This window comes from Heloderma suspectum, chromosome 2 (genome assembly GCF_057233095.1).
Source record: "Heloderma suspectum isolate Gila_16-S chromosome 2, 16-S_ref, whole genome shotgun sequence".
NCBI lineage: Eukaryota > Metazoa > Chordata > Lepidosauria > Squamata > Helodermatidae > Heloderma > Heloderma suspectum.
Window position 1 is genome coordinate 268,584,425 of NC_139459.1, and position 288,358 is coordinate 268,872,782.

Here is a 288,358-nt window from a genome sequence, read left to right on the forward strand (position 1 = left end):
TTTTTAAATTAAGGTGTTATCCTCACAGAATCGGGGCTTCTCTGTGATGTTTTTTTTTTTTCTAATTGAGGCATGATCTCAGAAGCTTCACAACTTTGAAGCTTGGAAGATCATGCCTCAATTAGAAAAAAAAACATAATGGAGAAGCCCCGATTCTGCAAGGATAACGCCTTAATTTTAAAAAACACACATCCAGAGCAGGGGATAGGAGGGGGTAAAACTTAATCTCATTTGAAGGGATACAACAACCCCCTGCTCAGTGCAGGAAGCCTGATTCCCAGGCGGTCTCCCATCCAAGCACTGACCAGGACTGACCCCACTTAGCTTCGGGGATCAGATAAGTGCCCACACATCCAGCCCTTTGCTTGTTGCTGAGGAAACTGGGGCTGCTGAGGAACCTATGCGATTGGTAGCTGGAAGAAGGCATGGGGCCATGGAGAGCTGTGATTGGACAGGAGGGAAATACAAACACCGCCGCATATGGACAGGCGGGGGAGGGGACTACAACTGGATATGGTAGCGAAGGCGGAAAATCAGAGCACATTAAGGGGAAACACCGGGATATCAGGGTATTGAAAGCGGGAGCACAGAAGTGGGAAATTCCGGTTCCAATTCGAGGTGGCTACTGTGTAGTGTGAAAGGTGGGCGGTAAAACCTCATTGGAAGTGAAAAAAGGTGGTAAGTGTAGATCCAGCCCTAGTCTCCCGCTTCAGCCACTATGAATCGCAAAGCAAGATCCAAGCTGCTCGTGTAGCTCGAAAGCCTTCTGCCCATTCCTTTCAGTGAGGAAGAATGAACCTACATCGGAGTGATTTCAGCCAGTAGGAATTACAGCAAGGGTGCAGAACCCTTTAAAGGTTGCGGGCCCAATTGCCTCTGTGGGGCAGATATCCAAACCACTGACACCATCATCCAACCCCTGATTTTTTCTTCTCCTCTGAGCTTGGAGAAGGAAAACTCCGAGCCTCTACCAGCATGGAGATTAGGACTTGATCTGTGCGGGGAGGACTTCCTGATGCTGACGGAGTTCCTGGCTTTGTGTGGCGCCCCTTGGACGCTGCGCTTGATGCAAAGCTACTCAACGAGTGCCGGGAAGAGCGGCCACGCTTTCTGACCCTCTTCCTGGCTTTGTGCAAGGCCTGGCACCCCCATGGATGCTCTGCAAAGCTACTCCAATGGCACCAGGAAGAGCCCAAGGATGGCAGGGTTCTCTGTGGCCTGCATCCTCCTGTTATTTCCTTGCGGGGGGGATTTCTCTACGGGGTGGAGCTTGAGGCTAGGCCCTGCCCTGCCCCTAGAGGAACCCAAGGAGGCCCTGTGGGCCAGATTGGGGAGCCCAGTGGCTGGATTAGCCCATGTACCAGAGGTTTTGCACCCCTGCATTATAGCATAAAATTTACCAGCAGCAAATACCATATCAGTTAAATGCCTGGGAAAATAGATGAGTTTTCATCTTGATTCAGACCCATTGTGATAAAATTGAACTTCTTGATAAGTTGTAAGTCAGTGGTTTCACCCTGGATTCTCCCTTCGAAGTTCTTTTGACAGTGTCCTGGGAAGCTGGAATGATGTCCCACTGGTTTTGGAACTTTCTGATGTCAGATTTCTGGCCGTATATTATTTTGCATAGATGCTGGCCTGTTTGTCTTCTGTAGAATACAGAAGGGTATTACTGGCATGGAGAAGGAAATGGCAACCCACTCCAGTATTCTTGCCAAGAAAACCCCATGGAACGTATCACAAGGCTAAAAGAGATGACGCCGGAAGATGAGCCCCTCAGGTCGGAAGGTGTCCAATATACTACTGGGGAAGAGCAGAGGGTATTTCCAAGTAGCGCCAGAAAGAGTGAAGCGGCTGGGCCAAAGCCGAAAGGACACTCAGCTGTGGATGTGTCTGGTGGTGAAAAGAATATTCGATGCTGTAAAACAACAATATTGTTTAGGAACCTGGAATGTCAGATCAATGAATCAAGGTAAGCTGGAGGTGGTCAAACATGAGATGGCAAGATTGAACATCGACATCTTGGGAATTAGTGAACTACAATGGACAGGCATGGGCGAATTTAATTCAGGTGACCATTATATCTACTACTGTGGGCAAGAATCCCTCAGAAGAAATGGAGTAGCACTCATAGTCAACAAAAGGGTGGGAAAAGCAGTACTGGGGTACAATCTCAAAAACAACAGAATGATCTCAGTACGAATCCAAGGCAACCCATTCAACATCACAGTAATTCAAATCTATGCCTCAACCACTGATGCTGAAGAAGCTGAGGTTGATCGGTTCTATGAAGACCTACAACACCTTCTAGAACTAACACCAAAAAAAGGGGATTGGAATGCTAAAGTAAGAAGTCAAGAAATAAGCAGAATAACAGGCAAGCATGGCCTTGGTGTACAAAATGAAGCAGGACAAAGGCTAATAGAGTTTTGCCAAGAGAACACGCTGATCATAGCAAACACTCTTTTCCAACAGCACAAGAGACGACTCTACACATGGACATCACCAGATGGTCAATATCGAAATTAGATTATGTACTTTGCAGCCAAAGATGGAGAAGCTCTATACAGTCAGTAAAAACAAGACCTGGAGCTGACTGTGGCTCAGATCATGAGCATCTTGTTGCAAAATTTCGGCTTAAATTGAAGAATGTAGGGAAAACCACTAAACCATTCAGGTATGACCTCAATCATATCCCTGATGAATATACAGTGGAGGTGAGGAATAGATTTCAGGGATTAGACCTGATAGACAGAGTGCCTGAGGAACTATGGACGGAGGCCCGTAACATTGTTCAGGAGGCAGCAACTCAATCCATCCCAAAGAAAATGAAATGCAAGAAAGCCAAGTGGCTGTCTGAGGAGGCTTTACAAGTAGCTGAGGAAAGAAGGGAAGCGAAAAGCAAGGGAGAAAGGGGAAGATATATCCAACTGAATGCAGAGTTCCAGAGAATAGCAAGGAGAGACAAGAAGGCCTTCTTAAATGAACAATGCAAAGAAATCAAGGAAAACAACAGAATGGGAAAGACTAGAGATCTCTTCAAGAAAATTGGAGATCTCAAGGGAACGTTTTGTGCAAAGACGGGTATGATAAAGGACAAAGAAGGCAGGGACCTAACAGAAGCAGATGAGATTAAGAAGAGGTGGAAAGAATACACAGAGGAACTATACAGGAAAGATCTGAATGTCCCTGATAGCCATGATAGTGTGGTCACTGAACTTGAGCCGGACATCATAGAGAGTGAAGTCAAGTGGGCCTTTGGAAACATTACTAACAACAAAGCTAGCGGAGATGACAGTATTCCAGCTGAGCTATTTAAGATGCTAAAAGATGATGCTGTTAAAGTGCTGCACTCAATATGCCAACAAATCTGGAACACTCAACAGTGGCCACAAGACTGGAAAAGGTCAGTTTACATTCCAATTCCAAAGAAGGGCAATGCCAAAGGGTGTTCAAACTACTGTACAATTGTGCTCATTTCACATGCCAGCAAGGTGATGCTCAAAATCCTACAAGCTAGGCTTCAGCAGTATGTGAACCGAGAACTACCGGAAGTATATGCTGGGTTTCGAAGAGGCAGAGGAACTAGAGATCAAATCGCCAACATTCGCTGGATCATGGAGAAAGCAAGAGAATTCCAGAAAAATGTCTATTTCTGCTTCATTGACTACGCTAAAGCCTTTGATTGTGTGGATCACAACAAGCTGTGGCAAATTCTGAAAGAGATGGGGGTACCAGACCACCTTACCTGTCTCCTGAGAAACCTGTATGAGGGTCAAGAAGCAACAGTAAGAACCAGACATGGAACAACCGAGTGGTTCAAAATTGGGAAAGGAGTACGACAAGGCTGCATATTGTCGCCCTGCTTATTTAACTTATATGCAGAGTACATCATGAGAAACGCCGGGTTGGATGAATCACAGGTCGGAATTAAGATTGCTGGGAGAATTATCAACAACCTCCGATATGCAGACGATACCACCCTAATGGGAGAAAGCGAAGAGGATCTGAAGAGCCTCTTGTTGAGGGTGAAAATGGAGAGTGCAAAAGCTGGTTTGAAACTCAACATTAAAAAAACTAAGACCATGGCATCTGGCCCCATCACTTCCTGGCATATAGAAGGGGAAGAAATGGAAGCAGTGACAGATTTTATTTTCTTGGGCTCCAAGATCACCGCAGACGGTGACTGTAGCCATGAAATTAAAAGACGCTTGCTCCTGGGGAGGAAAGCTATGGCAAACCTAGACAGCATAGTAAGAAGCAGAGACATCACCTTGCCCACAAAGGTTCATATAATCAAAGCTATGGTTTTTCCAGTAGCAACGTATGGCTGTGAGAGCTGGACTATAAGGAAGGCTGAGCGCCGAAGAATTGATGCTTTCCAACTGTGGTGCTGGAGAAGACTCTTACGAGTCCCCTGGACTGCAAGGAGGTCAAATCAGTCAATCCTAAAGGAAATCAACCCTGAGTGCTCATTGGAAGGACAGATACTGAAGGTGAAGCTCAGATATTTTGGCCACCAAATGTGAAAAGTCCCTGGAAAAGACCCTGATGCTGGGAAAGATTGAAGGCAAAAGGAGAAGGGGACAGCAGAGGGTGAGATAGCTAGATAACATCACCGATGCAATGAATACTAACTTGAGCACACTCTGGGAGAGAGCGCAGGACAGGAGGGCCTGGCGTGCTATGGTCCATGGGGTCACGAACAGTCGGACACGACTTAATGACTGAACCATTACTGGCATATTGGGTGGCCACTATGAACTGTAGATAAAGGGGAAATGCATCACCAAGTAGAGGACAAAAGAGGAGAGCAATTTGCATAAATGAGGCATATGCTAATTTATCTGTATACATGCAAATTTAGAAATTATTATACTTTAAATAAAAATGAAGTCCATCTCACCTTAGTGTGGGAGACTGTGACTGGGTGATCTGTGTTCCTGCCCCTTCAGTCTGCTCTCCAGCTGTTGATGGGCAACAATTCCTATGGTTCTTTGCCTTTAAACCAATGTTGGGCAGGCAGCCTTTCAAATACAGGATGTTTCTCAGGTGGCTTTTCCAATAGAAGACTGTCCTCTGTAAAAGAGGACACATGGCCACCCTACACAGCTGATACTATATATCAGTTAGAAAATGAGCAGGTGAGTGAATCCACCACATTGTGGCTGACATTATGAGGTTGAGTAATAGCATTGCCTGAGTAGATATGGGGACACAGCTGCTATCTAGGTTTGTTTCTGTGTTCCTGTTATGTTGTTGGGGGAGTAGCTGTAGACAATGGATCTAATTGTGAGTTCTGGGTGGAACAAGACAGTTTAGTTCTGTTTTATTACCTTCAATCTCCAGTGGCTATAACATGAAGGATCCTGCAAAAGATGAAGCTCCTGGTGCGACATGAATCTTCAACAGGACAATGTAGGATGAGTTCTGTGTTTTGTCATATAACAAGTATATAGCTGCTATGGGATGTGTATGAACAGATATGCAGGTATTATACTACCTTAAATGGAGACAGAGAGAGAGAACAATAATCTGTGTAGCCAAATCCTGTGATGCTTTCTAATCTTTCCTGATAACGTTGTTGGAAGAATCATGCCATTATTCCATAATAACCTCAATGCTCTTTTTTCTTTTTCTTTTTTAAAGTAAAGCCAGAATTCTGAAAGTCCCTTTAAGCATATGTCAATGACACCTATTTAAAATCGAAGCCAATGCCCTGATTCTGAAATAAAATCCAGGGGTTTGGAACATGTGGAATTGACCTTTCTTAACAACTCGTAGACCAGTTCTCAGATCTGCCAGGAGAGGAAGCTGTAGGAAGCTGGTGATTAACTGGTGTTGTAGGACATTTTTCTGCCTAAACATGAATAGGATTATGGCCCTAAATGTGTTAATCTTTATGGTCCCACAAGACTTTGTTGTTTTGGCAGGAACAGACTAACGTGGCTCTCTGGAAACTGTTGGAATGGAGGTGGAGGTAAAGCATTATGACCAGTGTAGAAGCCAACTGTGTGAATATTGAGGAAGGAAGCTGCTTGCTTTTAAGGTTTGTTTGTTTATTGGTTGATTGATTGCATTTATATCCCGCCTTTTTTCCTCTTGCAAGGAACCAAGGCGGCTTGCATTATCCTCCACCCTCTCCATTTTAGCCTCACAACAACAACCCTGTGAGGTGGGTTGGGCTGAGAGTCTGCGACTGGCCCAAAGTCACCCAGTGAGCTTCCATGGCTGAGTGGGGACTAGAATCCGCAGCTCCCGGCTCGCTCCCAGTCCAGCACCCTCCCCACTACACCACACTGGTTTCTGACCTCAAGCAATTATTTGGAAGTGTGTTTCTGTTGTGGGAGCACGGGGTTACTAGTTTTAAGGGCTGGGTTTGGTGACAGTTGGTGACTTCGCGCAAATGCCCATTTCACACGATGGGGCACCATTCAGGGCATCAAGAGACCAGGGCAAACGCGTCGGAGGAGGTGCGGGGACGTGGTGCAACAAGCACTCGCTTTTTGCGGGGTGCTGCTGGTTTAGTAGGAACTGAATTGATTTTTTTGCAGGGTAAGGTGTTTCCCAGAAGTCCAAGTCCCAGCCCTGTCAATCATAGGATAACGTTCTTCGTAATTGGACTCTGCGCCCGGTGCTGATCTGGAACCCCGCCCTTCCTAACACGGGGTTTCCAGGCCTTCATTTCTAGGGTTTCCACTGTGCAGAGCACCTATCCTTGGCGGGCAGCGTAGCCACGCCTCCACGGAACCTATCGCCTAATAATGAAGAGAGCGTCGCTTCATTGGTCTCCACCTCAGTCGACGACTACTGTCCTTGCCCTAATAAGCCTTCCCTCAATCTCTACTGGCTAGTGCGGATGTCAGTCCTCTAAACCGGCTTTATTCCCCCCGTAAGGCGATTGGCTGGCCTCGTTGCCTTTCTGAACGTCACCGCCCTCTCTCCCTTCCTTTGGCCTATCGGTCTCCGAGCTGGAGACTCGGCCGACTTCTGACTGGTTGTGTGCGTGCAACGGGGTTAGGCTGCGCGCCGGGTATATTTAGCCGGTGGCTGAGCACGCTGTTGCGTGAGGTGCTTCCCGTCGTGTTCGGCCCGTCTGCCTCGCACGGAGTGAGACCTCCTCCTCCTCCTCTCGTCCAGCTCCGCCTCGCCCCGCAGGTTGGTGTGGGAGGGGAAGCCGGGTCACGTCCTTGACGGGGCTCCTGCCGCCGCTGGCGTCTCGGCCGCCGCTGTCGCCATAGACACGCGGGGTCCGTGCGGCGGTGGGGGCGGCGCTCCTCCCCCTTCCCCGCTCGCGGGCCAGGCTCGACTTCCACCCGCGGCCTTCTCTCGGCCCCTGAGCGGGGCGCGAATGCCGCCGGGGGCGGGTCCGCGCCTGCTTGGCGGCGTTGCGGGCTGCGTCGGGCCGGCGGAGCCACGGGGTTCCGTTGGGCGAGAGGGCGTGACACCCGGGGTTTGTGGCGAAGCGGCACGGGCTGCCTGGCCTGGCGATAGCTGGCTTGGCGCGGGCGAGAGAAGGCGAGGGGCAGCGGGGCGTGGGGCCTGCCGCGAGCGGGGCTTTGCCGCCGCCTCGGGCCTTTGCCGCGGAAGCAGGTCTTGGCTGTGTGGAAGAGGAGACGTCCAGTAGCCGCCTGCGGGTTGGCGCGACGAGAAGCGGAGTGGCTGGGCGGCGGCGTTAGGGGGCTGCGAGGGCTGGGCTAATAATCCTGGGAGTGGGCTCCTCCGCTCGTCTGCGAAGGGCGTGAATGCCGGCTTAACGCGTATGCGTGCGGTGGTGAGGATTTCGTTAAGAATAATTGTGGGGATGGCTCCAAATCTGCCCGAGGGAAGCGGTTCTCGCCAGCGCCAAATCCCCCCCTCCCGCGGTTTCGTTGCGGCGCCGTGAGGAATAGCGCTCGCCTTGCGCGCTGTATAACCAACTAATCAGGTTCCTGATCACGCCTGTGAAGCGGCGCGGGCCTGCGGGGGGGGGGGGGGAGCCGAGGAGGAGGAGGAGTGGCGGGAGCAATAGGGGAAACGGGACGGTGTGAAGTCGCTGCCGCGCTTCTCTCGCGCCTCCTGATACAGCCACCCCGCCAGCTGTATAAAAGAGCGGAAATGCGCGATGGTGCTACAGGCTTCATCGGTTTAGGGGGCGGGGAAGCGCTGAAGGGAAAGGGGTGTGAGACGCCACTCCATCACCGTAACAGAAATAACCGCATACAGAGGACAATAGTGTTCTCCAATTCGGGAGAGTAGGAGACATTTGTAAAGAGGGCAGGGCCGCAAAGTGAGCTGGCTTTGCAGCTTCATTGTGCAAGCTTGTATAGAGCGAGCGAGAGAGAGCTGCAAGCTTTGCCCATTGCCTTAACACAGCTAAATCTTTAGTGCATAGGGAATATAACTAGGCCATAATGTAAAGACCTTCCTAGCATTTTCAAGGGGTATAGCAAGCAAATCTCTCCTCTCCTCTCCTCTCCTGAAGAATTAGGGTTTTAAACAGCCCCAAACCCTGGACTCCTACAAATGCAAAGCACGCATGCACAAAGGGATACAAGTGAGGACGCTTGTCAAGGTCAGTCTTAACGTTGACAGGACTTAGATTAAGTATAAATATAACTTCCTAGTAATTTCCAGCCCTTCGTCTCATAACTATGAGTTGTTTCTAGTTTAAGAATCCCCGCTAAAGCTATTGAAATGGCTAATGTGCTTGTTTATCTGTTAATGGAAAACAGTGGTGAAGGTTGTGTCCAATACATATACTGTGTCAGGTGGCAGCATCATAATCTACTGCAGAGTATTTGTAGCAAGTGGCCATGTTTCCAGTCTGTGCTATTTTTGTCTTCCTTTCTGCACACAGTGCTGGGGTTTAAGAAATGCAGACAGACCTACTAAGGTTTAGATAACATGCCCCTTTGCTGTGAATTGCTGTCTTGGGGTCACACGCAAGGCTGTGGTAAATCATTGAATAGTAATTCTGCTGCTAAGGTGTATTGCATAGTTTCTTGGAACAGTACCAGCTTGTGTTCCCTAAAATGGGGTGACATTCATTATGCTTAAGTTATACAAAATCATTTAGGCAATGTGTTAATTGGATCTTGATCTTTGTGCTGGTTTTACCTGCTAGTAACACAAATGTCATTTTAAAATTTGACTTGGCAGTGCATTGTCCAGACAAAATCTAATAAGTAATTAACTGGTAGTGTGGTATGTTATAATGCTGAAGTATTAACTTGTGAATGCTTGTGATAGAATTGTATTTCGACTTCATATGAAAGAGGGGTTGCTTGAATAATTGATTGGGTCTTTGTGTAAAAATATAGGGAATGAACAGCTGGATCAAACATGTTACCTATTTATTTGCTGCCCATACATTTTAGCATTTCTATTAGAGGACATGCTCTAAATACTAATGGATGTTGTACAAATAATTTTTTTAAGATGAGAGTTAAATCAATGCTTGTTTTTACAGAAAACTGGAATATTGTAGAATCTGGATTTATAGGAAATTAAAATAAGGGTACTTTATGAAAGCCCAGAAAAATTGGAGAAAGCCAAGAAAAATTGGAGAAGGATAGTCAGACATATTTCCTAATGCTGTACTTTGGCAAAATTAATTTAGCAGTACCTCATGGATTGCATAGCAAAAAACCTTCTGTTTTTGCCTTTTTGGCATCCCAGCCTCAAATTAAGAGCATAGGAATAACACAGGTATGAAGGGAATAAAAATACTTTTATGGGTCTGCTTGTGGTGGAGCAGTCCTCTGTAAATGTACCCGCTCTTGGTGTGCAGTTTGGGCAAAGTTGTGGTAGGTTCTTAGAGATGGAAAAAGGAAAGGCTCCTCCTGTGCAAGCATTGGGTCATTACTGACCCCTAGAGGGATGCCGCTTACACTGGCGTTTTCCTGGCAGACTGTAGCGGGGTGGTTTGCCATTGCCTTCCCCAGTCGTGACTATCTTTCCCCCAGTAAGCGGAGTACTCATTTTACTGACCTCGGAAGGATGGAAGGCTGAGTCGACCTGAGCCGGCTACCTGAGACCCAGCTTCCACTGGGGAGATGGGTGATGTTCTAAACTGGCCTTTCAGTCTTTGGTCTAAAACTCTCATCCCCAACCAGTGTGGTCTGTGGCCAGGGTTGATGAGAATTGTAGTCCAACAACATCTGGGGACCAGAATTTGGGGAAGGCTGTTGTAAACTGACTTTTTTTTTTTTTTTTTAAGATTGGGGAAAATGTAGGGTTACAGTGGCTAATAACCCTTCCATGGATAACTAGAGAAAATTAACACTGTCTAAATAGCAATCTGTTTGGAATTTATACCCGTGTTCACATTAGTGGAGGACACATGCTAGGTAATTCTAAATGTTGGATGCTGAACATACTAAATAATACTTTGAGCTGCAGTTTTCTCCCTTTTCCTGTCAAGGTGTGTGGTAATTGAAGAAAATGCATGGGCAGAGCAATTGCATGGGGGAGAGTCCATGGCAATGGAACCACCACTTTCTAAGCCCTGCTGGGCTCATTCATGCCTGTTGAGGAGGAAGAGGGTGGTGGCTTTTCATCTCTCCCCTCTTTGCCCTTTTTCTTCTTCACACCCTCATTGGTTCCTATGGGAGGGAAAACAACTATCACCTCCAGTGGGCCTATCTCTTTGCCATTGGAGCGGTTGTCCATAGTATCCTATGGCTTCTGGGACACCCTGCCAGGAACCGTAGGATTGTATCCGAAGACATTAAGGGTGCAATCCTATGCATGTTTTAGACAGGAAAAAAGTCTTACAACTCACAGCATTCTTCCAGCCAGCCTTGCTGTTTTGTGCATGGTGGGAATTGTAGGACTTTTTTCTGTCTAAATATGCATAGGATTGCTCCTTAAGGGTACATTCCTACATTTGTTTAGACAAAAAAAAGCATTGCTCGCAACAGACTGCAGGGAGTTGTTTAGACAGAAAAAGTGTCCTACATGTATAGGATTGGACCCTAAGTTATAGTTGGAAAGAGTTTTTGTAGTATTGGTTCTAATTCTAGAGTTTCTGAAACTGACATGTAAGTGCCTATATTTTTTAAAATGAGCATTAAAGATTATTAATACACTTTAAGCCATTGAGGTGAAGTAGAAGGTATGAGACTTCTTCAAGAGAAAGGAAAAATAGAATAGATTTTATCAAATTGCATTACATATAGCAGCTTTTATACATACAGCCATGTTGCATATCGGGTGAACGACACTTAAAAAATTTTCCCCCTGGTGAAGCAGGTGGTTTTCACGTGCTAGTTAATCGCATAGTTTTGGATTAAACTTAGTTTTGACACATTTCTGAAATCTTACTGTGTTAGAACATACCTTAGCCTTAACATCCCCCTTGCCCCTCAAAAGGATGTTTGTTTGTGTAGTACCACAGTTAAATACTGACTGGGCTGTTCAAAGACTTATCAGGGGCTATGCACTCAATATAGTAAGGTTTGGATGAAATCCAGAGGGTACTAGGAAGTATCAGTCGGACTATCATGTGCATATGAGTAGTGACTACTGGGGTTTAATGTTAGCTAAGGATTTTTGAGGAATAAATGTTTTCAGCATCTTTATATCAAATGTTAACTTTTATATATAATAGCTCTCTAATGTTAATTGCTCAAAGCACTTCACATTCATTATTTTAGTAATCTTTACAACCCTGTAAGTTATGCAAGTATGAACATTCTCATATTTACACATGCTCTAAGAAAGTGTCTTTATTAAAGCCTCCCAGGGTGCTCTTGGCTGAGGTGGATTCTTAAATTGGTGATTTCCCAGATGACACTGTATTCTCATAAATATTATGGTACCTGTAGTCTGTAGACACCGTCTACAGAGAGTTGTGCTGACCTTTAACATACAGCCATTTACAATAATGTCAGTCTAGTTCCTGTAACTGAATAAATTGCATTCTGGAGCACTCTGGCTGCAGTCCTATACGTGTGTACCTGAGAGTAAGTACCATTGAACACAGTGTGACTGATGTTTGATTAAACATGAATAGGATTGTGCTGTCAATCTCTTGGATAATGGTTTACACTGCTGTAGGCATAGTTAGCTTCTTTCTTTTGATCACATGTGACTTGTTTATGGCAACAATTTGCTGCAATGCTGGCACAGCTTTAGAACCAAACTTTGGTCCTAGCTATATAGATACTAAGTGTATTTGGTAGTCATCATTCAAAAAAGGTCCTAAATTTGCTCATACCTTGCCTTGAAGGCATGTTAGTAATAGTTGTGGATAGACAAGTAAGTCTTTATTGTACTGGCTCACTAATACTTATTCCCAGTTGAGAGGGATTGAAAAAGATGGATGCCAGTGGTGGTTGTAAATTTTGTTCTCTTCTGGATGTCCAGCCCAAAGTGCAAGTTCTCTCTCCCTTGAACTTCTTTCACATTGCTGAGAACTCTTGCACCTGTTTCTGGCATAGAAACAGACTCACAAGACCAACCCCACCTTGATCAGTCTTCTGGCACTTGTAGAGAACTTGAATGTCATAAATGTTTACACCATTCAGCAAGGTAAATGGGAAGAAATAAGACCATGCTGCTCCTACCTTTCTTCAAAGCCTAGTATGAAGGAAAGGTGAGGTCCAGTTCACACAAATGATCTTGGTCTAATAAACAACTAAACTGAGAGAACTTTGTGCTCACCAGCTCCATTTTACTTGTGTGCTGCAAGTAAAAATGTCGGGTAGTTAAAGAAACTGTCCTGTTACAGTGAAATGGGAAACTATAGCTTAATCTAGTTTCATACTTGGTTTGTAAACAAGGTTAAACTACAGTTTCCCAGTTCAGATGTAACGGAACAGCGTGTTGCAACAAGCCTCTGGAAGCTTTCAGTTGCAGCACGCAAGAGAAGGGAAGATGGAGCTGGCGGACACAAAGTTCCTCCTCAGTCTAATAAATGATAGCTTATTAGACTGAGGTTATCACACCTCAACTGTGTGTGCCTGGTTTTCCTTCACTTAGCTTCTTGGTATATCATGAGGACTTTTCAAGGAAGGATCAGCTTGAGTCAACGCAACAAAAAATGGTTGAACCCAAAGGTACATCAATTCATGCCAGTTGAGCATATGTATATGAGCCTCTTTCCTGTAGGTATTCTCTTGCCAGTTCCACATGCACTTGTTTTTGACAGCAGGGAAAACGCGGGTTTAGGTTGTATGACTTATAATGGAATTAATAAGGTGAGCTGGTTTGGTTGCTTAGTATGAAATTGGTAGATCTTCCACGATGACTGTACTAGGAGGGTGAAGTACCCTTTACTCTATCCCTGGGTTTTGTTTGCTTCTGTTTACCAAAATACATACACAGATGCCAAAATGAAGGAGCACTAAGCTGCAAAAAGCATTGTAACTACATATTTCTAATCCTTGTTCAGCTAGAATCCGTACCCTGCTATAACTGCTGTATTATTTTCTAACTGGTTCTTACTTAGTGGCATTTGTTAGTTAACTTTGTTTTTATGAAAGCCTTTTAATATGTTTAACATATTTTGGCCACTTTTCCATTAGATCAAGATGCTTAAAACTAATAAATACAAATAGTTTTTAAAAAGCTATGCAGTAAAGCAAATCACTGTTTCCAGTTTCTCACTCCCTCATAATGCCTGTTAATCAGTTCAAGAGCCTGCTAGAAAAAATGTCATACAGCTAAAGAAGGTCAAAATAGATCCCTGTGCAGGCCTGAGGATTTCCTATCAGCATTTATTTTGTTACATTTATATCCTGCATTTTCCTCCAAGGAGCTGGTATACATGATCCTCGATTTGGTCCCATCCAGATGTTTTTAACTACAACTCCATAATCCCTGACCATTGTCCATACTGGCTGGGAAATGTAGTCCCCAAAACTGGGAGGTAATCAGGTTGCCTATCCCTGACATTAGAGACCCACCTGGGATGTTCCAAGTAGCTCTTAGAAACTGTGCAGGGGACTGGTGTAGCAGCTTTTGGTATAGCAGACTAAGAGGTTCAAACTGATTGAGATATCAAGATGAAGATAATCTTACTAAAGCTCTGTTCTATTACCAGGCTGAAAGCCAGATTGAAAAGGGTTGAGGGGATGCCTGGAATTGATCTGCCAGTTGTGCCACCAGTATCCATATAAAGGCAAAGTGGGATACAGGCTTAAAACTGGATGGTCTTCAATACTCAAAGGTTGTTTAGGAATGGGGAGATGAGGACTTCTTTTAAAACAAAGAGGGGCTTGCTTTACTCACTATCCTAGCTAGTACACCATAGTTTGCTCTGGTTGGCCTTCAGTGGCCTTGATGGCTAATTAGAGTTCAAATTACATGCGCTGGCTTTCACAGTGGCAAATGTTGGGAGAGATACCCAAGTTTATCCCAGCACATTAAACAAGCAGTTGCTTCTGAGCCTTCCGCTACAGATGATGAATTATCACACCCTTTTACCAAAATATTGAGCAAAAGTGCTCAGCTGGATTTGGCTCAAGACTTGCATATCAGAGGGAGCAGAGAAGGCTGTGGAGTAAGCAGGGGTCTCTACTGCAATCCTTCTACTCAATTCACATTTCACTTCGGTTAGGTTGATTATCCTCAGTATTAAATTCTACACCTCAAGCTCAACATTAGTTGAACAGTGTGTATCAGTTCCTGCACCACCACCCCCTGGACAGGAGTAGGTAATCTGGTGCGTTGCAGATGTTTTGGGCTACAACTCCCATAAGCACCAACTAGCATGGCAGATGGTCAGGGATTATAGAATTGTCCAAAACATCTGGAGGGTACCAGCTTGCCTATCCTTATTCCAGAGTGTTCCAGTATTGGATTAATAAATATGAGGGAGTGGGCTATCATAAGCAGGAAAGCAATTATGAAGGAGGTAGTTGGTCTTAAATGAACCTTGATCAGATGATAGACTATTGCCCTGGTCAGACCATCAGTGCTGTTAAATACCAGAATCTTTCCCCTGTAGAAAAGCAAATCAACTCTGCATTCTTTTATTGAATTTGACTTTTATTCCATACTTCATCAAAGAAGCTCAAGAATAGTGTATATGGTTATTCCCCTTTTTTAGCTTGTATGGTAGGTTAGGTAAGCTGAGAGATAGTGACTAGCACAAGGTCATCCAGTAAGCTTTGTGGCGTAGCAGGGATTTGAAGCGGGGGGTGTCTAGTTCTCAGTAAAACTTCCTATCCACTACCACACACAGACTCTCTTAATGTAAAAATGCTCCTGGTCAAAAAGCTTTGGATTTGTGCAGTAAGCACCTACCATTAACCCACAGCAAGGTCAAGGGACCTGCAAGGAGGTCAAATCAGTCCATCCTAAAGGAAATCAACCCTGACTGCTCATTGGAAGGACAGATAATGAAGCTGAAGCTCCAATATTTTGGCCACCTAATGCAAAGAGAAAACTCCCTGGAAAAGACCCCGATGCTGGGAAAGACTGAAGGCAAAAGGAGAAGGGGACGGCAGAGGATGAGATGGCTAGATAGCATCACTGATGCAATGAATATGAACTTGAGCACGCTCCGGGAGAGAACGCAGGACAGGAAGGCCTGGCGTGCTATGGTCCATGGGGTCATGAAGAGTCGGACACGACTGAACAACAACAACAAGGTCAAGGGAAGGAAGTTTGGATATATAAGGTACAGTTCTTGGGACTGAGCTACAGACTTGGTGAGGATCAAACTTCCAAATGTCTCATCCCGTATTTAACACAAACATGTTCTTCCGTTGCTAAATTTCCCATTTTCTCATACCACCTCAGTTCAGTCCAGGCTCCAGCAATTCTGCTCTCCATAGCGAGTGTGATGCCACCCTCTTCTAATAGCAACCAGCTATTATCCCAACTTTGAAGCTGCAGAGGTGGGCAGAGGTTGTCCTGGTGCATGGTCATCCTAGCCCTCTTTCCAGTTCCAAGGTTGGGATAGAAACTGTGGGTTTGGCAGCTATGAGAGCCCTGGCCATGCAGGACCAAACTGAAAAAACAACTTGCCAGACTTTTCCAGTCTAGAAAGGTGGGATGAAGAGCATTGGATATCCTCAGAGCACATCCAGCAATGGTGCCCAGTCTGGCACACTTCTCATTGGCTCTTCCTTGGAAAGGGCTGGTGGGAGTGTGTATTAATCTCTGCTAATAGAAGGTGCTTGGAATCTCCTGCCAGAGCGCCCAACTTGGCATGCTTCTGTAGCCCTTCTGCCATTGGGAAAGGCCAGGAGGATTTTGGATGCTGCTACTGTGTGAAGTACCTTCAAGCAGCAACAGCTGAGCCAGCATGCTCCTGGGGGTGATGACTACAATTTTTGGCTTGTCTAGCAAGGCCAGCCAAAAATTGTAAACCTTTGCTTCAGCCATCTAGGACAGTGGTGGACAATTTGCGGTCTTCCAGATTCTTTGGCCTAATCCCATGATCCCTTCACCATTGGCTCTGCTGGCTAATTGTAGGCCAAGATGTCTAGTGGGTCCCACGTTGTCCGCCCCTTGATCTAGGATTACCAGCCATCGGTGGAATGTGTTCGGGTGAAATTCAGCCTCACCTCCACCCAGATATAGCTCAAATGTCAGCAACAGGCTAAAGGTTCAGCTCAGACATATAATTTGCTTTTGTATAAGTCGGGCCAAACATTTATATAATACTAGTTGAATTTTCTCTCTCTGTAATTGGCAATAATTACGAGAGACTTGATACTAATTATATCCACTTTATTCCTTTCTACTCTAGGTGGCCTTATGCAAGTGTAACACTTGAACAGCACTTCTTTATTAGGATTTCTGAATATCCAGGTGTGTGTATATGCCCTCAGTCTCTTTAGTTAAATGAGATTTAGAATGCAATCCAATGCATGTTTAGATAGGAAAAAAGTCCTACAATGTACAGCATGTCCCAGCCAGCATAGCATAGCTATGCTGGGAGTTGTAGGACTTATTTTTGTCTAAACATGTATAGGATTGCATCCTTAGTCTCTTTAGTTAAATGAGATTGAGTTGTGCTTTGTTGGTTTGAAACGATTTGAAACATTAATGACAAATGAACAAAGCATGTCAAAAATTAGAATCCTACTTTGCAGATGTTTATTTCTAAGATCCCAGGATTGTCTTTGGTTGGCAACCCTTGTATGACATGATATGCCAGTGAAATAAAATAGTCATGTTGTGCTCTTTCTTCTAACCCTACACCTTGAAGAATTTTACAGCAACAAACATGTGCAACAGATAACCTTTTGGCAAACTCCGCTGAAACCTAGTCTTGTGAGTGTCCAAGTGGTCACCTGCCACCATGCACTCAGCCAACCCAATGTTTGAGTTTCATCAAACGTATGTTGCAGGGTATCTGAGTGTGCAGTATATCATTCACAAGACCAGGATTTATAAAGATCTTCACCCCAATATGGCTACATGGAAGATGGTGGACTCTCCTCAGTTGTAGAGGATTTTAAGCAGAGGCTTGATGGCCACCTGTCAGGGGTTCTGCAGTAGTGGGTTTTCTGCATCGGCAAGGGATTGAATCAGATGACCTTTGAGATCCCTTCAGACACTATGATTCTATGAGCATTCAACTTGAAGTGGGGGAAAAAGGCTGCCTATTATTCCTTATAGTTGACTTCCTGTGCTCTTCTGTTAATGCTTATCTGCTGGATGTTATAAAGTAGGTTAAATAGCTTTTTTTCTGTATCTTAAACTATCCCTGAGGAAAGAGAAGACTCATCTTGAATTCCTTATTCCTATGGTCAATTAATTTTGGGTTGCAGGCCACTTTGAATGCTGTGCTAGGAAGTGGAGGGTTAGGTCTATTTCCACCTTCTGTCCTCCCCCACTGCCCATCTTCCTGTTGGCAAAGGTAACTTGGCACAGCACCCATCACATTCTTCTTGTCAGACAGCAGGTCCTGAACTTTATATTGGGAATTTATATACTGTCCTTTATCGGAAAACATCAAAGGACAGTATATGTTAAAAATGTCACTATGTACAATCTACATAAAACAAACATACTAGAACAGCAGACTGGGAGAACAAAATTACTTCTGTCTGATGCCTAAAGGATAGCACAGTAGGTGCCAGGTGAGCCTCTCTGGGGAGGGATTTCCATGGTGGGGTGCCAAAGCTAAAAACACACTCCGGTCACCACCCATCTCCACTCCACTGATGGGGAGAAGGGGATCTGAAGAAGAGCATTGGCACAGAGTGCTTAGGAAGTGGTGAAATGCATGAAGTTGGACTGCTCCCTGCGTCTTCATGCCATCTTACTCTGGAAGGGGCAGATGATCATCTGAGGGGCAGATGATACTTAGGGGCAGAATTTGGTCCCTGGGGTGCCAGTTGCTGAACACTGCCTTATATTCACTAGCTTCTTGCCTTGGTAGCTAGAATTGTAGGGTTGGAAGGAGCCTACAAGACCATCGAGTCCAACCCCCTGCTCAATGCAGGAAGCCTGATTCCCATCCGGTCTCTCATCCAAGTACTAACCAGGGCTGACCCTGCTTAGCTTATGAGATCAGGCACATCCAGCTGGCAAACAGATCTAGAATCTGTTTGAGATATAAAGCAGTATATAAATATTGCAAATAAAATGAATAGAGGAAGCATCTGCAAAGGCTGGCTACCTGCAGCTTCTATTATTTTCATATGTAATAATGTTTATTCTCCCCGGCCCCCCTCAACAGGATCTCCTCCAATGAGGAAAAGATACGGCAGAAATGAGTCTGTACCTGGTCATTAAGTTGCTATAAATTACAGAACGTTTGGGTTTTTGACAAGAATTGGTAGAACAAAGAATGATGAAACTTACTATTTCACCTTGCTTACAGAAATGATTAAAAACATAAGGCTACAATCCAGTATAACCAAAACAAAATGAAGGCAAGTCGCAACTAAAGACAACCAAAAAGCTCTAAAGAGCATCCTACTCATATTGTTAAATCACTAGCCTATACAAGTAATATATATATTTTATTACAATCAAGTGTAACTTACATGGAATAAAATCCAAATATATAATACCTGAAGGAAGGCTGGTAGAGAGTTTATCCCAGCGAGAGATCCAACAATTGATATACATGCATATGATATTGATACGTATCAATATACATATAACATGCATATGAACCTCTAGCTCCCTGGAGAGGTTCACCTGGTGCCTGTGTTCTCCTTCTGCCACCAGATGAACACCTTTTTATTCTCCCAGTATTTTAGCATTTTAGCTTCCTAATCTTTTAGCTCTGGTGTTTTAAATCTGTATGTTAAATCTGTGCATTGCTGCTAGGTTTTATTCTGGTTCTACTGTTATATTGTGGTTTTAAGCTTTTATATTTTATGCTGCATTCTCTGGTTTTAATTCTTGTGAACCGCCCAGAGAGCTTCGGCTATTGGGTGGTATAGAAATGAAATAAATAAATAATAAATAAATATTGGACTAAAGGCCCATAGAAAGCAATTTAGATTTTATCCCATATAACTTACAAATTATTGTAATAAAATGTATATATGACTTGTGCATAAATAGTCTAGTGGTTTAGCTGTATCAGTTGTGTGCTCTTTATTTAGCACTTTTTAGTTGTTTTGGAAGTATGACCACTTACGTGGTTATCAGTATTTTCCATTATCTTTAAAAGTAACAGAGAAATATTTTAAATTACATTCTTGTTAACCATGTGATCTATGAATTCACAGCTCAGCCTTCTTTAAGTAAGAAGATAAAGCTGAAAAAGAGAAGGGGTGTTGGGAGTGAGGTTGTGTGTCAAATGGAGGAGGAGCCAGATGTATTGGGTCAGTAGCTTTTACTTTAAAGCAATGTAATAGTCAACAGTGCACTCCAAAAAGGTTTCACATATGCCATTAAATGTATATTAGGGTGCAGTCCTATGGGTTGCGCCCTGGGTGCTCATAACCCCCTGAACTTGGAGGCTTACAAGTATCCTATGCAGAGAAGGAGGTGCCTTGTGTGCTCTGCATTTTAGCTAGATGGGCGATTTCATCCGTCTAGTGGAGGTTTCTGGGAAGGGGAGGGAAGGAAGATGGGGTGGTGATAGGAAAAGGCATAAGCTAGCTGCCCTGGCCTCTTCTCCTCCCCACCCCCAGGAATGCATCCTTTCCCGTCTCCTTGCTCCATTTACTGAGCACGGAGAGGAAGCTGGTGTGGTTTCTCCATGCTGGCTATGGGGAGGAGGAGGGGGTGGGGAATGTGGTTTCCTGGCTCTGAGCTTGGAGCCCTGTCTTGGAGCTCAGAGCCAGGAATCTGAAAAATTCTAAGTCTCCCAGGTACTGTTTAGGGGACATAAGATTGCTCCCTCCAGGTATTGTTTGATACAAACATTACAACCATGGGGTTGGACTCAGTGGTCTTATAGGCCCCTTCCAACCCTACTATTCTATTATGCCTGCCAATTCTAGGAGTTCCTCTACCCAATTATCGATAGCAAATAGAAGATTGAATTTCGAAGCCTGTAAAATCAGTTGCTTAGTAACTCAGGCTAGACATGGAATCTTAAGTCATATACAGTTTACCTAAGGCCCTCGGAGCTGGAATGTAGTCAAGTAGATGCCTTTGGTGTTTCTATTGGACTAACAGGTCTTATAGTTTTAATTCGTATTGGTGATTGTTAATAATGCATTGGATCCAGACTATCCATGGGTGGAGTTTTTCCCATAGGACCTCCCTGGAGGGAGGAGGGTTGGTTGGTTGAGGGACTCTCTGGAATAGCAAAGGAAGTGATGCTGGAGGCTATAAGGGAATTGGTGACTATCTGTTCTCTTCCTCCTCCCTTTCCTTCACAAACAGGGCAAGTCTGAATCCTTCTTATAAGTGTCCTTTTGGACATGATTGGCTTGAAATGCAGGTTAAAAATACCTTTGATATCCATCAAACAAAAGAAAACTAATGGTCTAGTGTGAGGTAATTGTATTGCTTGCTTTAGGTTTTTCCTGAAACCACAAATTACTTTAAAGCCCTGATGCTTGTGTGTTAGCGTCTGCAACTGGTTGAGGTATTGGAGTCATTTGGTTTGACCTCGTGGGAAGCAGACCAATGAATTTGCATTAACATCTTTTCCTGCACCAGCCTGAGTCCAAATCATGTAACACTTAGAATTAAGAGCTGATTTCCACTGCTGTGGGAGCATAGTACACAAATTCTGTTCCTTGTTAGGCAAACTGTATCCCAATCAGAAGCCCTACTGTCTATTAGCTGGCAATATAGTGGGATTGTTATTCTGGAGAAAACAAGTACTATTTCCAAAACAGTCAATTTTGGTGTTTCAGAGATGGCACATGCCACTGGCCTAAACAGAGATTTAACAGGTCAATCCTCTTTCTGTCTACTGAAAAGTTCCATAGAGTTCAGTGGGGCTTAGTTGTGGGTAGGTGGGTATAGGATTGCAACCTAAGATTGCAATCCTAAGCACACTTACCTGGGAGTAAGTTGAATGGTAGTTACCCCATTGAACACAATGAGACTTAATTCTGAGCAAACATGCATAGGATTACACTGTAAAAAATGTTTTTGTTTCTAACGTACTGGAAGAAAAGCAGGAGTACCTCGTTTGCTGGCAGTGCTTTACTGCAGGGGTCCCCAACCCCCGGTCCATGGACCGGTACTGGTCCGTGGCCTGTTGGGGACTGGGCCGCAGTAGGGGTGTGGGAACCCCCCCTTACCTTGGGTCCGCGGGGGGGAGGCGATCCGTCCCTCCCCCCCCCCCGCCCTGGAATCCTTGCTGGCCCTGGCCCACTCCGCGGCGAGTCCGCAGAGCTGCCGGCTGGCTCCGGCCCTGTTCTTTGCAGTAGCCTATTACTGCAAAGAACAGGGATGTAAATGGCGTCCGCTATGCGGACGCCATTTGCGTCCCAGCGGCTGGACGTCCATCCCTGGCCGGAGCCTGTTCTTTGCAGTAATAGCCTATTACTGCAAAGAACAGGGACGTAAATGGCGTCCACTGTGCGGACGCCATTTGCATCCCAGCGGCCGGAAGTCCTCCCCCGGCCGCAGCTGGCCGGCAGCTCCGTGGACTCGCTGCGGAGCAGAGCCATCCAGGGCTGGCGAGGATTCCGGGGGCGGGGGAGGGACCCAAGTTAAGGGGGGTTCCCACATCCCTCCTGCAGCCTGGTCCCACCCACCCCACCGGTCCGTGGAAAAATTGTCTTTCACGGACCGGTCCCTGGTCTCAAAAAGGTTGGGGACCGCTGCTTTACTGCATTCTACATAAGACAGACAGGCCAATCTCTATGCAAAAAAATTAATGGATCATGTTAAAAAACCAGTACGGGAACATTTCAGCCTCCCAGGACACTCTGTCAATGGCCTTAAGGTGGCCATTCTTGAACAAATGAATTTCAAAGACACATATTAAGGCAAAATTGCTGAAGTATAGTTCATCAAGAGATCCAACTCTTATTTCCTGTGGTTTGAATAACAGCAAAGTTTTTAAATCAAATGTTAATCTGCTTACTGATGATGTCCATGTTATCACCCAACAACATTTTGAAATTTCATCTGACCACATGGTGTATGTATATCCCCTCCCCAGCATGTGAATATAAACCTTCGAATATATTTATAGTACTTGTATGCCACTTGATATAATCAAATCTCTTAAGTGGTTTGTATACTAAAATATTAAAATCACTATTAAAATACTCAAACAATTATAGGTCCAACAAAAATAAAAAACAAAACAAAAAAGGAAGAAAAAAAATCACATGGAGCAGCAGCATCAATTATAAGCCAGGGAAAGCTTGCGTAAACAGGTACATTTTAAGGAAGTATTTAAAACTGCGCATTTTCTGCCTCCTGAACCACGCAGGGGAGGGAGTTCCAGAGTGTGACTGCTGCTGTTGAGAAGACACACTTTCTGAATGTCACATGGTGACATTATGTTGGTTGTGAAATGACCAGCAAGGCCTCCTCTGTGAATCTTAACAGTTGGTTAGGTGTATATAGGGAAAAGTGGTCTGCTAGGTACCCTGGGCCTGAGTTGTTTAGGGCCTTTTATGTTAACAACAGAACTTTAAACATGACTTGGTAGCTAATAGGCAGCCAGTGCAGTTCTTTTAATGCAGGTGTAATGTGTATATGGCTATGTACCATATTTGAGGTTAAGCCTTCATGCATCTGATGAAGTGGAATGTGTCCATGAAAGCTTATGGCAGAATACATTTTGCAACAGTCTTAACCTAGCTGGTCCTCTGGAATAAGTTCTGCTCAGCAACTCTGACATCAGGCAAGGTAAACAGGACTTAGTGATACCATAAATAACCTTTTAAATTCGTCAAGATGATTTTTGTGTTGCTTGTCATTAATTTTCTACTGCTGTGCTTGAGAATTTGGGCTCTCGTCCTTGGAGAAATACTTTTGACAGCTCTACTTGGAATAAAGTCTGCCTTCCGCCTTCCCTACTTTTGAGAGATTTAGGGTGCAATCCTGTGCTGGCTGGTGAATGCTTGGAGTTGTAGGACTTGTTTCTGTCCAAGCATGCATAGGATTGCACTCTCAGGGTAATTTAATAACGTATGCAGTAAACTGACAACTGTGTGTGTGGGTTGGGGGCGAGGAGAGGGGAGTCGATTACAGTTTATCTAAACTTGCCATGGGAAGACATGAATGTTTACATTTTCATGAAGGTTTTGATCTTCAGTTTTCAGTTGACCAAAGAAATGGTGATGGAGAAGCCAAGTCCCCTGCTGGTTGGGCGGGAGTTTGTGAGGCAGTATTATACTCTGCTGAATCAGGCACCAGACTACCTGCACAGGTAATGTCTCCTGTTTTACTTGGGCATATCTTTTACTTGGGCATGAACTGAAAATTGTTTATAATCAGCAGATCAGTTTGAAACTTGCAACAGTTTTCTTCATTTTTCTTCTTTTCTTATAATACTGCCCTCCCTTTAGCGGACTACCTATGGATATATTAAAAACACTTTGTGATGGCCAGGAGGGGCAGTGTCTCAAATGCTAGCAAACACAGGTTAAAAATTAACCCAGATATTCTGGAATTAGAATAATTTAACCTGTACCCCTGCCCAAAAAGAGTGGGGGTGACAAAACTTAGACATTCTTTTTAATCTTGATGTAACTTTAAATGAACATAAAGAAGAGTCAGGACCGAGTTGCATAGAAGTATTTCATTGCTGGCTTCTCTTCACAGATTCTAACTTGACAAAGGTGGAACAAACATTTTTGACTAGAATGGATAGAATGAAGGTGTTTCAGATGAATATCTATATCTCCTCTTTTCCCATCTGTCCTCATTGATCTTGACCCGAAGTTTTGCAAGACCTAGGACCAAAATTGTTTTCACTGCCAATGTGAAGTAATAGTCTTCAAGCTCCTTTTAAGAAATTCCCTATTCTTCCATTGCCCTCAACTCTACAAAAGTATTTCTAGGCTCCTTTCTTTTAAGGAAGCTGCAGCTTCTGCAGGCAGTAATCACATCTTCTATTACTCAGCCTCAGGGCAGGGAAAATATAAATAGGAGATAAGCGTTCTTTCTAAGGCCAAGGGGGTAGGCAACCTGGTGCCTTCCAGATATTTCGGATGATAATTCCCATAATCCTAGGTATTGACAATGCTGACTGGAGCTTATGGGACTTGGAGTCAAAAACATCTGGAGGGCACTAGGTTGCCTACTCCTGGACCATACTAATGATACAGGCAATCTGCTGACTGAATCATTATCATAATTTACTGAGTCATGAACTACAGAAAAAAGATACAAACAGCAGAGCTCTTTTGCAAAATAGGAGGCATCTGGTGTGAAAGGACTGTCTTAAAAACTGTAAGGAGCTGAACATGTCCAGAGGATTTTTTAAGGGACTCAAGCTTGGCAAAGTGCTGCAAATCAATGGGTTGGTTTCCACAATTACCGTGGGTTAAACAAGCCATGGCATGTGCTGCACACCATTTGCCTAATCACCTGCCTGGGTGCTGCTTGTTGTGTCATCCGAAACCAGGTGGCATGGCTTGTTGAAGGGGAAAACAACCTTCAAATAACCCAACAACAGACCAGCTTGTTTAACCCATGGTGATCATGCAAACCAGTTCATTGTCTCAGTCAAAGCATGGCTGCCTGCAGGCAGTTTCTAGTCACCTGTGGCAACCTGGTAATCCATTAATGAGATGCCTGAGATAGAGGGAATATTTTTTTAATCTATTTTTATTTTATTTTTATAAATGAAATAAACAATACCAACAACATAATCAGAATCTTCAGTTTCCAACATTACAGTATTCTGAGGAGACAAAAAAGGGAGGATAGCAAAAGAAGGGGGGAAAAAAGGATTATATTAAACTTCAGTAAGAACAAACCAAATATCCAAATATAAATCCAGTTGCAGATTATACCAATAAAGCACTCTAGATAGAGGGAATATCGATGTTCAGAATTCTGAACAGGCAATTGAAAGTCATCTCTCTGCCAATGAGCAGTTGAAGAAATTGGATAGATAAGGCAGTACCTTACCAAACCAAATGAAGCAGGAGATGGTCGTTTCTAAAATGAATAATGTGGCTAACATTTTAATGTTGCAAAAGCCCGTGCGATGGATTGAAGTTGAACATAGGTGAAATGTATGCAAATTGTTCCCTCACAGGTTTTATGGAAAGAATTCTTCTTATGTCCATGGTGGCTTGGATTCAAATGGAAAACCAGCAGATGCAGTCCATGGGCAGTCTGTAAGCATTGAAATCACTTTATAATTGCCTCAGTCACCACAATTAAGACACAATGTAAATGTCTGAAAAGATACTTCAAATTAGGTAATAGATTTTGGATTTGGGATGGGGAGAGGGGGAACTAGCATCAGATTTCTGTGCCAACTATCCACAAGACAGTGCAAATTGTTCTCAGTTCTTAGATACCAGTATCATCATTGGTACTCATTGATACCTTGAGTATCTTTCAGGCTTTCAGAGTCCTACTGTTCCTAGAACTTGTGTGCCTTTTAGTGCATGGGCTATGATTTGAAATACACACACACACACACACACACACACACACACTAGATTGGTACAAAGGATGTATTTTAAGAAAGGCAGCATGAAGAGTTTAAGAAACACTTAAAAATGTTTTATCTCTTTTAACCATTGTTTTATTCTTTTATCCAGTTGTTCACTGCTCCGAAATCTTCTGATGAGGAGCGGTATATAAATATTGTAAATAAATAAATAAGAGTTAAATGCCTTAATTTAATTGGAGAAAGCTGTCACAGAATAGAAAATTACATTTATTTTAAGAAAGGCTTGAATTAAAGGAGCTAGACTCCAGGCAACCTGTGCCTGTGATTTTTCAATTTTTATTTTTATTATTTGCTTCACTAAACCCATTCATGACATTTATATTTGGTTTCTCGAATCCTTTTTGTGTCTCCTCATTCTTTTTGTGTCTCATCTAATATTTTTTTCCTTCTGATTTATCTAGGATATCCACAAGAAGGTACTGTCACTGAACTTTAAGGATTGCCGCACGAAGATCCGCCACGTGGATGCTCATGCCACTCTTAATGATGGTGTTGTTGTGCAGGTCATGGGTGAGCTCTCTAATAATACACAGCCAATGCGGAGGTTCATGCAGACTTTTGTCCTTGCTCCTGAGGTATGTTGCCTGGGGGAATTTATAACCATGAATTACTATGCTGCATTATATCTAGGGTGTAGGGTCAGGGATGCCAAAGAAGGCTGGGCAGAATTCTGTCTTCATTGTTACCTATGCAGGGTGGCTGGAGCACAGAGGGGATCCTCTCCTTTGTGCTCCTGCTGCCCTACATTTTGGCTGGACGGGCAGTTTTGTCCATCTAGCCACGGCTTCGGGAAGGGGGAGGGAAAGAGCCTGAGGACCTGATTGGAAGCTGCATAAAGCAACTTCCATGGTCTCCTCCCCTCCCCGTCCCCTTTTCTCCGCCTCCATGCTCAGTTTCCGAGCGCGGAGACGTAGCCGGCATGGAGAGAACTGCTCCAGCTTTGCGGGCAGGTGTGGGGGAGTGTGGTTTCTGGGCTCTGAGGTTAGAACACTGGTTCAGACCTCAGATCCCCAAAACCATACAATCCTATGCCCCCCCCCCCCGACACTGTCTAGGGGGCATAGTATTGCTGTCTGAGTCATTAACAAATGTGAAGTGTATGTCAAGATACATGCCTGTGATGTGTGTCATACCACAAAAATACCTGTACTTACCTACCTTAGTATGTGTTAAGTGTTCTTTCTATTTTAGTTGTGTGCCATGAAGGGATAGCTATCAACATGCATATTTGGAAAATACTGCTTACCATAAGGCCTGGCTCTAGTACTTTGTAAACAAGAACTCTCAGTGTGAGAATTTCAGGTTCCACACATTCTTGCTAAGATATGGATTTACTTTGAAAACATATTTTCTTCCATTACTTTTGGCTATGGCATTTGTGTAGACTTCAGCCATAGTAATGGAAACAGTTTCTTGACATTGGGGTGGCGCTATGTAACTGGTTATTTGGCTAGTCATGATTTTCAAAATCTATGCTACAAATACATTAATTTTAGAATTATACAAAAAGTACCTGTTCCAATGTCCTGCCACAATGTTAGTACTATCTGCTTTCTCTTAGTAGGATATTGGGGGTTTTCTGTCCTAACAACTGATTTCAGCATAATGTATTGTGTGTGTTACTACTGTCTTCAGTACCTCATGACAGATCGTTTTATCACTGAGCTCACACAATTGTTGTTTACACTGATTGTTAAATAGCAATGCCTGACAACTTTTTCTCGCATTTCTTGAACTCCTTGATTGTCCAGATTACTTCAGGCAAGGTTAAATCTTCTTGTGTCAAGACTTGCATAGGAAATAACTGTTGCTTGCGTTGAGTTACGTAAAATATTTTTATATGCCTGATATATTAGTGTGTACAAGCTGCTGTTTAACTTAGCATTTAGTAAAGACTTACTGATTGCGTTCACTTAACTTCACTATTAAAATATCATGTTTATATGTCATTCTGGTTATTTTAATACTCCTCATGTTGTAATAACACCTTTGATCTGCCCTTTTTGTCTTCCATTAAATGAGTTGCAAAATTTACAATGCAGCATTTTCTGTCCAAGTGATAAATATAGCACACAGAATTACAGGTTAAATGTCGATCTCATGTTCATCTATTTTAAGCAGAAATCTGTTTATACTTCAATAACGACTAGAAATATGGGTACATATGTTGGAGAAAATGTTATTGTTCTAAAACCGAACAGCAAACTACTTTAAATATCTGAGTTTGAATTAGGAACATGACACATTATGTGAAGAACAAGCAAAGTCTAGAGCAGGTTATATTTGTCATGAATCATTGCTTTGTGCTGATTTTGCAATAGAAACCATGTTGTAATAGCAGCTTTGATTTTCCCTTTAATATTTGTGGCTTTTTTGTTTTCCGTTAAATGAATTTACAGTGCAGCATTTTCTGTCCAAGTGATTGATATAGCAGTTAGAACTATTGGTTAAGAGTATCTGTTTTATGCAGGTGCCCTACTACCCCAATTCCCCCCACATACCGTGCACATGCTGTCACCTCTGCTACACAGTGCACTTGAGGGGAGTCTGCCCCCATTCCCTGTGTAGCAACACAATTGGGCTCCTGCCAACCCACCAGTCAGCTGTTCAACAGGCTGGTGGGAGCCCACTTCGGGCGGGAAATGGGTGTGCAAAGAGGATTCTGTTGGAAAATGGTGTGCGGGGATGACTCTCCCCACATGGCCGGTTCTGAAGCAGAATCATGAGACACCCCCCCCCCCCCCCGCGCTGTTCAGGAAGCTAGTGGGCACAGATTCTGGGAGCAGATACATAGTTAAACAAAAGGTGATTTCATAGGTTAATGAAGTAGAAGTTATATCTATCTTCTGATATAGTGGTTTCTGAATATAAATTAGGAAATAAGCTGGTGACAAGTACAGAGACAAGGCAAAGCAAGCTTTGAGAGACCTCTTCATAATAAAGTAAGAATCTTTTGTGGCTGCACTTGAAAGTTTTGGGCCCAGATAGTACCACTGCTCTTTCAGATGAGAATCATTGCTTCTTAAATAGTTTCTAACTTAGTAAAATATTTACTGAATAGATTATTGCAATGTTGTAGATGGTCAAGATGCATTAGAAAGCCCTGTTCCCCTATTTAATTGCACTTTAAAATGTTTCAAGTCCAATAAAAATTAACATACTCAGATGTAACATGGTGTTAGCCTCTGTAGCTGGGACAAGGGTGTATCTCCCCTTCTCCATTTGGTACAGTACACAAAAGTACAATTTGGATAGAATTACTTTTCTCAAACATAACCATACATAGAGGAAAATTTATTATAGGATGGAGATCAAGATAGATATTGGGAGCCCTTAACTGGGTCATTGCAAAATTTATCCAAAGGGGGAACCTGCCCCATATCATATCTGTAACCATACTTATAGATATATAAAATATATGTTTATCTCATTTTAATAAGATTTGGGAGTGCAGACTGAATGTACACAATAAATAATAGTGCATAAAGCTGCCCTCAGTGTCTGGCCACAGTAGGGAGTAATGTACATGAGCTGAAACCAAGCAAGACTTGAGTTAATAATAGTCAGCAGAACTTGTGATATGGAGGAAATTAAGATCTATAACTGATTTTTTTAGATTTCTGATGTCACGCAACCTCTGGAAAAGTTGCTATGCGTACAAATATGAGTAACAAAGCTTTGGAGAGCTCAAGTGGGGAAAAAAATCTGCAGTCCTTTTGTGTAGTGGTTAACTTGTTGTAACACTTAACTTGGTAGCTTTGAGGCAAGGCCCTCAATATACCCATGTAGTACATTAGCATGGGAACGTCCCTTGCCTCCTGGCTTTGGACTTTAGTCCACCGCTGGAAGTACACAAATCTGTTCCAGGGTAAACAATGTTTATACTGCAACGTTTCTTCTGATGTGCAGGCTGTAGGATTTCCTGCAGCTGTGTTAATCAGGAATTGCTGTGAGGTGTGCACAGGCAGTGTGGTGGTGGTCTTGAGCAACATTGTATTTAAGCACTTGCTGAGTAGCTATTGATGGCAAGGAATTGAATGCAGGTGAGTGAGTGGGCTGACAGAGTAGGGATGGAGCACTCTGTTCCTCCTCTACTTTCAGTATACAAACCAGACAGGCTGCTAGAAGAGGGAAGCCCCCTACTCTACACCCTGCATAAAAATGCAGCAGGCTACTGGGAGAGAGGGGGAGCTCTTTGTCACTCCTCCGTCAACCTCCAGCTGGCTAGTAAAAAGACTATATTCCAATCCCGTGACAAAAAACTATGTGAAGGGTGCTGCAGATTGGAGGCTTGTAACTGAAGCAGAAATCATGATTGCACTACCTACACATTCTTAAGCATGTGATCTTTTGGAATTCTGAACAATATAATCAAGAGCACCTTTCTGACCATATAAATCACTTGCCACATGGTTTGCTTCCTCTTTCTCCCCACATTTCGAATGTACGTGTTTGATGCCATGTTTGCCATGCAAGCGTGTTATCAACTGTGGCTGCATACAGATGTTACAAATAGTAGAAATGTCTCAAGTTCTGGATAGATGACTCATCAATGATGAATACTGTAATCACAGACACAAGGATTAACTTTTTGTTTTTTTTACCTGACTGTGCTTGTAAATGTACTTAAAAAATAGATATTGCACCAGTCCTTCTTTGTTTGTATGGTAACACTTTGGTGGAGAAGGTACAAATAATCTGAGAGGGAGGAGTGGTTTCTTGTTCTCATATATCGCCTTGACTGTACTGAATCTCCATAGTATATGAAATGGCAGTATAATCGTACTTTCCAAAGGTGGTATACTCTAGCTCTTGTCTCCTCATTGTTGATACCTGGAATGTCTTTCTGCTGGATGGAGTGTAGTTTAAGATGGTTCAGGAATTAATGATTGTGTTAGCAACAAAGTGTCCTCCTGTATTTCCTGCATAGCACAAATAGGCAAAGTAGTGGTGGATTGTTTCAAAATGCAAGAAAATGGGCTTGTGCTGACAGATTAAAACCAGCAGTACACTGGTACTGAGTATAGTGAGAATGACTAGCTGAACTTTATTTTCCCTTTGTGTTGTCTCCAGGGGTCTGTTGCGAATAAGTTTTATGTCCATAATGACATATTCCGCTACCAAGATGAAGTTTTTGGTGACTTAGATGCTGAACCTCCAGAGGGTAAGTCCAATGGCCTTGTGCTGAACTTTCTGATTCTGCCAGCATGTTTTCTTCCAAAATAATTCTGAATATTGAAAAATGTATATTATGACTTACCCAGCTAAGGTGAACTTGCTTACAAAGAAAGAACACAGTGAAATCCCAACGTCGGAACACGCTTAAATTTTAGCAGCGGTAAAAAATGGTGATAAAACTTAAGCAGTAAAAAGATACTCTACCCAGTTTAAAGCCCTTGAAAGACGTCTTAAAAGCGGGAACCTAACAAGATTAGCTTTATACTTCTTAAACTAGTAGGGAAATCTATTTTGCTTTTCTTGCATACATAATCGGCACACTCAGATTTAAGGTCCCATCAGAAGTCTCACTGATTTCAAGTGGAATTACTTTCAACGATGCTTGCAGTTGCAGGCATCGTTGCAGTCAGATGTCCTGCCTAGTTTTAGAATTAGTGAGTCAGCCAAATTCTGTTTATACTTGTATAGACTCTTGTCTATACAAGAGTCAAATCTTAATAGTTACTATATGTAAGAATTTGGTCAGAGGCAATGATTGGTGAAGGGCAGTTGTGAGAAGCTGGAATGTCATGAGTAATTTTTCTTTAGCGATGGAAGAGTGCTGCCCTAGATTGTTGTGTCATTTCACTTCCCTCCTTAAAACCATCATTAGCTCAGTCAACCTGTCTGGCCCCTGCTGTGAACTGGGTATGGAGAAATTGTTTGAAGTTCTATGGTAAAACTGAAATAATTGTAAGCTAGCATAATGATTTCAGTGGAGAGGCTTCTTCAGTCCTGATGGTCATGGTTTTAGGGTTACTGCTGGCTCACTACAGCCTTCAGCTCTTCACATTGCAGCAGTTGCCAAGTTGATACATAGAAATAATCATGTTTTACTTGTTAAGGAGCTATAACCACTTCTGTCTTGGATCTAGAAATTGTCACTCTTGCCATTTGTAGACCTGAGGATAGACTACTGAAGTGTGCTTGACATAGGCTAGCTTGTGAAAAACGTTCGGAGGCTTCAGTTAAAACCATGTCTTTCCAGGTTGTGTATTGTATCGATCTTCTATTCATGCAGTGATATGAATGACTAGATTGGCATAAGAAAACAGGCAATAGTTAATGTCAGTCCCCCTCTTCTTTATCCCTAGTCATCCTTCCTGCGATGGGAATAGTGGATTGCAGAATACCTAAATACAGAGTTGAAATCCCTTAAGTGACCCACTTGGGCCAGGAAGTACACACAGTACTTTACTGACTTTTGAGATAGGATAAAGGCATTCAGTGCAGAAAACGTAACTCTACTGGATTTGGGATGAGCTAGTCCCATGAACCTGAAAGAAATTGTTTTGGAGTTGGTTTGGCATAGTGGCTGATGGACTAAGCTACAAATCAGGGTGTCCTTGCTTCTGCCATAAGTTCACCAGGTGACCTTAGGTGAGTCTATCTTCACCTGTCATCTGCAATATGGGAATACTGGTCTCTCTTGCAGGGATGTTATTATTCTGCTGTAATCCTGTGTGTGAAGTGTTTCCAAGGTGCTTTCTGTTTCGTTTATTATAATTCAAACAAATGCACTAAGAAAGCCATAGTCCAGGTTTGTAGAGGCAGTTTTAAAGTTAGTCTCAATAAAGGATAGTCTCAAATTAAACATATTTGTTTAGCTAAAATTTATACACACCTTGTGAAACATTGAGGATACACTTTGACTGTAGTGCAGAAATCTGCCCTGTACATTGTGATGCCTTGAATAAAATCTACTTTTTATTCCACCAGAATCTGAGGAAGAGGCAGAGGAACCTGAGGAAAGGCAACAGACTCCTGAGGTAGTTGCTGATGATTCTTCAGCCTACTATGAGCAGTCTGTCAGGTAATACACTCACCAGAATTAGGCCACCTCTTCTGACCAGTTTGCCCACTACTTCTGGCTGAAATGAAGGAAAGGGCCCAATTTTCTGGAGAATGATGTGTATTTTTAGGGCCTCGTCTCAAGACTCTATTGCTTTAGCCTGTGTCTATCCAAATATTCAACAATAGTGGCAACTTTACTTTTGGCATAACTTAAAGCCCATCAGTTCTTAAAACTTTTTGGAGAAGGGATAGTTGAAAGTGAGATTTCCAGCTCTCTTTCTCTTTATGCATGCATGGTTTGGGGAAGTGAATGAATACAACTGATTGAAAAACTGATTAAAAAACAAGGGAAACATTGCTGACTTGAGCTGTTGCATGAGATGCATATTGGAGGATTGTATCCGAACCAATACTGAAATAGCATTTAGATTTAGATGCTATTTATGGTCCTGCTGGATAGCTGTGCAGGCAGAGTATTGTGTATAATGAAAATATTTTTCCATCAACAGCAATGACTTGGAGGAACAATTGGAAGAACCAGTTGCAGAACCGGAACAAGAAGCTGAACCTGAGCCTGAACAGGAACCTGAACCAGAGGCTCAGGAGGAAAAACCTGAGCTAGTGCTGGAGGAAATGGCTCCTGAAGAGACTGTAGAGAAGAGTCCTTCTCCAGTCCCTGCAGACCCAGCTCCTGTAGTGCAAGAGGACTCTAGGGTAATGTGCATAACTTTAACCGTACAGTCCTTTTTCAAGTTTACTTCTGTGTATTTTAACTCCTTTTGCTTGAAGAGTGGAGTGAGAGAGAGTTCACAAGAACTGTCAAAACACACGGACTATGTAGCAGATCATGCCATTCACTCTTCTATGAAGAAAAGGCTGTTGCATATATTTTAATGGAAAGCCAGTGGTAGGAATCTTTTCATGACAACAAAGCAATCATTCAGGCTGTGTTGTAGCTGCCGAGTTGTAGAGTGGCAGGCTTGTGTGCAGTAGTGGTCAATCTTGCTGATGGAAGGCGTCTGGGAAACTCCCCTCCTGTTTCTGGTCCTCATAACTGTTCTGTGTAGCACAAAGCTCTGAAAGAGTAGTCTTGGTTATTAGACATCCTGCAGGCAAAAAAGAGCTTGACACAGTAACTGCAGCCACTAACCAATTTAGTAGGTTTAGAATGGTGATCTTTATCCATATCTTTTGAATTATCTAATGTATGGGTTCAGAAATGGCTAATCTTGTAATAGGCAAGAACCAATTACGTTGGAACACATTGTTTGCTTGTCATCTCTTGAGAGAACATGGAAGGAAACTGCTTGATGCTTACCAAAGGGAAAGTCTAAATGATGAAGAAAAGCATTAAATACTGTTTATATAAATGGTCTATAATGTACACAAACATTGTGGTTGTGGAATTATTGAATGAAAGAGGACAAGAAATTGTAAATGTTGGAGGAGCGTTGCATAATTTTGAAGAGTTCAGACATCTGGAGTTATTAATGCTGAAATATTGTTTGTCCCTGTCAGACTTCGTCATGGGCATCTGTAACTAGTAAGAATCTACCACCCAGTGGAGCTGTACCAGTATCAGGCATACCACCTCATGTTGTCAAATTACCTGCATCACAGGTAAGGAATATCTTACTAACTGGTGAATGAAATTGGGCAAGGGTCAACAGCTGTGGTATAGAATTCAAATTAATTGCAATTCGATGTTATTTCTAGCACTAGATAATCATTTTTACTGTATGCTCAGTTTTTGTGGGGGATCCAGTAATCTCTTCCTCAGTTAAAGCATCTATTGCTGGAGAAATTGCATTGTCCTTGGAATATGTAGCTTGGAAAGTGGTTCACCAAATAGTACGTCAATTATATTTTGGCATGCTGTGTCTATTACGATTGCATGTGCTGAAGTCCACAAAAGCTTATGGCATAATAAATTTAGTACTTCTACAGGTGCCACAAGACTCTCTACTTACAATTGCGTGTGTCAAGTTTGGTTTGTGTTGATGACTGTGCTCATGACCAGTGATGCATTTTCAGCATCACTGTTGCTAGTATCCAAATGATTTTGAGAAGCTCTTTTAAAAACATTACAACCATTTTAACTACATTACTAAATTAGTCAAAAGATTCATGGGACAGCTCATAACATTAAAAATTTTTTTTAAAGAGCAGCAACAAAAACCCGACTATTTTCAAGCTCTTTCTAAAATCATCAAGGAGGGGAGCTGGCTGGAGGAATATGGTCTGGGCATTCCTGAGGCAGAAATGCCAGGACTGAGAAGGCCCTGTTCCTAATTCTGTGCCGAGGATATAACCTGTCTCCCAGCTAGGGATGTCAGAGAATTTCTCCATGAATCTCGGGGAGGCCAAATGCCAACGCATTCGGCCCCCCAAAATTGTTGGTGAAATTCTCCGCCACCCCCCCCCCCCCCCGGGATGGGACTTACCTCCCTCGAATGTCCCTCTTGGTGGCGGGTCCCGGCGGGAGTTCGGCGGGAGTTCGGCGGGGGCGGGGGCGGCTGCCGGTCTTCCGACCGGCTGCTGCCGCCATTACAAAATAAAGTAAAAAAAAACAAACCATACACCCGTGATAGGCTACGTAAATCGTTACGTAGTCTGTCACGGGTGTTTTTTTTGTCCCCCCCCCCCCCCACTTTTGTATTTCACGGCCGGGGAGACGGGGCGCTTCTCCCCGGTCTGAATTTCAGCCAGGCGAGGCGGGGCGCCTCCCCCCCCCGGCCTGAATTTCGGCCGGGCGAGGCGGGGCGCCTCCCCCCCTGGCCTGAACTTCGGGGGGAGAACCGAAGCGCCTCCCCCCCACCGCAAAGCAAGCTGCGGGACCAGGTAAGGGACTTTCGTCCATCCCTACTCCCAGCAATCTGTGCCACAATCCATCCTAGCTTTATCATTAGTTTGTAACTTTCTGGTCTGGTCCCATCCTCATGATTTTCAGGAGGTACTTGCACATTGAGCTAGTAAGATTAAAATACAACAACATGCTGTCACTGTCACAGGAGAGTGGTAGAGAAATACCATAGGAAGGAAGCACGTTTCCCCTTCATTTTACCAGTCCAGATTGACTCCTCATATCTTCAGATTCAAAAGGACAGGCCATGACTGGCCATGCCTAGTTTAAGTGCTCTGTTCTGGCCTTTGAACGCGGTTTCCCCCTCTCCCTGGGGTTCTTAGGTTTATAATGGTTAGGGACTGAGGATGTTGAAATACAGCTTTGCCTGGCTTCTGCACATCATATTTGTGCTGGTACGTTTTTGCAGCCCCGTCCTGAATCTAAGCCTGAATCCCAGACTCCACCACAGAGGCCTCAGCGGGACCAGAGGGTGAGGGAACAACGGACAAACATCCCCCCACAAAGAGGTCCTAGACCAAGTAAGAAAAGTGAAAACATCTTACTTTGCCTTATTATGTAGGATGCGGGAGTTACTTGGTGATACCATTCAGTCACTAAAGTGTAGTTGACTGTTTAAACAGAAAAAGTCAAGTATTCTGACTTCTGTGTTATATTCAGTGATCACTATGCATATCTCTATGCACTAAGGGTGTGTTTTTACAGTTGGGAATGATTTGGGACCAAGCTAAACCAGATGCTTTAATGTCTGAAGTGCCACAACTAGTTCTTATATGGACACTTCATTCTGCTTTAAGCACTTGGTTAAGAGACCCTTTGTGTATTAATGAGGTGGGTTTTTCAGTGGGAAAGGCAAGGTGTTCAGTTCTTGCATTTTATTTGAAGCTTTACTTTTCTGATGACTCAGGCAACTTTCACAGCAGATGAAGCTTATGAAAGTGCTTGTAGAAAGCAAAACATGCTTTTCTTTCATGTTGTTCAAAATCATTAGTGAAACTCCTGCAGCCTATTTTACCTCTGTATATTTTTAAATTTTAAGTGCGGGAAGGAGAACAGGGTGACACAGAAACTAGACGGATCGTGAGGTACCCAGACAGTCACCAGCTTTTTGTTGGGAACCTCCCACATGATGTGGATAAAGCAGAACTAAAGGAATTCTTTCAAAGTAAGTCATGAACATGGCTTTCCTACTGGTGGGGCATTGGTGTTGTGTCCAAAAGTACATGCCTATTTCTGCAGAGCAGTCTAATGTGTGATCAAAGAACTTGCAAATTCTCTTGCAGGTTATGGGAATGTTCTGGAACTACGCATCAACAGTGGAGGAAAGCTCCCTAACTTCGGATTTGTGGTGTTTGATTCTCCAGAACCAGTTCAGAAGATCCTTGCCAATAGGGTACATTAAGCTTGAATGATGTTTAAGGGTTGTGTGGAAGGGTACTAAAATCTGTTCTTTTGAAATAAAGCAGGAAATTTTTGCCTTAAAAAAACCCCAATCTTTAAAAGCTCCCAGTTTTAAGATGGGGTGGGTGTGTGTGTGTGTGTGTGTGTGTGTGTCTGCTGAAGTGGGAACTGGTAGACAAGTGTTGGTGCATGTGTTGGGCATCTGTTAACTCATAGGTAAGAGTACAGCATTAAGTTGTAGTGATCACTCAAAATACTTACTAGTTGCTGCTGCAAAACTCAGGATGCAGAAAAGGGCTATTAAAATGATCGAGGGGCTGGAACAACACCCCTGTGAGAAAAGGTTACAACGTTTAGGGCTTTTCAGCTTAGAAAACGGCAAGTAAGGGGGGACATGATTGAGATGTATAAAATTATGCGTGCTGTGAAGGAAGTGGATAGGGAGAATTTTTCTCCCTCATACTACTAGAACCTGGAGTCATCCAATGAAGCTGAATGGTGGGAGATTCAGTATAGGCAAGATTTACTTCTTAATGCAGTACGTAATCAAAACTGGAATTCATTACTGCAAGATACCAACTTGGATAGCATTAAAAGGGGATTAGACAAATGTTTAGGGGATAAGTATTATCAATGGCTACCAGTCATGAGGGCTATATATTTCCTTCACTATCAGAGGCAGTATGCCTCTGAATACCAATTTCTTGAGAATACTAGCAGGAAGGTGCTGTTACACTCATGTCCTGCTTGTGGGCTTCCCATAGGCATCTGGTTGGCTGCTGTACGAATAGGATGTGGGACTAGAAAGGCTCTGGTCTGATGCAGCAGAGGTCTTATGTTCTTAATTTGTAAGTTAAGTGTAATTTTTAAAAATGTAATTTAAAAATAATGAAAAGGGGAAATGGGGGGAGATGAAACACCACAGGACAACTACCCTACAATTGTTGAGAAATACATGGAGAATGAAGTCGCTTATGTTTGCTAAAAATAAATTCTTCAAATGGCTGTTAGGGTCCACAGCTACCTTACTGCTTTGGGGTGGTTAAATGAATTAGGCTGCAGCCCTATGCACACTTACCTGGAGGTAATTCCTATTGAACTCTAGAAATTCTTCCAAGTAGACATTTATAGAATTTCACTATTAATGTATGTATGAAGTGGCTTTCTTTAGTATTAATGTCAGTTTACCACTTTTCTCTTGCAGCCAATAATGTTCAGAGGAGATGTGCGTTTGAATGTGGAAGAGAAAAAAACACGAGCAGCCAGGGAGGGTGATCGTCGAGACAACAGACCCCGTGGGCCTGGTGGCCCTCGTGGGGGGCTGGGAGGTGGGATTCGAGGGCCTCCACGTGGAGGGATGTCTCAGAAACCAGGATTTGGCACTGGAAGGGGCATCGGGCAACGGCAGTGACTCATGGATGACGTGATGAGACAAACCCTTCTTCCTGCAGATTTGTGAATTTCAGCCTTGGGTATCTTGGAATGTGGCCCTACCCTGTTATAGACTGCTACATTTGATACTATTTTGGCCCATTTTGTTTGTGTTTGGTTTCGTGATTTTTTTCTAATCCTTGTCCCAGATTCCAGCTTTGTGGAACAATATTTCAGGAAAATGGATTTTAAAAAGAACTGAATCTTTGCTTGCTGCAGACATATGGACTGGATTTTTTTTTTTTTTTTGGTACCAGTGGTTTTTCTTAATGGAATGTGTGGCGCTTTTTTCTTTTTTTTTCTTACTGAAATGGGGTGCGCTTCAGTCAGTGGAATTATCCTTTTCAGCTGCATGTGTTCAGGAGCCTGTAGGAAAACCTAGCACGTGACAAACATTTCAAGGGCAGGGAAATTTGTTTATTCTTTGGGGTAGGTTCATATGACCTGTCCAACTCTGGTCTGGAGATGTTGCCGCTCGAAAATCGACATTACCCTTTTCTCTGTGGCGCTGTAAAAGTGGAATAAAGGGTATGCATAGAATGTTTTCTTTTGGTACATGATCACGAAAAGGAATTTTCACTACTGTTTTACCACTTACAAGGATTGTGGGATAGGTTTTAAATGTCTAGAACTTGACTCTTTAAAACACTCTTCCTGAACTTGTGAAAATTTTTTTATTGAAATAGGGAAGTTTTTTCATGTTTAGTTTGTATTTGTATTAAAACAAAAACAAAATTGTTGTGCCTTCTATTTATCTCTCATTCCAGTCTTGGCAAATTGTTAAAAAAATAATAAAAAAAAGTCTAGGTTTGCTTTATCCAGTTTTGGAGTATGTCGAAGTCTTTCAAAAGATCTGTTTGCTCTCTACCCCTCCTCATTGACATATATGTTTATAGAGTTGCACGGTTTTGTTTTCCATAGCCTTATAGATTTGTGTAACACTTTATAATGCTTTTTGATGAGGTTCAGGGGCCCAACTATTGTATTGACATCGCCATTAGCTCTGAAGTGAGTGCCTTCCACAGTTATGTGACCATGGGAAATGAAATCATAAATCTTTAACAGTATGCACATGTTCAGTTTATGTAGTATGTTGCTGTGATGTTAATAGTCATCATTAGCTTTAAAATACCATTCTAATAAGGGTAAAACTATAAGCCCTAGTTCTGATATCCATATTTCACTGCGATATATTCATGGTATTGGATAAGCTCTGGGACATCTGTCTTTGCTGAATGTATATAAAACAAAATAAAATACAGAACATCATTGCAGCTGTTGGAGTGCCTGATAGTCTTCTGCACTATATATTGAGAACAATGCACTGTGTGCAAGGCCTCTGGATGAAGCAGTCTGGCTATGATGTAGTGGGAATGAATAACTAGATCAGTATTGTGGGCCATGGTACTAAATTGTATTTATCAAAATTTGCCCGTTTACATGAAGATGGTGACACAGTTGTGATGGGCTGTAACTGAACTAAGCCGTATTTGTATTATGCAGTTGATAATGTGAACAAATGCCAAAATTGAAAGCCAATTCTGTTAAAACCACTTTTGAACCTTTTAGCTGTCTTGTCAACTGTGTTTCAAACTTATATCTGTAACTAAAGGACTAGATTTTTTTAATATGGAGAATTGGGGTCCTTGTGTTTTGAATAAACCCAAAGGTTTGTTTAGATGATTTTATTATTTATAAAATTTATTAAATGACAGATAATGAATGGCATTAGAGCAGCTTCCTCTGGGCTATAAAATGTGCCCAGAGCATCAGTTACAGGTAAGTAACTTGTCTATTCAGTATACTTCACACCTTTGTGTGGCTCAGTGAACAGAACACATTATTGATGTAAAGTCTGTTGAAACTTACCAGTACCATAAACTGGAACAGAACTGTTAATTATTGGGATATTGACAAGACCAAAGTAGTGTATGTCATGAAACATCTTGGTTTCCTTCCACCACAAAAGAGAGATTCATTTATAACTTTTTCAAATATGGAAACTCGTCTTTCTAGCTGTGGTCGCTCATGATCATTTACCGCTTGGCCTTGATGAGGTCTCCCAACATTTTGGTTGGCATTGGCTAGCCCTCAATGTGTAGTTGCTGCAATCCTGCCCCTTCCTCGAGGTCTTGTCTCTGACACTCCTCTGCACCTCTTGAGATGCAGCATGAGGTCAGGGACAGTCTCCACCTCCAAGCTTGGAAAGGGGGTGGGTGTCATTCTTGGAATTACACTGCACAGCAGCAAAGCATGAAAACAAGCCCCAGCCTGAGAGAGGCCAGGACTCAATGTGCCTCTGTGCTTCCAAAGCAGTTCAAGTGTCTTGTGAGCTGACTGCCCCTCCCACCTTGAACCTGGAGTGGGCAGCTGGGGCAAGTCCCTGCCACTGTTCAGCTCCCAAGCAGCAGTAAAAGCCTAGGGCTTGGAGGACCTTCGGAATGCCACACCAAAACAACCCCCGGGGTTCCTCCTGATCTTGTAGCTGGGGAGGAGAGGTGGGGATTGTTCCTTCAACTGTGTTTGGACAGCAGCAGTGAGGATCCCCTTCCCCTCCAGTTCCAAGGTGAGGAGGATGCCTGGGGCTCAGCAACCTCTCCAGGGGTGGCAGAACACTCACCATGGTTAGTGATGAACAAACTTGTTGAACCCCTGGCCAATGATATGCTGCAACCAGCATAATTGGAAGTCCATTATGCTGTGTCCATCAAATTTTTGGGAGTGCGGGAAGAGCATTCTTTTAGCTGCATAACACTGTATTCACCTTTATAAAAGGATCAGTTCTATTCAATGCTGCGAGGGTTTAGTGGCCACGACGAGGAACCTCCTTGTTCTATTTCAACAGTGTCTTCCCATAATAATACAGTCGAAACTCTCTTGCCTCGTCCCTAATAACTAATAAGATAACCTTCTCCAGTGTTCCATTATACTGAAATTCAGAATACCTAGACTTGGACGAGTTTCGGTGTCTCAAGCCGTGCTTTATGCTGATGTATACTGAGTCCAAATTGAAGCTGACTTACTAGATCAAACAATAATTTGAAATATAATTTAATGATCTGTGGAGGTTCTAGAAGAGTTTAAATGTTGGTAACAGTTTCAAGACTGGCAATATTTGGTAGATATTTTGCTGTTTAGGCATTCAAAAATGTTTGCAAGCATCTCTGAACGAAAATATGGTATGCGTTCTTGCACACCATGTTGAAAATACCATTAGCCAAAACTAGTTGACAGTTTTCCAGCGGGGCAGATAGGGAAGTGCTTGCCCTCACCCTTTGGGGCATGTGCCGAGAGAACAAACCTTACCTGAGGAGAGGGAGCACTACTTCCATCTAGAGCCCTTGAAGGTTGCTGCATGCTGGCTGGCCCAGAGCTTCCGCTGCGTGTCTACACAGGCGACTACTAAAACATCAGGGAGACATCAATTACATGAAAGCAAGGCAGAGGTGAGATTTGAATTGGGCGGTGGTGGGGTGGGTGGGTCCTGGTTCACAGCTAAATCTGTCTCAATCCTTGGCTAGTTAAAGCAGAGGTAAGCAACCTGGTGCCCTCCAGATGTTTTAGACCCCCCACTTCCATAATCCTTGACAGTTGGACATGCTGGCTGGGTCAAATTGGAGTTGTCCATAACATCTGGAAGGCACCAGGTTGCCTACCCCTGAGTTAAAGTGATCTTAATCTTCAACTAGAAACCAATTTGAATCCTGTCCTTTTGTGCTACTGCAAGTATAAGGCGGTAAAGCCAAAAGATTATTCAATAATGAAAGGAGGACTTCTTTCTTATTGCTGCATAATTGTTTCCAGTCACGTGTATCCCACTTGTCCTACTTAATGTGTCCTTTGGGTTTCTGGTAGGCATATAGCTGGCCGCTGTGGGAACACATTGCTGTACTAGATAGGCCTTTGGGCTGATCCAGCATGGCTCTGCTTATGTCCTGTGCTCTCAGTTTTACAGCTTCCCCTCTTCCATTCTGCTTGGAAAGAACGTCGCTGTGCTTCTCTTTGTAGATCGCTGCATGATTTCTAACTCCCAATTGCTTAGTCATAGCAACAAAATTACTTTCCCCACTGCTGACATGAAGAAACTTTGGTAATCACCAGGAGTGGACCGCAAGGTCAGTTCCTAGGCTCTGACTCTGCTCTGAGGCACCCTGTGCTTTAATTCTATGTATTTTGCATCTGGCTCATCCAGGGGTCTGCCTTCTGTCCTAGATTACTGATTGGTCACTGGCCTCAGTCTACGAACATAAGTTTGACTCAAGAGACTATCTGAGCATAACTTTTTCTACATTCTCCCTCCCCCCCATTTCACCTTCTACAAGGCTGAGCTAATACTGTTTTAGGAATTGCTTAATCCCTGCTCAAGGCTTTAAAGTGTTGGTGTCTAATAAGTTGTCCAATATAGTGCATGTAATCCAGCTGTACTATTTTGAGTTTGGCTAGTTACTTGAAAATACATGGAGAGTAAGGAAGAGTTGACAATTTATTCTTGTACTGTAAACGCAAAGTTCTCATGTCACAGGACATCCATTACGCCAGCATAGAAAATCCCATCATCAGCTAATGGAATGTGATCAAAATTGGTGAGAGGATGCATTTGAAATACCTTGGTATTTACACATGATCATGGACTAATGAAATGCTCTTGACTAAATAGCAATAAAATGGGTGGTGTTTAGCTAATACCCTGTTTCCTAAATTTATAATCTGAAGTACATTAAAAGTCTATTAAAATCTCATAGACCTTTAGGTTTATGAGTCAGCTAATGGTTCTTGAGATGTTTGAGGTTTAGCTTTTAAAGTTTCTATCTCTCATGGATGTATGTGAGAATTCTCAAAACACAACAGCAGCATTTGCATCCCCAATGCAAAAGCCACGAAGCAGAAGCAAAAGCAAAACCCCACGTGCCTTGATCAGTTGTGTGATACCTAGATTTCTTGGCTGTGGCTATATTTGGTTATATTTCTTAGCTGTGGTTATATTTAGAGGGTGTATGAGGCCAACCTTGCAATTAGAGACCATGGGACCAGCTTCCACCAGAGCAACGTAGTGACACAGCCTGTGCTACGCAGGGACATGAAATACTCTTAACAACTGCACAATCAAAGGCTGCATCCATGTCAGGTCTTGACCAGGTCCTAGCATTGAGTCACAGATTGGCAATGCCCTGTTATGTGAGTGGAAGGGAAAATAGGCAAAATAGTGTTCCCACGCTCCTTTTGGTCTTCCCGTCCTGTAGTCTTTTCCATTGCCACATGGACATCTTTATTTCTCTGCCTGCCTCCACCAACCATCCTTAAAACTTTCTGGGTCTCAGGTATCTGCTTTATGTAGTGTGCAGGTTGGCTATTAGACATGGGGTGGGTAACCCTCTCCCCCCAAAAAGAGATGACAAAGTTTCAAATAACAAAATTTAAATTTAACTGAAGAAAACAGTCAATAGGAAAAAGTTTTGAAATCTGAATGGACACACACACACCACAAAACAAACACACACACACACACACATACACACACACACTAGGGCAAGACTGCACTCCTATTTTATTCAGGTCCTTTACAAGCTATATCTTACTGTCATTGGTCCAGCTCTTTCAGTCAGTACTCCAGTTTTAGCAAAGTCTCTGACTGTCTTTCCTCTAGGACTCAGGCTTTCTCTCCCCGCTCCCAACCCCCTTCTGTCCATTGGTTCCCCCCCCCCCCAAAATTAGTTTTCTGTCAGGATTGTAGTTTCTTGTTAATTTCTGCAGATTTAAGTTTCATGAGTTAAAACTTTTCTCTCTCTGACCTTCTGCTGAACTTTATAATCTGCTTCCTGAGCAAACCTTTCTATGGGATTACTCTGAAGCAGCAGACACGGAAGCTTGGGGCTGTTCCTTGGTCCTTTGATTTCCTCGGATGTACAGGTGGTGCCAGTAGCAAGGAGATCCTATTTACCAGTGTTTGCTGGTTCACCGGTGGTGGCCTTTGCTGGAGAAAAATGGATCTGGGTCAGTTGTTCATGCACTGGTTACTTCCACTAGGCTGGATTGCCACAATACTCCCTGCATGGGGCTGCTATTAAAAACAGTCTGGTAACCTCAATTCGAGCAAATTGCAGCTGCCAGGATGCTATCTGTGCCAGAAGATTGAAGCATGTAACTCTGAGCTAATTCCATCTACATTGATTATCCATTTAAAGTGCCCAGGACCAGGTTATTTCCAACTGCTTCATCCCATATGAACCTGCCTGGCTTTTAAGATTGGCCTTAGAGGTCCTGCTCTTTGCTCTGTGCATATAGTGATAAGGTGGGTGGGTAGATACAAGGGACAGGACCTTTTTGGTGGTGGCAATGTCAAGATTGTAGCGCACCTTCCTGTGGAGATACACTGGGCAGCCTCTTTCCCTGGGTTGAGTCCAGACTTAGTCCTACTTAGAATAGATTCATTGAAATCAATGGGACTTAAGTTGGTCATTACTAACTTAAGCCCCCTTGATTTTAATTGGTCTGCTTTAAGTAGAACTAAGCCTGGACCCAACCCATACTTCTTTAAAGGTTAATACTTTCTTATTCTAACCAGCTTTTATAATCTGCTGTCTGCTGGAGTTTTTAGTTTTGTACTGCTTTGTGTTAATTGTGCGAATTGCTGCCATGTTTTATTCTAGATAGTGCATTTATTACTCTGTGTGTTTTCAATGCGACCCAATTTCCTATCATTGGCTACTGAGAAGCATCCAGAGAAGTGAGGCAGAAGCCGTGTTTCTGCTGTCCCCCCACCCCATCCCGACATTTTAAAAAAACAGTTCACTTCCACTGAAACCAATAGGAGAGAATTTATCTATGTCAGCTCCAGGGTTGGTGTAGATCAGTACTCAGTTTGGGGTCAGAACTGGGGACCAGAAGACCTGTAGGTTCTGTGGATACACAGCCTCTCCTGGTATGCCCACTGGCTCACCCCCAGCATGCTTCTTTCCATCCTCTCCAAGGTGGAAAGGTCCAAGATCTCCCCCTCTGAGGGTGGACCTCTCTGCAATTGGAGGGGGAGATCCAATAAATCCTACATCCCTGGAGTGCTCTTCCAGGGACCATAAGATTGCTGCCTAAACTTGTCCTTTACTTGTTCAACAGTGTGTGTCCTTAACTAGCCACCACCCTTAAGCAAATACGACAAACCTTAGGCCTGTTCTGTCCACTGAGGTTGCAGGGTTTCAATTACCTCATTAGGCAATTGGTGCAAAAAGTGCAGCCTCGGAAACAAGCTTATGAGGTTCACGGGAATACGACAGAATGAGCTGACCTATCATAGCTCTTGTTTTGGGCTTACCACAGACACAGGTGGGGGAAGTTTGAGAATTTCATTTTGGTTCGTTTTTACTTCGATTTTCCAGAAAAGCTTGCAAGTTCCCAAACTTGCTTTCATGTTTGAAAAGTGCCATTTCCCCCCCGCCCGATCTGTATGTGGGAGGGAAATGCACATTGAAATGTACCCTCCTTTGGTTTGGGGAAAAAGGGGTTTGGGGATGAGGTGAACCAAGCTCAGAGGTGAAAATAGGAGACTCCTGACCAGCTTGAACCTTGCTGATTCTCCCATTCCTAACTGTAGATCCCTCCCCACAATAACACGCAACAAACAAAAATGTCAGAAAATGTTTATTTTTGTTTTTAATTAGAATTGGCATGAATGTATGATTGAATAAATATACTTTTATATACATGTAACAGAAATTTACATTCCATCTTCAAACTGCTGAAATAGACTTTTTTCCTCTTAAAATTTATTTTTACAAGCCAAAAAAATAATCTGCCATTGACATCTGAATGTTTTTTTCTGTGTGTGTTCATGCAAGCTGTACTTCATATAAGTTACAGGTTTATCATGATGTAAAAATGTTTACTTTTAAGGAAGCAGTTGCTTTGCGCTCTGGGTCCAATGTAGCAAAACACATCCTTAATGGAGCATTAAGGCCATACCAATGGGACACACAAATACAAATTTCACATAGAAAAGGGAGGGCAGTCCCTCACTTCCTTAAAAAAACAAAACAAAAACCACAACCGATGGGCAGAATTGCTTACACAAATACTGTGTTTCACTTAGACTTGATTACATTTTTGGAAGGTCCTTCAGTTGAGGAAATACCTCCTAAAGTGCATGTTTTCAATATTCATACAATTCTAGCTTGACTGAAAATATTCACATTTTTTAAAAAACAGCAACTTTCCCCCACTGCTTTACTTCTCACCTGAGTTGTATTTTGGGGCGCAATTGATTGTTGGTCTAGTGCTAATGATCATAGGTAGGATTTGTGTATTGACACTGTTGATTCTCTGTTCATCTTTAATGGATTACTTTGGATTTTTCAATTAACTAAGGCCCACGTCACACACACTCTCTCCCTGTGTTATGAGAGCAGATTCCCAGGGCCTGACTACGCACATGAATATCCGAACAATGCGGGTAGGCCCAATTCCACCGGGCTTTCCTACCTAATTGTCTTCTGGCTGGCTGGGAATGATCATGTTTTTCTCTGCCCACCTGGCTACTTCATTTTGCAGTATAGGCTTGCCTCCTGGATAAGTAGCTCCCATGTTATTGCACACGTGTGTGGAAGGGGCCTAATGATATTGTTAAACCAGAGGTTTGGGGATTGGCGAAAGCACAGTTGGGTTGAACTGGTTGCTTTCACTCTAGACAGCAAAGGCTTTATAATACTTTTCGACTGCCATTTTTGATACGTACACTAACGTTGCTGAGGCATGCACTTCTAATATTTCTCAGATGTGATGTAGAGCAACTTTCCCCAACCTGCTGCTGTCCAGATGTCTTGGACTACAACTCTTATAATCCCCAGCCAGTGGGCCAATGGGCATGCTTATTGGGGATGATGGTAACTGTGGCCCAACACATCTGGAATATTTATTTATTTATTTATTTATTTATTTCATTTCTATACCGCCCAATAGCCGAAGCTCTCTGCTGGAAGGCAGCAGGTTGGGGTTTTCAGCCGCAGAGTGTCTTCCTGTTCAAGAAATGGGATTTGCTCTTCTATGAGTAACATGGGTCATGTATTATGGAAGCATATTGTGCAGTATATATACATGTGGCACTTCATTTGGAAAACAACATTGCTAGAGAGAAGAGATCGTTCCTAAGTTACAGATTCGGCACTACTTAGCACATTGACTAATTTCAGATATAATATTGTTGTGTAACGCTCTCTTCTTCCCCAGATCTTAACATTTTCTCCATAACAATGACCTTAACAAGATCAGCCTCGGATGGCCTTCTCTCTGTCCCATCAGCCAGGACAGCTAGACTGGTGGGGATGAGGGAGAGGGCCTTTTCTGTGGAACTCCCTCCCTAGGGAACTCCGTCATGCCCCCTCTTTAATGAGCTTCCGTCGTGCATTAAAAATGCTGTTGTTCAGGCAGGCATTTGGGGTGGGTTAGGGTATTTTAGAAAATGTTTTTATTGTAGAATTTTATTGTTTTAAACTGTTTTTATTGTATGTTGTACATCGCCCAGGGTGGCTGGGTGACCAGCCAGATGGGCGATCAATAAATTTAATAATAAAATAAAATAAATAAAACATTTCTGGTGCTGGCCTTAAATGTCGTGATTTGGTCCTACCTAGACTATTGAAAGCAGCTTGCACAGCATCCAGCTCATCCTAGCAGATGCCGCTGAGCTGAAAGAGGTTTGCCCTTCCCGTGCTGCATCAGTTCACTAAATATACAAATCACAGTTGGTAAGAGCCATAATCGGGCTAAATATGCCTTGTAAAGTGCATATCCTCTCTCCGCGAGTCTCTGACGTTGCACAACAGGATGCCTCAGGTGGCTGTGTTTCAGGCTAACTAACTTGGATCCTCTGTTGATAGATGAAATTGGAACTGAAACAGATGGGGCTGAACCCAAAGGATTGCTTGTGGAAAGGGAAGGCACTCCCACTCACACAAACAGGAGAGGGTTTCCCAGTTTCCATGGACAGCCTCCAGAGCTATCCCAAGACATTTTGCTGCATGAGGTGAAGGACAAGATGGCCTTCCCCCACTCCCCCCCCACTCCCCCCCCCGTACAGAAGCTGACAGGACTGACCTTTCTTTTGCACTGGCAATGGGACAACATCCTCCATCGCCCATGACTGCAGCAGGCTAGCTTAGGGGACATGGCAGGCTCCATGGCATGTACAGCTCTGTCCTCCAGTACTTTGCCACCACTCCTCTCCCCACAGCGCCTGCTGCCTGAGGTAGCCTGCCCAATGGTGGGGCCAGCCTTGGATTCCCCCCTGCCTGCCCCCCAAAACCTGCATTCCCCTGCATCACAACCTATGCCAATCCCAAAGATTCCCCAACTGTTGAGTGGCTTTTGATGGGCAGGGGGAACTGAGGAGGCTGTAGGCAAGCCCCATTCTCCATGCAGAAATCCACCCTTGGTTTTTACGATCCAACCCATAATAAAGAGCTTTTTAAAAGTAGAGCATTCAAACTGTCTAGTGCTGTGGTATGGGCCAGCAGTCAGGTGAGACTGCTGACTCCCCAGAGAACTTTGGCTCTGGGGTGGTATAGAAATGTAATCAATCAGTCAATCAATCAATCACATAACTTGGCTCTTTGTTCCATTCCTGATCCTCTTGGATTTGATCTGAATCTGATTTAACCCAATGTCATTCCTAAAACAAAAGGAAGTCCCGTTGTACGGTGGCCAGATGCAAAAAGAGGACAGTCTGCCTCCAGCACCTTTAATAGTTCTGCAGAAGAGAGGATTTCAGCAGGTGGGACTTCTCATATTTCACCAATGCTACCTCAGAACATTTACTGGGCTCATCTAAGTAGCTATGCTAACCTAAATGAGATGGTCGCTGTAGCAGGCCTGAGTCCGATATATTGAACGGTGCTATAATGAAAGCTGAAAATGGAGAACATGAAACTTTTGGATGTGTGAAATCCTCAAAGTGAAAATTCCTTTGTGACTCACCATGGCCTTGTTATTACCCACCCTTCTAATAATGAGAGAGCTGGAACTGAGAAAAGCTATGAAGCAGGTGCCCTGGTTCCCAATAAAATGAAAATAAGACAGGTGGAAGCAAAACTTTTGTGATAACAATGAAATCATGAGCTTATGAAAAAGAGGGGAAATGTTTGCTTTATGAACTTATTTCTTCATTATTTCACCTCTTTGGCAATATTGCATAGGATGTGCACCACAAGAACTATTGTTGAGGATTTAATTTGCAAACCATAATTCCATTATCTCCAAATCCTGTGTGGCACACTGAGAAAGAGGTCCAGGGGGTGACGACAAAATATTTCCCCCCTGAGGCCTGCAAGGTGGTTTCCTCCAAAACTAAGTTTAGCTGTGCAGTAGTTGCATGATCATCTGCTACTAGAAGGGTTTCAGTTTCCCTGTGCATGGAATCCTGTCTGATAAGATGAAATTCCTACTAGAAAAGCATGACTTGTTCAAAGCTATGTCTAATACCACTAAACCCCCTCTGTATTAGTTCTAGTAAAGTGGAGGCTGTTAAGTCAAAACAGCACAAGGCCAAAGTGGGCATCAAAATATCATTCCATGGGGAAATGTCTGCCACTCATAATTTTTGGGAAGGTTAGGAACAGCACCCTATTGACACCCATTTTGCTGACTACCTCTCTGCAGCCAGGGTGACCTCCCCTAATTTAACCAATATTTGTTCTTTTACATTCCCCCAAGACAGCATGTTGACAAGGCCTCACTGGGAAACCTGACAGAACAGTTGTCGCCATCAATTTAGCTCCTTGTCAACTTCAGCAGCCATTATAGACTTTGGGGATCAGCTGATTTCAATCAAACATGGTGTATTGTTGAGGACTTTCTTTCTAGTTGTGATTTATGTAGAATGCTGCTCCTAGCTTCTTGTTTGTATCTATAGCTGCGAAGGTACACTTATCTCCTTGTTTTTCATGGAAACTTGACCACTGCTCAAGAGCTAGTAATCACACACCCACCCTCTTTGAAAGTAGCAGTAGGATTCCACCGTCAGCAAAGATGTCTTATCTGTCAGTTCCAGGTAATGAGGCAAAGTACTGAAGGCTAGTGGTACTGCTAGGAATCACCATTGAACATATGAAAATACTCCACAGAGGCATTGATTTCCCTGAGTGGTCCAGGTCACAATGCAATTTACACCCCAGATGTCAATGACAACTCATTTTCCTAAGCCTGGGTGGAACCCAGCATATGATGCAGGACAGCAAGAAGGGACGCATGCTTCAGGTGTCTTCTGCTGATACCCTACACAAACTAGCTTTCCAAAAGGCACAAGCGGCTGAATCCATCACTGGGTGGAAGAGACTCCTGAATCAGTTATATCCCAACTTATCTGAAAGCTGTCCAGAATAATAATAAAACTTCTGAGTGCTGTGAATTTTATTTCACACTCATCACGTATCATCAGGGATGGGAAGTTGCAGCCTTGTCACCCATTGCAACTATCCCTGGGGAGACCTCTGCATGCATTTCAAGCCTGTAACTATCCAACTGATTTCTTGACTGTCCAACCTAATGCACAAGCTCCTCCAATTTGCTTTGACTTCTGCCAACTAGATGGATACAATTTGCTGTTCTGGCCCATTGCTTTGACATGCTATAGCTACAAGCTTCTGGAATGCATGGTCAATGCCTGCCTGGCTTGGATCTCTGAACAGAACAAGCTACTGGCAAATGACTAGTGTAGTTTCTGCAGGCATCAGTCTACTATTAATCACCTGGTTTGATTGAAAACTCTGGTTTATGATGCCTTCCTGAGATGAGAATGTGCGGTGATTTGTGTTTTTTTTCCCTTTCCCCCTGAAAATGTATATGGCTCCTTCTTAGAAACATGGAACCCTTAGATTTTTATGATTTAAGAGGCAATCAACTCATCTTCATACAAAACTCTTTGAAGCACCATACTTTCAAGCTTTGCACAAGCTGCACTTATTCTAGGCCCTTTGAGCAGCAGGAGGATTTTTCTCCAGCTCTCTGTGACTTTCTCCTCTGAAAAGATTAGTGACATTGCTGCATCACTGCCTTGTGCAGTTCACAATTGGCTGTGGAGAGAGAAACAACAGCTGCCATCAAGGGTGGCACTGATTCCAACCTCTACATTTAGCTCCAGTTGACACAAAATAAATGTAACTCTACTGTTGAATCTTACACTTACACAATTGTACCTTGGACTTGGTGTCTTCCTTGGACTTGCCATTTCCTTGCCCAACTTCCATGGCTTATGACTACCTCTGAATAGTACCAGCAGCTGTATCATGAACACTGTTCACTCTGCAACCATTATGCAGAAAGCCATGACAATGAAACCAGAGATGGACATTGTATTGTAGATGAGCTCTTAGTGAGAGTGTGATTAGTTTAGGACCAAAGGGAGGCCTTGTAAAGCGCACCCAGTAGCAATACAGTGTTTGGCTGCATAGTCATGTCCCTTCATTTTCACCATTGCATCCAGATACGAAATCACAAAAAATCCAGCTCACTTGCTGTTTTGGATGGCTTCTATGCCCCAGTACTATCTTTGTATTTGTATGAAGTTACAGGAAAACAGGAATAGGATGTTTAAGGGTGGATGTGGGGAAGAGACTTGAGGTGGTGGAAGACTAGTCAGGTGTGCTTGGGTAATATCAGACCTGTATCAGACTTGCCCGACTCAAACCTGTATGTCACTTTCCCAGGATGCCCCCCTGCCTCCAATTTGTCCCTTTAACATTAGCTGCTTTTCTAACTGGTGGGTAACTTTTTACCCTCCCTTTCCAATTCCTCAGAAGGTAGCTCAGGAGACTTGCTTTTATTTAACAAAAAGGGCAGGATAGGCTGCAAAGGAGGGGAAAAATCAATTCACTGATGCAAAATGATTAGTTTCAAATGCAGAGTCTCTGCGCTGTGCTGAAGTCACTGCTGATGGTGTCAATGGAGTGCCTTGGAAGTTTAGCTTGAGGGGAAAATGCTGTGAGCAAAATTGATCCAGTTTGGAGTACAGACATGCTGCCATAATAGGCCACAGCAATCGGCAGAATTTGTTTAAGACAGGAGTGCTGGGCATCTCTAGTTATTTTGTAGACTTACGCACAAAGTATGTGGTGTTCTCATGAAAATGGGGTTTTTATATCTCAGTGATTGGTTATGATCTGCTGTTGTGTGGCGTCATTTTTCTGAACATAATTCTGTGCGTGTGTGTTTAGCATTTGCATGAGAAAGCCAAATTGTGAGACTAATGAATGTAGCCTTTATCTTCAAACCTGGACACCAGTATCAGTAAATCTGTGGCCTGCTATAAAGTGATAAAATGATGTTGTAGTGCCATCTCTCTCGTCCTTCAAATCCTTTCTCAAAAACTCTTCTGTGCTGCCTTTGGCAAATCTTTGGTGCTCAATGCCACTGAAAATAAACTTAGCCTTTTCTTTTGTTTTTCTCCTTTTTCTTCCTCCTATTGAAATTTAGATTACGGGCTCTTGTAGGGTGGGGTAAGCCTTTGTCTTTTTCACTTTCACTGAAAATTGCAAGCATGATTGTTTTAGGTTTCAATTCTATACACACTTACCTTGGGCTAAACCCCATTCAACTCAATGGGGCTTCCTTCTGCGTAGACATACACAGGATTACACTGTTAGTCTTTAAGCCTGAATCTTAAGCCCCCCAACTGTGTCAGAAACCATAATCTTATTTTTCAGAAATAGTCCCCAAATGTGTCAGAGAAACACAATCTTTCTTTCTGAAATATAATCTACTTAAAAAAAAAAATGCACTGGATAACTCTACCAGTGCCCTGGATAAACTAAGTGCCACAACACTGGAAAAGTCTTGTGTTTTAAAAAGCATGCTGTCCCTTCAGCTAAAAACAAAAAGTGTTGGTGATAAAGCAAATTTTCATGAAGGCCTGAAGAGTCATGATCAGTGGTGCAGTTAGGTAATTTGAGATTCTGGTATACAATCCCATACAGTTACCTCAAAGTAAGTCCCACTGAACTTGACATAACTTACTTCTGAGTAAACATGCACAGGATTACACTGTTAATGGTCATAAGGTATCCCCTGTTTAGATGGTAATGTATATTAAAAAAAAAGGTAAAGGTGTCCCCAACCAGTTGTGTCTGACCCTAGGGGGTGGTGCTCATCTCCATTTCTAAGCCGAAGAGCCAGCACTGTCCGAAGATGCTTCCGTGGTCATGTGTCCGGCATGGCCGAACACCGAGGTGCACGGAACGCTGTTGCCTTTCCCGCTGAGGCGGTACCTATTTATCTACTTGCAATTTCTTGCTTTCGAACTGCTAGGTTGGCAGGAGCTGGGCCTGAAGACGGGAGCTCACTCCGTCACGCGGCACTCGGGTCTCGAACTGCTGTCCTGCTGAGCTTCCGGTCTGCAATTCAGCATCTTAACCACTAAGCCACCTTTACTTCAAAATGTGGCAAGCCACATTTGGGGGCCATCCTGCTGAGTGGAGCCCTGGACCACTGCCCCAAAGTCCTACCCTTTTGGCATCCCTGGTCCTGATAACAATAGTGGAAGGGTAGGGAACACCATCCTTCTACATTGTGACTGGACTGGCAGTTTACACCATGATGCCATTGCTCTCCATAGGGATGGTGTCTGGAATATACTTTCTTAGAATTCCTGATCATGCTGTTATGCTGATCTCCCACATCTTCACCTTCAAGGATGTATCAGCAGTATCTAGTGCCAACTATGAATCCTAGGATGGCTTCGTTGCTCCACAGGACTGAAATAATTTTGGAGGAGGGAATTTGACAGTGAAGGGGTCATATGGGATATCTCCAAAAGGATGCATAAATGGATACATGGTACTCACAAAGATCTATGCATGTACATTCATTTGCAGAATTTCTTTTAAGACACCCCCCCCCCGCCATGTTATAAACAACTAGAATGTTCTATTGGAACTGCCCTATACATGTTAAAAGGGTTGGAGGGAAGGGCTGGGGGGAGAAACAACTCAAGTACTTTTTTTTGGCAGCTCTTTATTTTCTGAGTGTTGGAGCCAAGGAGGGATTGCGTGGATGATTGATTTCTTAACATCTGGTGTTGCAAAGCCTCTCTTTGGCCCATAGCAGTGTGAGCTCCAGAAGCTTCTGGTTCTTTAGTTTTTCCTCACAAAATTATTTGGAATCTCTTTTCAAAAACATCTATAGTTTTACTCAGATGTGGAATAATAATTCTAAGGGATTCGATACACATCTTTTGAAAGAAACTGCACATATTTTTTAAAAATATGAACTCTCTCTCCCTCTGTGTGTGCATATGTGTGTGTATATGTAGGGGTGTGTGTGGGTGTGTGGACGTGTATTTGCATTTATTATACTGCAAATAGGATGAAATATTTCAGATGAAAACTGAAATGAACCATCAACTCAAATGGTGATTTGATAGAGATTTCTATGGAATCTTTTAGTAGGGAAGGTTGGGCTCAGACTCTGTTGTCCCTGCTGCTAGTTCTTTCCTGAATGCACTGATTTCCAGACGTATACTAACCCTCTATGTCTGATGTTTTGCTGTAATCCATACCCCAACCATGTAATGTAGGGAAGTATCTCCACATTGCAGAAAGGAGGGACGACTCTCTCTGCAGTCCTTTGCATCCTTACATGAGAATAAGCCCCACTTGGACATAGTGGATCTTACTTCTGAGTAAACAGATAAAGTAAACAGTAAACACTGTAAGGCTGAACTAGTACATGTATGGCAGAGGTATGATTGGAATTGGGCATTTCTTGATCTGTGGCTCAGGGGTTGTGTTTTTTTTAGGCACTGTATTGTACCAGCTTCCTAATGTATGTACACTAACTTGCTTTAACAATGTAATCTTACACTTGTCCTCTTCTTCGTGTGTTAAATATTTGCTACCTTGTCTTTCGCCTTCCTAAGACATGGTGAGAATTTCCTCACTGAGCAGATGGTTGGAGTCGCCAGTTTTGACAAAGTTGACAATGTTGATCTACTGTTGAGGTGGAAGGGGATGCCTCCCACTCCAAGCAGATGACTGACGCACTCAAAGCTGACAGCAGTGATTCCCTCTTCTTTGCCATGTGTAGGCCCAATCTGGCAAAGGTCACTAATGGTGCAATCCTATGCATGTTTAGACAGAAATAGGTCCTACAACTCCCAGCATCCCCCAGGCAACCTATGTAGCCCCTATGTTTAATGAGCTTTTCTTTACTGTTTGCAAGCACCCGTTTGTTCGTGCAAGATGGCATCCAGCAAGGAGAGAGCCACATGTTAAAGATAGACCAAATATTTGGCGGGAAAAAAAAATCCGTATCATAAATGCCAATAGCGTATATTTTGAGATGCTATGTACATGAACGCTTTAAAAATAAAACAAATAAGAGTGAAAGGTACATTGAATTCAAGGCTTCTCTGTATATGTTGCAGCCCCCCACCCCCAGTGTATGGCCTTCAACAGCCCCTATTTTGTCAGCCTCCAACTTCCCCTCTCCTACAAAAAATCTATTGAATGCAGGTTCCAGCAACTTTACTTACCTAGGTCTGTAACTCTGAACACATAGGTCTGCACGACACGACAGCCTGCTGTGACTTAATTTAGCCATAGGGACTGTTGTGTCATGCCAAGCACCTTTTGGTTGTGGTTTGCCATGTCATGTGAACCTGGTCTCATGGGTTGTTTGAAGGGGTAGACAACCCTCAAATAACCCTAAAATGAGGTGTGGGTTATTTGAGGCTTGTCTACCCACTGAAACAACCCACAACACCAGGTTCACATGACACAGCAAACTACGAGTGCACCACCACTTGCATATTCAAAATGGCTGCTTGATTGTGCAAACAAGCCCAGAGCCAGACTCCCTCATGTTCCATTCAATTGGCTAATATGGCGTACCAACAGTCCTGGTCCTACCTTACCCTTTTTCATCTGATTAACAGAAAGTAAATGCTGGTTACCGAAATTCTCCCTCCCCAAATAATAATAAAAAACACGACTCCTGGTATTGAGTCAGGCATTAACCTATGGGACTGCTTCTTCCACATGGAAACACTCCTGACAGGAACTAATACTGCTATTAACATTCCAATGATATTATATGTATTGTTTTTAAAAGGCGATTTATTTGAGGCCTATTAGGGGCAAGACTTCTCCTTTCAACTTTTAAACAGAAGTCACAGACAGCAAGCTGATTGTTATGCCAGCAGACAGAAAATACTTCCTTTCTTTCCCGTTGCCAACAAACTCCATTTGTACTCTTGACTCTCTTATCTAATTGCTCCCTACAATTTACAGATAAAATAAAACAGTTCAGTGAGAAGAGGAAGGCCAGTAAAAAGTAACGCTATGATTTTCATGGAAGAGGAAGGCCATGCATTACAGGCTGAAGCTGCATGTTCTCTTGGCAGCAGCCTTTCCCGCCTTGCTATTAGCTATTTGGAACTGGTTCTGTGGTGAATATAACAGGGTTCCAACACAACTGATTTTAATCTCATCGGAGCTTTTCCAAGCAGGGGCGTAGGGTGGAGGTCCAGGCATTGGAATTCACCCACATTGGCTTCTCGTCATGTGTGAACCGGACCATTATTGACTTACCAACCCAATTCGCACATCCTAACAAGCCACTATGGGTTAATTAACCATTTTGGGGGGGGGCGCAGCACATGCCAGCCAGCCATTTTGAATATCCAAGCCCTGGCATAACCCACGGCTTGTCCTAGGGTTATATGTGGGTTGTTTAATCCTTGCACAACCCCCGCCACCTGGGTTTGCACAGCACAAAACCCATGGGAAATGCTAGCTGGGGCTTATATATTCAAAATGGTGTCTGGCATGCACCGTGGCGCTCTGAAGGTTAATTAACCCATGGTAGCTTGTCGTGACATGCGAGCTGACCCACTAAGTGCTGACTTTGGAGGCCTGGTGTTGTGATAGAGCAACATCATGTGAAGTGTGGGTCATGCAAGGCCTCAAAGTGTCCTCTGGTGGGACCTCTTTGCTATAGCATTGGGAGACATTTACATGCTGGCTGGATCCAGCTGCACAGGGCTGCTCACAATACTGGGCTGGAAAGTATTAAGTGTACTTTCCAGAAGCAGACTCTGTCAGGGTGCCGGCAGTGGAGGCTGGCGGCTCTGATTTTGGTTGGGCTGAGAGTCCATTCTGGGTCTTAGTCAGAACCAGCCAGAACTCTAAAGGAGCTACCCAAGGTGCTGAACCCATTGTGAGCTATGGTTTAGCACTTTGGATAGCTCCTTTAAAGTTCTGGCTGGATCTGACTAAAACCCAGAATGGATTCCCAGCCCCACTGAAATCGGAGCCAACAGTCTCGGCTGGGTGCTGGGGCCCTGTCAGCTGCTCAGTAGAATGAGGAGCAAAGCGTTGAAAATGGTTTCCAGTGGTGCTTGCAAAAGCTTCATTATGCTCGAACCACAGAAATGTAAACACCACTGATAAGAGGAAGAGCATGAACAGCTTAGGCCAGAATCCAGGGATACTTCCCACGACTCTGAAACCCCCCCTGCTGCATAACAATTTCTGGGCCAGAGCTAATCGTGATGCTGTGAAGGATGACAGATTGCTATAATTCTCTTCCAAAATAATGAAGCGGCTTGATAAATATAGCCGCCCTGCATGGAGAAACCCTGTCCCCCCACCTTCCTTTTTAGCCAGACACGGCTGTAAGAGCACAGTTGCCAAAAGAACGGTACTTTGTGCATGGAGGGGCATCTAATCCTGATGCAGTCCACAAAGAGGGACTGTTGCTTTTGGCCAGAATGAAGTAGGCAGCATGCTATCCAAAAAACATCAGGTGCAGGGTGGGGTGGAGAGACAGCTTTTTTAAAATAGCAAACAAGCTTCAGCTTCCTTTTCCAAGGCAAAGGAAATAATATCTGTCAGTTTCAGCTAAGTTCCCATGTGGACATTCCTCCCTTGAATTGGAGAGGATAATTTTGTGGCAGCATCATTCTGTCATAAACTAGGTGAAATTCAGAATAAAAACACAGAGGTCCTGGAAGCCCACTTAGCTGCCACAGTGTAAATAACGTTTTGGGCCTAGCAGCTAAACCAACACCACCTTTGCCTTGATGCTTGCTATTAAATTAGTATGCAAGGCTGCATTGATCATTGGGCTCCTGGGCCATTCTGACAGATTTTGGGAAGCCGTGTATGGGTATGCTGCAGCATCTCTTCTTCCCTGCACCTGCCAGCACCAAGCAAAGACCTTACCTGATAGTGATCTTTCATCAAGACCAGGGGCAAGCACCAGTGTCAATGACTGCTGGTCTCCTGGCAGTGGAGCTATGATCAGTTCTTGACTCTGAGATTCTTAAGCCTGATTTGATGTGCACCACCACCAGAGCATAGGACCAGGCGCAGCAAAATTCAAAATGCTATCTGATTTTATAAAAAAAGGAAAGTCTGTGCAGTGATTTAATCCCAGCTAATGCAGACTAGCCCTTCAAGCAGAGAAAAGGTTGAAGACTATGGTCTCGAAAGCTGGCCATGAAATGGGTTAGATAAATAAATAAGTAAATAAATACATGGGTTAAACAAACAAAGCAGAATAGTCATAGGCTTTAGCTATAACGAAAGAGGTCACATAGCATGGCATGTTGATCATGAGGCAAGAGCGTTTGCACAAGTGACATTAAGCATATCTTTCGGTGTGGAATGGGGCACTTGTGAAGGTCGTTCATGCAGAATAGAAAGCAAAAGGGAGCCATTTTAAAATGCCACAATGTACTTTTTGATCAGTGTAGGCCTTGCATGTGTGTTACAGAGGCAGGAAATCCACAAACCAGTTTTGTGCCACAAAGGGCATTGGGTCATGGTAGATCACCCTGCCTCTTCCTGGAAAACAAACAGGGGGGCATGGGGAAACTCTACAAAACATGCCTGCTTTGAAGAGTAGCATTCAGCCGTACTTTGACCTCCACTCAAGCTAGTGGAGTTACACCCAAGAGAAACTGCCTTTGAACACAAACCCAGTCAGGCAAGTCTGGATTGAGAGTGGGCAGGCAGCCATGCGAGCCATTATTTAATGCGTCTTGGTCTGTAGCATCTGTGCCAAGGTGAATCTCGACTCCATAAGTGAAGAAAGAAAAGGAGAGACAGCCAGGGAATTTTGTGGGGTGGGGAATAGGCAGTAGCTGCACAGTCTGCTCTTGTGTCGGACAGGGCAGGTAGGGGAATTCCTCCATCTGCTAACCGACCTTCGACAAGACGGTGAGCGTGCCTGCCGAGTATGCCGCTGACACAACCCGGTATTTGCACTGCGGCAGATTCAACAAGCACGCTCAAGCCAGTGGCAGCTGTGGGCTCTAGACAAGATGCAGAGAGCAGTCTTCAGGCTGTAACAGCAGCTGCGCTGTAATGCTTTTGATTTCAGAGGGTGGTGCGTGTGGGTGCCTGCACACGCATGTCTGCATACGCACGCACATGCACGTACCTGCTCTCATAGTCTTTATGCAATGTTGTGAATCACCCAGAGAGCGCTGGTTATCAGGAGGTATAGAAATGTAATGCATGAATGAAATGAATGACCCAAGGGGAAGGAAAGAACTGCCATCCCCAAGATTTAATTTATTTGAATGGTGGGAACTATAACGGGATATAAAGGCCTGCTAATACCCTGGCTTTTCTTTATAGTCTACACCAGCGTTTCCCTGAACTGCAACTCCCATCATCCCCAGCTAGCATGCTGGCTGGGGATGATGGAGTTTGTGGACATACACATCTGGACAGCACCAGGTTGGGGAACAGCAGTCCACCCCCTCCCACTTATAGTGGCATACATCCCCAGACCCTTTAAAGTCACCATTTGCCAAGATCTTAGCAAGTACACTAGAGTCTTAAAGATCCAAGCCTCAACCAATGATTATCCAGGTTCACTATGAACAGTGCCACGTTTGTGTGGTTCTTTGAGGAAGAGGATATCAGTGGGCCTCCCTTATCCCATTCACCCTTCACCATGTGAAGAAAAAGAAAAGAAAGAGTGCTCGCTTTCGCTACTGCACAACCTCAGCCAGCCTCAAAACAATGTGAGATTAGGGGAGGGAGAGTTCAGGGTGAGGGGTGCTCTTTCCGGGCAATACCTCTCATTTCATATATTCATGAAGTCTGAGCTTGTAGATTGCACCTAGTGCCACTGTGGATCGAAGATCACAGGCTGTGTGTGGGTTTACAAGCAGAGAAGAAGGTGCTGGGAAGTCATGGTGAACTCTGCAATAATATCTGAGCACTAGCTAGTGAAATGACTGCTGCCATCCGCCATGAGTATATGTGTGTGTCATCATTTCATGGCAATGTTGCCTGGATTTAGTTGTAATATTATGCCAAAACAGGAAAGACCCCATTATGTGTAATTGTTGGATGGTGTATACCTTTTTGCTCCTCTTGGTGTTCCTTCTTCCCATGATGGGAGCTGAGACCATGTTTCCAGACTGGCAATCTAAAAGAGAGGGGAGGGATCCCTGTGCTTTGAAATCTACCCTTTTCTCTAACCCTATGGAAACAGCATTCTGCTTCATCCAATAATTTTGGTATTCTGAATATTATGTATATACCTCAGGCCATTTGGGTAACTGTATTGCATTGTGCCTGATGATTTGTAATGGAAGCACATATTGAAACAGAAGTATAAATGCATATTGACTGAAAGGAAGGGGTATAACAATTTGGAGCATCTTTACACCTAAGGCAGCCTAAAATCCTGCATTTAAAATGGGGCTTTCGGCTTCTGTTTTAAATGCAGGATCACAATGGACTCCCTTTGCATGCACTTCCTCCCCCACCCTGCTTTCCTCCTCCTTATCTGAGTCTTTGATATGTTTATAATGAAACACATATAGCCACTAGATGGCACTGTAGTCTAGCACCTCTTATTGCGCCTTTTTCTCTTTTCATGAGGAAACTCAAGTGGAACTCAAAGACTGTAATTTGATCCCTCATTATCTCCGAACTTTTAAAAAATGGAATAATGGTCATTTAGTGAGGGAGATGCCCTGGAGGTTGATGACATCATCTAAAGGGCTCACAAACTTCCATGAGTAACCAATCTCAATAGCAGGATAGAAGCTCCATGTGAAGAAGCCCTTGGAGAACGAAGGACAGTCTATTTCCCCCACAGACACAGCTACAGGTAAAGTCTGTTCACACTTTCTGAAACCCCCTCCTTCCCACATTGTTAATCCTGACTTGAAAGTACAGCTTTCTACACACTTGAAGACAAACATTTGATCTCCAGTGCCTATTTCAGGCTTAGATTGTTGGGCTAGATTATGGAAGTTAAACTGAGGCTATCAAAACTTCTGCAAGTGAGCCACCTTACCCCAGTAGACGACCCAGGTAAAAAAGATATGAATGTAATTTTCTAATATGGGAGATGAATGATAGCTGAGCTCATTAGATAGGCTGGGAAAAATTATGAAATATAGTTTTGGATTGATTTTCTTTACACAGGTAGCCACAGCTCTTGAAGAGTGAAGTCAGTGCCTCCTCGTCTGGGCTGAAGTGAATCAAATGCTTTCTGGATATCTTTACTCGAATCCTGAGCGTGGCAGGCAGATTTGAACCTCTGTAAAGTTTCTGTGAGAGCAGCTCCACATTTTGTGACAGCTGTGGGAAACACCAGCAAAGATGAAGTGTGGCCATCATACATGCATGTGCACACATCTGGGAACCCTAAATGGGCTGTGGCTTCCAGACATGTGTGCGGGTGTTTAAAGATGTGCATCTGTCTGTCTGTCTGTCTGTCTGTCAATCTATTGTCTCTCTGTGTGTGTATGATGCCCAGATTTCATGTATTTGCTATGGGAAACACTGGTGTAAGACTCATATTGCCTACAACAGTTGTAAGATGTAGAGCTGCCTTAACTGGGGCTGCAATGATATTTGATAATCCTGTCATTATGGGCTAATATTTGAGTGTGAACTGATTGTCTTTCTACTCGCTAAATCACTTTTCATTTTAACTTTCTAAAGTGCAAAATTTGGGAAATTAACCCCAAAGTAGCAAACTAGTGCCTAGAAGATTGTACCAAAGGACATTGTGATTCCTTGCACATTTTCATATATGTGTGTATGTGTATACACATACACACATTCCATTCCTCTTCTCTCTCCCTTGTCACCCCAAACACTGACTAAATGTACCACTACCATAAAGGCCTCTGCTGTCAGTTTTAACTTCCACTGTGGAGCTGGTCACTTTCCCAGTCCATGTAAACTTTGATGACGCTTTCTCCTCCCCTGCAACATAGCATTAATGGAATCCATATGGGGAAGAAGATACACACAAATGCCAAACTGCAGAGGAGTGCAGAAAATCTTGTTTGTGTCTTGCTAGCCATGACAGCTAAATGCAGCACCACGGAGAGTTACAAAAATATAGTTGGGCTAGCAATCCCACTTGAATATTACTAATGCTATGAAATGTCAGAAAATAATGATTATCTCAGAAAATAATGATTATCTTTTCTGTATATATATTCTTTCCCATAGCCCACCCCAGGTTTACCAATTAAAATTATTTTTCTGTTACGTCTATTTACACACACACACACGCACACATACACACACACACACACACACACACACTTTCCTTCTCTCCTGAAGTGCAGATGTGGAATATCTTCCTTACGTGGATTTTGTTTTAAAACCATAGCTTCTTAGAATAGCTATTTTTATTTATGTAATTTAAAGAAATATGGCAGGCATCTTAAGATTAATGATGTTTTTGAAACACTGTATAATAACTCTGGGATCACACTGGGGGAATTGCACTGGTGTCAACAGGTGTGAGTTGTGACCGAGCACCTTTGCTCGAGAGTCACAACTCCTACCTCTTCAATTTAAGAACAGAAAGGTGCAATTCACTTCTCACCGAAATCAGTGGAAAAATGGGGGGGGGGAATATCCAGTTGCTGTTAAAGGATGTAGGCTGCAATTTTACGTTAATGCCATGGAGGCATTTTAGCATTCCCATCTGCACCACTCTCTGAAAGGGATATATGACAGGACTCTTATCTACCTATCCATCTATATATTAAATAGAGTGTTTTATTATCATAGTGACTGCTTTCTAATATGCAACTTAGCCACCCTTCAATCCTTCAAGCAAACCATAATCCTTTTTTCTCTCTTTTACAATCCCCCAGCCCAAACCATTCCATCTTCAAACCATACATGAACAACATGGGGCAGTATACAGTTATATGACTTTTTTCTCTCCCTTTTGTTTTTTGAGTGCTTGCTTAGAACTGGTATGGCCTTATAGAGCAAGAGTCTGGTTTAAGCATAATTGCAATCCTCCTTGCACATGGAATCATGAATCATTCCACTGGCTTTAGATTCTAAGCTGTTAATAGGCTAAAAAAGGATTTCTTTTTGCATTATAATTAAGCATGAATATATATTTAATATATTACACTGCTTGGACTGCCGCCATAGCAATCCTAAACTTCCCTATGCTGTAAAACAATGTGTCCCTCCCGTAATCTCCCCAACTCAAGTTTTTGAAAGCTTTCTTCCCATAGCCCACCCCCCCCATATTCCTCAGTTCATACATTTTTTTAAAAGTCACCCACTTTTTAAAATAGATATTGCCACATTCTTAAATTCATGCATCACTGCATTGCTATTGCACATGGTGTGTATAGAGTAACCATTTCTCTTGCCTTTGCAACCATCCATTCTCTTTGAATTTTGCATACGAACCCCCCTCAGGGCTTGTGTACATCTTCCCTTCGGACAATCTTGTAGATGATCCAGTAGAAAATGTTGAAGATGAGGAAGGCCATGGGGAAGCCGATCCGCGAGATCTTATCTATCTTCTTGGCTCGCTGGACGAAAAGCTTGCGCATTTCGTCGGGGGACTTTGAGGGGGGCGGGGCTGGGTTTGCTGTGTTGTTGTTGTTGGCTCCTTTGACTGAGATGCCATCCTTGGCTTGCAGGCAGGCAGGCCCCATCCCATAGGCAGAAAAGTTGAACCTGCCTTCCCCAGTATCATCCTCCTGAAATATATTAAACATAGGACTCTACTTACAAATAAGATATAGACAGTGCACCCTTGCTATAAGGCTCTGCTGTCATAGCTCCCAAAGTCACTGGGGACATGTATCCCATAATGCCTTGCTCAAGAGGGGCAACCCTTTCTTGGGGAGATCAGCCTTATAGATGGGTGCAATATGATGCACAGATGCAAAGCAGGGGATCCATTTACAAATGGAAAGTAGATTGGCCTGTCTTTCCTTCAAGAACCATTCTTTTTCTTTAACAGAAATATCCCCTGTTTTGCTTCTGCCCCTCCTCCCCATTCATACCTTCTTTATTCTTGGCTTGCCCAGAAGGAGCGGGCTCCATGTAACTCTTATAGTAAAAGTCATTTCATGAGTATTTCTATGGAGTTACATGGACTTCTAGCAGAAAGGCTCATCGTTCAAAAGATATCTGTATGCGTTGTTAATTTAACAGTGAGACCATATTCTCTTCTCTTTGGATGTTCTTTTGGGCTTCCCTTCCTCACTTTGCTCCCTCATTCCAATTCTTAGATAGGTCTACAAGATAATGGAGACACATCTATGCTGCAGCCTTAAAGTGCTTTAACAGTCATCTCAGGGAATTCTGGGAGTTAGTTCTGCATTTGTGTCAAGATGAGTGTGGGTGTGTATGGTGCTAGCAATCTCAAACTGAGAATCCCAGCATCCTCACTAAATAGTGGCTCAATAAATAATAAGCTAATAACAATTCCTAGGGCTCTTTATGAGAAAGCATGGTCATTAAACTGGAATAAAAGAGATGTAAGTACTTAGTGTAGATATGTCTCAAGACTTGCATTGCTAGCAACTCCACTTGCAATGCAGGCATGCCCATAGCTGCACAGAAGCTACAAGTGAATAAGGGGGATTAAAGTACTTTCTTGCCTCTTCTATGAGCCATGGCCTGAGAGAGAGGCTACACACAGTATGACTGAAGACTGTCCCAAAAGGTTTAAGATTGCGAAAAAGTGAAAATGTGGATGAAGATACCGATGGTATGTGTATATTTGCTACTATACATTGGTAGTATATTGAATTCTTATCCCCTGGTATGGAAGAAAAAAATATGTTAGAAATTATTCAATGCAGTTCAATGAATAAAAAAAGAACATGTGATTTACTTTTGAGGATGCAGAAGGGGTCTACAGAATTTGATATTATCCCTGTTTCATAGATGGAGTGACTGAGTTGGGGTTACTTGCCAGGCCCCAGAAGAGAAACAAAGTAACTGATGGCCTTTTTGTTCGGAATCTGAAGTCACGGTTATGATGCTCTAAGCACAAAGTTCATGCAGCAATTCCACCAATTTCTGCCCTAGACATAAGCTTCTATTTTTCTACGTTACATACCAGTACACATGTTAGGACATCAGATTTAAGACTCCAAGCTTGGATGAAATATGACTTTTCCAAGTTAAATGTGAGGAATCAGTTGGAGGAAAAAGTGCTCCTATAGCTATAATGAAAATTGCCATGGATTAACCCCTCTTGTGGGCTTTTAATTTAGAACAGTGTAGAAAGCCCTCTACATATGCTTCTTTTTAAGCCTTTCTTTGCAGAGTATCTTTTAAGAATGGCCCTGCTTTTCATATTGCATGGTATGGATGAATTGTACTGCCACGTGTTTACAGCAAGGAAGTATGAATGGAGCTGAGAGTGTTTTGGTAAATTGGAGAAAATAATGTCAAATGAAGTTTTGGTTCATCTGGAGTTAGCTGCAAGGCATATGACTTACCTGCAAAACTCTTTAGTCTCAGCGGCAGGATAGGTCTGTAAACCAGTTCCCCTTTGGCCCTCTGTTCCTCCTGATGATAGCACTCTCCACAGTCAACACCAAAATAACGGGACCTCTGCCTTATCTACATTTATCTACCTGTTCTCTCCATTCACAGGGCTTCCTTTTATGCCTTGCACCAGCACAATGCAAACAGTTTTGACATTTATATTACACTTTCTCAATTCTTAAGAAAGTGTCTTAAGACTTTTCCCCTTCTGGAAACTTTCTCAGTGGTCAAAGGTACTTACAATGGGATTCAAAAAGCTACTTTAGACTTCCTCAAGGGTTTCGGCATGTCCAGGAGACTTTTTGACTTTTTATTTGAATCGCAGCCCCCACTCCCAAATGCTATAGCACAAACTGCTTTGGAAAGTCCCCTAAATTTCAAAAGCAGACTGACATGCCAGATAGGGAGCTGCAGTTCAATAAACAGAAGTTCAAAACTCGGTGGGTGTGCTGCACTAGGCTGATGTAAAGAATTCTCTGAAATTTCCCTTTCAGCTTTGTTATCTAATAGTCTTGCTGCCTCCTGGGCTCCACTTCCTGCTACTGGTACCTCTAAATAAAATATTATGATTAATTTTGTTATCATTAACAACTCACTTTTTAGAATTTATTCTTGGTTGGCTTTATTGCAGGTTTGCCAGTTTGTGCTTTTCTTTTTTCCCCCTTAAGGGAACAATCCTATGGCCACTAGACAGTGGCTAGATGGCCATAGGATATCCTGTTTTCCGGGAACCGACCTCGGAGCCCAAGCTCTGAGGTCATTTCCTGGAGAACCGACCTCCCCCCACTTCCATGCTGCCTTGGAGGCAGCATGGAACAGCCCCATCCTCCGTGCTCGCAAGAGGAGCACAGAATGGCTGAAAAGGGGTGTGCTTTGGATAGGTGGTCACCTCTGAGTTCAAAGGCGCGGCCGCCTATCAGGATAGGATTGCGCTGTAAGTTACTCAGGACTTCCTTTTTAAAAGGTTCCTTTTAAGCCTCTCTGAGCTTGTTGTTTAACTATGCTGGCGTTCAACATCTAGATGATATGACAAACAAGAAGGATTTTCTTGAACAAAAATATTCCTAGTGTCTAGGAATGCCTCCTTGTCCTGCTTTTCCTTTTTCTTGAGGAATGGTGAAAAGGAGAAGTGATATCATGCTGGTGTAACAGATAAGAGGAGTGAGACAGGAAAGATCATAGGATCAGGCTACCAAGAACAGCTGCTCTCGATATTCTGTAATGTTCTGCACTATGTGCCGTTGTAGAAGACTTTCAAGTACTTTAATATATCTGTATGCTATTCCTCCTGGGGAATTCCCATGCATGCATAATATTTGTCCTCAGTTAGAAGTCAAGAGTTCATACAGCTATTATTTCTACAATTCTTGCACTAAACTTTCAAAAGAGATCCCAATTCATTTAATAGGCAGATTTAGATTATGGTGACACAGGAAAAGTGGGTTATCAAGTTATTAAGTAGTGTTTGCTGTGTTAATTTGTGTGATAAATGAAGCATTGAAAATTACCATCCAGTTAAAAGTGAAGGGGTGAATTAAGAAATGGGGTGGGAGGTGGCTTTTTAATCTCAGGATGACTTGGTGCTTTTCAGAGGTGCTTTCTAAAAAAGCATTGCCTGCCTATCTTTCCATGTAAAAAATAACAACACCCCTTGCTCTTGCCAGCAGGTGGCAGCAATACAAAGCTATATCTATACCTACACACACACACACACACACACACACACACACAGTCAAAACCTGTACTACAGTGACAGACTTCATTTCGTTTCATTTATTACATTTTTAAACCGCCCCATAGCCGAAGCTCTCTGGTCGGCTCACAGAAATTAAACTTCTCAAACTCATGGGGATATAAGGTCAACTTTAAGGAGCTAGATAGAAATTGTGAATGGGTATTGTGGGGGCATATTCACATTTCTGGACTTACAACTGTAACCCATTGTAATGCTAAATTCTCCGCACCTGCCTTTCCACCTACCACTTGTGATACTCTCCAAAGGTAAAAAAATGGCCGGGGATGTGGTTCAATGGCTGTCCCTCCTGGATGGTCTCCTCCCTTTTCCCCCTTATCCAAAGCTCCATTGCCAGTATTTTTCCTGGCACAAGAGGCAGGACCTTTCCCACTTGGCTCTGACAATCTCAGGGCCAGCATAAGCAAATCAGCGAGATAAATGAGCTTTTGCAATGTGTGTGCAGCCCACTAATGAGACCACGCAGACCTTTCTTGAGGACTGAACTCCCCAGAAAAAGAAGAAGAAAAAAGGTGAGAAAGAAAGAAAAACAAGAAAAAAAGAGCCAAGCCTCCAAAGTTTTTGAAAAAATAATAGTGAACTTCAGTGAAAGAGTGAATTGCCCAATGCAGTTTGGTGGAAACTTTTATTGGGTGCACAGGAATTCAGTTTGTTGAGTTACTCTGTTAAGGCAACATCACTCAAAAGTCTTGAGCAATGTTGTCTTATCAGAAACGCACCGGACAATTTACTATTTAATTAAAGTTCCCTACCATCTTGATGCTTGCCTCTTTTTCTTTCTTTTTTGCTCTTTTGTATTTGGTGCTGCCCCCTTTTCTTCTCCCCAAAAGGGAAACAGGCGCCAAAGGAGATGCAAAGAAGCGAAGGAGAAGTGGTAAAATAGAAAGCTACCCTTGTTTTCTTAGTCCTCAACAGGATATTCTCTCTTCTCCCTGCTTTTTTGCAGTCTCCTATGCATATTCACATTTTTTTAAAAAAACCATGTGTGACACAACAATAATTCCATTATTGCTTGATCTAATGCAGGGATGGGCAACCTTTCAACATTACGGTCCTATACATTTAATAGTTGCATAGAAGAGGACATTTTGTGGAGGTGGAACTTCTGATGTCACAGTTCTGCAGGGATTTGCAAAAGCCCTAGTGTTGAAAAGATGGCCATATCTAATCTAATATTTTGATGATCTGTAATGCCTCCTTGAAACACATAGGAGACAACCTTCTTCTGCATATTAAAGCTCCCTAACAGCTGTAGGTCCACTTAATTTACCTGTGTAACAGGCAGAACATTCCTATGGGAATGGGGCAACGGGGTGGTGGGGCGGGGAGAGAACATTCCTATGGATCTGTGGTGGAGCAACCGTTGCTCCATACACCCTGCCAGCTTGCGCCAGCCAGGATGGAAGGTAGAAGGGGAAGGTTTTTCCTCTCCCCACTGTTCCATTTTTAATTTCCCCACTTTCCGTTGAAGTCACCAAGGCTCCGGAGCTGTTGGATCCAAGGTATCCCCTGACATGATCCCGGCCTGTCCCTGGAATGCCCCTTTCCTCCTTGTTGTTGTTCAGTCGTTAAGTCGTGTCCGACTCTTCGTGACCCCATGGACCATAGCACGCCAGGCCTTCCTGTCCTCCACTCTCTCCCGGAGTGTGCTCAAGTTCATATTCATTGCATTGGTGATGCTATCTAGCTATCTCATCCTCTGCAGTCCCCTTCTCCTTTTGCCTTCAATCTTTCCCAGCATCAGGGTCTTTTCCAGTGACTTTTTTCTTCGCATTTGGTGGCCAAAATATTGGAGCTTCAGCTTCAGTATCTGTCCTTCCAATGAGCACTCAGGGTTGATTTCCTTTAGGATTGACTGATTTGACCTCCTTGCAGTCCAGGGGACTCGTAAGAGTTTTCTCCAGCACCACAGTTCGAAAGCATCAGTTCTTCAGCACTCAGCCTTCCTTATAGTCCAGCTCTCACAGCCATACGTTGCTACTGGGAAAACCATAGCTTTGATTATGCGGACTTTTGTTGGCAAGGTGATGTCTCTGCTTCTTACTAAGCTGTCCAGGTTTGCCATAGCTTTCCTCCCAAGGAGCAAGCGTCTTTTAATTTCATGGCTACAGTCACCGTCTGTGGTGATCTTGGAGCCCAAGAAAATAAAATTTGTCACTGCTTCCATTTCTTCCCCTTCTATATGCCAGGAAGTGATGGGGCCAGGTGCCATGATCTTAGTTTTTTTAATGTTGAGTTTCAAACCAGCTTTTGCACTCTCCACTTTCACCCTCAACAAGAGGCTCTTCAGATCCTCTTCGCTTTCTGCCATTAGGGTGGTATCGTCTGCATATCTGAGGTTGTTGATAATTCTCCCGGCAATCTTAATTCCGACCTGTGATTCATCCAACCCGGCGTTTCTCATGATGTACTCTGCATATAAGTTAAATAAGCAGGGCGACAATATGCAGCCTTGTCGTACTCCTTTCCCAATTTTGAACCAATCGGTTGTTCCATGTCTGGTTCTTACTGTTGCTTCTTGACCCTCATACAGGTTTCTCAGGAGACAGGTAAGGTGGTCTAGTACTCCCATCTCTTTCAGAATTTGCCACAGTTTGTTGTGATCCACACAATCAAAGGCTTTAGCGTAGTCAATGAAGCAGAAATAGACGTTTTTCTGGAATTCTCTTGCTTTTTCCATGATCCAACGAATGTTGGCGATTTGGATCTCTAGTTCCTCTGCCTCTTCGGAACCCAGCTTGTACTTCCGGTAGTTCTCGGTTCACATGCTGCTGAAGCCTAGCTTGTAGGATTTTGAGCATCACCTTGCTGGCCTGTGAAATGAGCGGAATTGTACGGTAGTTTGAACACTCTTTGGCATTGCCCTTCTTTGGAATTGGAATGTAAACTGACATTTTCCAGTCTTGTGGCCACTGCTGAGTGTTCCAAATTTGTCCTTTCCTCCTTACTGCTGGTAAAACTCTGCTGGTGGTAGACCTGACACTGACGGAGCTTTCTACTAGCGAGCTTGGCGCTCCCAGGGACTCCTATGCAAGCACAACCACTCCCCTGTTGGTGGAGTGGCGCTTGTGCTACATCTTACAGCTGTAGCCATAAGTCCTAAGTAGGACTGCAGCCTTAAGCGACTCCAGAAGCTGTTTTTTTCTACTAACATTGTAGCCATTCTGTTTACTCAGAAGGAAGTCCTGTTGAATTCAACAGAATGTACTCTTAAGTAAGTGGACATAGGGTTACAGCCTTAGGGTTGGATCCAGCATTGTAATGCCTTAAGCAGAGGCTACCACTTGTTGAAGGGGACTTCTGCATCCCCCCCTCTCTCCCCTCCCCCTACAGCCCCCCCCCTTGTGCCCTCCAAATCTTCTCTGGAAGGTCCCCAGCACTGCAGAGGAGATTTGGAAGGTGTGTGTGTATGTGTGTGTGTGCATGCATGTGGGTGCTGCAGGGGGGAGGAAAGAGAGAGGATATGGAATATGCAGTACCCTCCCCTTATGCAGTACCCTCCCCTTGCGGTATCGCAGTGCTGGATCCAACCCTCAGTCTAGTCCTGCGTTCCCCAACCTGGTGCCCTCTAACTCTTTTGGACTTCAACTCCCATCAGCCCCAGCCTGCATGGGCAACGGTCAGGAACAGTGGGACCTGCAGTCCAAAAAAACAAAACAAAACATCTGGAGGGCACCACAATGGGGAAGGCTGGTCTACTCATTCTCTCTAATAGCAAACTAGGTTGGCTGACTGTCTATCCCATTTGAAAGGGAAATGGGGCCACCCAAAAATAAGGTTGTGGTTCCCAAGGCATGCAGAAGTATATAGAATTGTAAATTAAGAGAAAAAGAATTAAAAAACAAAAACACCTACGAGCTTCCAGGCTGTGCGGAATGTTGGCGTGTCAGTTGAGGGGAAGCAGGGAAGGGAAATTGCAGGTGGGGTAGGGTGGGGGGAAAGAGGGACCTGGCCTATAAACTATGGTTTACAGTAAGAATTCTGGAGAGGAGGGGATTTGCGTTGGGGGGATGTATGCTGTCCAGTTTAAAAACTCCCCTCCTTGCCCTATACAGAGTAACAGCTTTCCAGGGTCTCAGTCAGAAGTCTTTTCCATCATCTGCTACCTGTTCTATTTAGAACAGCAGGGGAAGGCATCAAGGAGGGAGGGAGGGTGGGTAAGAAAAAAGGTGTCCCTTTTCCCTTTCTCCTCCTGAAACACTCCTGCTCCCCACTGTGGCCTGAACAGGACTGCAAGGCCTCTGCTCCAAGTTGGCTGGAACCCTGAACAAGAGCATTCTTAGGAATGGAGATACACTACAACATTTTGTTACAGATTCCACTTATTGGCTGAGTTCAGACAACATGATAACCGTGGTTTGTTGTTGAAACATGGGTTATTGTGTTGTGTGAACCTAGCCATGCTATGAAACCATGGTTTCATGAATCTAATCATGAACAACTCATGAAGAGAACCCATAGTTTGTTGGGTTGTGAACTGTGGGTTGTTTGTGGTTAACAAACCATGGTTTGTTATCACAGCTGGGTTCAGACATGATAGCCCATGGTTCAACAACAACCCACACTCAACTCATAATCAACCCTTGAGTGTGGGTTATTGTGTTGTGTGAACCCAGTCATTATATTTGTCTCTTATATGCCATGTATCATTCACAAAACCTCTTTGGAATAGGCAGGTTCAGAGTTGAGTTGTCAAAGGGAGGTCAGGCGTGCCAGATCTCTCCTGCTCAGCTTGAAGTCACTCACCGGCAAAGTCCAGGTTAGTAAAGTGAAAAACAGAACAGGCCATTTGACCTGTGAGATAGAGAGTTCCACTTACCTTTAGGCTATATGAAACTGACTTTTTCAACGATGTAATTCTAAGATCATCCCCGTCTCCCAACCCAACTAAAAAAAGCAGCATGGACCATGCAGCATGTGAAGCAATGAGGACACACGACTGGGAGAACTTCCTTTACAGATACAGGCTCTTGAACTGGCAAAGTTAACATATTTTGTGAAACTGTGAGAGCAAGCTGAATGTCATAGGAGCGACAACTGGATTGGCCTGTGTTGATCATAGAATAGTAGGGTTGGAAGGGGCCTACAAGGTACTTGCCCATCAACTCTCAACTGCCCCCCTTAATCCATTTGGGGCTCTTTCACCTTTTACAGAGTGGACAGTTTTATAATGCATCCATTGTGATCATCAGTGAGTAGCATAATATCTGAAGAGCAGATGCATGCCTGTAAGCAGATGAGAATATTACCTGAAGATGTGCCAGGGGGTATAATTTGGCTGTTGCTCCCAGCCACATGCCAACTGCACCTTAGGATGTGCATATCTCCCTTTCAGACATGGTGGTGTTTGTCTTATAGACACATAGCTGACATGCTAAAATCATGGCTGTCAAATAAAGTGGTCCTCATGTCAATTCTTGGTCTGGCTGGCTGTGTGCTGCAACCCATCCATTTCAGCTGTGCTCCACATAGTTGTGTTGACTTGTGTATTGCTTACCTTGTGGTGTCTTCTTCTTCTTCTGAACCTGAGTAGCTCTTTGTGCTGCCGGGACACAAAGTTGACAGCAGCATACTCCAGAAGAGCTGAGAATACAAACAGCAAGCATACAGCCATCCAGATGTCAATGGCCTTAACATAGGACACCTAAGGGAGGACAGAATACGAGATTTGTAACTGGTTTCAGGTGCTCCCTAGCCTGATATAGCAAGATGAATAATGTTCATTCCAAGTTATCCGGCCAGTGTGGTTAAAGTGCATCATCCTGTCCTTGAGGAAGTGATAAAAAGGTCCTTCAGGGAGCCAATCACTTTGTACTTTCTCAACGTTTTAAGAGGGGAAAACCAGTACCATACAAATTATGATAAGCAACATAATACAATGTTAATCATGAAACTCCTAAACAATCCAGTTCATTAATATTATAATTCTTTTACAGCCAGAGTAAATCTGCCAATGCAATCTGATTAAAGTGAGCATTCTAATAATTGACAAAAAAAATCCATTTTAAAAAAAAGACATTGTAATTCTATTTGCTTGTTTCCCATCTTCTCTAAATCTAATTAAATGTACAAGCTTAACCACTTAAAATATTCCATGTTCTTTTTAGTTATTTGAGGGTCTTCTCCATTTTTCCATTTATTTGCTACCTCAGTTCTTGTTGCAGTTATCAGATTATTAACCATGTCTTGGTGGTCTCCAAAGACCACATCTTTCTGGAGCATAGGCAATACACACAACTGTACTGCCCTCAGTGTTACTTGAGGGTCGTTTCAAGAGAATTCCACTGGAAAATCATGTATGTCCACGTGGAGATGGCACTGAAACACATGATCATGTACTGTTGTTTTGCTCCTTTTATAGATATTTGTGGAAAGAGTTACTTACTCCACTATTAGTATCACTCTCAGGGCGCTCATCTGATTTGTATGTATCCTTCCAGTTTTTAATTTGACTATTTAAGTTGTGTTTTACGTATGATTAACTGTGGCTGGTGTGTGTGTGTGTGTGTGTGTGTATACACATACACACACACACACAGCCTCTGCTGCATCCCTCCGGTATTCACACATTTTTCATAGTTCCACTGCATATGGAAATAATCAGCTCTGGAAGATCCATGACTCCAGCACATATCCACTCTTCCCCTACTCATTTTGCTTAATTTACCTGGGGTTAAAGACCAATTATAGAGGACTTTGAAGTGACTTTGCTCTGCTTTCTAGTGAAGTAATCAAGCACATGTTTGGGAACTTGTAAAAAAAGAGAGAAATCCACTGGTTACATATGCCAGGTGGGGTGGGTCAGAAACAACTGAGGGATGTGGCTGTTGGATATCTTGAAAGGTGTTAGCTGAATAACTTCATTTTAGGAATATAAAATTCTTTTTACCAGGTCAAACTATTTGTCCATCAAGCCCAGTATTGCATACTCTGACTGGCAGTGGCTCTCCCCAGGTCTTGGCTAGAGGTCTTTTCCATCACCTACTGCCTAATCCTTTGAACTGTTGTAGTTGCTGTTGTTGTTCAGTCGTTCAGTTGTGCCCGGCTCTTTGTGACCCCATGGACCACAGCACACCAGGTCTTCCTGTCCTCTGCTCTCCCCCGGAGCGTGCTCAGGTTCGTATTCATTGCCAGGAATTGAACCTGGGACCTTCTGCATGCAAAGCATGTGGTCCACCCACTGAGCTACGGCCTCTCCCATAGGGAGTTCTGTTTTACCTGCTTTATAAAAAGGAGGACATGTTACCTTGGGCAAAGATGCTCGAGAACCAGAGCTTTGTGTGGTCATAGTGAGCACAGTAGTGATACCCAGACCAACTCGGGCAGGTGCAGCATCCATGTTGATCCAGAAGGAGATCCAGGACAGAATTACAATCAGCAGGCTTGGGATGTACATCTGGATCAGGTAGTAGCCCATCTGTCGCTCCAGGTGGAAACGGGCTTCTATGCAGGTGAACTTGCCTAGGAATTACAGGAGGAATTGGTCATCCTAAAGGGGACCCACTGGGGGCAAGGCAGATGCTTGGTATGATGAAGCACTTTTAGACAATGGGTCACTTGCATTAGCCATTCCCACCTGGGCTGGGGTGCAAATTCAGGGAAGCATCACAGGTGACACTTTCCCTATACAGGTATAAGGGGAAAAGATATAAATAATCACTGGGTGAAAAGTCTAAGCCCAATTGTTACATGAATATATGTAGAAAGATGCATTTGGCAGTGAGTTCCCAACAAAAACAGGCATTCACTTTCACTTGCTTACTAGTTCCTTCTTGCTTTCAGGCACAGAAAGGTGAGAACGACCTGGTTCATATGACATGACAGCCACCTATGGCAGAATTTACCTGTGGGGGCTGCTGCGTTGTGTCAGATGCCCTTGGATGTCACCTTGGATGTTAATTTTTGTGAACTGCCCAGAGAGCTTCAGCTATTGGGTGGTATAGAAATGAAATAAATGAAATAAATAAATAATAATACATTTTGCATGGTGCCCATGAGTGCCCAGCTTGCCACAGCTTGTTGTGACATGCAAATCCAGGTGGCAGGGGTTGTTTGAGGGTTAGACAACCCACAAATGACCCTAAAACAAGCCATGGGTAATTTGAGGGTTGTCCAACCTTCAAACAATCCCTGCCACCTGGATGTGCATGACATGGCAAACCCCGGCAAGACAGGCGCCAGGCAAAAATGGCACCCGTGGACGCCCGGCACGATGCGACAGCCTCTGCAGGTAAATTAAGCCATGGTGGGCTGTCATGTTGTATGAACCAGGTCACTGCCTTCATATGCCTGTACACTAGATCAACAAGTATTCAGATGTTCCCTCTATACAAGCCCTAGAGGAATACTAAACAATCTACTGTCATCGCAAGGAAGCTGAACTTTGTTCAAACTCTTGACTTATGTCAAGGGTTAACATGCTCCTTCTGAAGACCGCCATCTACAAGTGTAGGCCTGTGTCCATCAGGATTGATACCTCCCACAGAACTTCTCCAGTTCACCTTCTATTCCAGTGATATCTACTATGAGCCAAAATGTGGAAACAAGAGGGGCGAGCTGGTTTATGCAGTCCTTCTGGTAGGTTATGGTGTTCTCCAAGGAAAGCTTTACTGGCTTGCCAAAAACTTCTTGTCTATGCCCTGAGGTAAAAATGGCTACATCCTCATGCCCATGAAAGAAAACAACTGTGCAGCAGCTCCTGCTGCCACATTCTCAATTATGGCATGACTGGTGCACATCATGGCAAGCTCCTTCAGGCAATCGCAAAGACAATCCAGTCCAAATATTTGTTCTGAATCATGGTTCCCCATCTGTTAAATGTCTCTAACATATTCATTCATGTATTGGGAATGTTAGTCATAGAACTGGAAGAGACTTAGGGAATTCTTTTTTTTTAACTGCATTTTTATTGATTTTAAATTGTATCCATACTAGCTGAGCAATATAGTAACCTGCTTTGTGAAGCCTTTTTACCTTGAAAAGTGGGATATAATTACCTCAGTTGATCAATCAATCAATCAGTCAATCAAGATGCAACCCCTCTGTGTGGCAGGCTGAAGCACCCAAATGTCTAAACTGAAGGAATGATTGAAACCACAGTTTAATCCCACATTTCAGAGGCACCCTATTTATAAAACGGAAAATTCTTCCTTCCTGAATCTTCTAGAGATTTACTTGTAGGTTCTATGAACTGTTAAGAGTTGATAGATCCTACACCGAGAACAGCTACCACAAAATTGAGCAGGGGGTTGGACTCGATGGCCTTGTAGGCCCCTTCCAACCCTACTATTCTATGATTCTATGATTCTAAATACAGATGACAGAACAGATAATTCAACTGTTGATGAGCACTGTATACTTAAGCCTTGAGTGCTATATTCTTTCATCAGAAAGGTGGGATACAAATTATCTTAAAATAAAAATAATAGAATGTGCTTAGATAAATTTGTCCTGAGCTCTTACTTCAAAAACAATGGGCTAGATTGGGGAAAGGATAAGTCTAAACCTAAGGGGAGTATCCAATGTTAGTCCTGCGTAAAATAGGCTCATTGAAATGAATGGGACTTAAGTGAGTTGTGTCCAACATAAGTCCCATTCATTTCAATGGGCCTATTCTATATAGGACTAACACTGGATACTTCCCAAAGGACCTAACCACATGTGACACTAACAACTCACGTAGTTGTTAATATTAATGTTAAATACCGGGGGGGGGGGGATAGTCAGCGGCACTGCAGTGCATGGCAACGGGAGGTTTAAGCCTCCCATCACCAGCTGTGATCTCAGCAAAAATTGCTCCCTCCTGTGTGGTAATTAGCATTTGGAAAAAAGCCCTCCCATTGGCACCAATGGGAGGTTTTTTTTCTAACGCTAATTGCTACATGGGAGGGGCATTACTGAGATTGTGGATGGTGTTGAAGGAAGGCTTAGAGCTCCCCATGCCATACTTTGCAGTGCCAAGGAACATGGTGGTCAGAGTCTACTACTGGCCACCCAATCAAGGAGAAGACGAGGATGAAACTTTTGAAAAGCAAATTGCCAATGTTTCAAGGAAGCATGAGGTAGTAGTAATGGGGGACTTCAATTTCCCTGATATTTGTTGGGAGACAAATTCTGCAAAACATGGCCCCTCCAGGAAATTCCTGACTTGTGTGGCAGATAAATTCCTCCTACAGAAAGTAGAGGAAGGAACTAGAGGATCGGCTATCCTTGACTTGATCCTAACCAACAGAGATGACTTAGTGGATAAAGTAGCAGTTACAGGAACTCTGGGGGAAAGTGACCATGTTATACTTGAGTTCTTGGTTCTAAGGGAAGCAAAAGCCAAGTGTACTCAAATGTGAAACCTGGATTTTAGGAAAGCTGATTTTAATAAACTCAGAACAATGATCAGTAAGGTCCCATGACTCTAACGAGAAAAGGAGTCCAAGATGGGTGGGAGCTTTTAAAAAAGGAAATTCTCAAGGCACAATTACAAACAAGTCCAACAAGAAGAAAAGGTGGAAGAGAACAGAAGAAGCCAATGTGGCTTCACAAAAAGCTCAGAGATGACCTGAAAGCAAAAAAGGACACATATAGGAAGTGGAAGGAAGGCCAAGCTACAGAAGAAGAGTACAGGCAGGTAGCACAGAACTGCAGGGATGGCGTCAGGAAGGCTAAAGCTGAGAATGAGCTGAGGTTAGCGAGGAATGCTAAAAGCAACAAAAAAGCTTTCTTCAGCTTGCATATGTGCATAGTAAAAGACTGAGGAAAGAAATGGTGGTTCAACTATTAAATAAAGATGGCAAAACGATAACAGATGACAAAGAAAAGGCAGAAGTGCTCAATTCCTACTTTGGCTCAGTCTTCTCCCAACAGAGGGTCTATGAGCCCCCTGGCAAAGGTGAAGTACAGGCTGAAGAGGCAGGATTGCAACTTGAGATTGATAGGCATTTGGTCAAGGAACACCTAATTTCTTTGAATGAGGTCAAATCTCCAGGGCCAGATGAACTGCATCCTAGAGTAATAAAGGAACTGGCAGAAGAGCTCTCAGAACCACTGTCTATCTCTTTGAGAAATCATGGAGGATGGGTGACGTGCCAGATGACTAGAGGAGGGCTAATGTTGTCCCTATCTTCAAAAAGGGTAAAAAGGAGGAACCTGAGAACTACAGACCAGTCAGTTTGACATCAATCCCTGGGAACATTCTGGAGCAGATTATAAAGTGATCCATCTGTAAGCACCTTGAAAACAATGCAGTGATTACTTGAAGCCAACATGGATATGTCAAGAACAAATCCTGTCAGACGAATCTGATCTCCCCTGTGGACTGTGGGAATGCTGTGGACATAATATACCTCAACTTCAGAAAAGCATTAGACAAAGTGCCCCATGATATCCTGATAAACAAACTAGCTCAAAGTGGGCTAGATGAAACAAGTATCAGATAGATCCAAATGTCCTTTTGGGCTGCATTAATAGAAGTACTAATTCGTCTCTACTCAGTACTGGTTAGGCCTCATCTGGAGTACTGTGTCCAGTTCTGGGCACCACACTTTAAGAAGGATGCAGACAAGCTGGAGAGGGTTCAGAGGAGAGCAACGAAGATGATCAGGGGGTTGGAAATAAAGCCCTATGAGGAGAGACTGAAAGAACTGGGCATGTTTAGCTTTGAGAAGAGAAGACTGAGGGGAGATACGATAGTGGTCTTCAAGTATTTGAAAGGTTGTCACAGAGAGGAAGGCCAGGATCTCTTCTCAATCATCCCAGAGTGCAGGACATGGAATAATGGGCTCAAGTTACAGGAAGCCAGATTCCTGCTGAACATCAGGAAAATGTCCTGACTGTTAGAGCAATAAGACAATGGAACCTACTACCTAGGGAGGTGGTGGGCTCTCCCACACTGGAGGCATTCAAGATGAGGCTGGACATCCATCTGGCAGGGATGCTCTGACTTGGATTCCTGCACTGAGCAGGGGGCTGGACCCGATGGTCTTATAGGCCCCTTCCAACCGTACTATTCTATGATTCTAAGATTATTACTACCACATCTCCCACCCTGGCTTGGTGTTTAGTTTAAAAAACCAATGACATGATTGCCAAGTTAGGCCTTAACTTGCATTAACTCTTTGTGGGCTGGAGCTGGAGAAAGTGCCTGGAGATTGAATCTGAAGTAAAGAGTGTATTTCAGGCTGTATGGAACCTTCAGGTTTAGATGCAGTAGGTCACTGAATACCTGTTGCTATGGAGAAACGGGGAGGGAGGGTTGCCTGTTTATGGGCTTCCAGAAGCATCTGGGTAGCCAATGTGCGAAACAGGATGCTGGACCTGTTGATCTGGGTTGATCTAGGTTGATCTGAAACAACGATCTGGTGGATCCACAGTTGGCTACAGAATCGGACTCAAAGAGTGCTTATCAATGGAATCTTCTCAAACTGGGGAGAGGTAACGAGTGGGGTACCACAGGGCACAGTCCTGGGCCCAGTGTTCTTCCACATTTGTATTAATGACTTGGAGGAGGAGGTGCAGGGAATGCTGATCAGATTTGCAGATGACACAAAATTGGGCAGGATAGCTAATACTTTGGAAGACAGAAACAAAATTCAAAGTGATCTGGATAGACTGGAGCGCTGGGCAGAAAACAACAGAATGACATTTAATAGGGATAAATGCCAAGTCCTGCACCTAGGAAAAAGAAACCAAATGCACAGTTACGAGATGGGGGATACGTGGCTCAACAACACTACAAGTGAGAAGGATCTTGGAATTGTTGTCGATCACAAGCTGAATATGAGCCAACAATGTGATGTGGCTGCAAAAAAGGCCAATGCTATTTTGGGCTGCATGAATAGAAGTATAGCTTCCAAATCCCGGGAAGTACTAGTCCCCCTCTACTCAGCACTGTTTAGGCCTCATCTGGAGTACTGTGTCCAGTTCTGGGCACTGCACTTTAAGAAGGATGCAGACAAGCTGGAGAGGGTTCAGAGGAGGGCAACAAAGATGATCAGGGGACTGGAAACAAAGCCCTATGAGGACAGACTGAAAGAACTGGGCATGTTTAGCCTTGAGAAGAGAAGACTGAGGGGAGATAGGATAGCACTCTTCAAGTATTTGAAAGGTTGTCACAGAGAGGAAGGCCAGGATCTCTTCTTGATCATCCCAGAGTGCAGGACATGGAATAATGGGCTCAAGTTACAGGAAGCCAGATTCCGGCTGAGCATCAGGAAAACTTCCTGACTGTTAGAGCAATACGACAATGGAACCAATGACCTAGGGAGGTGGTGGGCTCTCCCACACTGTAGGCATTCAAGATGAGGCTGGACAGCCATCTGTCAGGGATGCTCTGACTTAGATTCCTGAATTGAGCAGGGGGTTGGACTTGATGGTCTTATAGGCCCCTTCCAACCCTACTATTCTATGATTCTATGATCCTTTGATTTAATCCATCCCCCACTCTTGACTCAATCTTGAGCTGGTCTTTTCTGCTTCCTCTAAGGCAGGGGTGGCCAGAAATTAGATCTCCAGATGTTTTTTACTTCAACTGCCAGAACTCCTGACCATTATTCATGCTGGCAGGGGCTTCTGGGAGTTGAAGTCCCAAACATCTGGAGATCTACCTTCTGCCCACCCCTGCTCTAAGGTATAGAAAGGTGGGACAGCCTGAGATATTCTGTTGGGGCTGGGGAAGTGGTAATGCCTGGGGACAGAGTTTTGATTAACTCTGTGTAAAGATCCTCTTTACATTTATTGACAGTTTTTCTTAGCAAAATTTGTCATAGGAAAGACATTTTCTTCCTGGAAAATGAACATTTTAATGACATTTTCTTTTCACAAAAATAATAATTTTGGTTTCCCTATTTTTCACATCCTCCACCGCCTCCCCCCACCCTTCTGCTTGAATTTAGAAGCAATTTGGTCAAATTATTTAAGTTTTAGAAGCCACAGAAAACATTTTCAGACTTTTGAAATGCATGTTTTAAAATGTACAAATGTATCCAATATTGTCTTTGTTGTTTCCCCCCCTCCACGCATAAACGTAATAAAATCCTCATTAACTGAGTTTCCTTTTTATCTGAACTTACTGTGTGCTCTGTAAGTAGTCCCACGTTCATGAAACTGGAATTGTGCTTGCAAAGACACTATCAGTTAGGTGGCTCATTGGACAGGTTGAATGCTCTCTGTTTATCACTAAAGAGAAGAGCTCAATACAATATAGGGAACCATATTCTTGATCTCCTGATTATTTCTTCCTGAAGACAAGTGCTTAGCATATATGTGCCATTACTGACCTGTATTGTAATGCTTAGTGCAGTAGCGCAAGTCCTTTTCTTCCTTTAGGATGAACTGAGGCAGGGTTAGACCATCAGCGACCTGAACAGCTCCTTTCTCTTGCCACTCAAATATCAGATCATTCATTGTGTAGCCGACTGTGGAGACAAAGGGAACAGACAAAAGACGTGAGCGCAGACTGCAACTTAAAGTAAATTTAGATGACCGGTTGACATGGTTAATATTAGTGTCCACTAGTACAAAACCTTTGTTTACTAGCAGCAAGATGTTGCTACTGTACACACATAGAATTAATGCTACTCTTGTCCAGAGTGTTTGCAGTCTATCTGCGGTCCAGACTAGATGCTTGGGTAAATATGCAGCTGTGATTAAAAATGGCCACTGCATATTTCGTTTTCTCTTCCTCTTATCTAGCATCATTAGAGTAGAACATGCCTGGTGATGTGCCATCACAACAGTCTGCATTTTCTGGGTTCCACCACTGGGCTCCACTGGCTGCTGCCAGTGATGTGGAGCATGGTTGGAGAAACATGGAACATCATGACCACATGACATGCATTCTATTAGACATCCGGGAGAATGGAACTATTAGACACATGGCAGCAATTCTTGTCGACAGCAATATGTTCACCATAATGTCTACTTTGGCCCTTAAATGCACTGGACATGAGTGAAGGACAGAGGTCAAGGGCTGATAAATAATTAGTGAGTATTGTATCCTTCTCCAGACAAGGGATTTCCCCCTTAACCCCAGAGTATTCTCCAAGGCCCCTTCATGGATCACTGCCTTGTTGTGGCGAAGAGGCTTGCATAACTCAGTGAAGCCATAAGCTATGCCGTGCAGGGCCACCCAAGACGGACAGGTCATGGCAGAGAGTTCTGACAAAATGTGGTCCACTGGAGAAGGAAATGGCAACCCACTCCAGTATTCTTGCCAAGAAAACCCCATGGAACGTATCACAAGGCTAAAAGAGATGATGCCGGAAGATGAGCCCCTCAGGTCGGAAGGTGTCCAATATACTACTGGGGAAGAGCAGAGGGTATTTCCAAGTAGCGCCAGAAAGAGTGAAGCGGCTGGGCCAAAGCCGAAAGGACACTCAGCTGTGGATGTGTCTGGTGGTGAAAAGAAAATCCGATGCTGTAAAGAACAATATTGTTTAGGAACCTGGAATGTCAGATCAATGAATCAAGGTAAGCTGGAGGTGGTCAAAGATGAGATGGCAAGATTGAACATCGACATCTTGGGAATCAGTGAACTAAAATGGACAGGCATGGGCGAATTTAATTCAGGTGATCATCATATCTACTATTGTGGCCAAGAATCCCTTAGAAGAAATGGAGTAGCACTCATAGTCAACAAAAGGGTGGGAAAAGCAGTACTGGGGTACAATCTTAAAAATGATAGAATGATCTCAGTGCGAATCCAAGGCAAACCATTCAACATCACAGTAATTCAAGTCTATGCCCCAACCACTGATGCCGAAGAAGCTGAGGTTGATCGGTTCTATGAAGACCTACAACACCTTCTAGAACTAACACCAAAAAAAGATGTCCTCTTCATCATAGGGGACTGGAATGCTAAAGTAGGAAGTCAAGAAATCACCAGGATAACAGGCAGGCATGGCCTTGGTGTACAAAATGAAGCAGGACAAAAGCTAATAGGGTTTTGCCAAGAGAACATGCTGATCATAGCAAACACTCTTTTCCAACAGCACAAGAGACGACTCTACACATGGACATCACCAGATGGTCAATATCGAAATCAGATTGATTATGTCCTTTGCAGCCAAAGACGGAGAAGTTCCATACAGTCAGTCAAAACAAGACCTGGAGCTGACTGTGGCTCAGATCATGAGCTGCTTCTTCCAAAATTTCAGCTGAAATTGAAGAACGTAGGGAAAACCACTAAACCATTCAGGTATGACTTAAATCATATCCCTTATGAATATACAGTGGAGGTGAGGAATAGATTTCAGGGATTAGACCTGATAGACAGAGTGCCTGAGGAACTATGGATGGAGGTCTGTAACATTGTTCAGGAGGCAGCAACGAAATCCATCCCAAAGAAAAAGAAATGCAAGAAAGCCAAGTGGCTGTCTGAGGAGGCTTTACAAGTAGCTGAGGAAAGAAAGGAAGCAAAAAGCAAGGGAGAAAGGGGAAGATATATCCAACTGAATGCAGAGTTCCAGAGAATAGCAAGGAGAGACAAGAAGGCCTTCTTAAATGAACAATGAAAGGAAATCGAGGAAAACAACAGAATGGGAAAGACTAGAGATCTCTTCAAGAAAATTGGAGATCTCAAGGGAACGTTTTGTGCAAAGACGGGCATGATAAAGGACAAAGAAGGCAGGGACCTCACAGAAGCAGATGAGATTAAGAAGAGGTGGAAAGAATACACAGAAGAACTATACAGGAAAGATCTTAATGTCCTTGATAGCCATGATAGTGCGGTCACTGAACTTGAGCCGGACATCCTCGAGAGTGAAGTCAAGTGGGCCTTTGGAAACATTACTAACAACAAAGCTAGCGGAGATGACAGTATTCCAGCTGAGCTATTTAAAATCCTAAAAGATGATGCTGTTAAAGTGCTGCATTCAATATGCCAACAAATTTGGAACACTCAGCAATGGCCGCAAGACTGGAAAAGTTCAGTTTACATTCCAATTCCAAAGAAGGGCAACACCAAAGAGTGTTCAAACTACCGCACAATTGCGCTCATTTCACATGCCAGCAAGGTGATGCTCAAAATCCTACAAGCTAGGCTTCAGCAGTATGCGAACCGAGAACTACCGGAGGTACAAGCTGGGTTTTGAAGAGGCAGAGGAACTAGAGATCAAATCGCCAACATTCGCTGCATCATGGAGAAAGCAAGAGAATTCCAGAAAAACGTCTATTTCTGCTTCATTGACTACGCTAAAGCCTTTGATTGTGTGGATCACAACAAACTGTGGCAAATTCTTAAAGTGATGGGAGTACCAGACCACCTTACCTGTCTCCTGAGAAACCTGTACGAGGGTCAAGAAGCAACAGTAAGAACCAGACATGGAACAACCGATTGGTTCAAAATTGGGAAAGGAGTACGACAAGGCTGCATATTGTCGCCCTGCTTATTTAACTTATATGCAGAGTACATCATGAGAAATGCCGGGTTGGATGAATCAGGGGTCGGAATTAAGATTGCTGGGAGAATTATCAACAACCTCCGATATGCAGACGATACCACTCTAATGGCAGAAAGCGAAGAGGATCTCAAGAGCCTCTTTTTGAGGGTGAAAGAGGAGAGTGCAAAAGCTGGTTTGAAACTCAACATTAAAAAAACTAAGATCATGGCATCTGGCCCTATCACTTCCTGGCATATAGAAGGGGAAGAAATGGAAGAAGTGACAGATTTTACTTTCTTGGGCTCCAAGATCACCGCAGACGGTGACTGTAGCCATGAAATTAAAAGACGCTTGCTCCTTGGGAGGAAAGCTATGGCAAACCTAGACAGCATAGTAAGAAGCAGAGACATCACCTTGCCAACAAAGGTCCGTCTAATCAAAGCTATGGTTTTCCCAGTAGTAATGTATGGCTGTGAGAGCTGGACTATAAGGAAGGCTGAGCGCCGAAGAATTGATGCTTTCTAACTGTGGTGCTGGAGAAGACTCTTATGAGTCCCCTGGACTGCAAGGAGGTCCAATCAGTCAACCCTAAAGGAAATCAACCCTGAGTGCTCATTGGAAGGACAGATACTGAAGCTGAAGCTCAAATATTTTGGCCACCTAATGCGAAGAGAAAACTCTCTGGAAAAGACCCTGATGCTGGGAAAGACTGAAGGCAAAAGAAGAAGGGGGCGGCAGAGGATGAGATGGCTAGATAGCATCACCGATGCAATGAATATGAACTTGAGCACGCTCCGGGAGAGTGCACTGGACAGGAAGGCCTGGCGTGCTTTGGTCCATAGGGTCACGAAGAGTCGGACACGACTGAACGACTGAACAACAACAAAAATTCTCCAAGGAGAATCTATGCTAAATTTAAGCTTGACTGTATGAACACTGGCAAGAAGTGTGATCAGAGAAGCATGAAAACTTGCACATGACACACAGTCTGTCCCGATGCTTCATCTCTTCCTCCTTCCCTCCAGTTTCTCTTTCATAATTGGAGGTTTTAGCTAAGAGCTGAACAGATGATGCAGTATGTGTGTGCATGCACACGGAAGGGCAGTTATTTTTAGAGGGGAAACCTTCAGGACTCACAGCTCTCTAACTGCATGATACACGTCTGGACGTCCATGGGGAAGTTCTTCAGATCCATGGGACAAGCCAGTGTCAAGGTGATCCTGTGAAGTGAACAGAGACAGTGAAGTGATTCTAGGCATTTGTAGCTGATGTGACAAGCAAGTTATATCCAAGCCATCAGGGAGAGAGAAAGCTTGCTTAGGTAACTGTAGGGCAGTATCCAGTGCTCCCACTGTGCCTCTGCTGTTCGTGTTGCACCAGTGAGACCCACCGCTACCACAACAGGAAGCTAGTGCTTCCTAGGACAACCCTGGAAACGAGCTGAAAGGCTCTGGAATGGGACAGGTCCCTTCTGCTACCTCAAGGGCGCAGTCCTAACTAGATACGTGGTCACCTCCAACCTCGGAGGCGACCGCCTATCCAAAGCAAGGCAGGAGAGGCATGGGGGATTGTTCCCTCCGCGCCTCACCTGCTATTTTTTGCTAGACAGCTGTTTTTGGCTGTCTAGCAGCAGGGGGGCCGACCAGTAGAGGAAGCTGCTGAACACGTTGGATGTGTCATACGCGCAGCTCCGCTCTCCCTGCCCCAGAATGCCCCCCAGCCCCACCCCTTTTCAGTCACTTCGTGCTCTTCTTCTGCGCGTGGAGGACGGGGCTTCTCCACGCTGCCTCTGAGGCAGTGCAGATGAGAGGGGTGGTTGTTTTTCTGGGAACCGACCTCACAGGCTGTGAGGTCAGTTCCCAGAAATGAGCATATCCTATGTCCTGTTAGACAGTGTCTAGCGGGCCATAGGATTGCTCTCTCACTGACCTGTTTCATTCCAGAAATAAGCGTTTCATCTTGTTTCTGGGAACGCTTTAGGAAGTTCTAGCTTCCTATTGTACTAGCGATGTGTCCTGCTCTCATTCAGGCAGTACTGGATACTGCCCATTCAGGGCATCACCTCCTACTGGAAATATGGTTATGTTCCTAACATTACCTCAATTTTTTCTCCTCTTCCTCCTCCATTTCTCCTACTGTGACTCCTCATCTACTGCTGTTTAATATTTATGCTCTCCTCATATATATGAACACACATGTACGCAGAAATAAAACTAGAATATCCAGGAGGAGGCTAGGTTAAAACCTTTCCCCTGCCATTTTAGCTTTGCATGTGCCGAAGAGGAGCTGAATCCAAAGTTGTGTGAGTGGACTTCCACTCATGCAACGGGACCTCCCCTTGCTCTCCTCCCCCCTGAAAGCACCCCAATCTGTTTCGGAGGGTCCCCCAACCCTCTGGAGCAGATTTGGGTGGGGCTGCAGGGGCTGAGGAAATCCGTTTCAGCAGCGTTTTTTTGTTCTGCTGGTGGATAGCCAGCACTGGATCCACACTAATGCTTCCCCCCCCCCCAAATGGGGGAGGAACATTAAAACCTCTGATCCCCTCAACCAGCTGCTTGATATGGTCCAGCCAGCAAGAGGTACATCATGTGAGGCTGCTGATTATGTATGCTGGGCTCTCAGTTACCAGGCAATGAGAAAACAGCCACCATATTATGTAGAGAGAGAAATGGTGAGGGTTACCAGTGCCAGAATGAGACCCATTTTCCAAAACAGGAGCACTTCCAGGCAATTACATGATATCAGAGAAATCCAGTCTCTAGCTGTGCCTCAATTCGTATGGGGCCATAAGTCTATATGACAAACAAACTGGTTCATGCAGCCCTATGGGAGATGCTACCCTCCCTTCAGTCCCCATAATTATCCTTGCTTAAAAAATATGTCTAGATCAATAGAAACTCTAGTGAGAACTCCTGGTGTTCCCCCCCCCCCCGCTAAATCGTTCCACCTATCCCCACCCTGACCTACAGGAATATCGCCTTTCTGTGTAGTTTTCAGACAGCAGCAGTATAAGAACACACATCTCTCACCTCTGCGAGCAGAACAATAAATGGTAGGTCACCTTTGGTGGCAGTTGTTTTATTACCTACCTATTGTTAGCTGGAAAGCATTTCAAGCAGCTGTGTGAATTAGAGCTTTAGGTTCCCAAAGACCTGGGCTACATGTTTTGGTTACTGCTTTGCTGTCTGGTGTCTGCTGTTTGAACTGAAGCCACCTCCTGTTTTTTGTCTGCATCACAATACTGGTGGTTTATTTTGTTTCTCCGCACCAGCACGACACCTGTGACAGGAGCCAGGTGTCCCAGTGGGGTGTGCCTCTGTGCATTTTGGGATCGCAGGGCCAGGCTTCAGCGAGCCGGAGCTTGCAAACACAGCCCGAGTTCACAGAAAAGTAGTCTTTAGAACCTATTGTTAAAGCTTCCCTCTCTAGCATTAGACTGCACGTAACAAGAAAATTACATGTTTTTAATTGCATTCTTTTGGGGACAGGGGAAAAAAGAAGTTTGGAGGTGGCTAGAATTGATTATTTCCAAATTAAAATGGGTTCGGTTATTTCAGTTCACATAGCATTCATCTGAAATCCAATGATCCAGAAATAAGCGGGTTGAGAAATGCCGGAGAAAAAGCCAGATCTGTCTGGGTTTACTGTGTGATTTGCCCTCTCTTGATTACAATTATTTATTTATTTCATTTCTATACCACGCAATAGCCGAAGCTCTCTATTTCCATTCTCCTGAGAGCAAAGGAGCAAGCGAGAACATCTTTCAGACCGTAATATCCCAGTGTGAGGAAAATCCCGTTATATATTCTCAAACTGGGCCAGGTTTTCAAAGAACTGCTGTTGTATAAGACAGGGCTGGGCTTAATTCATTCTTGCATTGTCTATGATTTTTCTACGATCCCTGTGGTTCAATTTACAAAGCAAGAGTACATACTCAGGACTTAGGAGCCATTAAGGCATAATTAATTAGGGCTGTGCAGGGACCACCCAATCCGACTCGGGAGCCACTTCGGGGCAGGCCTGATTGAGCAACAGCCATGGAGGCAGCAGTGATGGAGGTGGGGGAGGAGGTGATGGCCCAGGTAAGGACCTGAAGGCACCGGCATGGCTGGGCCAGGGGTGCCAAAGCTCCGAAGCACACAGAGTGCTTTGGAGAGCTCCCGACCCGCTCCAGGTCGACTCGTGCTCCCTCCGCTTCACCTTGGAAGGGGCTCAAAGTGACCCGAAGCAGCCCACTTTGACTTGGGGTTTGGGCCTTGGAACAAAGCGGTGCACAGCCCTATAATTAACATGTGCTAAGTAATCCTTAATATGACTGCAATCGTATACATACTTACCTTAAGTCCCCTTGAACTCAATAGAGCGCACTTCTGTGTGGACATGCATAAGACTGTGTTGCATTATTTTTTTCTTAAGAACCCAAGAAGAGCCTCTTTGGATCAGATTAATGTCTGATAGACACTCTACATTATTGCTAAGAATCCCTGCAGGCACAAGGTGGTTCACCAGTGCAGAAAAATTACCTTCTGTCCATTCCTGGTTTAGGGTAATAATAGTTCTTCAAGGAACCCAGGACAATTGAAAAATTCAGTGCAGCAAACCCCTTGCACACTGGAACTTTGGTCTGCCTTCATGACACAAGAACAAACAATATCTTGGTCTCTGCTGAACTACCCTTTGACACTGGGGTTCACAGAGCTGAAAGACGGCAAAACTGACTGTAGGTATTTATGCTGAAATTCACAAGATTGTCACAGTAATACCAGCAATTTAAGTCTTCATAAGCAAAAATAGGTTTCATGGGTGAGAACAGCTGAAAAATGTGACTCTGCTGTAGTATTGTTCAAGAGCTCACATGTATGACCGCCTAACCTTTAACACATGTTAACCACTCTGTTGCACTGATGTCGATGGGACTTTGGTGCAGCTAACAATATCTTCTTTTTACCCCCATGTGCACATGTTTCTGAGCCACCATAAGGCTTGGGATCAGGGACAAATGAATAAAGGTGAAGTTGCATTGCAAGCAGCTATGAACTTTTTCAGATGATTAAACACTCACAGGCTTTTATCATAGCATTCTTCTCTTGTTAGAACTAGAGGTGTACGAACCCCATCTACCTGGCTCCGCTGGGGGTCCACGGGGGGGGGAGAGGCGATCTGCCCCCCCCCCAAATCCTCCCCGGCCAGCTCTGCCCACTACCGGACTTCCGGCTGCAGCCGGCCTTTGGACACAAATTTGGACGTCCGGCCTTTGGAAACAAATCTGAGATTTGCATCCCTTTGCTTTACCGTGATAGGCTACGTAAAGATTTACGTAGTCTATCACGGTAAGGCAAAGGGATGCAAATGGCGTAGCGGATGCCATTTGCATCCTGTTCTTTACCGTGATAGGCTACGTAAAGGTTTATGTAGCCTATCACGGTAAGGCAAGGGGATGCAAATGATGTCCGCTATGCCGGACGCCATTTGCGTCTGAAGACCGCCGCGGATGGACCTGGCCGGACCCAGACCCGGCAGTGCCAGGTAGGATCCGGCTAGGTTGGACTTCGTGGGGTGGCAGGGTGGGGTGGTCTGTTCCGCCATGGACTCCAGGGGGGCCGGATTCTAAGAATCCGCCCCCCCGGAGTCTGTGGTGGAATTCTCCACCATCCCTAGCTAGAATTGATCCAACTACAATAGCGGGGCATTTTGCTTTCCAGGAATGGACATCGCATTGTGGGGAGCATTAGATGTGTTGCAAGGGGAATAGCTGTATTCTTGTTCACTTCCACTTTCAACAAAAATCAGGGTAGGGACATATGGATCATGTAAAATCTATTTCAATCTGTGTTTCATGGATTGTAAAGCACCTTTTGTTCCATTGTCCGCCCATCAACAGAATCTGCTCATTGACAGATTTTTTTTTGTTTCTGAATTTGCGCAAATTCGCATTTGTGCAAATGCGCATGGGGGAAATTGTGCATTTCCACATGTGCGAAAATTCACAAATTCCCCCCAAATGCATATTTCTGTCAGGGTGGACACTGAGCCCATAGAATCCCAGGGTAGTTCTGATTCTGAGGAAGAGGAGTCGCTCCTGGGAGAAGAGCGCGCTCCTCTTTCCCAGGGCCAACAGCTGACGGAGATTCCTCCCACCAGCATTCCTAGCTTAGATAGCAGTCCTGGGAGTGACAGAGCGCGGGAAGCAGACTTGATGGACGCGTGACGCCGACACAGAGAGCGGCGCCAAATGGAGGGCGCAGAAAGGAGGCGTAGTGCCTGGTTGGCGCGCAAACAACGGCTGCGCCCAGAGGATCCAAGGGAAAAGGGGAGGGACTCTCCCTAGTCCTTAAGTTCAGGGGTCTGCCAGTAATTCCCTTTCAAACGGGGACCAACTGTTCAAACGTAGGGCAAAAGTACTCTGCTGCTCAGATCTAGTTGCTAACAGTAGAGTTGTTAAGTTGTAAAAGAGGAATAAAGCTTTGAAAGGAATCCATTTGTCTGTGTCTGGACTTGGCTACTGGATTAGACTGAGAGAGGCCTCCAAGGAGCCCTTGACAATTTCCATGCTTTAGCCTATGAGGGATGTGCACATTTTGGGCTGGGTTTTTAAAATTTTGCATATTTTTCTATGACAAAATTTGCACAAAATTCAGGAAAGTTAGAAAACTGGTCCATGGAATCTGCCTGACAGGGGAAAGGCTGGTTTGCTGTGGAATCCACTGGGTGGATTCTCCTACATCCCTAAATCAGGGTGGATGTACATTCCAGTGCTGGAAAGCGGAAGCACATGGCTTCCAAGAACTAAATTTAAAGGGCCAAGACCCATCAAATGGCAAATCATTGCTGTAGGGGAATGGGGGATAGCCTTGTTGCTATTCACTAAATGTTTAAGAACAGAAGAGCCCTGCTGGATCAGACCAATGACCTATCTAGTCCAACAGCCTGTTTCCCACAGTGGCCAACCAGATGTTTTTAAAGAGCAACATGAATGGTACAGTAGAGGAAACATTCAGCGTCTAATGGTTAGGGGGAGTTGTGTTGCTCCTAACAGATTATGTCACAGGCGTTATCCAAGTGCACACAATACTTAAGCAACATATTCCAGGCAGCACTCACTGTAGCAGTGGATGTGCTAGTAAGCTGTGGGCAGAGATTCCATTTCCCTGTGACAAAATATTATACTTTGGGTGATAGGAAAATGCAACACACTGAAGCCAAAGTGCTTCCCTGAGGAGGGGATGGAATTGTTTTTGATTAAGAAGGGAAAGAGGCATGCATTTTTCTTTCTCTCTTTATAAAAAGACACTCTAGTTAGATCACGATACCCATGTATTGTAATAGGTAATAATTATCTTTACTTTACTCCATCCATTTACAATGCACTTTAAAATGGAACATTACATCAGAATGCCCATGGGTTTCTTCATCTTTTTCTTCAGAAATGAACATGCTGGCTAGCTCATGATTCATACAGGCCGACAAACTCCAGGCTTGCTTCCACATCTCATCATATGCAGGACCTACACGCAGGAGATGTGTGAATGATTTCTATCCCTCCCCGCTCACCTGATACTGTACAGGACGTTGCCATTTTTGGAGATGCGCAGGAGTTTGTTATCTGTGGTGATCTCATGAAAGTGAGCCCCTTTCTCATTAGCAAAGAACAAATCTGGCTTCCAGATAGAGTCCAACATGGAAGGGTCCAAATCAAGGGCATCATCTGGATACTCTTTGTATGACAGCCGGGGGTCATTCCATTGCTGCCGCAAGAAAATATTCACTCTGTAATCCTGCAGTGGAGAAAGAAAAGTGATTGGTGGGTGCCCAAAAGGAAAGTGTCAAAAATGGCTAGAACCTGCAATGCTAAGTGCAAGAAGAAGGGCGCTGAAAAAGCAGCTGAGGCTGAACAGGCCAAAAGAAACGCTAGGTCTTCACCACCACTAGGATCATGCCCTTACCCTGTGAGTTTCCCTGCTGGTGCTGCTTCTTAGGGAACGGCCTTTATTTTCAGCGCTTTAGCCAAGGGGTTGATCAGAGGGCAAACAGCAGCAGTCCACAACACCTGCTCCATGCAGCAATTTTCAGACCATACTGTGACAGACGAGTGCTGTGGTGTATCTGACTGAGGATGAGGATTTCTCCAGCCCCACAGACAGGCAAAACATCACCCTCTTCCAGATTGGGCTAGAGTTACAAGAATGAGTTGCCTCTTGTGCATGCTGATCATGTGTGCAGGACGCAAAACAAGTGCTTGGAAGGAGGAACCCACGTGTTTCTTAATTCTTATCATTTCCACAGCCTCTTTAAAGGGTGCAAACTACTCCACAATTCAGTTTCACAGCAACCCTATGAGATAGTCCACCATCAATCCCGTTTTACCCATAGGCCAGACAACCAAGAGAAGGCTCTGAGGACCCTGAGGAGGGAGAAGGGTGGGGTGCAGGAATCACCTACAGAATGAACTCCAGAAGACACCGCTCAGCCAAAGTCCTCTGCGAGAAGAGACTGCCCTAGACCAGGACTGCAACCATCTCCATGGCCTGAGGAAATCTCTCTGCCCTCCACCTTTGACTCTGAAGACTGCACATCCAAGTGCTCAGCTGAGCAGGAGCCCACCCTCCCCACTCTACTGAAGACCCCCCAGCTCTGCCTGAAAAATTGAGCATTGCCTGTTCAAGTGCTGATAGCATGAATCTAGAAACCCTGACCTGCCTACAGCCTTTACAAAACCATAGCTGGCTCCAGGCCTTTGCTGGAGCAGTATCCTAACCCATTCCCTTTGGGTGTCTGCATCCATCTGGATTGTTTCCCAGCTCTACTTTGAGCTGTCTATGGTCCCCCTTCTTGCCTGACCTCTCACTTCTTTTCCCTGTTCTTCTTGCAGCCCCTGCCTGAAACAGGATAATGGAGGAACCAAAGTTGAGAGGGAGAGAGTGCAACGTCGTATATCATCTATGTGTCTGGTTTAACCCTGTGTGAATAATCTGGATTACTGCAATGCATTATATGTGGGGCTGCCTTTGAAAACATTCCAGAAACTTCCTTTACATAGCTGTTATAATGATTACTACACTCACATATGCACAGTTCTTGGAATGCCCAAATATGGCAAGAAATACTAAGTCTTATTGCTATAACCCCATATTCCTTGTCCTGAGCTTTTTGGAGGAGGAGAAGGAGGAGTGGGACACAAATGTCATAAATAATAACTTCTTGTGTGTTCATAAATGCTCAGATCCTGGCCTAGGCTAGGCCAATGTGTTTGTTGGTTTCACCCTTCATACCATGAAACTCTTTTCTTTCTTTTTAATTTTTTTAAATTTTTATTTCAGTGATACAAATTACTTACAATAAACACCCATAATAACCAAAAAACAAACACAAAACAAACAAACCAGAAAAAGGGAAAAAAGAAAAGATAAAGGAGGAGAACAAAACCACAACCCCCCTAACATATACACAGGAATCTTCTATCTGTTACAACATTACATAATAGATTAAGCACTAAAGCCCTACACACTGAGACATTTGATCTTGTCTGATCTCAGAAGCTACGCAGGGTCAGCTCTGTTTAATACTTGGATGGGAGACTGCCTGGGAATCAGGCTTCCTGCATTGAGCAGGTGGTTGGACTCGATGGTCTTGTAGGCCCCTTCCAACTGATGATTCTATGATTTCTATCATTACATCAGGAATCATTGCCATTTAGGCTATATAATGAAAATATCAAATCATAAAATCTATTAATTTTGTGTTTACTACTTGTTGTTGTTGTTGTTGTTGTTGTTCAGTCGTTCAGTTGTGTCCGACTCTTCGTGACCCCATGGACCATAGCACGCCAGGCCTTCCTGTCCTGCGCTCTCTCCCAGAGCGTGCTCAAGTTCATATTCATTGCATTGGTGATGCTATCTAGCCATCTCATCCTCTGCTGACCCCTCCTCCTTTTGCCTTCAATCTTTCCCAGCATCAGGGTCTTTTCCAGGGAGTTTTCTCTTTGCATTAGGTGGCCAAAATATTGGAGCTCCAGTTTCAGCATCTGTCTTTCCAATGAGCAGTCAGGGTTGATTTTCTTTAGGATTGACTGATTTGACCTCCTTGCAGTCCAGGGGACTCATCAGAGTCTTCGCCAGCACCACAGTTCGAAAGCATCAATTCTTCGGCGCTCAGCCTTCCTTATAGTCCAGCTCTCACACGTTACTCCTGGGAAAACCATAGCTTTGATTAGACGGACCTTTGTTGGCAAGGTGATGTCTCTGCTTCTTACTATGCTGTTTAGGTTTGCCATAGCTTTCCTCCCAAAGAGCAAGCATGTTTTAATTTCATGTCACCGTCTGCGGTGATCTTGGAACCCAAGAAAATAAAATCTGTCACTGCTTCCATTTCTTCCCCTTCTATATGCCAGGAAGTGATGGGGCCAGATGCCATGATCTTAGTTTTTTTTAATGTTGAGTTTCAAACCAGCTTTTGCACTCTCCTCTTTCACCCTCAACAAGAGGCTCTTGAGATCCTTTTCACTTTCTGCCATTAGGGTGGTATCGTCTGCGTATCTGAGGTTGTTGATAATTCTCCCGGCAATCTTAATTCTGACCTATGATTCATCCAACCCGGCGTTTCTCATGATGTACTCTGCATATAAGTTAAATAAGCAGGGCGACAATATGCAGCCTTGTCGTACTCCTTTCCCAATTTTGAACCAATCGGTTGTTCCATGTCTGGTTCTTACTGTTGCTTCTTGACCCTCATACAGGTTTCTCAGGAGACAGGTAAGGTGGTCTGGTACTCCCATCACTTTAAGAATTTGCCACAGTTTGTTGTGATCCACACAATCAAAAGCTTGAGAGTAGTCAATGAAGCAGAGATAGACGTTTTTCTGGAATTCTCTTGCTTTCTTCATGATCCAGTGAATGTTGGCGATTTGATCTCTAGTTCCTCTGCCTGTTTACTACTTCCTTGATGACAAATCTGTCAATATATCTTTTCAGTACTTCAACTGATGCTCTGGAGGATTATATAAGGAGTTTTCTGTATTTATAAATAAGATAAAAGGGAACCAAGTTTCTTCAGAATTGTACAAATGTCTTTCTCCTTTTACATATTTTAATTTACTTGCCAGTTTTTCTAATAAAGCTGTTGTCCAGACTCTATTTAGCCAATTATGCTCTGTAAGATCATTTACATTTTTCCATCATTGAGCAATTTCTGATCTAGCCACAGCAAGGAGGAATCCAATCCAATCTTTATGTCTTAATTGATCATTTTGTCCAGAAAATATGGTCAGAAAATATAATAACAGCTCACCCTGGAAATGTATTGTCTGACTGTAATATTAGCTAGTAGACTAAATAGTTTCATTATTAAATATATCTCAACTGATCAAGTTGGGCTCATGCCAGAAAGACAGATTTCTGATGGTATTCGAAGGACTCAATGTAATATACCATTGTAACTAATCTAAATCTCCACTAGCAATAGTTGTGTTAGATTCCTTAAAAGCTTTCGATAGGGTTGAGAGACGTTACCTTATTGAATTGCTAAAAAAAAAAAGAGCTAATTATGGTGAATATTGTGTTTATTTAATAGACAGATTATACGCAAATGCTAAGGCACAGGAAAGAACCAAAGGATTGGACTCTGATCCATTTGATTTACATATAGGTACAAGACGGGGATACCCGTTGTCACCCCACTTATATGCCATAGCTCTAGAGCCATTAGCTTCATTAATTAAGACACATCCAAGCAAATTAAATATTAATGGCCATGAACTTATAATAAATATGTATGCTGATGATATAATCTTATTTCTCACAAACCCAATGGCAGTGTTACCGCAAATAAAAAAGATTATTGACTCTTTTGGATCTTATTCTGGCCTAAAAAGAAATTATGCAAAGTCAAAATTAATGTGCTTAAATATATCTATAAATGAACAGTATAAAATTAAGAACATAATTTATTTAACTCTCTGTTTTTCTAGTCTTAAGTACTTGGGAATTATATTACCAAAAGATTTGAAACAGTTATTGTACAGAAATTATGATCCATTAATTAAATGGATAAAAAACAAGATGAGTGAATGGATAACTTAACAATACTGGGCAAAATTGCGGCATTCAAGGCATATATACTTTCCCAGATTCTTATTCCCCCCGCCCAACAATTCCATTCTATCCAGGACAATCAAAAATGAAGATCTGGCAACAGACTGTAGAAAACTTTGTTACCAAAAAAGAAAAAGAAAAAAAAGACAATTTCTAGCAAATATTTGGTATTCACATACTAAAAAAAGATGTTTAGCTGTCCCAAGGTTGGACATGTATTTTGCTTCATGCCAAATTAAAAATATGATAGAATTTGTTAGAGAGGACAATGCAGCAAAATGGATATCTATGGAAGTCAATGGTATTGGTCCAAATTATAATATGTTGCCCTTTTTAACTTGGAGAGCCAAAGAAACTCAGAAAATTAATAATCTGTTTCTATTATGCATCTTGAAAACTTGGGACCAATGGATAAAAATATTATCCCTGAAGCCATCACCTTTCATTTCAATTCTCTCACATCCAGATTTTTCTTTTCCAGATAAATTTGATTAATTTGCACAATGGAAAGACAGGAGAATATACAGGTTAACAGATCTGTTTGTTAATGGAACGCCCTTAACAACCAACCAACTTGATAATAAACTAGGGAATTTAGAGGCCTCATGGTACCATAACACCAAATCATTTTATTTGGTAAAAAACTTTACCAAACTAATGGATCATTAAGGTCTTTGACTATTTGTGAAGACTATTGTGTCACCAGTACTAATATTACTAGAGTCCAAGTCTCGGGCATATATAATTGGTTAATCGAAGCTAAATTTGGGATGCCACGCAGTTCTAAACTTGCACGGGAATCAGATTTAGATTCCGGAGGAGAAATGGAACAAGATCTGGAGCTCTGTTCCATATAGATCCATATCAGCTTCGACAAAGGAAAATGTGCTGAAAGTGACACATACATGGCATTTATGCCCTATCCAATGCTCACCTTCTGTAAATTATATCCACACCTTGCTGGAGGGGGTGCGGTGAAAGAGGATCACATAAGCATATATGGCAGAGTGCCCAACAGTGAAATCGTTTTGGGAACAAAAATCTCTTTCCTATCACGAATGACAAATCAAACCCGGAATCTCTTTTCCTATGCAGAAGTGCAGCCTGTGTGTGTTTCTCTCTCTCTCTGTCTCCCTGTCTCTCTGTGTGTGTGTGTGTGTGTGAGAGAGAGAGAGAGAGAGAGAGAATGAAAAATGGTGATATCACTATTAGAGAGACCTCTGGTTCATAGGGGTCTTCCATCCAGCTGCAAAACCAGACAGTGCTACACACTTTATGGGCCTGCCCTGTAATTTAATTAGAACGTGTCTCACTAGCACTATGGGGAATGACTTTTGCTTCGTAACCTCATGTCTTACAGCTCCCCTGTGTAACTCCAGGACAGGCCAAGCCAGACCCTGTCCCAGGACAATTGCGGACAGCTTTGGTTTCCTTTGTTTGACCAATGGCTTCCCTCTGCCATCTGTCCCTTTCCTCCTCAGCTTCACAGAGAAAAGAAGCAGGTGGCCTTTGATAAACAAAAGAGGTGATAAAAGCTCAGAGTCCCTTCCTTCATTTGCATTTTTGATGTGCTTGAGAAATGGCAGGTTGTAAACCAATTTCACTGCCCTTGACCAAATTAATGGTTAGGATTAGGATTTATAGTTTATATTTAGTGCTTTTCTTACTTGGGATGACCTGAAGCAGTGAGTCAGAAGCTGATAATAAAGTGGAGGTGTGTGTGCAGAAGCCATTATATGTCTGCTCATTCCTAACTAATACATAACCACAGACAGAAGCAGCTGATCTCCTACTTCTTAATGCAAGCCAATGGTCTTGCATTGGTTTTAGAATCACTGGCTATTTTGGGATATTTAACCTCAGCTTGAAAAGTGTGAAAACACAGGATGAAAGTGGCCTTGAGACTGCTCTGCAGAAGGGCTCCTCAAGGTTGGTTCAGGAAGGTGCGTATAAACTGAAAACACGGAACAAGATGGCAGTTGAATGGTGGGCAGGAGAATGTGTGCCAGATTTTGGGGGGGGAATAAGCTTGCCCCTACCAGTTAGCTGTTATCAGGGACTTGGCCGTCGTGATACATACCTTGGTAACTTCTAGCCTGGATTACTGAAACATGCTTCATACGGATCTGTCTTTGAAGATGACGAGATTAATCAGGGCCTGGATTTGTCTTATTGTTGATGGTTTGAAATTGTTTTAGTTGTATGTCGTCTCTATGTGTGCTGTCTCTTTACTTGTTTGTCTGTAAATGGTTTTACACTTTGTATAATGTATTTGTAATCTTTGTAAGGGGGCAATCCTATGGCTGCTAGTCAGCGGCTAGATGGCTGTAGGATCCGTTGGTTTCTGGGAACTGACCTTCCACCCCTCCCGTGCTGCCTTGCAGGCAGCTCAGAATGGCCCTGCACTCCACGCTTGGAGGAGGAACATGGAGCTGTGAAAACAGGGCGTTTTGGGGGGCGTTCTGGGGTGGGGAAGGCGGAAATGCCAGTACGTGTCGTACTGTGTCGTACCGGTAGCTGCTTCCTCCGCTCTGCCTTCCTGCAGCTAGACAGCTGAAATTGGCTGTCTAGGTGAAAATGCAGGGTGGCTGAAGCATGGAGGGGACGATCCCCTCTGCACTTTTCCTGGGCTTCATTGGATAGGCAGTCATCTCTGAGTTCGGGTAAGAATGCCTATGTTCAAGGCTTCATGTTGAAGTTATCCAAAGGAAGAAAATATAGGAAGATTCTCAAAGAAATGTGGCACCTGTGGAAGATGATGTGGGTGTTGTGAACCCAACCTATACTTATTGCTGGCACTGACTATACACTAGATAGGCTAATGGCCTCCAGCCTCACCTTGGTACCCACAGCTGTTGCCTGTAGGTGGGTCACGTGTGGAAGCTTTTACTTCCAGACTCAGCACAGCAACCCCCTCCCAGCTCTTGTGAAGCTTTCTCTGGAGACTTCCTTAGTCCCTGACTGTGCGAGCTATATAGCCATTATGTGCGCAGGTGTGCAGTGGCTAGAGAAGCTGCGGAAACTAGAAAAGGATATGTTTTTCACTTATGATGCTCCAATTGTAGTCGTTAAGTGCCACCCATGCCTCTCATGGGCCAGGCACAAGCATACGCTCTGAAACCATAATAGCCTTTTAACAGAGCCAAGATTGTTCAATATATGTACATAGAGTGGATTTCCATTAGTACGCAAGGCACTGCACGGAGTCACATATGAAATGTATGTTGAAACTCAGTTTGCAAATATCTTAATATTACTTTTACATATAGTTAGTATTTTTGACAGAAATTCAGGATTCGTCTGCTTGATAAAGTCCACATTTCAACCTAGGCCCTTTCGCAGTGCTTTCACCCTAGGCCCTTTCGCAGTGCTAACAGTGCCACATAACCTCTGGCTCCTCACCTCTATTTGAACTTGAAAGTAGGCCCCTAAGAGGCATGAATAAAATGTTATTCTCTGCTCTTTGTGAGGAGGGCTGGGTTTCGAGAAGTCACCTTCACATGTTCTGGTTAATTACCCATTTCTTTCTCCCCAAGGTACGATGTCTTTAGGAAACTGTTGAATAGCTGAAGACAGCTAATAATGGGATTGGCCTTATGCATAACTAACCAGTCACACAAGTCTGAAGTCAGGGAAGAAAGATGCAGGCAAAGAAAACGGAAGGATTTGAAAAAGAAAAGAGGATTGAATCTCTGCAGACAGCAGCTACCTGAGCAAATCAGATGCATTGATTTCCCCCCCTTTTTGTTTGTGAAAATCAGTGATGGCTGCAGTCAGTGAAAATCAATGTAATTGGCCTAACAGGCAGAAAGCAAAAGACTCTTTTGCTTATTCAGCTGCAAACCAGCCAAATGCTGGCAGGTTAGCCCTGTTCCTGGGCCTATTTCATGTAAGACATGAAATAAATTTATGTAGGAGAAAGATTCCAGTGGCAGCTGCTCCGAGTACTGCCTTGAATGATGAAATGACACACAAGGGTAGTTCAGGAAAGCAAGGAAGTCATTGCTTGGGGAACTTAGTACTCTCTGAGTAAATGGAGGTTTGAGCAGATTGCTCAAGGGTAGGGGATCGAAGGAAGGAAGAAGATACCATTTGCCTCCAAAAAGGAAGACTGATTTTAGTGGGATTATTCTGAAGCGAGGGCATTTTCATAGACAAATCTGAAATTGGTTTGTGCTGAAATTGTTCTCTAATGCAGGTGTGAAAAACATTGTTAACTAGGCGGTAGTTTTGATTTCTCTTCTGTACTATATCCTATATCAACAATACTCACACATGGCACAAATAGGGAGTGAGAGACTCAGATACAACTTTTAATGTCAGGTGGTGGCAAAAAGGCCTAGAGCTGCAATGCTATGCACACATTCTTGGTAGTATATCCCATTAAACTCACTGGAACATACTTCAGAGTAAAGATGCATAGCATTGCACTTTCATTTACTTCAGGCCCATGATCTTCTCAGTGCTGGCCCTACCATTAAGCTGGGGTGAGGTGGCCCTGCTTAGGTCACAGATATGGGTTTTTTATTTAAAAAGCAGCAAACTGGCAATTATTTAGCTGCTGCTGCTGCTGCTGCTGCTTCTTCTTCTTCTTCTTCTTCTTCTTCTTCTTCTTCTTCTTCTTCTTCTTCTTCTTCTTCACCACCACCACCACCACCACCACCACCAGGGAGGGATAAAGTAGCATTTGGATTTTCTGCTTCAGGCACCAAAATGTCTTGGGCCATTTCTGAATCTTGCCTTGAACCTCTGGCATACTACAGAACTAATCCACAATCCAATTTGTCTGACTTTGGGTTGTGGAAAGAGGAGAGGATTTTTAGACAACCTGTTTGGCATAAAAAGGCATTTGATGTTCTCTTGAAGGGCAACTGGAGGATTTTGTTGTTATCACCAAAAGAACAAGAAGATCTCAACCTGACAACCACAATCAGAACAATAAAAAGAAAAGATTTCCCCCCAAGGACATTGAATTTCTTTTCCATAGTGACTTGATAAAGACTCAACATTGTCCAAATGGAATTCTAAAGACTCAACATTGTTGAAACGGATTTTTACTGGTACTCTGTAGTTGTGATTGGAGTTTGAAATATAGTTCTCTATGTGCATTCTCACGTGTTGATAAAATTTTGTATTCACCCTTTGTTATATGTTGAGTTAAGTAAATATATTGTGTATGTACAGTGAGTCTTTGTTTTGGTTGGATTACAGTACAGAACTAATCAATCAAACGTTCTTACGGACAAGCATGTTTAAGGCCCATTTCGCACTTTATGCAACTGTGTGCACTTTGCAGAGAGCTGCAGCCAATCATTGGCTCTCTGACAAGTATACCAGTATGACTTATGTCTTTGCAAACTTAGGTTACCTTACTAGATTAGCTTGAATCCATTTCTGTCCTGAGATGTACAAAATTACCATTGACCTGAGGGCAGAAGTAGAAATTACTTTGGCAAACTCATGTTCCCAAACCCATGTTTGCAGTTATAGTGGGAAAGTAGTGATGGTGGGGAGATTTATGGGAAGGATAGGTGGGCCTGCTCTTCCTGGACCTTCTTCCCCTGTAGATGCTTCCCCTATTCCCCCCCCCCCCCCAGGTTAGCTTACTCGAGTTGGGGGTGAAAATAACAAAGAACAGTCTGATGGCATTTGCAAGGGAGAACTGATGAAGATCAAAGCAGGGAAATATTAAGCAGCCCCCTCCCGCTGACTAACCACCCTGCCTTGCAAGTGTTCCTTGCCTACACATTAGAGTTACAGGGGAGCCCCATTTTCCTCACAACTTCTAGTTCTGTCCCCAGCATATATGACTTGATTGCTTTTTGTTCTGTATGTTCTTATATGCTTCTTCCCACTTTTTACTTTTTCTCAGAGGTTTGTGGCTAGCAGAGTAGCAAGAGCGTAGTTACCCAGCCTTGTGAGACTGGGGGTTTGAAAAGGAGAGGGTTAATCTATTCAGGTGTCCTGCTGGAGGCTGCCTTAATAGCAATGGCAAAGTTGTTCTTTGTTAGGTAGTATGCCCTTTGTTAGGTAGATGGCCCATAAGGGTTAGGAAATAGCTTGAGACATCTTTAGAAGAGGACAGCCATCTTGGAAAAAGGGGATGCCTTTCTCCCACTCCTAGCTAAGAATGAGGTGATCAAGATGTCTGGGTCTGAAAAGAACTGAACATAGTTTAGACAAAGAAAGACCAAAAGAGGCACAGGTCCAAAAGAGATCGCAGAGTCCAATAATTAAGCAAAGAGTGTTTTGGGGGGCTAGCTATCTCCTGGAGACCTGATATGGGAGCAGGGGCTCTGGCTGTCTGCTGGAGCGTTTAAGCTGGGCCTCCACATCTACATGCAACCTGTATATTTGTAAATAAACACTAATATTACAGAACATCAATAAGCCTCCAGTGGCCTCCTTCCAAAGGAAACCCAAACCACGTAAGCACTGTGCCCCTGGAACCTCACTGTGTGTTGAGCATAAAACTATTAATACCCATTTACCAAAGCAACCCATTATTTGATTTAAGAGTTCATGTCCACATGACTCCTAACAATTATTTTCAGTTAAGACATTTCCAGCCTCTAGTTTCTTGTGCCCTTTATATTAATCTCTATAGCTGCTGTGGTTGTACTGTGGTTGCCTATAAGGTTACATTTGGTTTAACCTTTTGAAGTGAGATGGATAGCGTATGAAATTTCTTTAAATAGATTAAATTATATATAGATCATATAGATACAAAAGGGCATACTGCATGAGGATTCCAAATGTCAGCTCTTGATCTTTACTTTAAAACTCACTTTTGTAACTTTTGTTTCCGACTCTGAAGTGCTTAGAAGGGATGACCTGTTTAATGTCCATAATTGTATGTGGCTCCATCCCATTATGTATTTAATTTATTAGAATGACAACAAACAACAACAGAAACATCATCATCTTTATTATTTCTATACTGCCCAATAGCAAAAGCTCTAGTCAATAAAAGGACCAGTCCCAGTAGCTGAAAATTAGGGTTGGGTGAATCTGTCAGTTATGCTTTTGCCCACATCCAAACTTTTAAAATCTCAAGTTCTTTCCCATCCCCAATATTTGAAAATTTAGGCAAATTCTTATCAAAAATGAAATGAAATTCTCACCCATCTGCACCAGTGAACTTCAATACGTACAGCTATTCTTAGCATAGAGAGAACCATGATGTACCTGCCTGTCACATAGCTGTTAAAGATGTGCAGCCTGTCAGAAAAAAGAGGTGGCCAGCCTAATTCTGCCCTAAAGTGGTTGAATACAGGGGGTTTCAAAGCCAGACTTCTAAGAGCAAACCCACTCAAAACGCTGGGCATGGATGGACAAAGCTGTCTGTTTCAGTTTCTCTCACATTCAACTTGTTAAAATCTCACATTCTTTTTGTCTTGAGTATGGAGGACTTCGGGTATTTTGGCATCAAGATCAGACTGAAATTAAATTCTCAACCATCCCTACTGAGAGTTTACAATAGCACAGTTTTGGCCACTCTTCAAAAAGCAAGGTAGACATGCACACCTCCTCTTTGGAGAGGGCATTCAACAACCTAGGCAGTGCATCAAAAAGGTCCTGTCTTGTGTTCCCGCCTGCTGTACTTCAGACAGCAGGAGGACTTGGGCCTCAGTAGTTCAACAAAGTGAACAGGTTCATGAGGAAAAAGGGGGTCCTTAAGATATCCTGGTCCTAGACTGATTAGAGTTTTGAAGTATAAGACTACCAATTTGAACTGGGCCTGGAAATAACTTGGCAACTTGCTGAAACAACACTAAAGAATGCTTTACTCCACGCAATAGTCTGACTGCTGCAGTCTGCACCAAGTTTCTGAATGCTTTGCAAAGACAATGCTATGTACAGCATGTTCCAATAATTCAATCTGGACATGGTGAGGATATGAATGACCATGATGAGGTCCAATTTCCCCAAGAAGGGACTTAACTGGCATACCAAACAAAGCTGCTGACAAGCTGGATCCAGCAGCATTCCTGATGTGTGAATCTGATTCTTTGGGTGAGTGTGACTCCAGTAAAAACAGGCTGATTCTTTGCCCTGTACCCAGATCAGTGGAACCTCAAGCAACAGTCCTTCCATCTTGTCTGGTTTAAACTTCAGGTTGTTTACCCAATCCACCTCTAACCTCAGACCAAGTTCAGGATCTCTTCTTTCTCCCTGAGAGCAGAAGAAAATGACGGATAGAACTTAGTGTCATCAGCATACTGACAACATTTCCAAATCTCTGGACAATGTTACCCAGAAATTTTATATATTTGTTGGACAGCATGAGAGACAAGATGGAACCCTGTAGTGCCCCCCCACAACAAACACTAGGTGATGAAATAGTCTCACAGAGACATGTTCTCAACGCTCCTTTCTAGGAAAGGCCAGAGCCACCAAAATATAGTACCTCATACTCCCAGTCCCAAGTGGTGGTCCAGAATGATACCATAGTTGATGGCAGTTGAGAGGTCTAGACTTAACAAGGTTGCACTATCCCTGTCAATCTTCCAGCATAGGTCATCTAATTCCAAGTCTAGGCTGGAAGCCAGATAATCAATATTCTCCAGGAATATCTGAAGCTGAGATGCCATTATAGGATCTGTTACCTTGCCCAGGAATGGCAAATTGGAGACAGGCAATAGTTATGTAGGTCGGCACAAACCAATGAGATTTTTTTTTTTTTTTAAAGACGGGTCTCACAACAGCTTCATTCAGAGTCATGGGGAGCATGCCTCCTTGAAAGAAGCCTTTACATCTTGTCACTGCCCAAGATGCCAGCTTCTCCTCTCTGGTAGCTTTAATCAGCCAGGGAGGGCAAGGGTCAAGAGCACAAGTGGTTGGTCTCATCTCTCCAAGAATCCAGTCCACATCCTCAGGTTGCCCAAACTGAAAAGTATCCACAACATAGGACAAGCGGGAACTACAGGCATATTCTGAGTTACTTCTCTAACTGTGGAGTGTAACTCAGAATGGAGTTGCAAGTGTAAAGTGCACTGCAAATTGCTCATAGCAGGCCACCAAGGGCTCTAATAGGTCATAAGAGGCTACTCTGAACAGCTCCTCTGGACATCACCTCATATAGGCAAAGAGTGCAAGGAATCCATAGTAATCTCTAAAATGAGTTCCAACCTGTGTGGGTTGGATTGATCATGGGTTTCCTCCACCATTGCTCTAGCCATCACCCCAACCATTTCATTGTCCCCAGGTTCTCTGTAAAAGAAGGAGCTCTTCATCTCTGTCCAGGAGGAGAAGGTGTCTAGGCATGGTAATGTCAATCATCCTGGTCATCTCCTGATTACAGAGACCAACCAGACAGTCAGCTGAATAGGCAATGCTATCAGAAGAAAAATATCCTAGAACCATCAGAATACCAACTGCATCCATCCTCCAAGGGCAGAACATTCCTATAAGGGCCCCATCCTGGCAGTCTACTCATACTAAACTTCCATAATCATCCAAAGCCTTTCCCCATCCCAATAATTTTCTTCCTGTCCAGCGCAAACCACCAGATAAAGATATGACCAGCTCGATGAGAATGCTTAGTATAGTTTAGGTATTTTATAGCTACAGTTCCATGCACACTTGGGAGTAAGAACCCTTGATCTCAGTGGAACTTCTGAACAGGTTAGGGTTGCATGAGTATTATGATTAAATAACCACATTTCACTTCAATTTTACTATCATCATTGTCATCTAAAAGAAAACACTTTATTTATTTAAATATTTTATCCTGCCTTTTAATGTATCAAAGCAACTCACAAAATTTAAGATATTCTAAGGGTGTATTCCTATGCATGTTCAGAAAGAAAAAAAAGTCCTACAACTCCCAGCATTCCCCAGCCAGCATGGCTGGCTAGGGAATGCTGGGTGTTGTAGCACTTGTTTCTGTCTATGCATAGGATTGCACTCTAAATTATTTAAAAAGGGGAAACCTCTAATCAAATTACATAACAACTATATCATGTACTACGAAGTGCAGAGAATTGTACTGCATTACAGTCCAAATCACTGCCACATTGTAATTAAATCGTAAAAAGGTTTTTGAAAAAGAAAACTAAGCAGTGATTGGCTTGGGAAGGGTCTATCACAATAAAGGTACCCCCAATGTAAAGCTCTGTTCCAGTGCCCTAACCAAAAGCCCCTAACTGGTGACACTTGAGGCAGGACCTCTTCTTAAGGAAGGTGATGGGGGATATATAGGGTGATATGCAAGGCCAGCTATAGATGTTACAACCAGTGCCACTGATTGGGCTCAGACGCAAATAAGCAGCAGTGCATTTAAAACAAAACTGGTCTCATAAGTCATACCCTCCAAAAATCCACAAATGAAAACAGCAGTTCTCTTGCGTACTTATAACATGCCTGTTTTCACATCAAAGCACTTCCTCTCTGCCCATTACACATTGCCTGAAGGCCCTTTCCAACTGATGTGTTAAACTGACCATAGCAGTTTACTTTAAACACACACACACACACACCACCACCACCATCACCTCAAAATGTTTAAGAGGATATTAATCTCACCATGTATCTCGTTGTACTTATTAAAGACTCACACGTTCAGTAACATTTGCTATGAAAATAGACAGTGGCATGAAAGGGAAAGGGTATATTGCTATTTTATGGCTATGGGCATTCATTTGGGTACACTAGACTCAAGATGTACATGTCCTCTTCTGAGATTTAACAAGAGACCTTGGAGTGTGCTGAAATCTAGTGCAATTTGGCAAATGGGGACAAAATAGGGACAGCATTTTAACAGAAACGAGGGACTGTGTTCCTAATAAATATAGTTGGAGCATATGATATGTTCATATTGCCTTATCCCCATAAGGAGATATATTTTCCACTAGCTGCAATTTCCAAATAATTTTCAGCCCAGGCGCATGCAGAATTTGTGAGTTCACAAAGGCAGCAATGATGGTTGCCAGACCCTCATTGTCCAGAAAGTGTTTTAGCTAATGTAGAAACTGAAGATGGAAAAGTATACTCCAGGCCATTCCTGGATCCTGCATTTGTAAAGACAAAGTAGAGTCTAGGAGTATCTCCAGGCTTTGAACTTGGTTGATGAAGGGTTGACAACAAACATCCATGACAAGCCCATCTCCCTGTCCTAGGAAACTGGGATACCCAGCTAGCCTTACTTCTTTTTGGACAGATTCGTCCTTTGCATGGATTTATCCAGTTTGCTCATCCTTATCCATTCTACTGTGGTTCCAAGACACTGGTTGCCCTGGTTCAGATAAAAAAGATTCAGAAGTGTTATTATAACAACATTTCAAGGCCAAATGAGCTGATGAAGTTACCTAGGCCCTTTCATCCATTTGCCTAGCTTGTGTCAGGATTTCCCCCTCAGTGACAGCTTCAGCTCCTTAGAGTCACTGTCCAGGGTTGCTTGAGAATCAGCCCAAGAGTTTCTAAAATTTGGCTGCAGTTACTCTTAGGGCATTCCCACAAAGTAACTAAGGATCAGGGCAACTAATTTACTGTGTTTCTGTGTCAGTTTGATGATGCTCCCACACAAAAAGCTGATCTTTATGTTATCTCTACAGGGTGGTGTTTGGGTCCTCTGTTATTGTGGTAGTGTTTCAAACACGTGGGGCAACATAGGATGGGTGGATGATGTGGTTATTTCCCTTCCAATACCACTAGCTCCCAAGGTAGCAGAGTGAGCACATCCTGGACAGGTAAAGGGAGTACTTCTTCATACAGCACGTTGCTAAACTATAGAACTTGCTACCACAAAGTAACTTCAGCAAGGTGGCTGCCTCATGTGCCTTCAGACGATGCCCTGGGACCATATGTGTATGTATATGTGGCATACGTTGACCAAGGACACAATATTAGGGTCTTTCAGCATTATGATTTAAAGGTGCTTTTGCTTTGATAGTCCATTTCCAAAATGTTATTATCTCTTTCTTTTATTTTCTATCATAGCCTGCTACTTTCTTGCTTGCCCGCTCTTACTTTGCAAATTCCATCGAGTGAATTCTATCTCTGGAGCCCATCTCTTAGAAACTCCCATGTATCTAACATCTTTCTAATTTCCACTCTTACTCTCACTAATTTTTGATGACTACCAACCTGCTTCCCAGAATTCCTGTCTCTCTAATCTCTTGATAATGTCTTTTCTTTATTGATGGCCTTTGTACTCCTTCCAGCTCATATTATTCTCCTTTGGATTGCGCCCCAAACTGTGTCTGTGAACTCATTAGACCTTTGCATGTTGACATAATGATAGCTACTGATTTGTGTGCTGCAAAGCCTGCCTCTAGTGTCTTTAAATGTCAACATTAATGTCTTATATGTGAACTAAAATTCCCAATACTGGCACTTTAATGATCTTTCTAGATAAAAGCTGAAATTGTAATAACTATGTAAATTTCACCCCCAAGGGGAGCAGATTTGGGAATCATAGTGATTCCCAAAGTAAAGTGTACAGTCATCAGACTCTGCTGGCTATAACTGTTCAGAAAACCCAGAGCTCATAGTTTTAGCTTTCCACATGAAACTCCAAAATGGTGCTGAAAAGCAATCGCATTTCAATTCCAGAGAAACTGGTTTAGTATTTTCAGTATGTTGAAGAGCTGATTTGCATCAAACATTATTTTATTGATCGACATTTTATTGATCGAGATGAGTAAAACTGACATCTCCCATTCCCTAATGAAAAGTCTGTATTTCAGTTAAAAAAACAACCCTACATTAAAGTGGGAAAACATCTTTCAAAAACAACAGCAACCTCAGCTTCAAGGGTCTGATGATAATGATGGTTATCTACAGCTTCCTTTCTGCCATGACAAGAAATGAGAAGGTCACAAAGTACTTTGTAACTGAAACCAGGAATGGTGTGGTATCTGCTCCTCCAACGTGGACACCACTCCACTGATGCTAGCATGAGGACAGGGCTACATCCAACATTGCATGAGCAACAGGAGTTCCTCTTTCCCTTCTACCCCAGAGCAGATTTGGGGGGCACATAGGGGGCTGCAGGAAGGAGGGGAAATTCAATCTGCCAGTGGCATCCTTCCTGCTGGTGGAAGGACGTTGTTGGATGCAATCCATAGTGACTGCATGAGCAATTGTGTCCCTGCCAAGCTGATGTCATGGCGAAGCTGCTTATGAGCATGTGGCATCCAACTAACTTGGATGTGGTGCAAATAACATGGGTTGGTTATATTTCTAGCATCCTGAACACACCTGAAAAACCCTAAACCTGGAGCATTTCTTGAAATGTGAGCTCTCTGTTTTTGCCTGGTTAGTGATTACGTGGACAACATCACCACAAACCAGCCGTTCCCAAAGGCTGATCCAGAGCAGAAGGGAATCAGATTAACCTCCTGCTGCTGGATGGAGGGTTCCATCTTCCTTTGCTTCCAACAGAAAACCGTGACACATCTTCTCAGCAGCTCATATACAATGTGCTTGCTATGCAGCACTGCTGAGAAGGGAGGAAAATGGAATCTGGAAACAGAGAATCAATGATCCTCTCTAGCACATGCAAAGTAAATGATACATGCTGCTTAGAACAGCTGTCTCGTGATCTGGATATGCTTTGCACAGGTTGTATATTTTATTTGTACTTACCATAGTAGTTTCTGCAATAGATCCAAAACTGTTGATGAAAATATTGCAGCTGACATTCACTGGAGGGCCTGCAAAACAAGTAAAGATGGGTCAGGAATTCTTTATGTATCAATGGGTAAAGTTAGATCAGCATTCTTGTATGAAGTGTGACTTACTGAACATATAGCTGCAGTTAAATTCATATTATGTAGAGATTATATCTGATTATGTTATGTAGAGCTTTATATTTATAAATATTTATATTATATTTATTTGCATTATATTTATATTACATTTATATCCTGCCTCTTTTCCTCCTTAAGGAACCCAAGGTGGCGTACATAGTCCTCCTCCTCCATTTTATCCTCACAACAACCCTGTGAGGTGGGTTGGGCTGAGAGTGTGTGACTGGCCCAAAGTCACCCAGGGAGCTTCCATGGCCGAGTGGGGACTAGAGCCCAGATCTCCCGACTCCCAGTCCAACACTCTAGCCACTACACCACACTGGCTCTCATGCAGACATATGGGTGGAGCCCAGCTCAGTTCTCTTAAGAAAGCATTTTTTGTGTGAACCAACTGTTCTCAGTGTGGTGTAAGTGGCTTTTCATGTTAGTAGAGATTATATCTGATTAGGTTACAATTTTCTATCTGTTTTTCCCCCCATCTCATACTACATCAGCTGTATTGCTTCATATTTTGTACTCAGGATTAAAAATAAAGGGCTAAATCTGAAGTTTTGTAAGTGGACCATCACACTCACAATGGGAGCTTCCCTTCCCATCCTTCCCCCTGCACATGTCCTAATTCTACTCCAGAGGGTCTCCGAACCTTCTACGGCAGATTTGGACTACATGAGGGAAGAGCTGCAGGGGGGAGGGGAAATTCCATCCACCAGTGGTGTTAGTTGTGCTGGTGGAAGGACACCATTGGATACAACCCCCTAAGGATGAAGATGGCTATTTTCTCTTCCTCATGGAAAACTTCAAGTGCAGTATTTATAGCCCTCTTTCACACCATGTCCCAACCATTTAGGCTCAATGTGTGGAAGGGAGTCTTTGTGCTGCTGTCCCCGCTCCCAAGGACCATTGGCTGTATGTGCACATGTACTAATTGTACACACCTAGGCTCTGTGCACCCATGTGCAATGCATCATGATTGGGGGTAGGGACAGCAGCGCAATCCTGATCCCCATTCATGCATTGAGAGTCACCATTGGAAGATGGTATGAAAAGGGCCTCTGGACGGGAGGAAACAAGGAATGGTATTGCATAAGGGCCTATTTATTTGACTAATTAATTAGTTATTTGTTGCATTTATATCCCACCTTTCCTCCAAGGGCTCAAGGTGGTGTACATGATCCTATTCCTCCTCCTCCTCTCTGTTTTATCCTCACAACAACCCTGTGAGGTAGGTTAGGCTGAGAGTTAGTGACTGCCCCAAAGTCACCCAGTGAGCTTCATGGCTGAGAGGGGACTAGAACCTGGGTCTCCTGATTCCCAGTCCAACATCCTAAACACTACATTACACTGGATCTCTGCTCCGATGCTGCTGTCATTGCTTTCTTGTACATTTCAGTGTGTGTAGCTCAGTGGGCTCTAAGGATTAGACATTTAACCAACCCAACAGTTCAGTGCATAGGAAGAGTTGCTTTGTGCTGTATGTTTCTCACCATTTACCAAGGTTTGTTGTCTTTTTCAGACTAATTCTTATCAGATAACGGGAAGGCCTGCTGAGTAAACTGGGTGTGGTTCCCTTGAGTTACCTAAAGACGTTCAGCTCATTGACTCTACATTACAGAAAGTTTAAAAATCACTTTGGACAAAAGGGACAGAAAGCTCAGCACGGCCTTTCCAATCAGTGAGTAAGAAAGGGCAACCTAGGCTGGGAAGGAGCAGGACAGGATTCCAGGAGGAGTGAGGATCAGAGGCGGAGAACAGAGCACGTAGTGTCATCCACCGAAAAGATCAGAAATGTGCCACTCTGAACTTCGCTCCACCGCACTTTTGTTTTAAACCTGTTATTACTTGCAGTTCCACCTCAGAGAAGTTACAGGATTAAACAAGCCAGCAAAACTATTCCAAATAAAAATAAATCTTTGTGAATAGCAACAGCAGACTGCAACATTCAGTAAGGATAATGTATCAATCTATATTCAGAGCTAGGATCTGGCTGGCTGAACACGAAGGGGAAAAAGGCCGAGAAGGGATCCGTCCACCTTCAAAGGTCTTGTTGAGAAACAGCTGTAACTGGCTGTCTAGACACACTGAATTTCTTTAGGATTCCTTTATAGAATGGAAGGTCTGGTTCTGTCAGAACTGGATCACCCTTCCCCTTCGCAGTCAATACCACAAGGAGACAAAGCTTCAGGCTAATATGACTTTATTTTGCTAGAGACTAGTCTCTCTACAAATGCACATTTAAGGAAGCTCTCAGATTGCCTCAGGCCCTGAACAACTAATCTACTATTTCTAATCAGAGGAGATGAGCTAGAGGGTAGTGAAGTTTGGGCATGAACCTCATGGCCAAACTTACTTCGCAGTGATGCCCCTCCCTTAGGGTGGCTTCCTCCTTTGCTGGCTTCCAAGAGTGGCTAGCCTGGCAGAGCCCTGTCCCTAACTTTTAACATTTAGCCCTGTCCCTAACTGAGCCCTGCCCCTAACTTTTCCCGCTTTGCTTTGTGACGCGCCCTAGCATATCTCAAGTAATGCCCCTCTTCTTCCTCCTCCTCGGAAACTTTAGTTGCCATGGTGGAAGGAGGGGGCAGGGACTCAACCTGGGCCATCTGTTTGTCAAGGCCTTCGGAGGAATCTCTCCCAGCGTCTTGGCTCTCTAGGGAAGGTCCCTTCCCCTGGGCTCTGATCTAGCTGTTCCAACTCTGATTCAGAATCGAAGCTGTCAGTCATCTCAAGGGGCTTGGACCCATCCCTGACAGGTTCATACATGTATGAGACTCACTTGATCTCTCTACATTTGGTTGCTATATACTTGGACCGAGTTAAAATCTTCAGTGTTCTCCACTTGATTCCTGCAGGAGTGTGCTGGGCTCTGTTGCCAGGCTCATAAAGGCTGGCAGCGGTAGTATTAGGTGCACTTCTAAGCGAGTGCTAATTTGGGAGTAAGTTCCACTAAATTCAATGGGGTTTACTTTCAAATCAGTATTGTTCTGTGCTCTTCACTTTCCTGAGCTGTGAGAGAAGTCCAGGGACAGTGCTACAGAGTTTAGTCTCCTTTGGATATGAGAGATAGCACAGGACACTAACAGAGCAATCCAAGACTCTCAGATGAAGTGCTCCAATATTGCAGAAGCAAGGAGGAAGCCGGATTTATATCCTCCTTCCATGAGGTTTTTTGTTTCCAGGAAAAACAAAATTCATTTAGACCAGCTCCAGGGCTGGTCTAAATGTTCTCCCATGTTGGAAGTCTGGTTGCAGGCTGGGAGGACTATGATTCTGTGGATCCATAGCCGCTCCCTCCCTGCCACTGGCACCTCCTGACACATCCCTTTCCCTTCCTCCTTGGGGTTGGAGTTCAAACCTCAGGGAGAAAGCTACTGTGGAGGTTTCTGTGGTGGCTGGGAGTGGTCCACAGAGTGATCAAATCCATGGTTTGGATTTTATTTTTATCTTTTTTTCCACCCTTGGAGGGGGAAATCCACCATATCTAATGGCCTTTGGGACACTCTCCTAGAGATCATTGGATTGCTCTCTTGTGGTTTTTTTTTTTTTTAAGGGGGGGTGGATATCTGTTTGTTTACAAACATATGAGCCTAGGAAAGTATATTGGGAGCAAGAGGAATCTTCCAGCAGGCAGTATCAATGCCTGCTTTGGATTCCCCAATAACAACAGTTGCATCCCCCATTCAGGCAAGGACAGCTCTCAGTCCCTGTCTCTGTCAACTGCAGCTTTACCACACACAAAGACTTGTCTCAGAGCACACACTTGCAGGTCAATTGCTCATTAAGGGAACATCCCCAATAATTAACTCCCATTGAGGAAATCTCAGCCAATCATTGTTGTTGTTGTTGTTCAGTCGTGTCTGACTCTTCGTGACCCCATGGACCATAGCACGCCAGGCCTTCCTGTCCTGCGCTCTCTCCCGGAGCATGCTCAAGTTCATATTCATTGCATCCGTGATGCTATCTAGCCATCTCATCCTCTGCCTGACAATTAATGCAAGCAATCAGGTTTTAAGAGCAGAATATTAGCCTGAGAATTGATTCATTTAATGAAAAAATCTGGACCCAACAGCATTTGTTTTGAACCTCGAATTTGGTCAAAGCCAAAACCTAATCAGGATATCCCAGGCTCTGCCTCTCTCTCTTCTTGCTTGAGTTACAGCAGCCCCCAGAGTACTGGCCTTCTGTTCCTTTCCAGCTTGCTTAAGAAACAGGTTAAGCTTCCAGTTTACATTAATGGAAATCACTTGTTATTATTTTGAATGTAGGAATTCCCTGGAAATGTATTATATTATAAAAATAAATGTAAATTAAATAGTAAGACAGGAATTCACAGGAATGCTTTGGTTTTTCTTTTAAAAACAGAACAGTTTTTCTTCTTCTAAAGGAGTTTTGACGGGTTTTTAAACTGCCCTAGTCCTTTTTTCTCAGTATAAAATAATGTGCAATCTTAAACGTAAGGACGCACATGTATTAACATATGCTAATGAGCTCTTGTCACTTTTGCCTTTGGGGAGAGCCAGCAATATTATAGGATTCATTTTAGATGCAGGGTAGAAAGCCTCATCCCCTTCATGGATCACTGCCTTGTTGTGGCGAAGGGGCTTGCGTAACTCAGTGAAGCCATAAGCTATGCCGTCCAGGGCCACCCAAGACGGACAGGTCATGGCAGAGAGTTCTGACAAAATGTGGTCCACTGGAGAAGGAAATGGCAACCCACTCCAGTATTCTTGCCAAGAAAACCCCATGGAACGTATCACAAGGCTAAAAGAGATGACGCTGGAAGATGAGCCCCTCAGGTCGGAAGGTGTCCAATATACTACTGGGGAAGAGCAAAGGGTATTTCCAAGTAGCGCCAGAAAGAGTGAAGCAGCTGGGCCAAAGCCGAAAGGACACTCAGCTGTGGATGTGTCTCGTGGTGACAAGAAAATCCGATGCTGTAAAGAACAATATTGTTTAGGAACCTGGAATGTCAGATCAATGAATCAAGGTAAGCTGGAGGTGGTCAAAGATGAGATGGCAAGATTGAACATCGACATCTTGGGAATCAGCAAACTAAAATGGACAGGCATGGGTGAATTTAATTCAGGTGACCATCATATCTACTATTGTGGGCAAGAATCCCTTAGAAGAAATGGAGTAGCACTCATAGTCAACAAAAGGTTGGGAAAAGCAGTACTGGGGTACAATCTTAAAAATGATAGAATGATCTCAGTACGAATCCAAGGCAAACCATTCAACATCACAGTAATTCAAGTCTATGCCCCAACCACGGATGCTGAAGAAGCTGAGGTTGATCGGTTCTATGAAGACCTCCAACACCTTCTAGAACTAACACCCAAAAAAGATGTCCTCTTCATCATAGGGGACTGGAATGCTAAAGTGGGAAGTCAAGAAATCACCGGGATAACAGGCAGGCATGGCCTTGGTATACAAAATAAAGCAGGACAAAAGCTAATAGAGTTTTGCCAAGAGAACACGCTGATCATAGCAAACACTCTTTTCCAACAGCACAAGAGACGACTCTACACATGGACATCACCAGATGGTCAATATCGAAATCAGATTGATTATGTCCTTTGCAGCCAAAGATGGAGAAGCTCCATACAGTCAGTCAAAACAAGACCTGGAGCTGACTGTGGCTCAGATCATGAGCTGCTTCTTGCAAAATTTCGGCTTAAATTGAAGAACATAGGGAAAACCACTAAACCATTCAGGTATGACCTAAATCATATCCCTGATGAATATACAGTGGAGGTGAGGAATAGATTTCAGGGATCAGACCTGATAGACAGAGTGCCTGAGGAACTATGGACGGAGGTCCGTCACATTGTTCAGGAGGCAGCAACTCAATCCATCCCAAAGAAAAAGAAATGCAAGAAAGCCAAGTGGCTGTCTGATGAGGCTTTACAAGTAGCTGAGGAAAGAAGGGAAGCGAAAAGCAAGGGAGAAAGGGGAAGATATATCCAACTGAATGCAGAGTTCCAGAGAATAGCAAGGAGAGACAAGAAGGCCTTCTTAAATGAACAATGCAAGGAAATCGAGGAAAACAACAGAATGGGAAAGACTAGAGATCTCTTCAAGAAAATTGGAGATCTCAAGGGAACGTTTTGTGCAAAGATGGGCATGATAAAGGACAAAGAAGGCAGGGACCTCACAGAAGCAGATGAGATTAAGAAGAGGTGGAAAGAATACACAGAAGAACTATACAGGAAAGATCTTAATGTCCTTGATAGCCATGATAGTAATGTCCTTGATAGCCATGATAGTGCGGTCACTGAACTTGAGCCGGACATCCTCGAGAGTGAAGTCAAGTGGGCCTTAGGAAGCATTAGTAACAACAAAGCTAGTGGAGATGACAGTATTCCAGCTGAGCTATTTAAAATCCTAAAAGATGATGCTGTTAAAGTGCTGCATTCAATATGCCAACAAATTTGGAACACTCAGCAATGGCTGCAAGACTGGAAAAGGTCAGTTTACATTCCAATTCCAAAGAAGGGCAACGCCAAAGACTGTTCAAACTACCGCACCATTGCGCTCATTTCACATGCCAGCAAGGTGATGCTCAAAATCCTACAAGCTAGGCTTCAGCAGTATGCGAACCGAGAACTACCGGAAGTACAAGCTGGGTTTCGAAGAGGCAGAGGTACTAGAGATCAAATCGCCAACATTCGCTGCATCATGGAGAAAGCAAGAGAATTCCAGAAAAATTTCTATTTCTGCTTCATTGACTACGCTAAAGCCTTTGATTGTGTGGATCACAACAAACTGTGGCAAATTCTTAAAGTGATGGGAGTACCAGACCACCTTACCTGTCTCCTGAGAAACCTGTACGAGGGTCAAGAAGCAACAGTAAGAACCGGACATGGAACAACCGCGTGGTTCAAAATTGGGAAAGGAGTACGACAAGGCTGCATATTGTCGCCCTGCTTATTTAACTTATATGCAGAGTACATCATGAGAAATGCCGGGTTGGATGAATCAGAGGTCGGAATTAAGATTGCTGGGAGAATTATCAACAACCTCCGATATGCAGACGATACCACCCTAATGGCAGAAAGTGAAGAGGATCTCAAGAGCCTCTTTTTGAGGGTGAAAGTGGAGAGTGCAAAAGCTGGTTTGAAACTCAACATTAAAAAAACTAAGATCATGGCATCTGGCCCCATCACTTCCTGGCATATAGAAGGGGAAGAAATGGAAGCAGTGACAGATTTTACTTTCTTGGGCTCCAAGATCACCACAGACGGTGACTGTAGCCATGAAATTAAAAGACGCTTGCTCCTTGGGAGGAAAGCTATGGCAAACCTAGACAGCATAGTACGAAGCAGAGACATCACCTTGCCGACAAAGGTCCGTCTAATCAAAGCTATGGTTTTCCCAGTAGTAATGTATGGCTGTGAGAGCTGGACTATAAGGAAGGCTGAGCGCCGAAGAATTGATGCTTTCGAACTGTGGTGCTGGAGAAGACTCTTACGAGTCCCCTGGACTGCAAGGAGGTCAAATCAGTCAATCCTAAAGGAAATCAACCCTGAGTGCTCATTGGAAGGACAGATACTGAAGCTGAAGCTCAAATATTTTGGCCACCTAATGCGAGGAGAAAACTCTGGAAAAGACCCTGATGCTGGGAAAGACTGAAGGCAAAAGGAGAAGGGGACGGCAGAGGATGAGATGGCTAGATAGCATCACCGATGCAATGAATATGAACCTGAGCACACTCCGGGAGAGTGCTCAGGACAGGAAGGCCTGGCGTGCTATGGTCCATGGGGTCACGAAGAGTCGGACACGACTGAACGACTGAACAACAACAGAAAGCCTCAAGATTTAGTATATCTGATGCCTTCCTTTAAAAGTGTCTGACGTTCCTCAGACGTGAACAGAAAGCGCATGTCTCTTGCAGCTTTTGTCTGGCAGTTCGTATGCAGCAAATAAGGTCCATCATGCTCCAGTGCTTTCACTAAGGGTGGCTATATTGAAAGCTACGGCCCCCGGCTCCCTGGAGGGTGCATCACTTATGATAAAGGATGTTTTCTTGTCCTTTCCCACAGTGCTGAGAGAAATTCTATACTATAGATTCTCAATTAGCAGTGGAGCTACCTGATACACATTGACCATCACAGGATGAATCTATGCTGCAGCTTACACCCCCATGAACTTAGCCAGGAAGTAGAAGGTGACCCCTGACCTGGAAGTCCCTCCTTTTATTAGCTTCTCCCTGCAACAGACTAGGAGCTGTGAAAGAACAAACTCTATGATCGCTCCAGATACACTACACTGGCCTTCCCCGATGTGGTGACCGCCAGAGGTTTTGGACTTCAGCTCCCATCAACCCCAGGCAGCATGGCTGGGATGCTGGGAGTTATAGTCCAAAACCTCTGGAGGGCACCAGGTTGGGGAAGGCTGCACTACAGCCCTCAAATTATTTAATAATTTCCCTCATCTTAGAGAGCCCTGAGAATTGCCGTTCTATCAGATTTCTAGCCATCTCTAACAATTTTCATCACCAGCTTATAATTCTCAGAAATCTTTGGGTAAAGCCATGATAGTTAAACGGGTACAAAACCAACACGCCTTTTGTAATGTAGAAAGGCCCTATATCTTTCATCAAAAAGCAACAGCTTTAGACTTGAAACTTAATGACATTACAGGGGCCCACCTCTTCAGATGGTCATGTCTGTTATTACCTCGCTGACTTCAAAACGTGCTAAACCTGCCCTGCTGCACTTGGGAGCCCTCCTGCTCACTCACTAGTGGGCCCTGGGACGTCTGCTCCAATTTTTATGTACGTATCTATCCACCCACCCATCTATCACATTTTTATACCACCCAATACCTGGAGCTCTCTGGGCAGTTCACAACAATTAAAACCACACACACGCGCGCAGAACTTAAAAGCTGCAAAGTCCTGCCCTGATGGCACACTGACTGCAGCTAAGCGCATTCATTATACCTTCCTCATTTTGGCTAGGTGAATAAGATCACAGAATCATAGAATAGTAGGGTTGGAAGGGGCCTACAAGGCCATCGAGTCCAACCCCCTGCTCAGTGCAGGAATCCAAGTCAGAGCATCCCTGACAGATGGATGTCCAGCCTCGTCTTGAACGCCTCCAGTGTGGGAGAGCCCACCACCTCCCCAGGTAATTGGTTCCATTGTCGTATTGCTCTAATAGTCAGGAAGTTTTCCTGATGTTCAGCCGGAATCTGACTTCCGGTAACTTGAGCCCATTATTCCGTGTCCTGCACTCTGGGATGATCGAGAAGAGATCCTGGCCTTCCTCTCTGTGAGAACCTTTCAAGGACTTGAACAGCGCCATCATATCTCCCCTCAGTCTTCTCTTCTCAAGGCTAAACATGCCCAGTTCTTTCAGTCTGTCCTCATAGGGCTTTGTTTCCAGTCCCCTGATCATCTTTGTTGCCCTCCTCTGAACCCTCTCCAGCTTGTCTGCATCCTTCTTAAAGTGCGGTGCCCAGAACTGGACACAGTACTCCAGATGAGGCCTAATCCGTGCTGAGTAGAGGGGGACTAGTACTTCCCGGGATTTGGAAGCTATGCTTCTATTAATGCCGCCCAAAATAGCATTGGCCTTTTCTGCAGCCACATCACATTGTGGGCTCATATTCAGCTTATGATAGACAACAATTCCAAGATCCTTCTCGATTGTAGTGTGGTTGAGCCATGTTTCCCCCATCTTGTAACTGTGCATTTGGTTTCTTTTTCCTAGGTGCAGAACTTGGCATTTATCCCTATTAAATGTCATTCTGTTGTTTTCTGCCCAGCGTTTCAGTCTATCAAGATCACTTTGAATTTTGTTTCTGTCTTCTAAAATATTAGCTATCCCTCCTAATTTTGTGTCATCTGCAAATTTGATCAGCATTCCCTGCACCTCCTCCTCCAAGCCATTAATAAAAATGTTGAAGAGCACTGGGCCTTTGTGATGGGTCACAAAGGCCTTAGAATGACTTAATGGAAGCTTCAAAGGTATAGCTATTTAGGGTTGCTACCACCCATGCTCCCCCGGACATAAGCTCTCAAGGCCTTTGGCCACTTCATGTCACAGAGGCATCGTTTTCCCCATCACAGACCCTCTGTCAATGGCACTGAAGAGCAACTAACTTCAGTTGGATTGGAGCCATTTATGCGGGAAACATGAAGTGCAGTTTACATCATTTGCTGATATATGGGTATGTTTCATTTCCTTTGTGATCAGTATCTATGACAGCAGGAACCTCACTTCCTCTCCTGCACTTCCTGTATGTCAAGTACCACTTACTCTATTTGAGTGTCCCATTGAGTGCTACAGAAGAATGTCTAATTCAGCTCCACATAGCAGGTGAAACATCCCTAAGTCTTTCCTCAGTCTAATTGTTCAATACTTAAGAGCAGCGAGTTCAGATTTCCATCCCTTTGTATGAAGAGCAGAGACCTCAGAGTGACATCAGCTTCTCTGACTGGCTGTTGCAAGCCTAGCACGGCACAGCTGCATCCGATTGGCCCATTTCCAAAAGGGAGTTCAGCTGTGCTTTCTCCCTGTTAGATTCAGGGGTTCCTATGACTCACATGCACTGAAAGAGGCCACAAGGACTAGCTCTGCCCTCACCCATGACATGCCCAGTGGCCACCCCTCATCTGCCAGTTAGGCTGGCATGTGAAGAGGCTCTATGCACATACCAGTGTAGGCACATATAGCCCCTCCAGGTTATGGGGACCCTGGTTGGACCAGGGTCCCTTCTTGTATCTATGCACACATATTGGGATGTGCACAGACCCCCTTTGGAAACCCTCTGAATATGTGAATGGCAGGAGGTATGGCTGCTGGCACTGGCAGCAGAGAGATGGCTGTTTCTGTCTATTGAAGAGCAGGATCTGGGTTTTTTTCCGGTAGGAACTGACTGACCATGGATTACATTTCTGTTCATTCTCGTTTCCTTGTTCTGGGACTAACATTTGCTGGGTCTAATAGTAGTAATTCGTCATCTGCTCTTCTCCCAAACCCTGAAACTGTTTGAAATGGCTTGAAAACTACGAACTGCTGAGCATTAGCGCCATATAAGTTGGGGATACTGCCCCGTATCATCTCTTTTGCTAGGCAGTGTAGAAGGATCTTGACCTAAGGAATATATATTTCATCCTTTTTTTGAGCTACATTTCTTTAATGTATTTATAATAATTTATAATTTGATAGCACTTAATCTATTTAAATCCTTGGGCGGTTCCCAGTAAAGTACTAAGGGGTACTTTTAAAGAAATATTTTCTTCCTTGTAAGTGTAAAGGCCACGTGATCTCTGGTTTCCTTTAAAATCAATCTTCTTTTTAAAATCACCACACCGCCTTGGATGTTTTCAGCCAAACTGCCTATCAGCCAGGAGCTAGATGGGCCACTGGACTGACTCAGTAACCCGGTTTGCACAATCACAGGTTGGTTAATAAGCCATGGTGACTTGTCAGCCAATCTGCATGAGCTGGTTGTGTGCCACCCGAATTACATAATTACCCTCGCCGGGCTCAGCTTGTTGTGATGGCTGAACCTGGTGAGGGTGGGTAGTTGGGGTGGTTAACAAACCACGCAGAACCCATGGGTTGTTGTAGAGTTCTGGGATGGGGAAGGTGCTCTAACCACTAGACCACGCTAGCTCTTCAGTGTAGTGGAATTGGTGAGATGTATAGGCAATAAATGTCTGACTCTTATTGGTTGGATCTCTGTTTCTAAAATGATTGAAAAAAACGTTATAGAATATTAGTGTATTTTCTTTTATCCTCTTTTCTTTCATTTATTGTTGTATTTTCTGCATTCATGCTAAACTCCTTAATATTGTTATACATCCTTCTCTTACAAACCCATCCTTTATGCTGATGAATCAGCACTTGTATTGTTTTTTTTAGATCCTGGATCTTCATGGTTCTATGGAACCTAGCCATTGCCTCCTGTCTCACCTTATCCTTGTCACAGGAAAAAAAAAGTTTTCCATCCAATTGTATTCTGTGTTTGTAAAATCACACTTTATATACGTACGTGTGTGTGGCAATAGGGAGAAGGGGATTTGGTGGAGGATGGTTTCATCATGAATATCTGAAGTGGGCTTCAAACATAGTTCTAGATAGAAGGGAACGAAAAGCCAGAGTGGGGTAGTAGACAGAGTTTTGGACATGGACAGGGGAGATATGTATTGAAACCCCTTTAGTCATATGAGGCATCCTATCTCTCCAAGCTTAATCCAACAGAAAGAGTTCCTGATTAAAAAAAAATGGGATAATCCTGTCAGTAAGAGCTATTAGCTTGGCAGGTAACAGGGAGAAGGTCTTTTTGGTGGTGGCCTGCATCTTTCGGACTCCATTCCCATGCAAATATGTAAAGCCCCATCAATATTGGTTCTTAAATCTGAACACATTTTACACATTTCAGTCTGCATTTGGCCAATATGCTGTGTTGCTGTTGATTAGATAAGGGATGTGATATATTTATGATTCTGTGATGGTTGTGTATTTATGTTTTTAAGATATTGTAAACCACCTTGTGAGGACAATGTGCCCTGAGAGGCAGGTTATAAAGCAATTGCAGGGGTTGAGTGCACTCTTACAGTGCAATCCTACTAGTCTGCATGTGTGTGTGTGGGGGCAGGTGGAGGGGAAATCCAAAGGTGGAGGAACTGTCTTCTCCAATGCTCTGTGGGGCTTGCAGTGGTACAGAAGAAGGGAAGGAAGAGCAGGGTTCCACCTTCCTTTTCTGTTTTTCGTCTTAAATAGTTCCCCACACATTGATTCTAATCAGTAGTGTAGTGGAGGCAGGGACGCAGCCCCAGCACTTTTTCACTAGCAGGGACTCTGATGTCATCTGCTACCCCCTCAGAATTCCCTGTTCCCTCTGAGCTTAGCTGCGATCCTCACTGTAGCTGTGGGGGGAATGAATTTTCAGAGCAACAATATATTGTTCCATGTTGGAATGCAAAGTATTTGGGATGACTTGGTCTGGAATGGGCAATTAAGACCTATTCGCTTTACCAAAGATGAGCTCCTGTTGGAGATGAAAACTCCTAGAACTGGTTAATATGGATCGACACAGCTGCCTGAAATGTTTGGACTACCCTTGGAGACTGTCACAATGAGCTTCTGTATTTCCAGATTTACCACTACACCACCGTGTATGTGTGGTTCAATCCAGCTGGGTGTGTGGATGTTTCTGTGGGAGGGGGAGGGGGGAAGTATAGTGAAGGAGCTTAGGGAAGGCTAATGGGCAATGTTGGGGCACTAAGGGAGTGTGCAAGGGGGCTGTTTAAATGAGAAAGGATCTATCCATGAGGGCTGAGTTGAGAGGGTGAAGCTTCCTGAGTATCGTATTTTGAAAACTGTGTTTGAGTGAGTGAGTGGGTGGGTGGGTAAAAAAGATATTAACACCCCTGCATTTTTTCTCAGACCTCCAACTGAAATACCGCTGCCTTACTCTCAGCTGCACTGTTTTTGGATCCCAGCTGAAGGCTGTATATCTTACAGGGTTGTATAATCTTAGAAGGGGGCGTGGCTGTGACTGTCACAAAGGGACCCTGCACTTCTGAATTCGCCACTACTCTACTGATTCTAATAGAAGGGAAATGGATTACACCAACTCCAGAGGTAGTGTAGTTTTTCTCCCATTCCAGGGGCATGCTAGGGGCACAGGAAGGCTTTGGATCTTGCCTCTCTCGGAACAACACCTTTTTGTGCTCTCTGATGTTGAAGTTCTGACACTGGAGAAACAAAGGTCTTCTGCGGCCTCATGGAGAAGGCTTCCAAGGTTAGGTCTCCCTCTCCAAGAGCTAACCTCTGAGTTCAGGATGAACATTTTAAAAAATGGACATTGTGCGCTTTCCCCCAAAAGGGGTCTCCCTCCTCCTCCTCGCTTTTAACTTTAACTATCAGAAATAAAGAAAGAAAGACACTGACCCTGTTCAGCCATGGTATTATTTTCATTTAAATCTAGACCATTAAAATGCCTCTGTGACTTATTGCTGGTTCATTTGGATGACGTGCTTGAAGAGCTACAACCCCAAGCTCTGCAAAGCTGCTGCTGTGACTTTCATATAAATTGGATACTGATTTATGTGTGACAGACTAAGCCAGCAAACTGCCCCCACGGGGGAGGTGTAGTTCATTGAAATAAATCTGAAATTAAATTATCTTGAATAAAATTACAATACAACTGCCTTCAGCAGAAGGGGAATGTATATATTTCATTAAATATTAAAGTTTAATTTCTTTTGTGTATATGTGCATGCCGAGGTGGGAAGACATTCTTTTAACCCCGCATTTGATTTTTCTCCCAGTATCTGAGGCCTTCTCTTTAGCTGGGCACCTGTACAAATTTTATCCTGATATCTATGCTTTATAAAAGAAGACAGTGACAAAGGCAGTGCAAGTCGAACTCGGGAGGGATGAGTTTAAGTCCCAGCAGAACTACTAACTATCCTTGGGTTAGCCTCTGTCTCTCAACCCCTCATCTGTAAAATGCCCCACCTCTTTCACATGGAAAGCAAGTTAAAGATTATAAATCATTTCACCCTTCAAAATCACTCCCTCTGATAGTGAACCCAGGCAGTGAGTGCCAACGAGGGATGCTTAAGGACTTTGTTCAGTCCACATTTCTAAACGAACTAATGTGATTTGCACTTCCCGGACTATGATGCAAATTGGAACACTGTTGTCATTTGGTTCTCACACTTCCCTGAAATTTGTGATACACTTCTCGGCTCAAAAAAAGGGCCCAAATGTATATTTTAGGATAAAACGCATATGAAAATGTATTTTTGGTGAAGAAATTGCAGATTGATGCAGAAACGGGAGGGAAAGGGCACATGTGAATCTGTCAGGGACTGGAAATAGGCTGATCCATCCACCACTATTTATTTTATTTTATTTTGTTTATTAGCCGCCCATCTGACCAGCTACTCAGCCACTCTAGGCGGTGTACAGTACAAGTAACACAAAATACAACGAATTTACATAATCAACTAAACAAAACAACATTGTTATAACAAACCCTAACCTACCACAAATGCCCGCCTGAACAACCAGGTTTTCAGAGCCCGGCGGAAGCTCATCAAAGAGGGGGCATGGCGGAGGTCACTAGGGAGGGAATTCCACAGAGTGGGGGCCACCACAGAAAAGGCCCCCTCCCTAGTCCTCACCAGCCTAGACATCCTGGCTGATGGGACAGACAGAAGGTTGTCCGAGGCCAATATTGTTGAGCAGCATCCCTGGTGTTGCTGGAGGCGCTCCTTAAGATAGATTGGGCTGGAGCCATATAGGGTTTTAAAGGTCAACACCAACACCTTGAATTGGGCCTGGAAAACAACTGGTAACCAGTGCAACTCCTTCAGCAGTGGGGTGATGTGGTCTTGCCGTCAGCTGCCTTTAATCAGGTGAGCTGCCGCATTCTGCACCAGCTGCAGCTTCAAGGGCAACCCCACATACAGCGCATTACAGTAGTCTAGGCAAGAGTAGACCAGGGCATGAACTATTGACGGGAGCAGATGGTTAGGGAGGTAGGGGCACAGCCTCCGTGTCAGACGGAGTTGGTACAATGCCACCCAGCTCATGGCTGACACCTGAGCCTCCATGGACAGCTGGGAGTCTAAGATGACCCCCAGGCTGCAGACCTGGTCTTTCAAGGGTAGCCGTACCCCATACAACACCAGTTCAACCTCCCCTTGTCTCCACCAAAAGTATTTCGGTTTTGCCGGGGTTCAATTTCAGTTTATTCCTTCCATCTAGCCACTCACTGACTTGGACAGGGTTTCTACAGCCACCGTTGGCAAGGATTTAACTGAGAGGCAGAGCTGCGTGTCATCCACATATTGGTGACACTGCATCCCAAACCTCCTGATGATAGCCCCCAGTAGCTTCACACAGATGTTAAATAACACCAGGGAGAGAATAGGACCCTTTGGCACCCCGCAAGTGAGCAGCCAAGGGTCTGAAGTCTTCTCCCCCAGAGCTACCCTCTGGTACCTGCAAGAGAGGAAGGAACGGAACCACGGTAATACAGTGCCCCTATGCCCAACCCCTCCAGGCGGTCCAGGAGGATACCATGGTTGATGGTATCAAAAGCTGCTGAGAGGCCGAGGAGAACAAGGAAGGAGCATTCGCCCCTATCCAGAGCCGGCCCCTCCTCATATCATCCACCAAGGTGACCAAGGCCGTTTCTGTCCCATGCACAGGCCTGAAGCCTGATTGAAATGGGCTTCAGTAGAGGTGTACATCGACCCAAGATTCAGCTCGGGTCCTGATTTGGCACTTCAGAAAATAGACCACTTCAGCTCGGGCTGCTTTGGAGTCTGTCCACTTTAACTCAGGTACCAAACCCAAGTTGTGATTTGGAAATCCAAGGCTTTTAGCCTCCCATTGACTATCATGCAAAATTTACAAAATGTTATAACTTTTTTCTCTCCATCAGATGATATTTTCAGTCCTTTGGCAGGTGGGGGATTGCATCTGCCAAATTTTAGAAAAAAATAGGTTCAGGGGGGTCTTTGTGATGTACACACACGCACATACATACATACATAAAGGTAAAGGTGTCCCCAACCAGTCGTGTCCGACTCTAGGGTGCGGTGTTCATCCCCATTTCTAAGCCAAAGAGCCAGCACTGTCCGAAGACGCTTCCGTGGTCATGTGGCCGGCATGACTGAACATCGAGGTGCACGGAACGCTGTTACCTTTCCCACCGAAGCGGTACCTATTTATCTACTTGCAATTTCTTGCTTTCGAACTGCTAGGTTGGCAGGAGCTGGGACTGAAGACGGGAGCTCACTCCGTCATGCAGCACTCGGGTCTCGAACTGCTGTCCTGCCGACCTTCCAGTCTGCAGTTCAGCATCTTAACCACTAAGCCACCGCAGCCCCTACATACATACATACATACATATATATATATATATATATATAAAGGGAACTGCCAATAACTTTGTAATTTTTTGGCAGAAGTGGATGGAATTTGCAGGGATAGTTGCCCCTTCTGAGGGGATTAAGCCTACTAAATTTCAGAATTGCAGGTTTTTTTTTTTGCAAGAGCAGCCTTGACATTTTGAGGGTATCCAAAACAGATACACCTATCCTCATATGTTCCTTGTGGCCCAGCATTCTAAAAATGATAGACAGCTTAGAGGTACCCCATAAGTAAGAATTTCAGAAGGACAGGTGCACTGGTTCATGTGGAACTGGAGTCCACATTTTTGTGGGGGAGTGATTCCCTCTCCCCATGTTTGCTCCCCTCCCCCATGTTTTTGGAGGCAATTGGTATGAAAATGGTGCACATTCACAGAGGTATAGTTTTAGTTTTAGAAGGAAAGGTACAGGAGCTAGGGAGTTATGATGATTGAAAACCAGTTTAAGGCACTTTTATAATGAAGCATGGTGGAAATGGAGGAAGAATGACCATCTCATGGTCCCATCTTTGCCATACCTTGTTGGATTGAACTGCCTACCTAAGACATACGAAACCCAGGGATTTTCAGGAGAAAAGTTAATGAACAAATAAATAATCTTATAAATTATAATTAATAAATACTGATGCAATACAAAATGTACTGAATGGAACCATGAAGAAAAGGAGAGTGGAACCAAAATGGATTGGGTATAAAAAAATTATGTTTCCAATTTCATAATGGTGAAAGAAGCCTGTTGGATCAAACGTTCTGCCTACACAACACAAAACAGAAAATTTCAGGAGGAAAGCTAATGAATAAGGGTGCAATCCTATCCAAATAGGTGGCTGCCTCCGAACCAAGCGGCAACTGCCTATCCAAAGCAGGGCAGGAGAAACACAGAGGGGATTGTTCCCAATGCACTCCTTCTGCCCTGCATTTTCGGCGAGACAGTCGATCGCAGCTGTCTAGCTGCGGGAGGGCTGAGCGGGGAAGGAGGCTACTGTACGACATGTTGGATGTGTTGTACAGGCATTTCCGCCCTCCCCGCCTTGGGAACGCCCCTTTTCGGCCGCTCCATGCTCCTCTTGCGAGCGCAGAGGATGGGGCTGTTCCATGCTGCCTCTGAGGCAGTGCGGAATTGGGATGAGATCGCTTCTCTGGGCTGTCTAGCGGCCATAGGATTGCTCCCTAAACAAATAATACAATATTATAAATTATAAATTATAATTAATTAATACAGATATAATGCGAAACATACTGAATAAAACCAGGAACAAAAGAAGAATGGAACCAAATTGATGGGGAAAATCAACAAAAACGTTTTTCAAAATTCAGTAGGGGAACGAAGAATTAAGGTGTAGTGAACTGCGTGGTAAGCAAGCAAAGCAAGACATACAGACAAAAATAGGAGGAAAGTCTCTCTCTGTCTCTCATACACATATACACACACACACACACACACAAGAAAAATTGCAGGACAACAGAAAGTAAATACAAATCACAGAATTTCTTTGTCCTAACTAGTGGAGGGGAAAATGAACTCACTACCCAATTATACACAAAGACACATGCAGACAACAGCACAGAATGACTGAGAAATCAAAGGTTATCTCAAAGAGATTTTTCAGGCAAAAGTCTGAGACAAGGACTGTGCTGAAGCAGAAAGAATGAAGAAACAAAACTTGAAGCCAAGCAGCCCCATCCTACCCCAGCCCAATACACAAAAGCCATCATTTCACTTCCTACACTAAATAGAACTCAATCCCTTCCCCAAAGCACATTGATAGGAGACCTTGGTAAAACATGCCTTAGGATTAGAAGGTAGACCTGATTCATTCAACTGCTCTCCCTTCCTCCTCCTGCTCAGCATCTCAGAAAAATGAAACTCAAAGACGCTATTTGCACGTGACATAACTTCTTTGAGTCTCCAAAATATGAATCAGCAATGAAGCCCCATTCAGCTCTGGCTTCCAATTTGGTGGCTTCAGAGGGAAGACCGTTTCACCTTGGGAAGCACCAGAACCAAACTGAAATGGCTCCATTCTGCTTGGGCTTTGCGCTTTATCTGAATCCAATGCATATCCATAGCCAACAGGATTGGAGACAAAACAGGGCCACTGAGAAAGATGAGGGAGGTATCAGTGTATTCAGCTGAAACTTGAGATTTGATGTGCAAAAGAAAAGCAGTGGTGGGCATGATGGAATGCCCTGTTTTGACCCCGAACAGTTTTCACTATATTTATTATTGTATATATTGCTGTATTCATTCTTTTCCTGAACAGGAGGTTCTGTCAGGAAGGAGGATACAGGCCCCATTTGTGCTATATAGGCCCCATTTGTGCTATATAAATGCTAAAAGCTACTACTGGCTGTATCTCATTATGTTCTTTAAGATATGCTAGGAGTTCTCTTAACAATACTATCTGACATAGACAGGAAGAGTGCATAGAAACACTTTTTTGGTAGCTTTCCCACAATAATGGAAATGCTTCTATTTCGTTCTTATATCATGACTTTTACATCATTTATTTATAGGTAGGGCTATGCATGGACCCCCCAAATCCAACTGTGAAGCAGCTTCGGGGCTTCCGAGGCAGGCCCGATTCGGCTTGGGCTGTTTTGGGGGGCCCCGACCCCCCTCGGCCTATGAAGCCGAAGTGGGATTCAGACATCCAAACCCCGCTTCCCCCCCCCAGCCCCCAGCTCCTTACCTGGGACCTTGTTCTGTGTGTGTGTGTGTGTGTGTGTGTGTGTGCCAGGGGAGCTGCTTCGGGGGAAGGCGCTGCCAGGAAAACTGCTGCCCGTTGCAGCCCGCCAACTGCTGATAGGCATGAGAACAAGAGTTGCCCTCCAACTGCGCTCTCTCCCTTCCTTGGAAGGAGGGGAGGGCGCCCAGTTGGAGACTGACTCCAGCCTCTGCTCAAGCCTTATTTATTTATTATTAAATTTATTAATCGCCCATCTGGCTGGTCACCCAGCCACTCTGGGCGATGTACAACACACAATAAAAACAGTTTAAAACAATAAAATTCTACAATAAAAACATTTTCTAAAATACCCTAACCCACCCCAAATGCCTGCCTGAACAACAACGTTCTTAATGCACGACAGAAGCTCATTAAAGAGGGGGCATGACGGAGTTCCCTAGGGAGGGAGTTCCACAGAGTGGGGGCCACCACAGAAAAGGCCCTCTCCCTCGTCCCCACCAGTCTAGCTGTCCTGGCAGAGAGAAGGCCATCCGAGGCTGATCTTGTTAAGCGGCCTGTCTGGTGCTGCTGGAGGCTTAAGATAGGCTGGGCCGGAACCATATAGGGTTTTAAAGGTCAAAACCAACACCTTGAATTTGGCCCGGAAAACAACTGGTAACCAGTGCAACTCCTTCAGCACTGGAGTGATGTGATCTCGCCGGCGGCTGCCTTTAATCAGGCGAGCCGCCGCGTTCTGTACCAGCTGCAGCTTCAAGGGCAACCCCACATAGAGCGCATTACCGTAGTCTAAACGAGAGGAGACCAGGGCATGTACTACCGATGGGAGCAGATGGTCGGGAAGGAAGGGGCGCAGCCGCCGTATCAGATGGAATTGATACAGCGCTGTCCGACTCACAGCTGACACCTGAGCCTCCATGGACAGCTGGGAGTCCAAAATGACCCCCAGGCTGCAGACCTGGTCTTTCAAGGGTAGCCGTACCCCATTCAACACCAGGTCAACATCCCCCAGCCTCCTCTTGTCTCCCACCAAAAGTACCTCGGTCTTGTCAGGGTTCAGCTTCAGCCTATTCCTCCCCATCCAGCCACTCACCGTCTCCGGACATTTGGACAGGGATTCTACGGCCAACCTTGGTGAAGATTTGAATGAGAGGTAGAGCTGCGTGTCATCCGCATATTGATGACACCGCACCCCAAACCTCCTGATGATAGCCCCCAGCGGCTTCACATAGATGTTAAATAGCATCGGGGAGAGGATGGAACCCTGTGGAACCCCACAAGTAAGTGGCCACGGGTCCGAAACCTCCTCTCCCAGTGCTACCCTCTGGTACCTGCCGGAGAGGAAGGACCGGAACCACCGCAATACGGTGTCCCCAATGCCCAACCCCTCCAGGCGGTCCAGGAGGATACCGTGGTCAACGGTATCGAAAGCCGCTGAGAGGTCGAGGAGAACAAGGAAGGAGCATTAACCCCTATCCAGAGCCCTCCTCCTATCATCTACTAAGGCGACCAAGGCCGTTTCTATCCCATGCCCAGGCCTGAAGCTCGACTGAAATGGGTCTAGATAATCAGTTTCTTCCAAGTGTGCCTTCAACTGCACTGCCACCACCCGCTCAATCACCTTGCCCCAAAATGGCAGATTTGAGACTGGGCGAAAGTTGTTCAAAACTTGAGGATCCAAGGAGGCCTTCTTTAAGAGCGGTCTTATCACTGCCTCCTTGAGGGCTGATGGCATCACTCCCTCCTCAAGGGAGGCGTTCACCACCGCCTTGATCCCCTCACCCAGTCTCTCTCTGCAGCTCATAATGAGCCACGATGGGCAAGGATCAAGTAAGCAGGTGGTCGGCCGTACCGATGAAAGCACCTTGTCCACTTCATCAGGAGGAAGAAGGTGGAACCGATCCCACAAAACTGGTTTGCCACAGGCTGCCTCTTGCTCACTAACTGTATCCACAGCGTGCAGAGTAACACACCTAATCTGATCAATTTTATCTGCAAAGTGCCTTGCCAAGGCCTCACAGGAGGCCTTAGAATGCTCCAGTGGTTCCGGAGCCACAGGACCGACCAGGCTCCGGACCACTTGGAACAGCCTCCTGGGACAGCACTCTGCAGACGCGATGGAGGCAGCATAATATTCCTTTTTTGCTGCCTTCACCGCCACGTGATAGGCTGAAGATACAGCTCTAGCCCGTGTCTGATAGTCTTTGGAGCGAGACTTCTACCACCGGCGCTCTAGCCGTCTCACCTCCTGTTTCAGAGCTCGTAACCGCGGATTGAACCATGGTGCAGTCCGAGCCCTGTTCAGGGGGAGAGGGCGTTTCGGAGCCACCTGATCTAATGCCCCAGTGATTGCGGCATTCCAGCCACCCACTAGGGTCTCGACCGAGTGGCCGTTGGCATGCCCCAGAGAATCCCCACGCGCGTTCAGGAATCCTTTTGGATCCATAAGACGCCTGAGGTGGACCATTTTAATGGGTCCTCCACCCCTGCGGAGGGGTTGTGGAACCGAGAAGTCCAACGTCACCAGATAGTGATCTGACCATGACAAGGGGGTGGTGGATATACCCCCGACTTCCAGATCACTCCCCGCTTCTCCAGAAACAAACACAAGGTCTAGTGCATGACCGGCTACATGAGTGGGCCCAGTTAGAATATGGTGCAGCTCCCAGGAGGCCATGGTCTCCATGAAGTCCCGAGGTGCTCCTGTGAGGATGGCCTCCGAATGTACGTTGAAGTCCCCGAACACCAGTAAGGTAGGGGACTGTACACGTACATCCGAGACCACCTCAAGCACCTCGGCCAGGGAGTCAGTCGTGCAGCGGGGTGGACAGTACACGAGCAGAATCCCCAGACTGCCCTTCGGGCCCAACCTCCAGTACATTCACTCAGCAACCTTGGTCTCCCGGAGATAACAGCCACTCCCCCTCCCCGATCCCCAGCCCTCGGCTGCTGTGCATACGAGAATCCGGCTGGACACATGGCTGCAAGGGTTGGAGCAGCAGCCTCGGCCAGCCAGGTCTCTGTAATACATGCCAGGTCTGCACCCTCATCCAGGATCATGTCATGGATGAGGGCGGTTTTCTGGGTAACAGACCTGGCATTGCAGAGCAGCAAACGAAGGCCAGAAGATGGGGTCACGCCTCCCCCAGCCATCCTTTAGCTCTGGACAGGCCCGGAACAGGGGACAGATACTACACATCTCTCCCTTGTTCCCCTTACCTGGCATGGCCTGCCCCTAGCGCTCCGCCAGCGCCTGCCGCCCAGCCTCGGTATCTTCTGGCCCCCAACACTCCCCCCACTGCCCCCATCAGGTGGACACATGCCCCCTCGCTCCCGCCTATCAGGCAAGCTACCCACCCCTAAAACCACAACAAAATCCCCCAGGAAAAAGAAAACACACACACACACACACAACAATTAAAAATCCCCTTAAAAATAATGCCAGGCCGGAGTCCACAGGGAAGGCCAGGTGGTGGTGGTGGTGGCAGCATTAGCGGCAGCAGCGGCAGCAGCAGCAGCAGCAGCAGGCCCGCCTCTTCCCCGGTGGTGGTGGAGGCCTCTCCTGCAGGCCCTGGCTCTCCTTGCTTGTGAGGAGCCCGTGAAGGCTTGAGTGAGGCCAGCGGTGGCGGCTTGCAATGAGGGCAGGCTGCGGCTGCTGCCAACTCCTAGGCCCTCTGGACGGGCGCCAGCAGCCATCTTGTTCTGGGGAATGGGGGGAGCCATTTCCCCCTGTTTTTGCACCGTGGCTGCACCTACAAGGGGCAGATCCATGATTTTTCTGGTTCATTCCATGGAGGCAGACATGTGATCTGTGATTGGATGGTGGTTTGGGGGATTTGCTCTGCAACAATCATATGAAATCAAGAGGATCCCTGCCCAGGATCCACGTTTTTACATGGCTGCTGTGCCCATGAGTGGTGGATCCGTGTTTTTTCTGTTTCAGTCCACGGAGGCAGATGCGCTCTGTGATTGGATCGTGGTTTTGTGGGTGTCCCCATTAAAAATCATATCAAATCATGAGGATCCCTTTTTGATTTTATGGATCCTCATTTTACCCAGTCCCCATAGCACATGCTTTCTTCTCAGCTTCGTTCTGCCAAAGGAGAGTGGGAGGAGTTAAGGCTTCCTCTGGCATGCCTGGCAGAGGCTGGGACAGTTGCTCCCAGTGGCTAGGGCTGGAGTGGAGGGAGAAATGCCATGGAGCTTCCCTCTCAGCTCCCATCCCATCCTGCTGCTGCCACTGCTACCCCCATCCCCACTGTGCACAACGGCAGCTCGTCAGGGCAGCGGGAGCCTGCTCAATTATAAGGCGGCTTGCACCCCCCAATGGATCATCTTGCAGCCCCCCCCCGTGGTGTGTGCACCCCACTTTAGAGACCACTGCTCTAGCCAAATAACATTCAGACAGCCCTCGCCTCTCCAGTAACACCACTTCTCTCACAATGAGCAAACGGAGGCTGACTCACAACAAAGCTCGCTCCCCACCCTCCCAGTGGCCAGATCTCTCTCAAATGGATACATTTGGCTCCTCTGCATCCTCTCGCCTTCCCCATCCTTCCGCCTCCTCCTGCCCTTCTGGGTGATCTTTTAGAAGTGGATACATTTTGGAAACTGCCTGTCTGGGCTGCTCAGAAGGCATAAGAAGAGCTCAGAATACACAAGGTGGACGGGGCGCTTGGTGGAGGAGCCGCTTCGCTTCGGGGCGCCTTGGTGCTGGTTTGATCCACTTTGTATCACAATGAAGCACCTCTGAATCAGCCTGCTTCTCCTCATTATTTGGGCTTCGTACCGAACCGGTGCACAGCCCTATTTATAGGTACTTGTAATTTGCAAGTGCTTTATAATCTTTTATGATGTTTTCCTCACTACAGCCCTAGAAGATAAGCCACAAGGTAGGTCAGGTAAGAAACTATTATTCCCATTTTATAGATGGGCAACTGAAAGAGAGGGACAGAATTCAGATGACCACATGGAAGTGGCCGTCTAGGGTGGCCATGTATCCTAGTTGACAGAGAACAGTCCTATATTTAAAGGGCTGTCTTCTATTGGAAGCCATCCTTTATTATTTGAAGGGCTGCCCAGGCCAAGCCCAATTTAAAGAAAAAGAACCATAAGACAGGAGTGGAGGGGCCTTAAAGTTGCCCATCAACACATAACACCTGGACAGCAGATTGAGCAGGCACATAGATCACCTAGTCATGGTCTTCTCCAGTATAGTGAGATATCCTGTATTTCTTTTAAAACCATAATAAGTATTTCTAAATTTGCATCTATAGAAATAAATCAGCATATGCAAATTGTATGCAAATCTGTGTCTTCTTTTGTCCTTTTGTGTGTGTGTGCAGTGCACAAGTGACCACCTTAGGTCATCTGCAGTGTACAAACTATTATGGCGGTGTGCCAAAATCCAAGTCTGGACTGGATTTGGCCAGTGGTGGGGTGCAGGATGGGTATGACACTGGCTGAATATCACAACATCACGTTCCCCCTAGGATGTTACATGCTAAAAGGGTCACATGCCTAATGAACAGAATGTTCCCTTATAACCATTCATCCCTTGAACAGCAAAGCTGCCATGTGGTTGGCAGAAACAAATCTGAATGGCCATAGCCCTTGCTCAGCTTATGGAAAAATAGGTGGCAAGGAGGATGCAAATGATGAACCAAAGGCCATTTCCAACACTTTGCAGGAAGTTGCTATCATGATCATCAACATCACTTTCACTCCTATTGCTTCTTTACTTTGTCCTCAGCTAGTTACCAAAATTGGGAGGGGAATTTCCTGGCAGTTTGGATTAAAAGATTTTAATGGCTTTGGATGATTGGGTGGCTTTAAATACTGGGGATACTTTGAGTAAATGTTGTCTTAACTGTATGTCAAAGCAGACATTTTGGAAATGCTCATAGCTGTCATTTGCAGAGCATCAGACGGATACGGGGGTTGTGAGCACGAAAAGGAGCAAAAATATATGCAAAAAGAAAAGATCAAAATATTTGTGAAAAGAGAATTCAAGAAAAGAGAATTCACAAAAAGAAAAGACCAAAGTATTTGCTGAGCATCAGACGGGTACAGGGTATTGTGAGCACGAAAGACCAAAATATGTCCTGTGAAGAAGCTTCCACACAAGCTTCATCTAATGAAGCAAACTTTCTCCAGATGTATCAAATTGGTGGTAGGATTTTAGCTACAGGAAGATATCACCAAAGGGAGCTGAGCTGAAATTAGGTGAGTGCCTGACCACATGTTCTTCACTGGCCACAAATAAGTCCTGTGGGATGCAGGGATGAGTCACAGCTGACATCTGCTCTGCTCCTAAGCTGCAAAGTGGCTCCAGGGAAGGGGCAGCTGGAAGAGTTCAGTTCCACTTGTATGGGTAACTCAGTGTTCAGAGGCTTGATGGCTCAAGGCTCATTATTACTGATCTGCTAAATTTGGATGTGACTGAGGAAAGGTCATGAGAATTTTTTTTAAATTTTTTTTTGCTTAGCCTCTCAGGACAGTTAAACACGTGCACATGCACTCTCAAGCCCACAGTTGTTTTGTGCGAATTACTTTACCCCTGATCGCACAGTGGCCCTTCCATGTGTCATGACTGAGCTCAACAACGAAGGGTGCAGATTCAGATGGCATGCAATCCGCCAGAGTCAACTTCCCCTCTGAGATAGGTGGCTTCATCAGAACAGATTTCATGCTGCGTTCACATACAAAGCAGCTCTTTTGGGCAGCCTTGCCTGGCTGATGGCTCTGGCAAAATAGAGGGAGGTTGCCCAAGGCTGTTGGAGCTGCTGTTGCATGCTTGTCAAAGGGACAAAGTTCTTTCATGCAGTATGAAATCAGCTCACATAAGCAGCGGGTTTATGTAGGTGACATGGACGAAATGTATGCCATCTGAAAGCATCTTAACATTGCCCTATTCATCCTCATCACCCCACTCCACTGATTGCTGTGGGAAACACCACTATTTTTGCAGCAACTGCAGAATGTGTGGAAGTAATACATGTATGTACACATGCCTTTAAGCATCTGTGTATATGCATCAGGCTTCCCAGTTGCATGTACACAGCACATTGGCTACAGAAAACACTGCTATATTGGCTGCAGTGCATAGTTAAACTATGGAATTCACTTCCACAAGATGTAGTGGTGGCCACCAATGTGGATGACTTTAAATGGGGGTTGGACAAATTCCTGGAGGAGAAGGCTATCAATGGCTACTAGTCCTGATGGCCATGTGCTACCTCCAGTATCAGAGGCGGTATGCCTATGTGCCAAACAATAGAGTTTATAGGAAACTGCCAATTCTAATAAACAATTAAAAGCAGGGTTTTAATAAAATATTACGAAAAAGGTTAAAAAGATCCACAAACAGGCCTCAAGTATTCCCTACATACATATAATAATTGGTATCTGTATCTGGGCTATACAGATTTTGCAATACCCCTGTCCCATACGCGTTTTGATTTAATGGTCTTCATCAGTGGGAAAATAAACACAAATTACAGCCCAAATGATCACCAGTTACAAATAATGTCTCATAACTGCAGAGATTCTACATAAGACTGTAAAACAAAAATAAACAGGTTTAAATATATCTAAAATATTTACACTGACACAACATGTTAGATATATTGAAAATATTGTAATATTTTATTAAAACCTTGGTTTTAATTATTGATTAGAATTGGCAGTTTCCTATAAACTCTATTGTTTGGTGGCTTTTTTGTGTGGTTTAGGATATTACCTTTTTTCTGTGAGTATGCCTATGTACACCAGTTGCTGGGGAAGGATGGGCAGGAGGGTGCTGTTGCACTCATGTCCTGCTTGTGGGTTGCCCATGGGCAGCTGGTTGTCCACTGTGTGAACAGAATGCTGGACTAGAGGGACCTTTGGTCTGATCCAGCAGGGCTCTTGTTACGTTCTTGTGCATAAAACACTGGTGCAATGCCAGTGTTTCCTGCACCACTTACAATATGTAGTTTCAGCCACAGTCTAAGTACATTTGCACCTCCATTTGCCTTTGTGTGTGCATGTGTGCATTATGATGGTGGGGGTGGGGGACGATAAGAGATAATGATTGATGTGTATTTGTGTGCATGGTTCTGGGTCACATACAGGTGAGTTTTAAATGAAGAAGGAAGTTCACTGGAAACCCCCACTAAAAGTCTGTGCATTTCCAGCTGATTCCTAGCGAGATCTTGGGTAAATTGTTATTGTAATCCCTCTTAGTACTAAAGAAGCAAGCAGGAGATGCATGCACACATTAAATCAAACACAGTGGCTATAAGGGAAATGCCTATTATCTTGGACAGACTGGAACACATGCTTTCTAAATACGTTATCCTTTTATCATATTACAGTCACTAAAAGGAGCCCAATGAAAATGAAATCAACATGTGGTCACTTCTACAGAGTCAAGTGGCCTCCCCGTATTATATTTGTTCTATGGAAGTCTGCCATCAGAAGCATTGTAACTAACATTGGAGAAGATAAATTCATGGACAATAGGGATTTCTACAGCTGTTGGGCTAGATATTCACTACACCCATGTCTATGCTCAGTGAAGTCCCTAGCAGATTAAATGGCTGGAAAATAAGGGTGGATGACAAGGTGCAGAATACTAAGAACCGCATGTCGTTAAGACTTTGTGGAGCATCCCCACAGCATCTTCTGTTGGAGACAGAATACTGCATTAGACAGGCTCTTAGGCTGCTGCAATCCTATACACACGTACCTGAGAGTAAACCCCATTGAGCTCAATGGGCCTTATTTCTGAGCAGAAATGCTGGGAATTTCAATTGGTCCACAATTTTAAACAAACTGACCTAATTTACACTCCCCATACTAATACGCAGATTGGAAGACAGTTATCCCTCTGACTCTGCCCTTCTCTGAATTTTGTAGTGTAGTTTTTGTCTCCAAAACATACATACAAAACATGCGTTTTAGGGCAAATGCATACAACAATGCTTATTTTAGGGAATATACATGCAATATAAATGTAAATTGTTGTGCATCTTTTAAAAATAAGAGAAAATGGGACAGGATGGATTTATGATTGAACACATGCGAAACAGACACAGACTGGAAACAGACTGATCTGTTTCTGAACCCTCCCAGGCATTTGCCAGCATATGATAAAATTTTAACCAGTCCTGGGATTTTTATTGTTGATCGTTTTAAATTATTTTTGTATGTAAATGGCTTTTATATTATGTTTTATATTGTATTTTTAAGATTTTAATCTTTTGTAAACCACCCAGAGAGCTTTGGCTATTGGGCATTATAAGAACGTGATAAATGAATAGATAAACAAATGACATGTATAAGATTATGCTATTAAAGGCGCAATCCTATGCATGTTTAGTCAGAAAAACATCCTACAACTTCCAGTATTTCCCAGCCAGCACTGCTGGGAGTTGTAGGACTTCTTTCCTTTTTTCTTTCCAAACATGCATAGGATTGCGCCCTAAATGTGCTAGTCTTTAAAGTGCCACAGGACTCTATGTTGTTTTGGCTGCAATGGACTAACGTGGCCATGTCTCTGGAAACTGTTGGAATTGAGGTGGAGGTGGAAGCATTATGACCAGTGTAGAAGCCATCTGTGTGAATATTGAGGGAGGAAGCTGCTTGCTTTTCATCCTTTCATAACAGGCTGAATTACACATGCAGCAAAATGAGTTGGAAATGAGGTTGTAGAATGGATTGCGATGGTTTATAGTACAGGTAGAGGAATCCCATTTCTGAATGCTCTCCTATGTAAAACACAAAGAAAACCCAAATATCGTCCCACAAGTAAAACAACAACACCACACACACACAAACTAGCATGTCAGGGAGTGGGCTGGGCTAGAAACTTTCCCCTTGAGATGCTGTTCTTCTGCTTGTGGGAAGTTCCCCGTTTTGCTTTAAGTAGAGGAGCATTCAAAATGAGTGGGCAGGACCTGCGTGGTCTAGTTCTTTAGGCCCACAAACAGAATCTGGTGAAAATAGACATGGAGACCGTGTTTTTATCCAAAACAAAATGGCAGAGGGGGTGAAAAGTCAAGAGATGACCGCATACCTTTAAAATTGGGTCTGATTCTGGCATCGTATCCTGATGTCCTTCCCATCAGTTTATCCAGGAAATCTGAAGGGGACATAAGTGAAGGAGCGGATCGGGCTGCTGCTCCGGTTTCTTTGGAAGCGGCGAGGCTGAGCCAAAAAGAAGAGAGCAAGCAGAGATTTAATTAGCAGCTTTTCTTCTCTGGCTGAATCTGTATCCTTTGCCCCATGTTGTGAGGATCTAGAATCAGAATTCTTTGCAAGCTAGCCCATTGTTCCCAGTATAAGCCATGACAAATACCTCTGTGGATTCTTAATGAATCTGGTCTCTGCTAGTTTGTTTGCTCAGCCCAAACATTCCTGAATACAGAATCCCAACTGCTACCGGAAGTCAAGCGAGATGAGGGACGAAGAAAATCCCTCTGCTACTTTAAGTGCAGACCTGACTTAAATCAGAAATGTGAACTTTAGCATTCTATCCCAGTGGGAAAACACACCTTGATATTAGCCATGTTTTATTATGGAACATCAATTACCATGTAATTACATGGCAAATAGCGGAGGAGAGTGTGCAGTATGTTGACATTTTCATTTTCTAAAGAGTGGGCAGGGTGCGTGAGCTCTGTTGGCTTTCATTTGCTTTAATACGTAGCCTGAGCCTAAATTTCCTGCACAGCATGGTAAAACTTCAGGGGACTATGATTTCTCCTACCTAGGTTGGTCATTATTTGGTACAGAAATGTGGCTGCCATGCTGGGATCAAGGCACCTCAAAAGTCCCAGCTTTTCAGTTTCAAGTCTAAACATACTAAAAACAACAGAGATCTGATTTAATGTTGACCTTCATCCTTCCAATCACTTCTCAGGTTAACGATGCATGAGTTGAAGAGCTAAAGACACCCATGCCTAAGTCATGCTGATATCAATAAATTTAAATTACTTGTGACTTATTTGTGCCATTAATTTAAACAGAATGTAGCAGAACTTGCTTTCTCTGGATCTGGGCCATAAGGTTAGGTTCGGGAATTACATTGACTGTCTTAAAAGGCACAGAAGTCTAACCAAGGAAGCAACCCAGCAGGAACTAAACATTAAACATCTGTCTGTATGGAACATGAAGAAACCCATCGAACATCTAGACTTCATACCCTCATAAGTTTCACATGGAATGCAATCCTATACATATCTACTCAGAAGTAAGGCCAATTGAGTGCAATGGTACTTACTCTTTAGTAAGTGTGGATAGGATCGCAAGCCTTCTAACAGAAGATTGCTAGAACTTCTAATGGTTTGGTGCTTTAACAATGAGGATTCTCTTACTCTCTCTCCCCGCCCCCAATACCATGTGAAATGAGGGCATCATCTTGATCAAAAGTGGAAGGGCTGTGTAATGAGTAGAGGGACTAGATCTTATGGGGCTTCTGTAAATCATTAACTTTGCAGAAAAGGACCCAGATGTGGCACTGTAGAAATTGCAGGTGATTTTGCATCTCTCCAACGTGCCCTCCCTTCAGCACCTTCCTAGCAAATAGGGGCATAAATGGATCTTGGATAGTATACTACATTTGTCCTGAGGCACTACTGTGATAAATTGCACCCATCTTTGGGCCCAGTGCTTTGGACCTCTCATAACATGAAAGAGCTCATCAGGCTGAGCTATTTCACCTGCTATCCCCTTTACCTACCATCTCCTTGGGCTGGATGGAGAAATCATTCAGACATTTGTTGGTTGAACTACCTAACCAGGCTGATGAAAACTAGTCTGACCAGAGGAGGGTGTAGTTGGTAGATCAAATACATTGTTGTATATCTATGTTTCTAAATGGTAGTTATAGGGTAGCCATGTGTCACAATTTACATAATTTACAATCCTATTTGAAGTATTGTCAGAAAGCAGTCCTCTATTAGAAGGTGTCCAGGTGTCCTCTATTTGAAGGACTATCCAGTCCAAGTCTGGTTTAGGAATAAAGAACCATTAGAAGGGAGAGCAACAGAGGCGTTGAAGTTGCCCACCCAAGAGTTAGCACCTGGGCAGCAAACTGAGCAAGCAGGCACGTAAGTCACCTGGTCAAAGTCTACCCCACTATGATGAGATGTATTGCATTTCTATTTAATTATAGTGATTGTTACTAAATGTTCAGCTATGCATATAAATTAGCATATGCAAATTTTATGCAAAGTGGCATTTGTTTTTCTTTAAAAAAAGTTCTCCCTAGCTAGTTAGGGAGAACTGGTAACATCTGAAGAGGCAGATCCAGGTTCTGGGAAGCCCATAGGCATGCTGTCCTCAGTGAGCCCTCCTCCTTAAGTTCAGGCCCTCCTCCTCCTTGCCACCACTTGTCTACTTGCTTGTCCTTTGAGCCTATTCCCTACCGTCCTCCTGAGGGAGAGGTGAGTGAGTGCAGGGCTGGCCGTACCCTTAGGTGTCGAAATGTGACCAGCCTTGGGTACTACGCACCTCGACTTGGAGGTGGGTGGATGCCATTCGCTGCTCCACCTCAGAGTCAGCAAAATGTTTTGAGGCAGCTCTGAATGAGTGGCAGTGGTTGCTGTTGTTTCTTCCCACCCCCCAGGTACTGCCTACAAGTTAGTGAGCAGCAATAGAGATAAGGAGCAGCTGCCGCTGCCATCACCCATAGACTCTCTCACAGACAGGGTGGGTGGAGGACAAGCATGAGGAGGAGGAAGAGGAACATGGCCAGAGGATGCTGATGTTAGTTGGTGGGCCCACTGCCGAGAAATGGGCCTCATAAGCTGCCTGACAATGTTGGTTCCTGATGTCAGCTCTGAGAAGAGAAACTGGGTGCAAACAAGTCCCAATGCCAATCCCCTAAAGTTCATGGCAAGAACTGGTTCCGGTACTTCATAACACTCGTTTGGGGCTGTGGTGGTTTTAAAACAACAATCAAGCTGATTTGTTTGAAAGGCCCTTGCAATCAGTGCTGGCTCCAGGTTTCTCAGGCGCTTTGGGCACGTCACTGTCAATGGGCCTCCTCCTTCAGTGAGTCGACCTCCTCACTGCCACTGTCAGCAGCTGCTGTTCCTCCTCATCCTCTTTCCCATCATTACTACCACTGGCTGGCTGGCAGGCAGTCAGAGGAGCAGTGAGCAAGTAGGCAGTGGCATCTCTTGCTCCTCCTTCTCACCACTACCACTGTCTGGGCCAAAGTGAGAAGCAGTTGAACAAGCAGGTGGCAATGCTGAAGAAAAAGAGCAACTGAGTGGGCTTCTGCTGGGTTGTGGGCCCTTGGCAGGTGCCCAACTGTGCCTACCCTTGAAGTTGGCCCTGCTTGCAGTGTTTTAGTTATCTCCCATCTTGTCAAATGTTTATGGATCACAGAAGTGTGTGCAGGGCTGGCCCTCTGTGTGTGTGGGGTGGACAGAATTATCCTGGCCCTCAGAAATGGAAGGCCCTACATAAAAACTGACATGTAGCATGCTCCAACCATAAGAAAACAATAACATAGACCCAGCGTGTTGTGAAGAAATCCCCCTGCCCCCCGCCACACACTTCAAATGAAAATTCAGCCCTAGGCCTTCAGGCCTGAGTGTGTGGAAATCCTTCTCCTGTTACACAATGCAAACACAATGTGCTAGTAGATGTTCATATTAAAGAGTAGTGAATTAAACAAACTGTAGCTTTACACTGATCTAAAAGAATTGCTTGCATCTTCAAAGGTCACAGGTACATAGAATCCACATGAAGTATATGGATTGGGTAAGCAAAATTCTGACAAACTCTATCTGCAATGGCTAGCGAATAATTAAATGCAAGGTTTCATATTCCAGTCCCTTAACCTTCATGAGCACTATCTTTGACCTCCAGGAAATTATTAATGGAATAATTTCCTGCAAATTACATCGACTGCACTGAGTTTATTCTCCATCCCCTCTTTTCCCATTTGTTTTTATTTCATTTCACCAGTAAAGATGTTCTTCTGCATATATAAGGTAGAATTTATGGCCAGAAATGATCTGGAATATAAAATGAGGATTTTGTTTGCCTGCATTGCTCTTTCACAGAGCATGCCTCCAGCTCCGGAATTAGTTCATTTATTGTTCATTTAAGGTGATACATATATCTACGGTGCATTCTACCAGGAACTGCTTCTCTGGAAGAGCCATATCTTTCCATGGTAATAGTATAAATATAGCTCTTGAAGGACTCCACACTTAAATGTCAGGACAGTGGTTCCTTGAGGATGTAGGCGCTCCCATGTACACATGGCACTACCTTGCTGGCATGGGTTTACCTATTCACTTCAGTAGAGGGCAGCCCTCCCCTCCCCTCCCCTCCCTCCAACACACACACGCACACAAGCTGATGAAAATATGCTGTCTACCTTGAATAGGAAAAGCTGCTCAGAGAAATACAAGAGCTGTGTGTGTACACTGGAGTGCATGGGGAGATTTGCACAGGGAAATAATTAATTAGGAGAACTTATTTGTCTGAAATATATCCCAAATGTGGATGTGCAATACACATAAAATCAGAAGAACTCCCTGAATCAAGCATGACATCTGTCCTAAATTGAGAGATGTTAAGAGAATAAACTTATTCTCTTAACATCTCATCCCCTTCATGGATCACTGCCTTGTTGTGGCGAAGGGGCTTACGTAACTCAGTGAAGCCATAAGCTATGCCATGCAGGGCCGCCCAAGACGGACAGGTCATGGCAGAGAGTTCTGACAAAATGTGGTCCACTGGAGAAGGAAATGGCAACCCACTCCAGTATTCTTGCCAAGAAAACCCCATGGAACATATCACAAGGCTAAAAGAGATGATGCCGGAAGATGAGCCCCTCAGGTCGGAAGGTGTCCAATATACTACTGGGGAAGAGCAGAGGGTATTTCCAAGTAGCGCCAGAAAGAGTGAAGCAGCTGGGCCAAAGCCGAAAGGACACTCAGCTGTGGATGTGTCTGGTGGTGAAAAGAAAATCTGATGCTGTAAAGAACAATATTGTTTAGGAACCTGGAATGTCAGATCAATGAATCAAGGTAAGCTGGAGGTGGTCAAAGATGAGATGGCAAGATTGAACATCGACATCTTGGGAATCAGCGAACTCAAATGGACAGGCATGGGCGAATTTAATTCAGGTGACCATCATATCTACTACTGTGGGCAAGAATCCCTTAGAAGAAATGGCGTAGCACTCATAGTCAACAAAAGGGTGGGAAAAGCAGTACTGGGGTACAATCTTAAAAATGATAGAATGATCTCAGTGCGAATCCAAGGCAAACCATTCAACATCACAGTAATTCAAGTCTATGCCCCAACTACTGATGCCGAAGAAGCTGAGGTTGATGGGTTCTATGAAGACCTACAACACCTTCTAGAACTAACACCAAAAAAAGATGTCCTCTTCATCATAGGGGATTGGAATGCTAAAGTAGGAAATCAAGAAATCACTGGGATAACAGGCAGGCATGGCCTGGGTGTACAAAATGAAGCAGGACAAAAGCTAACAGAGTTTTGCCAGGAGAACACACTGATCATAGCAAACACTCTTTTCCAACAGCACAAGAGACGACTCTACACATGGACATCACCAGATGGTCAATATCGAAATCAGATTGATTATGTCCTTTGCAGCCAAAGATGGAGAAGCTCTATACAGTCAGTCAAAACAAGACCTGGAGCTGACTGTGGCTCAGATCATGAGCATCTTGTTGCAAAATTTCAGCTTAAATTGAAAACGTAGGGAAAACCACTAAACCATTCAGGTATGACCTAAACCATATCCCTTATGAATATACAGTGGAGGTGAGGAATAGATTTAAGGGATTAGACCTGATAGACAGAGTGCCTGAGGAACTATGGACGGAGGTCTGTAACATTGTTCAGGAGGCAGCAACTCAATCCATCCCAAAGAAAAAGAAATGCAAGAAAGCCAAGTGGCTGTCTGATAAGGCTTTACAAGTAGCTGAAGAAAGAAGGGAAGCGAAAAGCAAGGGAGAAAGGGGAAGATATACCCAGCTGAATGCAGAGTTCCAGAGAATAGCAAGGAGAGACAAGAAGGCCTTCTTAAATGAACAATGTAAAGAAATCGAGGAAAACAACAGAATGGGAAAGACTAGAGATCTCTTCAAGAAAATTGGAGATCTCAAGGGAACGTTTTGTGCAAAGACGGGCATGATAAAGGACAAAGAAGGCAGGGACCTAACAGAAGCAGATGAGATTAAGAAGAGGTGGAAAGAATACACAGAAGAACTATACAGGAAAGATCTGAATGTCCCTGATAGCCATGATAGTGCGGTCACTGAACTTGAGCCGGACATCCTCGAGAGTGAACTCAAGTGGGCCTTAGGAAGCATTAGTAACAACAAAGCTAGCGGAGATGACAGCATTCCAGCTGAGCTATTTAAAATCCTAAAAGATGATGCTGTTAAAGTGCTGCACTCAATATGCCAACAAATCTGGAACACTCAACAGTGGCCACAGGACTGGAAAAGGTCAGTTTACATTCCAGTTCCAAAGAAGGGCAACGCCAAAGAGTGTTCAAACTACCACACAATTGAGCTAATTTCACAGGCCAGGTGATGCTCAAAATCCTACAAGCTAGGCTTCAGCAGTATGCGAACCAAGAACTACCGGAAGTACAAGCTGGGTTTCAAAAAAGCAGAGGAACTAGAGATCAAATCGCCAATGTTCGCTGGATCATGGAGAAAGCAAGAGAATTCCAGAAAAACGTCTATTTCTGCTTCATTGACTATGCGAAAGCCTTTGATTGTGTGGATCACAACAAACTGTGGCAAATTCTTAAAGTGATGGGAGTACCTGACCACCTTACCTGTCTCCTGAGAAACCTGTACGAGGGTCAAGAAGCAACAGTAAGAACCAGACATGGAACAACTGAGTGGTTCAAAATTGGGAAAGGAGTATGACAAGGCTGCATATTGTCACCCTGCTTATTTAACTTATATGCAGAGTACATCATGAGAAACGCCGGGTTGGATGAATCAGAGGTCGGAATTAAGATTGCTGGGAGAATTATCAACAACCTCCGATATGCAGACGATACCACCCTAATGGCAGAAAGTGAAGAGGATCTAAAGAGCCTCTTGTTGAGGGTGAAAGACGAGAGTGCAAAAGCTGGTTTGAAACTCAACATTAAAAAAACTAAGATCATGGCATCTGGCCCCATCACTTCCTGGCATATAGAAGGGGAAGAAATGGAAGCAGTGACAGATTTTACTTTCTTGGGCTCCAAGATCACCGCAGACGGTGACTGTAGCCATGAAATTAAAAGATGCTTCTCCTTGGGAGGAAAGCTATGGCAAACCTAGACAGCATAGTAAGAAGCAGAGACATCACCTTGCCGACAAAGGTCCGTCTAATCAAAGCTATGGTTTTCCCAGTAGTAATGTATGGCTGTGAGAGCTGGACTATAAGGAAGGCTGAGCGCCGAAGAATTGATGCTTTTGAACTGTGGTGCTGGAGAAGACTCTTATGAGTCCCCTGGACTGCAAGGAGGTCAAATCAGTCAATCCTAAAGGAAATCAACCCTGAGTGCTCATTGGAAGGACAGATACTGAAGCTGAAGCTCAAATATTTTGGCCACTTAATGCGAAAAGAAAACTCTCTGGAAAAGACCCTGATGCTGGGAAAGACTGAAGGCAAAAGGAGAAGGGGACGACAGAGGATGTGATGGCTAGATAGCATCACTGATGCAATGAATATGAACTTGAGCACACTCCGGGAGAGAGCGGAGGACAGGAAGGCCTGGCGTGCTATGGTCCATGGGGTCACGAAGAGTCGGACACGACTGAACGACTGAACAACAACAAAGAGAATAAAAGATAGATTGTGTGTGTGTGTGTGTGTGTGTGTGTGGTTGTATGTGTGCAAAGGACTAAGAAAGCACTTGTATTAGAGAGTAATTACACCTTTGGAAGCAAATATCTTCCCCAGAGCAATCTGGGGCAATAGGCTGTGGTTGCTTTAAAAATTGGTCCCGGTGCTTTGCAAGCTCAGGAGAAAATGGGAAGAGAGGGAATCGATATGGAGCTATAAATCTGCATGCTAAAAGAGGTTCTGTATGGAAATGAGCCGGGAGAAAAAAAATTCAATTAAACAGCAAATGAGTTGGTGCCCAAAGAATCCTGCCAGTTCAGCAGAGAGGTGCCAGAAGATGCAATATACTGATTTCTTCTCATTAACCATGGGCTATAGGAAGACTATGGGGAATGATGCAATGAAATATCGAAGAGTTTTGGGTTTTTTTATTTTTAAAAACACAGCCCAAAGATATTATATGCATGAAATGAGACTAAGGATGAGGCGAGATCAGATGGTTTTTTTCTTCATATGGAGGCTGTTTATTCTGGCACATCATGAAAAAGAATGCCTGCACTGACAGGCAAAGCCAATACACCTCGAGTCTGTACCGTCTCTGTGCACATACCAGCACTCCTTACCTGTGGCCCACTGGACTCAGAGCAACCACAAATGATGCGTATATAGAAAAGATCTCTGGGGTGACCAAACTAATGAGCTGTAATGTGGACATTATGAAGCGACTGTATATTTCTTTAGTCTTTGTTCTTTTATTTATAGATTATTTATTTATTTATTCCGTTTTTATACCACCCAAGAGCCGAAGCACTCTGAGGCCAAATATTATGTTATTGTTATACTTTTGTATATATATGCAGGGATGCATATCAGAAAAGTGCAAAGCAATGCAGGCAGAATCAGCTCTGGATTTATGAGGAACCTGATATAAGCTTAATTCGAACCCTGTCCTCCACTCCCTCCCAGCTCCCCACCATGCAGTCCCAGAATATCTAATTATCAGCTTTTCGGTTGATGGATAAAGTTTATTCAATGGTGTCTGCTCTAAAATATTTGCTGGTTACTTATGGAAGAAGGAATATATGTATGCGTGTCAGGTGATTAGTTGTGTTCATTCATTAAATTTTTTATTGTTGTAGATCAGTGCTTTTGAGCTTTTCTACGTGAGGCATGTGACTACTTTGGGTTTTGTCACAGAATTGAGATCTGAGTACTGCACAAGGAGTGTTTCCTTTGCTGCTTTCCCACTACATAACCTCCAGGTGGCACTGTGGTTTAACAAAATAGCACAAATACATACAAAGAAATCATGCTTTTCTTTTGCTTTCACAATTAAATGCCACATTTTTCCTGCTCTAAAAAAACTATCTGAAAGTGCTGTTTAGACACAGAAATGAAACTGGAGGGTCACAACATCATCTAAACAACCCCCAAACAACCGTGAGTAAGGAATGACAAGTGCATGATAAATGTCTCACCCATTAAAGAAAATGTGGGGGACTCCTTGGTTTGTACCTTATTGTGCCTGTGCACCCATGGGAGTGGCTGCTTGTGCAATGGGGCTTTCGTGCTTCTAAAAACAACCCCAAATGAGTGGAAATGCAGAAGGGAGCGCCATTGACCTGTCCTGCTCCAGAAACACGCGTTTCTACTAATTTTTGCGGTTAATTTTAGAAGCATGAAAGCTCCATTATGCCAGCTCCTCTGAGCACAACAGAACTAGTAGAGTCAGAGGGGCCCTGTTGCATACTGCTCCTTGTTGTTTTATGCTTCTCTCACTACTGGGGCTTCTGTAGCACTGTCCCCATATCTGACTCCTTTGTAATACTTCTGCAGTGCAATCCTATACATGCCAATTCAGATGTAAATTCTGTTGAAGTCAGTGGGGCTTACTTTCAGGTAAATATGTATAGGTTTGCATTGTAAATTGATGAAGCTGAGAAACAGAAAACCGTTCCTGTGTAGGTTTCTTTGGGTGGAAAATGATAGCATGTCAGTGAATGTACAAAGAGACACATTTACAAATATTATAGAAGCCACTCAAATACCAGCCAAAGGTCCATACCATCAGACATCCATACAGACAGGCTGCTTCCAGATGAGGCTTTTTATTATACAATACTCATTCACAGAATATGCGGGGGGTCCGGAGACAACATAGTTTGTCTCCAGCTTGTAACCCTCCCATGTTTTCTTCTGCTTTTTTTTTTTCTTATCAGAAAAACACATTAAGGGAGGAAAAGACAGACAAGCTGTGCAATCCCTTTTGATTGGTAATGCTAGGAGCCCTCCATCTGGAGATGCCCAGAGATGCTACCTTACTAGTAAGTTAGTGAGTTCAGAAATTATGCAGTCTTTTCATTTAACTAAAATGGGAATCAGCAGGCTGACAAACCTGCCCATCTTTTGAGCTCAGTTGCATATGATGAACTGGTGCTGGGGCGAATGTCTCCCACCACTTTCGCAGGTTCATGAATCCCCCTGTGAAAGTGTGTGTGTGTGTGTCCATTCAGTGTCTTTCGATGTGGGGGTGGGGTGGGGTGAAATGTTAAAAAATTCCATCTTACTTTAAATGCATGGTGGTTAATGTCTTCTTATTTTTCTTAACCACACACACACACACACACACACACACACAAAAGCCTAGCTGCTTCAAATGGTGTCTTGGATTCTGTGACTGTGATCCTAGGACAAGACATCCCCTGGGAATGAACCCCATGCGTGACTAGTTAGTTAATCAATCAATCAATCAATCAATCAATCAATCAATCAGATTTATATACTGCTTTCCACAGAGTTCCAAAGCGGTGAACATACAGTATTGTACTATCAAAACAAGGGAATATAGCAATGAAACGACACAATAAAACTACGAATCACCAACAAAACGGCACACTCTTCAGGGAGAGCCTGCGTGAAGAGATGGGTCTTGAGGAGGCATCGAAACACCGGAGCTGTGGGGGCTACTGACAGTTGGTAGTGCATTTCGGGGGGTGGGTGCTGTGACTCTAAATGCTCTACTGCAAGTGCTCCTGAGGTGAATCTCAGGACTATGTGGCACCCTCAAAAGTGCTTCCTCTGATGATGGCAAAGATTGGGCAGACTGTCATCTTTTTAGTGCCAGGGTAAGGCTGCCCTCTACTCCCGGGCATTTAATGGCATATGATGAGGCACCTATGTCAGCTATCTTGAACAGGTCTCTTACTGACATTGTGTACTGAAATAGTTTTTAGCTATTTAAATAGTTTTAAATTTTGTATGTTAATTTTTTTAGACTATGTTTTATTATAACGTATTGTGTAATGTCATATAATGCTTATGATGCTGTATTTTTGTGAATTGTTGTGAACCATGAGAGAGCCTCAGCTACTGGGCAATATAGACATGAAATTAATAGTAATAGTAATAATGGGTGAGGTGATCCCTAAAACAACAGATATGCCGATATTTTTTATGTGCATAGTGTTCCAGTCTTTTCTCACTTTCACTGTTTTCTAGTTTATTTCCAGTCCTGTTTCAAAGTGCTGATTTTAACTGATAAAGCTTTACAAGACTTGGGACTTGAGTACCTGATGGGACACCTTCTCCTATATGTACCTACCTGCGCCTTAAAGTAATCTATGGTGGCTCTCCTCTGAGTGCTCCCTTAATCTGAGATTTGGATGGTGGCTATGGGGGAGAGGCCTTCTTGCCAGTGGCCCCCCATTATGGAGTGCTTTACCTAGAGGGGCTTGCTTGGTGCCTACATTGTTGTCCTTTCAGCACTGGGGTCAAGACATTTTATTCTCCCGGGCCTTTTAAGAACTTATTATTATGGTTCCTAGTTATGTATTTTACCATGAAAAGTTGAATGTCTTAAGATGGTGTTGGATTAATATATTTGTAACAATTTTAGTCTATTTTAGTCCCTGTACTGATGGCCAGTTTTAGCTCTTATGACATTTATATCTTAGTTATTGTGCTGGTAACTGTGTTATTGTACTGGGTCTGGATTTTTTTTTTTAAAGGTTTGTATGGTGGATTTCTTTTTGTATTACATTTGCTTCGATTTTAACATTTGTACAATGCCTACAGAATCTGTCTGATAAGGAGCTGGGTAGAGCAATCCTCTGGGGTGAGAGGGAGAGTCTGAGGCGAGGAAGATAGCTTTCCCCAAGTCCTGCCGGCTCATGCAGGCAGGGTAAAAGGTGGTGGTGTTTTTTTTTTCCCCTCCCACCCCCCACTCCCAATTTCAGGAGCTTTAGAATAAATGTTTCCTTCTCCTTGATTCTAATGGGAGGGAAATAAACTATGCCAGCTCCAGGACTGAAGTTGTTTCCCTTTTTCTCTGTAGGCACGTGGGAAAATAGGAAGGCTTTGGATCCTGTAGAAAGTCCCTGGTTCAATCCCTAACATCTCCAGGCATGGCTGGAAAAATTCCTGCCTGAACCTTGGAGAGCCGCTGCCAGTCAGTGTTGAGATTACTGGGCTAGATGGACCCAGGGTCAGACTCTGTATAAGTTTTCTATGATCCAGGCCTCTCCTGCACACCCCCAGCTCACACCCGGAATGCCTCATTTTCACACTCTGTGAGAGCGGAGGACCTTTCTGCAGCCTCACGGAGGAGGCTTACGAGGTGGAATCTCAGTTTCCAAGGCAAGACCTCTTCCTCTGCCATTAGAGAGGGCGAGGGAGATCTTGGAAAATCCTGTGTCCCCTGTTTTATACATAAGATTAGTTATATTGACCAACCTTATGGTCAGTCCTATGACCATAGGATAGCAGTTTAAGACATGGCGTGGGGTCATGATAGCTGAAAGACTGCCTCCTCTCATATGAGCCTGCCCCAAATTTGTGCTCATCATCTAAGGCCCTGTGGTGTGTTCCAACTCCTAGAGAGGTGAGGTTGGTCAGCCCTCATAACAGGGCCTTTTGTGTAGGAGCTCCCCAGTTGTGGAACTCTGTCCCTGGAGAGGCTAGGCTAGCATCCTCCTTAGTTTCCTTCAGATGGTTGGTGAAGATGATATTGTTCCACCAAGCTTTTAACAGTTCATGTCATTCTCTGTGTTTATCAATAATTCCTGTTTTAAAAATACATTTTAGTTTTTTGTATTTTTATATATTTTAATATTTATATTTTATTGTACATCCCCTCAAGTACTCATTGAGTGAGGGGTGGGGGGGGATGAAGAAACATTCTAAATAAATAAATAAATAAATTACAAATAAATAAATGCCTTGTTAGTACATCTTTCAATTAATAAGACAAAAAGAGATAGCTCAAAGGTGAGTAAATGTTTTGGACTTTTCTTCATCTAATATATAAAGCTACCCTAATTTTTAAAATAGAAAACATTTACCTCCTTAAGACAAATTAACTACAATAAGTACTAAATCTACTGAGGACAATGGACCCTTATACATTTTAGAGAAAGCAATTAACACTGAATGGCCTGGTTGCCAAGGGAAAAATTCAATCCAGTAACAAACTGCTGTTTGTTTGTTTGACTGTTAAAGTAATGAAAAGAAACCATCTTATATTTTTCAGGCTCTCCATTTTGAGGCTGGATTCACATAATCTGATATTATGGTGATGGTTGTCAATAAACTCTCTTCCATTGAAGAGAGGTGTTGCTTGGTTTGATTGCAAACGTATTTTGGTGGTAGCTGGTGCATAAAAAGTGTATCATCAAGTTTAAAATGATAGCTGTGATAATTACGTTAATAAAAAATACTGGGGCAAAAGCAAGCCCCCAATTAATCATGTTAGAGCTGAGGTGCACAACCTGTGGCCCAGGGTCATAAGCAGCCCCCAAGTGTGCCCTGACCAGTGGCAGCTGGTGGCTCTGATTTCAGTGGGGCTGTAAATCCATTCCAGATTTTAGTTGGAACCAACCAGAACTCTAAAGGAGCTATCCAAAGTGCTTAGCCCTATCCCCAAAGGTCAGCACCTTGGATAGCGCCTTTAGAGTTTTTGCTAGTTCTGACTGAAACCCAGAATGGATTCCCACCCCACCAAACTTGGAGCCACCAGCCTCTACTGGCCATGGTCTCTGCTACTGCCGAATCCATCCCCCCCCCCCCGGATCCTGATACATATGGCAGCAGTAGTGAGGAAAGAGAAATCTGTATCAGGATCACTGGCGAGTATGTGCATGCATGTGCATGCATGTGTGTGTACAAGCCTGCATGTGTGCACATGTGTGGCTCCCAACCTTTGAGCCAGCATCACATGTAGCCCTTGGGTCTGAAAAGATTGGGCACCCCTGCTTTAGAGTCATTTCAGTGGAAGGGTTTTGAGCACATGGCTCACTTGCCCATTGGAATCAATTGGGCGTAAAAGCACTTTACAATGGCTGGATCGTTCTCATAGACATCTCAGTCCATCTTTAATAAGATGTTAAGGCTGTTTTAGAAGGCAGTTCTAGCAGTGCACCAGGTGCCTTCACAAGAATCTCATCTTCCTCATTATCTAAAGCTCTGGACCCAGGAGGCTTTCCAGCCAAGGGAATCCAAGCATGAGCAGGAGCCTGGACAAGAAGAAGGGTAAGTGATGCAGCTGACCTGACGATTTTGCAGGATTCGCTGTTGCACAATTCACAGTGCTTTAATGGAAGTGGTGGAGTACGATGGAAGTTAACAATGATCTTGCAGTAATGCTAGGAGACGCTTCATGCTGTCATCTTTTGCTCTGCAATGCCTGGCCATGACTAATTAATTTAAACATCATCTCTGTGAGTTTGGTATATTTATTAAGTTGCTATGTGGACCTCACCAGACAGGTCCTAGGGAGCAGACAATGTGTTCCAAATGAGTGCTTTTTGTTATCCAGGCCATTATATAGCCTCCCTGGCCTGAATAGTTCTCCCAAGCCCTGTTCTCTGGTTGGGAAGCCCTCTGACCAGGACTCTGTCACTGTGTCATCTCTCCATTCATACCCACTGGACATATTGCCTGTGGTGGTGGTGGTGAGAACATGGGACTCTTGGGGGCCATGGTGGAACATGGGACTCTTGGGGGCAATACGGCTGCTCCCTCAGTGGCATCTGGCTCTGTGGCTGCAGCCACAAGGTGTCCCAGCCCAGGGTGATGTCTCTGGTTCAGGGTTTTCTGGCTTGGGAGGACTCTGCTCAGGATTCACATCAGGACTTCAATCTGACACTAATCCTGAGTGTACACTGTTGCCATATGCACTGTTAGCCCTCCTGTCTCAGTTTTATTTTATTTCATATGTGAGGAGAGCAATCCTATGGCCCCTAGACAGTGTCTGGGGGTGGGGTAGGGGCATAGGATAGTTCGGATTTGTGGATCTGAGGTCAGAGTCAGTCGTCTGACCTCAGATCCAGGAGTCTGAGCTCCCCAACCTGAGCTTGCAAAAGCGACCTTAGAGAGGAGGGAAAGGGGATGGTTCTGTGGGTGGAGACGGGAGGGGACTGAAGAAGCAAGAATATGAGCTATCCCCAGGCTTTCCCAGCCTCCTTCCCTCCCCCTCCGCAATGCCCTAGCTAGATGGGAAAAGACTTGCCCTAGCTAGTCTGGCAAAAGTGCCAAGTGGGAGAAGCGTGGAAGAGATGATTGCCTCCACGCTTCTCCTGCTTTGGATGGGATGCCCATCGTCCTCCAAGTTCAGAGGCTGATGGGCATCCAGATGGGATTGTGCCCTTAATATACCACTTCCCATATTTAAACAATATCTGTAATATCTCAGTTGGACCCTTGTCCTCTGATTCAGCATTCAGGCTGCTGCTGGTATTCTGGGTCATGACAGTGTCATACATCTCTTAAGTTTGGGTAACTCCATTTGTTATCTGTTTTTTAAAAAAGTAATAAAGGGTGCTTTGAAAACTCACTTTCTTGGCTTTTGTTCCCTATGGGGCATTTAATACAGAGGAAGGTAGATCAGGATCTACAGAGAGTTCTCTGGGTGATCAGCAAGGATTTCAGACTCCCAGTTGTTTAACAACAGCAGAAACAAAATGATCTCCCTTTCCTTAATTATATGCTGAAATGATGAACGCTGTGTGGGGAACCAGGAGTCGATTTGTGTGTGGAAGGACTGTGACCCCCCATTTAGTTCTGGTATTTTGCAATTTGTTTTTTTTTTCTCCCAGGCTCTGAATTCTTTAACACTGAGTGTATGTCTTTTGCACCAGCCTCCTGTTGGAGGATCCTGAGGTTCTAGAAAAAAACGAAGGTAGACCCTGCAAGTCTGAAGTCTGCCCAGCCCTGATCTTGCACATCTCACAATATTCAACGCTCTCCTTGAACGGATACTCACACGGGACCTGCAGCAGCATGGAGGTGCTTTCCTGTGACTTCCTCTCATGCCACTTTGGTAACGTTCGACTCCATGTGGGTGGGGCCAATTATGGAAATCAAAATGCTTAACTTTATATATGCGTGTATATACTATGTGTTTGCTAAATTTGTATGCCACCTTTCCACCAAATGGTGCTCAAGGTGACCAAGAGCCATAAAACAAATACAACAAAAGACAGTAAACAACAATCAAACACAAAAGTAAAAAAACAAACAAAACTGAAGCAGATAAAACATTGATAAAAACAACCACTTAAAATCAATGATAATATAAGTTGTTGTTGTTTATTTGGTCAGTCGCTTCCGACTCTTCATGACTCCATGGACCAGCCCACGCCAGAGCTTCCTGTCGCCACCCCCAGCTCCCAGAATATCATCCATCCACCTTGCCCTTGGTCGGCCCCTCTTCCTTTTGCCTTCCACTTGCCCTAGCATCAGCATCTTCTTCAGGGTATCCTGTCTTCTCATGATGTGGCCAAAGTACTTCAGTTTTGCCTTTAATATCATTCCCTCAAGTGAGCAGTCTGGCTTTATTTCCTGGAGTATGGACTGGTTTGATCTTCTTGCAGTCCAAGGCACTCTCAGAATTTTTCTCCAGCACTACAGTTCAAAAGCATCTATCTTCCTTCGCTCAGCCTTCCTGATGGTCCCGCTCTTGCAGCCATAGGTTACTATGGGGAATACCATTGCTTTCATTATGCAGACCTTTGTTGTCAGTGTGATGTCTCTGCTCTTCACTATTTTATCAAGATTTGTCATTGCTGTCCTCCCAAGAAGTAAACATCTTCTGATTTCCTGGCTGCAGTCAGCGTCTGCAGTAATCTTTGCACCTAGAAAGACAAAGTCTGTCACTGCCTCCATGTTTTCTCCCTCTATTTGCCAGTTATCAGTCAAGCTGGTTGCCATAATCTTGGTTTTTTTGAGGTTTAACTGCAACCCAGGTTTTGCACTTTCTTCTTTCACCATCGTCATAAGGTTCCTCAGCTCCTCCTCGCTTTCAGCCATCAAAGTAGTATCATCTGCATATCGGAGACTGTTAATGTTTCTTCCAGCGATTTTAACTCCAGCCTTGGCTTCATCAAGCCCAGCACATTGCATGATGTGTTCTGCATACAGGTTGAATAGGTAGGGTGAGAGTATACAATCCTGCCATACTCCTTTCTCAATCTTAAACCAGTCCATTGTTCCATGGTCTGTTCTTACCGTTGCTACTTGGTCATTATACAGATTCCTCAGGAGGCAGACAAGATGACTTGGTATCCCCATCCCACCAAGAACTTGCCACAATTTGTTATGATCCACACAGTCAAAGGCTTTAGAATAGTCAATAAAACAGAAATAGATGTTTTTCTGAAACTCCCTGGCTTTCTCCATTATCCAGCGGATATTGGCAATTTGGTCTCTAGTTCCTCTGCCTTTTCAAAACCCAGCTTGTACATCTGGCAATTCTCGTTCCATGAATTGCTGGAGTCTACCTTGCAGGATCTTGAGCATTACCTTACTGGCATGTGAAATAAGTGCCACTGTTCGATAGTTTGAACATTCTTTGGTGCTTCCCCTTTTTGGTATGGGGATAGAAGTTGATCTTTTCCAATCTGTTGGCCATTCTTGTGTTTTCCAAATATGCTGGCATATGGCATGCATCACCTTGACAGCATCATCTTGCAAGATTTTACACAGTTCAGCTGGGATACCGTCATCTCCTGCTGCCTTGTTATTAGCAATGCTTCTTAAGGCCCATTCAACCTCACTCTTCAGGATGTCTGGCTCTAGCTCACTGACCACGCCATCAAATCTATCCCTGATATTATTATCCTTCCTATACAGATCTTCCATATATTCTTGCCACCTTTTCTTGATCTCTTCTGCTTCTGTTAGGTCCTAGCCATCTTTGTTTTTGATCATACCCATTTTTGCCTGGAATTTACCTCCGATGTTTCTAATTTTCGGGAAGAGGTCTCTTGTCTTTCCTATTCTATTATCTTCTTCCGCTTCAGCGCATTGCTTGTTTAAAAATAATTCCTTATCTCTTCTGGCTAACCTCTGGAGTTTTGCATTTAATTGAGCATATCTCCCCCTACCACTGTTGCCTTTTGCTTTCCTTCTTTCTTGGGCTGCTTCCAGTGTCTCAGCAGACAGCCATCTTGCCTTCTTGGTTTTCTTTTTCTTTGAGACGTTTTTTGTTGCCGCCTCCTGAACAATGTTGCGAACTTCTGTCCATAGTTCTTCCGGGACCCTATCTACTAAATCTAGTCCCTTAAATCTATTCTTTACCTCCACTGCATATTCATGAGGAATATTAGTGAGCTCATATCTAACCGATCTGTGGGTCTACCCTATTCTCTTTAGTCTGATTCTAAATCGTGCAATAAGAAGTTCGTGATCTGAACTACAATCAGAACTACAATCAGCTCCAGGTCGATATGGACCAAATAAATAAAAGCACTTCCAGAGCTTGGGAGAAGTCACCAAGAAGTCCCTCTTTTTCATACATGCCAGATGTGCTTCAGATGTGGGACAGACAGAAGGACCCCTCCTGAGGATCCTAAAACCTAGGGCTTTGAGGTCTTATAAGCAGCACTTTGAATTGAGCCTGGAAACAGACCAGTAGCCAATGAGGCTTTTGTAATGTGGGAATCACATGCTCCCTATAGTGGGCCCCTGTCAATAGTCTGGGTGTAGCATTCTGAACCAGCTGAAGTTTCTGAACAGTCTTCAAAGGTAGCTGCTTGTAGAGTAGTACAACACTGCAGTAGTCAAACCTTGCTGGATCATGCCCATAATTACTTGTGAAATGAATGGTAGCACATATTAGTAAGACATAGAACTGGGCCACAGGGGGTCCAAATTAAATGCAAGCATTTGAAGACTGTTAGAATATTAACAACACGACTAGTTGGGAATCTGAGCAATCACAACAAATTATCTGAACTGCTGGAAGTAGGTGTTGTTGGTAGCTGGCATTGGCCAAGAATTCCTGGACTGGAGCAGATTAAAGATCTAAATAAATATACAGTGCCATTTATCCTAAATATATTGTGGGCAGCATAATATTAAAGTTGACCACCAAAAAGAAAGAAAGAAGGAAAAGAAAAGAAAAGAAAAAAATCTCGATGGATCAAGGGTTCAAACCCACTCTCAGCACTTTAGGTATTTTCTCTTTTCCAGTAGGAACATCTCAAAAAGTGTCTTTATTTTGAGCTGCCAGGAGTTGATTCTGCTTCTTTTTCTGCATGAAAATCATAGCTCTCTCTAAGTGCTCTCTCTCTCTCTCTCTCTCTCTCTCTCTCTCTCTCTCCCTCTGTCATATATCCCCATCACCCTTTTGTATCTTATCTTGGCTCCCCACAATAACATTTACAGTTCCCAGTTAGCATGTACCACCTTCGGTCTGATCATAGTTGTTACATGTGTGGGCCGCCCAATTTATTCTGATGACAAAGCAATTCTGGGCAGTTTATACTCTGTGCTTATTTTTTTGCAGAAACCCTCCCCCCCTGTATTTAGGGAATCCAATTGTGTGTCAAGAAAAGCTGAATGCTGTAATCTGGGGAAATGCGCATAATTTCTTTTTCTTTCTTTTTTATTTGCATCATTTAGTCAGCCAGTGTTTACCATTTTCCATAATTTACTCTAATGGTGCTAGTTATATGGAGGGGGCAAAGACATATGCAGTGCACCGAAGCCCTATTTCTAACCAAGGGAAGGGAATCTTATTCAGCTCATCCTCTGGCTTCCGAGATTCCATCAGGCGCGATTACCCACATACCTTCAAGCATATCTTTGCAGCCATAAGGGATAGAGGCTTTCAAAATAAATGAAAAAATGAGGTTCTCAGGCGGCTGAACTCTGCACATAAATCCACGTTCTCAGGAGTTTTTCTTCCCCTTGCATTTCTGTGGAGTCGCAGCCTTATGTGTACATCTATGTGTAGCTGCTCTGAATAAAGGCTGAGAATTCGGGTGGCCACTTACAAATTGCCAAAAAAGAAGGAATGCATCACCAAGAAGATTATAGTGATTTGCAAGACATTTGCATATGCTAATTAATATGTATAGATGCAAATTGAGAAATAATAATGATACTTTAAACAGAAATACGGCATATCTCACCTGGGGAAGACTGTGATGAAGTGTCCTGCCTGCCTGTTCAATCGGCTGTCCAGGTGTTAACTGTGGATGGGTAACTCAAGGCCCCTGCTGCTCTCCCCCTTCTTATAGTTCTTTATCTCTTAGCCAGACTTGGACTGGACAGTCCTTTAAATAGAGGACTGTTTTCTGTAAAATGGCCACCCTATAGGAGAATGCCTGTGTACTGCTTCTGCTGCCATGGCTTTTGTCATGTTCTTTGCTGAGAACTGGGATGGTTCATTCCCCGCTTTGGGGTATTGGCTAGGGAAGCCATGCCTTACTGGCTGGGGATGATGGGCTTATAGTCCAACACACCTAGAGGGCACTATGTTGTGGAAGGCTGCCCTAATTAATGGAAAAGGCTGCCTGGTCTAGTGACTGCAATGGCTGCTGCATCCCACCCAATGACAGGTTATCATTATTACCCACAACCCAACCCATTAGGGTGGGACAGATACAACTAAAATAAAAAACTTGTTTTCAGTCAATCAATAGTAATTCAGCCAACGTATAATATAACCCTTGTTTGCTAGATTTTTTCTGGATGAACAACATGATAATTTATCTACGTTCCCTACAGATATATGCTCAGCATTGTATATCTTCCAGGGCTGAAAGAGAGGTGAAATGTTTAGAATGGTTGGCAGCCTTGGCATCTGTCCCTGGCATGGGGGGGGGGAAATGCTGAGGCCCATGGGCCTAACCACAGCTAATGCCAGCCTTTGCCCTTTTTAAAATGGTTCTTCTGACCAGACAGAGGGTGTTCAACCTTTCCGGATGGGATTGCACTCCCCCTGAAGGAGCAGGTTCTCCTGGAGTCATCTTTGCCCCTGAAGCTCAGGTGGCCTCCATGGCATGGAGTGCCTTCTACCATCTTGTGCTGGTGGCCAGGCTACACTTCTATCTGGACAGGGATAACCTGGTTTCAGTAGTCTATGCTCCAGCAACCTCCAAGTTGGATGGTTCGGAAGCAGCATGTAACAAATGTGTCAGGCAGAGTGATAGTGGGGACCAGAAAGTCTGAGAATATAACACCGATTCTCATCCACTTGCATTGGCTGCCTGTATGTTTCCAAGCCCAATTCAAGGCGTTGGTCTTGACCTATAAAACCTTACATGCTCTGGACCACAATACCTGATGGAGTGCCTCTCCCAGTATGAACCTACCCATACCCTAAAATCCCACACACTACAATCAAAATCTGAGGACCTCCTCTGAATGCCTGCTCTGATGGAGGTTTGGAGGATGGCAACAAGGGAGAGGGCCTTCTCAGTGGTGCCCCCCAGATTGTGGCATCCTCTCCACACTGAAGTCCTCTGGTGTCAACATTGTCATCTTTTCAGCACCTGGTTAAGACTTTCTTCTACTCCCAGGCATTTGACTGCATATGATGGGGCTTTTAATGTCAGTTGTCTTATTTGGCCCTGATATTGTGATTGGGTTTTTTTTTTAACTGTTTTAAATTTCTTTCTATTTTTGTATAAGATTTTATATTATATTTTTTATGATGTTGTATTTTAGGTTTTTAATTTTTCTGAACCACCCAGAGAGTGGAATAATAATAATAATAATAATAATAATCATCATCATCTAACACAGTTTAAATTGATGGTATAAAGAGAAGAGCTGGGACAGGAGGCCACAGCCACTGCTGTCTTCCTTATCCTTAATGCCTCTGGGATCTGACCCTGCGATACATATTGGGGATAAGGAAGATGCTGGCAGAGGCAGGAGCTGTAGCTGTCTGGCCCATTACTTCTCTTTACAGCAGTGGGCTGAGGGAAGGGAATACCGGGTGGCTGGAGCTGTGTGCTGCATCTCCCACAGCCACCTGTCCACTCAGCTGCTCATCACCACTCATTCTCCCATCGGTAAGCTTTGTGGGGAGCACCAGGGAAGCACTTGTGGGGGCACTGGAGGTCATAGGAACATAGGAAACTGCCTTATTATAGTCAGACTATTAGTTCTTCTTGCTCAGTATTGTCGGCGCTGACTGGCAGAGGCTGTCCTAGGTTTCAGGCAGGCAGGATTCTTTCCTAGCCTTACCTGGAGATGCCAAGGATTGAACCTGGAACCTTCTGCATGCAAAGCAGGTGCTCTACCACTGAGTCACAGCCCTAAGCTACCTGGTTCACAGTTCTGTCAAACCTGGCAACAGCCTTGATGGTACGGGGGGACATATGGCACAGTTGTAAGGAGCAGGTCCTTTCTTGTTTTAGCCCGTAGACTCTGGAAAGTGCCTCTTGCCAAAAATCACAAATGGGCCTCCCTCATTTTCTTGTTTGTTTGTTTGTTTTAATAAAGAAAATGAATAACATGGTTTCTTTCAGTAAGCCTTTCATGACTGCTGCTGGTTTGAATTTGCTTTTGGGGGTTAGTACTATTCTAATTCTGATCTGATTGATTGCTGTGATTGCTATTTTTATTGAATGTTATTGTTTTAGATACATTGTGTGTATTGGATTTTATGCCTTTTTACTTGATTGTTGTGGAGTTTATGCTTTATTTTACTTATTTCATAAAATGTTTAAAGCACTTTTCATTTATTTTAAAGAGAACCAAAAGTGATTCACAGAGTAAATAACAACAAAATACACCAAGTTCAATCAGTAAAACACTCAAACAGTAATCAAACAATAACATATCTCATTAAAATAACCTAGTGTAGCTGGCAATGCTGGTGGTCAGGAAAACACCCAGGCAAACCGACATATCTTTAGTTGTTGACGGAAACACTCAACACCTGTCTAATCTCAGTGGGGGGATCTTTGCGCATGGTGGACACTGCAGTGGAGAAGGCCCTCCTCCATGCAACAGCCAAGGGAACATCAGTAAGGCCTAGTACAGTAAGCAAGGCCTCCTCCTCAGAGCATAAAGACCAGGGTGGCCTATATGGGAAGGCAGCCTCATAGAAAGCCCAGTTCTGAGCTGTTTAGGGCCTTCTAAACTAACAATAAGACTTGGAATATGGCTTGGTAGCTAACTGGCAGCCAGTGCAGAGCTTTCAGCCCAGGAGTCGTAGGTGCACAGTAGGAAGGTCCACTGAGCAATCTGGCCACCCTATTCTGCACTAGCTGTGGCTTCTGAACCAGTCTCAAGGGCAGCCCCACATAAAGCACAATACAATCATCCACCCTTGCATAGCAGTGCGCGGATCATTGGGGCCAGGCTATCCCTGGCCAGGAATTGTCATAGGTGTTGTACTAGCCAAAGGTGCTAATAGGAGCTCTTTGCTACCAAGGCCACTTGGGCCTCCAGTGATGGAGAAGAATGCAAGAGCACCCTCAGACCGTGTTCCTTTCCCTGTTGGGCAGGGGTGCAGCTCCTCTTTCAGCCTGAAGGCCAAACTCCATTTTGAAGGAGCTTTTTGGGGCTGCATTCCAGTGGTACGTGGAGCAAGGGCAAAAGGGATGGCTGCTAAAATACCAGCACATTTTAACTTAAAGCTCTTCCTGCCAGTCAATAAGCCTTTGGAAAGGCATTTCAAGCTTTTAGAATGGGGGGGGGAAACTGCACAAAATCTGGGAACCCACCTAATGATTGGTGGTTGGGAGAAGGGTGGTGGGACCAAGAGAAGAGGGCATAGCCCTTTGGGAAACCCCAGAGGGCTGGATTTGGCCCTGAGCCTGAGGTTCTACACCACTGCTGTAGGGGGTGCAACCCTATCCAGGACAGGTAAGTTACCCAACTCCCAGGCCCCAGAACCACGTGGCCAGAGAGCCTCCATCTTACCAGGATTCAATTTTAGTTAGTTGGCCCTCATCTGACCCACCACTGCATCCAGCCAGTCATGCATGCCACACCTGATCCAGATGTAACAGAGAAATCGAGCTGGTGTCATCCTCTTACTGATGACACCTCACCCCGGGTCTCCTAATGACTGCACCCCATGGCTTCATATAGATATTAAAGAAGCGCTGGTGACAGGATGTTGCCCTATGGCACCCCACAGCACTGTTACCAAAGGGCTGAGACATAATCCCCCAATGTCCTTCTCTGGCATTTATAACATTGTCATAACAAATATTATAATACAGTTGTTGTTGTTGTTCAGTCGTTCAGTCGTGTCCGACTCTTCGTGACCCCATGGACCATAGCACGCCAGGCCTTCCTGTCCTGCACTCTCTCCCAGAGTGACCCAAATATAGGGTTTGTGGATTAATTAGATTTTGCAGCAGGCAAAAAGGTAGTGCACTTTGGTGTAACCCACATGTTTTAACTAAGGCCTCAGTCCACAAGAAACAAAACAGCCTTATTACAAAGAGAGAGAGAGAACACCCTCATAAACAGAGCCAGGCCCTGCCACCTGCTAATGTACAGGTGCTAACCTGCTAATACACCTGCTAACCATTCCTCCAGCACAGCTTTTTCTTTTTTCTGGGCATGCATCAGAACTGAGCTCTGGGCTGCAGCCACCTACCCTTTAAATTTTCTAGCAGTGCCTCTGGGATCTACATGAATGATGGTGTGACCCTCCAGCTTTGCTTCTGTTTTTTAAGACTATTTTTCCAGGGTGTTTTTTTTTTTTTTGGAGCGGGGAAAATGGAGTATTATTTGTGAAAGTAAAGAAACATCTTTTCCCATTTGTGTAATTCTGTTATTCCACTACAGCACAGCACCACCTAGAGGTTATGTAATAGAAAAGCAGGAAAGGAAAAGCTTTTTTTGTAGAGCTCAGATCTCAATTCTGCAATGATTTTGAAAGTCGATACAGAGTTTTTCTACATGAGGCTGTTAATCTTCTGGATCTATTTTTGGTTTTGTCACAGAATTGAGATCCAAGCACTACACAAAGAGTGTTTCCTTTCCTGCTTTTCTGCTACGTAACCTGTGCTCTAGGTGGCACTGTGGTATACTGGAATAGAGCATATACACAAATGGAAAAAAAGCATTTTCTTTCACATTCACGAATGATACCACATTTTCCCTGCTCTGAGAAAAACTTGCCAAAAGTGCTGTTTAAAAACAGAAGTGAAATTGGAGGGCCATGAAGTCATCTAAAGAACTGTAAACAACTGTGAGTGGGGAATAATGAGCACACAATAAATGCCTCATGTAGAAAAGTTCACAACCATTTAACAGGCTCGGATAGAAAAGCTCACAATGCCACGACGTGTATGTCTGCAATCCATGTTGCTTCCAGAACCTGGAAAGTAGTAGCTTGAATTGTTTCTCTCTCAACTGAATAAGGCACAAATCACGCAGATAAATGTTTTTTTTTCTTCTAATGGCAGATTAATCAGCTACATTTCTTTGGTAAACAACACCCCCTTTCCCATGCAAATTCATGCATGTGTGTTGACCTTGGCTACATTCAACGGCTCTACTATTGCGAACATTTTAACATATCCTCCGCTAATTGTCAGCAGCTTTCTCTGTCTCAGCATTGCTGGTCATTATATTTGGAGTTCTGTCTAATTGTCCTTTCCCCCAGCCAGATTCAGTCAGCAACAGACCAGTGTGTCTGCATATCTGACCTTAAGAATACCAAGGGCTAGTTCATACTAGCAAGCCACCGCCATGTGAACCCTTAGGGAATAATTGAAGGGCCACTACAAAGCTCCTGGCCAAGAGGTGCTCAGATGGAGTCACCATTTGTATAAACTTGTGACTCCATGAAGAGGCTGCACATATGGTCACTGTACGTTTTGTAGTCATGGTGGCCGTTCCGTTCAAAAGAGCTTCTGCATGGGTGCCTCCTGAATATGAATCCAGTGGGAACCCTGCACACTTCCAATGTACTTCTGCGGTATTAGTGCTAACTGGTCTTTAGATGGAAGTAAGCTCTACACAGAATTCAGTCTCCATGGTGGCTGTGCATCTGTTTGGGAGAAGTTCAAGGTTTAACTAATCGCCAACCATAGAAATAAATCTATGGGGATTCAACTTTCCAGGAGTCCTAAGGACATGAGAAGAGCTGTGATGGGTCAGACCAAAGGCACATCTAATCCAGAATCCTGACTCCCACAGTGGCCAACCAGTTGCCTGTGGGAAGCCCACAAGTAGGACATGAGAGCAATAGCACCTTCTTGCTTATGTTCCCTAGAAAGTGATATTCAGAGGCATGCTGCCTTATTGCCTTGCCATGAATCCAGCTTCCTTGTGATCTTTGAGTCAAAGGCATGGAAGACATCAAGAACCAGAGTAGTTACAGTTCATCTATATTGCCATTATGTTCCCAAGCCTGCTTTCTGTGGAGACTCTGACTAGAATCATAGAATCATAGGGTTGGAAGGGGCCTGCAAGACCATCAAGTCCAACCCCCTGCTCAATGCAGGAAGCCTGATTCCCAGGCGGTCTCCCATCCAAGTACTAACCAGGGCTGACCCTACTTAGCTTCCGAGATCAGATGAGATCAGGCACATCCAGCCCATTGTTTTTAGAGGGCTGGGATTGTGAAGCATGACGTCTTTGACCTGGTTCACACACAGTGACAACTCAGGGTTTTTACCTGGGGTTGTTGTGAATGAATCAGTGTGTTAGCCTCTTCTGCTCCATCGCTTCCAGTTGACTCCTCCTGCCAGAGGCAGCAGCTAAACAACCCAGGGATGCTCTATGACATCCAAACCCAGAACTCTGGCTTGTCTCTCCCTCAACAAACCAGAGTTAGAACCCAGGGTTTATTCTCACACTAAACTTTTAAACTTAACCCTGCCCCCAAAACACTGGATTGTCATTGCGTGCAAACCAGCCCCTAGATAATCGGCAACTATGTAAAGAGCTGAAATCAAAACAGTAGGCTAATAATAAAGGCACATCTCACATACGGAAATCTATGTGAGATGAACCCACAAAGACATTTCAAAATGCACTATGCCTCAGAATGACCACAGGAAATGTCCCCATCACAATAGGAATAATGGCTCTCCCAGGATGGGCCAATGTCACAGTTGTCTGTAAAGCTTGCCTTGAAATGGTTTCAAAACACCTGCTGTAAACCTGCAGTCTGAATGCCCCTGGGGTATCTTCTCTGATGAAAGGCAGCAGAGTAAAACCAACATCAGGGCCCAGCTTCATATAGTGGCTGAGTGGGCAAAGCAAGAGAGTCCTTCTAATTATAGATATTTACACCTTGTGTCCCCATCTCAATGTGTCACCTACCTAGCTGTCCTACTGCAATAATGGGCATTCTTTCCTTTTCTTTAAAATTGATTAATGGAAAGAATTTATATATCCTGACTTTCTACCAGTTCGGATATTCAAGACAACGTACTACACGGAACAGAAATGGGCATTCTGCATGTTTTTAGATGATATCGCAGCATCATAGGGTTGCCAGTTGACTTCTTTTGCAGGGAAGCCCTTTTTTGAAGGTCTGCCAGTGTCCTGGAAGGGCTGCCCTGTCCAGCTTTGGTTTTAAGGTAAAGAACCATAAGAAACAGTGGCCTTTCAACAGTTAGAACTTGGGCAGCGGGCTGACTGAGCAGGCAGGCACACAGCCCACCTGGTCACAGTCTTCCACACTATGGTGAGATGTAGCACCTTTCTATTTAAATTATAATAATGATTTCTGAATTTGTATCTATATATATAAATTAGCAAATGCAAATATTCTGCCAATTGGCATCCTCTTTTTTGATGATACGTTTCCTCTCTTTTGGCAATTCATACGTGGCCACCCCAACATAACTTCCATATCCTGATAGAAGGAAAGTGTCCCTAGAGTCATCACGCCACCCCATTTTCTCAACATAATATCTGGGAAAGAGAACCTGTTGACAATATCCTACATGAGTCTTGACATTTTTGCAGCTGCTGTGGCTGTCTTCCCCTTTAAATAGAGTGTTAGCTATTGGGTAGTATAGAAATGTAATGAATGAGTAAATAATACATCATCTCTTTCTAACCAGCATGTCTTTTCTCTGTGTCTTTCCCCATTTCTTTCCAACTTGTCCTTTTTTCTCCCTCCCTTGTCTACTCACTTCAGACTGTCCAGTAGCTGAGTCTTTGGATATCTCCTATAAATGCTCTCTCTCTCTCTCTCTCTCTCTCTCTCTCAGACACACACACACACACACACACACACACACTTCAATTCTCCTCAGACTATTAATAGCCTTGTTCACTTATGACTCCTGCTTAACTCTCTTGATATATGTAGAAGGTGGGACTCCTCTGCCCTTGAGCTTTCTCCAAATTGTAGCCCTAACTTTTATATTAGCCCCCTTTCATATCCATTCTGGCTCCTGCTATATATATAAACAATTGGTTTAAAATGCCTTGAAACATTCTCAGAAGGCGCAGGTTCTTTTTTCCCTTTACTTTATAAAAGAAGGTTAAATATTAAAATAGGTAGCACAATCAATATTTGTATATAATTCAATTAAAAAACCAGCCGGGCTCATTTTCTGAATGTGTTTCTTTCTGACGTGTGCTGCCTGCGAATTGATAGTTTTCTGCAGAATATGCAGGAGCTTTTAATGCTCCTGATGTAGCTAAAATATCCTTCCTTTAGCTCTGTCCCTACATGCTTATGGGGGTGGGGGGAATGGGACACATACCCTGGATAATTTTTTTTTAAACAATTCTTTGCAGTCAAGGTGGTATATCAAGTAGCATGAAATAACAGTATATTACAGTGGTCAAGTGGGCAAGGGATTTTTAACTTTGACTTCCTGGGTCACATTTTAGGTATTCTTGGAAGCTTAAGAGCTGAAAAACAGTCCGAACCCAAAGCATGATACCAAATCCGACATGAAGCATAAAGAGGCACTGGCAATGTACAAATGGTGAAGATTAAGTGACCTGCAGACGATGAGGGCAGTGTGTGTGAATGGATCGACTGCAGATAATGGTACACAGGCACGGAAGGGAGAAAATCCCACTTAAAATTTGTTCACAAATAGGATGTTTTCACTATGCATTAAGCTATTATGCAGCATGATTTTGAGCTTGTTGTTTGCACAGCTTGTTTGCTTAACCTCATAAGTGGCTGAATTGCATCCACGAGCAGGATGACGCCAGCGTAGCTCAATGAAGGCGTAAATTCTGGCATTATTCAAACTGCACTCTATACTCACTAGGTATGTGAGATAGTCTGTCTGTCTGTTTAACTCTGGGTCACAAAGCCTCCGCTCCCTGGTTCAGTCTGCGGTATGTCAGCCAAGATGGCTGCCATTATAAGGGTACAGCTGTTTAGATATGTAAAGTGTCTGGGGAGCCCCGAAAGGTGCTCTGTGCAAATATTCCAATGTCACTACATACACACAGTGTATACAAAAAGGACAGGGGAAGACTCTCTCAGATGGCGGGTATAAAATGGCCCTCATGTGGGTTGTTAACTGCTGCTACGGAAAACCATTTCCAGGCTGAAGTACTGGAAAAGGGTAGCGTGAACGTTTTGCCTCAGACTGCAGCAAAGCGTACGGTGTACGTGCCAGTGGCATATCCTGTCACCCGCATCTCCTTCCCCGCTCAAGCTTCTTCCAAGCCTATAAAACAGCCCAATTAGGCTGATTAAACCAAGGAGAGCCACCATAGGCTGAAATTGCAGTTGGGCCGAGATAAGCAAAAGGTGGCTTGGTGTTGCAGAGCAATAGGAGAGGCAGCTTGATTTAGGGAAAGCAAGCCTGGTGCTAGGAACTCTTCAGATGAGCTAAACCCTGACTGCAGAAACAGTTTAATGGAGAAGGACTGCTGCTCTGTACAAATCCCAGGCACACAATTCATGACACCCTTTCTCTAACATATCACCTTAATGTACTGCTGCCACAAGGCCAGTTTTTCTCTCTAATGAACATAACCATACTGGGAGGGAGCCACTGTAATAATCTTGATGGGATTCAAGTGACAGCAACATTAATGAGAGACGAACTTTCCGCCCTTTACTGTATTATTTGTTCATTTTAAATATAGATGTTTCTTTTCAAATGGTTAATATTTCAACTCAGGTGGGCTTCCTTCCTTCCTTCCTTCCTTCCTTCCTTCCTTCCTTCCTTCCTTTTTTCTTTCTGCATTGCTATAATATTGGATTCACTTTACATTTTACTCTTTCTAAGTGGCTGCAAAGCGGCAAGCCTCATTATGGCTTGTCTACAAGCTCAATGACAGCTCTGGCTTTTTTATTATATGCCCAAGGAAAAATGAACATTCTTCATCAAGCATACTGTTAGTGACTTTCCAGAGGACCCTGGCTTCAAAGTCAGACAGGCCTATCCCTGATCAAACAGTGCATGCCTTTAATCCCAGGTGAACTGATACACATTCATTTTGCCCAGTGTAGGAGATGGACTGCTGCTACAATGAAATGTATGGGACAAGCAGTATTAAGCGGAGTGCAACGTAAGTATGAACCTATAACATTTTCTGTTAGACTGAAGGTGATCATGTCGTGAACCACATCCATATATATCCACATTGCAACATGTGGTGGTTAAAGGCCTGAACCACTAGTCCAGAAAATTCCCTTTTCCCATTTCATCAGAGTTGTGAAGTCACTTCATAACTTAAGACAGGGATGGGGAATTTGTGGCCTTCCAGTTGTTGCTGTACTGAAACTTTCATCAGCCCTAGCCAGCATAGCCAGCGGTGAGGGATGATGGGAGCTGCAGTCCAACAACATCTGGAGGGCCACATATTCTCTGTCCCTGACTTAGGTAAATCTCATTTTTCTCTAAACATCTGTGCAGGATTATAATACAAGCCTACCTTACAGTGTTGCTGTAGGGATTAGCGAGATACTGCATCTAACGCAACCTGAGCATTTAGAAGGGTTGGAACCAGACTTAGTCATGTTTAGAGTAGGCCCACTGAAATCAATGGGACCTAAGTTAGTTAGTATTAAGTTAGTGATTTCAATGGGTCTATTCTAAACAAGACTAAAGGCACAATCCTATGCATGTTCAGATGGAAAAAAAATTCCTACAATTGGCAGCATTCCCCAGTTAGCCATGCTTCATCATGCTGGCTGGGGAATGCTGGAAGTTGTGGGATATTTTTTAACATCTAAAAATGCATAGGATTGCACCCTAAGCCTGGATGCAACCCTATATAAATGGTGAGCATTTATTTTTCATAAGGCTACGTAGAATGCACAAATATTTAATATTGCTTTATTTATTTATTACATCTCTATACCACCCAATAGCTGGAGCTCTCTGGGCAGTTCACAACAATTAAACAATTACCACAGAGCAAACCCTGAGCCTGTAAAAGATGTACACCCATGCTTTCTTTTGACTACTAGCAGTTTCATACATTAGTAAGAATGCTCCTTCATTGATAGCTATGGTATTAAAGTTGCAGTCTTGAGCACACTGAAATCAATGGGACTTATGAGTGACTATGTATAAAATTTAGGTATGACAAGCTCATCTTGATGGCATCTCATATATTCACAGGACCAATGCCCCAGGGATACCATGGATGTATTCCTCAGTGTCTGCCTCTCAGTCAAGAGTTCTGGGAGCCAGAACTACAACTACTCCAAATCATTGGAAACATTTTCATTGCCTGGTTCGGAGATGTCTCTCGATTTCCCCATTACTTATCTGATGTTATTCTGTCTATATTTCTTCATTTTAATAACATTTGTATTTCCATGGAAGTGGCGCACAGGCACAGTTTGTGATAATTTTTTATATATAGTAAGAAAGCAGTCTCCAAGCAAGAACTGTTATCATTTGTTAAAATTGGATAAGAGATTACAGCTGTGGTTTTCTATAAGCAGTGGATTTTATCTACCTCTCTCTCTCTCTCTCTCTCTCTCTCTCACACACACACACACACAGAGAGCAATGTGACATCTAGCACACAGAATCTGTAGTTGCCTTTGATTTCATGAATTTGCACAGCAAAACTTTAGAAAAGAACGTCCTGGGAACCCAGTTAGCCCATCACATATCTTTAAAATCACACATACAGTGATGCTTCTGTAATAAGATTTTAAAAAGAAAGAAATGCAAAATAAGCAAGGTGATATTATACAGAATGCAACTTCTGTTGAAGTTGGAATGTGAAAACTCCCATCCCACACAGAACTCTTCATCAGGCAGTGATATGATGAAGAGTGTTGCATAACTTAAAAGGTGCGCATTCCTATATCCTCAGAAATTGGTCCAGCAAAAGAAATAACATTGTCTATTTTGCATTTCATATTTTCAAGCTGAGAATTGTTATTAGAGTAGAGTCTTTGTAAATGTGTTGTTTTTATAGATAAGGGATTCACTAATTCACATATGGCTGTTCACTGCTTAGTCCCTGCAATGCTGATAAGTTGCATATGTGCAGTAGTTAGCATCGATAAAACACCATAAACAGAGATTTCACCACTTCAAATCAAGGGGCAGGCCACACATTCAGGTGAAGATCAAAGGATGTCACCAAATGATGAGATACTGAATGATGCCTATGCACCTGAGAATCAGTCCCAGTATCCCAAACCTAACAGGAAGTGCAATTCAGAGCACTGAAGTAACTGGAATGTTGCCATTTATTTCAATGGAATGTGGATTAACTGGATGCTAGCTGCTGGCTTCAGTAGATTGCCATCCTTAGACAGGACCCACCAATGACACCTGCCACCAATGTTCTGAACAGGTCTAATTACCATTTTAATTCCCCACAATGCTCCCAACACAGCATCACTGTGGGGCATTGTGGGAAATTAAAATGGCAGTCAGTTCCAGCCTCCCAGTACTGCTCAGGACATTACTCTGAGCACTGCTGCTCCTGCCTGCTGCTGCAGCCTGGTACACGTACCAGGGCTTAGGAATGAGGACGGGGACCACCAGTAGATGACTTTGCTCAGGACACCCTAAAACCTGAAGCCAGCCTGACTGGATGTGAACTAAGACGATGTGAACTGAAACCAGCGACGTTTATTTTCCAGCAAGTCTGCAATTTTAATCATGCTTATTTGTAAGTAAGTCCTACTGAAATTAATGAGACTTACTTTCAAGTAAAGACAGTTCCAATTAAGGCGCAAATGTATTTAGCATTGGAGTGTGATTCTGAGTACAGGGATTATATTTTTAAAAACGTTGTGAAGAGCAAAGCACAATTTTGGATTTCTTAGGAATAAAGGCAACAACTGTTTGGCAGGCTATTTGAAAATGACATTCCTGTTAGGTAAAACAAACCTATTGGAGAATAGATCAGCTCTGTCATAAATATTCACAGTCATTTGCATATTTGGACCCTTATAAAACACACTTTGGAAATGAAAATGTAATGTTTCCACTCTGCAAGGAGGATTTGAGGCAAGTGTACCCTGTGAGCTTATTTCCTTTCTACTGTAATAGGAAGGCATCTTCTCTTCTCATTACTGATGCCTGATAACTTGTTTCAAATGTAGGGCTTAGAGGCTCTAAGATGGAGCTATGGCTATTGAGCTGCACACAGCACCCTGGGACCCCATAAGATGCCTCAGATCGGCATTGTTTACAGACAAAGAGCTTTCTGCTCCTGTCAGAACTCTGGAGTCCACATGACTCCATGAGCTTCATTTGACTCAGTTTCACTCTTCATCAGTACCACTAGCTGTGGGCTAATATTTAATCCCACTGATCTTAAAGGTGACCATGGTAGATGGAGCAGAGCAAAGAGAGATGATATAGTTGATTTTCAGACAGCAGTCATGGGGCTTCTTCACATGAGCTTTTATCCTGCTATTGAGATTGGTTACTGATGGAAGTTTATGGGCCCTTTAGATGATGCCATTGACCTCCAGGGCATCTCCTGTGCTAAATGACCTTCATTCCATTTTTAAATAGATTGCAGATAAAGAGCTATCAAATTACCCCGCTTGTGTTCCGCTTAAGTTTCCTCCATGAAAAAGGAAAGGCTGCAAGAAGAGGAGTGAGACCATTGACACATATGGAAGACTCAGATAAGGGGAAAAAGGAGGGGGAAGGGGCAAGGGAAAGGGAGCACATGGAAAGGGAGTCCGTTGTGATCCTGCATTTAAAATGGAAGCAGAAAGCCCCATTCTAAATATGGGATTTTAGGCTGGTGTAGAGATGCTCATAGACTGTTGGGATATGAGGACAGGTAGAGTGTGTATGTGGAAAAAGGAGGTCTGTTTTCCTTCCTTCATCAAAAGGATCATAAAGCGTATGTGGCCTTCTTTGGTTGGGGTAAATTGCAAGCCCTTCTACAGAGTTCTGGTGTGTGTATCAGTATGTACTGTTTGCAGGCCTCCTTTATAGAACCCCTAGGTTTCTTTAGGCTGAGAGACTTCTGTGACCTTAATTCCACTTGACAGTACTTAAAAGAAGGCTTTGCTTTTGCAAGACTGAGAACTTATAACACTTGTGTTTCTCCTTTATACTTCCCTACTACAGGAATAAATTGTTGGCTTGGAAACCCACCCCCTGTTTATTTATGGGGGAGAAAACATTTGTGGAAATGTTTTGTGATGTGAAACAGGGGTAGGCAGAAGGTAGATCTGGATCTATTGGTAGATCTTTGGGTGATTTGGCATCACCCAAATCGATCTGCAAGGATTTCTGACTCTAAGGATGCAATCCTATGCAAGTTTAGACAGTAAAGAGTCCAGCAACTCCCAGCATTCCCAATGTTGGCTGGGGAATGCTGGGAGCTCTATGGGGAATACTGGGAGATGTAGGACTTTTTTTTATGTCAAACATGCATAGGATTGAGGCATAAATTGTTTAATAATAGCAACAACGAAAAGATCCCTCACTCTCAATACTAAATTATACTGCTGAAATGAAGACAGCTTGTGGTAACTAGGAGTGCATTTTTGTGTGAAAGAACAGTGATCTCTGGTACTCAAATCAAGTTCTTGGGCTCAGAATTCTTTAATTGTAAGTCTATGTCTTTGGCACCTGGCTCCATTTGGATCTCTGTTCTAGCAAAACAACAACAACAACAACGTAGTTCCTGCAATCCTGAAGTTTGTCCACCATTGATGTAAAAGACCACATTTTAAAATTTCAAATATATACTGTTCATACCTAGCTTTGAACTTTTGGCAAAATGTGATGAATTGTGAACAGGAGTATAGTCTCTTGATTAGTTTGTTTGTATTCTCCCGGTCAGTTCAATGGACTATCAAATATGATGTCCAGATTTTGGAGTCAAATGCAGAAGAGAGGAACAGCTATCCCCAAATCTGAATTTTGAAAATGTGATCCTGAACCTTCCTTTAGAATATCTTGCCTCAAAATTTGCTATAGTCAGACAAAACTGGACAACATCCAAGGTCACATGGTGAAAAGGAGAGACAAAGTCCCAGGTTGTAAAATTAGAATATTATTCCTCAGAATAGCCGAACATGTTTCAGCCCTGTACCATATATTTCTTTGCCTTCTTCAGAGGTTTTTTAAAAAATATATATATATAGCCTGCAGAAATCTTTGAAAAAAAATATATGCCTTCAAGAATAAATCCTGTGACTGGATTTATTCTTGGAGACATTTTTTCCCCCAGAAATCTCTGCAGGCTATATTTAGAAATTTTAACCCCTGAAGAATGTCCAGAAATATATGGTACAGGCTGAAAGACGTTGGGCTACTCCAGCAAATAAAACTCTCTCTCTCTCTCTCTCTCTCTCTCTCTCTCTCCCTCTCCCTCCCTCTCCCTATCTCTCTCTCTCTCTCTCTCTCTCTCTCTCTCTCTCTCTCTCTCTCTCACACACACACACACACACACACACACATCCTGGGGCTTTGTCTCTCCTTTTCACCATCAAAATTTACTGTACCATATTCCAAAATGGAACCAGCTTCCTCTTGTGTAGCATTCCACACCCCCTCCCTTCACTTTTTCCTTGAGACACTAATTGAACTGCCATTGTTTTAACCACACTGAAAATTCTCCTTCCACTATAGCCAATTGGGACATTAATAAGAAAAATGATGGAAGGGTTAGATTGTGTGGAAATCAACGGTAGGAATCTTTCCCTGCAATGCTACCCAGCTGCTGAATCGCCTGGAATTATAATGCATGCATGCATGCTCCCATTGAGTTCGGTGGAGTGGGGGCTCTGATTGTGCATGTTCCTTTGAAATCTGTGTTGTTAATGAAAAGAAACGTGGAGGGGAGTTTGCCTTAGGAGTCATCTATTTGATCTTGGTGTATCTTAGGCTGCCGCTGCCAGCTTGCATCTGAAGGCAATGTGCGATGATGGATGGCATTGCAAGAACCACTGTACCATACATGCAATGATCTTCGTATCAGCAGATCCTCGCTAACTGTTTCTTGCTGTCCTTAGAATGAAGTGTGTGTGTGGGGTTGTCTGCATACATCTCAGGTTTCTGAAGGTTCTCCTACAAATCTTCCATTACCCTTTTTAAAAAAATGGAATGGGTTATGAGAGAGTATCTGTTTGTCAGCCAAGACATCATATGCTTTATTTTGCGCTGATGCAACAGAGACCTATCTACTCGCCAGCAACTTGTTATATTTACATGATGCAATGTGTTAGCTAAGTTAGTGGTTTACACAGTGCAACATACCGAATGAACAATTGTCTCTCTATAATTCATTTTGTTCTGTGTTACTGAAGAGCATATTCCCTCCCGCTCAAGCTCTCTCTCTCAATTGATGTGGTAATTTCAGAGGGGAAATGTCCAGTTTTTCTTGGGCTTTTCTGAATATGTGAACTTACAGAATCTGGCAATATTAGGGCTCAGTCCTATCCAGACAAGCAGCTGCCTCTGAACTTGGAGGCGACTGCCTATCCAATGCAGGGCAGGAGAAGCACGGAGGGGATTGTTCCCTCCACGCTCCTCCTGCCCTGCATTTTCAGCTAGACAGCCGATTGCGGCTGTTGAGCCGTGGGAGGGCTGAGTGGGGGAGGAGGCTGCTGTACGACACATTGGATGTGTCGTACAGGTATTTCCGCCCTCCCCACCCTGGAATGCCCCCAGTCACACCCCTTTTCACCCTCTCTGTGCTCCTCTTGCGAGCGTGGAGGATGGGGCTGTTCCGCGCTGCCTCCGAGGCAGTGTGGAAGTGGGTGAGGTCGGTTCTCCCGGAACCGACCTCGGAGCATGGGCTCCAAGGTCAATTCCTGGAAAACAAGATATCCTTGTCTAGCCGCTGTCTAGTGGCCATAGGATTGCTCCCTTAGGCTTGTGGCTTAGTCAGCATAAGAAGTTTGCTTATATGCCTTAGCTCTGTATTTTTTTTTCCCTAGCGGATTGCTTGTTCGTTTGTCAGTGAAGGATCTCATTCACTTCTGGGCTTTGCTGGTTGTATGCTAAAATCTGGATGATGATGAAGAAGACAAATATATGAGGCAAATGTGACTTGCTTAAGGTAAATGAGCTTGCTTTAGGGCAGAAGGGAGGTATAAATGATCACTGGATGCATACTACTCCAAGGTCCACAATTCTATGCATGCAACCTATGCAACAGTATTTGGGTCTACAGAGTCCTCATTTTCTATGATGTAAATTGTTGTACCTTTGCCAATGTGTTTAGATAAAAGCAGATTGCTTAACATCACTGGAAAATGGTGGCCTGTGAACTTTGAGTAGAGTAGGGGGTCGATACCAACCTATGCAGCATCTCTTGCTTCCATTCGAACAGTTAAGAATTCTAGAGAGTAACATGGGTATTCTATGAAGAGACATCATGGATATTTTATGGCAAGTAAAGAGGATGGGAAGTAATATGTTAATGAAATTAGCTCAGTGATGAAACACTTGAGTATGCTGTTTTTTTTTTTTTTTTGGCAGTGGTTGCTCTCCTGTCAATTTGTACATGCAAATGTGGGCTTGTCTCTGATTGGGTCATGAGAAACACAATCAAAACCCATTTCTTTAGCTAGCCATCTTGCTTTTTGCTGGCTTCCACCCTGTGGACAGTGTATCACTGTACTTTTCCTTATCGTTAGATGGTAAATTATTTTATCCATGTTTATCATGCTGATTTATCCAGATCCTTTGAATAACAGCCAGTATGCAAAATCATCAAAACATTGCAATCCTAAAAAGACTTGCTTGACAGTTCCACTGAAATCAATGGGCCGTATTTCCCAATAACCGTGTTTAGAATTCTATTTGCAGCTTTGCAGTTAGACATGGAAAGGGGACCCCATGGAATACAACTCCCTGCTGAAGAATGGGAAATATTATTTCGCCTTTGCCATGCCACCACTAAAAATTCTTAGGACACTTAGAAACAGGAAAGCAACTAAGGCCACAAACCTATGCATATTTAGGCAGAAAAAAGTCCTACAACTCCCAGTATTCCCCAGCCAGCCACAGACTTTTTTCTATTTAAACATGCAGAGGATTGGACACTAAGATAACAACAGCTAATCAGAGTAACAATGTATGAGAAATATTGGCAAAAACAAACAAACAAACAAACAAACAAATGAACAAACAAACAAACAGCTAATTTAGTGAATGTCTGCTTACAGCACAATTCTGCTAATGCAGAAATAAGACCTACTGCAAATAGTTGGATTTACTGCCTAGTAGGTGTACTTAGGACTACAGCTTCAACCCTCTGACAGAAGCAGATGTAAACAATCTAAAAATCTGGACGCTGGATTTAACAGCCATTTTATGTATTGCTATTTTGGCCATTCAAGCATATAGATTTGGATAAATGAGTGACTCCATTCTGATATAGAGAATACTACTTCTGAATTAGTATTTACTCATATTCTGATCTGTGTGTTTCTCAAACAACCTTGCAGCAGGGTGAAAAAAGAAATTCTTATGTTTCATTAGTTTATGAACTGCAGTTAGATTGATAAAAGAGACTTTCTGCTTTTATACGGAAACGGCTCCATGCACAAGTATCTAACATGGGCATTGGACCGAAAAGCAGAGCCACTTCTCTGTTGGTTTGACTCTCTGGATTAATTTCTTGCCGGACACTGACTAACATCTATGCTCAGGTGCTGGAAACATTAATATGATTTGACCAAATGAGTAACTCTTGTGAGAATTGGGTGTTACGAATTCTGGGAGGTGACGGAACGGGCCTCTTGTGGGGGCTTGTGGCTGCTGCAGTGCATTTCCTCTTCCAAGTGCTTTGCAGAGTTGAGTCATTTTGTGGAGAAAGCAGTGAACCCCCTCAGCCTCTAGGATTGTTGTTCAGATCTAATGTACATCTACACATGTATGCGAAAGACTCTCTCTCCTTGTCCTTTGACTCCATCTAGCACACACAGCCTATTGAGGTTGTAGTCAGAGGCATTGTACAAACAAAGGGACAACCAAGGATTAGTCTCGACATCTACCCTACATCCTTAACCCCGAAGCCATTTATTTGAAATACCTTAGATCACAAAAGGCTGAGATGGCTTTCATTGCCCATGATGGAAAATGTTTCCCCCCCTTTTTTTTATGAACATAGGAAGCTGCTTTATAGCAGCTCAGACCATTTGACCAGAACTGCCCATTCTGACTGACAGTGGCTGTCCAGGGTCTCAGCCAGAGGTCTTTCCCATGACACACCACCTGATCCTGTTGACTAGAAATGGCAGTGCTCTGCCTCTAATCTGTGGGCCCTCTCTTCTATGACTCCCCCACCCCAGTGCCACTCAAGATTAAGATGTTCATGGCCCTGAGGCTACTCACAGGGCAGAGCAAACTCTAGTAGGTGCAAGTGTGGCAACTACTTACCTACTGATGTAGTGATAGCCACCAATTTGCATGGCTTTAAAGGGGGTTTAGACAAATTCATGGAGGAGAAGGCTATCAGTAATTACTAGTCTTGATGGCTGTGTATTACCCTCCAGTATCAGAGTCAACATGCCTCTGTATTCCAGTTGCTGGGGAGCATGGTGTTATTTTACTCATTGTATTGATTGATTGATTGAATTTCTATACTGCCCCATAGCTGAAGCTCTCTGGACAGTTTACAGAAGTTAAGTCAAGTCATGTCCTACTTATGGGTTTTCTACAGGCAGCTGTTTGGTCACTGTGTTAACAGAATGCTGGACTAGATATAAGCCTTTGATTTGATCCATCAGGTCTCTCCTTATGTTCTTACTGTTTCTTATTACAAAAGTTTGGATTGCAACTCAGTGTCAGGCTTGTTAAGCTTCCCAGCAGCATTGGGATGCTTACCATTGGAAAACAGAATGGTAGACTAGATGTACTTTTGGACTGACCTGGATGGCCAGTTTCTATATCTTACAGAAATCCAAGTGGGATAAAAGCAGCAATGAGCCATAGCCATATTAAGTTTTCTAGTTTGCATTTTGATCAGTTCAGCCAATTTGAAATGCATTTATTCTGAAGTACCCTTTGTAGGTCATTATATATTATTTTGATTGCTCGTAGAATACCAAAGGGGTTCTCCAAAGTTTGGTTGCATGAGAAGAAGCAAATACAGAGAAGCATCCTGTAGCCTTAAAGAAGTTGGGAAGAGGAATACCAGCGTCATCCTATTACGCTTTATAGAAATTATTTTTAAAGTGTATTTAATAATGAAATGAATATTAGAAATATGGATTTTTAAAAAAGATATAACATAAAGTAGAAATGTGGAGCCATTAAACTAAAATATATGGCCTAGACTATTATTTTTTCAAGGTATTAATAATAATTACTTTAAAGATGATTTTGCTGCTGCTTTTATGGACTTCATGTATTAGAACAGGAGCCTCTATTTTAAAAATGTGCTAAAGGCCTTAAAATGACTTTTGGCAAACACAACATTCCCTCCCCCTCATAGTGTGTGTGCAAAGAGTTCCTTTAAGGAGGAACAACAGGGAGTATAGATAGTATGAGCCACATGGTGCTAGGAACCTCTCTTGCTGCCTCACTTGCAGGTTTCACTGCAAAGTTATCCAGCATTGCAGAGGTACAGTGGAATGACTTGAAATCTGGATCTCGGCTGCATTTTGGTGGCCCAAGGGCAAGCTAATTGCCCCTTTTCCTTAAAAAAAAAAAAAAGAGTTCTGTTCCAGGGAGATGCAAAAACTGTTGATCACTTGCATTCAATAGAAAGGGAAAAATGAAATTTTAGTATGGCCATTAAACTCTGTTTGCAGTGGAAATCAAAAGGACACAGGAAAATATGAGCTAATGTAATAAATATATCCAACAGGTTCTACAAACCTGCCAGCAAGTTGCAGTATACCAACCAGGCCTCACTATCATTCTTCTTAGCAAAAATCCAGCACTACAGGAAAGGACCGATTCATGTACAACAGGTCTGGTTCTAGAATCTGAGAGGCAACATAGACTCAGAGGCTGCTTTTCCTGTAATCCCAAACCAATCAACCTATCTACCTACTTAACTTCAGGGAAGTTGCATCTAATTTATTTCAGCACAAGAGATCTGAGAATTAGGCTCAATCCAATTTAATGGACATTAAAAAAAAGCACAAATACTCCTCTTCATCATTGCACACCCTAAACTGTGTCTGTAATATATCAGCATTTTTACAGTTACAATGGTCACTGATGATCTTTATGCTTGACTAGAATTATTTAACACTGAGAGAGAATACAGCTGAGGCTATATGGAAAACACTGCAAATTTTTAAAACAAAATGCTTATATTGGTAAGCTCTCATTCATACTTGCCAAGGCAGATTGTGGACTTCTTGCACAGGCAAATAGGTTATATGACTATATCTGTTTGCCAGGTAGGTATTTAGACATCTCAATATCTCCATATTAATTGGTAGCCAAATTTTACACATGGCATTTGGGGATGCAATAAAACAAGGTTCTTGTGTGCTAATAACTGCCCAAGCTTTGCGGAATTATGCACATGACATTGCTGGTGGACAAACCTAAGTATTTGTCCAACATAAATGAAATTTCCTATTCCCTTTTAGCCTCACGAGTTCATCCTAGCTATATGCTGAAACTGCTTCATCCTGTGAAGGCATGTATATATCTATAGGAATACTGATAAGTGAATTCCTTCTATAAAAGGCACCTGTGAATAAACTGCAAATTCTTTAAAAAATGCCCCAAGTGCAACAGAAACAAATATTATATTGGCAATATCATAATGTTTGCAATCACACACCAGATGTTATTTGTCCTTACAGATTTAGTAGGCTTTAATGGCTTACAGAAGGCCTTACATTTAACCAGAAGCTTAGTTTTCTTCTCTGTAATTGCTGTATATTTTCAACTTCCTCTTTAATTTTATTTTGCAGACTATGTATTGACGCAGTGTTGACTCTTACTCCAGTTCCAATCTGTTTTGGTTTGACAGATCAGTTGGGAGTGTGGATAAGCAGTTCTACCTAATGCACTTCATATTTCTGTTCTACTGTGGATTATTGGATTACTAGGTAGCTGCGTCTTTAGTATCGCAATTCATTCTCCACAGGGATAATGGGCTTATATTAACTTCACAAACAGTCCTTAATCCACTGCGCTAAAATCTCAGAAATGATTTGTGAATGAAATTAATGTTTGGAGCTCAGGGTTGCAAATGAGTACCACAGTGATGGAATGCACTAGAGATAGGTAGAAACTCTTTTCTACAAGCACTGTTGCTTCTAGAAATATTTGCAAATGACAACTTAAGTTTGCTTCAAGTTCCTTATACCAAGAAGGGTCATTATAATGATTATCTGAAAACACCCATATATATATAAAGCTGAACACCCTTGTTTCTGTGCAATGTAGAGACATTACAAAGTTTCTTTTGTGTAGCATATCTGTGGGGTAGATGAAAATGTAATTGCTAGGACCTAAAACTCTCATGGAAGGGAACAAGAGTTCCAGTTGATCAGGGTCCTTCAGAATGAGTCTGCATGCACATGTTTTATATAAAATGTGGAAAACCTATGAGGTGCACATATTCTAATCTGGAACAAGATGGAGAGAGAGGAATGTAGAGGTATATATATGTATTTCCTGCTTTTACATTAACCCTCTGACCAGAGGAATGATGTTTTTCCACAATACTCAGATCCTGTTAGAACTTTTATTTAAATGCTTTCTTGTTCCTTTTCAGAAGCATTATTAACATCCTGAAGTGATTAGGGATGCAATGTTACATCACACCCTCTTGATCTCTCTTCTTAAATATTGCACATTTGCTTTGCATATCAGTGATACCTGTTCACCATCCTGCATGGAGATTAGCTTGATCATACTCCATAAAGGCACATGCATTTAAGATATTGAGGATCAGGGTTAAAGCAAATGGCACATTTGTCTTGAACTAAAGTTGCAGTCCTGTTCAGTGTTAGGGAGTTTATGCCTAGTTGTAGTCAATGGTATTTTAACAGCCTAACTATATGCCAGACTGCATACCTCTAATGGAGCACTGCATGCGTATGCTTTGACCATGTAGATTTCCTTTATAATATGACCTCTCATGGGGCAAATACTCCTTACTAAATATTAATGGAAAGATTGGAAAGGCTTCCAACACTGACCTTGATATTCTTATGACAAAGCCAATTAATTTTCAAAATCTAAGAAATTATAATAGTATATCTGTGTAAAGAAAGCAAGAGAAACAACAGCAGCAGCAGCAACAACAACAACAACAACAAGAAAGAATCAAAACCACAGGCTTTGGCAATGATGTGTGTGTGTGTGTGTGTGTGTGTCTGTCTGTCTATCTATCTATCTATCTATCTATCTATCTAGATACATATAGTATGATTCAGCATTCTTTATCAAAACACAAGATTTTGCTCTTCTAAAACACATGGAAGGTTACATGTTCCAGTCATGCAACTCAAATGAAGTGTAAGATTGATGAACTCTGCAGGCCGTGAAACAAGTATAGATTCCCAAATGCATGTCTATGACACCTCTCATTACTACCTCATGGCATGATTCATTCCCACACGGTACAGCAGAACTTCAACAATTACCCCCCCATGCATTTAATATGAACTTTTGAGAGAAGTATTGTGGTAGTTTGTCCTTATAACATACAGTTAGAAGACCAAAAATACACCGCGACCACAATCCTATACACATTTACCTGGGAGCAAGTCCTATTGGATTCAATCGGGCTTACTTCTGAATAGGCATGTATAGGATTGCACTGAAAATCTTGTCTTCTTAAAATGGGTGAAGTCAACGGAGACAAATCTTTACCAAAAAAAGGAGAGAGAAAACTTGTGTGTAAAGTTTTTTTTTTTAAATGAATAATTTAATTGGAGGGAAATAGTACAATTAAGCCTGTTGAGCACGGTAGGAATAATTCACCTGGCACAAAGCAATTCTTTCTAAAAGTTGCATTATAAATAGATGATGGGGGCATAATCCACTTTGTTCATCTTAACTTGCCTTTTTTTTAAAGTCAGAAAATGAATTATTTTGTTTCGTGGAGCAGAGGTACAACCCTCTCGGCGACCGCTAGTTGTCGCATTCCTACCAGTTTGAGCACCAGGTGTTTTCAGCACTGCGGTTACACAGACAGAAAATGCAGTGCTAATTACACCGAGTAACTAATAAAGCTGTCAGAAGTCCTTATACTCAGGATTAAACAATTAGAAACAGAAAATAATGGGGGGGAGGTATGTGGGGAAATCCCAAAAGATGACTTGACAGTGTTCTTGCAAGCAGGATTCAAGCCGAGGAAACATGCCAGATCGCAGTCTCAAACACCCAGACACCCCTAGCTCAGTGGTTTAGAAAACAGCCTACCTGAAGAATACTATGGTCTCCCAAAGGTAGACTCCAAGTGCATTGAGGTTACACATTTTTTCAGATTGGATGAATTTGTAGTCCACGAGTCAGAAAACAACAAATTGGCACTTAGAAACAAACAAAATAAAAAATAAATAAAGACCAGACTGAATAAAATGGTGGAAATTTCCTCTTTGCTAATTTTGTATACAATCCTTGTAGTTAGTAGTGGCGTGGGAAAGCGGAGGAGGAAGCGGAGCTTAGACCGGCGAGGCGCTGGGAATTCAGGACCCTGGACAAGAAACCACCCCCCACGTTTCAGCACCTTGGAGAGAAAAAAAGGGCATTTAAACTCCAGCGCTGTGTTGTGAACAGCCTTGGTGGGATGAGCAGATCCCCGCAAAGAAAATCTCCCCTTTCCTTCAGGGGAATCCCAGCGCTCGCACTGGGCTTCTGGACCATGCAGAATGCCACGAGAATATATTGGCCATGTGGGGGGACACAGGCATGGGTGGGAGGAAGAGACCCAACGGCTATTCTCCTCGGGCAGCTGGGGTGTCTTCCTCAGTTATATCCAAGGGAATTTGCCATCCTCCTCATGCATTTGCTGCATTGTTCCGGAAATGTTGCTTCCCCGGTGGTCGACGTTTCGCTGCTGCCGATTCCTGCTTTCCCGGGATGTTTCCCCCACGAAGAAGTTATGATTGCTGCAGGGAAGGTGTCCCATTGCTCGGGGCTAAAGTGGGGAAGGAAGCTAAGGGGAAGTTTCATGGGGTTAGGATTCCCATGGTGATCAGGAAAGAAAAAGAGAAAAGTCTCTCAGTGGTCTCTTGATCCAGTCCATTTTCCTCCTCGTCCCATCTTCCCCTCAGTAGAACTCGCCAGATCTTGATACTTTCTTGCTGCATTAATTTACTAAACTAAAGAGAGAGAGAAAGAGAGAGAGAGAAAGACGGGGGAGGGGTGACGAAATGTTTTTTCCCCAAAAGATATGAAAAAGAAAACCCCCAACAGTAAGCCGGCCTCTGTAGCATCCTTGCTCCTCCCACTGGCTCCTCTCATTGGTCAGTGAGATCGAAAAGCTACTCTCTGTTGTGCTTGGATCAAACGCCTGTTATCCGGCAGAGGAAATTAACCTTTAAAGTGCTGGTGGGTCCCCCCCCCCCGCCCCATTTTCTCTTTGGAAATCACCAGCTTTCAAAGTAGTCTTCCAAATCTCTCTTTGACATGACACATTTCCAACAAATATAACACAATCTCTGAGTCTCGATGAATGGAGCGATCTGCGCACTTAACAGCTTTTTCTTTTGTTCTCTCCCCGCTTCTCCCCCCACCACAATCCCCCTTTCTTCCCTTGATTTTCGTTTAAACAGAGTTGGGGAAACAGCAGAGATAATCCACCAAAGCGAGACAGGTAAGGAGAACTTGTCAGTTTCAGATCACAGAACGAATAGCGGTCCGCTTCACTATCTTTGGCTGGTCAATATCACTAAACAGAGAGCATGTCGGTTTCTCCAAATCAGAATGGGGGAGACATAACGATTATAAAAAGAGAAAAGATTCAGCGTCTGTATTTTATTTTAAAGCCCTTGAGATTAAGAAGAGCTTGAGATTCAATCATTAGGGTTCCTTGATTTTTTTCTAGCTATTTGATTGATCCTTCTAATTGTGTGTGTGTGTGTGTGTTTTTACGTAATTGCAATGCTTTCCATGGGCCAGACGTTTGTCCCTGGTCTTCTATTCGCCTTGCCTCTAATCCCATTATCAGTACAGTCAATCTGTGGCTATGAGGGACTTACAGTTACCGAAATTGGCTTTAGTTACGCTTGTTGTGTGGAATTCAGTTTCCTTTGCTGAGTGACTCTTCCACACGCTAGCAACATTTTGGCATGAAAACTCCTTGCCCGCTGATCCATTCTTCCTGCTTTTGTCTGTCTCTGAAAGGCATAATTTGAAATCAGTGCACATTCCCTCTGTGAAGTCCTGTACGTTTAAAAAGGCATTTGCACATTTAGCCAATAAATATATTCTCGTTTATCATAAATGTGCTTTCCCTTATTCAGATGTCTTCATACCGCTGGGTGGTATGAATGCCAGCCTGTACTTGCTCTGATGTTCAGAGACATGAGTTTCTTTGCACTAAATGATGCTTGGTTACTTTGATGTGACATCATGTTGCTTGCCTATGCACAAATCATTAGTTAGCCTTCCGTACGGCAACTATCATGCATGTAACTTGACTGTGTTGTATTAATGACTAAACGGAGAGAGGGCAGGGGAACTCTAGCCAGAGGGTGATACCTTTTAACAGTTGGGTGATGTCTCACTGACAACAGCAGTGAAAATGTCCAGCCAAAGGGAAATAATTAAATCAATGGGGCTTCAGGGCAAGAGAGGCCCTTTCCTGTTGATTGCTTCCATCAAAGACAATTCTCTGTTATGGAAATCAGTTCTATGCATGTTTACACATAGAAGTCCCGCTGAGTTCAATGGGGCTTTCTCCTGAATGTGCTTAGAACTGCAGCCATAGCCCTTTTCTGATAGCAACATCATTTTAAATGCCAATGTGTCCTACACTTCTATGATTTTAATATATATTACAGGCTCCAACAGAAGTTATACACTGGTTTTATTTCATTGGGGGAGACTTACATGCTAAACTCTCCCATTTAAATCAACTGGAGCTAAGGTGCTTAACTCTGGCTGGATTGTGCCAATGGTGTTTTCATATATGATATTTTTTTGTTGGTTTGTTTTATATTGTATATTGCTGCATTTTTTGGTAAGCTCTTTAATCACAGGCGAGCTGAGATACAAATGTTTATATAAATAAATGGATATCTAAAGGGAAAAGGGTTTATTTAAATTTTTATCATAGTGCAGCCTTTCCCAGCCTGATGTCTTGCAAATGTTGGCTGGAGATGATGGGAGTTGTAGACCACCAGGTCAGGGGAGGTTGTTCTAGTATTATAAAATGTATTGCTACTCCCCTCCCAGCACCTTTAATCAAAGGCTCTAAGGCATGAGCCAGCAGTAAGAGAGTTAACCTTCCTCTCTGCTTCTTCAGGGCCTCTTTACACTTTGCATTACAATTGTGCTTGCCCTGCAAATACCAGCATTTCTCACATCAGACATGTGTCTGATGTGTAAAGACATTTGTCTGTACCTGTGGAAAACCTGTCTCCTGTGTAAAGTGTGAAGAAGCCCTCAGAAGCGATACACTGGAGAGCTTACCGTGAAGACAGGCAATGAAGATTCTCTTGTGGCACCTTAAAGACTTGATAGGTTATAAGCATGTTATCCATGCTTTACAGTTTAAAAAAGATGATCACATGATTTTACATTATTGTGTACTTTTAAAACTTTAATTAATTAATTAATTAATTCATGTATTTCCAGGGATTATACAGTGTCTTTTCCCAATAACAATATTTTCATATTGATGAAAGTGTTCATCATAGTGGTTCATGCTTAAACCCATAGCTGTCTGGGGGTTATGGGAGTTGTAGTCAAACACATCTGAAGGGCACCAGGTTGGGAAAGGTTAGTGCAATTTGTCTGCAGGTATGTGTGTGTAGGTGTGTGTGCATGTGTGTAGGGGTGTGTGTGTGTGTACGCGTGCATGGCGGTGGTGTTTGGGAGAGTAGCTCTTCCTATTTCTTTGTGTGCTGAATTTCTCTTCTGGCATATGTCTTTCCTTCCACCCCAGTATACTGCATCAGCTGGAGTGCTGGTCTTGGATGTGATCCTAGTCATTGGGTGCCTCTGGTTATCAGACAGTATTAAAGGCCTGGGGAAAATATGTAAGTCTTTGCTTCCTTCCTTATACAACAGAGGGCTCATATCAGGCAGATGTCTCTTGGTAGAACATTATTTAGCTGTGGAGTTATAACAGGAAAAAAAAACCCTCTAGTTGTTACCCCTACATTTTTTTTTTTGGAATGGAGGAACAAGAAGCAGAGTCCCAAGTGCAGATTGTAAAGGGTGGGGGTTCCTTAGGGAGGTGATGCTCTAAGATAATAAGAGTTGCTTTGCTGGGTCAATGTAGTCCAGTGTTCACTTCCAAGATGCCTCTGTGTGCCTGAAGTTGATACCCAGACCCTCTTATATGTGCCCAGCCTCTGGTATCCATGGCACACTTCTGTACATGGAAGTTGGAACTTCCATTTGGCTGTTATGGATAATCCTTTTGCACTGTGCCAACAGTGTATGTGCTAGAGAGGGGGGGAGGGGGAAAGAGAGAAAGAAGCAGTATGTGCCTCAAGGAAGAAGAGAGGCAGAGAATAAAAGGGTGAGATTGTGGTTAGGATCTTGGAATGGGAAGTGGGACCTGTGGTAGGAGGGAGGAGGAGGGAGGCCTGGGGATGGGGGGGTGGAAGGTCTGGTAAGGACAGGTCAGAAAGATGGCATGATGGGAGGACATCTTACTATGGTCTGTTGATTGGTGGTGGTAGGGACGTTGTGTTCATGTTATCATTTATCAGCCACATCCTTGGCTGCAAACCTCAAATAGTTATTGATAATAATTGTACCAGGGCCAGGCCATTCATAGTGTGTGTGTGTGGGGGACGAAATCCTCTAGTCCAAACTCAGGATCATCCAACCACTAGCCTTATCCCTGCTGAAACAATGCACCCAGTCCAGAATGATGTATGCCACAAGCAAAGAGCAGGCTATTGAACATCAACACCAGTAGGAAAAAAAAACAAAAGACCTCCAGATCAGCCTTCCCCAGCCTGTTTTGGACATCAACTTCCATCAGCCCCAGCCAGAATGGCCAATGGTTAGGGATGCTGGGCATTATAGTCCAAGACATCTGGAGGTTGGGGATGGCTGATCTAGGTCACTCAAGCAAGCTCGAAGGGATGAGCCCCCCCCCCGATAGTCTTTCTCTCTCTAGACAATCTGATCTATTGGAAAATTCCTTCCTGAACCCAGACAAGGGGATCTGCCAGACTACTTCAGGAATCTTCTGCCAGTGTTATCAGCCAGATTTGCTGATATAGACAAAATACAGTTCATAGAATCGTGGGGTTGGAAGGGGCCGACAAGACATTGATTCCACCCCCTGCTCAATGCAGGAATCCAAGTCAGAGCATCCCTGACAGATGGCTGTCCAGCCTCGTCTTGAACGCCTCCAGTGTGGGAGAGCCCACCACCTCCCTAGGTCATTGGTTCCATTGTCGTGTTGCTCTAACAGCCAGGAAGTTTTCCTGATGTTCAGCCGGAATCTGGCTTCCTGTAACTTGAGCCCATTATTCCGTGTCCTGCACTCTGGATGATTGAGAAGAGATCCTGGCCTTCCTCTCTGTGACAACCTTTCAAGTCCTTGAAGAGCGCTATCACAATTCAATGTGGCCAAGTGGGAATTGGACTCCCATGCCACATGGCAAATGCCTGTTGAACCTGTTTGGAGCAGGGGTTGTGGTGGTTCAAAAGCAGTTCAGCTTCTGGAATCTCCAGTTAGAAGGGTCAGGTAGCATGATGGCACAGTGGTCAATCTGGAAGTGCAGGAGCTCATCATGACAGCCCTAATAGTCATGCCCCCAAGAGAAGCCAGAGTCACATCCATAGGTGAGTGTGTGTATGTGAGGGTATGTGTGTATGAATATATTATTTATTTATTTACATTTATTTATTTAATTTCTATACTGCCCAATAGCCAAAGTTCCCTGGAATATATATAACTGGAATATATATGAATATATTATGAATATATAATTGGAATACATTAATATATAATTTATTCCACTTTCCTTTCATTCATACTCAAAGAAGCTAACATACTGGTGCAAATAAATTTGTATATAAATGTTAATAATAAATAATAGTAAATAAAATAATAATTAATTAAAACCTCCATCATAAACATCCAAACCAACCAAACAAAGCATAACAAACAATTCAGTTCACAGGGGGCATGATGGCAACTCTATGTACAGTTACTTGGGAGTAAACTCCATTGAACTTGGTGAACCAGTACTCATGACTCATGTCATCATGGGTGAATTTCCTGAGTAGATATGGGGACACAGCTGCTATCTAGGTTTGTTTCTGTGTTCCTGTTATGTTGTTGGGGGAGTAGCTGATTCAGGTTCGGGGCAGTCTGTATGCAAGAACACACCTACCACCCAAGGCCAATGAGAAGGAAGTATCATTGTTCATGATGGGATGTAGGTAACTGAGGATAGGCTGGAGTGGTTTAAGCTCAGAGTGATAGGTGACAGCAAGTGATGTTCTGACACTTTTGCTTCTGGGTGATGGGTCCATCCTATATTAGATTTTTCCTGGATGCCAGTCTGGCCTTGTTGATCTTTCCTCACTTCATTGGGTGGGCACTGTGGTCTAAGAAATGCCTGATGCAAATCCTTGTGAGCCTCTGTCTGATAAGTCAGAACAAGTGTGCTTTTAGACCTTGGCAGTAGACAATGGATCTGATTCGTTGTTCTGGGTGGAACTAGACAGTGTAGTTTCTGTTTTATTATCTTCTGGTCATGTGTCATGTGGGACATGAGTCCTGTTCATGTGGGACATGAGTCTTCAACAGGACAATGTAGGATGAGTTCTCTGTTTTTCATATAACAACTATATAGCCACTATGAACAGATATATAGGTATTATACTATCTGAAATGGAGAAAGAGAGAGACAGAAAGAGAGAACAATCATCCATGTAACCAAATCTTGTGATGCTTTCTAATTTTTCCTGATAACGTTGCTGGAAGAATCATGTCATTATTCCATAATAACCTCAATGCTTCTTTTTTTAAAGTAAAGCCAGAATTCTGAAAGTCCCTTTAAGCGCATGTCAGTGACACCTATTTATAATCTACTTGAAGCCAATGCCCTGATTCTGAAATAAGATCCAGGGATTTGGAACGTGTGGGACTGACTCTTCTTAACAACCCCTAGACCAGTTGTCACTTGTCAGATCTGCCAGGAGAGAAAGCTGTAGGAAGCTGGTGGTTAACAGACCACAAATTGACTTAAGTTGATGGTTGAGGCTATCGCTAAATGTCATTGTCATTTTATTTCGACAAAGCACCATTTCCTGAACAGCACAGTATTGTCCCTAATGTAAAAAGATACCCAAGAGCATTAAGATTATAGGAGTATTTACATATGCTTGGGAGCATTTCCTCTTGCAATAAATCTAGCTATGTGCAGATTTCTTAGCATGGATGCTTTCAGTGTAGATGTTTTAATTGTGCTTCGCAACTTTGAGAAAGATTCTACCCACAGACCAAACTGTACGCCTCATTAGTGACATGTTTTCCCTACTTGCAGGAAGTCTTAATTGTGCCCAGTAGGCAAAGATTTGAATAGGGAGTGGCACAAATGCAAACAGTTGGAATAAGAAACTGTAGAGGCATTCTGCCTTGCCATTCATAATGCCTTGCCATTCATAAAGTGATGTTCCTCCCCCAACCCAACACATCAGGTGAGATGTTGTATCATAGCATTTCAGTGCTATGAATGGTCTCTACCATCTAAAGCAGGGGTGGGCAACTAGTCGCCCTTCAGAAGTTTTGGCCTACAACTCCCATCAGCCCTAGTCAGCATAGCTAATGGTGAGGCATGATGGGAGTTTTAGGTCAATATATCTGGAGTCTCAAGTTGACTAGCACTAATCTAAATGGTGAAAAGAAAGAGAGAAAGCAAATATTTGAAGGAGGGGTAGTTTGCCTGCATAAACAAGCTGTTACACCTCCTCCTCCTCCTCCTTCTTCTGTGGATATTCACCAAAGAGGATATTTGGTCCCACAGGGGACCAGTTCATTCAGTATGGATGAATAAAAATGAATTCTATTTGAAATAATGCCTAGGAACAAAATATGGCCATGGGGATTCTAGTCTCCTGGCACTACAGAAAGGCTCAGCTGCTCTTTGAAAGTCAATGGCAATTGTTCTAATTGTCCTCCTTTATTTCTCTTGTACCAAAGAGCTGATGTAGGTACAATAATTTGACTCAATATGTCGTAGCAACAGTGGCATTAGGGACAGACTCAGGGTTCTACAATTCTAGTGTTTTGGGACAGGGATTCTGAAGTAATATATTGACTGACTGTTTCAGTGTCCAGCGCTCTTTACTAGTTCTCTCTTCCAAAAGCAGGAATGTTAAAAGAGATTTGGTGGAGTCTATGGGACCTGGGAGGGTGTGGCATTGGGTGATTGGTTGGAAAATGCTGAATGTTCAAGTCCTTCTGCCTCTTCCATGGTATGCTCCACACCCATCATCCATCCCTGCCCTATTGCGCTTTATATGACTTTGGTGCCAGTTGTACAGGTTTCTTAACTAGAGCCACCTCTGTGCTGAGAACATAAAGGGATACACATATCCTTTTATGGAATCCCCCAAATTCTATAGGTTGCTCTTAGCAGGCTTGATCCCCTCAGAAGAGGAAATTAGGCCTGCAATTGTCACCCAATTCTGCCAAGAAATTAAACAAATAATAATTGGCAGTTTGCTTTAAAAAATATCCAAATTCAAAGGCATCTCCACCAATCCCTTGCAACCATTTGCAGGTTTCATCCCCACACAAGGGGCTACTATGCCTATGAAGTCCCTTCAATTCTGTCAAATAGCAAAAATGTTACAGTCGTTTGTTGAGTTCCAGTGATAGTCAAGGGGAGGCATGATTTCTGAATCCAGACTCAGATTCAGTCCATCGGGTGGCCTCTGAATCAGTCTGAAGAGAACTGGGCTATTTTCTGAACTGCCAGATTGGGGTCCAAATGAAATCTTGTGGCTGGTGCACAACCCTAGTTTAAAGCGCCATCCATGAGGGAGTTCCCCTTTGCTCTCATTTCAGTGGTGGCTGTTGTTCTTATTATTATTATCATTACTCGAATTTGTATACCGCTTTCCACAGAGGTATCAAAGTGGTGAAAATAAAGTGGTGTTCTTATTTTGGTTTAATTAAATGATGGTTACGATTAAGTTGCATCCATTAAAAAAAAGATTGATTTAATCAGCCTGTTAATGCTCACTGGCTTTCACACCCCATTAAAATACCCTCCAGGCATTTTCAAGAAGAAGCCATTCCTTATGTTTCCCATTTATTCATTCTTTAACTAGCTGAACCACTAGAGCATTGCTAAAATGCAGGATGCTGCTGTAGTAAGAGAGGTGTCTGAACAGGTTGTCTTCAAAGGGCCCCTCCTGAGCCTGTGAACTAACATACTACAGGTCTGTTAAACATGCAGAAGAAGAGTTCACATTTGTACCTGATGAAACAAATCAGACTTGATTAGTTTTACTGAAAACTATCAAGGTGGAAAGATTTGGGAGGGGGCCTTTTAAATGTCACCCTAATCGCATGGGAGCCACTTTGCAGTGATCCTATTTCCCACACCTTTAAATTCATGGATTCGTGATGAATAAGGTTAGTAAGTGGAGCCATAAGGATGAACTCGCCTATACATTGATAGGTCTGCGGCTCCGCTCATGATTGCAGTGGCTGGAAAACGCATCGCTATGGATGTATGGATTTTGTTAAATCCGTTCCATCTGTGTTTCATGGATTCGTTGGCATCTTTCATTCCACTGTCTGCTCACTGAAGAAACCGGAATTTTGAAACCAGAATTTTGTTCCACTTTTGCGAATTTGCATTAGTGCAAGCACGCATTAGCACTAATGCACACTTGTGCAAATACGAATTAGCGCAAATGCGTATTAGCGCAAATCCAAGTAAAAAACCAGTCTGAAAGTCTGTGGAATCCTCGTGACTCAGAAAAAGCTGGTCCACTGTGGAAGCTGCAGGTTGGATTCATAGACATCTGAACTCATTTGAATCCATTGCAGATTCTTCTGACATCCCTAAGCATCACATGGTTGATGGAAGTGACTGCTGGTTGACTCCCTGTACAGTTCAGCTCACACTATTACTTCCTTTTTCAATATGGACTATTGTTCAGGAGAGCACCTGCTTTGCATGCAGCAGGTCTCGGGTTCAATCCCTGGCATCTCCAGTTAAAATGTCAGTTAGTGTGGGATGAGAAAGACCTCTGGCCGAGACCCTGGAGAGCCACTAGCTGGGCAAATACTCTGACTTGGTATAAAGCTATAATTGTGGGACAGTAGCTGCAAAGAATCAAGACTGTGTGAACTAAGTGATGTATTGTGCCTAAGGCAATAGCTTACTTTATTTGATGTACTGAGAGATCTGGGATATGCTAGCAGATTAATAAAATGTGGGCTATGGCTATTGGTAATACAGCATGATCTCATTACTAGAATGTTGAACATCATGGTACACAAAGTGATGCACAATAAAGAATCAAATGACAGACAGTGCATTGTTTTTGGGGGGCATGAGAAAACCATTCACAGTCCTTGCTTAAAATGTTGAGACAATCAGATTTGTGAATGAATTCCAGTTCAGCAGCTTTGTGTTGTAATCACCTTTGGAAATGATTATGTCCACATGTCAAAGGCAGGGGAGGGCAACTTCCAATGCCACACCCAATGGAGGCTGGTGGCCCCAATTTTGATGGAGCTGTGGATCCATTCTGGGTTTTAGTCAGAACAAGCCAGAACTCGAAAAGAGCTAACCAAAGTTCATCACCTTGGACAGCTCCTTTAGCATTTTGGCTGGTTCTGACTGAAACCCAGAATGGATCTACAGACCCTCTAAAATCAGAGCCACCAGCCTCCACTGGCCACACCCACAACCTTGCTGCTTCATTTGCTGCTGCCAAATTTGCTGCAGTGGCAGCAAAAATGGTGACAATTTTGCAGGGAAATGAGGTGTGTGGGGAGTGCTCGCCTTGCTTCCAAGCAGAACTGTGCTTCCAAGAGGCTTCCAGGAGCATGATTCAGCTTGCAATCCCCCCCCCCAACTGCAAAAAAAATCGTGATTTTTGCCACTGTAGTGCAGTGGGTTCAGAATGCCACAGCCAGGTGGGTAACGGGAGCAGCTGATCACCAGCATGTAACACCTACACCGAGGGAACTGCACAGGCTGCCTATATGCTACCGGGCCAGATTTAAGCTGTTGTTACTTGTTTACAAAGCCCCAAACAATTCAGGACCAGGAAGAGATCACCTGACTCCCTATCTGCCCATTTGGTTTCTGTGCTCATCAAGAGATACTCTCCTGCTGGTGCCTAAGATATCACAGATCTGATCCATGATGGCTCAGAAAAGGGCCTTCGGTATTCCAGCATAAATGCTCTGGAATTCCCTACCAGTACCAGACAGGCACCAGCCCTTCTGGGGTTTTGGCACCTACTAAAGACTTCCTTTTTCCAACAAGCTTTCCCAGCATAGTGATCTTGTCTTCCTCACTGCACACTATTGTCTCTTCAAAGCTTTATACAGTGTTTTATATTTCTTACAAACATCTTGTTAATGTAAGTGATTCATAAATGTTAGGGAAAAAAAGGATGTTCTTAATTTTCTTATTTTGCTTTGGACTGTTTCTTATTTTGCTTTGAACTTTGTCTTCCCATCCCCATGATTTAGTGCAAGGATTTTAATACCATGGAAGACTAGAGACAGTGTAGTTGTTTCTCACCCAGTGTCCAAAGTGCTTTTTGAATGTTGCTTTTATCAAGTACTACGGCCATAGTCAGAGAGACCTTGCATGAACATAGATCATTCTTGTAGTGCCCTAAGCATAATTTTTTTTCTTTCTATATTGGAAATATTCTGAATATGAGCAGTGGAGAGAGACATTAAAATCACACAAAAATCCTGAGAGATCCAATCTGTTAGGATTTTAACTTAAAATCTTGATTCTTTCATTATTGTGCCTCCCCAGAATGAATTTTGTTTTACTCTCTTGAAGAGACACTTGCAACCCTATAGGAAAATGAAGCGATACCTTGTACTTCATGTGAGACACAAGAAAGGATTGTGGGAATGATGATCCACCACAGAGCAAACCTTGTAGAGCAAAATGGAAAGCCAGAAATACATCTGCTCTCTTGCCTGTAAAATGTCAAAAATGTTGTTTATTTATTTATTTCAAGATAAAAATAAAATAATCAGGGCTGGATCCAGCATTGTCATTCCACCAATGGAAGGATATTGCTGGTGGAACGAGACATCCGCATCCTCTCCTCCCCCCTGCATGCCCTCCAAATCTCCTCTGGAGGTTCCTCCAACCCTCTGGAGTTGATGGGGGGGGCACATGGGAGGCTGTGGTGGGGAGGAGTGAACGCAGATGTCCCATTCCACCAATGGTATCCTTCTGCTGGCGGAATGAAGATGCTGGATCCAAGCCACTATTTCTGCTTCTCCATTTGTTTTCTTATTTCTTGGTAAAAATAAAATCAGATGGAATTTTTATTCTGGGGGCTATTTCATTTCTGCTGAAAGTATACTTTCCATTAGGAAATATTCTAATTGAACACCATTTTCACAGATGATAGGCCCATCAATGGCTATTAGTCATGGCAGTCAAGGCAGGATACCTCATCTGGACAGGATGAATACTTTACAAGTGTGAAATCAAGCCCAGATTTATTCACCCCTAAGACCAATTTAATGATGTATGAAAAAATAATTAAATTAGTAAATTTGGGGCAAGATGGCAATCACTCCATAGACAGGCAACTATATGTTCTCAAGAAAAATCAGATGTGCATGTTCTTGCTTTTGCCAGATCACCACTTTACTCCGTCCATATTGATTTGAGTTGTTCCAAGTCAACTTCAAGAACTGGACTAATGCAGGTTCATTTCCATCATTTGTGAAGTGGAGATAACCTCTGATTTTCAGGACCAGCTGGTTTGGACCATAGTTGAAGATGCCAAACTGAACTAGATTCACTAGTTCAGCATTCCTCAACCTGGTGCTCTCCAGGTATCTTGGATTTTAAGTCCCATCAGCTCCTGCCAGCATGACCAATGGTCAGGAATCCTGGGAGTTGTAGTCCAAAACATCTGGAGGACACCATGTTGGGGAATGTTGCACTAGTTCTTGTAATCATTTTCAAAGAGATACACCAAATTCCCAGAGAAGCCCAAACCAAATATCTCTCCTTAGTTACACCATCTTGAAAATAAAATTTCCACCCAAACCAAACTGAATTTTATACCATTTTCAAAGAACAAGCGATTCCTGTGTCCACAAGACTTAAATGATGTGTTTTGGGAGTACTAAATCTCTTACTGTTATTTTGTTGTTTAGCAAAGAACTAATGAAGAAATGCCGCCCCGAGAATTCTGGTTTGTTTTCCAAGGCAGAAAATTTAAACTGCTACTGCAGCAATATTCTCGTTTTTGATAACATATAGAATAAATAAAGCATTTCAAAATTGCATTAAGTTGGGAAGTTTTCAAAGACTCCAGTAGAGTCTGATTAAAAGGATTTCTCTCTGCAATAAAATATTGTAGCACCAGACAAATGTGGATTCAGCTAAATGAAATTCTCCAGGTAATACAATCACCCTGAACTGGCATTCCCGCCTCACTGATGCTGATGAAATAGCTACAGTCAATGTTTATGTAACGCTATCTGCAATAAGCCTTTAAGAATCACTTTCTAAGAATAACTGTGTAAAGTGGTCTAGTAGAATGAACAAAACAAACATCGCCAGAGTCTGATTGTTGTTGTTTTTTAATTAGATTTCTGAGTTGTCCCATAACTGGGGTTTGATAGGCAATGTACATTAAGGAGTTAAAAAAATTTAAACACAAAATCAAACAAATCAGTCAGATTTGCAATGACAGAACTGCACTAAAATCCTTGAGATAGTTTGAGGCATACTATAGTGCGTCTGAACAAAAGGTCAAATGCAGCCTTCCCTAACTTGGTGCCCTCCAGATGTGTTGAACATTGACTCAGTTCACATGATCACCACAGCCACTGTGGCCTAAATAAGCTATGGTGGGCTGCGGTGCCCGTGGGCAATTCAATGCCCCTGCCACATCTTGTGCCATCTGAACCTGGTGAGAGTGGCTGGTTGAGGTGGTTAACGAGCTACCCAGCAACCCTATAACAGGCCATGGATTGCTGGGTGGTTTGTTAACCTCCCCAACGAGCCAGTCTCACAGGGTTCAGATTTATTTATTTATTTATTTATTCATTCATTCATTCATTCATTCATTTCATTTCATTTCATTTCTATACTGCACAACAGCCAAAGCTCTCTGGGCAGTTCACAAAAATTAAAACCAAAAAGTGCACAGTAAAACAATATAAAATATACAAACATTAAAATATAAAAAACATTAAAACTTACAGTATAACAATACAACCAGAATAAAACCAGAATAATACCTAGCAGCAATGCAGAGATTTAAAATACAGATTTAAAACAGCAAAGCTAAAAGTCTAGAGAGCTAAAATGCCTGGGAAGATAAAAAGGTCTTCACCTGGTGCCAGAAGGAATACAATGTAGGTGCCAGGTGAACCTCGCTAGGGAGCTCATTCCACATCTGGGGTGCCACAGCAGAAAAGGCCCTCCTCCTAGTAGCCACCCGCCTCACTGCCTTTGGCAAGGGCTCACAGAGAAGGGCTGCTGAGAATTATCTTAACGTCTGGGCAGGCACATATGAGAGGAGGCGATCCTTCAGATAACCTGGCTCAAGCCGTTAAGGGCTTTGAATATTAATACCAGCACTTTGAATTGGGCTTTGAAATGGACCGTCAGCCAGTGCAGCTGGAAAAGTACTGGCATAATATGAGCTTGTTGGCCAGTCCCTGTTAACAATCTTGCTGCCCTGTTTTGGACCAGCTGAAGTTTCTGGACTGTTTTCAAAGGCAGCCCCACATATAACACATTGCAGTAATCCAGACGAGAAGTTATCAGAGCATGGACAACTGTAGGCTATCTCTGTTTAGATAAGGGCATGGTTGGTATACCAGCCTAAGCTGATAAAAAGTGCTCTATGCCACTGAGTTCACCTGTGCCTCAAGTGACAGTTCTGGGTCCAAGAGCACCCCTAAACTATGAATGTGATCCTTTAGGGGGAGTGCAACTTCCTCCAGAACAGGTTGAATATCACCTACCTGGGCAGAAGAAACAACCACTAACAGTACCTCTGTCTTGTCTGGATTGAGTTTCAGTTTATTGGCCATCATCCAGTCCATTACCGTGCTCAGGCACTGATTCAGAACAGCCACTGCCTCACCTGGGTTTGATGAGAAAGAGAGGTAGAGCTGGGTGTCATCCGCATATTGATGGCACCTCAGCCCACACCTCCGGATAACCTCCCCCAGTGGTTTCATGTAGATGTTAAACAGCATGGGGGATAAAACAGAGCCCTGTGGAACCCCATGGCACAATTGCCATGGCACAGAGCAATAATCCCCCAGCACCACCATCTGGAATCGGCCATCCAAGTAGGAGCGGAACCCCTGCAGTGCAGTGCCTCCAACTCCCAACCCAGACAACCTATCCAGAAGGATACCATGGTCGATGGTATCGAAAGCCGCTGAGAGGTCCAGGAGAATCAACAGGGTTGCACTCCCCCTGTCCCTCTCCCGGCAGAGGTCATCCCACAGGGCGACCAAGGCAGTTCCCATTCCAAAACCAGGCCTGAAGCCTGACTGAAATGGATCTAGATAATCCGTTTCATTCAACAGTGCCCGCAGCTGTCCTGCAACCACCCGCTCAAGCACCTTGCCCAGATGACACAGGGAAATTATGTAAAATGGGACAGCACACAACCGGCACATGCAGGCTGGTTAGCAAGCCACTGTGGCTTATTAACCACCCTTGTGTTGTGTGAACTGGCCCTGTAGCTCCCCAATACATCCGTAGCTGTATTGAGCTACAGATCCCATCATCCACTGTTGGCCATGGTGGCTGGGGAAGATGGGATCTGTAGCTCAATATATCTGGACGGCACAGGTTGTGGACAGCTGGTGTAATGTATGCACTGCTGGTTATAGGAGAATCCTTTATTGTAAGGTGCTGGTGTAAATGACCTTCAGTTGTATGAGTCTAGGTGTTGTGGCCTTTTGCATATCAAGCATGCGCCAAGGCCCTTCCCTAACCTGCCCACTTCCATCTTTTACAGCAGTGTCACCCTGCTGGTTCAGAGGCAGCTTGTGATCCTAGATTGTTCTCAAAAATTTCAAAGTCCACCAAGGACTTTTCAAGTGAAGAGTTGTTGTTGTTGTTGTTGTTGTTTTGCTGTTAGAAACAAACTTTCCTACAAGGGTTGTGCAGCTTCTGGAGAACATTGTTCAAATTATATCCCCCCAAAATTGTTGCATATGGGAGGATATACCCAGCAGAGGCCGGTGGCTCCGATTTCAGTGGGTTTGTGATTCCATTCTGGGTTTTAGTCAGAACCATCCAGAACTCTAAAGGAGCTATACATGGTACTGAACCTATTTTGGGGATAGGGTTCAGCACCTTGGATAGCACCTTTAGAGTTCTGGCTGGTTCTGACTAAAACTCAGAATGGAATCACAAACCCACTGAAATCGGAGCCACCAGTCTCCACTCAATATACCCATCTTATTCCAGAGCTACTTTGATTGTGGGAAAACAACAGGTCAACAAAATTCAAAGCACAAGTTGCTGTAGCTGGGTCAATGTTATTTTCCCTCCAGCAAGCCCATCTGTTGTGAACTGCAAATACTGTGTAGATTGAAAATGGTTACATGAGTGTTACAGGCACCTTTTGGCTAGTGCCCGTGACATGGCTAGTGACCCTCGTCTTCTCTGTGCTTGTGTGATTTTGAACTATTTTAAAACTTAAAAATAAAACAAAAACCTTCCCCTGTTGGCAGAAAACTCAGTACCACTCCAACAATAGTGCTTCTTTAGCCATTGCAGTTTAAAAAGCACACAGTGTAGCAAATGCCAACATTCCCCTTGAAGCATTCACCATCAATCAAGCTTTTAAACTTTTTTTTTAGTTTGATTGATTGATTGCATTTATATCCTGCCTTTGTTTCTCTTGCAAGGAACCCGAGGCGGCTTACATTATCCTCCTCCTCTCCATTTTATCCTCACAACAATAACCCTGTGAGGTGGGTTGGGCTGAGAGTCTGTGACTGGCCCAAAGTCATCCAGTGAGCTTCCATGGCTGAGTGGGGACTAGAACCTGGATCTCGGCTCCCAGTCCAGCACTCTCACCACTACACCACATGGGCTCACACTCTGTTAGTACTCTGCTATGGGCTTCTCCTTTTTTGAGGGTGTGTAAAAGGAAAAAGGGAGCATAGACTTTTGTCCTGATTACTTTTTTGTCTTTCATACCCATGTAAACCTGTCCACCTGTTAAGATGTTCATCAGAGGATACGCTCAGAGAGCTCCTATCCTCCAAGGCAACCTTCTCCAATTTGGCACCCTCCAGATGTTTTGGACTACAACTCCCACCAACCCCAGTCAGGGCAGCCAATAGTCAGGGATGATGGGAGCTATAGTCCAAAACAACTGGAGGGCACCTGTTGGGGAAGGCTACTCTGAGGTAAGGTGAATGGTAACAGTGGACATGGCTTTTTTGGTTGTGTCACCTCATCTGGGGGACTTTCTCCCCTTGTCCATTCATTGCCCCACTTTTTTTAAGTGTTCAGACACCAGCTGGAGATGGTGGTATTCACCCAGGGATTTATTTTTCCTTGTTGTTTTAATGTGGACTCTCTGTTGATGTGTTTTTGGGACATTATTTTAGTTTATTTAGAACAGAAAGAGACAACACACACATACACATATAAAATACACATAAAATATGCATAAAACAACTTAAATCAATGAGCTCTATTCAATTTCTCTTACAGCACAATTCTATGCATGCCTTCTCAGGAGTAAGTCCCACTGAATTTACTCCCATATAGGTGTGTATAGGATCACAGCCATTCTCTTCTAACTGCTAACAATGTTCTGATTCTACTTGTATATGATTGCAATTGCTTTAATTGCAAATACACTAAAAGGAGAGAGGGAAAGGAATTTGTGATAAAACTTTAGGGCTTGTACACAAACATCATCGTGGAAGAAACTAACTTTCCAATATCTTATAAACAGATCCCATTCTTTAGCATATGAATAAAGTGCATTTAAATTAAAGGTAAAGGTGTCCCCAGCCAGTCGTGTCCGACTCTAGGGTGCGGTGCTCATCCCCGTTTCTAAGCCGAAGAGCCAGCGCTGTCCGAAGACGCTTCCGTGGCCATGTGGCCGGCATGACTGAACACCGAGGTGCACGGAACGTTGTTACCTTTCCCGCCGAGGCGGTACCTATTTATCTACTTGCAATTTCCTGCTTTCAAACTGCTAGGTTGGCAGGAGCTGGGACTGAAGACGGGAGCTCACTCCGTCACACAGCACTCGGGTCTCTAACTGCTGACCTGCCGACCTTCCAGTCTGCAGTTCAGCATCTTAACCACTAAGCCACCGCGGTCCCTGCATTTAAATTACCCCAACACAAATCATAGCTGAAAATATATTATCACCATAACAAGCCAAACTTTCTGCTATAATTCCCCATACATGGAACTTTACTTGCTTTCCAACATTTACCTGTAAAAACTGGCATCTCCATCTGCAGTCTGAAGGTTCACTCTGCCTCCACCTCATTCTGCTGTCTGGGTAGACCAGGGTTCAGACAGACCACGTGCAGCCAGGAGTCGGATGTGCCTATATCTTTGCTTCCCCCACCCCCAATGGCCGATTATTGTCCCCTTTCCTAAGATCTGAAATATTGCCCCCTTCCTACGGAATTTGAATAGGCTCTCCTGTGAGCAAATTGCTTAACATTCTAGTACATCTTCCATTTCTAACTGCCATGAGTAACCCCAAAGTGAAACTCTGCAGAGAAAGTTTGACAGCTTGACAGAAATGGCAAGCTATTACGGAGAATTCAGGGGCCTGAGTAAGCAAAGCTGAAGTAACCTCCCCCTACAACAAATGTTTTCAGATGGAGAAATATCTCACATGCCCCAGTTCGGTCGTGGAACAAACTAGCATAATTTATCTTCTGGAGTGAAAGGAGCAAAAATGCTGCTTACATGGGCGTTTTGCAGAAATACCTGAGCAGCAGACACCTGATGTAAAAGCTGTTCACCTAGAAGATTCCTTTGTTTCAGTTTTCAAAGCTTACCCCTAAACTCTGCCCCCTTAAACGCCATTCAAAAACTCCCCAAATATTACAAAATAAGATCAGAGAACTGTTTCCGTAGCAGCTTTACATGCCTGTGGAATAGAAGGGTTTCCCACGGACCCAGGAATAAGAGAAGATGAGAGAGAGGATCTCCTGGGTTGAATGAGTGCTACAGTTTATTTAGTCAATGCCTGCCCTGTGACTTAAGATCATCTGGGGTGGCTCTTTTCCAAGTACCTCAGGTACATCATGTGTCAACAAGGGAAACAGCCTTCTTGGTTGTAGCCCCCCAACTTTGGAATACCCTCCCTATGGAGATGCCACTGGCATCAATATTGCAGTTGTTTTTGTTTACAATTTTCTTTACCCAGACCTTTGAATTGGTTGATTTTGTCTGTTCCATTGCATTTGCTGGGTTGCCTCCAGGATCTGCCTTCTGTGACAGAAAGGAACCTTCTGCAAGAGGAAGGGATCCACTCCTGGAAGCTCCCTCTACCCGATTTTGGGGGACTCCTCTTCCCACCCATACCACAGCTCATCCCTTTCAGCAGGGTCTAATGGCTGTCTGTGTTGCATTTCCAGGGGGCTGGTGGGGCTGCTCTGGGAAGGAGGAGGTGCGAAAGCCCACTTCTGCCAGCACAGTTGATCCAGCTTCAAGCTGGATCCAGCCTGCTGTTTGTGTCATGGTATGGTGCTTTTATTGCAATACACAAAGAGAAAACTCACTGGAAAAGACCCTGATGCTGGGAAAAATTGAAGGCAAAAGGAGAAGGGGACGGCAGAGGATGAGATGGCTAGCTGGCATCACTGATGCAATGAATATGAACTTGAGCACACTCCGGGAGAGAGAGGAGGACAGGAGGGCCTAGCGTGCTGTGGTCCATGGGGTCACGAAGAGTCGGACATGACTTAACGACTGAACAACAACAATCCACAAGGATGAAGGGCATTTTAAATACATGTTAAATAAAATAAGATAAATCTTTTATAGATCTGTAATAGAAATGAATCCTTGCTGTTTACCTGTCTAACTCCCCTCTTCCCAATGAGGGCATCGATTGACCATTTGGGATTGGGTGATGGAAACAGTACAGTCTTTCCTGTGTCTGTCGTGACCTACCCCAGGATGGAGTCTGGAACAGGTTCTACATCCACTCCTAATTCCTCATACATTCACACATTTGTCAAGGCAGGTCTGGATGTGGCAACTAGCTCAGGGGTGGGGTGGGGTGAGTCAGGAAGGATCTAATGGTTTACATCTCCTCTACCCCCTGAGCCAAGTAGCCCATAGAATCTGATTCTAGGAAGGCCCTTTCACCCACCCAGTGATGCCTCAGGGTGGTTCTTACAACTTGTTCCTTCCTTTTAGCTATACTCTACAGGTGTGATGCATTTAAATCGGGGGTGCATCCCTTGGGGTGCTCCCCTGGGAACATAGGATTGCTCTGCCCTTGATTTAAAATAAAATATTACAAAGCTAGAACGTGAATCCATGGCTAAAATCACAATTTATCAGGCATTTTGAATAAACACTAACATTGTCATTACCCAAACCGGGGGGGGGGGGAGTGCCAGTTAATAGTGAACGAGGTGAGGATGGGGAGGGGAGGGGGTATCCTAGAGCAGTCACCCCAGCCTCTAGGAAAGCCTGAATGTCTCTTGTATTGCTCTTGTTGTCCTCTTGAAACTCTGCAGGTTTGTACTGTGGCAGACTTCCCTATGATGAGAGTTAAATAAAGAGCACGTACTACTGAGAATACCTTGTGAGCACTTACATTTAGTGGTTTTCAAACTCTGAATGTTTACCTTTTTACAAAGGAGTTACTTGTTAAGCTCACTTCCCATCCTGTGCGCCTTGGGTGGCCATCTTTGTTACTTTACAGAGGACACTTCTCTAGTTGAAGGGCTGTTATTTTACAGAAGACACTCCTCTACTGGAAAGCGTCTTCTATTTGAAGGCATCCTTTTTTTTTTCTGGGGTGGGGAACTGCAGGCCCGTTGGCCAAATCTGGCCAGCCTGTGGTTCCAATCTCGCCCTCCGGGGTTTCCCAGATGGTCATGTCCCCTTTCTCTGGGCAATCCCCTTTCTTCTGTTCTCTGATCACTTGCTGGTTTTCTCGCTTTTGCACGTCTCCCCACCCAATTCTAAAATGTTGAAATGGTTATCCTAAGGCAGGTATTTTTAGTATTTTGTGAACCACCCAGAGAGCTTTGGCTATTGGGAGGTACAGAAATAAATAAATAAATATTTTGGCCCCATCCATTTTTGCCATTGGTAATTTTCTTAATTTCAGAACCCTAGGTTAGACCAGAGGGTAATGATAGGAGAACCCTTTTGGTTGTTGCCTTGTTAAACAACTGTGAGCCAGAAACACATGCAGATCCACTGCAAATCAACCAGAGATCTATCAGTGGATCCCAGTTTACCTCATGCACACCCCAGTTTAAGAAATATTCTAGTGTAGGTTTCCACGTTTGTCAAGTGGCTCAGACAGGGCCTCTTGATTACAATGAGGTGTGATTTTGGTGTGATTTTGGGTGGGCAGTCCCATAAAGGTGCTTAATTAGGACACCCCCTAGCCTAACTTTTCTTTTGTAAGCACCCCTTAAATGAGAAAACATATTCTGCAGGGGAGATGAAATGAGCATTTAATTAAAAAGAAAATGACAGAAAGGGAGACATAACAGAAAAATCTGTAACTGATAGGAATGGTTCTCCCAAACATAATCTCCTTAGATTTCTTGTGAGAATTTAAGTGTAGCTCTTTATTTCTCTCTCTTTAGGAACATACTCAATTAAATGTGTATATCCCTCTTTTCCATCAAAAATGATCCACAAGGCGGCTCATAGACAAAAGATAAAAACCAATAAAACCATTGTAAAAACATAAAGTGACACAGCAGCTAAGCAGAAACAAAAAACAAAGCAATTGTTTTATTTGTATTTTTAATTGCTCTCTGCTATCTGTCTGCCCTCTCAAAGACTTGATGGAAATGAATAGTCCTATCCTGTTGCCTGAAGTTTAAAAGGGAAGCAATCAGGAGAGTTTTCTAGGGAGGAAGTTCCAAAGCCTGGATGCCACTAAAGGGAAGACCCTGTCTCTTGTCACCAGCCAGCATGCCTTAGACAGTGGGTTACATGACATAGGGCCCCTGCCTGCCTGCCTGCCTGCCTGCCTGCCTGCCTGCCTGCCTGCCTCCTGCCTATCTATCTATCTATCTATCTATCTATCTATCTATCTATCTATCTATCTATCTATCATCTATCTAGAGATATACATATTAGGCAAGGACCACAAGTTTTAATCAGAAGCAAAAGGCTCCATAGTCTTGATTGAACTGCTAGCGCTTAAGGCAGGGGCGTTGAACCACTTTTAGCCTGAGGACAGAATTCACTTTCAGAGAAGCTATGTGGTGTGTGTGTGTGTGTGTGTGTGTGTGAGAGAGAGAGAGAGAGGATGCTCAACCTGTTCTGAATGGGGTTGCACTCCCCCTGAAGGAGCAGGATCGTAGCTTGGGGGTCCTCCTGGAGCCATCCATGTCACTTGAGGCTCAAGTAGAAGGCATGGAGTGCCTTCTACCAGCTTCAGTTGGTGGCCCAGCTACGCCCCTATTTGGACAGGGATAACTTGGCTTCAATTGTCTATGGTCTGGTAACCGCAAAGTTCGATTACTGCAATGCAGTCTACATGGGGCTGCCTTTGAAAATAGTTCAGAAGCTGCAGGTCATGCAAAATGCGGCAGCCAGACTGATAATGGGGACCAGAAGGTCCGAACATATAAGACCAACTCTGGCCCACTTGCACTGGCTGCCTATATGCTTCTGAGCCCAATTCAAAGTGCTAGTTTTGACCTATAAAGCCCTACACGCCTTGGGACTACAGTACCAGACAGAACACCTCTTCTGGCATGAACCAACCTGCATACTATGCTCTGCATCTAGGGCCCTCCTCCAGGACCCCCCTCCGAGGGAGGCTTGGAGGGTGGCAACAAGGGAGAGGGCCTTCTCGGTGGTGGCTCCCCGTTTATGGAATAATCTTCCTGATGAGGCCTGCCTGGCGCCAACATTGTCATCTTTTTCGTGCCAGGTTACAACTGCCCTCTTCTCTCAGGCATTTGGCAGTGTATAATGGGTGTCTTGATTGTCTCTGGCTGATTGCTTTGCTTTAGATATATGTTGTTGTTGTGTGTGTTATATTTGTTCTATGTTATTATGTGAATCGTTTTATATTTTATATAATGTATTTTAATGGTTTTCATTTTTGTGCACCACTCAGAGAACTTCAGCTATGGGGCAGTATAATATAATAAATGAAATGAAAGGCTGTGTGTGTGGTGTGTGAGTCAGTGTGTGTGTGTGTGTGTGTGTGTGTGTGAAGTTGTGTGGCCCTTGACCTGCTTGCTCAGAACCAACTTGGCCCTCAAGCCAAAAAAGTTGCCCCACCCCTGCATTAGGGTGACCAAAGCAGTCTCTGTATTGAAACCTAAATAGAAAGTGGATTAAAATGGATCCAGATAAGCAGCTTTATCCAAGAGCAGCTGGAGTTGCCCAGCCATCACCCTCTCAGACACCTTGCTTTTAAAAAGCAGGTTGGATACTGAAGTGTAATTGCCCAGTTCAGTGGGATGTAATGCTGACTTCTTGATGGGGAAGAGGCTACTGACTTCAGCTGTGTTCATGGCAGCTGGTAGGGAACTGGGAACCTAAAAGGAATGAAAGATGTATTGAACAGTAAACGGATCCATTCAGACAATCCATCATGGCAAGATGTAACTAGAAACAGTGGGCAAGAGCCAAGAAGGCAAGCTGCGGCATGGACTTCCCCTAGGAACGTATCCGCAGATGAAATCCTGCCTTGATTCCCCAGTGTTTGGCTGCCTAGGCTGGCTTCTGTGTCAACTAGGTTAGCTAAGCGAAGTTTGCCTGATTGGTACCTCCTCATGCTGTGCTCTTGTTCCATGCAAAAAGCTGAAGTGGCAAAGTCTGTAAATAGTTCTGTTTAGCCTCAGTGGCTGGCGTTATTATGCAAAGGAAAGAGAGCAGAGAGAATGGGCTTGAAACGAAGCTTATACACGGTGCTCTGAGCTGGTAGAATTGTGCTAGCTAGGTATGTTTTTCCTAAACAGTTGCTTCCTCCGGCCCCCACGCTTGGATTTCAGAACTGTGTTTCTGTTGCAAACAGGGGCTTGGAGTCCAGCTGGGAGAAAAGTCACTAGGGCAGCCTTCTCCATTCTGGTGCCCTCCAGATGTTTTGGATTTGGATGTAAGGGAAAAACCGGAGGCTAAAATTTCAGGGTCCCTGGTATTGGGTGTCTAGGCACACCTACTTTAAACAGCCTGAGTTTGGCCCTGATGTGGTAGGTGTGGTTCCTTTGGGGACTGAGACCAGAGTGTTCACATTCACCCAGATTTACTTAAATGCTATAAATAAGGATTAAAACAACGACATAAGCTAAATTCATTTATTAAATAAAGATAAAGAAAAGTTTAACAAGCACACAAACCTTCAACCTAGCAAAGCCATACTCACACTTTACTTTATCAAGAACAGTAAAGGACCTCTCTCCTACTCTAAACCCCGGCTTCAACCATGGCCTATAACATAGACCACAGTGTAGCAGACTTGGCCCAGAGTAAAGAAAGAAGACCCAGATCTCTTCTGTGTACCCCATTGTATACCTTCTCAAACTTGGTGTCCTCCCCTCTAATACATATTCCAAAAACTTTACAACTCTTGGTGCATGTCATCCTATATGTCCCATCTCATGACACATTTCCCAAATATTGCCTCCTACCTCTTGTTTACTGTGAAACAGGTCTAAGTTCTCCTTACATGTGGTCAACAGCTCCTTTTTTTCTTCCCTTTATTTCGAGACGGGGGAATCCCAAACCACAACGTGTTCTTATCTATGACCCCTTATTTTTTACCCAGTTTCCTTATAAGGAAGACACAGCTGATAAGGTTGGAAGGTTATCAAAACATCTCTTATCAGCATCAGCATCTAGCATGCCTTTAATAGAGTGGATCTTACTCCACTACTTGCCCCGTTGCCCATTAGCTTTAACCCCCTCCCCATATTGTACTCAAATGTAAATTGCAAGGCCCAAGAAAACCCTGACAAGTCCCCCCCCCCCGATAATCATAAAACCACATGATGAAAGAATTTTGGTTTGATGATGTATTGGTCAATCAATCTTATCTTACCAATACAATGTTCTATTACAGGTATATATGTGCATGAATTACCCTGCTCCTGATACATCACAAATATGTGCAAGAGTTCACAGATAAAAATATTATAATGCTCTAAATTAGTCAGGCTTATTTCTTTCTGTAACCCAAAATATCTGTGTTCCCATAAACGAATGGTGAACTTCTACAAAAGAAATGATTCTGTCTATTTTGGCAATGACTGGTTTCTTAATGCTTCTGAATCTAAATGTGTAAGTGGTTCTGAGTATTCTGTAATATATGTTAACTTGTTCATGTTATCTGCATGGTGTCAAATCTATACTTCATCCCAATTCCCCTTACAGTAGTCCACAAGTGTCTTTTTCATTTGAGATGTGACTGTACATTGCTCAACCTCAAAACTTTATTATTTTTTTCTCAACTTGTAATGGATCAGCTTCTAGGCAGATGTGAAAGCAAAAAGTCCTATCTTTCTTCCATTTGCTTTGGCTCAGGAGGAAACTTCTTGTTAGGGTCCCATCTTTGACTCACACTCTCCGACCCTGCTCTCCATTTTCGGGCAGGACAGTCAGGAATTGTAGACTTTGCTGTACTTTGGGATATCGTTCCATCTTCATTCACTGATGGCAAAGACAATGGAGTCAGCTGCAAACTTCTCAGGGCCCTTCAGTTTCTGGTAGCCAAGCTAGTGTTTCTCTTTTCACTTGGCATTGTTGTCATTCAAGCTTTCTTGCTTTTGTTCCTTTCTGGAACACCCCACCACTCTCAGCTTGGACTGTACAGGGTCTTCTTTTGTTTCAGGACTAGCAATTTATCTGTTTGAGTCTTTATTCGATATTTCTGATGACTGTATAGGAAATGTCACTTTTATCTTCTCTGCAGGACTTGCCACTGCAGGACCTGAATCTAAGAGCTTAGTGTCACAACCAGTGTTGCAAAACTAAGTGTTGTGACCAGCCCCCCTGAACATGCTGATGTAACTTTTGTGGGGCAACAGGGGGTGCTTCCAGATGAGGCTTTTACTGTGCCATCGCCCTGCCTGATGTACAGAATTTCATAGGGGTCCAAATGCCAACAACTTCAACTTGTAGCCCTCCTGTGTTTTCCCACTGCTTCTTCAGTATTTTTTCTTATCAGAAAAAAAATGGTTAAGGAAGAAAAGATGGAATAACCGCACAATGCCTTTTGAGTGGTAGTGCTAAGACCCGTCTGTCTGGAAGCACCATAAGGAAGCAACACATATACAGGGGGAAAAAAACCTTAAATTATCCTGGTTATATTAATGCTCTTAAATTCTTGAAATTTGAAAGGTTTCCAAATGGTGAGATTTGGTGAGGTTTATGATTAAATCATGAGAGGTGGCAACCTTGCAGCTCCTATTGCCCCAGAGACATTTGCAACTGAGACAACAGTAGCAGGGTTCAGTCTCTTAATATTTAATAATCAGTTATATAGAAGCCAAAGGACACCCACACTGACTCTGTCTGGAATACTGTTATTCCCTGGTTACCCCAAAACAATTCAGCTTCCTATATTGCTTCCTGGAATTTCAACACAATTATGCTTCTGGGCAAACTCTGCCAAAGGTCTATAGCTGCAGCAGATTTACTCTGGGGCAGCTTTGTTCATTTCAAAGGAGTTTCTTCTCTTTCATAGCAATGGCAGGGGTGGGGGTATGTGGGTGGGTACTTCAGAATTAGACCTGAGATTCTTATCCTTCCCTCAACTTTAGCAGAAAATCAAACAGTTTTATAGTGCCAAGATGACAAATATGAGGGCAGGTTGGTATGAAGGGAGTGCAGATTAACTTCAGACCGCAAAGAGTAATACGAACCAAGAAAGGCATGGAGTTAATTTGGATAAGGAGAAGGTGTGGGGGTGAGATAACACTCAAGAGAAATATATCAGCACCAGCCTGTGCACTCCCTGAAATGGAAGCATGAGAAATGAAGAAAGCCCACTTTCACTCAGCTTTCCATGGTCTGCTGCAGGTTGCTCAATGCAAGCAGGTTTTACTTTAAGGTTGGATGACAAACAGACTGGCCTTCCTTCCTTGTCTTTGTAGGTAAACCAATGCAAGAGAAAATGCCAACAATCTACCTCAAGCCATGTCTGGTCACCATTATCTGAATACCAGGTTTCAAAGCTGGGGTGGACAATGCGCTATTCGATAACCTCCCCGGATCCATTTATTGATGGATTCTCTGCATTCATTGGATCTGGAAATTGGAGGCCTGGATGCCGACCAAGACATGCTGCTGTAGTAGCCTGGGCAGAAGTGGACCTACTTACATCAACCCATTTGGCAGTCACTTCCTTTCCCTTTACTGGCTTGCCTGGCTCGTTGGTGTAAAACTCACAGCCGATCAGTTCGGACAGCTATTCTCAAACTTTTTTTTGCACGGACCATTTGAAAGTTGCTGGGGGCGTTAGCAGACCAATTACGGTAGCCAATTGCGCATTATGTTTTTGTGAACTGCCCAGAGAGCTTTGGCTATTGGTGGTATAGAAATGTAATAAATAAATAAATAAATAAATAAAATACCAGAAAAGAGGATATACATCACCAAAAAAGAGGACGGAGGAGGGCAGTGATTTGTATAACATTTACTTCTGTTAATTTCTGTGTATAGATGCATATTTAGAAATTAGTACTATAACTTCAAATACAATACATGTCACCATAACCAGGTAACCCATGTGCCTGTTCAGTGTGGTGCTGTCCAGGTGATAACTCTTGGTGGGCGACTTCAAGGCCCCTGATGGTCCCTGTCTTGATGGTTTGCTGACTTTATGATGGAATTAGACTGGACAGCCCTTCAAATGGAGAATGCCTTCAAATAGTGGACTGTCCTCTCTAAAGTAACTCTAAGTTAGATAAATAGTGGACTGTCCTCTCTAAAGTAACTCTAAGACCAATTAATACACTTCCCCCCCCCCTTTGGCACCAACATCATTGTCGAAACCAGCTCTGTATTATGAAAATCATGGTCAGGGTGCTGAGAAAGGCTGCTTACCTGGCAGGTTTTTTTTTTTAGAAAAGTTAGTATACCATGGTGTGTTATGAAAATCACAGGCCCTACGCCAGGGCCGTGTTAACCTATTCGATAATCCAGCCCTGGTTAAAATGGCCTTGATCTCTTCTCTATCGACAGAAAAAAAAAATCATGTGTAGGGACTACTATAGATATTCTTGACAGTTCAAGAACCTTATTGCATTCTTCTTACTTCTTTTTTTATATTAGTTATAATCTACTGTACATAAAATTTTTATTTGGGTGTGTATAGATATGTACATATTCATATCTCTATCTATCTATCTATCTATCTATCTATCTATCTATCTATCTAGAAATGATATTATCTAAAATATAGATAGTAGAAAATATATTAGTGATTTGTTATTATTCTTTATCCTTTTTTAAAAAAAATCTCTTTCTTTTTTTACTATTATTATTACTTTTATTATTATGAGACTCTGATTAGTAATATCTTTGGCTGGCTAAATGTTTAAGCTCTATTATAATATATTAACTGAAGGGCGATATATGGTTAGTGGAAATGAATTGTATGCTTGCTTCCTTGCTATAAGACTGATGATATGATACTGAAATCTAAGGTTGATTACCTATGTTGTACTGAAGTGTAATATTGGCAATGATATAGGTATAATTTCTAAATAGAATGAAGTTTGTGTGTAATGCAGTTTAAATTTCATCCCTTGAAGTAACCTATTATATTTTTTCTTTTCCCCTTCTACTTCCTTCTTCCTTTTCTTTCTTCTGTTTTTTTCTTTTCTCTCTCTTCCCCCGCCCCCTTCTCTCGTTATTGCTGTGTCCTCTTAAGAATACTGTATTGTTGGAAGCTGTAGATAATGACTGGGTTGTTGCTATTATTTCATTTATAAAGGTAAAAAATTAGAATAAAAAGTATCCCCCCAAAAAAAGAACCTTATTCTATTTTTTTACCTTATTCTAAAAAAGAACCTGTAGAAATTTCTAAAACTTATGTGCCTATCGAGGATTTTTACTAGATTATTTCTATGGCTTTTTCCACAAGCCAACGATCCTGTTCCCCAGTCACATTTTATTAATGGGTGACACTACAGTACAGAATCCATTCCAGATGCAATAGAGTGGGGAGAGGAGCAACTAGATCACTTCGTTGGGGAAGAATAGCGATGCAGCTTTTGAATAACAGGTTGGGTGTGTCTGAATGCAGGAGACAAGAGGGATCAGCCTCCAGAGAATTAGCCCACTTAGTGCAATTGCATGACAGTTGCAACAAAACTTTGAATTGATTATTTGAAAGAAGAGTTTCTTGTTCTCAGGGATAAAATACTGTGGTTTGAACATGAGCCTTGGGGTTGTTCCCATGGGGAATTTGCTCTGGGTTTGCTTTGTTTGGAGGTCGTTCAGGGCACATGATGTTGTGGCCATCCCACAGCCACCCAGGAGTTTGCACCAGAAAAATGCATTTACTCCGACATGATAGCCCTGCCCAGGGTTGTGTCTTTCACCGGGCTGTGATGTCACTGACCCCGGTCAAGGGGTGTTTCCTCAATGTTTCCCCTCCCTGTATTTTTCCCGATGTTTCTGCCATTTTGTGGCTGGCCATTCAGGAGCTCTAAGATACTTTGTGGTGTTTACTTCACCTTGCCTACCACTAAATTCTGGTGCAAAATAAAGGTGTGCTCTGCCCGGCAGCCTCTAACTTTTAAAAAAGCCTCTTAAATCGATAAGGCATAAGACACAACGTTGACATAGCGTATTAGCGCTACGTCGCAAAGTAAGCGCTCCAGTTTCACCAACTGCAGCCACCTGAGGGGAGTGGAGTTCTTTACTAGTGGGGTATCAGGTGGGTGGACATAGAGTAAAAAAAAAGTGGGGAGACCAATGAATGAGGCTTGTTTCCTGCCCCTGTCCAGGCTCCCCACTGGGGAGCTAAATATTTCATACTAAAATATGAATGGAGAGGAACTAATTTTCCCTCTGTGTGCAGATTTCCCTGAAGAAACTAAAATCCCCAGTCCTCCAGTGCAACATCTGAAGGCTCCTGAGAGCTTTCTCTTTCTCCTTCCTGTAAGAGAAGCTCCTGTAAACAGGAAAGAATGTTACTGCGATTAAAATGATAAAGCTGAGAAGGGATTCTACATAGCAACACAGAAACTAAAGAACATCAAAGAAGCACAGCATTGCAATAGCAATTTAAGAGAGCATCAGAGAAGCAAAAGAGTGCTTTAGGGCAAGTCACTAAAGTTAGCTTTTAACTATTTCACTGCAGGGGAGTGAGGTGTATTTCTTACTTCTGAGTAAACATGCACCGAAGGGCAGGGATATATTAAAGATTGAAAGCAGGCTACCTAAAATGATTGAGTGTCCCCACCACTACAGTAATATGAGGAGTCACTGCTGCACTCCTGGGTATTTTCTTAATGGGAAAAAACTACTTCCACTGGGGAAACAAGAAGGAATGGGGCATCCTTGGATACTGTCAGGTCAAAGAGGCATGCCCAGGATTTAATGCGGGGGAGAGGGGACATGGCCAGCCCTTCATTCTTTTGTAGAGATGTGCTATAGTGAACCTAGAGCTTTGCAGTAAGTTGAAATAGTGCATTTGGAGGAGATGTTTTTACTTTGCCACTAAGCAGAGGCAGGGCAAAGTCCCCCAGAAAAGAACTACTCCACCTGATGGTTCCAGCAGCCTAAGTAAAATGAAATCAATGGGTCTGTGCATTTAATCCCATTGCTATTACCCTATTGCAGGTTTAGAGGGAAAATATTTTGTAAGAAATTGGGTGGGAAGGGTCAGATGTAGGTTGGGGAGGGTAGGGTAGCTAACACACACACCAGCCAGAGAAAGCAGAAGGGGCAGAACAAGGCGAGAGTGGGAGGGAGGGAACAGGCTCTCTAAATGATGACATGGACAAGACTCCACCCAGTAGCCGCCCAAACAATTCACAGTAATTAGCAGTAAACTGCCATGTGACCTGCTGAGAGCCCAGGGTAGCTTTGGGATAATCCAGAGTTTCAAGCCCCGTGTGTCCCCAGACGGAGTTGATACAACTTCAGTAACAAATGAAACAAAGTGGAGAACGAACTAAACCCATTGTCGTGAGGGTTCTCCCTTGGCAAAATGCGATAGCCTCTATAGAAGTACAGCTTCGAGGGAAGATATATGACTGGTGTGCAACAAAATGAGAAGAGTGAGTGTGTATGTTTGCCGATCATCTATAAACTGATCACCTGAAAAGGTCCTAAAACAAGGTCTGGTGATTTGTCATTTCCCCCATCCCTGGAAAAAACATTGCCACTTTGCAATTATGCAGGAAAAAAGAGTGACTGATAGCCTGCGTCTAAGGCAGATTGCAGGTTAAACTTACACAATTTTCAACCTGTAATCTACCACATTAACATAATATTACAAGAGATGCAGGATTTATTTCCTTAGTAATTTGTTCCCTTGTAAAAAAAACACAGAAGTATCCCTCAAAGTTGACTCTCTGAAATCTGAAAAGATTTCAAATTCAAAAAGTTGAATATGAATTCTGAAAATCTTCCCTATTTTAAGTCTGTGTGATCCCGCCCACCCTGGGCTATATTGTTAGCTCTGCACGCCTTCCTTTGCTTCAGAAGCAGCAACAGCAGGCATGGTTAAAACGTGCCCTCAGAAGACTACATATGTACATATCCCAGGATACATCAATTTCCAACAGCAAATAGAGGACTAAAGAGGATAAACTTCTGTCTTGTCTCAGCCAAATGCTTCTGGTAAGGATCATATGAACATGTCTTCTGCCTCAAGGATGGCAGTAGACATCCTTGTTTTTTTATTTTCTGTATTTTATTTTTGTTTTGGTGGGCCAATTCTAAATGCAAATGGGACTATTTTACCTGCATGTATTACAATAAACTGTCAGAAGGAACGATTTAAGCCTAGCCTATGTGGGGGAGCATTCAAGGATATGGTTCTTGAAACACAGAAGTGGTGTAGTCAGGGATAGGGATGTCAGAGAACTCTGCAATGAACTCAAATAAGTTTGGATTTCTATGAATCAGACCTGCTGATTCCACAGCAGACTGGCTTTCTCTGAGGCACATGGAATCTGCAGACTAGCGGACCATTTTTTAAAAGACTTTTTGAGGGGATTTGTTAATGTGCATCAGCACAAATGTGCACTTGCACAAGCAGAACAAAATTCTCATACATCCCTAAAAATTTTTGATTGCATCAATGAGAGGTGATGGGACAAACAATCCATGAAACACGGATGGAGCGGATTTAACAAAATCCGTGCATCCCTAGTGAGGGCAAAACTAAATGTGATGTTAATTGTGTGACTGCATAAGTAGCAGCTGTGGGAGTTGGGGAGCAGGGGATGTGAAGGAGACTGTAACCCTTTCTCCACCACTGTGGTCACAATGAAGCTGCTCTTTGCCTCAGGAGGATGCAAATGGAGGCTTCCCTCCCAATGTTAATAGCAGCTTCATCGGGATGCATTTTCATTGACATTGTAGTATATGTCACTGTTGCTTTCGGAGCAACTCCCAGAGGACCCCCAGCAGGAACCAACTGATCCTACTGCTAGGAATGGAGGGAGCTCAATGAAGTCTGACCCTGGCAGAGGCCTGATGTTGGTATGAGTTAACCAGTTGATACCACAGTCAATAAATAGTTCTATTTCAACCATCTTGCTTCAATGGTTGTTTCCTGATCTCAAGAGGATACTACAGGGACCATGGAAGGAGGGGAAGGAGTAAACTCTTCTTCCCCACTTCCTGGGTTCCTGATGCTACTCACTCACATAGCCCCCCCGCCAAGTGGAAACACATCAGGTAGCTCATTGATAGCCTCATTACACAGATGGGGAGCAGAAGTGGAGAATGAATGCGTTGCATTAGCAAAGCTGGGGTTGGATCCAACTTCCAATGGCTACTAGGCTTAATGGCTATATGTTACCTTCAGTACCAGAGGCAGTATGCCTACGTACATCAGTTGCTGGGGAACATGGGTGGGAGGGTGCTGTTGCACTTGTGTCCTGCTTGTGGGTTTCTGTGGGCAGCTAGATGGCCACTGTGTGAACAGAATGCTGGACTAGATGGACCCTTGGTCTGATCCAGCAGGGCTCTTCTTATGTTCTTTTTTGTGCTATGGAAAAGATACTACTGGCAGAATGTGACTTCTACGTCCTCTCCTCTTCTCCCCCGCACAGCCCGCCCTTGCATGCCCTCCAAATGTGTTCTGTAGCGTTGGGGAACCCTCTGGAGGAGATTTGGAGAATGCATTGGGGGGGTGCAGGGTGGAGGAGGGGATGTGGAGGTCCACTTCTGCCAGCAGTATCCATGCCATAGGCATAACTAGGAGGCTTGATCCTACCCCATGTATTTAAACCACTGCCACTCCAACAGTTTAGTAGAATAGCCCTGGGGCAACTGGGCTTTGTCAAGCAGGGCCTTGCCCTGATCATCAAGAGGCAAGTTAGAAAGCAGAGACTGGCTATATGCAGGACTGTATCCTTCTTGTGTTCCCTCCAATCATGTAGGCAAATACTACAGACCCTGGCTCTGGATGTAACCACCTGGAAGGTCACCTGCACAAGGGCCATCAAAATGAACTGGGCTTACGCAAAGCTATGCAGCTGCTGGGTTATGCCCTCTTTGTTGTTCAGTCGTTCAGTCATGTCCAACTCTTTGTGACCCCATGGACCATAGCACGCCAGGCCTTCCTGTCCTGCGCTCTCTCCCGGAGTGTGCTCAAGTTCATATTCATTGCATCGGTGATGCTATCTAGCCATCTCATCCTCTGCTGTCCCCTTCTCCTTTTGCCTTCAGTCTTTCCCAGCATCAGGGTCTTTTCCAGAGAGTTTTCTCTTCGCATTAGGTGGCCAAAATATTTGAGCTTCAGCTTCAGTATCTGTCCTTTATGCAAGATGTAGATTGCATGTAGGTCACCTTTTTATCTTCCTATGGCATAAATGGCATATGTAAAGAGGTGATTGCATGAGAGGGCAAGGGCTCATATTTTTTCCCTATGAAGTATCCCTCAGGCAGCTTTGGCTTGCATAAAGAGACCCATGAGACTCGTTTTTGTGGCAGACATCTGTGGTTTGTTTGAGGCTGCGACTTTCTCAAACATGCAAACCATCATTTAGCAGGAGAGGTCCCCCTCCCTTCTTTCTGAGCTAGCTATAATGCAGAACTCCCTGGTGTATTATACTGAGATATGGCAGGAATTACTGTACATGTCTTTGTACAAATACTAAAAACAGAAGCAAACATAGAATCCTGGGCCGGCTTTTGACCAATCACAAAATCTGTGGAGAACTGCACTGGCCAACAGAAGTGTCAGGCTATCTTTAAAAGGGTAAATAAATGACATGGCTGTCATTTTGTTTCTTTCTTGGCCCTCTGTGAGGTTTAAAGGTGCCTGGACACATTTCATTTCAGCTTCAGCTCCCTTCTCTCCCCACACAGCCAGCCCCATTTGATTGGCTAAAATAAATAGAAAACCAAGGCGACATTCTCTGGATTTTAAAGTCTCTCACTAGGTTTTATGGCTGAAAAAGGGGTTGAAAATCCTGAAAGAATGTCAGTGTTGCTGCATCTACACTTTGCCCTGGTTACTCCATTTAAATATGATGTATTGGCTGCGAAATTGCATCCAACAGCGTATCAGTTTTCTGTATTGGGCAGCTGTATATAGCTGTAAATCTCAGACCTCTTGAACCTTGTCAGCTAAACCTCCTGTTGGTCCAATAAAAAAGGGATCACATGGGCCAGCTGTGTATTCGAAATCAATACAGTTGCACTTTCTTTGCAGGGCTGGGGGGAAACAAAGTCCCAGGGATTGATGTATTGCACTCAACTATGAAAGGACAGGATATTTGAGGGAGGAGATTGTGGCTTCTCTCCCAAATGATTCCTCCAATTTGGGAACTTAACTTTAGCTTATTTCTAGATCTCATTTGGACGTCAGAGGCGTTCATTTGTATGATCGGTAAAGAGCATCCTGATTTAACTAGCCCATTTGCAGGCAGGCAGGCCTCATTCCAGAGATGATAGTCCTCAAGAAAATCAATTGCCATTTAATGACTGCATTGAGCTGCCTTAATGGATTCACAGTGATTGCTTTGAATTGCTGGGGGTAAATCACGTTTCCATATTGTCTCCACTCACCGGGTCGTATTAAGCAGATCTGCATAAAAAGCTTAATGTAGCTATGCTGTATTCTACCCGAGGCTAATGTAGCATGGTGGGCAAGCAAGTGTACTGTGAAGTCCCTGCTTCACACTTCACCTCTGCTTTAGGCAAGCCACTATCTCTCAGATCTTTTCTGCAACCAGAAGATAATAATACTGTCTTAAGGATTGCTGAGATGATATATGTGATGTTTTAGAGCTGTGTTGTATGCATTAAGGAATATCCTTTGTTCTAAAGAATATCAAATGCAGAACAAACAACAGGCAGCCATTTTGCTTTATGGAACTGTGGTCAACTGGAATAAGGTGGAATATTTTAAAGTAAAGATCATTTCTCTTTTGGACAGCAGTTGTAGTATTTTAATTTTGTTTAATAATATTATGCGCTATGTACACTGTGGGTGCTTTACCCTGGAACGTGTTTGTTTAAATGTCTCCATGAACTCAACTAAGCATGAGGTAACTGGCAAAATCAGAGCTGGTCCCACCATTGGGCAGAGTGAAGTGGCTGCCTCAGGCAGCTGATTTGGGGTGTCATGAAAGGGCAGCAAATTCTTAGTTATGGAATTTATCATTGTATTTTTGCTGCCAGGCAGTGGAAAGGGAGGTGCTCGCATGATTTTCTGCCTCAGATCCCAGCAAAACTTGAGCAGCCTTGGGTACTATCTATGTTGATTTGAGGGCGGGGTGGGTGGGAAGGTGCCATTTGCTGCTCTGCCTCAGACAACAAGATGTCTTGGGCTAGTCATGAAGGAGATGGGCAACAGCTGATTGCTAAAGAGCTGAATCTCAGGTAAGAGTAACGGTTTGTGAAAATCCTTCCAGGGACGAATGTGATTTTCCTGATGTAATGGAAGGCCATATGTGGGTGGAATGGAATGATTAGGGTTGTCATCCAGGATGCTTTGGTGTGCATGAAGCTGACCAATACATTCAATGGTAAATGCCTGAGAGTATAATATAAGCAAGCATGTCCATCAGCCAGCCCCAGCCTGGTGCCCTCCAGGTATTTTGGACTACAACTCCCAGAATTCCTGACCATTGCCCATGCTGTCTAAGACTTCTGGGAGTTATAGTTCAAAACACCTGGAGGACACCAGGTTGATTTCCCCTGATCTATTCAGTTTACTACAAAACCTCCAGCCAGGAGGTCATAAAAACCACAAGAAATACAACAAAAACAATATTAAAATCAGCAGAAGCCAACAGAGCACAGTGGTGGTAAAACACCACCACCAATAAAAACCAGAACAGTTAAATCCAGCTCTGATAACCTGCTATAAGGCCTGGACAAATAAAAGGTCTTTTCTTAGGAAAACATCACTTTAATGCCAGGAACAGCATTCCTCATACAGGATACCACAGCTGAGAAAGCCCTATCACTACTAACTTCTGAAGGTGTGGGTACTTGGAGGAGACCTCTGCTAAAGAGGCAAGCTGCTATTTAGTGAAAAATAACAAACGCAAAATGTCTCTTTGTTCATGGGGACCGTTGTGGCAAAAATGTCAAACAGAAGTCTGCAAAACAAAGCTGCCTGCCTGCCAGCTTGAGTTTTCATCCCCCCCTCCCCTGCCCATGCCAGCTCCATGTTTTTGGGAGTCCTTAAGCAAAACACCTTCCATGGGCCCCCTCCCTCAGTCAGTCTACCTTCTTACCACCATTGTCACCCGCTGCTATTGCTCGTCCTCCTCTTTCCAGTCACTGCTACCACATGCTTGTTGGCCAGGCAGAGAGCCAGGGAGCAAGCAGGCTGTGGCAAGGAGACGGAAGCTTCTCACCACCTCTGTTGACTGGGCAAGGGTGAGAAGCAAGTGAAGAAGCAGGTTGCAATGATGAAGAGGGGGAGCAATTCTAGGGGGCTCTTGTCAGTGGGGCCCTGCTGGGGTGTGGGTCCTCAGCAGGTGCCCAACCATGCCTACCCTTGACACTGGTCCTGCCCAGTGCTTTGAAATGGGCCTTGCAGCCAATTTTATTTAAAGTTACTACTAGGAAGCCATCTTACTAATTTTGGTGGGACTTATTTCTAAGGATGTATGTGTAAGTTTGTAGCCCTATAGCACAATTCTGTGCATGCTTATTCAGAAGTATGTCCCACTGACTTGCATAATATGGTAGCCACAGTCTTTAAAACGCTATAGCATTTCTTAGCTTTTTGTTGCTACAGAGTAAAACAGCTGCTGTTCTGGAAATTACACCATGGACAGGCATTCAGGACTCTGGGGCTCTACATGGAATGGATTGAATGTTTGGCATTACAGTTGGAGGGATGAAATTAAAACTGCTATTACTCAGTTGCTACTAAAACGTTGAAATATTTATTTTAATAAATCATTTAGAATAGTTTGGAGCTATATTTTAGTTGCTATCAGTACAGCCAAAAAACCCAAACTGAAAAACCACAAAGTAATCCCTAACAATAATCCTTGCTTTCAGCAAACTGCCAACGTGTCTGGCTTCATTACATATCCCTGATTCAACTCAGAAGATATTTTTAAAAACACATATTATACTTTGCTATCTAGACTACTCGTTCCCATATATTTCTCTCCTACTTTGCAAAAAACAAATAAAGCACAAATTCAGAGAGAGAGAAAGAGAGAAATAAATAAAGCACAAATTAAAAGAGAGAGAATGTTAAAGATGCTCAATGCATTAGTTAGGTGGAACTTATGTGATACACATGGCTGAGGAACAGCAATTTCCATTCTTGCAAATCCCTACAGGGCTAGAGGAGGAGGTGATGTTAGAGAGAAGCCTGCTTGATTGGAGAGAAGAGAGTTAATCACCAGTTTAATTCACAATATCCAGGTCTTCAAAGGATCTGCTAATAACTGCCTTTTGCTACTCTCCCACTCTATCCCCAAGGAGCTGGGAAAAGACACAGACTGTACTGATCACAGGAATGAAATTACAAAACAGAGGAGACGTCCCTGGTGAGAACCCTTTAATTCATCACCAGAGAGGGCAATTTGTGTTAATAGGACAAAAACGGTAGTGTTTAATACTAATTGTACAGTTTGTTGGAGGAGGCAGAGAAAGAGGAGAAGCAAACAACTGGAAGATGAAAGAAGCTGGGGATTTGATGGAAATGTTTTCTTCTGTTTCAGGAAGAAATAAGCAGCGGAATGATATATCTTTCAATGCAGAGGAGAGCAACTTAACTGTATATTTCTCCATGGAGAAAGACCCATTTCTTCTGAGAGTAGTGAAATAATAGTTCAGGTTGATGGGCACCTCTGACTGTCTGAGCTTGGTTCCCAAGCAAGTCCTTTATGGTGGCTACCATAAAAGTAGAGTTGGATAGCTTCACCCTCCCCCTTTCTGGATTCAGAACCCCAATGGGGGTTTCCATGGATCCAAGGGTCTGTCTATCTCATCTTGACTTTGGATGTTCAGTTCCCTTGACCATCCCTGTCTCCTAACAGGTGATCAGCATGGTGAAAAACTTCACCTTGGAAGTTCTTATGGCATCAATATTTGTGAGAAAGCAGCAGTGAAAGGACCTGGATTGTCCCTTACTCTTTGCTCTGGCCATTCCTAACAGCTGATTAACACTAGGAGTCTTCTGTCTTCCTGCTGCACTAAATATCACTTCAGATAATATTACTCCTAATAGTTTTAGCAGTCCTAACCAAGTTTGCAGCATTTCTGCACTTATCACAAGTTTTGGCAGTATATTTTCATGCTACTGCAACACTAATCTCAGATGCTCACCGCTGGTGTATTCTCATAATATATTCTTTTAAAACCTCAGGGTGAAATCCAATGAAGTAGGTCCACTAATGGATCTGCTTCCATCAGTGGAACTAAGACGGGGTGCTTCCCTCTCTTCCCTGCAGCCCCCAGTGCACCCTCAAAATCTGCTCCAGAGGCCTGGGGAGGTGCAACGTAGAGGCGAGAGCAAGGAAGTCCCCTCATGCCACAGAAGCCCGCTCATGCAATATTCAGTTCCGTCCTTACATATCAAACTGTCTCACACTATATTCATATTTTCTTGCAATGGTTGAGGAAGGGCTGTATATAACCAAACACATGTTTTGCAGGCAGAAGTTTCCAAATTAAATCCTCAGCATCTCCAGGCAGGAGTGGGAGAGACTGCTGCCTGAAATCCTGGAAAGCCACTACCAGTCTTGGTAGACAACGTTGAGCTAAATGGAGAATTGGTGTGTAAATCCTCAGTCTAAGGCAGCTTCCTAGGTTATTTAAGTCATATGTGTGTATATGTAAGACTACAATACCCATGACACAGGGCAGCCTCTGTCAATTGATGCTTTTCTAAAAAAATATCCAAAGCAGTGAATGATGGGAGTATATATTGAAGGAAACAAATTGGGTTGAACCTTTCCAAAGAAATCTATTGTTATGCCTCATCTGGAGTACTGTGTCCAGTTCTGGGCACCACACTTTAAGAAGGATGCAGACAAACTGGAGAGGGTTCAGAGGAGGGCAACAAAGATGATCAGGGGACTGGAAACAAAGCCCTATGAAGAGAGACTGAAAGAACTGGGCATGTTTAGCCTTGAGAAGAGAAGACTGAGGGGAGATATGATAGCGCTCTTCCAAGTACTTGAAAGGTTGTCACAGAGAGGAAGGCCAGGATCTCTTCTCACGCATCCCAGAGTGCAGGACACGGAATAATGGGCTCAAGTGACAGGAAGCCAGATTCCGGCTGAGCATCAGGAAAAACTTCCTGACTGTTAGAGCAATACGACAATGGAACCAATGACCTAGGGAGGTGGTGGGCTCTCCCACACTGGAGGCATTCAAGATGAGGCTGGACAGCCATCTGTCAGGGATGCTCTGACTTGGATTCCTGCATTGAGCAGGGGGTTGGACCCGATGGCCTTGTAGGCCCCTTCCAACCCTACTATTCTATGATTCTATGCCTAGGAACCCAGAAGTGACAGTTAATGTCCCCTGTGGATTTTAATGGATTACTAAAAACAGGGCCCTTTTCACAAACCTGTAGATATAAGGTTATATTGAACATTTCATGAATTTTCTCTTCCCCTCCTCCCTCCTGAAGCCCCATGTGCCCCCAAAATGTGCACTGATGGGTTTCCAACCTTCCAGGGCAGATATGGTGGGGCACATGGGGGGGGGATGCAAAGGGGAGAGGGAATCACTCCTTCCATTTTCTGCAGATGGAAATCTTTCTTTGGTGGATGGACACTAGTTGGATTTCACCCATCTGCCCCCCACCCCATAATACAATTATCTTTAAACTAGATTCTCTGACAGCAACAACCAACAACCCACTACTACCACCATTAAGTCCAGTATCCTACTGAATAACAGAAATAATGGCACTTTTTACTTTTTACCCTTTTCTTAATTTTTTTTCTTCTCCGTTTTTTTTAAAAAAGATCATTAATATTAGTATTACGATTATTATTATGGGATGATGATGATGATGTTTTGTTGGTTAGACTTTTAATGTTTACTAATATGTGTCAATGGAATGGTAATATATGGTTAATGGAAATGCATTGTTTGCTCCTGTTTATTTGCTATAAGACTGAGGTTATAGCATGGAAAGATAAGGCTCACCGTTTATGGAGCAGCGGATTGAAGATTTAATAATACCTGCAATGTCTGGAAGAGTGCTGTAAAGGTATAATTTGCAATTGGACTTATAGTTGGATATTTGGTTTGCTTTCATTGAAGCTTAGATACAATCTTTTTTTTTCTTCTCTCTTTTTCTCCTTTTTTGCTTTCCTCCTTTCCCCCCTTTTTTCTTCCCCAATTACTGTAATGTTCAAAACTGGAGATTTCGACTATGTTGCTGGTATTGTTTATTTCACTTAGAAGAATAAAATAAATATAGATTCAAAAAGAAGAAGAAATAACGGCACTGTGACACAGAGCTGCCTCCATCTATCAATTAAACGAGGAAATACCCAAAGCTGGTGGCAGCATAGATGTGCAGCATAGCTGCACATCGTGCAGTGCTTCATGTAGAGGCATGTGGACTACTCAGCAGCCCAGCACAGCACTTGCTGAGATGCGGCCATTTTAATTTTGCCTTTTCCTGTTTAACTTCATGATGTTCCAGATTATACGAATCAAACCCTCACTGCTCCTTTTATTCTTAGCCATATTAATTCCCTGCTGGACCAATGGATGGCTGCATTCATCAAAAGACCCTAATTACATTTAGGCACAATTCACACACAGACACACATTCACACAGACCAGATTTAATTATTGCCAGCCATTTGAGTCTTAGCATGACAGCCAAGGATTTTTTTCAGATTATGCTCAACAGGTGACATTCAATTACTACTCACTGGGGCAGGGGTGAATGGATGAGAACCTGACTTAATTTTAGAATAGGGTGACAGACAATTAAAAACAAACAAACCCTTTGCAGCTATAACAAAGGAAAGGGGTGATTTGGTCAGAAGCACACAAGCTGTTTAGGATGTATTTAGGACTAAGCTTGTTGTCCACTTGAACACAATTAGGCCTTGGCCTTGGTTCTGTGTTTCTTATGAGGGATTATAAAAGCTATGGAACTTTGAACCCTTTGTTGCTTTCTGTAAATAAATGGATGCTTCTGTATATCTGGCAAGGGTGGTTCCACCATGCATCTATTAGCTGCGAGTGCACAGGGATTTACCCCACTGTACACAGGTACATTACTGCTGTAATAGTTGAAGGTGGGGGTACGATGGTAGAAGTTGGGACAGGCCATTACAGGGAAAGAAGGATGAACCATGTGATGACTGCCCCACCTTCTGCCTTCTTCCAGTCCTGGTGAGCTTGGTAGTCATGCCTTGAGCTTGAAGGTGCTGCTGGTTAATGCCAGATCAGTTAATAATAATAAAAAACCATACCTTGGGAAGGCGGGATTTTTGTTTTACCTGACACATGTGCTGTCTTCCACTTCAGAAGTGGTATTTCCATGGCCAGGAATGTCAGGAAATGTGCCACAAAGCTACCTCACTAATATTTTTGAAAGAAGCATGGTTCAGCACTGTGACAGGAAGTGAAAGTATATGAGCTTTGTGTAATGCAAGCCCAAGATATTCTTGCCTGAAGAGAGAGAGTGTTCAGGTAGACATCTCTCTGAGATTTTGTTCAGACTATGATTTCCAAAATCTTTTTGTTTAGTTTTTTTTTTTAAGGTCATAGAAAAAGAGGTCAGGAGATTTCATTTGAAAAAATATGCACATGAAGAGATTACCTATTTACCAGTTCCTTACTAGATTAACGCCAGAAGGTTTTGTATCAGGCATCCAACGTCTGATAAGAAAATTTTCTTAAGTAACTGTGAGCATGGGGGGAGAGAGAGAGAGGGCCAGTGATGCATTTTGAAGACAAATGCTCAGAAGGGAAATGGATATTGCACTATTCATTTGACCTTTAAATTACCTTGCTCTTATAATCGCTGTTTTATCAGCAGCTCTTTAGGAGGAACAGTTCTTGACTTAGAATTAATAGTTTCCCTCATTGCAGGAGTGTGACACAGGCCTTTCAAATACCACAGCCAGTGCATGTTCTGTTGGCAGATACCATCTTCTGAGAGGATGGATAAACAGGAAGGAAAGTTAACCATTGGGAGTGCTTGAAGCATTTAGCTCCTTTTGGCCAGTCAAAAGGTAGCAGAGGGTTCATTGACAGCAAGCTAGCTGCTGAAGAAAAGAAACCCAAATTTTGTCTCTACCTCTTCTTATTTTCCTAACCGCAACACAAGAAAATAAATAGGGATTTAGTTTTGTGGGGAAAACTCTGCTTTTCATCAGGGGACAGAGAAGGAAGAAGAAATGGAGAAGGAGTTGTCTTCCTAAGCCGCTATGATGGAAATCAATCAAGTAACAAGGTATGTGGAAGGTTATCAGGCTTGCAGGAATTGTTCGGAAATGATACAGCAGTTTTCTTTTGTTGCAGCTGCCATTGCTGGTTTCTTTCATTGCTGCCTGACAAGAAATGTCAAACAGCCATGGAGACCTTTGTGGTGAAAAGGCCAGTCTCATGATGATGTTTGGGTTCTTTAGAAGAGTGTAAAAATGTGGTGTTGTGGTTAAAGTGTTGCACTGGGACTCAGGAGACCTGGGTTCTAGTCCCTGCTTGGCCATGAAGCTCACTGGGTGGCTTTGGGCCAGTCACTGACTCTCAGCCTAACCTACCTCACAGGGTTGTTGCAAAGATAAAATGGAGAGAAGGAGGACTATGTAAGTCACCTAGGATTCCTTACAAGAGGAAAAAAGTCAGGATATAAATGTAATAACAACAACAACAACAACAACAACAATGGAAAGCTGATGCCACAGCTTCTTCTGATTTCTACTCAAGTACCTTATGGTAGAAAGCCTTTGGTGATATACAGACATTAACCCTGATGCATACACTGAAATTGTGTGTGTGTGTGTGTGTGTGTGTGTGAGAGAGAGAGAGAGAGAGAGAGAGAGAGTGCAAGTGGGACCCATTGCCTATGCATCCAAATCCCAGAGTACCTGCTGGCCATATCCCCTGTAGCCACTTGTTCAGTGTTAATGAGAAAGGGCCTTGTGCCTGTATAGCATAGGAACACATGACATAGGAACAACCATTTTGTTACATTTACATTCCACCTGTACTTCAAATACCCCAAATGAGGCAGTTTAAGCTCAGAAGAAGCAGGTTGTCTGAGAGCACAGTGGAAGGTTCTAGTCCCCACTCGGCCATGGAAGCTCACTGGGTGACTTCGGGCCAGTCACAGACTCTCAGCCCAACCCACCTCACAGGGTTGTTGTTGTGAGGATAAAATGGAGAGGAGGAGGATTATGTACGCCGCCTTGGGTTCCTTGCAAGAGGAAAAAAGACGGGGTATAAATGCAATAATAAATAAATAAATAAATAAGAGGAGGGCTGGCTCTGGTGCCTTAGCTCCCATTTTTAGAAGGCTATGAATGCATGCTATAGTTAAAATTGGGGGAGTCAGGCAATAGGGGTTGTGAGTCCCCCATTCCCTCCCATTCCAGAATTTAAATACTGGATGGAAGACACTTACTTGCCTAGTGAGCTTCATAGCTTACTTCAAAAATGTCTATGGCTGCCTAGCTGCTGTATAGCAGCCATAGGATTACACCCTATTAGTTAATTAGTTGAATGACATTTTATTTATCTTGGCTGACACCAACATTGCACCTGAATTGTAGATATTCTGGTCCATGTCTAAATACCATCTCCCTGATTCAGGTGATACTTGGCCCGTTTCAGACAAATAACATTTAGGGCCATTTGATGTAAGCTTTGGTGTGCGTACTATACTGGTCTACCTAATTTTTTTATAATAATAATCACTCTGTGTACAGAAACAGTGAAATGGTGAGAAATACAGGTACTCCTGAAAAATAATAACTTTGTTTTTTCTGGAAATGCAGGATGAGAGAGAGAGAGAGGGATGCCTTACCCGCCATCTCTAAATGGCATCTCTGGTCAATGTGATCTCTGTAAGTGCCCATAGTTCATTGTAAGTGCATCACTAGGCTCAATGTATGCTGTCATGTGATGCTGCATGTTCTCTCGGCTGGACTGTAATGGCTGAGCACTTGTGACATCTGCCACAATCTCAGCCTGATGATCAGTTCTCAGTGTGCTTTGCAGACTAGTCACTGAGCAATTATTAATCGCACCCGCTTTCTGGCTCTGCTGGTAGGAAGGAAAGGTCGGGAGGCACTTTACAGCATGTGCATTTTAGTCTTTTAAAGTGAGGGGAAGGCGGTGGGTGAAAGACAGGGAGGGATTCGGGGTGAGGAGGAAATGGGAGCCTTTGCCAAGAGAACAGAAGACCAGAAAATCTGTGAAATGTTCATTAATCAAAGAAAGTTGAGAGTGTGGGGGGAAATCCCCATCTTCATCAACAAATTAATTCATGCTGAGGAAAGTGGAATGCATCCCCTAGCTTTTTGAGCAAGGTAAAGTGATATGTTGCTAGATGTGCCTTTTCTGGTAAGTAGGAGTGTTGCTACGTTCTTAAAAGATCTGGGGCACAGGCCCATAACACAAATTTGCACATGTATGTCTATATCTATATCTATATCTATATATCTATATCTATATCTATACCTATACCTATACCTATACCTATATCTATATCTATATGTAGATATAGATATAACCGAGTCTAAGCAGACCTCTAATATATGTGTGTGGTGGTGGTGGTGGTGCATATGGTGTGCTTACATATGTGCATAGATTACATACATAAGAAGTGTGCACTGACCCTCCCCCCACCCCACTTCAACTCAGACTCCGGTTCAGCATTTTGGAAAACATCCCGCTTCTGCTCGGGCCAGTTTGTAGTCAGTCCACTTCAGCTCAGCCCCAAACCTGAGTCAAGGTTTGGAAAAATTAGTCTTTATGCTTCCTGTTGACTACCATGGGAAATTAGAAAAAAAAACTGTAACTTTTTCCTCTTGGTCAGAACTGGATGGTAATTTCAGGAATAGTAGCCCCCTAGAAGGGGATTACACCTGCCCAATGTCAGAAAAAAATAGGTGCAGGGTTCATATTTTGATTTTCTTTTCAAGGGAACTGCCAATAACATTGTTATTTATTGGAAGAACTGGATAAAATTTTCAGAATTCATTGCCCCATCAGAGGAGATGATGTCTGCCAAATTTCAGAATGATAGCCACAAGGGGTTTTGTGCAAGGGTGGCCTTGACATTTTGAGGTCTCCAAAAGAGGACATATTTCTCTCTCTATGTTCCTTGTGGACCATTGTTCTGAAAATTACAGACAGCCTAGAGGTGTCCATAGGTAAGAAACCAACAAAGTTTCAGAAGGATAGGTGCAGCAGTTCATGTGGAAGGGGAGTTCTCCACTTTGGAGGAGGGAGTAATTTGCTTTCCCTTCCATTCACCCCCTCCCTAATAGTTTTTGGGTATTTTATGAAAATGCACAGGTCATTAGAGATGTCCCCCAGGCAAGAAACGTGCAAAGTTTCTGAAGGATATACATGCCTGAAAATTTAGAATTACTAGAATTTATTTACATTTCACCAATGTTAGCAGCAGGGGAACATGGGTGGGAAGGTGCTGTTTCACTCATGTCCTGCTTGTGGGTTGGCCACTGTGTGAACAGAATGCTGGACTAGATGGACCTTGGTCTGATGCAGCATGGCTCTTCTTATGTTCTTAAATAGAGAGTGCCCCTGAGCATATGCAGAATGCTTTTCTTTCATCACTGAGCACTTACATTCTCCCCCTAACAATTCTATTCCCCTCCATGCAACCATCCCTCCCCATTCTACCATCCTCCAGCAACTCTTCATCAAAACAGATGTCTTGTTTTGTGCAACTCCTCTCTACCTCCTCCTTGTTATGCACATGCTCTCATTGTATCTTCCTCCCCATAACTTCATTTATGCCAAGACTTCACCAGGACTCAGCCAATGAGTCTGTTTTCAGAACTCAATGAGTCTGTTTTCAAACCTAGGGCTAAGTTATGGAGACACTCTGAGCATGTATTAAGTGCCTTTCCCTCACCACTGAAGCTACAGTTCATGCAAAACCACCACCACCACCACCACCACCCACAAATGACAAAACATGCATAGCACTGAGCTGAAAGGGTAGTCAATTCATTAGCTGGAACTGGGTAGGCATTAAGTCTGCCATACCATGCTCACAACTCAGGACTTATTTTTGAGTAAACATGACAGAACATCAAGGTGCAAACCTCCCTGCAAAAGTAACTTGTGCTGGAATCCTATGCACACTTTCCTGAAGGTAAGCCTCATTAAACATAATGAGGCTTCTGAGTAGGCATGCATAGGATTGCACAAATGAGCAGTATTTATCTCCCCTGCCACTTAAAAAACAAACCAAAAATTCTTATTTTTTTAATTAAAACTTTCTGTTCATAGGAAAATAGGAAGCTGCCTTATACTGAGTCAAATCCTGGGTCCATCTAGCACAGTATTGTTGACACTGACGGGCAGCAGCGGCTCTCCAGGGTTTCAGGCAGGATTCTTTGGTAGCCCTACCTGGAGATCCTGGGGGTTGAACCCGGGACCTTCTGCATGCAAAGCACGTGCTCTGCCACTGAGCTACAGCCCTTCCTATTGCTGGATAATGGCAACTGACAAACAAAACAGCCCCAGATTTGTTTCTCTGCAACCATGTGAACCCACTTTTCCCAAAGGCTTGAATGAGAAGGAGAAAAAACAACCCTCTTGTCTGTTTGTATAAAGTCAAATACCGTTCAGAACTTCTCTTGCCCATGGAAGAGAATTCTCTTTAAGAATTCCCCAAGATATGCCCTGGATGGAATAAAGAAGAGAAAGAAAGAATAGGATAGGATAGGTGAGGGAAGAAGAAAAGAAGAATGGTGATTGGAAATGCGGGGGGGGGGGGCGTGTAGAGAGAATTCCTTAAGCTAAGTGGCTCCTTTCAGAGAGGTAGTACTTCAGAGGAATTCAGGAGGCTGTGGAGGGTTTGTAAGGATTGCAGGTACTTACATTAACTTTATGAGGTGAGGTGGCTGAGGGCTGTTTCTAGATTTTTTTTAAAAAAACTCTAGAACCTATTTAAAAGCCTCAGCAGTTCCTCGATCATGATGCCACATAGTTCTAACCCTCCTTTTGGAATAATTTGAGTCCTACTGCTATTTAGGAGAAATTAAAGTGGAGGGGGAGAAAGAAGTTTGTGGAGGCTGATTGGATCCTTTGCTGTACTGAAGCTATTAAACTTCTGCGGAAGCCAAAGATTCCAGTTTGGAGCAGTGAAATCAGATGCTGTGAAAAATACCAGTATTTCACATGGAACTCTTTCTTCCCTTCCAGCTCCCTCTTCAAAATTTAATTGCAAGCAAGCTCCCAACAGTGGGCATGTAAGAGCAGAAAAGTAAAGGGAGAGAGGTTTTTTGCACCTCAAAACAACAACAACCCTACACCAGAGATTAGGGATAGTGACCTCCTAATGGTCACCTTCTGATTAATTTATTATTATTATTATTAAATTTATTAATCGCCCATCTGGCTGGTCACCCAGCCATTCTGGGCAATGTATAGCATATAATAAAACAGTTTAAAACAATAAAATTCTACAATAAAAACGTTTTCTAAAATACCCTAACCCACCCCAAATGCCTGTCTGAACAACCACGTTTTTAATGCACGACAGAAGCTCATTAAAGAGGGGGCATGGCGGAGTTCCCTAGGGAGGGAGTTCCACAGAGTGGGGGCCACCACAGAAAAGGCCCTCTCCCTCGTCCCCACCAGTCTAGCTGTCCTGGCTGATGGGACAGAGAGAAGGCCATCCGAGGCTGATCTTGTTAAGCGGCCTGTCTGGTGTTGCTGGAGGTGCTCCTTAAGATAGGCTGGGCCGGAATCATATAGGGTTTTAAAGGTCAAAACCAACACCTTGAATTTGGCCTGGAAAACAACTGGTAACCAGTGCAACTCCATCAGCGCTGGAGTGATGTGATCTCGCTGGCGGCTGCCTTTAATCAGGTGAGCCGCCGCGTTCTGCACCAGCTGCAGCTTCCGAACCATCTTCAAGGATAACCCCATGTAGAGCGCATTACAGTAGTCTAAATGAGAGGAGACCAGGGCATGTACTACTGATGGGAGCAGATGGTCGGGAAGGAAGGGGTGCAGCCGCCATATCAGATGGAGTTGATACAGCGCTGTCCGGCTCACAGCTGACACCTGAGCCTCCATGGACAGCTGGGAGTCCAAAATGACCCCCAGGCTGCGGACCTGGTCTTTCAAGGGTAGCCGTACCTCATTCAACACCAGGTTAACATCCCCCAGCCTCCTCTTGTCTTCCACCAAAAGTACCTCAGTCTTGTCAGGGTTCAGCTTCAGCTTATTCCTCCCCATCCAGCCACTCACCGTCTCCAGACATTTGGACAGGGATTCTATGGCCAACCTTGGTGAAGATTTGAATGAGAGGTAGAGCTGCGTGTCATCCACATATTGATGACACCGCACCCCAAACCTCCTGATGATAGCCTCCAGCGGCTTCACATAGATGTTAAATAGCAACGGGGAGAGGATGGAACCCTGTGGCACCCCACAAGTGAGTGGCCATGGGTCCGAAACCTCCTCTCCCAGTGGTACCCTCTGGTACCTGCTGGAGAGGAAGGACCAGAACCACCGCAATACGGTGTCCCCAATGCCCAACCCCTCCAGGCGGTCCAGGTGGATACCGTGGTCAACAGTATCAAAAGCTGCTGAGAGGTCGAGGAGAACAAGGAGGGAGCATTCACCCCTATCCAGAGTCCTCCTCATATCATCCACCAAGGTGACCAAGGCCGTTTGTGTCCCATGCCCAAGCCTGAAGCCTGACTGAAATGGGTCTAGATAATCAGTTTCTTCCAAGTGTGCCTTCAACTGCATCGCCACCACCCGCTCAATCACCTTGCCCAAAAATGGCAGATTTGAGACTGGGCGAAAGTTGTTCAAAACTTGAGGATCCAAGGAGGGCTTCTTTAAGAGCGGTCTTATCACTGCCTCCTTGAGGGCTGATGGCATCACTCCCTCCTCAAGGGAGGCGTTCACCACCGCCCTGATCCCCTCACCCAGTCTCTCTCTGCAGCCCATAATGAGCCAAGATGGGCAAGGATCAAGTAAGCAGGTGGTCGGCCTTACAGATGAAAGCAGCTTGTCTACTTCATCAGGAGGAAGAAGCTGGAGCCAATCCCACAAAAACGGTATGCCACAGGCCGATTAAGATCTCTAATCTGCTGTGTGGCTTGACAGTTCTTACTTTTTGTTTTAGTCTTTGAGAAATGGAAACTTTATGCATGGCAAAAGCCACTGGATCTAACTGTCTGAAATCTGGCAGGTTCAGTCAGCTCCAGAGAGGTTGCCAGGTCCCCAAATTCCATGCACTTATGTGGAAACACACACAAAAATAGCTTTTTACTTTGACAGATTTTCTTGAAAAAAGCAAATTTTACCTATGGCTAGCACAAAAGCCATTGGACCTAACTGTCTGAACTTTGGCAGGCTCAGTCAGCTCCACAGGGGCTGCCAGGTCCCCAAATTCCATGAACTTATGTGGAAGAACAACAAAATTAGAGCTCTTTGCTTGGACAGTTTTTCTTGGAAAAAAGCAAATTTTACCTGTGACTAGCACAAAAGTCACTCAGTCTAACTGCCTGAAATTTGGCAGGTTCAATCAGCTCCATGGGAGCTACCAGGTCTCCAAATTTCATGTATTTATCTTACAAACCAAAAAAAGTATGGATGTTTCTATTTTACAATGCAAGTAAATGGGAAAATGTAAAAAAATGACCATTAGGACAGCTCAAAAGATCCGGGGCATGGTTCAAAAGATCTGGGGCCCATGCCCACGTGGGCCTATTAATAATGATGCCCCTGCTGGTAAGTAATGTCTAGTGAATCCTTGTGGAATTCACCACCTCCCCTTTCCTTAGCCTAACAGAAAGAAATTAAGTTAAAGAATGTTTTAGTTAAATACAGTGAAACCTGCAAAGATCCCACCCGCCTCCTTACAGGACTAATTTGTCATGGAAGTTTTATCATTTGATGGAACTTGCAAAAGATATGATCAGTTCCAGAGTGGTAACCAGATTACAGCACAATCCAGTACATGTTTACTTGGAAGAAGTCCCCAAAGGGGCGTCCTAGCAAGCGTATTTAGGATTGCAGTGCTAGGATTTTGAAATTGTACCAGACCCAGTGGATTTGGTTTTTTTTTTTTTTACATTAAATCATTGACTGATTTTGATAAATCATGAAACATTAAAGAGGAAAACATATTTACATGCAACATGTATTATTTTTGTTAAACTAGTGAGACCCATGCAGATCCTTCTTTGAATACACTGATGTGTTTTAAGCCTTTCTTGCTTGCTTGCTTGCTTGCTTTCTCTCTCTTTAAAACTTTGATTGACTTTAAGAATAGCTGGGGGGAAAAACACTAAAGGAAAAGCTCCATATTGGGATTTTAAATGGCTTCACAAAATGTAGTTCAGTCCACTCTTTCAGTTTGTTGAGTGCAAATATTTGACAGGATCTGACTGACTGAGGCTGTAATTCTATACAAATTTACCTGTGAGTAAGCACCATTGAATTCAACAGGACTTATTTTTGAGTAGATATGTCCTGTGCATCACTCATGAAGGTATCAAAATTAAAGATATTTCCACAAGATATAAAAATCTGGACTATACCTCCTGAATACTAGAAAACTATGAAAATTGGAAATTTTATATCCATGAGTTGAAACTCTGGACATAAAGCCTATTGTGTGCTCTCTAGAGCAGGGGTGGGCAGAAGGTAGATCTCCAGATGTTTTGAACTCCCAGAAGCCCCTGCCAGCATGGGCAATAGTCAGGAATGCTGGGAGTTGAAGTCTAAAACATCTGGAGATCTATTTTTCTGCCCACCTGCTTTTTGCCTCTAGAGTGGTATTACAGAAAATGTGCTAGTCACTTTAAGGAAAAGAAGTTGTTTGAAGAATTAAAGGCTTTGTTGCAAGTGAGAATGTGGCTGTGTTTGGAAGGGTGTAGGAGGTAGGTCTCCCTGAAGACAGAAATTGTTCTTGAATTGGTGGAGGAAAGATTTTGATTTGTAGTGGTAGTCAGGCACATATCTTTGCTTGTAGAAGGCAAGCTATCATTGCTAGTAATGTAATGCAAAGACAACCATAGCCAGCCTATGGTACAGTGGTAATAGTTAGGGGACCTAAAAGATTAATACAAACAGAAAGTGAAAGTTCGAGATGGTAGAACAGGGGTGGAAAACCTGTGGCCCTCCAGAAGTGGTTGGACTCCAAGTTCCATCAGCCCCAGCCAGCATGGTCAATAGTCAGGGGAGTTGATGATGGGAGTTATAGTCCAGCATCTGGAGAACCATAGGCTTCCCATTGATATGGTAGAGCTGTGTGTGCGTGTGTGCATATATATAATATGTGTGTGTGTGTGTGTGTGTGTGTGTATGTATGTATTAGGGCAGCCAATAGTCAGATGCAGCCAGAATAAAAAGCTTTGTGCAAGCCACATTCCTGCAATAGGCATGTTTCAAATGCCATTTCAAGGTGTAGCTGAATGGTATGTTGTTTGGAGCACACATTCACTTCCAGAAACCTGAAAAGTCACCAGCTAGCAAAAAAGAGGAATTGCTGGTCACCCAGAGAGTCACAAAACACTCTGTGCTGAAAATAAAAGTTAGACAGTAGAACGGGTGAAAAGAAAAGTAAACAAGAGTGTGACAAGAATTGGAAAATGCCCCCCCCCCCATGGGCAGGAGATAATAGATGGATATTCAAAACCATTGAATGACAAGAAAAATGGAAAAAGATTTCAATCAGTCAACGAGAAGATGGAGAGGTGACCTTTGTGATTCTACAAGTAAACAGTGAGTACAGACTATGCAAAAGAAGAATGAGGCAACATTCTGAATATGATGAATTCACCAGGTGAATGAATAGCTGATAGGGCCACAAGGTCAGGCCTAAATGTACTTATCACAGAAAATCTAGATAGATAGATTGGACAAGGGTAGGAGACCGGAAAGGGAAGGATATGCCTGGAGTTCTTGTACAAATTGTGTCCTTGTCGTAACTGACATATAAACTGTTTGTTGGCAGCAAAACTGATCAAAATTCTACAGCAATAGTTGAGTTTCTGGTCTCAACAATCACAAACAGTAGATAGTGAGGCTTGGTATTGTATCACTGCAGGAAGCTGTTGGTGAACAGTCACATACGGGGTCTTCTATAGCAAGGATACTACCATCTTTGGGGAAATGATTTCTGACCCACAAATAGCATTTTCTAAGTCTCATATCAATAGACAAAACACTTACACAGGCTGCTTCATATATGTACAATGAGGTAGTGCTGGACCAAATATCACCCCCCACCTCCACTTTCACGGGGCCATTTGTGCCAACTTCACTTATATACTGATGTGATCTGAGCTAGCAGTGACTGACCAACAAAGAGATCCTGGGGTTCTGGTGGACAGCTCGATAAAAATGTCAACCAGTGTGTGGCTGCTATGAAAAAGGCAAATTCCATGTTAGGTATAATTAGAAAAGGAGTTGAAAATAAAACTGCCAATATCATACTGCCCTTATACAAATCTATGGTGCAATCACACTTGGAATACTGTGTTCAGTTCTGGTCACCGCACTTCAAGAAGGATATTGTAGAGCTGGAAAAGTGCAGAAAAGGGCAACAAACATGATCAAGGGCTGTAGCAACTCCCCTATGAGAGAAGGTTACTACATCTGGGATTGTTTAGCTTAGAAGAGAGGCGAGTAAGGGGAGAAATGATAAAGGTGTACAAATTATGCACGGTGTGGAGATAGTGGATAGGGAGACATTTTTCTTTCTCTCTCATAATACTAGAACCTGGGGTCATCCCATGGAGCTGATTGGTGGGAGACTCAGAACTGATTATTTATTTATTTATTTATTTATTTATTTATTTCTATACCGCCCAATAGCCAAAGCTCTCTGATAAAAGGAAGGGCTTCTTCACACAGAGCATAGTTAAACTATGGAATTCACTACCACAGGAAGTAGTGATGGCTACCAGTTTGGAAGGCTTTAAAAGAGGGACAAATTCATGGAGGACAAGGCTATCAATGGCTACTAGTCCTGATGGCCATGTGCTACCTCCAGTACCAGAGGCAGTGATCTTATGTACACCAGTTGCTGGGGAACATGGGTGAAGGGTCTTGTTGCCCTCATGCCCTGCTTGTGGGTTCCTGGTCAACAGCTGGTTGGCCACTTTATGAACAGAATGGTGGACTAGATGGACCTTGGTCTGATCCAGCATGGCTCTTCTTATGTTCTTATTTTCCAGCATTCCTAACCATTGGCCATGCTGACAGGGGCTTTCAAGCATTGCAGTCCAAAACATCTGCCCATCCCTGCTCTATTTTATTCCCCATGCTTTTCAACATCTACGTGAAATCACTGGGAGGGTTTATCTGGGGATATATACTAGTTGCTGGGGAACATGAGTGGGAGGGTGCTATTACATTTATGTCTTACTTGTGTGTTTCCCACAGGCAAATTTCAAGGTTTTTTAAAAACTGAAATATAAGGAAGCCAAGGGTTTTAATGTTCCTGAAAACAATGCTACATAAGAATATAGATTCATTTTGAGGGACATTCTGTTTCAGGAACATGGCTGGAACTATGGCCTGAAGCATCAGCAGGGCTTTTTTATTATTAAAAAAGGGAGGAAATCAGCCATCTTGTATTTAAAGTTAAATGAAACTCCTCTGGTGGTTCTGTATTTGTCACTGGGTCTGCTGCCACCTTTGTTCTGGAGACCCAGGGATGAGGGAGGGAAGAAAGGGGTGGAGGCAGGGTCAAAGGGGTGCCCCAGTGAGGCATCCTCAGGCTGCATTTGGTCTGCTGTGATTCCTCCAGGCCTTCCATTGGGGCAGGGTTTTCAGTGGGTTCCAAACCTTCTTTCTCTGAAGATGTATCTTACAGAATTGGCCCTACCATTAGGCAAAGTAAGGTGATCACTTCAGGCAGCAGATGCTGAGAGGTGGCAGCAAGGTGTTGGATGAGAAAGCTGTGTGCCACATAGCCTACCCTGTGACCCCTAAGCTAGGCTGCTGCCTTCAGGTGTGGTGGAGGATGCTGTCCCATCACCACTGTTGATGAAAGATTCAATTGCTAGTCCAGGTGGCTTTTCTACATAGAGTGGAAGGGGGCACCATTTTATTCTCTACTCCTGGCATCAAAATACCATGGGCCAAGCCTGGTCTCCAGAATCTGGGACAGATGGGATTTGGACATAAAATGAGATGTCTGAATCTTCACGTGAACAGCGCGTAGCACGAGGAGATGTTTGCTTGAAAGCAATCCCACATGAAAATTGCCTCTGATGGGTTAAAAAAATTAGTACATTCAAGAGGGAAGGCTTGCTCTAACTGCAGTGAGTGGAGCAGAGCGATGGAGGTATGTGAATACTATCTCTTTATTATTCTGAGTAAAGCAGTGTCTTAGGTGTCCAGCCAGGGGAACTGCCACAGCATGTAAGTGGCATGAAGAATGACAAGCAAACATATTTCTTAAGAGGGCATTGCTATGGTGCAACCTATGGAGCACAACCCCAAAAATATAATATTGGTTCCAATAATTGTTTCCAGTTTCCTTAGCCTCAGCCACCCTGGATGGCTTGTTCCAAGACAGGCTCTTTGCTGTTTCCTTTAAAGCAGCAGGGATGCATTTAGATGGGCAGGAGGCATAGCACAGAGGCGGAGATGGAACCGCTGTGAGGTGAAGGGAGAGGAATGGGAGAGATCACTGTAGATACCACGGGCAGGACAGAGCAGGCTTTTTTTTCAGTGGGATGGCTCCAAATGGAATCACGTGTGCCCCTTGGTGGCTTTGTACTGTGGATGCACTCAGTATACAAACCTCTACAGGGACAATATTGCTGTGTCTTAAGCCACCTCTTAGCAGAATGTCAAGCATCGCTTATATTGGGTCTGCAACATGGTGCCTGTGGACACCAGATTGCTCACAGGCACTTCTTTTTGCACCCACCCTGCCCCCAATTCCCTGCCCCTCCTGATTTTTATTTTATTTCTTCAGGTTTTTTAAAGTTAATTTTGTTTTTAACTGGGAGAGTGGCGTGCATGCTGCAAAGCAAAGGGCTACCCTCCAGCACCATGTTGACTTGGGTTGAAAAGAATGCTTTTGTGGTTCTTGAACAAGTTACTTTGCTTTTAGCCTCACCAGTTTGCCTTCTGGGAAATGGGTGTTTTGTGACTAGCCATGTCCACCATGGCAGCTATTTTGTAAACGCTCCCATGACACCCTCTCAAAATTCCAAATGTGCTCACAGACCCATGTACGTTTGGAAAATGCACATGAAAAATGCATACATTTGAAAAATGTGCACAAACACACTTTAGTCAATGGGAGAAAAATGAGTACATTCCAAAGATGTGCACAACTGATGCATACATTTGGGAAAATGCATGTGAAAATGTGCATCTATTTGCATGTGAAAAAACAGAGTGCTTGAGATCTGATACAGATGCAATGTGGAACGAGGTGGAATTTGGAGAACTTTGATGGGTTCGGGTTTGCTGAGTCACACAAGCAAGGCGGCAACACTACACGTAGGAAACAGGGAAGCATCTGAGCTTGATTCCTGCAGGATTCTCAAAGGTCTCCATTACTTAAAACTTCCCAGAATTTGTTTGGGGGGTGGGGGAGAGTGATGTAATGCCAGCTATAGCAATTCTCTCTGAGAAGCCATTTGCCAGCAATACGATCTGTGCCAACAAATTTCTTTTCAAAGCAGAACTTTTAAAGTAGAACAGATCAGACTGTCAGGCCAGAGACTGGTATACATAGACGGCTGCCACACAGTGAACCATGTCTACTCCTTGACTCACCATGCAGAGGAACTTCCTGTCAGTGCCCTATTGCAACAAGCTCCTGCAGTTTCAAGAGACTCCCATCTGCAACAGTCCACAAATGAAAATGTAAAGAGAACAAGAACATATGCACTGAGACACAATGAAAGAGTTGAAGTATGCTGACGCTGAGTTGTATCTACAGATAGGGATGGAAGAACTCACCCTAGCACAGTTTCTCCAGGCACTCGCTGAAGCAGCGCCCCTGCTCCCACCCCCCCGGACCTGTGCTCGGGCCGCCCACGAGCTCGGTGAGTTCCCCGGGCTCACCGTGATCCTGTTTGGTGGGCACCCGCCATTTTTGCGCCTTTGATTTCTATGTAAAACAGGAAGTTAAAAAATGCGCATATTTAAATATGCATAGTTTGGATCTGGGAAAGCTAAATAAGTGCAATATTAGAGGTATAATCCCTCTAATATTGTGCTTATTTAGTGTTCCCAGCTCCAAACTGTGCATATTTAAATATGCACATTTTTGTAACTTCCTGTTTTACCTAGAAATCAAAGGCACGAAAATGGCAGGTGCTCACAGAATGGGATTGTGGTGAGTCCTGGAGACCGTGAGCGGGCACAAGTGGGGGGTGAACAAGGAGTGTCTCAGTGAGCACAGTCTGCGGATCGCGAGCGGGGGAAGCCCAACGAATTCCCGGACCCAGTCGGGCGCCTGCAGCATCCCTATCTACAGGCAAACTGTGCTTACTTTGGATGAGCCTTTTGCAAACACATTTTTGTTGTTGTGCAAATTGCATGGCAAGCTCAGAAACATACGGGCTTCAGATGGCACATTGTGTTTGGCTTTCTGTTTGGTTCCAAGATGTGCAAACTGGATAAATTCTGGTTAAAAATGAATTAAATTAACTTCTCACCCATCTCAACTTGAAAGTTGGGCTTTTAAGAATGCCAAGCATTTGTATCTGAGCCAGGCTCAGATGAATTCCCATGACAGCCCTAATGATTAGTGCTTTTTGATACATGTATAATAATGAGCCAGCTTGCTGTATGCAAAATGTCTGGTCTCTGATACGATTGTCATTATACCTTTTGTTTTAAAGCATTTTATTGAATATTTATTTGTATACTTTTATATGGCTTTTAATCTTGTATGCTGCCTTGAGAGAATTTTACCCTTAAAGATGGCCTAAAATAATTTTAAATAAATAAATAAATGTTGGGGTGCTTTTCTAGTACACTAGAGTGTTAATACTCACCCCTTCCCACCAGCCTGACATACTCAAATTTTCTTCTTGTCTGTCTGACTCTGCTATCTGTGGTAGAAAGAGGGAGGCTGAGACAATAGTAACTCTTTGTACTCCATTTTTTTTGTGATGCTTTGTCTGTGCAGGGGGCTGCCTACATACAGCAGTTCTCAAATACTTGAGCTTGGATGCTTGGCTGTTGTGCTGGATTGGGAGAGCGGCTTTGCCTTTTGCTGCCGTCCCCAAGGAACATTGTCACTTCCATAATGTATGGATGTTATGCAAGATACTGTATTTTTTTTCTATATACGTTTCCCCAAATGCTTTGCGAAGATTGTATATGTACATACTTATTCTGAGACTTTGACTGATTGCTGCTGCAGTTGCTTGTGTAAAATGGAGTGGTATGTCCATGATGGACAGTGTAGGCGGGGTTGTATAGGTGTGTGTGTGGGGTGTGACTGTAGGGCTGGAGTTGGGTATTCACGTTGTCCTGTAGATGCAGGTCTCCAGAGTTTACTTAGAGTACAATGGGCAGTTATGGGGCTTTGCGATAAACATTGTAATGCTCATAAATTTCATTTTGGGAGAATAACACCTGCATTTAGTAATGCGTGTCTATGCAGGAGGTTTATTAGTAGTGAGGGGGTAGGTAGTGTTTTGCTAAGCAAGCGTGGCAATTTGTGGAGAGCTTCAATGCCTGCAGGAGAGTGGAGGCAATATACAACAATGATGGGGAGGATTTTGCTTTCCTGAACAATCACACTGATCCAAATTCCACCAGCAGCTAATCAATGAACACAGAGATTTCTCCCCACTGCCTCTCTCTGCCTGCCTCCATTTTCTTTCATTAGTATGACTCCCCTTATTCATTTAATCAATTTTCTCTCCCAAGTTATGTCTCACTGCAGCACTGAGCTCTTTGCAGCCAGTATCAGAGCACTAGAAGAAGGAGAGAGGCATTTCCCTCCAATTATGGCTTTACTGAAACAAAATATTTTACCATTTACAGCAATCTGGGTATGTACTGCTGTAGGAAAATGTGATTTCCTGGCCCTGATTACTATGAACCATCGGTAGTGGATGAATGCTGCAGCTCCTGTTCCCTACTGAATATAGTTCACTGTTTGTGTTTTGTTTCCTTAGGTGTGTGTGGTTTGTTAAAAGCTAAACTCTGCAGAGTGGGAAGAGAATGAATGAATGAATGAATGAATGAATGAATGGATGCTGAGAGGCGGTGCCCTGTACACAAACAAGTCCTGAGGCGATGCTGCCATGGTACAAAAGTGTAAAAGTTAAGGACAAAATGAGGTAGGTTATTGACATTTTAAAGAGTTGGATATCCAGAAGGCATTTGTGATCTTTCTTCTATTAGACCAACCTTCAAAGAGTTAGCATTTCTTTGTGGAAGAGTCTAGTTAACATGGGGGACCGAGGTGGCTTAGTGGTTAAGACGCTGAACTGCAGCCTGGAAGGTCAGCAGGTCAGCAGTTCAAGACCCGAGTGCCGCGTGACGGAGTGAGCTCCCGTCTTCAGGCCCAGCTCCTGCCAACCTAGCAGTTTGAAAGCAAGAAATTGCAAGTAGATAAATAGGTACCGCTTCGGCGGGAAAGGCAACTGCGTTCCATGTACCTCAGTGTTCAGCCATGCCGGCCACATGACCACGGAAGCATCTTCAGACAGCGCTGGCTCTTCGGCTTAGAAATGGAGATGAGCACCACACCCTAGAGTCGGACACACACGACTGGCTGGGGACACCTTTACCTAGTTAACATGTTGAGAGATATAATTAGGGCTGCAACATTTAATTGATTTATTGGTTAGACTGATCAATTCCTTTTTTCTTTTTTTTAAAAAACCTTCTGATCAACTAAGGGTGCCTCGATTAATTTTGAATTAAATTGAATATTGAATTGGGTTTTGAATATTGGGTTTTGAATATTGTTTTGAATAAAAGTACTTGCTGCCTTCCACTGTGTCAGACTATTCATCTGTCAGGCTCAGATTACACCAACTAGCAATGGATCTCCAAGGTTTCAGACAGGAGTTTTCCCCAGCCCTGGGGAATGAACCTGGGAGGGACCTTCTGAATGCAAAGCAAATGCTCTACCGCTGAACTATGGCCTTTCAATCTCAAAACACATTCCCCTTTTTTCTCTTACACACATTTTTCTCTTACACAGTTTTCATCAAAAAACTGAAAATATGGTTTTGCTATGGATTTTACTCCTCTGCGAATTTATCACACGATCAATCAATGAATCACTAAAGACATATGATTAATTGACCAAGATTTCTTTAAACAATAAAATGAAAGTTTTCATGTGCATCTCCAGCAGATTCAAATCTGTACACCTTCTAAACAACCAAAATAAGGGACAAACTACACATTATGTAGCTCATTTTTTTTTTTTTTAAAGAACGCTTAAGCTGGCCATTTTTGTTCTGAAGAAAAGCTGCCACAAGGAACACTTGGTTTGGAACATGCTCCTAATCCAGATTGGGAGCCAGTGGTGGTTTCACACCAAAAATTGCCGCCTTCAACCTGCTATTTTCCCCAAAGGTGCTGCTTACTGCAATCTGATCCCTACTGGGAGCACATTCAGGATCAGGGCCTTGTGTGGCTGATATTCCTTCAAAAGAAATTTTTTAAAATGCATGAATGATGTAATGTGTGGCTGAGCCTTAAATGAGGTGCATTCACAACATACTCCTATGCATATTTACTCAGATGTAAATGCCACTGTGCTCAGTGGGAGTTACTCTCATGTAAGTATAAACAGGACTGCATCCACAGGCTCTCTTGGAACAAAAATCAGCAACTTATTCAACACTGGAAACGTAAAGGCCAATACTCTGTCTCTCCTCCTAGATTAGCAGCCTGCCCACATGCATCCTAATCTCTTTCTTTCTTGCCACCCTTGATTGGAACTGTATTATAGTTGTGATGGTGAAGCCTCTGGCATTGATTGGCTGAGCTTCTGTGATGGCATAGAACTATTTTAAGTGCTCTGGGGACAAAATTGTTAACATGCTTGCAGTCCCGTTTCTGTGAGGGGCAGGAAACAGAGATATTGCTCATCATCCCTCCTGCTCTCTTTGAATATGAATTGGGATTTTGAGTATTCCAAGAATGTTTTTTGAGTATTCAGTATTAGCACTATAAAATGCTAGTTGAATCCAGAGTAGAAAAATTTAATATTCATGATGTGATATCAAAGACTTAAAACATACCCATGGAAATAAGTGCCCCAAAGCAAGTCAGAATCCTCTGAGTGGGTGTTGATTAGACCCACAGAAAGAGGACTGGTTTACTTTACTAGTGGTCGCTGGTGACTCCTGTTCTGAAGGAGCTGTAATTCCATTCAGGGTTTTAGTTACCACCAGCCAAAACTCTAGTGGTGCTATCCAAGGTACTGAAAGATGCAACTGAATGCACTGAACCCATTTTGGGGATATGGCTCAGCATTTTGGGTAGTACCATTAGCGGTTTGGCTGGTGGTAACTAAAACCCTGAATGGAGGCCCAGCCTCTCCAGAACTGGAGTCACCAGCTGCCACTGTACATTACATTTTGGGGTGTGGCCTTTCCTCGGGCTCGTAGGTTCCTCCCCTTATGACCTCCTGTGATGGGAAGTTTCCAGGTGAAAAGAGGAAAAGTGGTTATTTACTTTCTGCTGCTTTTATATTTTGTGATTGTGTCACGTGTATGTGTGTGTTTTGGTGTATTTTACTATAGTACTTAGTACTGTGTTTTTGTACTTTGATCAATTTGTGTGTGAGTGAGATGCTTCAGGACCATCTTCAGTGGAGAAAGGCAGGACAGAAATTGTTAAAACCAATAAGTACTAATAAATATTGGCAGGTTGTGGGTATGAATGTGCGAAATAATCTTCAAAACAGGGTTCCATAATTAAAATCATTTTTTCAAAGTTTACTCTACAAATGTCGGGTTAGTTTGTATGGCATCTGTTTTAATGTACATGTCACTTGTTCATTATATGGTGATTCATTCTGAATTTTCTTCCCATCACTGACAGATTGAAATTGAGCAGTGCAACAAAGGTGAAACAAGCAATTGTTTTTCAAAAGGGTAGCTCAAAGCCTCTTTGCCCTTGCTGCTCTATGATGTGGGTGGATCTGAGGGAGGGTGCAGTGGCCCTGGTTTTGCAGGAGGGGTGAGATTTTTGGCTTGCCCCACTTTTTGGAGGCAACTGCTGCTCTTGGTATCAGCAGCTAAAGCATCAAATACTGAAGCAGTTAAAGTATCAACGACACTGAGGTAATGATGAAGCAAAATCATTCACAAGGCTCATGAATTTCAATTTGGATACCCATTTATTGGTAAGAGTGCTTGAATTAGCATTGCAAATATGTAATGGCCAATTTGTTTCGACATGAGTTGTGAGGCATACATGTGTGCCTTGACATTGCTTGGCTGCAGTCGGAGAGGAAAACTTTTTAAAAGTAAGATGTTTGTTGTTATGCATTGGCTGGTAGCACTCTTCTACACTTCCCTAAACTACTGAGCTGGTAATGGCTTCACTGATGGAGTCATTAATAATCTGCATCCTGACCCTCTCCCAGGGAAATCTGTATGTGCAGAGTTAACATGTTGATGGCTACCCATGCCACATTAACATCTATTCTGTTCTGTCACCTCATTCATAGGAATGAGGTCCTTGATGGGCGCACTTCGCAGTGTCACAGTATGCAGAATATTTCCATTACATCTAGCTCCTACAAGTAATTTTGGAGCATATGGTCAGGGACCCAGTGTGTTTGATTTAGTGTTGTGCCCAAAATTTCTCCCACATTTTTTTTTTACCATTCTCATTCAGTTTGATAGAAGAGACATTGCTTTCGAAAAGAAATTCAATGATAAAGACATTTCAGAGAAATTCTTATGAGTTGGGTTTGGGTTTCTTGGGCTTACCTTACTTAGGAGGTGGCTGAGGAGTGAGCACAAGCGTCCTGTTTTTCACTGTACAATCATATCCCTGACAGCCTGTAGCCTCCTCAGCTTTCCACACTTCAATTAAAGCTCAGTTTAAGGCACCATGAGGTAACTCCTCCCATATGGCTTTTTCACCTCAGGATGTGCAGGCAGCCCGGGAGGCTAGCTGTGATTAGGTAAGCTCAAAACACCACAAACATAAATTATAAAACATCCCGAATGAGGCAGAACAACGGAAGCCTCTTCCATGGGGGGAGAAAACGTTCAGGAAATTGGAAGACAGATATTGGCAGAGCACTAGCTCCATCTCATCCCTGGAGCTGGACACAACACTGCCCCCACCTGCATTGCAGTGGATGCAAACTGGGGGCCAGACTGCCAAGACAGTTGATGCTGTTGCAGCATGACCCCCCCCCCAAAAAAAAACATTTTCTAAGAAAGGAAGAAGCTGTGCTGCAAGCCCTGCCAATGGGAAGCCCTACCTGGGAGAAAACATTGAGAATTTCTCCTCCCCCTGGAGAAATTTGGAGAAATTGTCTCCCAGATTTCTCTGGCCACAAGTAAGGAGGAGAATTTCAAGAGGCCATTTGTGCACAGCTCTAGTTTGATTGCTTTGATGCCTCCCCCCCCCACTACCTTTTACTACCAATTGAATTAGTAGCTGCTCTAGATATGTTGCATAGTATAGAAGGAATTAAACAAATATGATGATAATGATGATTATTTGAAAAGAGAAGTGGGGAAGGGTGAAAAACATTCTGATGAGCCTCACTCTGTGAAAACATGATTTACAGTCTTATTGGCTTTCTGGAAGATTGATGAGACGGCCAGCCTTTGAACCTCCACTTTAAAACAGCAGAGGCTTGTAATAAATACAGAGGAGATGAGGCAACTTCCAGTGGCAACAAGGGTTGGAGCTCCATTTACATGACTGATACAGGAACAGTGAGGTGTCCATACACTTAACATTCAAAATGGCAGCAAGTGTGAAAGTTCTCGTAAAGAAGCCACAACTCTTTGTACGGACATTTCAACATTCATTTCATTTCATTTATTACATTTCTATACTGCCCGATAGACAAAACTCTCTGGACAGTTTACAAAGATGAAAAACCTTAAAAATACTGTATTAGGCATAATTAAAAATACAATATTATGCAGACACACATACACTGGATTACAGCAATGCGTTATATGTGGGGCTGCCTTTGAAAACAGTCCGGAAACTTCAGCTAGTCTGAAACAGGGCAGCAAGATTGTTAACAGGGACTGGCCAATGACATCACATTACACCAGTACTTTTGTAGCTGCACTGGCTGCCAGTCTGGTTCTGGGCTTGATTCAAAGTTCTGGTATTAACATTCAAAGCCCTGAATTACTTGGGGCCAGGTTATCTGAAGGATCTTCTCCTGCCATATGTGCCTGCCTGGACCCTAAGATCATCCTCAGCAGTCCTTCTCCATGAGCCCCTGCCAAAGGAAGTGAGGTGGGTGGCTACCAGGAAGAGGGCCTTTTCTGCTGTGGCACCCGAGCTGTGGAATGAGCTCCCTAGGGAGATTCGCCTGGTACCTACATTGTATTCCTTCCAGTGCCAGGTGAAGACCTTTTTATTCTCCCAATATTTTAGCATTTTAGCTTTCTAGTTTTTAGCTCTGGTGTTTTAAAGCTGTATTTTAAATCTCTGCATTGCTGCTAGGTTTTATTCTGGTTGTACTGTTATATTGTGGTTTTAGGCTTTCATATTCTATATTGTTTTATGCTGCGCATTGTGGTTTTAATTCTTGTGAACCACCTAGAGAGCTTTGGCTATTGGGCAGTATAGAAATGAAATAAATAAATAAACACACACACACATATCCAAACAATATCCCATGACCTGAATAAAAACCTATCGAATGCTGCCAAATGCCTGGGAGCAGAGGAAGGTCTTAACCTGGGCTCGAAAAGATAACAATGTTGGCACCAGGCAGGCCTCCCTGGGGAGTTCATTCCATAATCAGGGGGCCCCCATTGAGAAGGCCCTCTTCCTTGTTGCCACCCTCTGAGCCTCCCTCAGATGAGACACCTGGAGGAGGGCCTTAGACAATGAGGATAGTGTACAGGTAGGTTCATACCAACAGAGATGCTCTGTCAGGTATTGCAGTCCAGAGCAGTGTATATTGTTCCCTTAATAACAGCCTTTGCTACTCCTTCGCTCCTCCAATTTATTATCTATTCCATCCAGTACTTCTGAAGTTGCCTGTGACAGACAGACAGACACACAGACACACACTCACACATATATAGTCTGTCATTATAGTGAGCAGGAACAACTGGGTTAGAGGAAGTGCCCGTGTTACAACTAGCTTTGCATGAAGCAGCCCCTGAAGTAGATTGATGTCCTATCAGAAACAGGTTCCAGATGCTTCAAGGAAGATACCACATAGATAGAAGTGCAGGAAGATAAATTAGTCACTGCTGGAACCATCAAAGGTCTTGGCATGGATTGGCGAGTCCTGACTTGTGATGAATGTAGTTTGGAAAGTGAAGAAAATCTCAAGGGAACAAAGAATTTCCATAATGAAAGGGATATGCACACCAAACATGATGTGTCGGACTTTTCAGTGCTGCACTTCTCCTGGCATGGGTGCCTATGTTGCATCACTTCCAGGGCACGCTGAACACCCTTTTATTAGTAGCATGGAGATCAGCCTTCCCCAACCTGGCACCCTCCAGATGTGTTGGACTACAACTCCCATCATTCCCAGCCAGCTTGGTCAATGGTCAGGGGTTGTAGCCCAACGCATCTGGAGGACACCAGGTTAAGGAAGGCAGGTTTATATGCTGTATTTATTTAATTACTAAATTTGTACCCCACCCTTCCATAAAATCTGCCCCAGGCAGCTAACAACAGGAAAATCCATAATTAAAAAAACTCAACTTATATAAACAATATAAATGCTTCTAAAAATAAAATAGAAGTATATAAAAATATCAGCCAGTTCAAACATTATTACATTAAAATGCAGGTTAAAACGAAGAGTAATGGAGAAAACAAATCAGCTCTATAAGCCAAACATCCATTTAAATAAATAGTCTTTTGCCTAGTGGTGACAGGCCATCATGAAGGGACCAGACAAACCTCCCTTAGCAGGAAGTTCCAAAGCTGGAGCAGCCTCTGAGAAGGCTGATTTTTCATGGGGTGTGCAACTTCAAGAGACTGAACCCCAATTCCCTGATCTCTCTTTCTACTGACCAGGAAGGAACACTGGCCTGGCTGGATTAAGTTTTGATTTGTTTGCCCTCACCCACTCCATTACTAATACCAAACATCTGTGCAGAACATCAACAGCTTCCTTGGGCTGGGGATTGTGATGGGGGCGGCAGGGGGGAGATGGCTGTCACTGTGCGTTCTCTGTGTGTGTGTGCTGACATGTGTACTGAAGGTGAGCTGAAGTCAGGTCTGGAAACTGATCCCCACATATGTCAGAGGCTGTGAATGGCAATTGCTTTATCTCTTTATCAGGGGTAGCTCCAGGCATAGTAGTCTTGGTGGGCCTCTTTCTGCACCCTCCCTCACTGTGCTTACAGCTCTTCTGCTCAGTGTCAGGTGACCACCCCTCTATTTGGCAATGGGCTGCTGCATTTTAAAATGTGAAATTTTCAGAGCATTGTGGGAAATTCAAAATCATGGCTTGTAGCCAGCTGCTTCCAGTTGTCAGCACTGGTGGGCTCTGTGAGAGGAAAGAGAGGCTGGGCCTCACACAACTGCCCAAGGATATCAAGTACTGCCTCAGGCCCTGCCTTTTATTTTTAATAGTCAAATGTGTTTGCTGGTCTTTCAGAGAGGTCTTGCCTCTGGTCACATTGTCCCCCTTGTGTGTGCGGCCAACAACATGCAAATGTGGTTACTGTGCTGGAAAAGGTGTTCGTTTTAGTGCTATGCTGAAAATTTCTTCCATATTTTTCTTCAACCATTCCCATACAATTTGATAGAAAAGAAATTGCTTTCAAAAATAAATTCAAAAGGAGAAGAAAATTTCAGAGACATTCTCATGTGCTGGGTTTGCGGTTCTTGTGCTTACCTTACTTATGAGCGGTCCGAGGAGTCTCTATGTGTGTCCTGTCTTTCATTATATGGCCTGTAGTTTCTTCAGTTCCTGCACTTCAATTAAATCCCAGCGAAAGACATCATGAGGTAATTCCTCTCACAGGGCTTTTTCAGATCAGGAAGCACAGGTAGCCTAGGAGGCTGCAGAGCAATTGGGAGATGTGTAATAGGAAGAAAAAAAAAAACTTGCATAGCACCCTCAGCCACCTACAGTGATTGGGCAAGTTCAAAACCACCACCAAAAGAAATTCAAAATAGATTATAAATTCCCTTAGAATGAAGCATTTATGCCCCAATTTGTGGTTAAAGTCTTTAAGACACAACTGCCACAAAGCCTACATTCATTTTAATATGGCCTACACAGCCACAGTGCTTTGGTACTCCATGTCCAATGGTTTTAAATCCCTAAACATTAAATCTAAGTTTTATTTCACATCAGGAAAAGTAGGGTCAATTTTGATTTCTCAAGAGAAACTAGCATTAAAACCATTCTGATTAGCAGAGTCGATTTGTGTGTGTGCGTGCATGTGCATGCGTGTTTGTGTGCAAAGTTCATTTTTAATACTTCTTTCCAGTCTTTTAGAATTTACTTGCTGCATGCTATGTGCCACCTCTCCGGAAAATCAGTGTGTAAGGGCTGCATTCATGGGCTATGGCTCCAGCCAACAAATGTGGATTTTGTGTATTCATGAAATATAGGGGGAATGTGCAAAGCTGACATTAAGTGCAGACATTAAAGCATGGGGTTCATGCCACGGACAGGGTGGAGCAAGGATAGAACTGGAGACAACTTACATTACATCTCAAGAGTCTTTGGGACATCTTGGAAACAGGCGTGCTGTTCTACCTGTATTTATTTGAAATTTTGTAGTAGAAATTGATAATGGTTAGGTCTACAGTTGTTGGGCAATGTAGCAGGTGAGAGCAGTCCTAGTGGCTAGTTTATGCACTACAAAAGGGGTGGGTAACTTGTGGCCCGCCAGATGTTTTGGCCTGCAGCTCCCATCAGCCCTAGCCAGCATAGCCAATGGTGAGGGATCATGGGAATTGTTGGCCAAAACATCTGGAGGGCCACAAGTTGCCCACGTCTACACTAGAAGAATATCCACCCAATGACTCTGTAATGTAACAATTACCTCATTGCCTATCTTCTTATATAAAACCCCTACTTCTAACAGAATGCTCACTGCTCATCAATGACACTTCACTTGACAGGAATTTGAGAGACCTACAAAGCTGTAAAATGTTCTTGGTGCTACATTCCTTGTTTGTTGTGGTTTTGAATTATCACTTGGAGCAGAAAGAAAGCAGTTTTCAGAATCATGGACAGCAAAAATGTCAACCCTATTCTTGAAAGTTGGCTAGAATTTACAAAAGCAGAGATATTTTTTCTCTCCTATTAATCAATTGTCCATTTGATTTATATATGAAAATTGTTTTTATCAAAATTAAGTTGCAGAAACAATGTTGGCTTTCAGCAAGCAAAGGACTGGAAAATGCAACCATTTCCCTCAAGAGCTATAGAATGTAGCTCTAACACAGGAAAAAAAAAACTTATTTTGTTTAAGTGTTCATGATCAGAGAAATATGAACCCAAAATAACAAAACTGGTTAATAACAGACATTTTATTATTCTGTTTGCAATCCTATACAGGCTTACCTGGGAGTAAGCTGCACTGAATTCAGTGGGACTTACTGAGCAGACATGCACAGGATTGCACTGTAAATGGTGTAGTGGAAATAGCCCCCCCCCCCCCGCCTTGCAAAGTTGAGCTGAGCTGAGCTGAGCTTCGGTAATTGCAGAAGGCTCTGTCCAATGTATTCCACGTTTATTTCTTTCCAGTATCCCCATTCTTGTTAGTGATGTCACTGAAATTCATTCGTTATTACCTGGCTCAGAATATGAACTTGTCCAGCCCCTAATTGTCAGCTACATTAAGAATCAAGTGACATTTCTCTCGATAGTTCTTCTCCCATGTGGAATTTAAACCAAGAACATGACAAAGTTTGAATTTTGGAATTTGGATAATAGTCATAATCATAATAATTCCATTCCTCCTCTGCCGCCTCTTCCTCTTTTTCTTCTTCGATGGAAAATAGCTGGGTTTTTCTAACTCATTCCTACACTGGATGAGAGATTGCCCATCACTAATTCTTGGAGGGGGAGTACAGGCATACCTGTTATTTCCCAAGATTTCTGTGAACATTCTGCCCTTTTTTTGAAGTTGAAGGATCATAGGAATCTGACATACACATATGGTTGTTATGTTCCCACATTACATGTTACATTGCACATACTTACTCACAAAAATACTCACTCACAAAAATACTCAAAAGTGATGAACCCTACCCCCCACCCAAATGGTTTCAGTACCTTGGGTAGCTCCTTTAGAATTCTGTCTGGTTCTGACTGAAACCCAGAATGGATTTATACTCCACCGAAATTGGAGCCACCAGCCTCCACTGATCCTGTTCAAAACCTTTTGATTAGGCTCGTCTGGTCAACTTTCTCACAGCTTCACCCACAATATAGTTTTTCTAGCAGTGACTGCCAGGAGGTAGAACCAGAAGATCTCTTGTGCAAGTCCCACTAAATGAATGGGTGCTGTTCAAGAGAATAGATTGTGGTGGCCACAGGAACTTGTGATCTTACCATGTTGGGGTACTTTCACAAGATCATTTGGTGACTTTCCCAGCTCAATAATGGTTCAGTGAATTGAACCAGAGTTGTTCCCATGGGGCACATCAATGATGATAAATCGTGACTTCAAATGGGAAAGCAGCAGCAGGAGCAGATGAGTCTTTGAATAAGAAAGGGGTTCTTTTTAATGCAAATATCTTCAGCAATAAAGACAGGCTCTCATCCCTTTTGCTGCCCCCTGATATTCTGGGATGTGTAAGCAAATTGTTTTTAAATAGAAAAAAAGCTGTTTTGAAAAAAGCCAGGCATCATCTGTTCTTTGAGGCTAGAGCAATAGCAGCTAATTTGACCTTTCCCTACAATATTATTTAGGCAAAAGAAAATCAAAGGTAAAAGCCAAGTTGGAGGCAGAGAGAGGGTGCAGAAGGCTTCATGTTTTACTCTTTCCTATTCTAATCCTATTTATGCAGCAAGTTATTTAAATCGGAATTCACCCTCTTTATTCCCCCCACAAGCAGGCTTGTTTTCATGCATTTAATTGGAAGGCTGTGTAAACTACTCAGAGAAGCTGCCAAAATCCATAACAATAATGAAAGAATAGTGAACTGGAGAATTGGAATAAAAGGCATCTTCCATTGTGAGAGGGGGGTCATATTTAAATCCAAAAGAAGAAACAACAGCTGCAACAACAGCAGCGACATCAAAGATAAATCCAGAAGCGAACAAGCTTTGGAACGCTGGCACTATCTGTAACAACCTCTGTGCCTTTGTCAACGATGTTATGGAACGGTATAATTGGCTTGTGTCCATATTAAGGGAGGTCTTGGTGTTAATTATGGATGAAGTAGCATCTAGGACATGTCACATCTTGAATGAGAGGGTCCGTGACAATCTGACATAAGAGAAATGAAAGCTGTCTGGAAACAGATTGGCTCTGAAAACAAGGAAATGTCAGCCCACCTATCCCCAATGGAACACTTTTGCCATTTCTGTGTGGCGGTTTGGTTTTCTAATGGCTAATTTATCAGGAGCCCACTGTTGGTCAAAGCCACCATTTATAGAGGGCAAAGGGCATCCCCTCACCATAGTTTTCAGATCACATGATTGAGTATCCCTGAGGAGCATCTGTATTCCCAGCTCTCTACACTGAGTGACTAGTATTATAAGCATGGTATAGTGGTAAATTTAGAAGTGCAGGAGTTCATGGCCCCCATAGCCACAAGCTAGATCTACACTGCTGCTTTACAGCAGTATGAAGTACACTGATAAGTGCTGGGCACATTACACATTCGATATACTGCCATCGTAGTGTTATTTCCTGCTTTTTTATTCCACATTATCCAAAAATACTGCAACAGATGTCACTGTGTGCCCTATGAGGTATTAATGCTCAAGAGGGATCTAGCGTCACCATGATGGGATCATAATGATATGACACAAGGTGTAGATCTGGCCTAAGAATATATGACAAAAATAAACTTTAAATTTCTTACTTTACACAATGAGGCAGAAGTTACAGAGAGGCAGCGGATGCACAGAGTTTCCCCAACTGGCTGGATTTATGAGAAAGCAGGAAATCTCTGGTCCAGATGTAGTCACAGAGTCATACAGTCATATATGCAGCCTGTTTCTGCAATGTACAGAGTTATTGTTAGGGGAAGAATTACATAACCAGTGCAGAGCAGTGTTTTGACCTGGGTTCAAATAACCACTCAGCCATTAATCTTATTGGGTGACTTTGGGCCAGTATAGTCGCTCTCTTACAGCCTAACCTACCTCACAGAATCATTGTGAGGTTACCCTCCCCTCACCATTTTTAATCAGTTAGGAAGGGTTCCCCTATTCTTTGTTTTAGCAGGAATAGGGTGGATGGGAGATGCTTTATTCTCTGTGAATTCCTGCCTTTTCTACCCTGCTGCCACTGTCCTCCCTCCTGGATTATCTGACTCTCTGCTTCCCACAGTAAATTAGAACACCCCAATCACACAAAGGTGTCTGTTTTATGAGCACCATTAAGAGGAACAGGCAAGGGCTGTTGCTGACTGTGCCAGGGAGAGCGAGTGCGAATGCTTGGGAATGGCTATGGCCTGGAGCAGCAGCAGCTCCCTGCAAGCATGGTCTCCAGCAACGGCCCCTTCACCGGCTCCTTTGTCACCGCCTGCTCATGCTGAGGCACCCACTTGCCTCTCATCTTCTGATCCTCTTCACCCCATCCACAGCAGTGCCAATAATAAAGCCAGCTCATCATGCTACGGCAGCTTGACTGGCTCCACCACAACAACCCCCCAAACACTCAAGTCCACAACCACGTAGCTGGAGACCTGGTGGGCCCTGAGGCCCCATGTTTACTTGAGAGCAGGGTTAGGCAACCTTTTTTTTCTGTCAAGGGATGCATTTCCTCATGGGTAACTTGTTGTGGGCCGCATGTAGGCAGTGGGCGGGGCCAGAGCCAAAAGTGGGCAGGTCACCCCTTTTCTTCTTCTGCCACATCCTTTTCTCTCTCTTTCTGCCATCCCCTTTTCTTGCTACCTTCTTTCTCCTGCCCACCAGGCTGCCAGGGAAGCCTGGACAAATCACCCTTGTCACAGGACCAAACTCATCACATGCAGAAGGCTTTTAATGTTAGGCCGAGTGCTTCATGAAATTAGGCTGAGGGCCCCCATGTCTTCCAGCCCTGCTTTAGGGCAAAGAAAAACAAGAAAGGAAGTAGCACACTATAATTAGTGTAATCTGTAGATTAACCTTCAGTCAGCCATTTTTTAGGCTGTGTTGTCGCTAGAAGAAAGACTGCTGTTCTCATAAGACTTTGGACAATCTTCCTGAACATTGAGCTGTTTGAGCTGAACTACATCAAGTATGTACGCCTCCTGAACACACATAGGAAGAATATTGTACATAGTAATGGTCATTGCTGCTTCTGCTCTGTGATCCTGTGCTTTTGATCCAGGGCACAGGAAGACAAAGGGCCTTGCTTTCTTTTCCCTTGTTCTGTCTATAAAAAAAGGTAAAGGCGTCCCCAACCAGTCGTGTCCGACTCTAGGTTGCAGTGCTCATCTCCATTTCTAAGCCGAAGAGCCAGTGTTGTCCGAAGACGTTTCCGTGGTCCTGTGGCCGGCATGACTGAACACTGAGGTACACGGAACGCTGTTACCTTTCCTGCCGAAGCGGTACCTATTTATCTACTTGCAATTTCTTGCTTTCGAACTGCTAGGTTGGCAGAAGCTGGGACTGAAGACGGGAACTCACTCCGTCACGCAGCACTCGGGTCTCGAACTGCTGTCCTGCCGACCTTCCGGTCTGCAGTTCAGCATCTTAACCACTAAGCCACCAGCCACTTGGTTTGAGGAGCGTATGATGCTAAAAGCAAAACATATATTTTTTAAAATTTTATTTTAAAAATTTATACAACATATTATAAACTTATCACATAAAAATATAAATACAGCGCACACTCACAGGAAATAATCAAATTTCACCATTGAAAGGTAAAGATATTCTATGGTACCAACAAATTCAATAAACTAAAACCCTCCAAAAGGACCCCAATTTAATCTGTGGCTCCTTCTGGGGTTTAGATATTTTATTGCAATACGATGCTTGCTATTTTTTGACAGGAAGCTATGTGAGCTACTAAATCCTTAGTTTCAACAAGGCCGCTGGTTCTTAACCTTGAACTCACTATAAGCCACCATGTATGCAGCATTATCATCAAATGCCCCCAGGGCCCAAGTCAGAAAATGGGGGCACAATCCTATGCATGTTTAGACAGAAATAAGTCCCACAACTCCCAGCATTACTCAAGCACTCCAAGACAGAGCAACTTTATTCTAATTTCTAGGTATATTTATTATATATACATCTGATACACAGATCTTGGGCATATATTAGATTTAATGAGACCCTTGGGCTTCAGCCAACTGCTTAATGTTATGTTTGTTTGGCAGTTTTTTGAGAACCAGTTTCTCCCTCTTCTTTATTGCTCTTACAGCCTGGCTTCTTTTGTTTTCTTTCTGGAAGTTTATCACACATACTTAGTCTCATTGTAAATGGATGGAGAAGTGTTGCCCCAGGAACACTTATTGATGTTTGCCCCAGGAAGAGAGGGGGCATTCCTGTTTGATTCCTCTTTCCTGTGTGGCACTTTGTTTTTAAAGGGCCTGGGAGAGAAATCTAGGATCTGAGATTTTATTTTCAGCATAGAGTGAGCAGCATACAGAAAATTTCCTCCACTGGTTGTCAGAAGCCATTGAAAGAGAGGAGAAGGGGCTACCTAAAATCCCCCCCATTTGCCCTCAAAGTTCACAATGCCCCCAAAGATTTGTAGATTGATGCCCTGGGGATGGGGCTGTATGGCTCCACTTAAAAAACACTGGATTAGGCTGTCAAATGCTTACAATCCCCCCCTCCACTCCACTACATAGTTCTAACAAATGAGTTGCAATTAACATAAGAAGAGCCATGCTCATCAGACCAAGGGTCGATCTAGTCCAGCATTCTATTCACACAGTGGCAAGCCAGATGCCCCAATGGGAAGCCCACAAATAGAACATGAGTGTGCAACATGGTTAGTATTTTTGAAGAAATTTAACAAATGTTTAAGAACAAACAAAATGTTTAAACATAAACAAAAGAAATAAGAGAATCTATATTCTTGGAGCCAGCCAACCTAGATTCAAATCTCCACTTACCCAAGAAGCACACTGGGTGGCCTTGGGCAAAGTCATTGTCTCTCACGCCAACCTACATCACAGGGTTGTTGTGAGGATATAAAATTAGATCATTATATGTCTGCCACCATGAGCTCTTTGGAAGCAGAGCAAGATACAAATGTGAAAGAAACAGAAAATGCTCTCAATGTATTATAGCAAATGTATAATTTGCTTCTGGTAAATCATCTTAGGCTGCAATCCTATGGCTGCTAGACAGCATCTAGAAGGCCATAGGGTTTTTCATTTTCTGAGAACAGACCTTGGAGCCAGAACTCTGAGGCTGGTTCCCAGAAAAGCGACTCCCCTCTCCTTTGCCTGGTGCCTCATGAGGTGTGTTTCATCTCTGATTCTGCGCTCATAAGAACAGCCTGGAATGACCAAAAAGGGGCCATTCCTGGGGGAGGGGAGGGTGAAAGCGCTGCTATGATGCTTCCTATGAGCTGTCTGGTCTCCCCTGACCTGCTCCGAGGTGCCCTGGCTAGATCGGCTGTCTAACCGCAAATTCAGGGTGGCTGGAGCACAGAGGAGAGGATCCCCTCCACGCTCTGACTGCCCTGCATTGGATAGTCAGTCACGTCTGAGTTTTGAGGCGGCTGACTATCTCCATAGGATTGTGCCCTTATACACTTCCCCCATGCTATTGCCAGTAGGGAAACTCCAAGGTACACCCACTGCTATGCTATCCATAGAAGCTTTTCCTTTTACTCTGTGTTCATAAAAAGATCCAAGAAATAACTTGGATAGTATATTTTTAAAGCAGAGTATGTGGTTATCACACTGACCTGTATGTTGCTAACCACTGGATAATCTGCATGATCGCTAGAAAAAATAAACAGGATTTTTCTCCTGTATTTACATAGTATTTATCATCTGTGCTCGTGACTCTGGATTAGGATTTACCATGAAACATACTCTCTGTTCATAACTAGTGATTCATCATAGGTCTGGTGCAGGAAATTTTACTTCTGTACAAAAAGCTTGATGTTTCAAATAAACCTGAATACTGATCTCACATTTCAAAGGTGCTTGCTCTTTTCTGAATTTTTTTTTCTTGAAGGAAACCAAATATTTATGAATGTTTCCATGCAAACGACCATCCGCCGTTTTGTCATTAGCTCCACTTACTATCTGCTGTTTAGAGGGACTGAGATGGAATCATCGAGGTCTCAGGTGTCCCCAAGTGGGCACTTGCTAACGTTAGTCTGATGCATTTACTTGTGGAGGAAGCATTAATAGGATACTTTGCAGCTTTTTATTCAATGTGTTCAAAGTTCAAACTGCAAAATGGGAAAGGTCTTGGGATCAAATTTCATCTGTGGATGGGGCAAGGGGCAGAGTGGGCAGGGCCAAATGTATTACCATTTTAAGCCTACTCTTACATCTGAACAGACATGCAGAAGCCTTCTCCTGCGGACATGTAGAAGCCTTCTCCTGCTTACTTCTAACTAAAATGTAAGCAGGACTGAATGACCTGGTTCACATATAATGACAACTATATTGACATCTAAAGATGATAGGTTGACTATGGGTTGTTGTTGAATTGTGGTTGTTGTTACATGTGAACCCTGCACTGTGGTTTAACTATGGGCTGTTAAGCACAAACAACTCAGAGTTCACAACCCAACAACAAACCATAGGTCCTCTTCCTAGGTTGTTCATGGTTAACAGCCCTATTTAAACCCTAGTACAGGGTTCACATGTAATAACAACCCATGATTCGACAACAACCTATGATTCGACAACAACCCGTATTCAACCCATACTCTGTGTTGTCGTTACATGTAAACTAGGCCAATCACTCATTAGCACTTTCAAATAGCATCCCAAATACCAAGCCTCTGCATTTTTACTCACAAGTAAGTAGGTTTCATGCCTGCAAAATGCGCATCTCAAAACATTTGCAACAGTTCAATTCTTTGCAGGTTATTCAAAGGTTAATTGCCTTTAAAGACCCTCTAACCTCTTATCAGTGACTGGAAATGAGAGCCAGTGTGGTGTAGTGGCAAGAGTGTTGGACTTGGAGCTGGAAGATCCGGGTTCTAGTCCCCACTCGGCTATGGAAGCTCACTGGGTGACTTTGGGCCAGTCACAGACTCTCAGCCCAGCCTACCTCACAGGGTTGTTGTTGTGAGGATAAAATGGAGAGGAGGAGGATAATGTAAGCCGCCTTGAGTTCCTTGCAAGAGGAAAAAAGGCGGGATATAAATGCAATAAATAAATAAATAAATAAATAAAAAATAAAATAACAAAAAAAGACATTTTCAGGCTGGATGGGGAGCTCCTAGGGACTGCATCTGGCCCACAGGCTGGAGGTTCCCCAGCCCTGCTTTAGGGGGCAGGGCTTTGGGGAGGGGGTGTGGGCTTGGGGAGGTGCCTCACCTGAGGCCCTGCAAGCCTGATAGGCCAGGCTGGTGGGCCAAATTTGGCCTATGGGCTGGAGGTTCCCCATCCCTGTTACTCCATTGGTGGAGGAAGCCCTCAAGCTGGACCCAGTATGGATGGATTCCTTCCTGGGACAATATCTATTCAAATGTTACAATTAGTGTATGGGAATCAGGATCCTAAGATCTTTATGGTGGAAGGACTCAAGATAAGATTCTTCCAAATCTATTTGGATTGCCAGGGAATGGTAAGTACAGGTTTGTGAAAATCAGGTGCAAGGTGTGAGCCATTGTCTATAGAACAGTTCTGAATTTATGGCCGTGGAGACAGAGACTTGGCAGGAGCATTCACATCTTCTTTTAGCCTCAAAAAACATAATTGTGAGGGCATCTGAGTTTTATTTTGCCTTCAGAATACACCACCTGAGCTGACTACTCAGCTCCATTCCTTCACAATATATAAATTGTTGTTGTTCAGTCGTTCAGTCGTGTCCGACTCTTCGTGACCCCATGGACCATAGCACGCCAGGCCTTCCTGTCCTGCGCTCTCTCCCGGAGCGTGCTCAAGTTCATATTCATTGCATCCGTGATGCTATCTAGCCATCTCATCCTCTGCCGTCCCCTTCTCCTTTTGCCCAATATATAAATATATAAGCATATTTGCCCCTCCATAAAGACACTGTAGGATTCCAGCATTTTATCCTATATGGGAAAGCTCTTTTAAACTCAGGAATCTAAAGGTTGACAAAGCCTTACTACAACTTAGGAGATGAGCAGCAAAGTACAGGGAGTTTATAGGAAGCTGTTCTTATTGGTTCATCAGACTGGTATTGTCAACACTGGTTGGCAAAGGGTCTCCAAGATTTCAAGCAGGATTTATTTCCCTAGCCCTCCCTGGAGATGGAAGGGATTGAATCGGGGACCTTCTGTATGTAAAGCAGGTGTTTGCAACTGAGCTATGTCCCTTCCGCTTGTACAGTAGAGGAGGCTGTGCCGTTACATGTAGTTCCCTGCTTAGGTATGTGCCTGACACCAGAGGGCTTGTATTGGAGAGAGCTGCAGAAAAATCTCCATCATTCCGGATGCCTGCTGCCACTTTCACACAAGCACAAACACTCTAGTCTAAGGACCAAATTGGACCATTGTTCTTCTTTTTCTAGTGTAAGCGCAAGGCCTCCAGTCTGGATTGGGACCCTAGCACAGGGGATAGAGGGGCTTTAATTCTTTTCCCCTGCTGTGGTCCCTATCTAGATTGGGGGGGGGGGAGGGCTGCAGTTGCAGTTTATACTGCCAAATAGTGATCCATTCACTTTAATGGATCAGTATTTGGCAGTATAAATTGCAGGTGCGCTCCCCCCCCCCCCGAATCTAGATCAGGACCACTGTGTGTGTGTGTGTGTGTAAGGGTTAAAGCCCCATTGCACCCCTGCCCCATCCTAGGGTCCAAATCCAGATTAGGCACTCTGTGCTTACACTGGAGTAAAAAATGTCAAAACAGCTGCTTTCTAGGTCTCTAATGTGATGTCTGCTTTGACCCTGAAAAGAATAGTTTGAGTTTAATTACCTTCTCTCTCTGTTTTGGAAGCTCCAGAATATAGAAACCTGTAACAGTAAATACAACAGATCAGGTTGATGGGCAGCTTAGATCACTAGTATTTTGCAGTGTAAAAGATGATGTGTGCAATCCTATGCATGTTTAGACAGAAAAATGTCCTACAACTCCCAGCATTCCCTAGCCATCGGTCTACACATGCAGAAGATTGCGCCCTAAGACAATGAGAGTGGTTATAAGTAGGGGAAAGTTATTCATTGACTTTGGTTATGTAAGCTTGAGTCTCGCAATGAATTACCAGGTGGATTCCATATTAGACTGCAGACCAGAACTAAAAGGCAAAACCAAAGAAGCCTCCCCACACCCATTTCTGGCTATCCCATCCTACAAACTTACCATTAGGACAGGAATGTTTCCATGTCCTGTGATTATCACCTGTCTCTGGCCAATCATATGCCTACTGTTTTAATTTGTCTTTTTCAGAATTTCTATGTGGTCCACAGGGAGTCCTTGAATTACTCATTGTATAATGTCTTTGCCTCAGTGAATCCATATTTATCCAGGAGCACAGTCAATGCAGAAGGCTTTTTGGAGAGAGGAGGGGAAATAGATTTTCATCAAAAATTCATCAGAAATGGGAAGAAGCATGTATGTGAAATGCACCCAAGAGGATTAGGTTACTTTTCTACATATTGCATTTACCTTTCACAAGCAAGGATTCCCTTTGTGTTTTGGTTTCCCCCTATTTGAACAATTCGGGTAATGGAACTTAACCTCCTTTATAGCTGTTGAGCTGTGCTAAATAAATTAACCAACATTTGCATAGCCAGAAGCTGCTACAGAACCAAAAATAATGTAGGATAAATGTATGATTATGTAGGATAATGTATGATTATGTAGGATAAATGATGTAGATTGCTATTATGGACAGAATCCAATGGTGTCCATTCGCGTACAGCCAGTCCCACCATTTCTGGTCTGCAAGTGGCACCTACTGCTTGCAGAATGGCCCTATAGCAAGCCTCCCAGAAGTGCTACATCACCATACCACCAGTGGTAGGGACTGCTTGCGGGCTGGAAATGATGGGTCTGGCTGCATGCGCAAGAACGCTATTGGATTTTGCCCCATGTAGCTAATTCCATTCATTGCCAGCTCACCTTGCAGTCACTGACTCATCTGACAAGTTCCTTTTTGTGCTTCAAATGCCATTTTTAATAGGATTTTGCAAAGGATTCTTGAGGAACAAAGGTTTTAACATCTGCACTGTTCTATGGACAGGGGGTTTGTTCACCGTCGGGAGTTGGATCCAACCTTAGGTCATACTTAGAGCAGACCGACTGAAATCAATGACACAAGTTAGTTGTGACTAATTCAAGTCCCATTGATTTCAATGAGTCTACTCTAAATATGACTAAAGCTTGTATTACAAGCCAAAAATTCTTTGTATTACAGCTAAAAATTCATAGTAAAGCCCATATCTGTCAACTATAACAGATTCAAATAACATGAATCCAGAAGCTGAACGTTGTCTGATTTTGAGGGCTTTGCAGTTGGTTTTATGTGGGCAAGGCAAAGAGATGAAGCTGCACAAAACTGGCTCCCACAGGAAACCATGTTCCAGGACAGAACAATTAGTTTATTCCCATCCTGATTCTTTACATCTCTTGATTGCACCAGGAAACAGGGACTGTAGAACACATTACACATGTATAATGTCAATGCATAGGACTGGGGGCTATAGATATTTCAGTTATTTGTGGTTGCTAGGAATGATAGATGAATATAGACACATGCTGGTAAATAAATATTTGCATCAGGTGGCCGACTAAGCTAATGAAGAAGCTAAACCATCTTTCTCTAATGACTGAGCACCCATTACAGTTTCCATGGAGATGTCATTAAAAAGGCCATCCTATGGTAATTGGTCCCTAGTCCGGCTTTAACATCTAAAAGCAGAAATTCTGTGGAGTTCCACAATCTCCAAGGACCTGGTCTATATACTTGGAAGCTACTGAAAGGAATATGGACATTCATAATGGTATGGCCATATGGAGGGTCAGATGCCACTATTAGTGTCAACACTTGCCCTGTGCAGGCATGCGCTTGCAAGACATGAGGGCTGTGGTGGTGGTGGATTGGGGCACACATGGAAGCCTGCCCCCAACCTCCCTGCATGTGATCTTTTTGCATTTAGCATGAAGACCTGAAAGGTGTTTGTAAGCATGTTTGGCTGAACGCTCTTACAAATCTTCCTGCATTCGGAAACCCTGCCTTATCAGGGTTCCTGATCGTGGGTAGGGTTGTAAGTGTGTTCAGCTAAACGCGCTTACAAACCCCTTCCACATCTTCATGCTAAATGCATGGAGACCTCCCACAGCAGCCTCACATGCACAGACATGGGGAGGGGGGCTTGCATATGCACCTATGCCCGCTCCCCAGTTTACCCCTCATGTGTTGCAGCCAAACAACTTCAGTGCATAGGGCTACTTTCTTCATGCCAAATGCCCTGTGGGAAGGGTTCCAGGAAAGGGGGGCTGGGGTGGGAAAAGACAACACTAAGCACCAGCTCCTGCTCCAGCTGGCCTGGTGGTGTTTTATTTTAAGCGCACGGCTCTTAATGTATGAATGTCATTTTATTAGTTTTGTGAGCCCCTTCGAGGGCTTCAGTTGAAAACTGAGATGCAAAGAAGTAAACGAGGAAGCAAGCAATGTGTAACAAACAGCAATTGAACCGTCCCTTCTTTACAGGCAGCAGCTTCCGTGAATGCTGCAGTCAATGCAAAACCGACAAAAGGCTCACACACTTGGCTGTGCCGTACAACACATCTGCCATTTGATGAGCCATCTGTTTATCCCTGTAGTACTGCACATTGAGATGGTTCACTTTGTAGCCTTTCTTGCCTCTGGGGCAGACAGTTGTGCTTCTAGTCCCCTTAGGCTTTTATGTGGTGCCAAACTGCTGTGCTTCTAGATGTACTTGTTCAGAAAAAAAAAAAACCAACCAACATTGAAGAATCTCCTCAGGGGGGAATTAAAAGTTATCTAGTTCTTTGTGTACTATGATAATGCCAGTGTACTAGCCAGTATTTTTTCCCTCTAAGTAAAGGTGTATGGCAGGGCTGGTGGCCAGTTGGCAGGCCAGCAGTTCACTAGCCTCAGGCAGGGCGTCCAGGATCTCTGTAGCTGCTCAGCCCAACCCGAGCAATAAATTGTCAGAATGAAAAACCAGGCCCAGAGTCAGCAGTTATATAGCGCCAGATGGGATCTTATTGGCTACTGAGGGCACCTGGTTCTGCTGCCCTGAAAAAAGTGCAGTATACTCTCTGTACAGCTGCAGGATGGAATGGCAGACAGGGCTGGTACCAGACTCCAGTGAAACATTTGGCTGAATTATTTTGGAGTGTTTGGGATGAAATAGGGGGTGAAAGTGCCTTTCCTCTTTCAAATTTTTGGGGATGAGAGGAAATTCTGGAGGGGAGGTGAACTCAGTGGGTCTCCTCCCAGCTCCTCATGGATGGTGGCTGACTTTTTCCTCCAGAACTTTCTGAGGCATTCGGGGGGGGGGGGAGCAGCCATTGCCTGAAAACTATACCTCAGCCTGAAATTGGCCCACCCCTGAAAATCACTAAGATACCTCCTGCCTTCAAATCACAGAGTGGGGGCCATTTCATCTTAACACTAGAGTAGGTGTTCCGGACCTGGTGCCCTCCAGCTGTATTGAACTACAATCCCTTCTGCCATCTGCAGCCAGCATTAGAGGATACTGTTACCTACCTAAGTGAGTGGTTGTAGTATGTATGTATGGAAAGGCATCATAACAATGCATTTAAATCAGGACTGCCAGTCAATTAAACAATATTTAGTTTATTTGTCTTTTAACTGATCAGTCAATTAAAACAATACATTTACATTTCAACTAAACCAGTAGATGCATTCTTCAGATGTTGAAAAGAAAGCTACCTCTTCGTTTTAGAAGGAAACTCTTCAGTGCTTTGATTTTCATTCCATGCTGCAATAGCCCACCAGAATTCAGATAGCCTCAAAAGCCAAAACATAAACACATGTACACCTTAACTTTTAAAATTGGCTTTAAATTCTATTATTACTTCTCTGTACACTGCCTTGACTGAAATGCAGCCTAGAAGTGTAATAAACAAATTGGAGCCCCATCAGATACCCCCCCCCCAATCTTGTAATCCTGTGTATGCTTGAGTAAGCAACACTGAACTCAGTAGGACTTACTTCTGAATAAACATGCAAAGGGTCAGGTTGTCAGTAGTTGTTGATTAATATAGTGAGAGTCAACCAATTGGTAGATCAGGGATGTTGAACCTCAGGTCCGTGGGCCAAATCTCATCATCTCTCCCCACCCCCACCCCTCCCCAGGGTTCCCGGATGTCCATGCCTCCTTTCTCTGGCCTCACTGCCTTTTCCCTGACCACCAATCATTTTGGTGGTTTCCCAACTTTTATGCATCCCCCTCCCACCAATTCTAAATGGCTGAAATGCAAGGCTTAGTCAGTGGCACTAAAAGCTATAAGCTAAACTATGGTTGTCCTGTTTCAACACAGGCAAGGGCTTTGGACAAGGCACAGATAATCCCAGGAGCAGTAGCGAGAGAGCAACCAGTTCAGTCCAAGATCACACACAGGAGTTCCAAGAAGATTTTTCAGGCAGAGGCGAGGTCAAAGCAGTCCAAAGGTCAGTTTACAAATGTCTGTTTTATCAAGCACCAAGGCCAGTCGGGGTGTTTGAAAGCATTGTCCAGATCTGTAGCCACGGGTCCAGGAGCCTGTCAGATCTGATATCTTGGAATGCAAAACTAAGGTTTAGGTGCTGTTGTTTGCAGCAGAGAGTTGGTGTCTGTGGGCTGAATTTATAGCTGGTTGTTAATCAGCACAGCTGGCTAATAGGTCAGCGTGTTGCTTTTAAGGGATGCTCCATGGTGTGACTTCCTTTAGTTCTTTTGCTGCTCATGTCTGATTCTACACCGTTCAGAGGGATGGATCATCTCAGGCTCTGCTTCCAGCATATGCGGAAATTCAGGAACTGCTGGAGAAGGGCCAGGTTGCTCCTGTAATGTTTCCAGGGGAGGACTGTCAGCCAAGGCCTCCGGTTCCTTGCTTAGCTCTGGCTGGGGCCCATTGTGCTGGCTGTCCTCCTCCTCTTCTTCCTCAGACAAATCCTCCTTCAGGTAGGGCATGACAATGGTGGTATTTTGGTCCCACCCCTTTTTGCCTTTGGCACTGCCCCTTTTCACCTTCAGCCCCACCTACCAGTGGAATGTGACTCCCAAGAACTTCTCCAAAATTGAACTTGGCCCTGGGGCTAGAATTGGTTTGACACCCCTGTGGTAGATTTAGAGCAATTCTATGTCCCCTAGACAGCATCTGGGGGACATAGGATTGTTTGGTTTCCTGGCTATGAGGTTTCCTGGCTATGAGAATGTGCAGGCATCCGCTTCCTTGTCGAGCGCCCATTTGCCACTCAAATGCCTGCTTGTTCTTTTCTGTAAACATCCTATCTACACCGATTGTGGCCTTAAAGGGGTAATGTCCACAACATTATAGGCGTTTATTCCTGTAATGTTGCAGACATTGCCTTTTAAGGCCCCCATTTGCATAGATGGGATACTTAGAGAAAAGAACAAGCAGTCATTTGAGTAGCAAATGGAGCTTGTTGAGGGAGTGGATGCCCACATGCTTGCCCAGCTTGGCATGTGCCAAGCTGGGCAGGTGCTGGGATCTGTGGACTGGTGTTTGGGGGGCTGAGCTGGTGATTTCTTGCTGGGCTTCAAGCCCAAACCAGGTGCCCATGCCATCCCTACTCCCCCTCCCCCTCATAGTTGGCATGGACAGAACTGCCCCGGCTACCTCTCCATGATCAGAAAACAAAGCACGGAGATGGGGAGAAGGAGGCATTCCCAGGGGCAGGGAGGACAGGAGACTGGGGCAGCAGCCATGTGAGATATCCCATGGAATATCAATGAGGATGGTACAATGATAACAGATGACAAGGAAAAGCAGAAGTGCTCAGTTCCTACTTTGGCTCAGTGTTTTCCCGAAAGAGGGTCTATGACCCCCCTGGCAAAGGCGAAGTACAGGTTGAAGGGGCAGGACTGCAGCTTGAGATTGATAGGCATATGGTCAAGGAACACCTAATTACTTTGAATGAGTTCAAATCTCCAGCGCCAGATGAACTGCATCCTAGAGTAATAAAGGAACTGGCAGAAGAACTCTCAGAGCCACTGTCTATTATCTTTGAGAAATCATGGAGGATGGGTGAAGTGCCAGATGGAGGAGGAGGGCTAATGTTGTCCCTATCTTCAAAAACAGCAAAAAGGGGGAACCTGGGAACTACAGACCAGCCAGTCTGACATCAATCCCTGGGAAAATTCTGGAGCAGATGATAAAGCAATCCATCTGTAAGCACCTTGAAAACAATGCAGTGATTACTCGAAGCCAACATGGATTGGTCAACAGCAAATCCTGCCAGACAAATCTGATCTCATTTTTTGATCAGGTCACCACCTCCCTTGTGGACTGTGGGAATGCTGTGGACATCATATACCTCGACTTCAGCAAAGCTTTCGACAAAGTGCCCCATGATATCCTGATGAGCAAACTAGCTAAAAGTGGGTTAGATGAAACAACGATCAGGTGGATCCACAGTTGGCTACAGAATTGGACCCAAAGAGTGCTTATCAATGGGATCTTCTCAAACTGGGAGAGGTAACAAGTGGGGTACCACAGGGCTCAATCCTGGGCTCAGTCCTGGGCCCAGTGCTCTTCCACATTTGTATTAATGACTTGGAGGAGGAGGTGCAGGGAATGCTTATCAATTTTCAGATGACACAAAATTGGGCGGGATAGCTAATATCCTGGAAGACAGACACAGAATTCAAAGTAGGGATGGAGGAGAATTCCAACATGGACCCCAGTGAGGCCGGATTTCAAAGACTGTGGTGGAACGGGGCACTCACCCCCGCCTCCCTCTGGAATCCGTCCGGGCCAGCTCCTCCATGCAGCAATCCTGTGGAGCCGGCTGCTGGGTCTGCATTGCTGGTGATTTTAAAAAGGGATTAGACAAATTAATGGAAGATAAGGCTATCAATGGCTACTAGTCCTGATGGTTGTGTATTACCTCCAGATTCAGAGGCAGTATGTGTCTCTATATCAGTTGATGGGGAACATGAGTAGGAGGCTAATATTGCACTCACGTCCAACTTGTGGGCTTCACTGGCAGCTGGTCGCCCACTGTGTGAACAGAATGCTGGACTAGATAGGCTTTTGGTTTTATTCAGCATGGCTTTTATCTTCTTATGGCACAATGACACCCTTCCTCCATTCCATGTACAGAAGCTGCCTGGACTGGAAGCTGAATCTTACTTCAACCCTGACAATGGGATAGTGTCCTCCACCACACCTACATAGGAACATACGAAGCCAGATTTACAGGAAGCCAGATTCTGGCTGAACATCAGGAGAAAATTCCTGACTGTTAGAGCAATATGACAATGGAACCAATGACCTAGAGAGGTGGTGGGCTCTCCCACACTGGAGGCATTCAAGACGAGGCTGGACAGCCACCTGTCAGGGATGCTTTGACTTGGACTCCTGCACTGAGCAGGGGGCTGGACCTGATGGTCTTGTAGGCCCCTTCCAACCCTACGATTCTATGATTCTATGGCTGCCTCAGCCTCCTTCCCTCCCCTCCCCAAAGCCTCCACTAGATGGGCAAAATCACCTGTCTAGCTTAAATGCATGGGAGGCACGTTGCTCCTCCCACTCTCCATAAGGTAGTGCAAGCCTCAGAGTTCGGAAGCTTACATGTACCCGGGACAGGTCAGATAGGATTGCACCCTAAAGCAATTAAAGATTGCAACCCTATTTTTAATTTCATGTCAATTTTGTTTTCCCCTATGGCTTTTTAAGGGTGCACCTTTAGGGTGTACTTATGGTACTTGGCTTAGATAATATTCTTTTTGGGGAGGTTCAGCCATGGACTCTGCTTTGGTATTATTCATGGTCTCTAGCTCCTTCTCTTTAGGAGTTGGAGCAAATGTTCTTCCAGGTCAGATTGGGAGATAATCCCAGAAGTGTTCACTCCCTCCATGTTCATCTGAAGTGGGGCGGGGGGAGAGCTCCCCTAGCCCCATACTAGGGCCCTGATCAGGCCCCCTGTGCCTACTCTAGACTAAAAAAGACAGCAAATAAAGATGTAGCTGCTACATATGCCTTTAAACTAAGGTCTGTTTTGCCCTGAGACATCTAGATTTATTTCATTATCCTCTTCAGGCAGCTTTGGCAGATGGGCTTTCCTTGTTCCTGCTGTCTGCTTGTGGCCTACTATAGAGTACTCTAGCTGATACGGACTCATTTGTGTGGCTTTTTGTTCGTTGTGTGGCTCATTGTTATAGGAGATTCTGCCTCAGGGAATGGGAGTTCATGATATTCAACTACCCTACAGTCCTGTTCTAAGAAAATAACATTTTGATTCTTGGAAATTAAATGAAACTCCACAATGCTCTTTTAGAAAAGAAAATACTGGAGTGCAAATGTAAGTTTTAAGTAGAAGTTTGTCTCAACTAGCTGATCTGTTCTGAATAGTGCTGACCTGTCCCTCCATAAAATCATTCTGGATGTTCTCTCAAGAGACAAAGGCTGTGGCTGAATGTATAAATACAAGACTATAGTTGTCAATCATGTGTCACACTTTATAATTTTCTTATTGGGAGCCAGATTGCTGGAGCGCAAGAAGGAAAGCTAGCCATTGGGGCTAGTTAGAACAAGAGTTCTTAATAGGGCTAAGTCAGATTATCCCAAACAAAAATGGTTAGGGTGAAAGGGGGCCTTTTGGGGGGGAGTCGGGGAATGGTTTCACAATCCCCTTGCTAATCTTTTTCATGCACTATTCACTACCAGTTCACAGCTGCTTTTTTCACTAATCTAAAGCTTCTCCGCATTTAATTTTTAATAACAGGTTTCTTCCTGAAGAAATTCCAATCATGGAGGCAACATGATGGCAATCAATTAGCGTTGGCTAGGTGATGATGTCATGAAGCCAAATCAGAGTGATGGCAATGCATCCTGCTCTTCCTCTGGGCAAATGTTTCTACTTCATTTTGCCACCCTCTTAAACAATCACCAAAGTGGTGTGTGTGTGTGTGTTTCATACTGGTGATGACGTTTTTCATGAAACTTCCACTCTGTTTTGGCTCAGTCCTAATTCTTAATGCACTCTGTGCACAGATTTGCAAGTCTTTTCTAAGATCTTCTCTGCATTGCTCACTCTGATTCAATGGGGCAGGAGCTGAGGGCTGGAAATATTCTGTGTGTTCAACATACCCGTCAGTGCATAGGGCTGCATATCCTTTTTGGCCCTGCATTGGGCTTTGCTGGTGGGCATGCACAGACATACATGTGCATGTATATGCATCCGCACATGCACACACACACACACACACACACACACACAATCACTGGGAGGGAGGCTGTTTCATGGGTTGCTGAGGGAAGGGGAGGCTTTAACCTCCTCCACCAGCCCTCTGTGACCCTAACTGGCATTGCTGCTTTCACATTGACATTAGTGGTGCAGAGCTAATGATACTGGCTGCTTCTGGCTGGTTGGGGAAGAAGGAGGCTTTAGCAACTAAAGTTTAACCTCTTCCTCTCCTCACAACCCCGATGGGCATTGCTGTTTTCGCACACCATTAGCAGCCCCAACACAGTGATACTGATCAGCAGGAGGGTTGTACACCTCTGATATAGAGGAGAAAAAAATTAAAGTTCAAGAAGTCTATCTTCACTAGAGTAAATGTTCAAATAAGATGAATGCATTTATGAGCCCACAAAAATGTTTAATAGGTTTTAAGCTGAATGCCATCATGTGGCATAAAGTGCTACATTTCCCATTGTCCTGTGACCTTTTTCCTCCTTAGGAACAGTCACACTCACAAAGATTCCGTTTGAAAATCATGCTCAGTCAACACATGGCAATCCCATTTTCAAGTTTTTCTCTGCCACTTCCTTGCATCATATATCAGAGTAATACTCAGATAATGCTGTCTGGACAGCACTTCCATTTGTGCCATATTTCCTTTCCCAATTTAATCCTGCCATTAGATCTGATAGCAGCAGGGCCTGTCTTATTATTTAGACCTGTAGATCTGATAGCAGCAGGGCCTGTCTTATTGTTTTAGGCTGCAAATCTATGGTGCCTGGGAAGGGTGCCCCAGGAAGCATAGGGTGGTGTGGATCTCCAGAATATGGAGGAGCTCTAGGCACCACGTAGTATGCCACATGGAGCCCTTTCCAATACTGGCTACATGTGTGGATGGCGGGGAAGCTTTTCTGTGTCAGGCAATGGCAAGTGGCACTGCCTGTCATCCCCTCACACATTCTTCCAAACGCATGCAGGAGATTGTGCGAAAAACCCTAGTTTGCAAGCTTAGAAAATGCAAGCTTGACTAGTATAAAGGGGTCCCCAACCTTTTTGAGTTGGTGGGCACATTTGGAATTTTGAGTGTCATGGGTGCTCTCACAAAATGGCTGCCATGGTGGGCATGGCCAGTCACAAAACACCCGTTTCCCAGAAGACAGATTGGTGAGATGAAAAGAAAAGTAACTTGCCCAAGAACCTAAGTACAAGGCAGAGATGGTGTCTGAGCTCCAAAACAAAAGACCTCCCTTTTGAACCTAAATAAAGATGGCGCTGGAAGACAACACTTCACTTTGCAGCATTCCAGCTTCCCAGCTTAATTTTTTTTTATTAAAACAAGTATTAAGAAAGAAAATAAAAATCAGGAAGGGTAGGTAGCCTGGCAGGTGCCAAGACAGGTGTCTGTGGGCACATCAGTGCCCATGGTCACCATGCTGGAGACTCCAGAGCTAAATGATGTCAGGAAGAAGGTCAAGCCACATGAAGCACTAGCACTGGATTCATCCAATTGGTTTGCTTTGGCAGGCATTCACTCTCAAAGATCCGTAGTTACTGGCTGGTATTTATTACTTTATTATTATTTTAATCCACCCAATAACCAAAGTCCCCTGAGTGGATAATTTGCTACTGCAAAACCAGCCTCCTGAAGCAGGTAGATGGGGTGATGGATTAGAGTCCTTTCATTTTTTATTGAATGCTATACCGATGGCACAACAAAGTCAAGAGAGAGAAAAAAGTAGCAGGGTAGAGCGCAGCTGTGTTCTCATTTTGTTGTTTGGCCATGTAGACAGTGAGTCAATGTAGGCTGCAGCCTAGGTACTAAAGAGACCTCTGGCCTTTGGGCTCTGGCATTTCCTAGGGTTGGGAGTCCCCAAAGTGGTTCCAGTTGTGATACAGGGGATGTACGAGAGCACTTGGATTAAGTATGATTATCCTTACGCAGCAGCGAAAGAGGTTTGGCCGGAGGCCAGTGTGCCATTTGTAAGCATCCAGAAACGAGACCCAAACACCTCATAGAGCTGAAATTGGCAGTGCTAGGCTGTAAAAAGTTTCAGCCAAATCGGAAGCCAAACTGTTACACGATTGGTGGAGATTGGGGGGAGGGTACAAGCTGAGGGCTAACCTTGTCTGTTTTCACAGCCAGGGATATGATCTCCAAATTAAATTTACATGATTTATCGCTTCTACAAAGGTTAGAGGAAGCAAATAAACCAAATCAAACATGGACTAAAAAAAAGAAAGAAAGGAAAATGTAAACAGGTGATGGAGCTGTCTAGGTTTTTTTCTTCCTTCTTATGACAGAGGAAAATTCTCCTATGAAAATTAGATTCTTATTGGGTCTCAGGCCTAATTATTCTGAGACAGAAAAGGGTTTTAATGTATCACTGCTGAGCCGCAATATCTCAAAACTGAAGCTCATTTATTATCACAGAGGAATCAGTTGGAAAGTGCATTTGGTGTATGAATGTGTCCCTGCTGGGGGAACTGCTCTGAGTCACAGTGATGTATGGGAATTCGGTACAGAGATGAGGGAACACATTCTTCCTTTGATTTCTCTGTTGCATAATCTTTGCCACTTTCAGCAACTTTTGTATTCTGCCAGCAGTGAATGACAAGGAGAACTGCAGCTCACCTCACTGCTGCAGAGGCCATCTTGGAGATGGGGAAAGGGTCTTAGTTACTCAGGTCCTGGGGGCAATGATAGGGCAGACTGGAAGTTTGGATGGCTCCTCCCTCCATTGAGTAAACTCCTGCCAATACGGGCAGAATTTGTAAAGGCAATAGGCTGCGGGATTCATATCAGATTCCTTCCTTTCCTGCAGGTCAAGATGAGTTTGGAATTAGAATGTGAAGGGAAGGTGGAGGGTCCCTCTACCTCTTTATCTGCCTTACAAGAGGAGAGTAATAATCTGTCTGTGGCACTGATGGCTAGTCCTGAGATGACAAGAGAATAGGCAGGGATTTGGATACTCCAGAGATGGGGGATTGTAATGAATGAATTAATATGAACTATAGATTTCCCTTCTGACTTCATGAGCACGTAACAAAAGGCTCGTGAAAGTCATTATCAGCCAAGTGATCTGCAATTTGTTTTAGTGCAGAGTAAAATAATGGAGCCTTTTGAACATTTATCTGGCCCTTTGGGCTTGCCAACCTCTGACCCAGACTGGGGTCTTGTTCCTTGAATGGCCTTGCTGGAAGAAGAAGTTCAGCCGCTCGGTCCTGGCATTAGAGTGACGGAAGAAGCTGTGCCCACTGAATATTTTCCTACTGTGCATCTATTAAATAATGTCTTTCAAGGTGCCACATTGACAATCCTAACTGCTGTGCAACTTCCTCTAACGCTACGCTGCTGGTAACCCACAGTCATTTGTCTGTGTGTCTGTCTCCTATGGCATTTACATGCTGAATCTCCTCATCTGGGGAAAAAAAATCTTTTTAAGCCCTCCCCTGCTCTCTTTCTTATTAAGGATTAAGGAAATGCAGCATTGAAAAGCATGAGTTGTGAGTCCTCATTTCAAACCGGAGCTCAGCTATGGAATCAGTGGGTAACCTAAAACAAGCACATCATCTGCCAGCCTCCACCCCTACCTCTCATTTGGGGAAACGCAATGGGCCTATCTTTCAGGGTTGTAATTATTACAGAGATAATGTATGTAGAGTGCTTTGAGCACTTATTGTAAGTGCTACATAAATACCAAGCATTGTTAGTTTTACATAATTTGGGAAAGAGTACTCAGTCTGCCTTGGTGCCAAAGAAACGAAACCCCCCCTCTAATTAAAATGGTATGTTCTCCTCAACTGAAGCTGGTCTGTTTCTTTCCAGGCATAATTCAAGTTGCTGTTGACACCAGAGTGCCCTAAATTAGGGTGGCCCCATTCCAGTCTCCCAAATCCCAGTGGCTTGAATTGCATACTATGAAAGTTCTCTGCTAATGATGCAAATCACTTTGTGGGCTGGGAAATGGTTAAGCATCTCCCTACTGCTTTCCTCCCACCCCCAATTTCCTCACCCCCCCCCCGACCAAAGCTGGTTAATAGCAGAGAATCCTTCCTGAAAATAATCCCCACTGAACATAGCGGGACTTACTTCTGAATAAACACACATAGGATTGCACTGTTACTGTAACAAAGTAAACCTCAATTCACTTTCTGAGGGTCTGCAGTAGCCTTCATAATGTGTCTTTCCATTTCTTATGTATGGAAATTTCTTTCTATGCTTTGTTGTTGTTGTTGTTCAGTCGTTCAGTCATGTCCGACTCTTCGTGACCCCATGGACCATAGCACGCCAGGCCTTCCTGTCCTGCGCTCTCTCCCGGAGCGTGCTCAAGTTCATATTCATTGCATCCGTGATGCTATCTAGCCATCTCATCCTCTGCCGTCCCCTTCTCCTTTTGCCTTCAGTCTTCCCCAGCATCAGGGTCTTTTCCAGGGAGTTTTCTCTTCGCATTAGGTGGCCAAAATATTTGAGCTTCAGCTTCAGTATCTGTCCTTCCAATGAGCACTCAGGGTTGATTTCCTTTAGGATTGACTGATCTGACCTCCTTGCAGTCCAGGGGACTCGTAAGAGTCTTCTCCAGCACCACAGTTCGAAAGCATCAATTCTTCGGCGCTCAGCCTTCCTTATAGTCCAGCTCTCACAGCCATACATTACTACTGGGAAAACCATAGCTTTGATTAGATGGACCTTTGTCGGCAAGGTGATGTCTCTGCTTCTTACTATGCTGTCTAGGTTTGCCATAGCTTTCCTCCCAGGGAGCAGTGTATATATTAGGGCTGTGCACCACCTCATTAGGAAGTCCAAATAATGAGGCAAAGGGGGCTGTTTCAGAGCAGCCCCGGGGCGAAGTGCCCCCCTCCCCGAAGCTCCTCCTTCGCCTTGTATATTCGGAACTCTGCTGAATGCCTCAGCAGTCCAGACAGGGTGTCTCCAAAATGTATCAACTTCTCAACATTCACGTGGAGGGAGATGAGGAGGAGGAAGGAGGGGGGGAGGCAGGGAGGCAGGGAGGCAGGAAGGCGAGCGCAGGAGGAGGAGGAATTGTGCTTTGGTGAATAGGAACTAGGGGTGTACGAACCCCACTCACCCGTCTGGTCCGGGATGCTACGCTGGGCCGCTACATTGGACGCAATTTGCGTCCGCAGCACAGCAGTGGATGGCTGTGGATGGCAGCAGATGGACCCGGACCAGCTGGCGCCAGTAAGGGTCTGTCCCTACTGGACTTTGCGGGGTGGCGGTGGGGAGCAGTCCGTTCCGCCACGGACTCTGGAGAATCCGGCCTCACTGGAGTCCGTGGCGGGTTTCTCCGCCATCCCTAATAGGAACCCTCAGGCAGAACCGATGCTAGCAGTCTCCAATCAGAGAGCATTGGAGGAAGGGGGTATATATACTTCGGTGAAAGGCTGTGTTCAGTTTTTGTGCTAGCTGTGTCTTTGGGAGAGAGGGCTGGTGTGGGTAGATGATTGTTTGTGCATGTGTGTGCGTGTGCATTTCTAGGAGTTGTTCCTTCAATTTATTCAATTTTGATCACCATTAGGCTTTCCTTAGAATTTAAATTAAAAGGAAACAGCTTGGTTGTACTGGGAGCATTCCCTCCCCTTGATTGTCCATCCCCATTTGGATGGTGTCTTTTGCAGCACCTCTTCCAACCGCTTTCTCCTATACCTTTGTACGTCCAACTTGTTTGTTATTTGTATTTGATTAGAGCCATCTCTCCTTTCCATGTTTTTTCAAACTAACATAGCTTTTCCTTGCAAGTTGCTGCCACGCTCCCCCTCCTCCACCATTCCTGTGTTTGTTTATCTCGATTGTGGACTCTGGAAAAGGCTGCATTTGTTGTGTGATGTCGAGCCTTACTTCTGCTTTCTCCGTTCTATTTTATTTTTGTTTCTGTTAGTCAATCATGTCTCTGTTAGATTTTTACAAACCCACTCTTACTTAGAATTTTAAAAACAAACATTGACTTCTGGGCATGTTCCTCCCTACCCCTTTTAAGTCATATTCAAGCACTGAATATTTTTCTTTCTTTCTAAATCCTTAAAGAAAGACATATTATACCAGCCTATGTGTGTAGTGTTTGTCCTCCTGACCCCAATACTGAAGTGATCCATTTGTGTCTTCTTTGTGTTGATCCTCCCAAAACAGAAATTAAAGAAGGGCTTAAAAAAAAAAATATTAGGGTTTGATTTGGCTGTTATCTAATCACCTGCGCTATTGCCCTGTATTTCTTGAAGTTATCCTGCCTTCTATAAAAGTGCATGAAATACAAAACAATAAATTAAAGACACCCATCATTTGCTTAGGTAGTTCTGCTTTTCTTTAGCTCTTGTGTGTCTGTGTGCATGCTAGGTTGTAGTTCCACCAACACTATACATCCAAATTTCAAGGCAGTGTTGAAAAAGCATGAGACACATAGTATTTATATTAATTACCTTCTCATTCCAATAACAGTCCACTGTGTGGCAAAGAAATTCAGCAGAATATGAGGCAACTTGGGGTGGTGGCAGGGGAGGAGGTGGGGAGAAGTTACAGCTCTTTGCTTTGGGAGTTTTCCTGGAAAAAAAAAATCAAATTTCACCTACGCCTTGCACACAAGCCAGTTGGCCACAGTGCCTGGAATTTGGCAAGTGGGATGCCCTCAAGGGGGGCTGGGAGGGGCACAGGTTTCACATACATCAGTAGAAACATGTATAAGTTATGGCTCTTTGCTTTCTGAGTTTCCTTGGAAAACTTCAGATTTTAACTCTATCTAGCACAAAAACCACTGGGTCAAAGTGTCTGAAATTTTGCAGGTGGTCTCCTATCCAGGGGTGGGGGTGGGGGTGAAGAGGTCCCCAGATTTCATGCCTGTATCCTAAAACCTGAAAAAGTTATGCCCGTTTGTGTTTTCCCATGCAAGTCAATGGGAAAACGCCAAAACCGGGTGATCTGGATATCCGAATCTTGCTTTGTATTTGGATCCGAGTCAGATCGGAGGGCATCCGAATCGGTCTGAGGTGGATCAGGGTCACTTCAGATGATCAGAAGCGGCATCCAAAGCAGGTCGGCAGTCCACGCACAGCCCTAGTATATATAAGTTATTTCCTGCTAATTGTAACACTTGTAGATAGCATTTTTATCTCTGACTCTGATGGTATTGTGAAAAAAAAAGGCAGTTACTAAGCTCTTTGTAAACATTTCCCTAACATTTCTCATGGGGGCAGTGAGATCTATGATTAGGAGGGAGTGGGGAAAGTGAAGAGTGGGGTTTGGGATTAGGAGAAGGAAGATGGAAAGTGTTGACAACCGTATTACTTTAAGCATCTGAAAGACCAGACTAGTTTAAAAAAATGCAGAGAAGGAGTGTCACTGCCTTCCTTGCAGCATGGGCTCTAGAAAGTTGACCTAGCTTTTTTCTACCTCCAACTGAAAAGCATTCTCCAAAGACTACTACACTGCATATTTATAGGACCTTTCCTGAGAAACTGACACAGCAATGTGGCTTGCTTTAGGATATTGGGCATGGGTGAATCAAAGGTCAACCATGAAGCGCACCATACACTTTTGCCCCTAGGAAGTAGGAAGGCACCTTGGGGAGTTGTGCGAAAGGAAGGTCAAATGCAAATTTACAAATGGTATGGAATTCTTGCCCCTTCATGGATCACTGCCTTGTTGTGGCAAAGGGGCTTGCGTAACGCAGTGAAGCCATAAGCTATGCCATGCAGGGCCACCCAAGATGGACAGGTCATGGCAGAGAGTTCTGACAAAATGTGGTCCACTGGAGAAGGAAATGGCAACCCACTCCGGTATTCTTGCCAAGAAAACCCCATGGAACATATCACAAGGCTAAAAGAGATGACGCCGGAAGATAAGCCCCTCAGGTCGGAAGGTGTCCAATATACTACTGGGGAAGAGCAGAGGGAATTTCCAAGTAGCGCCAGAAAGAGTGAAGTGGCTGGGCCAAAGCCAAAAGGGCACTCAGCTGTGGATATGTCTGGTGGTGAAAAGAAAGTCCGATGCTGTAAAGAACAATATTGTTTAGGAACCTGGAATGTAAGATCAATGAATCAAGGTAAACTGGAGGTGGTCAAACATGAGATGGCAAGATTGAACATCGACATCTTGGGAATCAGTGAACTAAAATGGACAAGCATGGGCGAATTTACTTCAGGTGACCATCATATCTACTACTGTGGGCAAGAATCCCTTAGAAGAAATGGAGTAGCACTCATAGTCAACAAAAGGGTGGGAAAAGCAGTACTGGGGTACAATCTCAAAAATGACAGAATGATCTCAGTACGAATCCAAGGCAAACCATTCAACATCACAGTAATTCAAGTCTATGCCCCAACCACTGAGGCCGAAGAAGCTGAGGTTGATCGGTTCTATGAAGACCTACAACACCTTCTAGAACTAATACCAAAAAAAGATGCCCTTTTCATCATAGGGGATTGGAATGCTAAAGTAGGAAGTCAAGAAAGCACCGGGATAACAGGCAAGCATGGCCTTGGTGTACAAAATGAAGCAGGACAAAGGCTAATAGAGTGCTGTCAAGAGAACATGCTGATCATAGCAAACACTCTTGTCCAACAGCACAAGAGATGACTCTACACATGGACATCACCAGATGGTCAATATCGAAATCAGATTGATTATGTACATTGCAGCCAAAGATGGAGAAGCTCTATACAGTCAGTCAAAACAAGACCTGGAGCTGACTGTCCCTCAGATCATGAGCTGCTTCTTGCAAAATTTCGGCTTAAATTGAAGAACGTAGGGAAAACCACTAAACCATTCAGGTATGACCTAAATCATATCCCTTATGAATATACAGTGGAGGTGAGGAATAGATTTCAGGGATTAGACCTGATAGACAGAGTGCCTGAGGAACTATGGACGGAGGTCCATAACATTGTTCAGGAGGCGGCAACTCAATCCATCCCCAAGAAAAAGAAATGCAAGAAAGCCAAATGGCTGTCTGAGGAGGCTTTACAAGTAGCTGAGGAAAGAAAGGAAGCGAAAAGCAAGGGAGAAAGGGGAAGATATATCCAACTGAATGCAGAGTTCCAGGGAATAGCAAGGAGAGACAAGAAGGCCTTCTTAAATGAACAATGCAAAGAAATCGAGGAAAACAATAGAATGGGAAAGGCTAGAGATCTTTTCAAGAACATCGGAGATCTCAAGGGAACATTTTGTGCAAAGACGGGCATGATAAAGGACAAAGAAGGCAGGGACCTAACAGAAGCAGATGAGATTAAGAAGAGGTGGAAAGAATACACAGAAGAACTATACAGGAAAGATCTTAATGTCCCTGATAGCCATGATAGTGCGGTCACTGAACTTGAGCCGGACATCCTCGAGAGTGAAGTCAAGTGGGCCTTAGGAAGCATTACTAACAACATTGCTAGCGGAGATGACAGTCTTCCAGGTGAGCTATTTAAAATCCTAAAAGATGATGCTGTTTAAGTGCTGCACTCAATATGCCAACAAATTTGGAACACTCAGCAGTGGCCACAAGACTGGAAAAGGTCAGTTTACATTCCAATTCCAAAGAAGGGCAATGCCAAAGAGTGTTCAAACTACCGTAAAATTGCACTCATTTGATTTCACATGCCAGCAAGGTTATGCTCAAAATCCTACAAGCTAGGCTTCAGCAGTATGTGAACTGGGAACTACCGGAAGTACAAGCTGGGTTTTGAAGAGGCAGAGTAACTAGATATCAAATCGCCAAGATTCGCTGGATCATGGAGAAAGCAAGAGGACTCCACAAAAATGTCTATTTCTGCTTCATTGACTATGCTATAGCCTTTGATTGTGTGGATCACAACAAACTGTGGCAAATTCTGAAAGAGATGGGAGTACCAGACCACCTTACCTGTCTCCTGAGAAACCTGTATGAGGGTCAAAAAGCAACAGTAAGAACCAGACATGGAACAACCGATTGGTTCAAAATTGGGAAAGGAGTACGAGAAGGCTGCATATGGTTGCCCTGCTCATTTAACTTATATGCAGAGTACATCATGAGAAATGCCGGGTTAGATGAATCTAGGGATGTACGAAAGTCACTTACCTTATGATGAAATTGATTCGCAGTGGGGGGGAGGCGCTCTGTCCCTCCCCCCGAAATTCTGGTCGAGAGGGGAGGCGCTCCGTCCCTCCCCCCTGAAATTCTGGCCGGGGGGGAGCTGCCCCGTCCCTCCCACCATGAATCCTGGCTGGCCGGGTCTGCAAATTTGCGTTTGCGTCCCTGCAGTCAGCCGTGATAGGCTACGTAAATGTTTACGTAGCCTATCACGGCTGAGTAAAAAAACCACAAAAAACCGTGCGTACGCAAATGGCGGCACCCATGGGTGCGCCATTTGCATTCCTTATTTTGGCACGTCTAGTCTACGTAAACATTTACGTAGACTATGGCGAAAATAAGGGGAACGCAAATAGCGTAACGTCTTATTTTGCGTTCCCTTTATTTTCGCCATAGTCTACGTAAATGTTTACGTAGACTAGACGTGCCAAAATAAGGAACACAAATGACGGTGCCCATGGGCGCCGCCATTTGTGTACACGCGTTTTTTTTTTTACTCAGCCGTGATAGGTTACGTAAACATTTACATAGCCTATCACGGTATTTTTAAAAAATCTAGCCGTGATAGGCTACGTAAAGATTTACGTAGCCTATCATGTTTTTTTGTTTTTTTGTGTATTATTTACTGGAAATGGCGGCGGCGGCAGGCGGTCGGAAGACAGGCTGCCGCCACCTCGCCGCCAGAGCCGCCGCCGCCACCAGGGAGATTCGCCCAAGGTAAGTCCCGTCCCGCGGGGGGTCGGGGGGGGCAGACCATTTCGCCACCGATTTCGGGGGGGCTGAATGTGCTGGCATTCGGCCTCCCTGAGATTCGTGGTGAAATTCTCTGACATCCCTAGATGAATCACAGGTCGGAATTAAGATTGCCAGGAGAATTATCAACGACCTCAGATACGCAGATGATACCACCCTAATGGCAGAAAGTGAAGAGGATCTAAACAGCCTCTTGTTGAGGGTGAAAGTGGAGAGTGCAAAAGCTGGTTTGAACCTCAACATTAAAAAAAACTAAGATCATGGCATCTGGCCCCATCACTTCCTGGCATATAGAAGGGGAAGAAATGGAAGCAGTGACAGATTTTATTTTCTTGGGCTCCAAGATCACCGCAGACGGTGACTGTAGCCATGAAATTAAAAGACGCGTGCTGCTTGGGAGGAAAGCTATGGCAAACCTGGACAGCATAGTAAGAAGCAGAGACATCACCTTGCCGACAAAGGTCTGCATAATCAAAGCTATGGTTTTCCCAGTAGTAATGTATGGCTGTGAGAGCTGCACTATAAGGAAGGCTGAGCACCGAAGAATCGATGGTTTCAAACTGTGGTGCTGGAGAAGACTCTTACGAGTCCCCTGGACTGCAAGGAGGTCAAATCAGTCCATCCTAAAGGAAATCAACCCTGAGTGCTCATTGGAAAGACAGATACTGAAGCTGAAGCTCAAATATTTTGGCCACCTAATGTGAAGAGAAAACTCCCTGAAAAAGACCCTGATGCTGGGAAAGATTGAAGGCAAAAGGATAAGGGGACGGCAGAGGATGAGATGGCTAGATAGCATCACGGATGCAATGAATATGAACTTGAGCACACTCCGGGAGAGAGCGGAGGACAGGAAGGCCTGGCGGGCTATGGTCCATGGGGTCACGAAGAGTTGGACACGACTTAACGACTGAACAACAACAAATGGAATTCTTGCCATTTAACCTGTTGCATCCCTATGTCTTGGCAACAGAAGGAAAGTAGAAAGCAAGCAAGCTCCAAAACAGGGCATTCCAGGGGTCTTTGATCTATTGGATTCCAAGCCCTTGATTCACTGGGGAGGCCCCAAGATCAAGCCCAAGTTCTTGACTGGTTTAGAGAATTTAACCCAACAACAAATTATGGGTTAAAACCTCAACCACCCAGAGTTCTGGGTTTGGGTCTTGCATCAAACAATACAGGAATGGGGCATTCTTGGGTTGTTGATGAAAGAGGGTGCAAAGCAGAAGTAGTGAGCAGGTAGGAGGCAGTGTGCTCGTTTGCTCCCATATGGCCCCAACAACCCATGGTTTAAACAATCCATGAGTTGTCGTTGCATGTGAACTGGGGCATTACAGAAAGGCAGCTCGGAAGAGTTGTGTTTTTTAGGCATATCTGAAAGCTTGTACTGAAGGAGCCCTGCAGGCCTAGCACCTGACAACTCTCCACCATTCTCGGTTTCGTGCAAACTTTTTCAGGTCAGCATATATCCATTCATTTCTCTGCTTTAATTTGCTTTATGGAGCTAGGTTGTTCTTTTGCTCTGAATCACGTGGGTTAAATTATTGCAATTTACCTCATAGGTTCTCCTTTTACTCTTCAGTTCGGTGAAGCTTTCCTGAACAGCGTACAACCACTCCGATATCCCAAAATCAATGTTTAATCACATATTGATAAATAACCCCAAGAGGCATGTTGAACAAATATGTCCAATGTAGCTTTTGTTCTTTAATCTGAAAATAGTGGAGTTTAGTGTATAATTTAATCACACATTTCAAGCAAATATTAAGCAAATATTGATTAATTCAAAAAGCAGTTTAAGGCGATATGTTTTCCTTTAGTTATTGCATTAACATTCATCAGTTCCCCTGGATTTAAAAAAATATTAATAAAGCTCAGCCTTATATATATTAGTAATAAAAGGTTTAAGAGATTTGGAAATTCTGTCTTGGAGGAAAACCATGTATTTTTGCATAGTTACATCTTAGCACATTTCGCTGTACTGTAGTTGGTATTATGTTACTACTACTAGTAGTAGTACTACTGTTACTACTACTACTAGTAGTAGTAGTTACTACCACTACTACTAGTAGTAGTGCCCAGCCAGGTGGCTAGGGAAAGAGGTGTGTGAGTTTCGCTTACCGACCCTGCATGGTGGCTCCCGGTCCTTCCCCCTCTTTGATTCCAGTGGGGAAATTCTGTAAACCAGCCAAGAAGTTAGGCTTGATCCTGGGGTGTCGTAATGAATGAAGGGGTTGGAGTCCAATGGATCAAAGACCACCTCTATCCTGTCCCCCTGGAATGCCCTGTTTTGGGGCCTAATGCTTGCTCCTGGTGGAAACAGCACCAGGGGTAGATTCATGCCTATGGATAGATCTACAGGTATACTGGGGCCCTCTGTAGCAGAAGCCCCCGCCCCCGGCTGCCAGTGTAGCTTTTATCCTTTGGTGGAGGGGTACTTCCACATCATCCTAACCCCCTTCAGATGGCCATACAAGGATTGCTTTACCCACAATTTTCTTCTAGAAGTTGTCTTTATTTAAATACATAAATCAATCAGTCTCTCTCTCTCTCTCTCTCTCTCTCTCCAATTTATATTCTGCACTTTCAGCATAAGTTTACGTTTGATAGGTTCTTACCTATAGGGCCTGTTCACATGCAATGGTGGTAAATCGTGGATTAATTAAGCCATGATTTGCCGTGCCACATGCTGGGCATGTTCTGCAGCCTTTTTGAATATTCAACCTCCGGTCAGGCTGTTTGGGGGTTGCTACATGGTGTCCAAACCCGAGCACTATAGGTTAATCCTGGGTTAAATAAGCCACAGTAAACCTAATGACCACTTGTAAATTAAGTGTGGGTTGTTTAACCCACAATTAACCTATAATAGTCGGGTTCAGATGTCACACAGTAACCCCCAATTGGCCCAATCAGAGACTGAATATTTAAAATGGCCGCAGAACACAGCCGGGATTCACCACAACAAATTGTTGATTAATTACCCAGAAAATTGCCATTGTTACATGTGAACTGGGTCATGCAGTCCTAAATGGCTGGGAGCCAGGGTATGAGCCTTCCTAGAGCCTACTGTTCACCTCTGGGGTCCCAAGATAAGGTGTTCTGTGTTGCAGTGCCCTGATTATGGAACTCCCTTCCCAGCGAGATTGGGTTGGCTTCCTTGTTACTAGCCTTTAGACAGCTGGTTAAAAACTACACTTTTCCCCCAAGTTTTACTAATCAGTGCTGCTCTTTGATTTTATAAGGTTCCCTATTTAATTCCAATATATGTAATTTATCCATTTGATCAGTTTAGTTTTAGCTTAGTTTTATCTGGAATTTTTGTATATTATTGTTTTTATGGTTTTATTGTAAATTGCCTTGAGCACTCATGGAGTGGACGGGCCATTCAGAAATGTATTTAATCAATAAATACATTCATGTTCAAATAAGTACTACTGCTGCTGCTACTTCTACTACTGCTAGTAGGAGTAGCAGCAGCCTTTTATTTCATGTTTTGGTGACATAGACTCATGCTTGCAGAAGGTTCTGCCAGAATAAATTTATTAGACTTTAATGTGCTACATAAATCCTTGCTGGTTTTGCTACTAGGTGTATTAGTAAGAGTCATAATGATATCTATGACAACAACTACTGAGATGCTTCTAAATAAAAATCTGTGACATGGCAAATTATAATTAATTCCATTTCTAGCATTACATGTATGTGCTGTTATGTTTCATCTTGAACAATCGCTACAAGAGTTAGGCAGTTTTGCAAGGAGCAGAGAAACCCTGTCGAGAATATCATTGGTCTGGAAGAATAGTTTTTGGAAAGCAGTTGAACAACCACAGGGCAGCTTGAACTCTTCTTAAGATCCCATAAAACACTTCTCACTGGTGGCTGATTGTGCGTGACATTAGAAGACGGATGACACAGCATATATATATATATATATATATATATATATATATATATATATATTCTTGTCTCATTCCATATTGTCCAAGCTTCAGCAAGGACATTTATACTTTCAAAAGTGTGTACAGGGATAG

General features: G+C 43.6%; 2 protein-coding genes across 13 annotated transcripts; one reads left to right on the plus strand and one right to left on the minus strand.

Annotated features, from left to right (window-relative positions):
* The first annotated feature begins 7,064 nt into the window (after positions 1 to 7,064).
* G3BP1 (G3BP stress granule assembly factor 1) lies at positions 7,065 to 40,357 on the plus strand. 12 transcript variants are annotated; one of them, XM_084839209.1, is made up of 15 exons: positions 7,065 to 7,158; positions 8,465 to 8,554; positions 15,248 to 15,610; positions 16,688 to 16,749; positions 23,591 to 23,704; positions 25,544 to 25,625; positions 26,371 to 26,544; positions 31,043 to 31,133; positions 32,906 to 32,999; positions 33,490 to 33,694; positions 34,499 to 34,600; positions 36,253 to 36,364; positions 36,883 to 37,008; positions 37,127 to 37,236; positions 38,449 to 40,357. In XM_084839209.1, the coding sequence occupies exons 5-15, from the start codon at positions 23,610 to 23,612 to the stop codon at positions 38,653 to 38,655; spliced, it is 1,398 nt and encodes a 465-aa protein (XP_084695335.1). In that variant the 5' UTR covers positions 7,065 to 7,158; positions 8,465 to 8,554; positions 15,248 to 15,610; positions 16,688 to 16,749; positions 23,591 to 23,609; the 3' UTR covers positions 38,656 to 40,357. The 12 variants fall into 12 exon arrangements, with proteins under 12 accessions (XP_084695335.1, XP_084695326.1, XP_084695328.1 ...); XM_084839200.1 differs by lacking the exons at positions 15,248 to 15,610; positions 16,688 to 16,749 and having other exon boundaries at positions 7,065 to 7,453; positions 37,106 to 37,236; XM_084839202.1 differs by lacking the exons at positions 15,248 to 15,610; positions 16,688 to 16,749 and having other exon boundaries at positions 37,106 to 37,236.
* Positions 40,358 to 64,368: 24,011 nt separating this feature from the next.
* Positions 64,369 to 185,855, minus strand: GLRA1 (glycine receptor alpha 1). The gene is made up of 9 exons (XM_084832435.1): positions 185,800 to 185,855; positions 141,078 to 141,208; positions 111,265 to 111,332; positions 93,140 to 93,363; positions 86,726 to 86,808; positions 82,487 to 82,624; positions 75,466 to 75,680; positions 73,717 to 73,863; positions 64,369 to 64,683 (listed from the first exon to the last, which is right to left on the minus strand). Exons 1-9 carry the CDS (start codon positions 185,853 to 185,855, stop codon positions 64,369 to 64,371), a joined length of 1,377 nt encoding a protein of 458 aa, XP_084688561.1.
* Positions 185,856 to 288,358: the final 102,503 nt, after the last annotated feature.

What these genes read in the sequence shown, in the direction of transcription:
- G3BP1 (XM_084839200.1), top strand. Translation starts at nt 23,610, where the DNA reads ATGGTGATGGAGAAGCCAAGTCCCCTGCTGGTTGGGCGGGAGTTTGTG. An exon ending in ATGCAGTCCATGGGCAGTCT is followed by an intron (nt 25,626 to 26,370) that starts GTAAGCATTGAA and finishes TGATTTATCTAG; the next exon opens with GATATCCACAAGAAGGTACT. An exon ending in TACTATGAGCAGTCTGTCAG is followed by an intron (nt 33,000 to 33,489) that starts GTAATACACTCA and finishes TTCCATCAACAG; the next exon opens with CAATGACTTGGAGGAACAAT.
- GLRA1 (XM_084832435.1), bottom strand. Translation starts at nt 185,855, where the DNA reads ATGTGTAACCTCAATGCACTTGGAGTCTACCTTTGGGAGACCATAGTA. An exon ending in AATCAGACCCAATTTTAAAG is followed by an intron (nt 111,333 to 141,077) that starts GTATGCGGTCAT and finishes CTTGTTTTGCAG; the next exon opens with GCCCTCCAGTGAATGTCAGC. An exon ending in TATCATGCAGTTAGAGAGCT is followed by an intron (nt 82,625 to 86,725) that starts GTGAGTCCTGAA and finishes TTGTCTCCACAG; the next exon opens with TCGGCTACACAATGAATGAT.